We start from the raw sequence: 239,737 nt of genomic DNA on the forward strand, positions 1-239,737 counted from the left end.
TTTTTATGTCGACATGTTGGTTTTCGTTCGCGGTTTTTCAAATTAAAGGTCAAACGCGATCACAAAGTTATTTAATTTTAGAATAAAGTTCAACTAATGTGTTGATTTAAGTGTATCTTAAATAGATCTTGATCCTCTATTGTATCATCAGTATGTGTCTGTTTTTTAAATAACTCAATTTCATTGAAATATTTATATTAGAAAATTATCGTAAGCCCCGCCCACAAACGGTGATTGACTAGCGAAATTTAACATAAAATGAATAAGTTTGATACAAGTTGGGAGAATACAATGTCCCAGATTGTATATGTTGATCGAAAATACGTAAAATTCCCTCTTAGTGAAACATTGGTTTTGTCTAATAACACAAAACATATCTTTATTTGGAGATAAAAACGTTTTTAAAAATAATAATAAAGAGTTTAATTTGTATATAAAATACAAATACATATTTGTAAATAGATACATTGGGAACTACTACGTAATTAAACTGTGAATAACAATTATTTATATAAAAAAAGAAAAATCGAAATATTAAATTTGACTATGTAAAGTAAATATTTAGATGGAACAAATATATTTATCATAAAATACTATTGCAAAATGATTTTTTTTTGTCGTTTAAATGTAGTTTTTATTTCATATTCTTGTAGCAAATATTAACTAATAGAAAAAAATAAAAGTATTGTTGTTTTTTAATCTGTTAAGATGATTGTACAAATATATGATTTAATTGTAAACTAAAATAAATAAAAATCGAGAAATGTTGAACTATATCAACTAAAAATATAAAGATGGCTCAAATGTATCATAAAACACTCGTTTTATTTTATTTAATGTAGATTTTATTTCATATTCTTGTAGCAAATATTAACAGATAAAGAACAAATCACACAGATCAAAAGTCATTTCATCATCTTCAGAGCTCAGTCTTTGTTCACAGGTTGATGCTCAGCATGTGAAGGCTGGTTCTCCTCCAGGTTCTCCTCCGGGTTCTCCTCCGGGTTCTCCTCCGGGTTCTCCTCCGAGCTCCTCCGGATGTGCAGCTCTCTGCCGGCCTCCTCCACACACGGAGCTTTGGCTGCCTGGATGTGGAGCCTCCCCTCTGGACTCATGCAGCAGCTGACGTCTTCAGGGTTCACTCCTTCAGGAAGCTCCAGCTCCTGCCTGAACTCGTGGACTGAGCTCCAGCGCCAGCCTTCCTGCTCCTCCTGCTTCTTCTCCGTCTTCCCGCTGACTCTCAGCTTCCGGCCGTGCAGCCTGACCGACAGATCCTCTGGAGAGAAGCCTCTGGTGTCCAGGGTCAGCTGGTAGTGACCTCCGTCCTGCTGCGCCACAGTGGACTCCTCCTGGTTCTTGTCTTTGAGCGAGCTGATCAGATGCTGCAGGTTCCTCTCGAACAGATGCTGCTGCTGGACCAGAACCTGGACCTCTGGAGGGAGGCTGCAGACCGGCCAGTAGAAGTCCATGAAAGGCCTGAAGACAGAGTGAAGCGGTCGAGTGGTCATCATCTTCTCTGTGTTCTCTTGTCAGATGAAAGTGTGTGAAGGTGTTGCTCGTTCTTCTGTGATGATCTCTGGCGAGTCTGAGCTGCTTTTATACTCTGACTGGGGAACACCCAGGCGTTTCCAGAATTTTCCAGTCGATTCCACAATCTTCCAGCAGATGGCGACGTTTCTTCAACTTCTTTGTAAAGTCACTATTTATTGACTATGATATTCTTAAACTATTTTTCAGAATCTTTTTGTAATTTAAAAGTTTTAGACATATATGTTTTCATACAAACAAGAAACCTGTTTAATAAAAATTTTTATATACGACCTTATTTGTAACCAGAGTCGTGAAAGTATAGATTCTATTAGATAAAACTTTATTGATACCTTGAGAAGATTTCAGTGACACCTTAATATTTTAGTTGATAAAGTTGAATTTAACATTTCTAAAATTCGAAACAGTAAATTTGGAAAGTCCTTATTTTATTGACAGTTGAAATCAATAATTTAAATTTTTCGTTGTCTTTCTTCCCTAAAATAGATTCAAATAAACTTATTATATATTTTTTCCCCAAAATCGATCGTTTAATTTACATATATTTTCTTTAAAGAGAAAATCTATTGCCTTTCTAAATATAATATTAAACATTTGCTCCTATAGCAGTTTCAAAATATTCAATTCAAAATGTTGAAAGTAAGTGTCATAAATTAGAAAGAAAATACAATTAATGATTTAAACTATTAAAAAATTAAAGAGTCTTCAATGTAATTTGTTAATTCTTTGATTTGAACTATTTGAAAAAAAGAAATCGATTAATTTGATTTTTTTTATTTAACTTTATCAATTAAAAATGTTTAGAATAACAATTTGGTGAAATGAAGCTTCCCAAGTTATCAATAAAGCTTTATCTAATATAATATTAACTTCCATTAATTTGCTAACAAACAAGTTCGAAGTGTTTGTATTGATTAGGGTTCTTGTTAGTTTAATATATATATATATATGATAATGTTTACAATAAGCAAGATTATATTAAGGATTAGAAAAATAGTTTAAGAATATCATGATCAATAAATAGTGACGTTCCAAGTAAGCTGAAGAAACGTCGCCATCTGCTGGAAGATTGTGGAATCGACTGGAAAATTCTGGAAACGCCTGGGTGTTCCTCAGTCAGAGTATAAAAGCAGCTCAGACTCGCCAGAGATCATCACAGAAGAACGAGCAACACCTTCACACACTTTCATCTGACAAGAGAACACAGAGAAGATGATGACCACTCGACAGCTTCACTCTGTCTTCAGGCCTTTCATGGACTTCTACTGGCCGGTCCGCAGCCTCCCTCCAGAGGTCCAGGTTCTGGTCCAGCAGCAGCATCTGTTCGAGAGGAACCTGCAGCATCTGATCAGCTCGCTCAAAGACAAGAACCAGGAGGAGTCCACTGTGGCGCAGCAGGACGGAGGTCACTACCAGCTGACCCTGGACACCAGAGGCTTCTCTCCAGAGGATCTGTCAGTCAGGCTGCACGGCCGGAAGCTGAGAGTCAGCGGGAAGACGGAGAAGAAGCAGGAGGAGCAGGAAGGCTGGCGCTGGAGCTCAGTCCGGGAGTTCAGGCAGGAGCTGGAGCTTCCTGAAGGAGTGAACCCTGAAGACGTCAGCTGCTGCATGAGTCCAGAGGGGAGGCTCCACATCCAGGCAGCCAAAGCTCCGTGTGTGGAGGAGGCCGGCAGAGAGCTGCACATCCGGAGGAGCTCGGAGGAGAACCTGGAGGAGAACCTGGAGGAGAACCTGGAGGAGAACCAGCCTTCACATGCTGAGCATCAACCTGCGAACAAAGACTGAGCTCTGAAGATGATGAAATGACTTTTGATCTGTGTGATTTGTTCTTTATCTGTTAATATTTGCTACAAGAATATGAAATAAAAACTTCATTAAAATGACAAATATGTTAATGTGATGAGATTATTTTATGATACATTTGTGGGATCCTTATATTTTTGTTGATATAGTTGAAGTCAACTTTTCTCGATTTTTTTAAATTTTTATTTCAAAATGTATCGTGATTTATAGTTCAATGATATGTTAATTTACAATTAAATCATATATTTCATATCTCATCTTATATCATCTTAACAGATTAAAAACAACAATAAGTTTATATTTTTCTATTTATTAATATATGCTATAAAATATAAAATAAAAATACTAGAATTTAAAAAGTAATTGTTTATTTAATTTTTAAATTAACAGTATTTTAATGATATATTTGTGCCGTCTGAATATTTTTAGTTGAATTGAACGTTTAGAATTGATCGACTTTTTTTTAAAACATTTTCATGAATCGTGTTTAACAGTTAAATATGTTAACAATAACTTTATTTATTTGTATTTCATAAACGAATTAAAAATTATCCCTTTATTTGTATAATAAAAATATATTTATCTCCAATACAAGTTACGTTTTTTTGTCATTAAATCGAACCAATGTTGGATTGAGGCGTTATTTTAAGTTTTTTTTTTTTTAACAAAATACACATTTTCAGAATCACTACAAATCACAGGTGCTCCTAAAAACAGTACTTACGGTAAATGAAGATGGAAATAAATGCCGCGATTTTGTTCGGCGTTTCGTGTTAATGCTTCAAAAAAAGACGTTGAACTGCAGTCGTTCAGGTGAGTCTCTGTGACTTAAAACAACTTTTAAATAGTTAGTAAGTTAGTTTTATTAGTTATTTAAGCTGAACTTCTCGACCCTTCAACTAATACCTGCAACTTCCGGTTAATATATTTAAAATAGTTAGCATTAGGTTGTTTGTTATTTCGAGCTAAGCTAATTGACTTCAGTAACTTCTCTTATTGACATGTATATCAGATATATCGTCGAATACAAACTTAAACTAACAGAATTTATTAATAAATACGTTTTTATCCAGTGGTTAATGTTTATTTTTAAACTTTGTGAGGCAAATATAGTCGTCATTCCAAGTAGCAAATACCAAAATAGTGAGAAATAACGTTCTGTTAAATGTTTCAAATGAACTTTAAGTATAGTTGACTTTTATTTTCTGCATTATTAAGTTGAATAGCTTTGTTTTGGTGCCACTCTTAACGGTGTAAATGTTTTTAATTCCTCACTTTTGTGAAGGTCGAAAAGATGGATCGGACTGGACACCTGAGGCCGCTCTCCAGGTACGCGGTGGAGATGTCCAACAGGTGCAAGAGGAAGCGATCCAGTGTGGGGGGTCACGACGAGACCCCTGGAAGAAGACTCTTTACTCTTGACAAGGGCTGCGTGCTGGACCACCTCTACCCCCCCCAGAAACGGACCAGAACCCACGCCGAGGTTTTCTCGCCGCCCCCGATCCAGACCCCGAACAAGGAGTTCGACTTCTCGGTGGAGAACATGTTCAGCCCGTTGGAAACGCAGGAGGACACGGGTTATGCGTCCGGCCACTTCAGGGGGTCCGAGCCTCGGGGTCGAGCCCCCGCCTCCAGCAGCACCTCCGTGGATTCCCGGCACAACCTTGAAGACGAGGAGATGTTGGACTTCGGTTTGCCGTTGTTCGAGTCTTCGGTCATCATCCCTGGACGTGATCGGACCGATGCTGAGTTGACCTTCGACTCTATGCTGGAAGGACTTCAGCTGCTCCTGGAGAAGGTTCTCGTTCTCTCTTTTTACTCAATAACTAGAATGTTGACGCTTTCCTTTTCTCGAGGTCGATTCGGTGCTGATGCCTTCAGAGCAAGAGTCTCCTCAGAGCAGGAAAGTTCAGTCCGAGGTCCACAGAGTGAACCCAGCAGACGTTCTCCCTGTCAGACCGCCGAGGAGAAACGGGTACAGAACCGACTTTGTTTACCTTATTCTGAGCCACATGTGTCACTTTTAACTACCTTAGACTAAAAAAGTGATCACTAGAAACGTTTTTAGTTACTTTATGATGATGAATTCAATCAAAACTAGTGATCTGAGAAAATATCGTAGAGATATTGTGATATATTTTGTCATGATACTGAATTTATATTCAATATTTTGGGGGGCTTTTTAAATGGTATTTTATTATTTTGTCGTGTAGTTTTTATTGTTTACATTTCGGTATAGTGTGTAAAATGTATACAATAAAATGTATCTTAATTAAATTATTGTATAAAAACATTTATATACCAAACTTGTTTGTTAACAGAGTCGTATAAGTATATATTTGCCATCTGAGTATATTCAGTTGATATAGTTGAATTATACATTTAATCTTTTTCTAATCGGATAGATTCATTCAAAAATTCCAATTTGAAAGTGTTTCATTTTTATGTACAGTATAAACCGATCATATTTCGGCATTTTTTTTCCATTGAATTGATAAAGATGAATATTATTTTAATTGTTTAAATTAATTGTGGAATTTAAATGTATTTTTCACCAAGATATTCACGTTTTTCTTTTATTCAATCAAAAATATATATATTTACTGCCTTTCCCATTCAATATTAACCATTTTCTCTAATAGTATTATCAGAATATTACATTTGTAATATTTCAATACAATTATTATTCACAGCTGGATTTCTTTTCCCCCCCATTTTGTGTTGCTATTAAAGTTCCGGCCGCTAGATGGCAGCATTCATTACAACCTCCACAGGACAATGAGATCCTTTATCCTGGCTATGACTAAGGACAAGAGGATACAGTCGACTCCAGCAGCTTTTAAAGCTCATGTTTGGACATAACTAGTTTCAAAACCAATGAAAGCAGTTACGACTTCGTCAAGAGTCATGTGGTCTGTAAAATCTGCAACACCAGAGTCAAGTACTCGACAATACTACACATATATACTTGTTACTACATTATTGGAATATATGGTGTACTTTTCACTTTGTCTTGATACATTGCAGATACACCAGTTTGTGTAGTAGTGGAAGCTTTGATAACAAGTGAAATCGTTTACCAAAACAAAAGAAGTTTTTTATATGTTATATAATTATATTATTATTATTATATTATATTATAATTATATATATATTACTTTTCCGTAGGGTTGTGAATTTCCAGACAGAAGAGGAGTGGAACGTGGCCAAGAGGAAGTATACTAATTCAGTTTACAGCCATGTAAACGCCTCCAAGGGTAAGAATAAGAATCTAAGGCAACATAATAAAGTTTTACCTCACCTTACCTTACCTTATATTTACTGACCACGTGTACATTAGCACAACCAACCTATGATGGAATTTGATATTGTCTTTTTTATTTTCCCTCCGAATGTGTTACTTTTTGCATACATTATTAATTAAAAAACTCTTTAGAGATGGACGAGCTCAATCATCTTTCGAGGTACATCGCCGACCAAGCCAGCGGTCAGCAGTGGCAGCACCCCGCCGACCTCTCACGCAGGTACGTCACTACTTGTCGGATCGACACATCGCTGATCTCTGCTCTCGATTTTTAAGAAACTATGCACGAAGATTCGAGGCCCGGACGGCGAAGACGACGCTGGCAGAATGGTCCTCCTCCACCGAGGAGCGTTTCAAAAATGTCCCACGCTTCTTCCAAAGAAGCCGCGTTCTTTAAATCTATGTTCCCGGTGCTTAGCGTTCGTTTTACTGAACCTGTCGACATTTGCACTTTTGTTTGTTCGTTTGTTACGTTTTAAAAATATTTAAGAGTACTTTCTTGAAAACTAACTGCATGTCGAAGCACTTTGTACCCTTTAAATGTTCGTATTTAGATGTTTCTTATTATATTTTGAATTAAACATCCCTTGTTTGCACTTAAAAAAATGTGTTTTGGCTTCAATGGAGAAGAGACTTGACTTATTTGTTCCATAACTATTATCTAAAATGTAACATATGTATTCTTTTTTTTTTTAACCTCAAACTCTAAAGATTTGAAACGAAATACTGGTAAATTATAGTTGTTTGTTATCCGGCCAATAGATGGCGCTGGTTTTCTTTCTATTTTTTTTGGTCCACCGGACGTCGGCTTTGACGTCATATCCTTATTTACAGGCGGACGCAAACATGTCGCTGTTTCCAGCTTTTGCACAAGTATCAACAGAACCAGATAAAGATGCCTTCAAAGGTGATAAAAAACGTGTTTTTGTCGGTGTTAATAACAATGAAAAGTTTAATTAAATGTATTTAGTTGTCTTTGTTAAAGGTTACATGGAATACAGTCGTGTTTTCTGTCACGTATTTATTGTATACGTCGTATTCGTGTCTAAAAAGTATCGGTTCAATTAAATGTTCTTAAAAAAAACCTTTTCGTTTCTCTTTCATCATGATGAACATATTCACTTACAATGTCTGTTTCTGCATCTCGCCTTTACAGAGCCTTTGATAACTGCTGCTAAAATATTTAACCAAACTATTTTATCGTTGTAATTCTTAAATAAAATAAGTTTTTACAGAAGGCTTTACATTCCAAATGCTGAAATAAAGAGGATAAAGGTGGTATCCGTCAATGTGTACTCTTCACTGCTGGTACATTTGATGTGTATTCTTTTTAAATAATCATTTCACTCTGACTTTGTTTTTGTTTTTCCTGTCCTTTCAGAACCAGACTGGCTTCAGAACAAAAGTTTTCGGACCGGGGCTGCCCTTGATCTTCATAACCGCTTCATAAATAAGGTCATAGAAGTACCAAGTGACACAGACTCGAGGTACGATTGAGTAGCCTCATAATATTGTTATGCTATAATTAATACTTGTCCTCTCTCTTTGCGCTTGATGGAGTCTACTGACTCCTTTAAGAAACATCTTAAGACGTTTCTATTTGTTCAGGCTTTTCCTTGAATTTCTCGAACTCCTGTGTTGTTCTCAGTATTATCTTGATTTTTAAAGTGTATATATATTTTTTTGAGTATTGTTTTGATTGTTTAAGCGCTTTGTAACCCTGGTCTGGAAAAGCGCTATATAAATAAATATTACTTACTTACTTACTTGTAAGAATCCTCCTTAAATACCGCTGTTTATTTCCACATTTCTACTTTAATAACAATATTTTAATTCATAGTCTCAGCAAGGGTGATGATGAAAATGATGTCCCGGCCAAAAAGAAGAGAAAGAAGGCTGAAAAGAAAAAAAAGAAAAAGAAAAAACACAAAAAGAAGAGTAGTAAAAATTCCGACAGCGACGACTCCGACTCGGGAATAGTCTTCCCGAGTGATCTTAAGCGAGAACGAAAGGCAGACGGGTAAGCCCACTTTCCACTGAGGCTCTTGGTCAAAGCTTTTAATGTATTGATCAAGTTTGTTCGTGCGCTCGCAGCTCTCGCGCCGATCAGATCGGAAGTCACTTCACCTGGTTGGACGATCTTCCGTGTCCGTCCTCGCGGCCGTTCTGCGTGGATAACAAACCGGATGCTGCCAACTGGACGTACAAGTCGCTGTACAGAGGAGATGTCGCAAGGTAACGCAGGAACGTGCCTATAAATATTCTCCTGGTTCTGATTTAAAAAAGAAAATGTGTAATCGTTACAGATACAGACGAAGGGGAAAGTCGTCTCTGGGCCTGGATTTTCGCAAGCAGGAGATAAGCTGGGAGGAGTCGGAGTCAAATAAGAAACAGAAGAGCAAAGAGAAAAAGAAGTTGGAGGGACGGTACTTCTCGTCGGCGAGTCGGCAGCTTCTAAAAGCCGAGACCCCGATTGCAACGCTGCCTATAACTGACTCGAGTGACGTCCTTAGTGAGAGAAGCTTCATCCCAGTTGTTGGAGAAGACTGGGAGAAGAAGAATAGAGAAGCAGGTAAGAACATCTTTTGGGAAATGTTATGAAAGACTCACATTTCTTTTAAAATATCTGAAACATCACAAACATTCATATTCAATTCTTCCAGGAATCGTACTGCAGTTGTCGTCGACGAACCCGCTCGGTGTGTACGACGCCGCCACGGCTCTCTGGGTTCAAGGGAGAGGGAACCAAGACCAGAAGGAACCAGAACCAGAGGCGGAGAAGAGCCAAGCCCCCGTGGTCAACCGGACTGAAGAGTTCAACAAGCAGCTGAGAGAACAACCGTCGGATACAGAGCTCTGGATACAGTACATACGCTACCAGGTGGGACTCAATAAATGAACGGGGATTGATACAAAATTTAAGTGCATTTTATCTTATTAAATAAACTTTTATTGTGTTATTAAATACACTTTTTTTTAGTTCAAGACTTGTAGTAATGCAAAAATTGGAGAAAAAAGTAAATGATGATAAATGCTTAAGGGTTTTCTAATCCACAGGTGGAGCAGCGAGACAGTTTAACCTAAAAAAATAATACCTTTTTTGTAGTAAATCATGCCTGTGAATTCCTGTTTAATTCACAGCGTGTTCACAAAACTGATCCTCCCTTCGATAATATCCGCAGGATGAGATAAGTGAAACGCTTTTCTGTGACGATGAGAAACAGAGCAAAGATTCATCCGATCACCGCAGAGCTTCTTATCGAGCCGTCCTGGAGAAGAAGTTGAGTATCGCGGAGCGAGCCGTGGCCACCAACCCCGGCAGCATATCTCTGCAGAGGGAGCGGCTCAAGATTTGTCAGGAGCTCTACGAACCCTCCGCTCTGGCTAAGGAATGGAAGAAACTGGTACGTCCGTTTATATTTAAAATTAAAAGTTGTTTTTTAAAAAGTATGTTCTTGACTCTTTTCCAGGTTTTCCTTCATCCAAACAGCGCACCGTTATTGCAGGAGTATCTGCTCTTCACACAGAGCTACTTCAGTAACTTCACGGTGTCAAAGGTCAACTCGGCCTACGGGAAGTGTCTCGGCATGCTGAGCGCCGTCAACGACGGCAGCATGGTCTCTCATCAGGCTCTGCCTGGAACCGAGGAGGACATGCTGGGTAGGCTCTCACCTCAAGATCCACCTGCTATCACCGATTTCTAAACGGTTCTTCTGTTCCATCCAGACATTTTCACTCAACAGTGCCACTTCCTCAGACAGTCTGGTCACGCTGAGAAGGCCTTTTCGCTCTTCCAGGCCATGATGGACTTCACCTTCTTTAAACCGGACACCGTTAAAGACTTGAAGACCAAGCAGCAGGTAGGCAGAGGGATGCTTTGCAAAAAAAAATCTTCATCTCAAAGTTTTTCACCTTTTTTATAGATTGAATTCTTCGAGCCGTTCTGGGACAGCGGCGAGGAAAGGGTCGGTGAGTTTGGCGCCAAAGGTTGGAAAGCCTGGATGCATCAGCACGAGCGAGGAGGCTGGTTACAACCCGGTGAAGGTAATAGTTTATAGTTTTTCTTGTTTTTAATGATATTATGGTAGTTTTATTTTTTATTTCAGACACGTTAAATATGACATTTTTGCACAAAACATCATTTCTAGTGCATCATGTGACCTCTCAGGACTACATATGCACATTTTATCTATACAAAAATATATTATTGGATGTTATGGTGGTTAAAATATTGACATTTAAGTTATTTATACTTCTGGTGGTGTTTGGACAGACACGTGAAAATTTGATAATAATGTAATGATTTATAAATAATAGAAGTTCTAACAATGACTGTTTGGAAACCAGGAATAAATGGTAAAAAGCTTTTGGTCAATTCATTATTTATTATTCTTTTTTTTTTGGTTTTAAACATCAAATTTGCCTAAATCTCTATTCTTTGACTGAGTGTTTATGTACTAAAAGTGACATTTTAAAAAGTGACAGCAGGGGGCGTTGCAGCTCCTTTGCCTTCCGAATATAGTTTTAAATCGGTATCAGTTAAAATGTTAGTTTGTTGTCATAGTCAAAAATAAAGATATAACCCAAATAAATGAAGGAACATAAGGATGTTTGCTCTAATTCAGCTCATAACTTGATTCTTCCCGTTTGCTGTATTTTTATACATTTTATACAAATATAAATTCAATTTTAAAAGTTATTTTTTCATATTTCATTTCGTCACCTTCCTGTTTGCATCTTTTTTTTTCAGAGGAGGAAGAGGAAGAGGAAGAAGAGGAGGAGGAGATAAAAGACCGAAGTGTACCGCGCTGGAAAGCTTGGCTGCACTTGGAGTCGTCCCGGGAAGCCACTCAATGGTTGCCGTGGAGACCCGACAAGTCCAAGGGCCAATCGGAAGAAGACTGTGATGATCCGGACAGACAGGTGAGTTGCGACTCATGCTTTGGATGAGAGAAATCTAACTTTTTTAAAAATCTTCCTTTCCAGGTTTTATTCGATGACATCGGACCTTCTTTAATCTGCCTGTCGTCTCCGGAGCTCCAGCTCAGACTTCTGCAGCATTTCCTGTCTTTCCTGGGTCTCCCCGTGGACCCCGGGGTCTCGGCCGATCTGTGCCGGACCGGACTTCTGATGGAGAATCTCTCGCTGCTGACTCAAGGTGTGCACACACATCCTTTCAAACGCAGATGATAAATAACAAAATGGCCTCCCTGACCTGTGTCGACAGGTAGTGACCCAAAGTGTCCCCTGACCTTCCACCACAACCACGTGCCCGTGGTCAACTCTCTGGGTCACATGACCACCCTCCAGGGGACCAGGAAGTTCGTGGGACTGGGCAAGCAGGGCGAGCGGTTCCTCTCCAACGTCCTCAACATGATCCAGCCGGTCCTGTCGGCCCCGCAACGCGCCGTCCTGTCCCTGAGCCTGATCCAGTACGAGAAGCAGAAGGTACGAGTCGTTTGAAAGAGGCTCAAAACTCTTGATTCTTAACGTTCTCGCGTCGTCTCAGGTGCTTCGCTGCCTCAGCAGCAACAAGAAGTTCCTCCGCTGTCAAGGCAAGCGCAGCAAGCGAGTGGCCAAGCAGCTGCTGAAGGAGCCGGAGAACCGCTCGACCCTGACCATGTGGCAGGAGTACGGGCACCTGGAGTGGATCCTGGGGAACAAGGACGAGGCCAGGAAGGTGTTCTCCACGGCGAGCGACATCTCCGGGAGCAAAGCACTGAACGCTCCCGAGCTCTCGGAGCTGTGTCTGCTGTGGGCTCAGCTGGAGGTGGAGGACGCGCTGACGGGGAGCGGACAAGTCGATTCGTCTGCGGCCGTCAGAGTATTAACCAGGTTAACGGAGGGATCCTCGACCTCGACCTCCTCTTCGCCGCCTACGGTCTCTCCTGTCGCCGTCCTCAAAGCGAGGAAGCTGTACGAGCAAACTATGGCTGCTAGTTTATCTGCACTCAACCCAGATGATGTGAAAAAAGGTTTGTTTTCAAAATAATTTAATAATATCTTTAAATAAAAAACACAATGGTGAGAAACTCCAGAGATAAAGATCAACAAAAATGGCAATAATTAATTCAATAAACAAGTTAAATAATGCATTGATTTTAATGCAAAGGATGAAAAAAAAATTCTTTAGATAGTTAAATCACAACTCTGTCATATGGAACTAAATCAACGTTTGCTAGAATTTAACATTTTAAATGTTGAATTTAGTTTTTTTATTTAAATATTTTCTTTAAGCATGTATTTATATTTTGTAATAATTAAATTCAATAATATGTATATTCAAATGTTTAATTAGTTTTTCTTTGTATTTTTAAGCTCAATTTAATAATTTATATAATAATTGCAGCAATTGTTTTGATTACATTTATTAAATAAGTAAATTTAATAAATTGTACATTATTTTAGTTGAAAGATTAGATTTTTCTTTTTTCTATTTAGTTTAATTGTCTAATTCTAAGAATTCAATATCGAATTAGAGGAATAATGGGTCCATCATTTTTATATTTAAAACGCTATGAATTAAAACATGTTGCTATAATATTATTCACAATTTTTATTTTTGAATTATTTGCATTAGAAAATCAAAATATGTAAAAAAAAAAAAAAAAAAGATTTTTAATTCTTTCAACCAAGAGAATTGTCAACCTTTCAATATACAAATGATTAAATTCAATGTTTTAATAAATAGAAATGCATCCTTTCTTTATAAAACTATTGTATGCTTAAAATACAACATTTCATTCAAATAAAAACAAAGTTTCAACACAGTTCATCCATTCAAAATGCTGATGATTCACAATTTTCTTTATCTTGTGATTATTTGTCTCCAGGTCAGAAGGTCGTGCAAGTGAAGCCCCCGCGACTGAGGGGTCTGGTCGGCTGCTACGCTCTCTTCCAGTACCTCACCATGGGCGTCCATGCGGCCAACAGCATCTTCACTCAGGCGAGGGCGACGATGGAGCAGATGTGCGGCTCGTCGTCGGGCGACGCTTCCATCGATAGACGCTACAGAATCTCTTTCCAGTCCGAGTGCGAGAGTCTGGCCGTGCAGCAGGCGTCGCTGCTGAAGCACCACAACACCACCAGCGTCTTCCCTCTGGCCACCCTCAGGGAGACGCTCACCTCGTCCCTGTCGTCGTGGCCCGACAACGCAACCCTCTGGAGCCTCTATTTGCAGGTGAGTGAAGAAACGCGTCTATGACTCTCCGTGGGCAGTTTTCCCGTCTGATGATTCATTTTGGTAAACCTTGGTTCCAGCTGGAGAACCGGTACCATAGCGCCGGCAGGGCGCGCCGCTTCTTTCACTCCGTCACCCGGGGCAACAGCCGGGTGGTGCCACGCCTCTTTGCTATTGTCGCCGAACAACAGAGGAAACAGTTGGTGGACGCTTGCCAGAGGTGAGAGCGTGGAGGAGTTTGAAAAATCGATCATGTGTTTAGGGGTCAAGTGATCAATTCATTATTAACGGTCTTTAATTTGATCATGTTTATCTTACTTTTAATATGTTCAAACTGTTTCTATCTTTCATTTATTTATTTATTTTTCGTTTGTTTTCTTCGATTGAGTTTTCTGGTTGAAAGCAATAGTCGGTCACGCCCTGAAGTAAAGTCTCAAACTTAACTAATTACTTTTAAGTTGGACCAGGCGAGTTCAGTCAACGACAACAAGATTAAACACAACCACACAAACACTCTTGATCGTGGGCTGAACACATTTTTATATTTACCAGACTGACTTTAACGGGGAGTAAGAAATTCCTTTCCTTCTTTTTACCGTATTAATCTGCTTTGATTTTGAGCAAATCATCCGAGGGTCCACATAAAAATTACTCGGTGGGCCGGATTCGGCCCGTAGGCCATAAATTTGATACTTGCGAGTCTGAGTAACTGACCCCTGCTGGTGGAGAATAAATGTTGCAGGACTTTATGAAGGCATTTTTTGCATCAAAAACATTTTGAGTAGTAGTGAATTTAAATGGAAAAAACTCTTATTTTCTGAAAGTGGTGTTAGGTGAGAAAATGTATAAAGCTAATTAAATTAAATAACAGAAAAACCATAAATCATCTCACTTAGTGATAAAAGTAACATGAATTTATTATATTAGTGAATTTTAGGTTTTCACAGCTGCTAAAAATACACAAAGATTTCCAATTTAACATATTTCACACATATTACACATATTAAAAATAATAAGCAACTATTTATATAAATAATAATAAGCACCAGGACCAGGACGTCCTGGTTCAAGAACTATTTCTGCCGGACTATGAATATTTTTAAATTAAATGTAAGGTTTTCTTTTTATTCATCCCTTTATCTTCTCTGCCGGCGGGGGACACCCTGGACAGGACGCCAGTCTGTCACAGAACACCCAAGACACACTCATAGTTATGGACAATTTCCCCAAAGTTCCCACTCAACCTCTACATGTGTTTTTCAAACTCATGTACCCTCTACTTTCTCCAGGTCCTGCAGCATCGACGCGGCCTTGACCGTCATCCCAGAGAACGGCCTCAGCAACCGCATCCGTGGCCTGTTTGAAGGAGCCATAGCCATGGACGTGGGCGCTCGCTGCCCCCTGGTCTGGAGGATGTACATGTACTTCCTGGTAAATATGAACAGACTGACTCAGACGTGGAACAACAAGCAGCCAAACGCTCCAAGCAAACGAGTCTTTTGTTTTGCCTTATTTTGTTTAAACAAATGTTGACTCCGCGACGCGTTTGAATGTGTCGTGTTTCCGCAGGTGTCGGAAGGGAAGCTGGAGAAAGCCAGAGGCCTCTTCTATAAAGCCCTGCAGAACATTCCGTGGGCCAAGGTACTGAAGATGCTCGAACGATCGCAGTCAAAAACCATTTCAACTCATTTGTTTTCTCTGGTGGCGAGCAGGGTTTGTACATGGACGCTGCACTGCTGCTGCCGGAGCATCTGCAAGAGTTCGTAGATCTGATGACGGAGAAGGAAATTCGTCTACGGCTGCCTTTAGAAGAACTAGACATTCTTCTAGAAGACTGAGACAATCATGTTTGATGCTATTTTTGTACAACACAAATTAGGTTAAATAAATATTTTTTTTAAGTATATTGTTTTTAACGAATAATAATTGAAATAAAAACGATGTTGACTAATTTTTAATGAGTAGTTTATTTTTTATTTTACTAATGAACACGAACAGGAAAAACTCTTCCTTCTTCCGCCACATCTGAAAAATCCCGCGCCGCGATTCGACGCACTGCAGTTCCGCTCCAGCCAATCAGCGACGGGCTTTAGAATCTTGCAGGTCACAGTCGTCCAATCATACTTACTGTTTCAAGAAAAGCGACCCGCCCTCTTAATCGCTGTTCGCCAGACTTCTGTTGGAGCAAATCCTTCCGCCAAGATGTGGCGCTACGTCACAGTAGTTAGACCCTCGAGACGCACCTGAATGGAAATAAATTAGAAATTAACTAAATATATTTATTTTAAATGTAAAGTTATTGGACAAATTAACGACAACCTTATGACTTCTACGATTTGGCTTTTTATAGGTTAAATATTGTCCCTGCGCAGTAAAAGAAACCAACAGGTAGTGCCCAGACTCCCGCGCGGAAGGATACAAGTATAGTAGAGCGGTGACTCCTACAGAAGTTACAGTCCGTCTTCCTCTCTGGCTGTGGACCCTCCGACACTCCGTACAAACACAAACATGGTGAGTGTTTTTTAAATTCCACATAATTCTCTATTCAACCTTTTTTTTAAATTCAAACAACGTGTGTGATGCGTTCAAATGCTCCTGTTTTTTTTCTCTAAATCAGCGACAAAACTTTTTTTTTTCTAAAGACTGATGAACTTCAGACTTGTACTTATTTTTTATTGTAAAGTATCTGAAAAAACTCCAAAAGGTCTCGGGAAATGTTGAAGTATGAGAGTGGATGAGGGTTGCTAGGCAACGGATACGCCTGCAACTTACCGCGACTTTTAACCTTTTTATAAAATAATAATTTTATCCCCGTGTTTATAATCTCCAAATCTAAAACCGTAAATGTCCTTTAAAAAAAAAGGAAAAGAAATTCGACCAGTTTGCAAGTTGAGACATCGTGCAGGAATGAGGAAAGTTGAATCTTCTACTTCCGGTGATGCACTTCCGGCCTCTAAGCTACTTGTTGCACTGCGATATTAATCAATAGTTTATTCACATTTAAAAAGCAAGTATTTTTTTTTAAGTATGCGAAATAGATCAAATAAATGGTCTTTATCCAAGAATTATAAACTGAATGGATTCATTCGCCATATGACCTCATCTTCACACCTTATATACATATTATAATTATTATTTATTTTTAGGGACACGCACCATCGAGTGCAGTAATAACACAAGATTTCACCTGCTGCAGTGAAAACACAAAGACATGTACAGCAGCTCTGGAAGGAAAAAGTTTAAAAATGTTATCCTAAATTTCAGAATGAAATCTTACTTTTTTTTAAAAAAAATTATAAAGAAACACAATAAAATATCGACTTTCATATGATAACGTAATTTAAACAGTAATAAAAGTAAGAAAGAAAACCTTTTTTTTAATGACATTAATGTCCTGTTTATATAAATCATTTATATCATCATTACGACAAAACCTAAATAGAATATATTTATATATACTTTCTTTACTATCGTTAGTTTTTATATGTAGTATTATCTCGTTTTTATTCCAAATTCACAGATAAGTAAATAAAAAATGGGTGGGTCTCTAAAGGTCTACAATTAAAAAGGGTTCAAGAAGAACTTGTGGATTTACTCATGAGGATAAATGAGTCGATGCTTAAAAAAAAAAGAATAAATCCTTCGAGATTAAAGTTAATTGCAGCTCGTCGTGGCCACAAACACACCTTCACTTTACAAGTTCTGCGTGTTCCAAGAACCAGTTTTTTTTTCAAGTTGCTTCCTCCTCTTGTCTGAGCTCGAGAAAACCACGATTGTTTATAACTTGACTGAACATTCCTCGACGGTTAAGAATGTGGGAACAAAATAAATCTGCTTATCTGTCGGCTTTAAAGCAGCTTTTCTTCTATTATTTGGCTGGAAACTAGGTGTGTGTATTGGAAGAATCTGATACAAAATGTATAATGATACAGGGTCAATGATACGATACAGTGAAACTGTAGTAATGAGAATATATGTGTTGTATTGTCGAGTACTTGACTCTGGTGTTGCAGAATTTACAGACCACATGACTCTTGACGTAGTCGTAACTTGTTTACGAAGTTGTTTTGAAACCAAAATATGTCCAAACATCAGCTTTAAAAGCTGCTGGAGTCCACTGTATCCTCTCATCCTCAGTCATCACAGGGATCTTGCAGAGTTTCATTGGTTCAAATAAAATTGACTATTTTTTTTATTTTGTAGACACTGATTCGTAATATTAACCATTAAATACAGCGGCTTGCAAAAGTATTCAAACCCCTTGAACTTTTCCACTTTTCACAAATAAAAAACTGAAAAGTGCAGTGTGCAAAAGTATTCAGCCCCACCTGAGTCAATACTTTGTCGGACTGCCTTTTTCTGCAATTACAGCTGAAAGTCTTTGGGGGTTTGTCTCTACCAACTTTGCACATCTAGAGATTTTTGCCCGTTGTTCTTTGCTAATACAGCTCAAGATCAGTCAGATTAGATCGAGAGCGTTTGTGAACGGGCGGTTTTCAGATCTTGCCACAGATTCTCGATGGGATTTAGGTCTGGACTTTGAACTGGGCCATTCCAACACATGAATATGTTTAAAAAGACTCCATTGTAGCCCTGGCTTTATGTTTAGGGTAGTTTTTTTAATTATAAAAAAAAACAAAAAAAACATTGTTATATCTCTACTTTAGTGTATCATTTTTTTTTACCTCATCCTCCTACTGGAAACCGTTTCAGTTATTTCCCCATGAAGTTGAAATCTGACACAACCCGTCCTCGCGGTAACGATAAATGATCCTCCCCCGGTGATCAGTTCAACACACACGCATCAAAAAGTATTATCAACCTACAGACCCCCCCAAGTTTTGCCTCCTGGTCTCGACTCGCAGAGGGTTGGACACTGGATCAGTCTCCATCCGACCCACACATGAGTGTGTTCAGCGAGGACTTCCTTAAATTCTCCCTTGCGATGGCAACACCCGATGAGTCTTGAGGTCGACCGGTCCAGCTCTGACAGATGTCCGGGTATCGTTTCTTCCACCCGACTGTTCCGGCGTTTCAAGGAGAAGCGCTCTGCGTCTCCTGTCACCAGTCCCTCATGCTGCCCGGCAGCGACGACGTCTACCCAGAAGATGAGGTGGTGAGTCTGTCCACTCTGTACGACCTCCTGGACGAGCAACAGGACGTCTACAATGAGATGATCCAGCAGCAGGAGCGGAACTTCAGAACCTTCCTGCAGATGCTGATGGACTCCACGTCCAGCCGCGTGGACGCTCTGGTCAGGGAGCTGCATGACTTGAGGAACACCATACAGAAGACCAAGACGGACCTCTCGGAGGTTAAGAAACATGGCGTGCTGACCAGCAAGAGGGCGGAGTGCCTGGCGGAGGGGCTGGTGATGGTGCGCGGGGCCATGGACGCACTTGGAGGAAGGAAAGCTGTAGAAGCAAAACCACGCAAAGGTGGCAGCGCAGGGCTGAGGATGGATGTGACCGGGCGGGCCAGACAAGGGAGGGGACAGAGGAAACCAGAACCGAAGGCACTGACGTTGGTGACGGACTTGACAGACATCAAGTTTACAGGGCTTAAGGTAACATCGACATCATGTCTTAGACTGTTTGGACAGGGTAACGTTTCCAGATCTCAATGTAGGGTATCTGATTCTCTGCGTTGGGTGTCCAAATCTCTGTGTAGGGTGTCCAAATCTTGGCATAAGGTCTCCAACTTTCTCAGTAGGTCGTACAAATCTCTGCGTAGGGTGTCCAAATCTTTGCGTAGGGTTTCTGAATCTTTGCGTAGGGTGCCTGAAACTTTGTGTAGTTGTCGGAATCTTTGCGTAGGGTGTCCGAATCTCTGCGTAGGGTGTCTAACACTTTGCTTAGGTTGTCGGAATCTTTGCGTAGAGTGTCCAAATCTCTGCGTAGGTTGTCGGAATCTTTGCGTAGGGTGTCGGAATCTTTGCGTAGGGTGTCGGAATCTTTGCGTAGAGTGTCCAAATCTCTGCGTCGGGTGTCCAAATCTCTACGTAGGTTGTCGGAATCTTTGCGTAGGGTCTCGTAAACTTTGCGTAGGTTGTCGGAATATTTGCGTAGAGTGTCCAAATCTCTGCGTCGGGTGTCCAAATCTCTACGTAGGTTGTCGGAATCTTTGCGTAGGGTGTCTGAAACTTTGCGTAGGTTGTCGGAATCTTTGCGTAGAGAGTCCAAATCTCTGCGTCGGGTGTCCAAATCTCTACGTAGGTTGTCGGAATCTTTGCGTAGGGTGTCTGAAACTTTGCGTAGGTTGTCGGAATCTTTGGGTAGAGTGTCAATATCTCTGCGTAGGTTGTCGGAATCTTTGCGTAGGGTGTCAATATCTCTGCGTAGGTTGTCGGAATCTTTGCGTGGGGTGTCCAAATCTTTGCGTAGGTTGTCGGAATCTTTGCGTAGGGTGTCAATATCTCTGCGTAGGTTGTCGGAATCTTTGCGTAGGGTGTCAATATATCTGCGTAGGTTGTCGGAATCTTTGCGTATGGTGTCAATATCTCTGCGTAGGTTGTCGGAATCTTTGCGTAGGGTGTCAATATATCTGCGTAGGTTGTCGGAATCTTTGCGTGGGGTGTCCAAATCTTTGCGTAGGTTGTCGGAATCTTTGCGTAGGGTGTCAATATCTCTGCGTAGGTTGTCGGAATCTTTGCGTAGGGTGTCAATATCTCTGCGTAGGTTGTCGGAATCTTTGCGTTGGGTGTCCAAATCTCTGCGTAGAGTGTCCGAATCTCTGCGTAGGGAGTCCAGATCTCTGTGTCAGGTGTCCACATATCTGCGTAGGGTTTCAAACTCTAAGCGTAGGATATCCAGACCTGTGTGTAGGGTGTCTAAATAGATTCATGAATTGGTGAACTAAAGATTGATGGTATTGAAAAAAACTTGTGCTTTCAGGCTGATCAACTCACAGAAGAGCAGATTGCTGGTAAGATTAATCTTCAGGTTTCTTCTCTGGATCTGATGATTGAAGATTTTCTTTCTTCGTCCGTCAGAGTTCAAGGAAGCGTTCTCCTTATTCGACAAGGACGGAGACGGAACCATTACCACGAAGGAGCTGGGAACAGTCATGAGGTCGCTGGGTCAGAACCCGACCGAGGCTGAGCTCCAGGACATGATCAATGAGGTGGATGCGGACGGTGAGTCCGTCACTTGAGACGGTTACATTTTTAGGTCTTGATAATTGATTTTCTGTCATCCAGGAAACGGAACCATCGACTTCCCGGAATTCCTGACCATGATGGCGAGGAAGATGAAGGAAACGGACAGCGAGGAGGAGATACGGGAGGCGTTCCGGGTTTTTGACAAGGTGAGTTCAAATGGTTTGTTTGAGGTTCACTTTTTAAACGTATTTACGTTTGCGTCTCTTGAAGGACGGTAATGGGTTCATCAGCGCGGCCGAGCTGCGTCACGTGATGACGAACCTCGGGGAGAAGTTGACGGACGAGGAAGTGGACGAGATGATCAGGGAGGCGGACATCGACAACGACGGACAAGTCAACTATGAAGGTAAGAGCGCTGCAACCGCTAGGGGTCAAGACTTAAGATATGTATCACGATACAGGGGCAACGATACAATATAATCGTGATACTGTAGTAACAAGGATATATTTGTAGTATTGTCAAGTACTTGACTCTGGTGTTGCAGAATTTACAGACCTCATGACTCTTGACAAAGTCGTAACTGCTTTCATTTGTTTTCATACCAATATATGTCCAAACATCAGCTTTAAAAATTGCTGGAGTCACTGTATCCTCTCGTCCTCAGTTGTAACTGCTTTCATTGGTTTTGAAACAAAAATATGTCCAAACATCAGCTTTAAAAGCTGCTGGAGTCACTGTATCCTCTCGTTCTCAGTTGTAACTGCTTTCATTTGTTTTCAAACAAATATATGTCCAAACATCAGCTTTAAAAGCTGCTGGAGTCACTGTATCCTCTCGTTCTCAGTTGTTACTGCTTTCGTTTGTTTTGAAACCAAAATATGTCCAAACATCAGCTTTAAATGCGGCTGGATTCGACTGTATCCTCTCATTCTCAGTTGTAACTGCTTTCATTTGTTTTGAAACATATATGTCCAAACATCAGCTTTAAAAGCTGCTGGAGTCACTGCATCCTCTCATCCTCAGTTGTAACTGCTTTCATTTGTTTTGAAACCAAAATATGTCCAAACATCAGCTTTAAATGCGGCTGGATTCGACTGTATCCTCTCATTCTCAGTTGTAACTGCTTTCATTTGTTTTGAAACATATATGTCCAAACATCAGCTTTAAATGCGGCTGGAGTCGACTGTATCCTCTTGTCCTCAGTCATCGCAGGATTCCATTGCGCCTTTAGCTTCAGAGGTCATAATGAAAGCTGCCATCTAAAGGCCAGATTCTAATTGCAACACAAAAATGAACAAACGCCGTGAGCATTTGCATCAAAATCGACATGGTTTTGTTAAAAAAAATTGGGACGCGCATCCATTTTTTTACCCTTTTTTTTTTCTTCTTCTTCCTGCAGAGTTCGTCTGTATGATGACCAACAAATGAAAACGTCTGCGTTCCCTTCGTCACTTCTGCTGAAATCTCTCCTTGACGACCAACGGACGAAGCATGAAAAGATGCAAAGCCGACCAATCACGTCTTTCTCTACAAACTTCCTGTTTTGCATGGGTGATAGTTGAGTTCCTCCCTGAGGCGGTGGAGGGTTTGAAGTGGACCAAGTGAATCTGCACTTTTAAAATGACCACAGATCTTAAACGTTTTATTTAAATGGACAAAGATTTATTATTGTCTTATTATTATCCTACCTTCGGTGGCTGTGTGTGGTGAAGGGTGTGTGTGTGTGTGTGTGTGTCGCACTCCTATCTTGTGTGTCTGACGAGTGTGTGTGACAACGTTCAGTCAATCTTGCATTTCAAGTTGTATTTGCTGCTCTTTACATTCGATTTTCCAATAAAAGATGATTAACTATGACTCATCAACTTATTATGGGATGTCCTGCTGGTAGCAGCAAACATTTTCAACTACTTTTTTTTTTTTAGTATTTTCTCTTTTTTTAAAGACAGTTTTTTAACTTATTTGAAATGTTCCTTAAATATTCCTTAGGGAGTTTTGAACTGTTTTGGGTTGCTAAGCAACAGTTTGTCGATCTGAAAAATGTCACTTTGACTCACTGAGGTCAAAGTTTAGCTCCAAAAGATTCCGTGGGGGGTTCTCAGTTCGTCACCAGAACCTCCGCTTTGGTCTCCTCATCAATATTTCAGCTTCTCGTCCGGAGGGACAAGAATACGTGAGTGAGATCTTGGTGAGATGTTTAGGACACAAGTTTTATTTATTTGAATATTTTTAGTCCTTCTGTCGTTCCAGACCTGATCTGAGCTTTGAAAACAAACACATGAATGTACGTGTGTGATTTATATCATATTCATGATTTCACGAAAAAGAACAAAAACATGTTTTCCCTAAATATGGGTTTTATGGATGGATAAATATTTTATGTCATGTTACAGCATTTATGTCATGCTAAAGCATGATATTTTATGTCATGTTATAGCATTTATATCATGCTAAAGCATGACATTTTATGTCATGTTATAGCATTTTTGTCATGCTAAAGCATGATATTTTATGTCATGTTACTGCATTTATGTCATGCTAAAGCATGATATTTTATGTCATGTTATAGCATGTTTGTCATGCTAAGGCAGGACATTTTACGTCATGTTACTGCAGTTATGTCATGCTAAAGCATGATATTGTATGTCATGTTATAGCATTGATTTCACGTTATAACATGACATTTTATGTCATGCTAAAACATGACATTTTATGTCATGTTACTGTATTTATGTCATGCTAAAGCATTACATTTTATGTCATGTTATAGCATTTATGTCATGCTTTAGCATGACATTTTATGTCATGTTACTGCAGTTATGTCATGCTAAAGCATGATATTTTATGTCATGTTATAGCATTCATGTCATGTTATAACATGACATTTTATGTCATGTTATAGCATTTATGTTATGCTAAAGCATGACATTTTTTGTCATGTTATAGCATTTATGTCATGCTAAAGCATGATATTTTATGTCATGTTATAGCATGTTTGTCATGCTAAGGCAGGACAATTTACGTCATGTTACTGCAGTTATGTCATGCTAAAGCATGATATTGTATGTCATGTTATAGCATTGATTTCACGTTATAACATGACATTTTATGTCATGCTAAAACATGACATCTTATGTCATGTTACTGCATTTATGTCATGCTAAAGCATTACATTTTATGTCATGTTATAGCATTTATGTCATGCTAAAGCATGATATTTTATGATATGATACAGCATTTATGTCATGCTAAAGCATGACATTTTATGTCATCTTATAGCATTTATGTCATGCTAAAGCATAACATTTTATGTCATGTCACTGCAGTTATGTCATGCTAAAGCATAACATTTTATGTTATGATACAGCAATTATGCATCTTGTTCATCTCATCATCTTGTTCTTCCGCTTATGTTCTTTTCTTATTTTATTTTTTATGTATTATTTTTTATTGTTTATGAAAAATTGCTGGCTACTGGAAAAAACAATTTCCAGAAGGAGACCTCATGAGGGATCAATAAAGTTTTACCTTACCTTACCTTACCTTATGTCATGCTAAAGCATGACATTTTATGTCATGTTATAGCATTCATATCATGCTAAAAGATGACATTTTATGTCATGCTAAAGCATGATATTTTATGTCATGTTATAGCATGTTTGTCATGCTTTAGCATGACATTTTATGTCATGTTACTGCATTTATGTCATGCTAAAGCATGATATTTTATGTCATGTTACTGCATTTATGTCATGCTAAAGCATGATATTTTATGTCATGTTATAGCATGTTTGTCATGCTAAGGCAGGACATTTTACGTCATGTTACTGCAGTTATGTCATGCTAAAGCATGATATTGTATGTCATGTTATAGCATTGATTTCACGTTATAACATGACATTTTATGTCATGCTAAAACATGACATTTTATGTCATGTTACTGCATTTATGTCATGCTAAAGCATTACATTTAATGTCATGTTATAGCATTTATGTCATGCTTTAGCATGACATTTTATGTCATGTTACTGCAGTTATGTCATGCTAAAGCATGATATTTTATGTCATGTTATAGCATTCATGTCATGTTATAACATGACATTTTATGTCATGTTATAGCATTTATGTTATGCTAAAGCATGACATTTTTTGTCATGTTATAGCATTTTTGTCATGCTAAAGCATGATATTTTATGTCATGTTACTGCATTTATGTCATGCTAAAGCATGATATTTTATGTCATGTTATAGCATGTTTGTCATGCTAAGGCAGGACATTTTACGTCATGTTACTGCAGTTATGTCATGCTAAAGCATGATATTGTATGTCATGTTATAGCATTGATTTCACGTTATAACATGACATTTTATGTCATGCTAAAACATGACATTTTATGTCATGTTACTGCATTTATGTCATGCTAAAGCATTACATTTTATGTCATGTTATAGCATTTATGTCATGCTTTAGCATGACATTTTATGTCATGTTACTGCAGTTATGTCATGCTAAAGCATGATATTTTATGTCATGTTATAGCATTCATGTCATGTTATAACATGACATTTTATGTCATGTTATAGCATTTTTGTCATGCTAAAGCATGATATTTTATGTCATGTTACTGCATTTATGTCATGCTAAAGCATGATATTTTATGTCATGTTATAGCATGTTTGTCATGCTAAGGCAGGACATTTTACGTCATGTTACTGCAGTTATGTCATGCTAAAGCATGATATTGTATGTCATGTTATAGCATTGATTTCACGTTATAACATGACATTTTATGTCATGCTAAAACATGACATTTTATGTCATGTTACTGCATTTATGTCATGCTAAAGCATTACATTTTATGTCATGTTATAGCATTTATGTCATGCTTTAGCATGACATTTTATGTCATGTTACTGCAGTTATGTCATGCTAAAGCATGATATTTTATGTCATGTTATAGCATTCATGTCATGTTATAACATGACATTTTATGTCATGTTATAGCATTTATGTTATGCTAAAGCATGACATTTTTTGTCATGTTATAGCATTTATGTCATGCTAAAGCATGATATTTTATGTCATGTTATAGCATGTTTGTCATGCTAAGGCAGGACATTTTACGTCATGTTACTGCAGTTATGTCATGCTAAAGCATGATATTGTATGTCATGTTATAGCATTGATTTCACGTTATAACATGACATTTTATGTCATGCTATAAGGTTTAGGTTTAGCATGACATAAGGTAAGGTACCTTACCTTACCTTACCTTATGTCATGCTAAAGCATGATATTTTATGATATGATACAGCATTTATGTCATGCTAAAGCATAACATTTTATGTCATGTCACTGCAGTTATGTCATGCTAAAGCATAACATTTTATGTTATGATACAGCATTTATGCATCTTGTTCATCTCATCATCTTGTTCTTCCGCTTATGTTCTTTTCTTATTTTATTTTTTATGTATTATTTTTTATTGTTTATGAAAAATTGCTGGCTACTGGAAAAAACAATTTCCAGAAGGAGACCTCATGAGGGATCAATAAAGTTTTACCTTACCTTACCTTACCTTATGTCATGCTAAAGCATGACATTTTATGTCATGTTATAGCATTCATATCATGCTAAAAGATGACATTTTATGTCATGCTAAAGCATGATATTTTATGTCATGTTATAGCATGTTTGTCATGCTTTAGCATGACATTTTATGTCATGTTACTGCATTTATGTCATGCTAAAGCATGATATTTTATGTCATGTTATAGCATTCATGTCATGTTATAACATGACATTTTATGTCATGTTATAGCATTTATGTTATGCTAAAGCATGACATTTTTTGTCATGTTATAGCATTTATGTCATGCTAAAGCATGATATTTTATGTCATGTTATAGCATGTTTGTCATGCTAAGGCAGGACATTTTACGTCATGTTACTGCAGTTATGTCATACTAAAGCATGATATTGTATGTCATGTTATAGCATTGATTTCACGTTATAACATGACATTTTATGTCATGCTATAAGGTTTAGGTTTAGCATGACATAAGGTAAGGTACCTTACCTTACCTTACCTTATGTCATGCTAAAGCATGATATTTTATGATATGATACAGCATTTATGTCATGCTAAAGCATAACATTTTATGTCATGTCACTGCAGTTATGTCATGCTAAAGCATAACATTTTATGTTATGATACAGCATTTATGCATCTTGTTCATCTCATCATCTTGTTCTTCCGCTTATGTTCTTTTCTTATTTTATTTTTTATGTATTATTTTTTATTGTTTATGAAAAATTGCTGGCTACTGGAAAAAACAATTTCCAGAAGGAGACCTCATGAGGGATCAATAAAGTTTTACCTTACCTTACCTTACCTTATGTCATGCTAAAGCATGACATTTTATGTCATGTTATAGCATTCATATCATGCTAAAAGATGACATTTTATGTCATGCTAAAGCATGATATTTTATGTCATGTTATAGCATGTTTGTCATGCTAAGGCAGGACATTTTATGTCATGTTACTGCATTTATGTCATGCTAAAGCATGATATTTTATGTCATGTTATAGCATTGATTTCACGTTATAACATGACATTTTATGTCATGTTATAGCATTTTTGTCATGCTAAAGCATGATATTTTATGTCATGTTACTGCATTTATGTCATGCTAAAGCATGATATTTTATGTCATGTTATAGCATGTTTGTCATGCTAAGGCAGGACATTTTACGTCATGTTACTGCAGTTATGTCATGCTAAAGCATGATATTGTATGTCATGTTATAGCATTGATTTCACGTTATAACATGACATTTTATGTCATGCTAAAACATGACATTTTATGTCATGTTACTGCATTTATGTCATGCTAAAGCATTACATTTTATGTCATGTTATAGCATTTATGTCATGCTAAAGCATGATATTTTATGATATGATACAGCATTTATGTCATGCTAAAGCATGACATTTTATGTCATCTTATAGCATTTATGTCATGCTAAAGCATAACATTTTATGTCATGTCACTGCAGTTATGTCATGCTAAAGCATAACATTTTATGTTATGATACAGCATTTATGCATCTTGTTCATCTCATCATCTTGTTCTTCCGCTTATGTTCTTTTCTTATTTTATTTTTTATGTATTATTTTTTATTGTTTATGAAAAATTGCTGGCTACTGGAAAAAACAATTTCCAGAAGGAGACCTCATGAGGGATCAATAAAGTTTTACCTTACCTTACCTTACCTTATGTCATGCTAAAGCATGACATTTTATGTCATGTTATAGCATTCATATCATGCTAAAAGATGACATTTTATGTCATGCTAAAGCATGATATTTTATGTCATGTTATAGCATGTTTGTCATGCTAAGGCAGGACATTTTATGTCATGTTACTGCATTTATGTCATGCTAAAGCATGATATTTTATGTCATGTTATAGCATTGATTTCACGTTATAACATGACATTTTATGTCATGTTATAGCATTTTTGTCATGCTAAAGCATGATATTTTATGTCATGTTACTGCATTTATGTCATGCTAAAGCATGATATTTTATGTCATGTTATAGCATGTTTGTCATGCTAAGGCAGGACATTTTACGTCATGTTACTGCAGTTATGTCATGCTAAAGCATGATATTGTATGTCATGTTATAGCATTGATTTCACGTTATAACATGACATTTTATGTCATGCTAAAACATGACATTTATGTCATGTTACTGCATTTATGTCATGCTAAAGCATTACATTTTATGTCATGTTATAGCATTTATGTCATGCTTTAGCATGACATTTTATGTCATGTTACCGCAGTTATGTCATGCTAAAGCATGATATTTTATGTCATGTTATAGCATTCATGTCATGTTATAACATGACATTTTATGTCATGTTACTGCAGTTATGTCATGCTAAAGCATGATATTTTATGTCATGTTATAGCATTCATGTCATGTTATAACATGACATTTTATGTCATGTTATAGCATTTATGTTATGCTAAAGCATGACATTTTTTGTCATGTTATAGCATTTATGTCATGCTAAAGCATAACATTTTATGTTATGATACAGCATTTATGTCATGCTAAAGCATGATATTTTATGTCATGTTATAGCATGTTTGTCATGCTAAGGCAGGACATTTTATGTCATGTTACTGCATTTATGTCATGCTAAAGCATGATATTTTATGTCATGTTATAGCATGTTTGTCATGCTAAGGCAGGACATTTTACGTCATGTTACTGCAGTTATGTCATGCTAAAGCATGATATTGTATGTCATGTTATAGCATTGATTCCACGTTATAACATGACATTTTATGTCATGCTAAAACATGACATTTTATGTCATGTTACTGCATTTGTCATGCTAAAGCATTACATTTTATGTCATGTTATAGCATTTATGTCATGCTTTAGCATGACATTTTATGTCATGTTACTGCAGTTATGTCATGCTAAAGCATGATATTTTATGTCATCTTATAGCATTTATGTCATGCTAAAGCATAACATTTTATGTCATGTCACTGGAGTTATGTCATGCTAAAGCATAACATTTTATGTTATGATACAGCATTTATGTCATGCTAAAGCATGATATTTTATGTCATGTTATAGCATTTTTGTCATGCTAAGGCAGGACATTTTACGTCATGTTACTGCATTTATGTCATGCTAAAGCATGATATTTTATGTCATGTTATAGCATTGATTTCACGTTATAACATGACATAAAATGTCATGTTACTGCATTTATGTCATGCTAAAGCATTACATTTTATGTCATGTTATAGCATTTATGTCATGCTTTAGCATGACATTTTATGTCATGTTACTGCAGTTATGTCATGCTAAAGCATGATATTTTATGTCATCTTATAGCATTTTTGTCATGCTAAAGCATAACATTTTATGTTATGATACAGCATTTATGTCATGCTAAAGCATGATATTTTATGTCATGTTATAGCATGTTTGTCATGCTAAGGCAGGACATTTTACGTCATGTTACTGCATTTATGTCATGCTAAAGCATGATATTTTATGTCATGTTATAGCATTGATTTCACGTTATAACATGACATTTTATGTCATGTTACTGCATTTATGTCATGCTAAAGCATTACATGTTATGTCATGTTATAGCATTTATGTCATGCTTTAGCATGACATTTTATGTCATGTTACTGCAGTTATGTCATGCTAAAGCATGATATTTTATGTCATGTTATAGCATTCATGTCATGTTATAACATGACATTTTATGTCATGTTATAGCATTTATGTTATGCTAAAGCATGACATTTTTTGTCATGTTATAGCATTTATGTCATGCTAAAGCATGATATTTCATGTGATGTTATAGCAATTATGTCATGCTAAAGCATAATGTTTTATGTCATGTTATAGCATTCATGTCATGCTAAAGCAAGATATTTTATGGCATGTTACAGCATTTATGTCATGCTTTAGCATGACATTTTATGTCATGTTACTGCAGTTATGTCATGCTAAAGCAATATATTTTATGTCATTTTATAGCATTTATGTCATGCTAAAACATGACATTTTATGTCATGATACTGCATTTATGTCATGCTAAAGCATGATATTTTATGGCATGTAACAGCATTTATGTCATGCTAAAGCATGACATTGTATGTCATGTTATAGCATTTATGGCATGTTACAGCATTTATGTCATGCTAAAGCACGATATTTTATGTCATGTTATAGCATTTTTGTCATGCTAAATCATGATATTTTATGTCATGTTACAGCATTTATGTCATGCTAAAGCATGACATTTTATGTCATACTAAAGCATTTATGTCATGCTAAAGCAAGATATTTTATGGCATGTTACAGCATTTATGTCATGCTAAAGCATGATATTTTATGGCATGTTACAGCATTTATGTCATGCTAAATCATGACATTTTATGTCATACTAAAGCATTTATGTCATGCTAAAGCAAGATATTTTATGTCATTTTATAGCATTTATGTCATGCTAAAACATGACATTTTATGTCATGATACTGCATTTATGTCATGCTAAAGCATGATATTTTATGGCATGTAACAGCATTTATGTCATGCTAAAGCATGACATTGTATGTCATGTTATAGCATTTATGGCATGTTACAGCATTTATGTCATGCTAAAGCACGATATTTTATGTCATGTTATAGCATTTTTGTCATGCTAAATCATGATATTTTATGTCATGTTACAGCATTTATGTCATGCTAAAGCATGACATTTTATGTCATACTAAAGCATTTATGTCATGCTAAAGCAAGATATTTTATGGCATGTTACAGCATTTATGTCATGCTAAAGCATGACATTTTATGTCATGTTATAGCATTTATGTCATGTTACTGCATTTATGTCATGCTAAAGGATGATATTTTATGTCATGTTATAGCATTTATGTTATACTAAAGCATGACATTTTACATCATGTTACTGCATTTATGTCATGCTAAAGCATGATATTTTATGGCATGTTACTGCATTTATGTCATGCTAAAGCATGACATTTTACGTCATGTTACTGCATTTATGTCATGCTAAAGCATGATATTTTATGTCATGTTATAGCATTTATGTCATGTTACTGCATTTATGTCATGCTAAAGCATGACATTTTATGGTATGTTACAGCATTTATGTCATGCTAAAGCACGACATTTTACGTCATGTTACTGCATTTATGTCATGCTAAAGCATGATATTGTATGTCATGTTATAGCATTTATTTCACGTTATAACATGATATTTTATGTCATGTTACTGTATTTATGTCATGCTAAAGCACGACATTTTACGTCATGTTACTGCATTTATGTCATGCTAAAGCATGATATTTTATGGCATGTTACAGCATTTATGTCATGCTAAAGCACGACACTTAAGTCATGTTACTGCATTTATGTCATGCTAAAGCATGATATTTTATGGCATGTTACAGCATTTATGTCATGCTAAAGCATGACATTTTATGTCATACTAAAGCATTTATGTCATGCTAAAGGAAGATATTTTGTCATTTTATAGCATTTATGTCATGCTAAAGCATAACATTTTATGTTATGATACAGCATTTATGTCAAGCTAAAGCATGACATTTTATGTCATGTTATAGCATTTATATCATGCTAAAGCATGACATTTTATGTCATCTTATAGCATTTATGTCATGCTAAAGCATAACATTTTATGTCATGTCACTGCAGTTATGTCATGCTAAAGCATAACATTTTATGTTATGATACAGCATTGACTTCACGTTATAACATGACATTTTATGTCATGCTAAAACATGACATTTATGTCATGTTACTGCATTTATGTCATGCTAAAGCATTACATTTTATGTCATGTTATAGCATTTATGACATGCTAAAGCATGATATTTCATGTCATGTTACTGCATTTATGTCATGCTAAAGCATGATATTTCATGTCATGTTACTGCATTTATGTCATGCTAAAGCATGATATTTTATGTCATGTTATAGCATTGATTTCACGTTATAACATGACATTTTATGTCATGCTAAAACATGACATTTTATGTCATGCTAAAACATGACATTTTATGTCATGTTACTGCTTTTATGTCATGCTAAAGCTTAACATTTTATGTCATGTCACTGCAGTTATGTCATGCTAAAGCATAACATTTTATGTTATGATAAAGCATGTTATGACCTCATGAATTCATGTTATGATCTCATGATTTCATGTTATGATCTCGAAATAAATCTCATGATTTCAAGTTATGATCTCATGAATTCATGTTATGATCTCATGAATTCATGTTATGATCTTTTCATGTTATGATCTCGAAATAAATCTCATGATTTCATGTTACGATCTCGTGATTTCATGTTATGATCTCATGATTTTATGTTATGATCTCATGATTTCATGTTATGATCTCGAAATAAATCTCATGATTTCATGTTATGATCTCGAAATAAATCTCATGATTTCATTTTACGATCTCATGATTTCATGTTATGATCTCATGAATTCATGTTATGATCTCATGAATTCATGTTATGATCTTTTCATGTTATGATCTCATGAATTCATGTTATGATCTCGAAATAAATCTCATGATTTCATGTTACGATCTCATGATTTCATGTTATGATCTCATGATTTCATGTTATGATCTCGAAATAAATCTCATGATTTCATGTTACGATCTCGTGATTTCATGTTATGATCTCATGATTTCATTTTATGATCTCGAAATAAATCTCATGATTTCATGTTACGATCTCATGATTTCATGTTATGATCTCATGATTTTATGTTATGATCTCATGATTTCATGTTATGATCTCGAAATAAATCTCATGATTTCATTTTACGATCTCATGATTTCATGTTATGATCTCATGATTTAATTTTATGATCTCATGATTTCATGTTATGATCTCGAAATAAATCTCATGATTTCATGTTACGATCTCATGATTTCATGTTATGATCTTTTCATGTTATGATCTCATGAATTCATGTTATGATCTCGAAATAAATCTCATGATTTCATGTTACGATCTCGTGATTTCATGTTATGATCTCATGATTTCATGTTATGATCTCATGATTTCATGTTATGATCTCGAAATAAATCTCATGATTTCATGTTACGATCTCATGATTTCATGTTATGATCTCATGATTTCATTTTATGATCTCGAAATAAATCTCATGATTTCATGTTACGATCTCATGATTTCATGTTATGATCTCATGATTTTATGTTATGATCTCTATCTCATGAATTTATGTTATGATCTTTTCATGTTATGATCTCATGAATTCATGTTATGATCTCGAAATAAATCTCATGATTTCATGTTACGATCTCGTGATTTCATGTTATGATCTCATGATTTCATGTTATGATCTCGAAATAAATCTCATGATTTCATGTTACGATCTCGTGATTTCATGTTATGATCTCATGATTTCATTTTATGATCTCGAAATAAATCTCATGATTTCATGTTACGATCTCATGATTTCATGTTATGATCTCATGATTTTATGTTATGATCTCATGATTTCATGTTATGATCTCGAAATAAATCTCATGATTTCATTTTACGATCTCATGATTTCATGTTATGATCTCATGATTTAATTTTATGATCTCATGATTTCATGTTATGATCTCGAAATAAATCTCATGATTTCATGTTACGATCTCATGATTTCATGTTATGATCTCATGAATTCATGTTATGATCTTTTCATGTTATGATCTCGAAATAAATCTCATGATTTCATGTTACGATCTCGTGATTTCATGTTATGATCTCATGATTTCATGTTATGATCTCGAAATAAATCTCATGATTTCATGTTACGATCTCATGATTTCATGTTATGATCTCATGATTTCATTTTATGATCTCGAAATAAATCTCATGATTTCATGTTACGATCTCATGATTTCATGTTATGATCTCATGATTTCATGTTATGATCTCGAAATAAATCTCATGATTTCATGTTACGATCTCGTGATTTCATGTTATGATCTCATGATTTCATTTTATGATCTCGAAATAAATCTCATGATTTCATGTTACGATCTCATGATTTCATGTTATGATCTCATGATTTTATGTTATGATCTCATGATTTCATGTTATGATCTCGAAATAAATCTCATGATTTCATTTTACGATCTCATGATTTCATGTTATGATCTCATGATTTAATTTTATGATCTCATGATTTCATGTTATGATCTCGAAATAAATCTCATGATTTCATGTTACGATCTCATGATTTCATGTTATGATCTCATGAATTCATGTTATGATCTTTTCATGTTATGATCTCATGAATTCATGTTATGATCTCGAAATAAATCTCATGATTTCATGTTACGATCTCGTGATTTCATGTTATGATCTCATGATTTCATGTTATGATCTCATGATTTCATGTTATGATCTCGAAATAAATCTCATGATTTCATGTTACGATCTCATGATTTCATGTTATGATCTCATGATTTCATTTTATGATCTCGAAATAAATCTCATGATTTCATGTTACGATCTCATGATTTCATGTTATGATCTCATGATTTTATGTTATGATCTCGATCTCATGAATTTATGTTATGATCTTTTCATGTTATGATCTCATGAATTCATGTTATGATCTCGAAATAAATCTCATGATTTCATGTTACGATCTCGTGATTTCATGTTATGATCTCATGATTTCATGTTATGATCTCGAAATAAATCTCATGATTTCATGTTACGATCTCATGATTTCATATTATGATCTCATGATTTCATTTTATGATCTCGAAATAAATCTCATGATTTCATGTTACGATCTCGAAATAAATCTCATGATTTCATGTTACGATCTCGTGATTTCATGTTATGATCTCATGATTTCATGTTATGATCTCATGATTTCATGTTATGATCTCATGATTTCATGTTATGATCTCGAAATAAATCTCATGATTTCATGTTACGATCTCGTGATTTCATGTTATGATCTCATGATTTTATTTTATGATCTCATGATTTCATGTTATGATCTCGAAATAAATCTCATGATTTCATGTTACGATCTCATGATTTCATGTTATGATCTCATGAATTCATGTTATGATCTTTTCATGTTATGATCTCGAAATAAATCTCATGATTTCATGTTACGATCTCGTGATTTCATGTTATGATCTCATGATTTCATGTTATGATCTCGAAATAAATCTCATGATTTCATGTTACGATCTCATGATTTCATGTTATGATCTCATGATTTCATTTTATGATCTCGAAATAAATCTCATGATTTCATGTTACGATCTCATGATTTCATGTTATGATCTCATGATTTTATGTTATGATCTCTATCTCATGAATTTATGTTATGATCTTTTCATGTTATGATCTCATGAATTCATGTTATGATCTCGAAATAAATCTCATGATTGCATGTTACGATCTCGTGATTTCATGTTATGATCTCATGATTTCATGTTATGATCTCGAAATAAATCTCATGATTTCATGTTACGATCTCATGATTTCATGTTATGATCTCATGATTTCATTTTATGATCTCGAAATAAATCTCATGATTTCATGTTACGATCTCATGATTTCATGTTATGATCTCATGATTTTGTTATGATCTCATGATTTCATGTTATGATCTCGAAATAAATCTCATGATTTCATTTTACGATCTCATGATTTAATTTTATGATCTCATGATTTCATGTTATGATCTCGAAATAAATCTCATGATTTCATGTTACGATCTCATGATTTCATGTTATGATCTCATGATTTCATGTTATGATCTCATGATTTTGTTATGATCTCATGATTTCATGTTATGATCTCGAAATAAATCTCATGATTTCATTTTACGATCTCATGATTTCATGTTATGATCTCATGATTTCATTTTATGATTTCATGTTATGATCTCAAAATAAATCTCATGATTTCATGTTATGATCTCGAAATAAATCTCATGATTTCATGTTACGATCTCATGATTTCATGTTATGATCTCATGATTTAATTTTATGATCTCGAAATAAATCTCATGATTTCATGTTACGATCTCATGATTTCATGTTATGATCTCATGATTTTGTTATGATCTCATGATTTCATGTTATGATCTCGAAATAAATCTCATGATTTCATTTTACGATCTCATGATTTCATGTTATGATCTCATGATTTAATTTTATGATCTCATGATTTCATGTTATGATCTCGAAATAAATCTCATGATTTCATGTTACGATCTCATGATTTCATGTTATGATCTCATGATTTCATTTTATGATCTCATGATTTCATTTTATGATCTCATGATTTCATGTTATGATCTCAAAATAAATCTCATGATTTCATGTTATGATCTCGAAATAAATCTCATGATTTCATGTTACGATCTCATGATTTCATTTTATGATCTCATGATTTCATTTTATGATCTCATGATTTCATGTTATGATCTCAAAATAAATCTCATGATTTCATGTTATGATCTCGAAATAAATCTCATGATTTCATGTTACGATCTCATGATTTCATTTTATGATCTCATGATTTCATGTTACGATCTTATGATTTCATTTTATGATCTCATGATTTCATGTTATGATCTCGAAATAAATCTCATGATTTCATGTTACGGTCTCATGATTTCATTTTATGATCTCATGATTTCATGTTACGATCTTATGATTTCATTTTATGATCTCATGATTTCATGTTATGATCTCATGATTTCATGTTATGATCTCATGAATTCATGTTACGATCTTATGATTTCATTTTATGATCTCATGATTTCATGTTATGATCTAATGATTTCATGTTATGATCTCATGAATTCATGTTATGATCTCGAAATAAATCTCATGATTTCATTTTATGATCTCATGATTTCATGATATGATCTCAAAATAAATCTCATGATTTCATGTTATGATCTCAAAATAAATCTCATGATTTCATGTTATGATCTCGAAATAAATCTCATGATTTCATGTTATGATCTCATGATTTCATGTTATGATCTAATGATTTCATGTTATGATCTCATGATTTCATGTTATTATTTGATTACATGAAAGCATGAGATCAAAACATGAAATCATGAGATCATAACATGAATTCATTAGATCATAACATGAAATCATGAGATCATAAAATGAAATCATGAGATCATAACATGAAATCATGAGATTTATTTCGAGATCATAACATGAAATCATGAGATCATAACATGAAATCATGATATCTATTTCGAGATCATAACATGAAATCATGAGATTTATTTCGCGATCATAACATGAAATCATAAGATCATAACATGAAATCATGAGATCATAACATGAAATCATGAGATTTATTTTGAGATCATAACATGAAATCACAAGATCATAACATGAAATCATGAGATTTATTTCGAGATCATAACATGAAATCACAAGATCATAACATGAAATCATGAGATCATAACATGAAATCATTAGATTTATTTCCAGATCACAACATGAAATCATGAGATCATAACATGAATTCATGAGATCATAACATGAAATCATGAGATTTATTTTGAGATCATAACATGAATTCATGAGATCATAACATGAAATCATGAGATCATAACATGAAATCATGAGATTTATTTCGAGATCATAACATGAAATCGTAAGATCATAACATGAAATCATGAGATTTATTTCGAGATCATAACATGAAATCATGAGATCATAACATGAAATCATGAGATTTATTTCGAGATCATAACATGAAATCACAAGATCATAACATGAAATCATGAGATCATAACATGAATTCATGAGATCATAACATGAAATCATGAGATCATAACATGAAATCATGAGATCATAACATGAATTCATGAGATCATAAAATGAAATCATGAGATCATAACATGAAATCATGAGATTTATTTCGAGATCATAACATGAAATCATGAGATCATAACATGAAATCATGATATCTATTTCGAGATCATAACATGAAATCATGAGATTTATTTCGCGATCATAACATGAAATCATAAGATCATAACATGAAATCATGAGATCATAACATGAAATCATGAGATTTATTTCGAGATCATAACATGAAATCACAAGATCATAACATGAAATCATGAGATTTATTTCGAGATCATAACATGAAATCACAAGATCATAACATGAAATCATGAGATCATAACATGAAATCATTAGATTTATTTCCAGATCACAACATGAAATCATGAGATCATAACATGAATTCATGAGATCATAACATGAAATCATGAGATTTATTTTGAGATCATAACATGAATTCATGAGATCATAACATGAAATCATGAGATCATAACATGAAATCATGAGATTTATTTCGAGATCATAACATGAAATCGTAAGATCATAACATGAAATCATGAGATTTATTTCGAGATCATAACATGAAATCATGAGATCATAACATGAAATCATGAGATCATAACATGAAATCTATTTCGAGATCATAACATGAATTCATGAGATCATAACATGAAATCATGAGATCATAACATGAAATCATGAGATCTATTTCGAGATCATAACATGAAATCATGAGATTTATTTCGAGATCATAACATGAAATCACAAGATCATAACATGAAATCATGAGATCATAACATGAAATCATGAGATCATAACATGAAATCATGAGATCATAACATGAATTCATGAGATCATAACATGAAATCATGAGATCATAACATGAAATCATGAGATCATAACATGAATTCATGAGATCATAACATGAAATCATGAGATCTATTTCGAGATCATAACATGAAATCATGAGATTTATTTCGAGATCATAACATGAAATCACGAGATCATAACATGAAATCATGAGATCATAACATGAAATCATGAGATCATAACATGAATTCATGAGATCATAACATGAATTCATGAGATCATAACATGAAATCATGAGATCTATTTCGAGATCATAACATGAAATCATGAGATTTATTTCGCGATCATAACATGAAATCATAAGATCATAACATGAAATCATGAGATTTATTTCGCGATCATAACATGAAATCATAAGATCACAACATGAAATCATGAGATCATAACATGAAATCATGAGATTTATTTCGAGATCATAACATGAAATCACAAGATCATAACATGAAATCATGATATCATAACATGAAATCATGAGATTTATTTTGAGATCATAACATGAATTCATGAGATCATAACATAAAATCATGAGATAATAACATGAAATCATGAGATTTATTTTGAGATCATAACATGAATTCATGAGATCATAACATAAAATCATGAGATCATAACATAAAATAATGAGATCATAACATGAAATCATGAGATTTATTTCGAGATCATAACATGACATCACAAGATCATAACATGAAATCATGAGATTTATTTCGAGATCATAACATGAAATCATGAGATCATAACATGAAATCATGAGATTTATTTCGCGATCATAACATGAATTCATGAGATCATAACATGAAATCATGAGATCATAACATAAAATCATAAGATCATAACATGAAATCATGAGATCATAACATGAAATCATGAGATTTATTTCGAGATCATAACATGAAATCACAAGATCATAACATGAAATCATGAGATCATAACATGAAATCACAAGATCATAACATGAAATCATGAGATCATAACATGAAATCATGAGATTTATTTCGAGATCATAACATGAAATCATGAGATCATAACATGAAATCATGAGATCTATTTCGAGATCATAACATGAAATCATGAGATTTATTTCGCGATCATAACATGAAATCATAAGATCATAACATGAAATCATGAGATTTATTTCGCGATCATAACATGAAATCATGAGATCATAACATGAAATCATGAGATCATAACATGAAATCATGAGATTTATTTCGAGATCATAACATGAAATCACAAGATCATAACATGAAATCATGAGATCATAACATGAAATCATTAGATTTATTTCGCGATCATAACATGAAATCATAAGATCACAACATGAAATCATGAGATCATAACATGAAATCATGAGATTTATTTCGAGATCATAACATGAAATCACAAGATCATAACATGAAATCATGAGATCATAACATGAAATCATGAGATCTATTTCGAGATCATAACATGAAATCATGAGATTTATTTCGCGATCATAACATGAAATCATAAGATCATAACATGAAATCATGAGATTTATTTCGCGATCATAACATGAAATCATAAGATCACAACATGAAATCATGAGATCATAACATGAAATCATGAGATTTATTTCGAGATCATAACATGAAATCACAAGATCATAACATGAAATCATGATATCATAACATGAAATCATGAGATTTATTTTGAGATCATAACATGAATTCATGAGATCATAACATAAAATCATGAGATAATAACATGAAATCATGAGATTTATTTTGAGATCATAACATGAATTCATGAGATCATAACATAAAATCATGAGATCATAACATAAAATAATGAGATCATAACATGAAATCATGAGATTTATTTCGAGATCATAACATGACATCACAAGATCATAACATGAAATCATGAGATTTATTTCGAGATCATAACATGAAATCATGAGATCATAACATGAAATCATGAGATTTATTTCGCGATCATAACATGAATTCATGAGATCATAACATGAAATCATGAGATCATAACATAAAATCATAAGATCATAACATGAAATCATGAGATCATAACATGAAATCATGAGATTTATTTCGAGATCATAACATGAAATCACAAGATCATAACATGAAATCATGAGATCATAACATGAAATCATGAGATTTATTTCGAGATCATAACATGAAATCATGAGATCATAACATGAAATCATGAGATCTATTTCGAGATCATAACATGAAATCATGAGATTTATTTCGCGATCATAACATGAAATCATAAGATCATAACATGAAATCATGAGATTTATTTCGCGATCATAACATGAAATCATGAGATCATAACATGAAATCATAAGATCATAACATGAAATCATGAGATCATAACATGAAATCATGAGATTTATTTCGAGATCATAACATGAAATCACAAGATCATAACATGAAATCATGAGATCATAACATGAAATCATTAGATTTATTTCGAGATCACAACATGAAATCATAACATGAATTCATGCGACCATAACATGAAATCATGAGATTTATTTTGAGATCATAACATGAATTCATGAGATCATAACATGAAATCATGAGATCATAACATAAAATCATGAGATCATAACATAAAATAATGAGATCATAACATGAAATCATGAGATCATAGCATGAAATCATGAGATTTATTTCGAGATCATAACATGAATTCATGAGATCATAACATGAAATCATGAGATCATAACATAAAATCATGAGATCGTAACATGAAATCATTAGATTTATTTCGAGATCATAACATGAATTCATGAGATCGTAACATGAAATCATGAGATTTATTTCGAGATCATAACATGAATTCATGAGATCATAACATGAAAAGACCATAACATGAATTCATGAGACCATAACATGAATTCATGAGATCATAGCATGAAATCATGAGATTTATTTCGAGATCATAAAATGAAATCATGAGATCATAACATGAAATCATGAGATCATAACATGAAATCATAACATGAAATCATGAGATTTATTTCGAGATCATAACATGAAATCATAAGATCATAACATGAAATCATGAGATTTATTTCGAGATCATAACATGAAATCATGAGATCATAACATGAATTCATGAGATCATAACATAAAATCATGAGATTTATTTCGAGATCATAACATGAAATCATGAGATTTATTTCGCGATCATAACATGAAATCATAAGATCATAACATGAAATCATGAGATCATAACATGAAATCATGAGATTTATTTCGAGATCATAACATGAAATCACAAGATCATAACATGAAATCATGAGATCATAACATGAAATCATTAGATTTATTTCAAGATCACAACATGAAATCATGAGATCATAACATGAATTCATGAGATCATAACATGAAATCATGAGATTTATTTTGAGATCATAACATGAATTCATGAGATCATAACATGAAATCATGAAATGTATTTCACGATCATAACATGAAATAATAAGATCATAACATGAAATCATGAGATTTATTTCGAAATCATAACATGAATTCATGAGATCATAACATGAATTCATGAGATCATAACATGAATTCATGAGATCATAACATGAAATCATGAGATTTATTATGAGATCATAACATGAAATCATGAGATTTATTTCGCAGTCATAACATGAAATCACAAGATCATAACAAGAAATAATGAGATTTATTTCGAGATCACAACATGAATTCATGAGATCATAACATGAAATCACGAGATCATAACATGAAATCATGAGATCATAACACGAAATCATGAGATTTATTTTGAAATCACAACATGAATTCATGAGATCATAACATGAAAGTACATAAAATGTCATGCTTTAGCATGACATAAATGCTATAACATGACGTAAAATGTCATGCTTTAGCATGACATAAATGCTATAACATGACATAAAATATCATGCTCTCGGATGACATAAAATATCATGCGTTAGCATGACATGAATGCTGTAACACGACAAAGTTTCATGTTATAACATGACTTAAAATATTATGCTTTAGCATGACACAAATGCAGCAAAATTACATAAAATATCATGCTTCAGCATGAAATAAATGCTATAACATGACATGAATGCTATAACATGACATAAAAAATCATGCTTTAGCATGACATAAATGCAGTAACATGACGTAAAATGTCGTGCCTTAGCATGACATAAATGCTATAATATGACATAAAATATCATGCTTTAGCATGACATAAATGCAGTAACATGACGTGAAATGTCATGCTTTAGCATGACATAAATGCAGTAACATGACATGAATGCTATAACATGACATAAAATATGCTTTAGCATGACATAAATGCAGTAACATGACGTAAAATGTCGTGCCTTAGCATGACATAAATGCTATAATATGACATAAAATATCATGCTTTAGCATGACATAAATGCAGTAACATGACGTAAAATGTCATGCTTTAGCATAACATAAATGCTATAACATGACATGAATGCTATAACATGACATAAAATATCATGCTTTAGCATGACATAAATGCTATAACATGACGTAAAATGTCATGTTTTAGCATGACATAAATGCAGAACATGACATAAAATGTCATGTTTTAGCATGACATAAAATGTCATGTTATAACGTGAAATAAATGCTATAACATGACATAAAATATCATGCTTTAGCATGACATAAATGCAGTAACATGATGTAAAATGTCGTGCCTTAGCATGACATAAATGCTATAATATGACATAAAATATCATGCTTTAGCATGACATAAATGCAGTAACATGACGTAAAATGTCATGCTTTAGCATGACATAAATGCAGTAACATGACATGAATGCTATAACATGACATAAAATATGCTTTAGCATGACATAAATGCAGTAACATGACGTAAAATGTCGTGCCTTAGCATGACATAAATGCTATAATATGACATAAAATATCATGCTTTAGCATGACAAAAATGCAGTAACATGACGTAAAATGTCATGCTTTAGCATAAGATAAATGCTATAACATGACATGAATGCTATAACATGACATAAAATATCATGCTTTAGCATGACATAAATGCAGTAACATGACGTAAAATGTCGTGCCTTAGCATGACATAAATGCTATAATATGACATAAAATATCATGCTTTAGCGTAGTAGAGTGTGTGTGTGAATGGTTGTCTGTCTTTGTGTGCCCTGCGATAGATCCTGTCCAGGGTGTCCCCTGCCTATCGCCCTATGACTCTGGGATAGGCTCCAGTCTCCCCGACATAAAGCGGTTGTCAATGAATAAATGAATGAACTTAAAATGGACGCCACAACCTGGAGGACGGAGCGACACCTGAGAGTCCTGCGGGGGAACATAAATGCTATAACATGACGTAAAATGTCATGTTTTAGCATGACATAAATGCAGAACATGACATAAAATGTCATGTTTTAGCATGACATAAAATGTCATGTTATAACGTGAAATAAATGCTATAACATGACATAAATTATCATGCTTAAGCATGACATAAATGCAGTAACATGGCGTAAACTGTCGTGCCTTAGCATGACATAAATGCTATAATATGACATAAAATATCATGCTTTAGCATGACATAAATGCAGTAACATGACGTAAAATGTCGTGCCTTAGCATGACATAAATGCTATAATATGACATAAAATATCATGCTTTAGCATGACATAAATGCAGTAACATGACGTAAAATGTCATGCTTTAGCATGACATAAATGCAGTAACATGACATGAATGCTATAACATGACATAAAATATGCTTTAGCATGACATAAATGCAGTTACATGACGTAAAATGTCGTGCCTTAGCATGACATAAATGCTAAAATATGCCATAAAATATCATGCTTTAGCATGACATAAATGCAGTAACATGACGTAAAATGTCATGCTTTAGCATAACATAAATGCTATAACATGACATGAATGCTATAACATGACATAAAATATCATGCTTTAGCATGACATAAATGCTATAACATGACGTAAAATGTCATGTTTTAGCATGACATAAATGCTATAATATGACATAAAATATCATGCTTTAGCATGACATAAATGCTATAATATGACATAAAATATCATGCTTTAGCATGACATAAATGCAGTAACATGACGTAAAATGTCATGCTTTAGCATAACATAAATGCTATAACATGACATGAATGCTATAACATGACAAATATCATGCTTTAGCGTAGTAGAGTGTGTGTGTGAATGGTTGTCTGTCTTTGTGTGCCCTGCGATAGATCCTGTCCAGGGTGTCCCCTGCCTATCGCCCTATGACTCTGGGATAGGCTCCAGTCTCCCCGGGATAAAGCGGTTGTCAATGAATAAATGAATGAACTTAAAATGGACGCCACAACCTGGAGGACGGAGCGACACCTGAGAGTCCTGCGGGGGAACCTCTGAGACCGACACCCCACGACACAACCTGTCAACCGTCTAATCCTGTGTTAACACACACATAAAGAGGACGCACACTTGATCGTGTAACACACACCCCTAAGGTCACGACCCCGACAGACAGAGAAAAGGATAAGGAAGTGAAATTCACTTATTTTATTCTCATTATTCAGCATTACTGTAACATGACTCGGCAGAAAATAGAATTATAATTTAGGTTCTAAAAATAAAACATTCATAATACACAGGAAGGAAATATACAACAGTAACTATGACATTTATAGATCCTGGTGCTTTTTTTCTTGCTTTTACACAAAAATCAGAGTTTTCTTCTTCAGCGCACATTTCATGACACATGCAGGTTCGTAACAAAGAAATGTTTGACGTGATTGAGGCTCTTCGACACACACTCGCAAACACGGACTTAAAAAAAAAAAAAAGTTTAAAAAATATGGCTGATGATTCTAATCAAAGAAAGTTTGGCATTGTTGCGTAGGCATGTTTGGAGATCGACTGGTCATGTCTGGCGGCTTTAAAAGGAGACTAGGAGATGGAAACGCTGGCAAAAAAACACAGACGGTGGAAAGTATGTTACAAGTGGGGTACACAAGGGTCATCTGGGGGTCACGAGGCACCTCACAGCGCTCGGGGGATGATGGTGAAGGGCAGGATGGGGCTGCTGGCCTCCAGCTCCAGGGCCGTCAGGAAGCACTCGGTGGCTGCGGCGGCGTTTCCTTGAGTCTGGAGGACTTCGCCCAGACTGTTCCAGACGTCGTGCGCCGTGCTGCAGGTGGAGACAGTTGTGTGTGAGTGTGTGTGTGTGTACATGTGTGTGTGTGTACAAGTGTGTGTGTACAGAAGCAGGTTCTCACTCACCTGTTCACCTGCACAGCATCTCGCAGAACCTTCTCTGACAGACTGTAGCGCTGCAGCTGGTGCAGAATCAAACCCTGAAGACATAACCATGACGATTTATTGCGTTGATGCCAACATATGTGTGTGTGTGTGTGTGTGTGTGTGTGTGTGTGCATTCTTGTGTACGTGTGCATGCGTGTGTGTGTATTTTTGTGCATGCGTGTTTTAAAAAAGTGTGTTTATATTTGTGCACATGTGTGTGGGTATATTTTTTCTGCATGCGTATGTGTAAGAAAAGTGTCTATATTTTGTGAATGCATTTGTAAGAAAAGTGTGTGTACTTATATGCACGTGTGTGCAATAAAGTGTGTGTACCTTTGTACATGTGTGTGTGTAAAAAAAGCGCTCGTGTGTGTATATTTTGTGCATGCAGGTAAGTTAGTAAGTAATTTATATATATATAGCGCTTTTCTAGACCAGGGTCACAAAGCGCTTAAACAATCAAAACAATACTCAAAAAAGTATATACTTTAAAGATCAAGATAGAACTGATAACACAACAGGAGTTCCAGAAAATCAAGGAAAAGCCTGAACAAATAAAAACGTCTTAAGATGTTTCTTGAAAGTCAGTAGATCATCAAACACAGAGGAAGATCGTTCAAAAGCTTAGGAGCAACAGCCTGGAAGGATTTCTCTCCTCTGGTCCGGAAGCGTGTTCAGGAACCATCAGTAGATTCTGATCCACAGACATCAGAGCCCGAGCTGGGGTGTAAGGCTGGATCATAATCCACTGATGGAAGGTCTGACCATGAATAGATCTGAAAGTAAGAATGTGAGTTCTTCTACTAGAGCGAGTCAAAATTCTTACTGCAGAGTTTTGTATCAACTGCAGGCGAGACAGATCCTTCTTGTTCAGACACGAAAACAAACTGTCACAATAGTCCAGACGTGAAGAAACAAACACATGGATAATAAGCTCCAGATCATGTTGTGACAACATTTCCCAAATTTTTAGAGATTGTGTAAGAAGGTGTGTGTATTTGTGTGCACGCCTGTGTAAGAAAGTGCGTACTTTTGTACATGTATGTGTAAAAACAGTTTGTAAAAAGTGCTTGTGTGTGGGGAAAAAAGTGTGTGTATATTTTGTGCTTGTGTGTGGAAGAAAGTGTGTGTTCTTTTGTGCATGTGCGTGTAAGAAGGTTTGTGTACTTATTTGCATGTGTTTGTACGAAAGTGCGTGTACGTATGTGAATATGTTTAATAAAGTGTGTGTACTTATGTGTGCGTGTGTGTGTACCTATGTGCACATGTTTGTGTATTACAGTGTGTGTGCCTATGTGTGTAAAAAAGTGAGTGTACCTATGTGCATCTCTTTAATAAAGTGTGTGTGTGTTTGTGTAATACAGTGTGTGTGTGCCTATGTGTGTTATAAAGTGTGTTCCTATGTGCATGCATGTGTAATAAAGTATGTTAATGCGTGTGTAATAAAGTATGTGTATGCGTGTGTAATAAAGTATGTGTATGCGTGTGTAATAAAGTATGTGTATGCGTGTGTAATAAAGTATGTGTATGCGTGTGTAATAAAGTATGTGTATGCATGTGTAATAAAGTATGTTAATGCGTGTGTAATAAAGTATGTGTATGCGTGTGTAATAAAGTATGTGTATGCGTGTGTAATAAAGTGTGTGTTCCTTTGTGCATGTGTGTGTTATAAAGTATGTGTGTTATAAAGTATGTGCATGTGTGTGTTATAAAGTATGTGTGTTATAAAGTATGTGCATGTGTGTGTGTAATAAAGTGTGTGTTCCTATGTGCATGTGTGTGTTATAAAGTATGTGTATGCATGTGTAATAAAGTGTGTGTTCCTTTGTGCATGTGTGTGTTATAAAGTATGTGTATGCATGTGTAATAAAGTGTGTGTTCCTTTGTGCATGTCTGCGTTATAAAGTATGTGTATGCATGTGTAATAAAGTGTGTGTTCCTTTGTGCATGTGTGTGTTATAAAGTATGTGTGTTATAAAGTATGTGCATGTGTGTGTGTAATCAAGTGTGTGTTCCTTTGTGCATGTGTGTGTTATAAAGTATGTGCATGTGTGTGTGTAATAAAGTGTGTGTTCCTTTGTGCATGTGTGTGTTAGAAAGTATGTGCATGTGTGTGTGTAATAAAGTGTGTGTTCCTTTGTGCATGTGTGTGTTATAAAGTATGTGTGTTATAAAGTATGTGCATGTGTGTGTGTAATAAAGTGTGTGTTCCTTTGTGGATGTGTGTGTTATAAAGTATGTGCATGTGTGTGTGTAATAAAGTGTGTGTTCCTATGTGCATGTGTGTGTTATAAAGTATGTGCATGTGTGTGTGTAATAAAGTGTGTGTTCCTATGTGCATGTGTGTGTTATAAAGTATGTGCATGTGTGTGTGTAATAAAGTGTGTGTTCCTATGTGCATGTGTGTGTTATAAAGTATGTGCATGTGTGTGTGTAATAAAGTGTGTGTTCCTTTGTGCATGTGTGTGTTATAAAGTATGTGCATGTGTGTGTGTAATAAAGTGTGTTCCTTTGTGCATGTGTGTGTTATAAAGTATGTGCATGTGTGTGTAATAAAGTGTGTGTTCCTTTGTGGATGTGTGTGTTATAAAGTATGTGCATGTGTGTGTGTAATAAGTGTGTGTTCCTATGTGCATGTGTGTGTTATAAAGTATGTGCATGTGTGTGTTATAAAGTATGTGTTCCTTTGTGCATGTGTGTGTTATAAAGTATGTGTATGCGTGTGTAATAAAGTATGTATATGCGTGTGTAATAAAGTATGTGTATGCGTGTGTAATAAAGTGTGTGTTCCTTTGTGCATGTGTGTGTTATAAAGTATGTGTGTTATAAAGTATGTGCATGTGTGTGTGTAATAAAGTGTGTGTTCCTATGTGCACGTGTGTGTGTGTGACTCACGAGTCTCTGCATGGTCTTCACGTGTGTGGGGTTGATGGACAGCGCCTCCTCGTACCAGCGCTTGGCCTCCTCCATGTTCCCCCGGAGCTCCGCGATCTGGCCGCGCACGTACAGCACATTATGGGATGTTGGGAAGAGGTTGGCGGCCTCCTGAGTGCACGCCGTGGCCTCGGCAGGTTTGGACATGCTGATGTAGACCTCGGCTGCGAACAGAACAACCTTCAATTCTCTTACAAACACTCATTAAAAAAACGATTAAATCCGAGGGCGTGGTGCGTTCATGGACTGTCGGAATTTTCTTCTTGTTGACGTTTTCTGCTAAAACAAGCCTTTAAGAGTGAAAACTGTTCAGCTCAGACTTGTCAATAAAGTTATATTTGGGTCACCAACACACCTGCGTGCAGCCAGATCTGGGCGAGGGTCATCCAGGGGTGCATGGGGCCCTGCTTGGGGGCGCTGCTCTGCAGGGACGAGGCCACCTCCGACAGAGCCTGCTCCACTCGACTCGCTGCGATGGACGTGGCGTGAACAGAACCTGCGGGAGAGAGAGACCAGAACCCTCACTCTTCAGTCTCATTCCAAACACTGTTGGGGTGCAGCGGTGGTCACACTCGGGGTGCTCTGGTTATGTTGCCATGCAGCACTCTCGTTAGTGTGTTTCGGACGACACCCGTCAATCACCTCGGACACCCTCAGGTCTAAAGTGCGACAAACAGGAAATTGACTAATTGATGAAAGTTCAGCTCTGTGGATATGGTGGGGTCCCAGGGCCCCCCTGGAGGCTGAAACATTATGAAAATTAAACTTGCAAATACTTTTCTAAAAGAACTGCCTTCATAATAATTTGGGGGGAACTATGTAAGCCATGTGAGGCCCCTTGCTCAAAAATGTATTATTATAATAAAATTAATTATACTGTATATGTTTCGTTTTTCTTTTTTTTATCACAAACATGTTTTTTTATTTCTCGTCATTATAATTATAAACAATTTTCTACTCATGTTCCCTTTACAATTGTATTGAATGATGAATATTTTCCATCTTTTTCAAAAAACATACTTAGGCTAATAGCTGCTACTATGCTAGCTTCGCTATTTTGCTAGATGTGGTACTATTCTATTATGCTTGCTGTGCTACTATGCTAGCTTTGCTTTTATGCTAGCTGTGTTATTTTGCTAGGTGTGCTTCTATGCTAGCCATGCAACTATTATATTATGCTAGCCGTGCTACTATAGTAGATGTGCTACTATGCTAGCTGTGCTACTAGTCTGTTATTCTATCCGTGCTACTATGCTAGATGTGCTACTATTCTATTATTCTAGCCATGCTACTATGCTAGCTTTGCTATTATGCTAGCTCTGTATTTTGCTAGATGTGCTACTAAGCTAGCCGTGATACTATTCTATTATGCTAGCCGTTCTATTATGCTAGTAGGGTTATTTTTCTAGCCCTGCTACTATGCTAGTTGTGCTACTATCTTAGCTGTGCTAATAGTCTATTATTCTAGCCATGCTACCATGCTGGATATGCTTCTATGCTAGCTGTGTTATTTTGATAGATGTGCTAAAATGCTAGTTGTGCTACTATGCTAAATCTGAAAAATAAAGCAGAAATGATACAAACAAGAATTCAACCTGGGTGTAAAAACACTTCTAGTGAACTACTCTAATAGGTTTGTAATAATTAATCAATAATAAGTTATTTTTTATTAGTTTAAGTGTCAAACTGCTCATGAAACGTCCTCACCTGAATCAACCGAGTGACCACAGAACAGTGGATGGTGAAAACAAAAGTGGCGGTTAAAGGGCTACTTACAAACAGAAAACATGAAACCGAGAGTGTTAGCTTCCTGAATGCCGCCTTAAAACAAAAGGAGTGGAGGGAGGGAAGAACAACAGAGACATGAGTGTTAATGGTCAGGAGAGACAAAAAAAGAAAATATATATATATATATATATATATAAAAAAAAGAAGGTGATAAGTAGTAAAGATGGTCATTTGTTTTTAAAGCCAATAGATAAACTTCCATTGATTTTTAAATCTTATTCGACAGTTTTTTTGCACTTGTGTTATATTGTATATATTTTTTTATTTTTTTATTTTTATTTTTTGTACCTCAAAATACAATAGTAACATATTTTTTTACAGTAGTTTTTTTTAAATGAATAGTCTATAAAATAATAATTAGTATTTTAATATAATTTAATTGGCAGGAAAATGCATGTCATGCATACATTCATATTTATACTTATTTATTGTTAAAATAAAAATTATACTTAAGATATAATTTGTAAAAAATGAAAATGAAAATAAGGAGGAAAAAATATTCTACCAATTTTGGCTAAATCTGTTAATCCTAAATTATTTTATTTAAATATTAAGGTAATAAATTCCACTTCCTAACAACTTTTAACACTTGTGTTATCCCCGGGTCAATGTGACCCAAAGGCCCGAAAACAAAACGTCTCTGGGTCTAGTTGACTTGTTACCTCAAACACATTTGTTTTCGGGCCTTCGGGTCACATTGACCCGCAGATAACACAAGGGATAAATACAGAAAACGGTCCTGTTGTCCTCAAAAGCACCAGAAATATGATGGTTTTTAATATTTGGATTATTTCAACACATTCGTGTTAGTGAAGGAAATATGACATAGTCATGAATGTTCCGTAAGTCAGAGTCAGATCCAGCACCACAGTGAGTCCACATGCAAAAACCTTCACCCGGGAACTTTACATACGTCCGTGCATGTTAAGTGGGATCTAGGATGTACAGGGAACTCTTTGTTTGTTTACTTTCAAACTCGTCGGACGTGATTTTAGTGGCCGTTCAAAACTCACTTCGGCCAGAGAGAAACACACGACACACCGGAGCACAGGAAGCTTTTGAGCCACGAGACCTGCTCCGAGTCTCAGACCGACGACAGCCGTGGAGTCCATCAGTTCCATCACAATATTGAATGATTTAATTAAAAATGTTTGTCGTTTCTTTAAGGAAATACACATTCTTCTAATTTAATTTAAGTTGTAGATTAAAAGGTTTATAATTATTAATTAATTGAATTAAAACAATAATAAAAAAAAACATCTTACATATAGAGTTTGATATTCCAATAGTTCCAATTTTTTTTAATTTATTTATACCGTTTAAAATTCAATATAAAAAAGTAGGTATAATAGTGACACCAGACCGAGCTACTTTATCAGGTTTTTAAGTCACTCGGTACTCTTTTGTCATGTGGAAAATTATACCTCATTTTTTTAAGATTGAATTAAAAAAACTACAAATAAAAAAAAACAACGAATCAGAATCGAATTTAGAATGTTTATTATTAAATTATTGGAACTATAATTTTTTTTTTAATTAATTTTAAAACATTTCATTTTTTCCCCCAGTTATTATTATTAAATAAAAACAAATGAATCATTTAAATAAAGATTTTTTTTATAAATATTTTAATAATTTAATTAACTTAATTATTCAATGCAAAAAATAACTTTTAAATATTAAAAAAAAAGTTCAATTCAACCATTCAATATTCTGACGGCACGACTCAAACTACAACTCCCATGATGCACCGCGGCAACAGAAGTGTGTCACGTGACTTGAAAGCTTGCCGTGCAGGGGGGGGCGGAGTTGAACCTGCACACCGTGCATCTGGACGAGGTGCTTTACTATTGGACGAGAGATGGCGGTGAGCAATGTGGCTGCAGAAGGAGTGAGTCCGTGTCTTGGGGCTGGCGGGAGGTGGGTGTGGGGGGGCGGGGGGCTTCTTGAGAGGAGGAGGCTGAAGGACGAAGACGGGGGAGGATGGAGAAGAGAGGGTGGAGGGCGAGATGGGGGAGGACAGAGAAGAGAGGGTGGACAGGGTGGAAAAGGTGGACAGGGTGGAGGGCGAGGTGGGGGAGATCTGCTCTGAGCCAGAGTGAGAGGAGGAAGAACCTGAGGCTATAAGAATCAGAAGGTACATATGATCACAGGACACCTGGGGAAAAAAAGGGGGGTCACCAACCAGTTTCGGGGTCACTGAAGTCCGGCAGGGTCATGGCGTTGAGCTGCCGTCGGTCGGCGATGGCTCGGTCCAACAAGCTGCTGCCTCTGCCGGAGTCACTGCAGCAGAACGTTAGAGGCTGGTGGACACAGACGGCGGCGGCGCTCGCTCGTACCTCGGGTTGGTGAGGTTGTAGAAGCTCTTCCAGATCTGCAGCATGTGTTTGCAGGTGAGCAGGGCCTCCTCCGGACCCCGACACATGCCCTCCAGCTTCACCTTGGTGTACAGCAGACTGCGACACACACGAAAAAAGACGTCTTTTCAAAGCGTTCCCTCCTCACGACCGTCGTAAGAGTTCCTCACTCACTTGAAGTTCTCGGGGTACTCGGACAGCGCCATCTCGATGATGTTCAGGGCGTCGTGGTAGTGCTTCTGGGCGGAGAGCAGCAGCGCCAGCAGGTGGAGGGAGTGGACGTCGTCGCCCTGGAGCTGCAGCGCCTGCCGGACGTAGCCCAGCGCCTCGGGGATCTACGCACAGAGGTCAGAGGTCAGAGGCCGAGGCCAAGGTCAAATGCTTACGGAAGTCTTGGCGGAGAAAGAAGGAGATCCATCGCGCGGACGGTATTTGTTTCACAAAACTGGTTTACATTTAAATCTAGTGAGTTTAAAATAAAATACTATTTTTAAAATGTACAGTTAAAGTTCATTTATTCACTGCGTCGGTTCATTTTTGTGTTGCAATTAATCCGGCCACTAGATGGCAGCAGTCATTACATCCTCCGCAGCTAAAGGAACATTGAAATCCTGTCGCTCCTGAGGATGAGAGGATACAATGGACTCGAGCAGCTTTTAAAGCTGATGTTTGGACTTATTTTGGTTTCAAAACAAATGAAATCAGTTACGACTTCGTCAAAAGTCATGTGGTCTGTAAATTCTGCAACACCAGAGTCAAGTACTCGACAATACTACGAATACATTCTTGTTACTACAGTATCGCAACATATTGTATTGTTGCTCTGGTTTTGTGGTACGCATTGTATCAACAGATGCTTGATATCAAAGCAGTGTTTATTAAAATACTTGAGCACCAAAAAAAGATTTACCACAAAATGTCTCAAAAAACATTAAATAATTTATCGAATTGAATTCAGAGTTTAATAAAATTGATTTAAAAAACAAAACATAAATTGAGGTTTTCGCCAGAAAAAAAAAGTATTTAAAAAAATTTTACAATTCGACTCTGACCTCATGAGGACCGTGAAAGTACAGTCAAAGGGCCACATGTGGCCCCTGTGCCGCAATTATCTAAGTAAGTATTGTGGGTTGTTTTGAACCAAAGAGACAGTAGTAATTACCTATACGTTTTTTGTTTTTTTTAAAACAGGGCTGTGAAGAGATGAAAATATTAAGAGAATAATTAATTATAATCCATAACTAATTTATGGCTTTAATTTTGTACGTTTGGTCTCATAAAGTTGTTTTTACAGAACCTGCAACTTTAAGTTTCCACCAGCAGGGGTGAATATTTGACACGTTGTTGTGTCTAAAAAAACCCAATAATAATAACATAAAAGGTTTATATAAATCGCACACACATTTGAATCGACACATTTGAACAACTTTAAATCAGACGTTAAAAAATGAGTACCGTATTTTCCGTACTATAAGTCGCAGTTTTTTTTTCATAGTTTTTCCGGGGGTGCGACTTATACTCTGGAGCGACTTATGTGTGAAATTATTAACACATTATAACCGGTATATCATTTCACATGTTATATTCACATAAACCTCAAGAGGGCGCTCTAGGCCTGTGTTGATAATTTCGACGTAGAAGAGGAAGCGCCGCATCTTCTACCGAGGATGAAGATCTCATTGGATTTTTAGTTATTTGGAGTTACATGGATGGTTTGGTAAACTTCTTAGCATGTTATTTATGCTATAGTTCTCTGAATCACTCTTAATATGTTATGTTTACATACCAGGCACGTTCTAAGTTGTGTAACGTAAGCATACCGTACAATTATTCAGCCTGTTGTTGCCTCTATTCTATTTTTATTTTAAATTGCCTTTGAAGATGACATGTCTGTTCTTGGTGTTGGATTTTATCAAATAAATTTCCCCCAAAAAATGCGACTTATACTCCAGTGTGACTTATATATGTTTTTTCCTTCTTTATTATGCATTTTACGGCTGGTGATGCTTGTACTCCGGAGCGACTTATAGTCCGGAAAATACGGTACATAATTTTCTACATATAATTTATATATTGAAAGGAATACTTTATTTATATTGAATAATTTAATTAAAAAAATCTTAATATTCTTAAAATGAATTGACATTTTACGGCTGGTGATGCTTGTACTCCGGAGCGACTTATAGTCCGGAAAATACGGTACATAATTTCTACCTATAATTTATATATTGAAAGGAATAATTTATTTATATTGAATAATTGAATTTAAAAAATCTTAATATTCTTAAAATTATTTGACATTTTATGGCTGGTGCGACTTGTACTCCGGAGCGACTTATAGTCCGGAAAATACGGTACATAATTTGTACCTATAATTTATATATTGAAAGGAATAATTTATTTATATTGAATAATTTAATTAAAAAAATCTTAATGTTCTTAAAATGAATTGACATTTTACGGCTGGTGATGCTTATACTCCGGAGCGATTTATAGTCCGGAAAATACGGTACATAATTTCTACCTAATCTATAATTTATATATTAAAAGGAATAATTTATTTATATTGAATAATTTAATTAAAAAATTCTTAATATTCTTAAAATGAATTGACATTTTATGGCTGGTGTGACTTGTACTCCGGAAAATACGGTGATAAGATTAGAGCGATTAAAGTAAATAAAGCATTAATGGCGAATAATACTTAAAATGAAAAACACACCTGTCTGGACACGGCGAGCTGAAGGGCCAGGTAGAACGCTGCTAGATGATCTGTCGGCGACAAATTCTGGGCTCTGAAGGAGAAAAAAAAAAAGTTTTGTCTTCACGTCTTTATAAATAAACATACGAGTCCAAACCTCTGGAAGGCTCCCAGAGCTTTCCTTTGGTACTCCTCCTGGACGCTCCGTAAGGAAGCTGAGGATCAAACCACGGAAGAAAATCTGAGCTCACGAAAACTCCAGTACGCAAGAAAAAGTAAAAAATACCGTCTGTAGCTTTGAGGCTGTACACCAGCCCGATGGCGAGGTAACCTTTGGCCCTGAACTCCGCCGCCTTCTCCCCCATGTCCACCACCATCCGCCCGAAACACTCGCCCTCCTCCAGCTGAAGGGAGAGAGAGAGAGACTCGGGGGGTTCAGATGAGCTGGAGATCCTCCCCCCTGAGTTCGGGGGACTCACCCAGTGCAGGGGTCCGATGCAGAGTTTGACGGCCAGCAGGGGGATGGTGGGGTCGTCGGGCTTCAGGCGAATGCACTCCTTGAGGACTTTGACGGCGCGAGCCGACTTCCCGGCGGCCATGAGGGACAGAGCCAGCTGGTACCACAGGTGGAACTCCTCGAAGGCGAACTTCATGGCTCGCTCCAAACACTGCAGACGGAATTACGTTTTTTAAAATGTTCCTACTCTTTAATATTTGTTTGAATAAATGGATTTTTACAATCGTTTTCTGTCATCCTAGAGTGTATTTTTCTCATTTTTTAATCCCAGAAACCTCGAAAATCAGTGGTTTTCGATTTTCCGATTGTTTTAAAGACAAACTATGAGTAAATAACTATTGATGGTCTGATGAAGCTTCATGAAACAGTGTCATGTGCTTTTGGGGTCAGTAGGTGGCGCCATCAGTTTAAAAAAAATGACGTTACGTTTTATTAGAAAAAGACATCATCAGCGTATCGAGATGTTTTTCCAGAGGCCGACATGTTCTTCAAAAGGTTCATGGGTCCAGATGGTAATTCAAAAGGTTATGAAAAAATGAGTTGAACGACAACGGAGGTTGTGATGTGTTGATGAAGCTTCATGAAACAGTGTCATGTGGTTTTGGGGTCAGTAGGTGGCGCCGTGAGTTTTAAAAAATGACGTGACGTTTCATTAGAACGGCATCAGATCTGTATAAAACGACATAATCAGCGTATCAAGATGTTTTTCCAGAGGCCGAGATGTTCTTCAAAAGGTTGATGGGTCCAGATGGTAATTCAGAAGGTTATGAAAAAATGAGTTTAAAGACAACGGAGGTTGTGATGTGTTGATGAAGCTTCATGAAACGGTGTCATGTGGTTTCGGGGTCAGTAGGCGGCGCCGTCAGTTTAAAAATGTTTCATTAGAACGCTTGTTCAAAACAAAAGGAAAATAGCGCAGAGACCGCCATCTAGTGGACTCTGAAAATAATATATATATATATATATAAATAACAACACACCATACAAATACATTCAAGTCAAATTAAAACGTTACATAAATGAAAAAAAAAATGAAATAAAGAGGTGAGTTGTCAACATTAAGCCGGAGACAAATTACTTACTGACTTACTTACAAAAGAGACCTTTTTAATTTTCCCATGAACCCTTGTGTTCTGATGGTAAAAAAAACCTTTATTGGCTGCTGGGCCAATTGAAGATAAAATAATGAAAATTGAAGGCGATTTAAATTACCGTAGAAGTTGGAGGAAAACGAACAGATTAAGCCGAGTTGTTGGGCCTAATAAAATAACTCAGGGGACCAGATTTGGCCCCCAAGCCTCTGGTTTTAAAAGTCCTTTTGAGGCTTTTTCCTCCTGTAGAGCGTTTTTTATTGAGGTTTTTTTCATAATTGTGAGACACTATTATAAGGATGACTCGTTGTATAGGACACATGGTTCGGGTACGAATCCCTTCAGGGCTAAACTCCCTCTAAAGGAGATGTAAGTAGTTCCTTATCTTAAGGTTCGTTCAGACTCACCTCCGACAGCATCTCATACTGGCCCCTCCTGCCCAGAGCGATGGTCAGCAGGTCGTAGACCACGGAGGCGGACTGCAGGCTGATGATCCGGTCGTTGTTGTGCTCCGGGATCCTGCTCAGGACGGCGTCCCGGTTGGCCATGGACTCGCTGATGAGGAGCAGCAGCAGAGCTTCCTCCGTGTTCTCCTGAGGGCAGAAGAGTCTTCGGGAGGGAAAAGTGTTTTTTAAATAAAAAAGTGTTTTGTGAGAAGCCGAAAAGATCCGGACTCACTTCTCTCCGGAGTAGACTCTTGCGCGGCGGTTCAGGCTGTAGGTCTTGGTGTGGGTGTGACCCTGTTGCGTGGGGTCGTCCAGGGGCGAGACGGTGGGCGGGTCTTCAAGAGGAGACCAGTAACTCTGTTCGCACATCCCCCGGAGCAAGATCTCCGCCAGCTGCCTGGCGATGGTCTGAGCGTCCACACAAAATAAATCAGGGATTTTGGTTTAATTTAAATTTTGTTTTGTAACTTTCAAAGACGACTCTTCTATGGAAGAACATGATCACCATCAGAATATTGTTTAAATTCAACATAAAATGTTGGTATAATAAACAACTTAATTGTTTCACACACAGTTTTATATTCCGTTTCCAATAATAAAAAGAAAATACATGTTTTACATTCATTATATTTTAATAAGTAGCCTTTTAAATTCAATATATTTTTAAAAAGTTTAAAGTTTTCCACATGTATGAATCGTTTAACACACACAATTTGATATTTGCAATAATTCAAAAGTAAATGTTCTACATTCAGTACATTTTAATGCATAACCTTTTTTAATTTAATTAATAGAAATGGTGATTTAAATACTAGTAAAAATTATTTAAGAGACGAAAACAACCTTTAAATACACAAATTATTGAAATTACTCCAAAGATAATGCTTAAAATAATTAATTTCAAGAACAACACAATTGTGTTCTTCATGATAAAATAAAATGATAAAATAATGATCTCCATGATGAAATAAAAGAATATTAATATTAAAAGAGCGAAAAACTACCTTTAAATACACAAATTATTGAATTAAATTGCTCAAAAATGATTAAAATAATTGATTCAAAGAACAGTTTTTGTTCTTCATGATAAAGTAAAATAATGCTCTTCATGATAAAATAAAAGAATATTAATATATAAAACACACTCATTAAAGACACAAGAAAAAAGAAAACAAGCTCCAATATACCACCATTTTATTATATTTGACAAATCTATACTCTAGATTAGAAGATTAAAAATCACTCACCATGCGCAGGTTCTGAGTGGTTCTGGTCTCCACCGCGCGGAGGATTTCCCGAAACCGTCCGACACCTTGAGTGAGGTTACTGCTCAAAGATCAGAAGACGATGAACGAATCAACTCATGTCAAGATTTGACATGTGTCAACGACTTTTTTCGTACCCGTTCTTGAAGTGAATGACGTGGGCTCGCTGCAGGCCCGTCTCCAGGAAGTATCCCAGCTCCTGCTCCTGCGAGGCCGGCCCGGGTTTTGGGCTGCGGTTCTGGATTCCAACCGAGAGAGCCTGCAATGGAGTTGTTGTTGTTAGTATATTTAGCTTCTGTCCAAGGTCGTCTCCTGATACCGAATATTGATCTTAAACTCGTTTTTAAACCAAAAAAAACTCTCTCTGCTTCACAGAAAAGTCTCAGAATATAGCATAGTTAGCTTAGCTATGTTTCTTTTTTAATCGGGCCTCTGGGTCACTTTGACCCAAATACCACACAAGGGTTAAGTGACAAATCGTGTCACCACCAGTGTGTAACAAAATACCTTTTCGTACATTACAAAAATCGTTTTTTGGACAAGAAGAAAATAGTTTTGAACTCAAATATTTCCAAAAATATCTGAATTGAAAAAGTAAAGAGAGTTAAAATACAAAAGATAAAATAAGGCCTAAAACAAAAAAAAAGCTTGGAGTCATTTTGGGAGTTTAAATTTGAAAGTGAATCACAGACTTAAAAACTTAGCAAACAAAAGATTCAGAAATCAAATTTACAAAATGATGATACAACTTTTCAGACATTTTGTGAATGTGTTAAGAACTCTCTTTACGCTTTTGTTTATATATATATATATATATATTTAAAATTTTGTCAACCTATTTTAGAGTTTGTTCTTTGGATTTCTTTCATGAATTGGGGATTGGGAATTTTTTTCATTGCGTTTTTTTAAAACGAGTTTCCTGAATATGTAAATTAGTTTTAGGTTGTTGTTTTTTTTACTCATTTTTCATGATTATACAAACCGATTTTAGAATTAAAATAAAATAAAAAACTTGTTACATGACTTACAATTCATTCTTTGCTTGCCTGCTGACCACTAATGCAGATTTAAAACAATAAAAACTCTTGTTTCTTCTAAGTCTCAGTAAATAGCATTTAGCATAATTAGCTTAGCACTGTTGCTTTTTACATCAAATTGACAAACCAAGTCGCAAAAATGTGACATAAAAACATGCAGAAGTTTAATTTTTATTTGTTTACATCTCATGTTGAAAGTTAATTATTTAATTTTTTTAAAAAAAGAGTGCTCAGGCAAATCTACCCAAGGGCCGCTAATGGCCCCCGTGTCAGAGTATTCAATCGTGAGGCAGCAGCAAACTCACCTTCTCAGCCTCCTGCAGGTACAGCAGAGCGATGTCTCCAGACTTCTCGTAGCAGTTGATGATCTCCTGGTCGGGATTGTTGGTGCTCCTGTTGGACGCGGGGGACCCCGAGTTCTTGTTGGAAAAAGCCGGGGACGCCGTCGGAACCTTCTCCAAACACAGTCCTGAGAAGGATGAGGCAGATGTTGACGAAAAGCTCACTCTTTTTTGTAAATATAGATCCAAATTAAAATGTTTTTTTTAAGCTCTTCAGGTTGAATGTGAGGAAAGGACACCTTTGGTGGCGTAAGCTTCTGCGATCATGGAGAGACGATAAACGGGAGCGCCGGTCAGCTGCATGTCGTCCATAGTCACTTTGCTATAGCTCGCTGTGGAGAGAAATATTAGAGTTTTAATTACTTTTGTACAGCAGATTTTCTGGAAAGTAAAAAAAAAAAAAGTAGAAAAACAGGCCATTTGCACCCCCCCCCCCCCCTTGAGGTCCAAGTTTGGTTTATGTGGGGCCCAAACATTAAATTAGACAAAAATGGTCCAATTTCCCAGTAACAGTAACATCACACAAAAAATCTAACTTCTCAATTTGTTATAATGGTTTAGGCTCTTGAAAACATTTTAAAAAAAATGAAACAAATGTAAACGTTTTAGAAGATTTGTCAATTTGTTTCAGTGTTTTTAAAATATATTCACAATTTTATCAACTCGTGTCAGGAATCTTACTTTCTTTACATTTTTTACAAATTTTGTTGACTTATTTCATCGTTTTTTAATTGGTTTCAGAATTTGTTAATCTGTTTTTTATTTTAAGTTTGTACATAGTTTGCACATCGTTTGTACAAAAATAAGTCAAATTTAACAGTGACATAACACAAAATTACAACTTAAAAACAATTTTACAGACTGTTTTCATGTTTTTTAGATGTATTAAACAATTTGAAAGAAATGCAGTAAATTAGTACAATTGTTTCCGAGTTTGTAAATTGGTTTCAAAAAAAGATAAAATTCCACAGTCAAAATTATAACTTACAAAGCAAATATTTAGACTGTGTTCATGTTTATTTAATGCATTGAGAATGTGTACATTTGTTTCAGAATTTATTAAAATATGTTCACGATTTTGTTAATTTGCGTTAGAATTTTCCCTTAATTAATTTTTATTTTGTCACAACATTGTAACTTACGAAGTATTTTGTAAGACTGTTGAATACAATAAAACTTTTTTTTTTTAAGATTTCAGAAAATTAGTACATTTGTACAAGTTTCAGCACTTCTGAAACATTTTCATGATTTTGTAAATTTGTGTGAGAGTTTGTACTTTTAAAATGTATATATATACATACATACACATATATTATTTACGTTAACAGTTAAGTGTTTGCTTATAACTTTCATGAAGTATTGCAGATAAAGTGACAACAATAGTCAACTTTCCCAGTCACACTTACAAAAGTGAAACTTACAAACATTTTATGATCAAATCATGAAAAAATATATATAAGGAACTTTGTAAATATTTTTGAGCATTTGTAAAATATTTTGCATGTTTTGTTAATTTATGTCAGAGTTTGTACTTTTCTTTCACTTTTTTTTTAGTTTGTTTAAATTAATTTGTAAATTTTTTTTCATTGAATATTGAACTTTAAGACAAAATTAGTCCAACTTGAAAGTGAAACCACACAAAAATATGAAACAAACGTGGAAAAATTAATTAAAATGGAGGGAAAATACTTCACCTAAAGCGTCTCTGTACTCTCCCTCCACGTAGCACAGTTTGGCCATAAGAAGACTGGCCTCCTGCATGTAGTCTGGCTGCAGGAACCACAAACAGTTGCGTTCAAGGACAAGTTCATTGAACACAACCTTTGAGAAGAAGAAGCAGGTTTTTTTAAATACTCCGTGTTACCTTCAGGTTCCCTCGGTCCAGAGCGGCGGTGAGGTGTTTCCTGACCTCCACCAGCTTGGGTCTCTGTCCTCTGGGACTGGACCCCTGCTTGATGGGATTCTCCTTCAAGTACGTCTGGAGTTTGCATTCTCCTAGAAGAAGCTCGCCCAGATCATCTGGAACACAAACGTAGTTCGAGGTTAAACACAACAAGAAGTAAATCTTTAACACGACGAAACCCTCGAGGAAGCCTGAGAGAAATACCAGCTGGAATTATGGACTTAAAGGGTTTGAGTGAACGAGCTTGTGAGGACATTTTTTTTTAACGTTCAAGGTCAAGCAATAAAGCTAAATGACGAGTGACCTTCATACGATGACATTTTTCGAAATACGTTTCTCCTTTTGGACTGTGTCACGGTTTTGTCTTTCGATTTGTAAACGTGTCGAAGATTTTCCAAACTGTAACATTTATTTTCAGGGCTTGTAAATGCTGGTTTGGTTTTGGAAATATTAATAATTATTATAAAAAAAACTATTTATTTTGTAAAACCTGTTTAAGTAAATCTCTTTCGAAATTTTGTAAATCGGGGAAATGTGAGTTCTTCTACTAGAGCACGGTCAGATTTCTTGCTCTACAAATTTGACTTACTTACTTAAATTTGTTTCAGAATTTGTAAAAGAACATTTCAGGATTTCGCAAACTGGTTGCGGAGTTTAAAAATGTATAATTGTATATTTTTTATTTACGATTTTGAAAACATTAGTGTGGGATTATTCAGTGTTTCTAAGATTGTGTTTCATTTTGTAAATCACTTTGACATTTTCTTTCATGATTTGTTAAATTTGTTTCAGACTTTTAATTTTTTTAACAGTTATTTTGTTAAACTATTGAATAGTTTGTACATTTTTCACAACTTTAACATACTTAGTTTTTTTAAATGCATTCCCGGTTTTATATATCTCAGTTTTGGGGTTTATACAATTTTTTAATTATATTATTAACGCGTTTCTGTGTTTTGTAAATTGGTTTCAAGAGTTTTAACAATTATTTTTCACTACCGAGTTATAAAAGAGCCAGAAACAACAAGGTAAGGCTTAAATATTTGCACAAAACAAAGAAATCCCTTTGTTTTACAAATTCCCCTTTTGTTCAAATATTATATATATAATATCTATTATATTTTAAAGTACATACGTCATGGTGAAAGTATTTACGTTAAAGACAAATGAGAACCATAGACTGAATAAATAAATAATAAAATAAAAATATCTTTGAAGTATGTACTGTTTTGAGTATTGTTTTGATTGTCTAAGCGCTTTGTGACCCTGGTCTCGAAAAGCGCTATATAAATAAATATTACTTACTTACTTACTTACTTACTTACTTCAATTTGTTTCAGAATTGGTAAAAGAAAATTTCATTATTGTTGAGTTTAAAAATGTATCATTTGTTGTTTCAGTTTGTAAATCACTTTACATTTTTCTGTCATGATTTGGTAAATTTGTTTTACACTTTGTAAAAAAAAATGTTAAAGTTATTTTGTTAAATTATTGAATAGTTTGTACAACTTTAACAAACTTGTTTCAGAGTTTGTAAATGCATTCCCGGTTTTATATATATATATATATATATATATATATATATACACATCTCAGTTTGGGGGTTTATACCATTTTTAAATTATTTTATTACAAGGTAAGGCTTAAATATTTGCACAAAACAAAGAAATCACTGTGTTTTACAAATTCCCCTTTTGTTCTAATACACCTATTATATTTTAAAGTACATACATCATGATGAACGTCTTTACGTCAAAGACAAACTAGAACCATAGAATGAATAAATAAATAATAAAAAAAAAATATGACTTACTTGCTTAAATCTGTTTCGGAATTGGTAAAAGAAAATGTCATTATAGTGCAAACTGGTTGCGTAGTTTAAAAATGTATAATTGTATATATTTTTTTTAGGATTTTGTAAACGTTACTGTGGGATTATTCATCAGGTTCAAGTGTTTCTAAGACTTTATACATTTGTTTCAGTTTGTAAATCACTTTAAATTTTCTTTCAAAATTTGGTAAATTTGTTTTACACTTTGTAAAAAAAATGTTAAAGTTATTTGTTAAATTATTGAATAGTTTGTACAACTTCAACAAACTTGTTTCAGAGTTTGTAAATGCATTCCCGGTGTATATATATTATTATATTATTATAATATATATATATACATACACACACATCTCAGTTTTGGGGTTTATACCATTTATAAATGATTTTATTACAAGATAAGGCTTAAATATTTGCACAAAACAAAGTAATCACTGTGTTTTACAAATTCCCCTTTTGTTCCAATACACCGATTATATTGTTCATGATGAACGTCTTTACGTCAAAGACAAACGAGAACCATAGACTGAATAAATAAATAATAAATAATAAAAATAAATCCTGATATTTCACAACAGCAGTGAGATAACCATCATGCTCAGGGTGCAGCGACAGATCTGCTCGAAACAGAAGATAAATGTGTTCGAGCATGAAACTAAAAACAAACAATAATCTACTTTTAAACACTGTTTTTTAATTTAAATGTGAAAAACAACAGTTTAGCTCGAGCTTCTCATTCATTTCGCTGCTCGCTCGTAGCCTCAGGAAGATCAATACTGTCAACAAAAATGGCGGACGAGCTAATGTTTGACGTTAAAATGTCAATAAAAAGGTAAATAATAATAAGAGATGCAATGAACGTCTGGGACACGAACAGCTGGAAGAACCGCGTCTGTCAGGAAGTACCGAGGACTCGGTGGAAGGCCCTGAACAAACGGACACACGGACCCGGTTCTTACCGTTGGAGATGAGTTTGGCCGAGAGTTGCCGAACCAGCTCCGGGATCTTGTCCCACTGGCTCTCGGAGCGACATCGTTCGATCTCGGTTTCCAGGCGCGAGCCGGACTTCTTGGCTGTCATCGTCAGCGAAGCTCGACCGGGACCGAGCCAGCACCGGAAGCTGCAGTCTGACGCGACGAGACGAAAGAAAAAAAAAAAGGGTCAACTTCCGGTTTTGAAAATAAAGATTTAAACGTACAAGGATTCTTAAAAAAAATTAAGAAACGAAGGAATTATCATTTTAAAAGTCCACATATTTATGTGTTGGTTCATTTGGTTTTTGTTAAGTTCCTACAAGGTAAAACAAACTTCTTTTTTTTATATATATACTTTTCTTTTAATTTATTATTATTATATTGTTACAATTTTGTTTACCTATTTCAGAGTCTGTTCATTGGTTTCAGGAGTTCTTATATTTATTTTTCAGAATTTAGTAAATTAGTTTCATAGTTAAGTAAAAATAAATAAAAAATGTTTTTACAATTTTGTAAATGTAAGTAAGTAAGTAAGTAAGTCATTTGTATTTATAGAGCGCTTTTCCAGACCAGGGTCACAAAGCGCTTAAACAATCAAAACAATATTCAATAAAGTATATACTTTAAAGATCAAGATAAAACTGAAAACACAACAGGAGTTCCAGAAAATCAAGGAAAAGCCTGAACAAATAGAAACGTCTTAAGATGTTTCTTGAAGGTGTTTGTTTGTTTCAGACTTTCATTATTTAACTTATTTATTGTGGGGTTTTCTTCACTATTTCGTCAAGGTTCTTTTTTTTTGTATTCATATTTTATTCGTAAATTGCTAGGCTTTTGTAAATGTTCCACAAGGTGCCAAAATAATTATTCTAAAATTTAAATAGTTGTTTTTGTCTTCCGTAATATGTGCTGTGATATATTTTTATACAGTGATATAACAGTTTATGCATGTGGAAGAATTAAACGCGGAGAATAACATTCATCATGAATCCGTAACCCGAGCCTTTTATTCTGAAAGGTACCCGGACGTCCGGTGCAGCTCTAGCAAAAGGCGTCTCTTCTTCAGTTTCTTTCTCTTCAGAGATGGCGAGTTTGTCCTTATATTTAACTAATTCAAACATTTCCGTGAGTCAAACAATGGAAACGGACAAGGTACGTTCTCTTGAAGTTGTCGTTTGTATTAAGGTCAAAGTTTAAAAAAACAAACAAACTTCCTCGAGCAGCTGAGGTGTAAACAAAGATGTTGTTGCTACTTTGCTAACAAGCTTTCTTTATTTGTTCAGTTACTTCAACTTTATCGTTTATATAATTCAATAATCATTAGTTAAATGATTTATGTTTGTCCTCCCTGTATTTCCACGTGTAACGCAGTTCCAAGTTAGTTAAAGATGCGTCGTTTATATAGTTAATAATAAGAGTTACCGATTGTTTCAATCGTGTTTTTGTTTTGTTTTGTTTTTTTAAACGTTTCAAGACTTCGAGATCGGAGCGGGAAGACTTGGAAATCGTGGAGATTGGGGACCCCGAGGACGGGCGACGGAAGTTAAAGGTTCCCCGCAGGACCATCTACTTTGCCAGCGGGGAGACGATGGAAGAATACAGCACCGATGAAGAAGAGGAGGAAGAGGAGGAGTCCAACAAACAAATCTCTACTGTAGATCCGGTAAGCGAATGATAAGGCGAAACTCTGAATTAGCGATTAAGTAAAAAAATAAATAAATTAAAAGTTCTTCTAACGTTTGTGTTTCAGTCTACGTTGACCTGGGGACCATATTTCTGGTTCCACATGTGGAGGATGGCGACTTCAACCATCTCAGGTACGCAACAAAACCGACATTTAGGGAATTAATTTAAACTCATTTCAAGTCGTTTTCCTCCTGCAAGTGTGCGACTACATGGGAGAAAAACTGGCCTCTGTGTTTGGCATCACAAGTCCAAAATACCAGTACGCCATCGATGAATACTATCGCATGAAGAAGGAGGTAGGTGTGGTTTTTGAAGTGTATATTCTATGACCTTTGCCCTCTGTGTGTGTGAGAAAGAGTCACGAGTGTTTGCTCTCGCCCACAGGAGGAGGAGGAAGAGGAGGAGAACCGTCTGGCCGAGGACGCGGAGCGTGACTACCGGGAGCAGCGGAGGGTCCAGCAAGAGGAACCGTCGTCCGTCCATCCTGCTACCGTGGAGCAGCCGGAAGCCTCCTTCGTTAACGTCTCGTTCGAGTTGGACCCCGAAACTCTCGGCGACACCGAAGCCCAGAGAGTCCCTGCTTCTCCGCTCGCCACCTGAGCGTCGCCCGGACGAGCATATTGAACGAGTGAATAGACGCCCCGGGGGTACAACTTCTGGCGGTGAAGGACTCAATTCGCCTTAACTTAAGCGAGAACTGTGATATGAAGGGATGAACTAATCTTAACTGGTCAGGATTATTCTCACCTTTTTTTCTTCAACTGGACTAGTTTTAACAATATGGCAGCAGTGGTACAACTTTTTCACTTCTGTGCTGATAAACTTGATATTAAAACCAAAGATTGGCCAGTTTTGTTACCAAATAAAGCCATTAATTTCTATACCTACTTAAGACTTAAAGATAGTTAAATATCACCTGATATTTATCTCATATCATTCATACATGTTGAGTTGTAGCCGATACCTAAATATTGACCGAAAAACAAGTAATCAGTTAATAAAAGAACACTATCATGGTTCAAAATGAAGATTTATTTTCTCAAGTAACAGAAGCTTTGGACCCTTAACTTGAAGTCAACATTATCATTGTTGGTCCTCCAGTGTCCTTGAGATTGCTGAGCAGGCGATCAGCTGGGTTTGTGTCATAAGCTTCTTATTAACTGTAATCCACTCATTATGTGAAATAACTCCTCGTTTCCTACTTGTAGGAGGTAACTCCTCAAATATTGAATAAAATCTAATGTTTTTCTACATTCTCCGTGTCATGTTTGATGGTGTGATCGACGAACAAAGCAGGTTTTTAGTGTAAATATTTATCAAAGTTTGGTTAACAGCCACACGTGACAAAAGGAAATGAAGTCGCCACTGAAAAAACTCTTCACGTGTCGTCCATGTCCGCCGTGTTGCTGCCGCCGTCGTCGCTCGCGACCAGCACCTCTCTGTTCTCGTACGTCCAGAAACCGTTGAGGTCGATGAGGATGCTGGTGACCGTGTCGCCCTGGCAACTGTTCACCAGATCCTGGAGGGTGATCTTGAAAGGGTCTTTGGGCTTCACCATGTCGAAGATCTCGTCCTGACGGCGACAGGAACACAAGGAAACAGTTTAAACTAATACAGAGCATTTTGGTTAAATCGACCTAGTAAGGGCTTTTTAATCTTCTAAAATCTTGAAACTCATTCTAAGGAAATTATCATCTTCTAAAATCTCAGAAAGAAATGAATAATTTTAGATCAATATTTCCCATTTTATCTTTTTTTTAATTATAAATTTGAAATGTATAGTTATGTTTTTATATATTTATCATCCTTCAAAGTAGATGTATAAATAAATATAAGAATTAATAAATAAAATGAAAATGTCAAATGTATTTTTAATTTTTGTTGAGGATAAATAAATAAATGTTAAAGTAGCGAAATACATAATTAAATTTTCAAATTAAACCAGAAGTTATTTTTTTTTACTTTATTTACTTAGACATTTATTCACACATTTATATATTTAGACATTTGTTGATTTATAATTATGTCATTTGCCGCCCTTAATAATATACCTATATGTGTATATATATATATATATATATATATATATATACATACACACACACAAATATAACTATTATGTAGTAAAAATGGTGATTATAAGATTACTTTACATTAAAGGGCACCTAATGTGCTGATTTAAGTGTCTCTTAAATTGTTCTAGGACCTCTATTTTACTCACCAGTATGTTTCTTTTTGCACAAAACTCTTATATAACAAAGATATTTACATTATTAAATACGCTTAACCCCGCCCACTTAAAATGCGCCGTTTTGACTGAGAAGAAATCTCGTCAGAGCAACCACACTCTGCTCTGATTGGTCACAAAAACACGAGTTGCATTCAAGGACTCACGTACATTTTTAAACTCACCCCTGAAACTCCCGTTTTGTACATTAAAAACGAATAATAAAAATAAGGTTTGCTGCTCAATGTACACATTACAAAAACACATAAAGGCAGAAGTAACTCTCACCATGTTGACATAAATATTTATTTTGTTTATTATCACGTAGGTACTTAAGTGATTTAGGGCTTTTAGGGGAGGAAACCTCCACCAGTGTGACGTCAGAATGTTTAATTTAAACCGTAATCTCGTTTGGAGAGATTTCAGACGGGAGAGAACTTTATTAAGTAATAACTTAATTAACTAATAATGGAGCAACGTCATGATGAATGAACTACTGCATGTTGAAGACTTCAACATTTACAGCATGTGAATAAATCAGGAGAGTTGCGTTTTCACATTAGGTGTCCTTTAACTACTAGTCTAGTTGTTACTAATCTACGTAATAATGAAGACATTCATGGTGCCGATATTTGGCGCCACCTACTGTTCGAAAGTTGACGTACAAAAAAGTACAACGTAGGAAAAAAGGTTGCTGCAAAACGAAGTACAAATTCACAAAAGGATCATCGCATGCAAGAACGATATTCCCAGTTGACACTTTAATTTAAGAAAATTAAAACTGATGAGGTCATACCTTGACATCCTGGAAGGTAACTGGTTCTTGACCATGTAGTTTGATCTGCTCCTGTATGGACTATGAAAAAAAAAAGGAACAATTGAATGCGATTCATTTTTATTATTTAACTACTCGATCATTACCCTGAAGAAGTAGTTGAGCGAGAAGACGTTGAGGTATCCCAGGTTCTCCATGTCCAACAATTTGAAGATGTACTGCAGTGCCGCCGGCTCCTTCCTGTTCTCCAGGGCCAACACGAAGTCCAGGTAGGTCTTGTAGTCCTGAACATCAGATTGTTATCCACTGTGTGAAAGTGTTTTTAGAGGCGGACGCCGCTTTTACCATCTCGCCGTCATACGTGAGACACTCTTGGAACACTCGGTCCAGGAACACGGAGGTCAGGGTGGACGTGCCGTAGCGGGACAGCTCCTCTTTGCTCAACATGCCGTTGTGGTCTTTGTCCAAGTTGAGGTACTGACCTGTCGAGGGATGAGGAGAAAAAACAACAATATTTAAAACATCTTTAATTCCCTCCTTCTACAAAAACATCTAAATGTGACCAAATAATTGTCAATTTAACTTAAAGATTACACAATACATGGGAAATATTATTTAATATTTAAGCTGGAAATATTTAAAGGTAAAGTAAAGAATAATATTTTGTCTCATTATGAGGGGGTGGGAAAATCACACAAAATTTCAATTATCCACCCAGGTAGGATCAGACTTTAACTTACCTTGGTATTTCAGGTAGTGTATAATAAAAGTGTTTTTACCTTAAATTTACTAACAATGGATTCATTGTAACCAAACAATAGAAAATATAATTTTTGACGCTGAAATAATGTGTTCAAAAACGAAATTTAGTGATTCCTTTACTTATTAATTGCATCGTGTATACATTTAATACATTATTTTCAATACAATAAGTAAAAAACACCAAATAATTATGATATATTGATGATATTTACATTATTATCGTCATGTTGTGATATGAAAAATGTTGCTCACCATAAACCCGGAGAGCCGACGGGGCAGAAAACCAGTTGGACTCTTGACTCTCTTTGGACAACTCTTCATCTCGCAGCTGTGAACACACAAAAATAAAATCACAATCTGTCAATCGAAGAAGCCATTGTAAAGCTTCAATCTGCAAACAGCGCCACACACCTCCAGCAGGTCATCTAGGAAACTGCAGGCCAAAATATCCTGAATCTTAATTTTCCCTGAAAAGATGAAGCAATGCATGTAGAAAAAGATCAGAATGAAAATAAAGATAATATTCTATATCTTGTTGAATTAGAAGTGATTGATCACCTGTACGGAGTGGGTCTAGGAAAAAGAAAAACTTCCGGACGGCAGTGCAAACGTAGAAGGAGTAAAAGGATTTCTCAAGTCCATCCAGCTGAGGAAGAGTCGGGATCAACTCCAGGATGTAGTTCTCCAGATCCTGAGGAGAAAAAAACAACTTTGAGTCAAGCCCAGCGATCGGCTACTCGGGTCTGAACTACAAACTACAAATTAATGAAAGCTAACATGCGAAACAAAGGATTTGAAAATGATGAGAAAATTGTTTTTTGATGTCTATTTTTAAGGATGAAAAGACTCACAGACTCCCTGAGGTAGCCCTGTCCTGCCACGTCGTACAAACTCAGACCGATGCGGGTTTGATGCAGCCACACTGGATGTTGAAAACAATGATTAAAAATCACATCTTCATAACTAAAGAAGTAGATGATGAGGATGGTTACCTTTCCTCATGACATAATTAAAGAACTGCATGATTGAGATTCTGCCATACGGATCATTTTGAAGCAGCTTAGCGTAAACTCTTGCTGTGAAGAACTTCCTAAAAAGCAGGAGAAAGATGGTGGTTTATGTCGATAGTCTTGACGAGAAACTTACGATTAAACTCACTCGCACTTGGGCCCGGCCTGATCCCCCACCTGAAGGTACGCTTCATAGCTGATCATGGCCTCCTCTCCGCTCACAGGAGGCACCTGATGCTTGTCCAGCAGGAACCAGAGATTCTACAGACAGAAAACGTAACGAGAACAAAATGGAAACATAAATTCACAAGCCTGGAGCCCACACCTGTAGTTCTTCATTATCCAGCAGCTCCCTGCTTTTCCTCTGAAGGAACACCGCCCTGGATTCTTCCCTCAACTTCTGGAGCAAAACTTCATCCTCCGCCGGTAACTGCAGATTATCAATGAATCAGTTTATTAATAATAATAAAAAGTTATTGACTAGTCAAGATGATGATATAATCCAAACATTACTCTGTAGTAGAACCTCGGGATGGTTCTATAGGTCGTATCTTTGTCGCCTCCTCCCCTCCACTCCGAGTAATACTTGGAAAATAGTTCAGTTTCTTCTGCTTTCTTCTCTTCTTCGCTCTTCTCTTCTGTCGTACAAAAAAAAGAAGAAATTCAGAGAGCATCCATTAAAGTGCTACAAGCTAAGCTAGTGAATGCTAAAGCTAACATTTGTCTGCGAATATTTACCTTTCGAACAGTTGTTCAGTCTGTTTTTCAAAATATCCGACCAGTGTGGCGGGGTTTCCGATTCCATACCTATATATGACGGATGACGACACGGAAAATGTATAAACTTAAAGCTATAATTAAAAAAGTTTACTGTCAACAAGACAGCTTGCGGAAGTAGAATGCGAGTAGTAAAGCTAGCGTATGAAATCCAATCACGTGTTTCCTGTCTTCGATGAAGTTAAATAAATGCTCTTTTTGAGACTTACAATTCACTCATGCTGCCACAAAAAAATATATTTAATTAATATACATCAATATTTTGCTGCATTAAGGTAATAGAATTAAGAAGAATTCTTAAACTTTATTTCGAAATGCATCTTTAACCGGATATACTATGGTTTTAGACTGTAACGAATGGTCCGTGACGTCAGAAGTCGGAAGTCCTTCCGTTGACTATAAATTAAGATATTGATTTTTATTATCAATAGTAAAGTTCAAGATTTAAATTGGATTTAAAATATATCTCAATTAGCATTTCCAGCGAGAAATGCTTTATAATTTACAGTAGAATACATTGTAACTATAACTAAATTAATTATAAAAATAATTATTCGTGTTTGAGCTGTGTCTATAATTTACCATAATTAAAGGAATGCGATTTAAGAAATTAAAGAAAGTAAAGAAAAATTAAATTCTCGTCACACCATGCCATACCAATAGGTGGCGGTAATGCAACACAATTTATTTTAAACACAAAGAAGAAGACAAACGTCTACGTCAGAATTGTGCGACTTGTCCATTAGCCGATTTCATGTGTTGTCAATAGTCGACCATCGTTTTATGTTGTTTCCTCTAAACATGAACTTGATCAGACGAGGCTCAAACTTTATTTTTATTCGCGGACAGTCAAAATGGCCGCTGCTCCATCCTGCTCGCCGCCTGAGCGCCAGAGTCACCTCGGACTTCCAGGCAAGACGTCGAGAACCGGCGAAATTCTTCGAAAAAGGGTCAGAGGTCGTCCGGTCACCGTTTGCAGAGGGAACCGCTTCTAGGGCGAGCGAACTCCATAAGGCGGATGGCAGATTTCTCCGCGTTAGGTCTCAACGACCAAGATGTAAGAATCAGTACTTTTGTCTTGAATGGACTGAATTTGATTGTTTTTGTTTTGGTGGAACCAGGGCTGAAGGATCTTCCTGACCGGCCTCTGTCCGTGGAAGAGTGGAGGACGCTAAGAGAGTCTCGGGTACCTCTCCTAGTCGAAGTCAACTTTGCCATGCGAGCGCTACAAGACTTGATGGATGCTGAGGCGGATCTGGCCATTGTCAAGTACCAACCCTTGACTCTCTCGTGGACCTTCTGTTCAGCGGCTGACTCTCGTCTCTCTCTCGTTCCAGGTCCTTGCTGAGCTACGTGGCCTCGGACACGGGGAGTCTGCCCTACTCGCTGCTCCTGAGGTACCTGGTCTTGTGCGTCTACAACGGCCACCACGACGAGGTCCTGGACCTGTACGACATCATGAGACGAAGCTTCCCCAGCCTGGAGTACGGGGCGTACGGGCTCTTCATCAGGGGCTTCGCCCAGATGTCCAGGTGGAGGGAGGCCATCGGTCTTCTGCAGGAGCTAAAGAAGGTAAGAAGTCGTACGACTCGGAACATGCCAGGTGTAGTGTAGGTTTTTTTTTGACATATTAAGGACCAATACTGACTTGTAAGGGGTCGAAAACTCGATACAATATAGTAACAAGTATATATTTCTAGTATTGTCCGAGTACTCGACTCTGGTGTTGCAGAATCTACAGACCACGTGACTCTTGACGAAGTCGCCGCTGCTTTGATTAGTTTTTGAAACACAAATTATGTCCGAACATCATCTTAAAAAGCTGCTGGTGTCGACTGTATCCTCTCGTCCACGGTCAACACCAGTGCTGTGTCTCAAATCGCATACTTCTCTTAGTATACTAGAAGTTAGTATGCACACACTGCTGCTACACACTAACAGGAAATGACGCGACAGCTTCTTCTTCTACTACTATTTAACGATGTTTGCAACCAGTTGTTGGAACGCTAGCGACACCTGCTGGCAGCACGTTTTGCAAGTTTGGAAAAAGAAATAAAGAAAAAATATGAGAATCGAAATAATCGCGTGATATTTAAGCTGGTATCAGCAGCGAAGACGTGTTTATCCTTCTACTGCTGCGGAAAATACACCTGTAAGTATATGAATATATATGCATTTATATATGACGTAACTTCCGTTTAAAACGTCATTAAGATGGCGGCTGTTTAGTGTGTTTAGTGTCCATCGCACCATAGTCAATTTTGTGGGCGTGTTAGTACGCCAATTTAGTGTGCATGGCGCACTAAATTTCGCATACTAAGAATTGAGACGCACTAACGCACTAAAAATACTAACTTTGAGTACGCTAGTATGCGATTTGAGACACACCACAGGATTTCATTGTTCATTTAGTTGTGGAGGGGGCTTAGTGACTGCTGCCATCTAGTGGCCAAAAGTTGATTTGCAAACACAAAAATGAGCGAACGCCGTCAATATCTGCACGTTAATTGTTAATACAAGCTTTTTGAAGTATAAACCATAAAACAATTTCGATTCATATAAAATATGGTTTGAAACCCAAAAATAAAGAATATAACTGGGGGAAAAAAAGCTTCCAAAAATTATGTAAATCACAAACAAAGCTGATGAAAATCGTGAATTAATGTTTTAACAATTGAATTTTGCACAAAATGTATTCATGCACTGAAAAATTGATGGTTTTGATGCTGTTAAAAATTAAGTTTTAGAAATGTATATTCAAAGCCTGATTACACACATTAACTTATTAAATATGAATGACTGAAATCTTTATGTCAACAGGAACATGACTCCATTTTGATTTTGAAAGGACCCTCAAGACGAGCCACATACAAAGACCCGAGTTTGACAAACGATCCCAGTTAAATGTCACTAACATTTCTTTTCCAAGGTCGAACTTCCTCGCGCCAAGACCTACTGTGAGATCATCGAGGCGGCGGCGTCTCAACGGGAGCTGGAGACCGCCTGGAGCCTCTACGACGAGATGCTGGATCTAGGACTGGCTCCCAGGCAGGAGACTCTGGAGGCCCTCTTCAAAGCCGGGGAGCCGCAGGAGAGGCTTCCGGGAATCCTGCACCACATGGTGGAGGACATCACCTACCCGCAGAAGCCGCTCGCGGCCGCCATCAAGACCTGGTTCGAGAGGTACTGACATGGGTGTCATGTGATCGAAGACGGTTTTCGAGTGACGCCTCTTGTTCAGTCTCCCAGGACACGAGTGGAGGGGACACTGGACACAAGTCAAGCCGAAGTAAAGACCTTCACTCTGTTTTGTACCATCGACCCGAGCGTAGAGACGAGGTTATGTTGGTGTGTCCAGTGGGGAGTGCTCGTGCTGCGGGAGGTCCCTGGAGTCCATCCGGCTGGACGACCACGAGTACCAGCTGCTGAAGAAGAGCATCATGACCGACGTCATCGAGGGGCCGGACGTGTTCAGGAAGACCAACCCGAAGGTCGGTCGACTCGAGCCGGAACATTACGACCGCCGGCACCTTCCGTTTCGATCGGCTCTTAAAACTCTTCAAAAAGAAAATTGCCCCTTCGGCCCTCCTATGATGTCACTTCCTGTTGAGAAAAGAAGTTCTTCTTTCCTCTTCCAGTGAAAATTAGTCAAGAGACACTTCTGTTTTTAAGACCGTGGGAGGAAACCGGAGTGACTTGGAGGAGAAAAAAAAAAACGCATGTATGTGGCCTCCCAGAAATATTCATGGTTGATACGTTTTTTTTATTTTATTATCACTATTTGGAGTAAAATATCTATACACCATTATATTGCAATATTATATATATAAAAAAAATAAATTGTGTCAATATTTAACAACCCTGTAAAATCTTATTTTTATCAGTCATTTTATATTTCAATAAACAGTGTATGAAACATAACAATTCTATTAATAATTAGAATGACATTAATCGTTCTATATTTACAATTAACGTGCACATATTCACTGCGTTTTTTGTTCATTTTCGTGTTGCAATACAACCAAGTAGAGCTGCCAGACGACTGAGGACGAGAGGATGCAGTCGACTCCAGCAGCTTTTGTTATTTAGTTCGGTTTGAGAAGAAAATGAATATAAAATTAAATAAATATATATATAAAAAACTTAACTACAACTTTTGCTAAATTTAGTAAAAAAAAAAGATTTAAAATGTTACTCAATTTAATCTTGTTAACTTACGTTAGTATCGGCTCCTGAAGTGACTCCTTTGGAAATGTAATTGCTTCGAGCGGAAAATCGAACCTAGAACCTTTTTTTTAAATCTGTAAGTTCATCGAAGTGAAAACCAACAAAAAAGATAATTTAACGCAATAGACGAGACGTCAACCCCCAAACCCCCCCCGTACCAATTTTTTTTTTTTTTTTAAACCAAATAATCTCCTGGAATAACGTCATTAAAGTGTGTGTGTGTGTGTGTGTGTGTGTGTGTGTGTGTGTGTGTGTGTGTGTGTGTGTGTGTGTGTGTGTGTGTGTGTGTGTGTGTGTGTGTGTGTGTGTGTGTGTGTGTGTGTGTGTGTGTGTGTGTGTGTGTGTGTGTGTGTGTGTGTGTGTGTGTGTGTGTGTGTCATATTATCCACCACAACACAATGAGGCGGTTTCACATGTCAGTTCTGGAAAGTCCCCGGATACTTCCTGGACTTTCTCTGCCTTCCTGGACTTCTTTCTGTCCATTTTATAACTCGTTTCCTCGCCTCCTGACAAGACGATCAACCGCTCGTACTCCGACAAGAATCCGAGTTAAAAGTGGTTTAAAAAAAAAACAAAAAGCTCACACACTTGTTGACTTGACTGCAGGAGCTGGAGCAGTTCAAGATGTTCGTGGCGAAGGCGCCGGCGTTCGACTTGGTCGTGGACGGACTGAACATCGGGAGCATAATGAGAAGAATGGAAATGAATGTAAGCTCATGAGCAAAGCTTTGACCTTTAACCCCCGGGGTTTTTTTGTTTTTTTTCGTGTGTGTGTGTGTGTGTGGGAGGATACTTGACTGAGGTTTTTTAATTTAAATACAACCTACTTCTGTTTATAAGTATTATTTATTCATATTTCTTCCCATTGAGATTGAAAGAAAATCTAAAAGAAAAATATATGATTTACCTTTTTATGATCTATAAATATTTACATGTTTTGTACATAGTTATTTGTACTTTTTTTTTTTTACACAACATTTTAGGGATTATTTGTGACGTCTTCGTTACTAACTGGAAGAATCGATGGATAAGAGAAGAAAATATGGAGAAACTTTAATAAATTTGACCGGAATCGAAATTCAACATGACTATCGTTAGAAAAAATACATTTTTTTTTTTTTTTACAATTAATGGAAAAGCGCTATACAAATAAAAATTACTTACTTACTTACATACATATATATATATATATATATATATATATATATATATAAACAAATACACACAAAAGTACATTTACTTTTATCATTATACTAGATTTCAATGAACGGTGTATATAGTAAAATTTAATTTCTTAATTGACAACGTTATTTGTACATTTTTATGTTGCAATTTTACTTTGGCCTCTAGATGGCGGCAGTCATTACATCCTCCGCAGCTAAAGGAACAATGGAATACCGTCGACGACTGAGGACGAGGGGATGCAGTGACTCCAGCAGCTTTAAAGCTGATGTTTTGGACATATTTTAATTATATTTTAAAAATAATAATAATTTGTAATATTTTTAAAAGCTCATCGAAACCACCTGACAAAAATACATGCAAATTAACTCTTTGTTTCACCAAAAAATTGCTTAAGAAGTAATTTGTGGTTGAAAACGGCCCATAAATACAGTTTAGCACGAGCCAGACCACGATGAATGTAATCCATAAAGATACTCACTGTTCCTCTCCTGGTCCGACGTTCTGATCGGACGATCGCAGACACGAAGTGACATTTTTTTGTGCGTCAGTTGTGCTCGTTGGTGTCGGACCTGAGACAGAAGAACCTGAACATCCTGGTCCTGGGGAGGAAGCACATGAAACGGGAGGCCCACTGGGGCGACATGAACAAACTCCAGCGTGTGGCGCACTGCTTCTTCACGGAAAACGAGTAAGAACCCAAGAAAAACGCATGAAACCTCCATCTCCTGAACCCCCCCCCCCTCCTCCTCCCACAGCTCCCAGGACGACCCCTACCTGCTCTACGCCACCATCCACTCGGGGAACCACTGCCGGTTCCTGAGCACGGACCTGATGCGGGACCACAAGGCCGCCTTCCAGGACAGCCTGACCAAGCGGCTCTTCTTCAAGTGGCAGCGCGGCCACCAGATGGTGCTGGACAAGAGTCGGCTGAGGGCCCGGCAGGTGGTCTGCGAGAGGGTCCTGGGGTACGACACCGTCCTGCAGACCACGGGAGACTCCTGGCACATCCCTTACAGCTCGGAGGAGCGGCGCAGCTGGGAAGTCCCGGTCAAGTGGCTCTGCCTCTCCAAACGATGATTTTATTCAAGTCGAAAACTTGACTTCATTTCTTGCCGAGTCGGCGAAAAGAAAGTTTGCGTCACATGTTCATGAGTCAGTTTCCTTTCTCTGAACTCTGACCCCTGGGCACGACTCGGTTCGTCCTCCGACAGCCGGGAAAAATGACTCTGTGACCAACGGTCGACCCCAAAAATAGAAACTCTCTCACTCTTGTCCCCGTATTCGTTTTTTTTTACTTTTTCCTACATGACTATTGACCTGGACAAACGTGGTTCCGGGGCTGAATTTGGCCCTTTTGACGGTTTTTATTTGGCCCTCCTTGGATCCAAATAAAACTTCAACATGGAACTTTTGGAAAAGCTTCATCATTTTTAATTAATTCACCATTTTAACACTTGTTTTCTTCCCTTAGATTTATGTGTGTCTTCCCCACAACTCATATTTTATTGGATTAAAAAAAGTTTCTTACATAATAAACATTTTATAAAATATTTTTCTTTATAATTTTGTTCACTTTTTAAACTGTTTGTTCTACAGTCCCTCACAGAACTATCAATATATAACATCTGAAGTTAGCAGACTGCGTTATCTCAGGGTCAAAGTGACCCAAAGGCCCAAAAACGAATGCAAACGACATCCCTGGCTTCCATAAATACAGACAAACACAAGGGATACCACAAATACGTTTCTTTCTTTTTTTAGGGTCACCTTTGACTCCAAGATTACACACAATTTAAACAAAGTTCTCTGCACTTGATCGCAACTTAATTTCGTATCAAAACTTTAAATCATTAAAAATCCAGATCTTACCCGTTCCATCACCGTCTGGTACTCTGCTGCAGCGGGTCATAAGCTTCCAAATATATAAGTGTATAAAATAAACGACACGTTTCTGTTAAATACAAGTTTTTAATTTAACTGCAGGTCGTCGTCCGACCACATGATAAAAAATACATCTTTGTATACACAGCATTTACAATATCATACAAGAGTCGCTGTGTCCGCCGCGACGATGATGATTGGCCGCTGAGAAAGACAAGCCCCGCCCCCTCGTGACGTCATCACGTCTGCTCTGTTCATTTCTCGTGGTTTTGCTGCACTTTTCTCCTTCATCATCATCATCATCATCATCATCATCATCATCATCATCATCATCATCTTTGGCGACTTCCGGCTAATGTCCGTTCCACTGGATGTCATCGTAACCAACCTGGACAATTTGAAGGGCTGGAATTAATACTTAATATTTTTAATAATTTAATTCAATCATTTGTTTACCCAAAGGTGTAAAAAAAACGTTCTTTTGTCAATCAATTAATTTGAAGAATATTAAGATTTTTTCAATTAAATTATTTGATATCAATAAATTATTCCTTTCAATATATAAATTATAGGTTAGGTAGAAATTATGTATCGTATTTTCCGTAGTACAAGTCGCACCAGCCGTAAAATGCATAATAAAGAAGGAAAAAACATATATAAGTCGCATTTTTGGGGGAAATTTATTTGATAAAATCCAACTTCCTCTTCTAAGTCGAAATGATCAACACAGGGCTAGAGCGCCCTCTGGCGGTTTAGTGTGAAAATAACATGTGAAATGATATACCGGTAATAATGTGTTAATAATTTCACACATAAGTCGCTCCAGAGTATAAGTCGCAACCCCGGACAAACTATGAAAAAAAAACTGCGACTTATAGTCCGGAAAATACGGTAGTATATTATTTAATTATAATAATTAAAAATATATATTTTATTATAATTGTACAAATGAAACTACGTGAACAGTTTTTGAATTTTTTTTTTAAATACATTTTAATTAAATCATTAAAAAAAACATATGCGACTTTTCAATATAGAAATGATTGAATAGAAATAGTTTAATGTTTAAAAAACTTCACCTCCTTCTAATAAACTTCAACTCACCTTCTCGTCACAATCTTCCTCCTCCTCCTCCTCCTCTTCCTCTTCCTCCTCGCTGTCCTCCGACTCGCTGTCCGGCAGATCTCTCAAGGTGGGCCGGGTCACGGAGAACAGTTCCCTTCTGATGTCGTCGTCCTGGCGACCGTAGGTGAGGTGGAAAGGCGAGTGACCTCCGGAGGTCAGGAGGTTCGGGTCGGCGCCCTTCAGCAGCAGAAGCTTGACCAGCGAGAGGTTCTGATGGTCGACGGCGAGGTGCAGCGCCGACCGACTGTTCTTCTGCTCCTGAGCCAGAGATGAGTTTGTATATTTAAATGTTGAATTGGTTTTTAATACAACTTTATTCTCGTAATTTAACACTTTTTACCGCATTTATCTCATAACAAATTATTTTCTTTCAACTTTATTCTCGTGACTAAACATTTTTTACCACTTTATTCTTGTAATAAATGATTTTCCTACAACTTTAATCTCGTAATTAAACATTTTTTACCGCTTTATTCTTGTAATAAATGATTTTACTACAACTTTAATCTCGTAAGGAAACATTTTTTACCGCTTTTATCTCATAATAAATTATTTTCCTACAACTTTATTCTTGTAATTAAACATTTTTTACCGCTTTTATCTCGTAATAAATTATTTTCCTACCACTTTATTCTTGTTATTAAACATTTTTTAACACTTTAATCTCATAATAAATTATTTTCCTACAACTTTATTCTTGTAATTAAACATTTTTTAACACTTTTATCTCATAATTGATTTTCCTACAACTTTATTCTTGTAATTAAACATTTTTAACACTTTTATCTCATAATTGATTTTCCTACAACTTTATTCTCTTGAATTTAAGTAAAAATATATATTAAATTCCAAAAACAAAAGTTTCAACATTAAAAATGTTCAAATCAACCTTCAATATTCTTATGTTACGTTTTCTTTAAACTCTTTAAATAATAAAAAACTAATTTTAAATTTTTCCCGAAAACAAATGATTGAATGAAAACAATCAAAAGCAAATAGTCACAACTTTAAAATACATTATTGAATTGAATTATTAAAAACCAAAGTTACAGAAACATTTCAATGAAATAATTAATTAAAATAGCTCCTAATATTAAATATTCTGACAGACAAAAGTACCTTGGCGTTCACGTCGGCTCCTAAATCCACCAAACTCTCCACCAGCGACAGGAACCCGTGGACGGCGGCGAGGTGGAGACAGTTCTGACCTGCGAACCCAAGACTCCATTAGCATGGCCTCGGGGGTCGGACCGGGTCCAAAAGACGGCGATTTCTCTCACCCTGGTAGTTGGAGGCCGACATGGTGGCGCCGAGACGACCCGTCGGGCAGCTCTGCGTGAGGACGCTGAAGCACGGCAGGTTGCCGTGGCGACAGGCGATGTGCAGCGCCGTGTCTCCGGCCCAGTCCACCGAGGTCGGGTCGGCGCCGCTGACCAGCAGGTGCTGACAGACGTCCGGCTGGTTGGTGATCACCGCCAGGTGCAGCGGCGTCTACAGCGAGGGGGGGAGGGGTGAGCGGTTCGGCGTCGACCAATCGGGAGCGACTTAGCGTTTACCTGTCTCTGGTCGTTGTGCGTGTTGAGGAAGGGTGTGTTTCTGGACAAGTGGATCATGGTTCTGATGTAGTCTTTGGCCTCGTGGATGATGGCCAGGTGGAGGAGCCTGAACACAAGAGGGTCACCGGGTCAGAACCGCCTCCTCAACACGGGCTCGAAATTACTTTTCTTGAATAAATTAAGAGTCATTTCACTAAAACACCTGCAGCTGTGACTCACTTTTTTTTAGCCTTTAAAAATATCATTATAATCACGTGTAAAATGCAACAATAAAATTGAGACAAATTCTTCAAAAGAATCATGGATCCAGATGGTACTGTCAACAAAAAAACAAGGTATCGCCTGTTTTTGAGTCATTTTTTTCTAGCAGATATAAAGGAATTAAAAATAAATAATTTAGTTTGTTGCTGCAAATGTTCACTTTAAATACATTACATTTTGTCTCATATAAAATATAAAAACCAGATCCAAGCCGGCAGACGAGTATAAATAAAGAAAAGCTATTTTAATCCAGACATAAACAGTTAAGGCTATAAAGTACACACTCGTTTTCACACGAATACACAACAGGAAGAGGTTTCGTACAAACACATAAACCTTTGCACCATTTGAAACTGAAATATGGAAAATCTATTTGTAAAAAACCCCCAAAATGAATCGGTTTTTTTCCTTCTATTTAACACAGAGCCTCAAATGAACGTGACCTTGAATGTGGCCCCCGTGAGGTCAAAAGATCACATAAACTAGCCTTTATTTTGGGTTCAATCCAATTATTTATGACTAATCTTTAGTTTAACCCAGTATTTATTAGTGTTTAAAGTATTTTTAGCCACTTTAAAGATCTAAGTGAATATAAAAACAATTAGAAAGTAGAATAAAAGTCATATTTGTATAATATTAAGCTCGATTTTATACTTTTTACTCGTTTATTTCTGACTTTATTACCTTTTAAATCACTGTAGGAAACGCTCAGGAAATACTTATTTCTCACCGCTGGTCAAAGTGATGCATTTATCGCGATTTAAAATAAATAAATAAAGAAAGTAGGGGCCCGGGCTCTACTTTCTGTGGTGACCCCAAATGTTTTTGTTGACATCTACTCTAACCCCCTCTCTAGTTCTCGGGAGCGCGCATCGGTCGAATGCCACGGCGGCGGCGGCGCGCTCGGGGACTTTCCCAGAATCCTCCCCCTGCAGTGGATCCTCTTTCTGATAATAGCCTTTTGTTTACGAACCCCCTTCTGTCTGGACCCGAACCACGACCCCAGTATCAAAGGTGCACGTATTTTGTCCTTCACTGTCGCAAAAAACCACAACAACAAAAAAATCCTTCCACTGGAATCAGGAAGTGAAGGAAATTCCCGACCGGAAGTGGCTCAGATTACGAAGCTGGGCCTCGTAGTCCCGAGAAAATACTCTTTTCACTTACGTGTCTCCGTCTTCTGAGATCCTGGTGGTCCACTCCTGCGGTTCTTCGACCTCCTGCTCCACCTTTGGGGGGTCGCGGTCCAGCTGGAGTCGACGGATCTCCTCCGCCACCTCCTCCTGGTACTCCTGGTACTCCTCCTCCCTCAGCGAGTCCAGGCCGCTGTCCAGCCGCTCGTCCGTCGCCTGTCCGGGCTTCCCTTCCGTAGAGTCCGGCCTGTAGTCCATGGTGCTCCGGTGCAGGGCCATGGTGGTCCTTTTTCTAGGGGGGTTCAGAGTCTTGTGTTTGCGCTGCGCTTGTTTTGCAGCAGGAGTTGAGCTAATGGCCTCCGGGTGGGCGGAGCTTAGCACTAGGTGGGGGATTTCCAACCAAAAAAAAAAAAAAAAAAAGTGTCACTTTTAGAACAACAGTGTTCAGCTGCACACACTCAGGGGGGTTTCTTTCTTCTTTTTTTAATGTCTCCGGCAATAAATAACCTCGTTTTTTGTTTCCTTATGCAAGACATTATGTTGTTATCATTAAGAAATATTACACATATTAAACGGGTTTTTTTTGTTGCGTAAATTACCAGATTTATTATACCTTTAAAATACATTTATACTAAACAGTTTTAACACAGAAAATGAAAATATACTGTATATATATATATACAGATTTGTTAATCTCTCCCTTAAATATGGATTCCCCCCCATGTTTTATCAGTGAAAATAATGTATATCGTCTGCTTGAAACATTCTGTTGAATTGTTGTTAAACATTTAAATTCAAGTACACTTAAAAAATAAAATAGAAAAGTTGGGTTTATTTTAATTATTATGGTAAGTTTTTTTGCAGATAATTGTTTAGAGCCGGTTGAGTCTAGAATTAAATACAAAATTGATCTTTATTATTATAGTTTTATAAACCGACTTCCTGCTATTATTTGCAAAAACCTACCATAATACATTTAATTAAAACAAACTTTTTCTAACCATTTATTGTTTCATAGTAGTTTATTGTCTGTCAATGTAAATGATTTCCTTACTCAGTGCACAGTTAAAAACGAAACCATGACGATCATATATATAAAAAACTGATAAAGCTGGAACACGGCTCTTATAAAACTCTCTACTACACCTTATAAGACAAGAAACCCTTGGTTATTTATTTGCTAAACACGAACATGTGTATTTTTTCCAGTGATTAAACATTGATAACGCCTGCTTGAAAACTTCAGTTAAATTGTGTACTTTTTCCAACCGCAAAGTTAAATACTAAACCATGTACCAACATATTATAAACTGTTGATCAACTTGATCGTGTATTTATGTTTATTCTCTTTTTAAACCAGTCAATGAGGCATTTTTTTTACACAGAAAATATAATTTATATTCTATTGGTTATTACTGTCTGAAATGTGTTTTTTGTTTTGAAAACACATGTGAAGTAACATTAGCTTGTGACTCTTAACACATCAAAGCGCTCGTTTTAGTCAAGTTTACTCAAAAAATAAACCTTTAAACCAGTTAAAAATGATTTTATTTTTAGTTTTTATATCTGATGATGATATAACTGTGGATAATTTGAGGTGATAATAATGTATTTTAAAAGGGAAATAAGAAAAAAACACCAGGAAGTAACTGTAAAAGCAAACATTCCCCCCTTAAAATAGTCAAAACTCTAGAAAGGAAAGTTCACCGTCATGATAGTGTTTGGCTTTCAGTTGCAGTTCTTCAAACATGGAACAGAAAGAGGATTTACTGGCGACACACAAGAGCACTTGAGACTGATGTATAGAGAACTGGTTCTACCTGAGCGGCGGCTCCGGTGTTTGAGAAGTCATGTTTGGACAGAATTATATTTCACTTTCTTTACTTAAAGGTGCGACCAAACAACATAACCTGGTGATAATAAATGAAGGAAATATTAAATAAAAACACATATAAAGGCAGTAACTGAAAAAACACATTTATCTGAAAGGTTTACTTTGAATTTAACTTATTATCTTAATTATATGTTAAATAGTTCTTATAAATTGTGTGAAAAAAAGCATTATAATAATACAGTGTAATCCATTTAAAAGATAAATAAGATTTCAATATGTATTCATATTATATTAGAATCAATTTAAAAAAAAAACATGATTATGTTGGATGTTCTTTACTATTATTTAATACATCAATTATTTGATTTGAGATGCAGTTTTCAAGAAAAAAACCCCAGATATGTTTCACCTTTATCTCTCTTTCATGTTTATGTTATTGTGTGTGTCGTTATAAAAGGTGTATTGTGTAGCGACGTTAACTACCGGGCGGTTCAAGCGAAATAGTTTAATCATCTCTGGATTGTGACGCCCTGTTGTGAACTCACTCAATGAATACCAGAAGGAAAGTTTTTAAAAAATAAACCCCGTAAAGGAAACAAAAACTTGACTGAGATTTCTTTGACGAGGAGATATATCAAGATTAGCAAGAGGGTGTTTTTTTTTATTATTATTCAGAGGAAGAGAATTGAAGGTGTATATCCTGCCGGGCATCACAGGGACTTTTTAAACTTTGTCCTGAATCATGATCACATGACCTTTCGTGATTTCCAACTGGAGCAGGAAACTACCAAGACATCCTCCTTTTGAACTATCAGCAAATACACCATAAATGTGTTAATATATTTTTGAAATAAATTGAGCTACACTTTATTTTATAAATCCATTCTAATAACATTAGACTTTACCCTGAACATATATTTAAAAAAAAAAAATTAAACTAGAAAGTGTACTTTTGTCTAATCAGTCAATTATTAGTAATAATATATTCTGTAAAATATTCAGTGTTTTATTATCAATGTTAATTGGAATTAAACCATCAAATGACTAAAAAGACAAAACAGCCTTTAAATAAATTAAATAGAATCGTTTGCATTTTTGCGTTAAATAAAGTCAAGATTAATCAACAGAAAGTGTTTTTTCTTTCGTCTAGTATCGTGTAAATGTGTTAAAAAAAAAAAGCGGATGCAACAACTGACAAAGTTATGCAAAACACGTGAGTCAGCGAAAAAACGGCTGAGTCAGTGACTGACACCTGCAGTCAATGATCTTTGACCCACTGTTGGTTCATGACTCAAACATGATCCACTTTTTAGATCATCGTGAAATACTGTTGATCCACTGCATTGCTTGTTTAAATATATATATATATATATACACTGTATATATATATATATTTAAACAAGCAAAAACTTTTCAAATAGAACAGTCTCCTTTTGTTCCCCCCTGTATTTCTTTTTTTTAAAGAAATGATTAAGGAATTATATTCACGTATTTATGAAATGCCAGTACTTTTTATATCTGGGAAATAAGAAGGTGCAACTTATACATGATTCAACACCGATTTTGACTAAATCGACCCAAACATCTGAAAGCTATTGGAAAAAAAACAACTAATATTCACATATAAAAATCATTTAAAAATGAAATAAGATGTGAAAAATGAAAACAAAGCGAGTATCCTATGCATCTGATAAGGTACTTCGAAGGGATGGGAAATATGTGTTTATATATATGTTTGAATGGATTTAAATAAACGAAATTATATGGCTATGGGGAAATAAATACACACAAATGTGTACAGGTGTATAAGTAAGTAAGTAATTTGTATTTATATAGCGCTTTTCCAGACCAGGGTCACAAAGCACTTAAACAATCAAAACAATATTCAATAAAGTATGTATTTTAAAGATCAAGATAACACTGAGAACACAACAGGAGTTCCAGAAAATCAAGGAAAATGAGGAAATATAACACATTTTATTACCACTACTCTACTTCAATCATTTACATGCCGGGACGTAATAAGGAAATAGGAAAATCTTTTTTTTTTTCAATCGATCTTTCACGTCATCTATGACTTCAAAATAGTTCAAGTGGTGAACAGCAGAGGGCGCCAGAGAGCTTTGATCCAGAGTACCCGAGAATTTACTTTTTAATGTAGAAGAAAATGTTGTTTAGACGAATTATTAATGTGAATTCCTACGAATATGTTTTAGAATATTGCATTTTCTATTAAAAACAGCAACATAAAAATCACATTTGAGAGAATATTAACTCAAAATGCTGCTGCTTAGTGCCTGAGGTGTAGCTGGTCCAGGGGTGGGCACTTATAATTCTTCAAGGGGCCACATTCAATTCTGTGAAGGTTGTTAGGGGCCGTCAAGCAAAAACAAAGATGAAAAAATCCCCCCCCCCCAAAAAAGGACATTCATCATTAGGCCGTGACATTTATTAAGATAAATAAGATGCAATTTAATTCTTGTATATACAAGTTTTTCTCCTTTCTTCAACTAACTTTTAAAAAAATGTTTAGAGGGATGAATATGTACTCGAAAAATTACACACAAAAAAGATGGAAAAAGTAAATAAGTGTGAAAATGTAAAATAATAATAAATACAAAATACATTTGCTAATGCATGAGAACCACTTACACATGATCATCCTTTGACATTACGAGGGCCGCATAAATACGGTACACTTTTCCCAGGTCTGAGCTAGTCTGTGCTTGTTCTGATTTCCTCCCACATTCCAAAAAACCCCCACAAGATAAGGAGAGAGTTTCAGGTGCAGATGCTCTCGGCTATTGTGAAGCTGAAGCGAGAGGTTCTGGATCAATAGAGTCATTTTCAGAGCATTGGAGCATTTTTCACTCGAACGCACACCGGTGTGTGTGTGCGACACGAAGACAAACGCACACCGGTGTGCGTGTGCGACACGAAGACAAACGCACAACCAAACAACTTGTTCTGGATCCATATTTCAAAGATGAGACCCCGAAACGTTTACCAGACTCCAGTCAATGAGTGTCAGACTCGTGAAGTCTGTTGGTTTCCAGGAGGAGACGGTTGATGTTTTGGCCCACAAGACCACTGGCCCAGTTCTGGAGCTGCTGCTGGCCCCGGTTCCAGGGGGGTCCTGTGGCCTTGGGGGACAACATGCTGGATCAATCTCCCTCCAATCTCTTATCGTGCGCACCAGCAGAGAGATGTGAGGCGGCTCCACACATCACACAAGACCGGTGCCCACCGGGGCCAGAACTGTGATTAATACGATCCTTATCACAGCCTCACTGGACTCACATTAAAATCATCTTTTTACACAGTAGACGCCTTTGAAAGTCATCGAATATAAGCACAATTTTTAATGCTTTATAGTACTTTTGGAATATTTTACTTTACATAATAATATACATTTAAACTTTATTTATGTCCGGCTTTAAGTTACTCTCATATAGATTCACACTTTTATTTAAATTTAGCTCCAAATTAAAGGTATAATTAAGAAAGTATTCAAAAAATATGTTCAAATATTTGATATATATACATTTACATTTGTCCATTATATCTTAATCATTACTTGTCTTTTGACGTTTCTCAAGCTATAAGAAAACCTTGCATCACAAATATAACTTTATACTGTCCCAAGATGCACTGCAACAGTTGAATTATGATTCGAAGTAAAAAAAAACTGCTAGTATCCCAGAAATTAATGTGAAATAAATTCAGAAATATACATTTAAAGTAAAGTAAATGTGTTTATTTCCACATTTATATTTGATTACATTTATATATTTATATTGTGAATTGATTTACTTGTCAACAATATCACTTACATCATTTTATAGTAGTAAACTATAAATAACACACATTATTTATACTTTTATTAGCCAAACTGGATGCAAAAACACATGGTTATACATTTTTAGAATCTATTTTAAAAAAAGTCATGTTAATATAGGCAGCGAGCTTTCCAGGGAGTCCCTTGGCTACTTGACGCTTTTTGGTAAATCATGCTAGAATTCACATACTTTTTAAAAGGTATATTTCTTTGTACTAAGCTAAATAAATACTTTTATTCCCTGAATAACTCAGCATGAGACTGTAGTTGTTCTAGTGCCATTTATTTGTTTCATTATTATTATACCAAGTGTTTTAACTGTGTTTATTTTATGCACATTGTGCTAACCGTTGTTGTTTTTTAATCATTAATTCATTTAAATATATTTTTAAATAATCGATTTTAATCATTTTTATTTTTTAAAGTTTTCTATTTTTATTATTCTACTATTGAATTTAAATTACTCGAATAGTTTCGAGTTTCTACACATATCGTTTGATATTCTAACACCAATAATACAAAAATAAAAAGTCTAAATGTAATGTTAATTATTATTTATTTGACGTTATTTTAGTTTAATTATTTGATGTTATTTGTGTAGCTCAGTACTGTACGAGTAGAGTTGAGTTAAAGGTTAAAATCAGATGCTCGTATAAAATAAAAATGGAAAAATAAGATCAACCATATCAGAAGAAAATACACATTTTTAATCACTTATTATAATCTAATGTGTTTTAATGGTTAAAGGTTTTTATTTAAATGTGTTTTAGGCATAAACTAACTTTTTGCTATTAATTTATTCAGTAATTTCTATGTTGTAAAGGTTGCATTTTTCTAAATAATTAAATAATAATAATAATAAAAAAAAAAGTCTAAATGCAACATTTTCTAATTTAAATCTATTATAAAAATGTTAGTGACACAAGGATTGGCTGAAGATTTAAAAGGCTACACAAAACTAAAATAACTTAAAAAATAAACACAAATGAATAATAAAACATTTTAAGATAATTAAAAATAACGTTGATTCTTAAAATAAATTAAATAAAATCACACAAGATATTTTCCACTATATAAAAATGAAAGAAAGTGTAATAAAAGTATTTTAAAAAGGGAGATGACGCGCTATTAGAGAGTAATAACAGTGGGAGAGAAACACCTGCGTGGACGCGTGGACGCGTGGACGCCCCCCCCCCCCCTCCCCACTCTCTCCTCCTCCACGCTCTTGCTTGAAAGTGAAGTCAAGAGTCGCGGTCCTTCATTCTGCTGCGTCCTCGCACCGAGACCACCATCATCACCCCCATCCTCATCATGCCTCGTGGGTTCCTGGTGAAGAGGAACCGCCGCAGCTCTTCCTCCTACAGACCCCGCAGCATCAGCACCAGTCCCCGCGAGGAGGAGGAGGATGACGCGGCGGCGGCGGCGGTGATGGAGCCGCGGGTGTGGCGGGTGTTCCAGGTGGAGCCTCCCGCTCTGATCCCGGGGACGACCCGCCGGGACACGTCGTCGTGGGGGTCCCACGTGGAGTCCGCCCTGGAGGCGGAGGCGGACCGGCGGGCGCAGTTACCCGAGGGCGACCTGGTTCTGACCCGCGACCGCGTCCAGGAGGTCGACGCGCGGAGCCCCGTGAAGCCGGTCGGAACCAGACTCCCGGAGGACGAGGCGATCCAGGTGACGACCCCCGAGTTTCAGTTCCCGACGAACTCCCTGTCCATCGAGAGGCTTTTGGCGGGAAACGTCGCTCCGACGCGCGGCCATTTTGAAAAGTTCGACTCGAACTTTCCTCGCGCTTACCCGCCGGACCCGAGAAGGGAGAGACCCAGGGCCGCCCCGAAGAAACCCAAAACCAACAGGAGACTCACCTTCGAGGACGAGGTGACCACCTCCCCGGTGCTGGGGCTCCAGATCAAGAAGGAGGGTCCGGAGCTGAAGCGGGTCCGGGAGAGGAGTTCACAGCCGCTGGGCGAGTTCATCTGCCAGCTGTGCAAGGAGGAGTACACGGACCCGTTCTCTCTGGCCCAGCACAAGTGCTGCCGGATCGTCCGGGTCGAGTACCGGTGCCCGGAGTGCGACAAGGTCTTCAGCTGCCCGGCGAACCTGGCGTCGCACCGGCGCTGGCACAAGCCGCGGCCGGTGAGCCAGACCCGGGAGAAGGAGAACCTGCAAGTCCACCATCAGCACCGGGACAGCTCCCGTGACCCGGACCAGTACGCGAGACCAGCACCAGCACCCGCGGACGCGCCACAGTCCAGCGCGTTGACCCTTGACCCGCCGCCGCCGCCATTACTCCTCCAGAGACCCTCCTGGCCGGAGCCGGAAGAGGAAGTGTTCGACTGTCGCTACTGCGGGAAGAAGTTCCGGCGTCGCGCCTTCCTGCGGAAGCACCTGGCGGCGCACGAGCTCGGCGCCACGACCACCACTGCACCCCCCACCTACGGTCACGTGTTCGTGTGCCACCTGTGCGGCGCGCGCTTCCCGTCGGCGGAGATCAGAGACAAGCACCGGCTGTGGCACGAGATGCGCGGCGAGGTTTTGGCGGGACTCAGGCCGGAAGTGTTCGAGCCGCGCACGCAGCAGCAGCAGATCTTCGCGTGCACGAGCTGCCTGTGCACGTTCTTCAGCCCCACGGGTCTGACCAGACACGTCAGCAAGTTCCATCCGCAGCGAGAAGGCGCGACGGGACAGTGACTGGGCGTCGGACTTTTATGACGTCATGAACAATAATGAAGTTTTTATTTATGATATTTAACGCGGGAGTATATGTCGTGATTCTGTTGAAGACGTCAGGATATTTAAAAAAGGTTTTATTTAAATGTGTTTTAAGCATAAATTAACTTTTTGGAATTAATTTATTCAGTCATTTATATGTTGTAAAGGTTGCGTTTTTCTAAATAATTAAATAATAATAATAATAAAAAAATGGCTAAATGCAACATTTTCTAATTTAAATCTATTATAAAAATGTTAGTGACACAAGGATTGGCTGAATTATATTGGATTACAAAGGCTACACAAAACTAAAATAACTAAAAAATAAACACAAATTAATAATGATAAACATTCCATTTAGAATATTTATTTTTGTATTATTGGTGTTAGAATATCAAACGATACGTGTATAAACTCGAAAATATTCGAATAACTGAATTCGATAGTAGAATAATAATAATAAATAATACATTTAAAAATAGAAATGATTGAAATCAATCATTAAAAATAAATAATAATAATAATAATGAATGCTTAAAAAAAACCCATTGAAAACGTTAAAATAAACCATTCAATATTTTGTGGACACTGATATATTTCCATTAACAAGTATTATATTTACTAAGTTTTCATGCAAAGTCAACTCAAAATCAAAACCTACAGTTTTTTGTTTGTATAAATGTTATAAGTTTGTGTTTTTAAATGATAACGAAAAACTCCTCAGATGTCAAACGCGTGTATTTAAAAAACGCTGTCCGTGGTGCTGAAATGAGTGAAACCCGTTAATATTGTGTTACACGATACATTTTACAGAACCAAACACTAAAAATCCTTTTTATTTATAATTAATCTATTTAATATTTATTACATTTGTTAAAAAAAAACATAAAATATATGAGATGTTTATATTATTTTTCCTTTGAACCAACAATTGTGAAAAAAAACACTATATTTTCACACCTGTAAAACTAAAACATCAGTTTAAATATCGAAACACACACATTGATTTCTGTTTCAATTATGACCACTTTAAGTGTAAGAAATAAAAGTCAATAAATGCGGAGCAGCACGAGTCGTTTATTGTCAACAACGTTGCTCGTAACACATATGTACAAACTGGTTGTAACAGTAAGATTGTTTCATCAGAGTGTGTGTGTGTGTGTGTGTGTGTTGCTATACAGCTGTTGCTCAGTAAACACATGCAGTTGCTGGTCATGCAGTAAATACAGTCAGTAGTTGAACATCTGGGGCTGAAAGGTTTTTGAACCCGTTTCCGTCACAGTGAGTCGTGGACGTCCCCGATCTTGCACCGAGGTCGGGACTCGTTCACCAACGTTTGTTGGTGAAAAAAAAATGTTTGAAATGTTTGTTTGGCGAAGAATTAAAACAGCGGACGAGAAAGAGTACAGTCGCTGATATCGACAGCATTTACACGTCTCACTCTTTTTTTACACACTTTTTCTGGATTATTTTAACACTTGAAAAAGATGCGAATGCAAGAGGATTTATACAGTGGTGACCCGTTTGTATCTCCATACTTTTTGAACTTCCTTTTTTAAAGTATATGCAAAAAAAGATAAACATATAGAAGGAAAAATCCACAAAATCGATTTATCGAAACAAGGTCAATTAGCTTAAACGTTAGCATGCGCGACGTAGCGGCTACACGAACGAGCTAACGGTCATGTGACGCCACTAGCATGACATTTATTTGCGCGATAAGTCTCGTCCTTCCACTGCTTTAGATAATTTGACTCTAGGGGAGTTCCGTACCGGCTAAAATCCACACGCTAACGCTAACGGCTAATTCCCGAAGAACATGATAACGGATCGGTAGCTCGTCTGAAAAGGCACATGGCTTTTGATTCATGTTTTACAGTAAAAGTGTTGATATTAATCCCCTTGAAAAGGTCGTACACGACTTTTAAGCAACTCAAAAAACAACTCAAAACGCAGGTCAACGGCATTTTGGAGTCTTTTGCGTTACTAGTGTGTGTGTGCATCTTTGTGAAGGGATGTGTGTAGTGTATTTCTTGAGTGACACACGGGATCATAAGAAGAACGTGAGGCGGGCGAGTCTAGGAAGTGCAAAAACCGTAGTGTCGACTCTTGTCGTTTGTGACTTTTTTTGTTTTTTGGCAGCAGAACATAAATATACCCAGCAAGCTCCTGCCACTTATACAGTCTCATAGATACTCATTTATCTACTTAATAAATCGCTCAAAACTCAAATGTACAGCAACATTCCGAGCGACGGAGAAATGGAGTCAATAATATCAGTGCTTCTTTTTTTTTTTAAGTTTTTTTTTTTTCAATATCGCAGCATCGGCAAAAATAATTTGTTCAGCTTGTATGAAAGTTAAATATTCTCTCGTGTCGTTTCCCTCGTCGTCGTCGTCCGCCAGCAAAAAAATACTTTAAATACTCCCCCCATGCAACAAATGTACAAGGCGCCGGATTTTTTTTTTTTAGTACAAATATACAGAGGTCGAGAGGTCGGCGCGAGCGCAGCGGTGGCGACGCTTACGTCTTGTTGGCGGATCCCGAGGAGCGACGCAGCTTCATGGACATGCGGCTCTTGCTAGTCCGGGGAGACATAGGGGACGCCGAGTCGCTCCCGGCCTCCCCAGGTGCCGGACTTTCGACCCGATGAATCTCGGGGCATGAGCCTGTGGAGGGTGAGGAGGGAGGGAGGGAGGGAGGGAGGGTGAGGATAGTAGATGGGGGGTGAAGGCACAGCAAAGTTATACTTGAGCAAACTAAAAACTCATCATTTTTGACTTAAACCCGAGTCTAAAATGCATCTATTGGTTGTTTAATTTGTCATTGTATACTTAATTATATTAATTAAACAGTTATATCATGATGGTTTTTGTCCCGTAAAATTTTTAAAAACCTACTCGGCACAATTTTTTATAACGTATTCCCTCGTTTTACGCCTGTTAGATAAAAGTTTTAATTAATTTAAGAATGATTCAACTTGTTTATGTTTTGGCCCAAGACTTTTAAAATAAATAAAATGTAGAAAAGGGGAATAAATGATTTTGTGGCGACATTCACAGGCTAAGAAATGAATTTGTTTTTTTCTCTTCAAATAACATCCAAAATCTTATTTTTCACCATCAATTTGATGGTTTTTTTTTCTGATATGCATCGTGATAACACACTGTCCAAGAGGCTGTTTTCTAGGAAGCTTGAAGGTTAAGAATAAAAAAAAACAATACTCTGGAAAAAGGAGAAAAACCAGTGTCTTTTGATGATTTCGGTAACTTTTTTCCTCGTTTAAAGACTCAGACAGTAAAGTCTTGAAATAACCTTAGTCTAATTAATTCTCTATTACTTTTTTAAAATCGTTTCTTAATAAATTAAATAAATTACAACTTGGAATCAGTAAAAAAACGATCTAAAAATCCAAAAATATATCAAAAACTTCAAAATACGCTGAAAAATAGTCTGGTTTTTAAACATTTCAAAAGGTTTTTTTTTTTTTTCTTGTCTTGTGACGAAAGTGTCTTTCGGTCACAACTTTACATCTGGAAGTTTTAAAGTTTTGATTTAATTTAAGACTAATGGAGTCTGTCATTAATTATTTTTTGCACCACGACCTGCACAAATTTAATAAAAATCATCAAAACGAGTGATGTGAAGCAAATAAGTCTCATTTTTTTGGGCAACTATTCTATATCCAAGTCTTTTTGGGTCATTTAAAAACCTTAATTTGATGTTTTTTCCCCCCTAAAATGCATTTGATTCACAGATTCACCTAAACAAACCAGTGTGAGCCCCTAGAGCAGTACCTTGGTGCTAGAATTATATTATTGTTTGACTCGAGAATTCATAAGATGGGACGAGTATAAACTAAAAACTAATAATGCTAATGATAATGGATGACGACCGGACGAGTCTTGTTAAAAGTTTAAAATTTAGAATAACCACGGGACACCAAAAGTAGTCCGATGGAGGAATTCCTAGCGACAAGTTTGGTTAGAAACGATTTTAAAAATATAATAAAGGCAACTTCACGCTACAAATAAGAAAAAGCAAATGCTACGCTAATGCTAAAATTGCTCCTTTTTTGAATAAATTGACGTGACATTTTTAAAACATACATTATAAGTTGTGACTATATAAACAAAAGTTTAAATTTTGAGGATTTAATCTCCGGCTGATTTAAAGAGGGGTCAAAGTTGAGGCGCTAGCTAACGTCGTACCATTCGCAGCTAGCGTGAAGCACCTTCTGCTTCAGACCCTTGAGAACGTTCAAGCCGTCTACAGGCTTAGGGAGCAGGAGGTGCAGCGCACCATGCTCCTCCTCCGAAGAGGAGAACGCTACACGACAGAGGAGGACGAACATCGAAGGAAGAGAAGTAAAAAGGACAGGGTGAAGAAGCAGGAAAAGAGGAGTGGAGTGGTGAGTGAAATGGAAGAGAGAAGGAAAAAAAGAAAAACAAATGAGAAAAGAATGGACAGAGAAACAGCGACACCGAGTCTCCATGAATGTTTTTGATCCTCAGGTGATGAAACAAAACAGTGGATGAAGCGACGACACTTTCAGAGCGAGAAACATACAGTTGTGAGCGACAGCGAGGGTTAAGAGAACGTGAGGCACGACCAGAAGAAGTGTTTCCAGATAGAGTCACTTTCATCGTCTTTTAAGTGGAAAAAAAGAGGTTTTTATTGTGTTGATGTGATCATATAAGCACTGTTGTGCTTTTATTTTGACATTTTCTCAACATTCTTCACTGAATTTGCATCTTCTTGACAAATATGAAATAAACAAGTGCAACACAAAAATGTTCATCGTTTTTATTATCATTTTCTCTAATATTACTTTATAATATGTAATTTTAATTATTATTATTATTTTGCATCTTCTTGACAAATAGAACATAAACTAATGCAACACAAAAATGTACATCGTTTTTATTATCAATGTCTCTAATATTATTTTATAATATGTAATTTTAATTATTATTATTATTTTTATTATTATTATTTTGCATCTTCTTGACAAATAGAACATAAACTAATGCAACACAAAAATGTACTTCGTTTTTATTATCAATGTCTCTAATATTATTTTATAATATGTAATTTTAATTATTATTATTATTATTATTATTTTGCATCTTCTTGACAAATAGAACATAAACTAGTGCAACACAAAAATGTACATTATTGTTTTTTTTTATTATCATCGTCTCTAATATTATTTTATAATATATGATTTTAATTATTATTATTATTATTATTAGTTTAGCTATGAAGGTTAAGAATAAAAAAAAACAACTCTAAAAATGTATCATAAATTCTGTTTTTTACATTGTATTAATATATAATTTTAATTATTATTTATTTATTTTTTAAATAGTCCCCAAAAATATTAGATATCAATTTTGAGGTACTTAAAAAACAGTTATTTATGTTATATATATGCCAACACATTTATGATAGTTATAAATTATCTTAAACTATGAATATTTTCCAAATACAAATGTTAATTAAGTAATACAAATAAAAGTATTTAAACAAAAGATTTGTGTAGAAATAAATAAAAAACATTGTTTTATATTGTATTATACTATTATTACAAATGATTTAAGTACTTTTCCTTTAAGGCTTATTGTCAAAAGTGTTATGGCAACAACATCTCAGATTATTATGGTATTTTAATCCCATTTTCCCATAATAACTTGAGAAAAACAATATATTTTATCAACTAACAGTTGCATTTTAAGAAAATAAATGTAAAAGTTGTTTGATTTTCCATCAATTATTTAGGTCTGATCAGGATTTTTCACCTAAAAGACGAGCAGAAAGCGACACTTTCCGTGAAATCCTGTGCAACCATGCAAACCTGCCGAAGAGATGGAAAAGTGAAATGAAAAACAAACGAGAGGTCGGACTGGAGGAGAAGCCAGCGGAAGAAGAACAGGGAGTGTCGGTTACGTGGGCCAGTCTTACCTTCTTAGCTATAGGCAAGTGAGACATTACGATCTGAAGGAGGGGAAAAAAAAAATCAAAAGAAAACAAAAAAAAGAAAAAAGAAAATAAAAAGAGGGGAAAAACAAATTAAATAAAGCCAGAAACATGAATTTGATTCAAATAAAAAAAAATCTTGATCATTGTGTTAATATGGGGAGTGAAGGGAGACAGAGAAGTGCGTTTTTTTTGTCATTGAAGCATTTGATTTTAGGACACAGGAGGACACATCCGTCCACTGAAGGGTCGAGTCTGGAGACAGAACTCTTCGTCCTGTGACCTAAAACTGACCTTTGAGGCTCAAGTACACGGAGGAAACTGAAGATGTGCAGCTGAGCCTCAAAAGAGTCGAGTTAATGTACACTTGTTTGGAAGGTTGTGAGGAAGACGGCGACAAAAACACACTAAAAACAACAACTATTCAAACGTACACCCCAGCGTTGAGGTAAAAATACATCAATTATTTTCTTATTATTAAAAATTATGATTTATTATTTCAATATATAACATAATTATTAAATATTTGAAGCAAAAATACCTGATTTTCCACCAAAGTGAAAGTTAAAAAGAGCATTAAAGTCAGTAAAACAAGCATATTTTAAACAAATAACGTATATATAATAGATATAATTAACTATAACATCACTCATCAATAAACAATCTAATTAAAAAAGGCATCGGTTTTTTATGTGTAGATGTTGTGTAGATGTGTGCGATCGTACCGATGTCCGAGGGCAGGTGGGTACACGGAGCTGGACTGTAGACCCGAGCAGCGTAGTCCTCGAACGTGGTCGGTTCTTGGTAATTCTGCACAATGTTGTCCAGATATTGGGCACGCTCCTCGTAGCTAAAGGTTGAAGGTCAAGGAAGAACAGGGGGAAAAAGTGGTACAGTGCATTTTTCTAAATATACATTTGTATTAATCTTTATTGATAGACATTTGCTTAATCAGGTTTTGTGAAGTCTAGTCGTCTTTCATGTGAAAACAGAACCGGCTATTTTGATACATGAAATTACCACCGAGGCCAGATCCACGTTATCTTTTGATCTGGTCTGACAAAACCAGACTAATGAAAAGTGTGGCCCGGGGCCGTATGGAGGCCTTCGACTGGGAAAAAAAAATATCCTAAACACGATTAGAGGTGTCAAAGGTTACTTTTATTTATCAGGTGAAGTTGAGGCTTGTAACGTTGGGTCACAGGTTACACGCAGTTGCGCTGTATGACCACTGAAGGGTTCCGTCTTTATTCAAACCTCCCGTTAATCCCATTACAGCAAAGCCCTTCCAGTAGTTATAAGTCACAAGTTATTTATTCTTTTAGAAACACTTAAAATAGTTCGAAAATTATAGCCAACATAACAGATAAATACATCACTTCCTATACCGACCAAAAGGAGCACTTCAAATCCTTTAATTTTCACAAAATCAACAGTGTTCCTTATAAGCCTTATGTATTAATTCTGGTTTTACTTAATACTGACCCCAAAAATGTTTATGAATTATATATATATACACGTTAGTATTACTCCTTGAGTCACCGCTGTATAACTCTGTGAGTTACCGTAGTATTACTCTGCGTGTCATTGAGTATTACTCTGCGTGTCACCGTAGCATTACTCTGAGTCACCGTAGTACTACTCTGTGAGTCACCGTAGTATTACTCAGCAAGTGACCTTAGTATTACTTCGCAAGTCACCTTAGTATTACTCCGCGAGTCACCGTAGTATTACTCTGCAGGTCACTGTAGTATTAATCCGCAAGTGACCATAGTATTACTCTTCGAGTCACCATAGTATTACTCCGCAGGTCACCATAATATTACTCCGCAGGTCACCATAGTATTACTCCGCAGGTCACCGTAGTATTACTCCTCGAGTCACTGTAGTATTAATCAGCCAGTCGTCATAGTATTACGCTGCAAGTCACCATAGTATTACTCAGCGAGTCACTGTAGTATTACCGTGTGAGTTACTGTATTAATACTACGAAAACCACACGGTATTGTATTATTTTGTAATTTAGGAACATTTTAAACAATGTATAGGTACAAAGAAACACGTTTGTGTGAATATAACTGTTGTAACAATCATTCATAAAAGCTTGTGAGACGACTCAAAACTTTATTGACAACACAGTCGACCGTCCAAGTCCTGCATCACACGACCAAAACACACTTTCCCTGATAGATATTGACATTTTTTTTTTAAGTTTATGATTTAATCCTCCTTGGAAAACTGTAAAGAACAAGCCTTACGACCGGATTAATAACTTTTGTCTGCACTGACATAACAAAAAAAAAAAAAAACCTCAAACTGAAATAATTGCGAAGAGAAACCCGATGATTGAAGCATGAATCGTATGAATCGGGTCCAAAAAAAGCCTCTTGTGAATGTAGCCGAGCATTAATGGAAACCGCCACTGTCCATCAATTACAGATAATCACATTGATGAAATGACATTTGCCCTCTTTCCTCCGTCATTTTCCCAGTCATTCATCGGACGCCGTAACGACGGCCACGTGCAGCTCGGCGGCTCCGAGACGCAAACGTCGCATTATTACCTTTTTCCTGCCGATGAAAGCGGAGAAGACGGCGCACAACTAATGCACTTAATGGCGTCAAAGTGTGTATATGTAAGTGCATGTGTTTGAGCGCGATGAATCCTCGCAATGAAATTTGTGTCGTGAATGGGTCGGGGGGCCGTCGTGCAAAAGCGCCCGTGGGTTTTTCCTATTGAGTTAGCGCGCCGGTCTAAAGGGCCTCGGAAGGAGAAGGATTCGGGTCTAATGGCAGCTGATCCGGTTAGAGACAATGATAATAACAATAATATGGCTCCTTTTTTTTCCTTTTTTTTTTCTCGGAGTCGAGACTCGGCCCTGGACGAAAGGCAAGAAAACGATACAAGCAGTTTTCTCTTCTTCTCGTGTCGAGCTATGATGGGGAAGAGTCGGAGGTGTCGCTGCCGCCGAGAGAGGAAGTGAGAAGTTGAGATTATTTAAGTATCAACACACTTTGATGTGTGTACGTCTCCTAAGAAAAGCACAGCAGTCACTGTGAGTTTCACACCAGGTCATGCTGTGATTAAACCTGCCATTTCCTGTTTCCTCTTTTCGTTCCAAAACACCTTGAGTGTGTCTATAATCTGTGAGTCACTCTTCCTTCCAATTACCTTCAGAATTCACTTCGTGGTACAATGTATCCAAGATAAACTTATTTATATTTATAGATAGATTCCAGACCTTTTTATTTTATTTTGATGTGATTTTCCCTGATAAATTGTCTCGTTAATTTAGCATTTTAAGAGAAGTACATTTTTAGCCTTTTTTACGTTTTTGTGGTAAAAAAATATGTCAATATCTACCTTTTTTTGAGCCTTCAATAAACAACATTTTACACATTTGGGCAACAACTATTTACGTTCACATTGGTCTGTCGGATATTATACTTTAGTTTTCCGACATTATTTCCCATTTTCGGAGACGTATGCATCTGAAATTATAGTCAAAACACACAATTAAGCTTCAAAATAATCCTGACAGAACAGAATGCAACACAGAAATGGAAGTTATTTGTAGTGAGCCAGTTATAATTTAATATTTTAGGAATAAAACTAACATTTTAAGTTCTTTGAAATGTGAATCTTTTCGTTTCGCTTGCCTCTTGCAATCACTCGACACCACAGGGCGAAGGTACGAAATCCAGTGTCGATCATTGTTTAGCGAGACGTAACAATTCATGGGACGATAAAGGCATCGGTTCTGACATAAACTACAATTTACAGGCCCTTAATGATACAGAAGCAGATATTCTTTAATTTATAACAATGTTTTAAATACTTATTTCACTAAGAAAAGTCAACGCTACAAAACCCCCCCCGACACTTACAACGATATCCTTTTTCTATTATTATTAATTTTGACAAATGACCTCAACGATACTTATCCCTATCATCAAATATCTATTGCACTAGTCAATGTTTGAACCCAAAACCTGGGTAAAGTGTGGCCCTGGGGCCCCTTGAACACTTTTTCTTGGTTTTAAGACTTATTTGTTTGCATTTTTACTAAAGATTTACTTATGGGAAGTGAATGGGAAGATAATTAAAAGAAGAATTTAACAAAAATTCGCTTTTTCCTTAAGAATACACTATGGGGTATCAACAATCCTTTCCCGTGTTACTTAAAATATTTTTCTTCAGGTTTTGAAGAAAATAAATACATTTTAAAAATATGTATATGTATAATGTTTGAAGTGAAAAGATAAAGAAAAATAAAATAAGTAACACAAGAAAGTATTTGTATATATATGTCACAGTACAGATTGGAATCGAGTAGGATCTAGAAAACTACTAGTACAGATTGGAATTCTGCTACTGAACTGGGATTTTAATATTGATATGGGTTAGGCTTAGGTTTTGTTATCTGAATTTCCCCTATTATAATTGAAGATTGTCCTGGTAGATATTATATACATTTGTCCTAGGGCAGATTGGAATTCCAATATTCAGATCCCAGTTCAGTAGTACAATTCAAATCTATACTAGTACAGATTGGAATCCCAACCTCTACTAATACAGATTGGAATTCCAACTTCTCCAATATTCAGATCCCAATACAGTAGTAGGATTCCAATCTCTCCTAGTAGAGATTGGAATTCACTAGTATAATCTGGAATCCTCCTAGTACTAGTAGGATTCCAGATCCTACTGAATTCCAATCTGTACTTTGACATATATACTCTTTAGTGTACTTATATTGTAAACTATAATTTCACGGACTGGTCTTCAGATAAAAGTTCTGATAAAGTATGTATTTTCAAAATTTTAAGTCAACGTAACCACACAGGCTAATACGACTAAGGAGAAAATACTGTACTTTGTCAGAAGAAATCTCCTTCCAAACAGTAATAATCAATACTTTCGGAAATTGAATCAAATCATTTTTTCTTCCCGCGATCGATAACCAGCGGAATTACAGTAAAAGAAACTGGGATTGCGTCGACAAACACGACGTAAATATCACACGACTCGTTTCTAACAATTCTCCTACAGTACATGAAGATACTTTCGGCAAACACTCGAGGAGTATTTCACGCACACACACCGACGAACACTATCTGTCTCCTGCACCCAAGGCATTGGAACAGATAACAGAGACGGACATCAGAGGGATAATACAATTGGAGAAGCTTTACAGCGTGTAATGATAAAACTGCATATTGTTCCGTGTGTGTGTGTGTATGTGTGTGTGTGTGTGTGTGTGTGTGTGTGTGTTCGTGCCCAAAGGAACAAGCTAATAGGTTTATATCGTTCCGTGATAACAATGATACGGAGGCTTGGTGATTTCATTACGAGGGTGTGTGTCGTTCACGTCGCCTCGCTCGCCATAGATGACAGAGATAGGCGGCAGAAAGAGAGAGAGAGAGGGATGTGTGGGGGGGTGCACTCGGTCACATGCTCTTTAAGTTCCCCCCCATTCATCTTCAAAATTGTGCGAAAAATTTGCTTAAAAAAGTAAATAAAAGGGGAAGAAACAGGAAGTACGAATTGGCATAATGTCTTTTCGTTGTTTATGTTTATTTGCCTTTGTTTTCCCACAGTCTGGCTCCTGTCTTTAACCATTAAAGTTTAATGTTTCTAAGGGTCTTATTTGGTTTCGCTGATGGGAAATACAACCTCAGTCAACTACGTCACATCTCCATCGAGGCGGAGAGACTTTTTCTACAAGAAGAGTTATAAAAAATGCATCAATTAAGATTTAAATGGTAAAGAATATATTTATTAAGAGAGTAAGGTTGTTTAAAATACATTTATTACAAGATTATAGTAGTTTAAAACTAAAGGAAATAAGGTTTTACGTCAAAGTAACGGGGGTTTGTGTGGTGAAGGAAAGACGTATGAACTTTATCTACAGATCAAATCAGTTAATTCAACATAATACTTTCAATGGTATAAAAAAGAGATAAGACTAAGAAAAATACAAATAGAATATTTAAAAACTACATTTTGGCCTTAAATAAAATATTCTTTGTTTTTCTCACGCTCATATCGACCCATTTATAATAACAAACCTTAGTCCTTAATCTAGCCAATCACAGAGGGCCCCGCGACATATTAACCAATAGGAAGCAGCATAAGGCGGGTCCATCTTTCATTACTAGTTAACACTGACTAACAACTTGTGATCGAGTCATTGTAACTTAACATTTTAATACAAATACAGCGCTGCCATCATAATGATGTCGAGCTAACTATCGCTCTGGATTCTTCACTCTTGAGCCAAGTTTAAATCTAGAGAATTCTTGCTAAACTTTACGGTAACTTCCGCTCAGTAGGAGGAAATAAAAATTCAAATTAAGAGCATTTTTATCAGCTGCGTCTTCCTTGTAATCCTTTACTATCACGGTCGTACTCCATACTGTTGAAAATCCAAGTTAACTTGCCCTTTTTTAAATTGTTTATTAGTTCATTCATTTTTTATGTATCCATTGATTGTTTAAAACAAATTTAGATTTTCAACCAATTGAAAGGTCTCAGATCATTGAAAAAAGGCAGGTTTAAGATTTTGAATATAGAATATTAAATTAATTGATAATTAAAACATAATATTTCAGCTATGACTCTTTCTCTGATATTGTCAAAGAGGATCTTTATTTTCTGTTATTTCTCCACATTACGAGTCAAAAGCATAACATTAAAGTATTTTCCAGCATGAATCTTATAAGTGAGTAGGGCTGTGTATTGGCAGGAATCTGGCGATACATGTGTGACGATACGATATATTGCGATACTGTAGGAACAACGATATATAGTTTATTTTACAGAAACAACACTTTTTCTGTCTCTTACAACAAATAAATGAGCAAATACTTTCTCTAATCAAATGTGAAAGTGCTTGTAGGAAATTGATTCTCAAAATATTAACAACAAATGTAAACTTATATTTACAATAAACTTTGTTTTAAAGTCAAAACATCAGCTTTAAAAGCTGCTGGACTCTGGTGTTTCCTTTTCACTCATTGCTGCCATTTCGCCGGTTTTGTTGTTACTTTGGCACGAAGCAAATGACAAATGTCGCCAACTAGTGGCCGGAGGTTTAATTGCACCACACAACTGAATAAAAGCTGTGAATATTTGAGTTTTAGTTGTAAAATAAAACATGGAATGATCGTCTTTTATACAAACACTATTGAAATATAGATCATTAAGTAACTTTGAATCGAAATAAAATCTTATTTCAAAGGTAAAAAAGTGTTGTTTTTTTTTAAATATCGATACAGTACTATTGAATATAAGTAAGTTAGTAAGTAATTTGTATTTATAGAGCGCTTTTCCAGATCAGGGTCACAAAGCGCTTAAACAATCAAAACAATTCTCAATAAAATATACACTTTAAAGTTCAAGATAACACAGTATTGGGAATAAAAATACTGCGATATATGGTTATATCCATGTTTTCTTACGAGTAATTATCTTGAGTTTGCCTCACATGCTCTATAAAGTAGTTTGATTCCAAACAAAGTTGAAGGCCAGGAAATTAAAAAGACTTGAGTCTCATTTCATAAAAACAAACCAAAAATATATAAATAAAAATGACAACACCAGGACCAAAGAGAAAAAGTGGCGGACGGCGCTCACTACGCACACGTTTTTTATTTTCCTGGTCATTTGTAACCTCGGCCCTGAATCTTAAACACCTGGTCACATAAAAATAATACTTAAATTCACACAGCCGGTACGCAGACACACACTCGCGCAGGCACACAGACTATTAGCTTGTTTACCAGTCAGAGGGGGGTCTTCTCCACTCATGCCACTGATGCCGACAGCTTATGTGTCTGCACAGCTCCGTGAGGCCGACAACACAAAAAAAAAAAAAAAAAAAGGGGTAATGATGGATTTAGATAAGACGTCGTTAGCGTCGCTTAATTGTAGTTTTAGGAGGAAGGATGTCCTTCCTTTTCGCTCAAAAGTACACGCTGGATTATAGAGGTTGGGTTGTTTTCTTTCCTGAAACAAGCAGGTGCTGCTCCAGAGATCGAGGACAAATACTTGGAAACCAAAGTCTCTACAACTGAACAAGGCGACATTTTCTACTTTGTATTTTCTAAAGGCTTGATTCAAGATACAATTACAACGAAACATATCACTTTCCCAGAGATTATTTCTGTCCCCCCTCCCTCTCTCTTTCTCACGCTTTTCTTTTCATTTCCTCCATCCACCCGATGGGAACAATTAACCCGATCACCAGGCGCTCACACACTTTTGTAAGTATTCATGTCAGGGTACAGTAGTGAAAAGCTGAGCAGTTTTAATTGATAATGTCCTGTATATCATGCATAATGTGTGATATTCTGAAAAAAAAACTTTTATATTTTTACACATTCATAGGTAAACTTGAGAAGCACCTGGAAAGCACATACTTCTGCCAAGGACCTCATTACAAATAACTTCATAACGATACATATGCAATAGATAAAAATTTCAAGTACAATTCAAGAATTAGCATAAAAAGTTGACTTTTTATTGATTGTACCTTCATCAGATTTTTCAAATGTTTTTTTTGGTAGTTTTGAAAGCAGCTGTTGCTTGTGAGCAGAAGCGGTGAGAGGCCATACAAGTGGCTGACTTTTAAAAACCTTCCGATATCCTACTGGAACGCTACCAAAATGGAATCACATGTTTGCTGACCCATTATTAGGGTTTTTACTAAATTCAATTTTGATATATTCAGCGAATATTTGTTAACAGAGAGATAAACTTTGTCAAAAACATTGGCGGAGAATTTTTTTTTTTGTACATAATAGACTTAAGTTTATATATGTATTATATATTACATAGATACATTAGGGGGAAAAGTATAATTGAATTGACAACATTTTGTCACAGAACACATGAAAAATGTTATAAAAATGATTTAGTCTAATTATTTGTTAAAGTAATGTAAGGACATTTATAAAAGTATATCAGTGCCATGAGAATATTGAATGAGTGAAATTACATTTAAAATTATTATTTTTTTTAATCATTGAATCATTGTTTTTAAATAAGTGAATTCAATCATTTGAAAGAAGAAGACCCCGATTGAAAATTAAAATACATCCAGTTTCCATGGAATCTATTGTGTTTTCTCACCAATTTAAAAAAGTAAAGTAAAGAATAATTTAATAATTTAATTTCATAATTTGTATATTGAAAGATTTAATTAATATTTATTGAATAATTAATTTCAATAATTTGAATATTAATATATTATTATTATTATATTAGCATTAATAAAAGATTGGAAATTCAAATAAATCCAGTTTCCATGAAACGTAAAGTGCACATTTAATTGAAAAAAACCCCCCAAGATTTTCTAAATTCAATTTCTTATATTGAAAGGTTAAATTACTATTTATTGGATAATTAATTTAAATCATTTTCTTTAAATGGAAAGAAAAGCTCCACTAAAACTGAAATACATCCATAGAAAACCATAGTTTTCCACAAATTTAATTAAACAGAATATTTTAAAAATGATTATAATTATTTTTAACATATAGAGTTTAATATTGGAAATTCAAATAATTAAAATACTTTTTTTTTTTTAATTAAACATTAATTCGTAGCATGTTAAAATCAATACAAAAATGGATCAAACTTTCGTTATTAAATGCTCAATAAATCGATGGCACTGATAAAATCCCATAGAAATCCTTATTGCTATTTTTGGTACCTTTTCTTCTTCTCTATTATCATTAGAAAGTGGACATTTTGCTTAAGAAAAAAAAAAACCCACACACGTGGTATTAAACGGGGGTGAACGACGCCACGACCCGGTGTCACGACGGGCAACAACAGACGTGTATTAGCGACACCAGGTTCTCGCCCTCACCTTTGTACCATGACGGGGGAACATGGCCTCCTTGTCTCGGGCTGCAGATTGTAGCCGGAGCAGGACAATGAAGCTCTATTGGGGGGGAAGTTTGGCAGAGCGAGGCTCGGTGTTTGGCTGCCGCTCGCCTGTCTTTGTACGCCCGTGTGTGGATATGGGGGATAATAGCGCTACATGCCCAGAGCTGCCATCATTTCTCTGGGAACGGAGTGTGAAAATGGCAGTGGCACACACATGCGAAGAAGGCGCACACAGAATCGAAAAACTGCTGCTATCGCACGCAACCATATGCTGACCCCCGTGCCACGCTGCCCGCCGCCGCCGCCAATCGACCCGCCGTCGGGGGGGATGCCACACACACCAGTGTAATCCTGATCACGCAGACAACATAAACATAACTAGACAAAGATTAATAAGTGTATAAAAAAAACAACAAATATGCTCCGGCAGGTGCAACAAAAACAACAAATAAAAACTAGTTTAATGATCAGTAAGAACAAAATAACGCACCTGTCAATCTTATATTTGTGTAGTTTCTCATTTTATTGTAAATGTAGTTTCAAAGTTAAAAACTAGATACATGGAAACAATTATTCTATAGATTTATCTTCATTATAACAAGACAACTCTGTAAAATAACCATTAATAAAGATTTGTAGCAAAATAATTTGTCTTTTCATGCATTTACTTAAGTTTAGCAACTACACAAATATAATATTAGTCACAATATCTATTATATGTATTATATGCAGTTATTACTGATATTGTTTTTCATGAATACATTCTACTATTTTCTTTTACACTTTGAGGGAATCCTTACTGTCATTTATTTATTTCATTTAATTTCTGCATCCTTATGTCTTTATTACTATTGGAAACTGAACATTTTGCCTCTGAAAATCAACTACAGTCAAAAAAAGGAAAACATAATCGAGTAATAACACATTTTTTTCTTACTTAAAATACATAAGAAACTTTTTATAATTACATGAAAAACAATATAATATTGAAAAATACATTTTTTTAATTATTGTGACTAACAATCTTATATTTTTGTAGTTAGTAAACTTTGTTTTTTAAGATTCAACATCATTTTTTTTTAATTAATTACATTAAAATGCAAATTTCTTTACATTAAAACAAGACAAAACTTTAGAATTCCACTTAAAACACACAAATTTAACAATTAAGGCACCTTATAATCTTTCATTTTAATGTTAAAAAGTCCAAACTACTATATATATATATATATATATATATATAAATATATAATTTAATGTATCTTTATCCCTATGACAGAGGAGGTCTGAAATATTTTCCAAATTGCCACATATGATAAGGTGAAATGGAGCAGGGGTCAAAGGTGAACTTTAACTGATTGATAGAGGATTAAGGAGCTTTTGAACACAAAATATAAAAGTCCTTCAAGGAAAAAACGTTTGCTTTAGGAACAAGAATCGTGAGTAAAACCTTTATTTTCTATAATTAAAAATGCTTTAAATCTTTAGTTTATCATCATGGGCGAAGAAAAACAATATAATTGATCAATAAACCGACATTTAATGCACCCTACAATCTTTTATTTGTGTTGTTACTTAGCTTTATTTTTAGAGCAACTCAAGTTAAAACATAACAAAAGTAAATCAATTCTATAGATTAGTCTAAAATGTGTAATTTCTCCTTAAAAAATCTCTGAAATGTGATTTAAATGTAAATTCCCGCTTTTAATTTAAGTGCAAACCTAAGTCACGACATAAAAAGTCAACAGTCCTCCGATCGCTTCAATAACCACATTAGATTAGTCATAAATATCCGTTTAACTCGCCGTCACAACACACACATGTACATTAAAGCTGGTGTTAACACGCAGCTGCGCGAGCTCGCCTGGCACCGCCGGCTGAACGTCTACATGTCTGGACTGGAAGCAGCAGTCATGGTGAATGAAAGATCAGAGGGAAGAGGGAAGACAGATGGACTCGCCCCGAGGGCCCCGAGACAGACAGAGGAAAGCGACAAGGAAAAAAGTAAGAAGAATATTCCGGTTCGAGCCAAAACTTTCCCCCGTCCAACGATTTTTACAATCCCATTTACTTCCTTGTTGGGGGTCCGTGGTGGAGGAAAAACACGGATCTCAGCGACGAGGACAAAAGACAAGCTCGTCACTGCGAGTACTTGGAACCGAACTCCGGAGATGTCCCTCCCATTAGCAGCTGCTTGGGGCCCCCCAATGGTAATTTGTATGGCGCTTATTTAAAAGTGAAAATCCTTTTTTGTCTTCTGATTTTCAGCCAATTTCCCTATTGATACAGGAGAATAATAAACTAAGAATCAGTACAATTCTGTCGCAGAAATAAGGACTTTGGGTTCAACAGTGCAGGACCCCCCAAAAGATACTCCTCAAGTACCCATTAAAGCTCCAGATCCATAGGCTATTTGAGCTTCTCCCAAAGTGTTTGGACTTTTCTGGGGGTTTTTTTGGCCCCATTTTTCTGTGTTGGCAGCTCTGGCTCAGCTGTTGGACCGAGTGGATCCTTTTCACGCAGACTTAAATTGGATCTAGAAAGAGCTCGAGGGGCCGACATTCACTGGATACACTTTATTATGAGGAACAGTTAAGTTAAGAAGGAAAAACAAGTTGTGAAAAAACTGTATGTGGAATTATTTACTACATGTATATAACAATTTCGGTGTGTGTTTTCCAAACTTATCTGACAAACTTTCCTAGATATTAGCTTGTGGGCTAATGACCCCTCAAAAGTTTTAGATTGAATGGAAAGGGGGCACAAGGGGGGCAGAAGACCCCCGTGAAAATAAAAAATGATTGAAATTTAAACCTTATACATCACCTCCTATGTAATAGAGAATTCCAGAATGTCGGCTACTTTTGCCAATTGTAAAGGGGGCGCAGAAGACCCCTGTTCAAATTTAAATACATCCCATTTCCCTGATATCTATAGTGTTTAAAGCATACTATGTAAGAGAGATTTCCAGCTACTTTTGGTAATTGTCTGTGACCAAGGGGGGCAGAAGACCCCCATGAAAAGTCAAATGTATCTTTTTTGATGAAATGTATAAAGTGTGTAAGATAGTTTTCCAGGATATCGGCCACTTTTGTTAATTGTAAGGAGACAGTAAGGGGGGCACAAGACCCCCATGAAAAGTCAACATCCAGTTTTGATTACATTTATACAGTGTGTATAACATACTGGGCAAGAGAGATTTCCAGAATTTCATCTCCTTTTGCTGTTAATAATGGGGGCAGAAAACCCCCAGAATATCTTGATACATCAAAGCACATGTTTTACATATCAAGTACAAGATATTTCCAGAATTTTAACACCCTTTGCCAATTGTAAGCGGGCAAAACAGGGGGACAGAAGACCCCCCATTGAATTTCAAATACGTCCAATTTCCATTTAAACTATACCCTGTGTAAGACATATTTACGTATAAGAGGATTCCAGGAGTTGAGCTACCTTTCCTGATTGAAGGGGGCAGTAAGGGGGTGCAGAAGACCCCCATGGAAAGTTAAATACATCCATTTTTAATGAAATGAATAGCGTCTATTACTCACCAAGATGGATTTCGAGGGTTTCAGGTACTTTTGTTAATTGTAAGGAAACAGTAAGGGGGGCAGAAGACCCCCATGAAAAATTCAAAAACATCCAAGTTGGTAAAATGTAAATCATATCTTTGACATACCAAGTACAAGATTTCCAGAGTTTCCACTCCTTTTGGTTATTGTAAGGGGGAGGAAAGGGGGCAGAAGACCCCCATGAAAAGTTAATTATGTATAATGTTGACTAAATTCATAATGTGTGTATTACATGCAAGGGTGAGGGAGATTTCCAGGATTTCTACTTCTTTTGCCAGGAGTAAGAGGGTACAAATACATCCAATTTCGTCGAAATGTATACCGTGTGTAGTACATACCGATTAAAAGATATTTCCAGGATTTTAGATACTTTTGTTAAAGTTAAGGGGGCATAAAAAAAAAACATGAAAATAAAAACCCTAATTTTAATGAAACTTTATCCATATAAAACAAGGATGATTCACATAACTTCAGTAATTAAAATGTATTTACTTATTTTAATGTCAATTAAAATTTAATTAAAAACACATTTATTATTTAATACGGATTTATACAATTTTCGCTACTTCTTTTTTTATTTGGTTTACAATTACATTTTGACACCAACCTTTTCTCATTTATATTTTCTTAAGTAACTACTTTATTTTTCTCCCATTTCTTCAGACCCTTACTAAAGAAAACCAACCTACCTGACATACCTGTCAACACCAAGTATTTCAGCTAATATCAACCAAGCACAACGAAAATATTTAAATCATTTTATACATTATATTGAATTAATCTTAATCTTTAATAACACGTGATACTTAACAAGTGATTTTTATAAATAAAGTTGTTATTAGTGACAAAAATATATATTTATGACACTTAATATATTAGCGATGAAGGAATAAATAAAGTGCTGTGAACACAGACAAAGAGCAAAAGAAAGTAAAGAGCCTCCGAGAAGACCGAGAAGGATATAAAAAGGATAAAAGAAAAGTCGAGGTGCGACGGAGCAAGTAGACGACGAGGAGAAAGAGAGAGAGAGAGTGCAGAAAGTGAGGAGGAGAAAGGTGTAGCAAAGAGATGGGGAGTCAATAATGACTGATTACTGTAATTCAGGCTGTCAGAGCCATCGACCTGCTGCTACCACCAATCAATACACACCAGGACACTTGCGGACGCACACAAACATCGCCGGCGCTCGCACGCACTACACATTCATCATCGCGCCCGCATACACCGGAGCGCCGCGACCACATCAAACACCCGTCCAGGTACACACTCTCTCACACACACACACACACAATGTGAAGTCATGGGGTGTCAGCTCCGAGCCCCTCACTGAGCCTAACAATCTGTCTCCGTCTCTCTGGATGGATGTGGCAGTGCAAAATGACGCCCCCCCCCCCCACACCCCACCTCTTATTCGAGAGCCCCCCACATTATCTCGGTGAAAAGACGAGACAAAGACGGTAAAGTGAGGAGAAGGAGGACGGAGAGAAAAACGGTGGCGAAGGAGGGATGGAGTGGGTCAGGAGAAAGATGAAGAACTCAACGAGCTCACGGCGGACAAAAAAAAAGAAAAGAAGAAGAAGAATCTTGACCAACAGTTGAACTCTTGTGCTAGTACAATTATACACACATCTCCAGTATTTGTTCATGGCTATGGATGTATTAAAACATTAAGGGTGTGATTATTATTTAGTTTTTTTAACGATACTGTATCAACACTCAACAGCACTGTATAGTTATGTACAGTCATTTTATTTAGAAAGATTTGAAACGTATATAAACACATTTGCTTTTTTGGCTTTCAAATTATATTTATATTTTAAAGCCATAGTTCTTCTTTGATTTAAAGTACAACAAAGTATGTATAAAATAAAATAATTCCAATATTTATTTAAAAAAAATGAACATGCATGTATTCATTGTTTTGTGTTGCAATTAAACTCTCAGTCATTACACCTTCCGTAGCTAAAGGGAACTATAAAATCCTGAGAGATACCGGCGATAACTGAGGATGAGAGGATACAGCAGCTTTTAAAGCTGGTGTTTGGACATATTTTGGTTTCAAAACAAATGAAAGCAGGTACGACTTCATCAAGAGTCGTGTGGTCTGTAAATTCTGCAACACCAGAGCCAAGTACTCGACAATACTGCAAATATATCCTTGTTACTACAGTATCACGTTATATTTTAGTGTGATATGTATAGTATCAGCAGATTCTTGCTAATACACACCCCATAGTTATAACAGTTTAAATTAAAAAGCCGGATTTTTGTTTTTCAATGCGTTATTGTAGTCATATTTCATTTGAGCAAATCGGTGTATGTTGTGTTGCAATACTGCGTTTTAAAACAAGTGGTGACAGAGAACTATAAAATCAAAGTCTCATTTAAAGTTCAGCACTACAGACAGGTATTGAATTAAATATCGAGTGTTCCTGAGAGACTGGAAACTATCGGTTTCTACAAACTTACGGACTTAAAAAACAAACAACTTCACTTTTGAGAACGTCTCTATAGCAACAGCACTAACAACACTTGTTTCAAACCACTTCTCTTTGATAACAACAAACTCACGATGATGTCTTTAGATATATTTTACCTCAGATCTAGAGAAGTTGAAAAAGATGTAGAGAAGTTAGAAAATATGTAGAGAAGTTAGAAAAGATGTAGAGGAGTTAGAAAAGATGTAGAGAAGTTAGAAAAGATGTAGAGAAGTTAGAAAAGAAGTAGAGAAGTTAAAAAAGATGTAGAGAAGTTAGAAAAGATGTAGAGAAGTTAAAAAAGATGTAGAGAAGTTAAAAAAGATGTAGAGAAGTTAGAAAAGATGTAGAGAAGTTAAAAAAGATGTAGAGAAGTTAGAAAAGATGTAGAGAAGTTAGAAAAGAAGTAGAGAAGTTAGAAAAGAAGTAGAGAAGTTAGAAAAGATGTAGGGAAGGTAGAAAAGATGTAGAGAAGTTAGAAAAGATGTAGAGAAGTTAGAAAAGATGTAGAGAAGTTGAAAAAAGATGTAGAGAAGTTCGAAAAGATGTAGAGAAGTTCGAAAGGATGTAGAGAAGTTAAAAAAGATCTAGAGAAGTGAGAAAAGATGTGGAGAAGTTAAAAAAGATGTAGAGAAGTTAGAAAAGATGTAGAGAAGTTAGAAAAGAAGTAGAGAAGTTAGAAAAGATGTAGAGAAGTTAGAAAAGAAGTAGAGAAGTTAGAAAAGATGTAGAGAAGTTCGAAAAGATGTAGAGAAGTGAGAAAAGATGTAGAGAAGTTAGAAAAGAAGTAGAGAAGTGAGAAAAGATGTAGAGAAGTTAGAAAAGATGTAGAGAAGTTAGAAAAGAAGTAGAGAAGTTAGAAAAGAAGTAGAGAAGTTAAAAAAGATGTAGAGAAGTTAAAAAAGATGTAGAGAAGTTAGAAAAGATGTAGAGAAGTTTAAAAAGATGTAGAGAAGTTAAAAAAGATGTAGAGAAGTTAGAAAAGATGTAGAGAAGTTAGAAAAGATGTAGAGAAGTTGAAAAAGATGTGGAGAAGTTCGAAAAGATGTAGAGAAGTTCGAAAAGATGTAGAGAAGTTCGAAAAGATGTAGAGAAGTTAAAAAAGATCTAGAGAAGTGAGAAAAGATGTAGAGAAGTTAGAAAAGATGTAGAGAAGTTAAAAAAGATGTAGAGAGGTTAGAAAAGATGTAGAGAAGTTAAAAAAGATGTAGGGAAGTTAAAAAAGATGTAGGGAAGTTAGAAAAGATGTAGAGAAGTTAGAAAAGATGTAGAGAAGTTAGAAAAGATGTAGAGAAGTTAGAAAAGAAGTAGAGAAGTTAGAAAAGATGTAGAGAAGTTTAGAAAAGAAGTAGAGAAGTTAAGAAAAGAAGTAGAGAAGTTATAAAAGATGTAGAGAAGTTATAAAAGATGTAGAGAAGTTATAAAAGATGTAGAGAAGTTAGAAAAGAAGTAGAGAAGTTAGAAAAGATGTAGAGAAGTTAGAAAAGATGTAGAGAAGTTAGAAAAGATGTAGAGAAGTTAGAAAAGATGTAGAGAAGTTAGAAAAGATGTAGAGAAGTTAGAAAAGATCTAGAGAAGTTAGAAAAGATGTAGAGAAGTTAGAAAAGAAGTAGAGAAGTTAGAAAAGATGTAGAGAAGTTAGAAAAGAAGTAGAGAAGTTAGAAAAGATGTAGAGAAGTTAGAAAAGAAGTAGAGAAGTTGGAAAAGATGAAGAGAAGTAAGAAAAGATGTAGAGAAGTTTAGAAAAGATGTAGAGAAGTTAATAAAGATGTAGAGAAGTTAGAAAAGATGTAGAGAAGTTAGAAAAGAAGTAGAGAAGATGTAGAGAAGTTTAGAAAAGATGTAGAGAAGTTAGAAAAGAAGTAGAGAAGTTAGAAAAGATGAAGAGAAGTTAGAAAAGATGTAGAGAAGTTTAGAAAAGATGTAGAGAAGTTTAGAAAAGATGTAGAGAAGTTAGAAAAGATGTAGAGAAGTTTAGAAAAGATGTAGAGAAGTTTAGAAAAGATGTAGAGAAGTTAGAAAAGATGTAGAGAAGTTTAGAAAAGATGTAGAGAAGTTCGAAAAGATGTAGAGAAGTTAGAAAAGATGTAGAGAAGTGAGAAAAGATGTAGAGAAGTTAAAAAAGATCTAGAGAAGTTAGAAAAGATGTAGAGAAGTTAGAAAAGAAGTAGAGAAGTTAAAAAAGATGTAGAGAAGTTAAAAAAGATGTAGAGAAGTTAGAAAAGATGTAGAGAAGTTAGAAAAGATGTAGAGAAGTTGAAAAAGATGTGGAGAAGTTAGAAAAGATGTAGAGAAGTGAGAAAAGATGTAGAGAAGTTAAAAAAGATGTAGAGAAGTTAGAAAAGAAGTAGAGAAGTTATAAAAGATGTAGAGAAGTTATAAAAGATGTAGAGAAGTTATAAAAGATGTAGAGAAGTTATAAAAGATGTAGAGAAGTTAGAAAAGATGTAGAGAAGTTATAAAAGATGTAGAGAAGTTTAGAAAAGAAGTAGAGAAGTTAAGAAAAGAAGTAGAGAAGTTATAAAAGATGTAGAGAAGTTAGAAAAGAAGTAGAGAAGTTAGAAAAGATGTAGAGAAGTTAGAAAAGAAGTAGAGAAGTTAGAAAAGATGTAGAGAAGTTAGAAAAGATGTAGAGAAGTTAGAAAAGAAGTAGAGAAGTTGGAAAAGATGAAGAGAAGTTAGAAAAGATGTAGAGAAGTTTAGAAAAGATGTAGAGAAGTTAATAAAGATGTAGAGAAGTTAGAAAAGATGTAGAGAAGTTAGAAAAGAAGTAGAGAAGTTAGAAAAGATGTAGAGAAGTTAGAAAAGAAGTAGAGAAGTTAGAAATGATGAAGAGAAGTTAGAAAAGATGTAGAGAAGTTTAGCAAAGATGTAGAGAAGTTAGAAAAGATGTAGAGAAGTTTAGAAAAGATGTAGAGAAGTTAGAAAAGATGTAGAGAAGTTAGAAAAGAAGTAGAGAAGTTAGAAAAGATGTAGAGAAGTTAGAAAAGATGTAGAGAAGTTAGAAAAGAAGTAGAGAAGTTGGAAAAGATGAAGAGAAGTTAGAAAAGATGTAGAGAAGTTTAGAAAAGATGTAGAGAAGTTAATAAAGATGTAGAGAAGTTAGAAAAGATGTAGAGAAGTTAGAAAAGAAGTAGAGAAGTTAGAAAAGATGTAGAGAAGTTAGAAAAGAAGTAGAGAAGTTAGAAAAGATGAAGAGAAGTTAGAAAAGATGTAGAGAAGTTTAGAAAAGATGTAGAGAAGTTAGAAAAGATGTAGAGAAGTTTAGAAAAGATGTAGAGAAGTTTAGAAAAGATGTAGAGAAGTTAGAAAAGATGTAGAGAAGTTAAAAAAAGATGTAGAGAAGTTAGAAAAGATGTAGAGAAGTTAGAAAAGAAGTAGAGAAGTTAGAAAAGAAGTAGAGAAGTTAGAAAAGAAGTAGAGAAGTTAGAAAACATGTAGAGAAGTTAGAAAACATGTAGAGAAGTTAGAAAAGGTGTAGAGAAGTTAGAAAAGATGTAGAGAAGTTGAAAAAGATGTGGAGAAGTTAGAAAAGATGTAGAGAAGTTCGAAAAGATGTAGAGAAGTTAAAAAAGATCTAGAGAAGTGAGAAAAGATGTAGAGAAGTTAAAAAAGATGTAGAGAAGTTAGAAAAGATGTAGAGAAGTTAGAAAAGATGTAGAGAAGTTGAAAAAGATGTGGAGAAGTTAGAAAAGATGTAGAGAAGTTCGAAAAGATGTAGAGAAGTTCGAAAAGATGTAGAGAAGTTAAAAAAGATCTAGAGAAGTGAGAAAAGATGTAGAGAAGTTAAAAAAGATGTAGAGAAGTTAGAAAAGAAGTAGAGAAGTTATAAAAGATGTAGAGAAGTTATAAAAGATGTAGAGAAGTTAGAAAAGATGTAGAGAAGTTAGAAAAGATGTAGAGAAGTTATAAAAGATGTAGAGAAGTTTAGAAAAGAAGTAGAGAAGTTAAGAAAAGAAGTAGAGAAGTTATAAAAGATGTAGAGAAGTTATAAAAGATGTAGAGAAGTTATAAAATATGTAGAGAAGTTAGAAAAGATGTAGAGAAGTTAGAAAAGATGTAGAGAAGTTAGAAAAGAAGTAGAGAAGTTAGAAAAGATGTAGAGAAGTTAGAAAAGAAGTAGAGAAGTTAGAAAAGATGTAGAGAAGTTAGAAAAGAAGTAGAGAAGTTGGAAAAGATGAAGAGAAGTTAGAAAAGATGTAGAGAAGTTTAGAAAAGATGTAGAGAAGTTAATAAAGATGTAGAGAAGTTAGAAAAGATGTAGAGAAGTTAGAAAAGAAGTAGAGAAGTTAGAAAAGATGTAGAGAAGATAGAAAAGAAGTAGAGAAGTTAGAAATGAAAAGATGTAGAGAAGTTAGAAAAGAAGTAGAGAAGTTAGAAAAGATGTAGAGAAGTTAGAAAAGATGTAGAGAAGTTAGAAAAGAAGTAGAGAAGTTGGAAAAGATGAAGAGAAGTTAGAAAAGATGTAGAGAAGTTTAGAAAAGATGTAGAGAAGTTAATAAAGATGTAGAGAAGTTAGAAAAGATGTAGAGAAGTTAGAAAAGAAGTAGAGAAGTTAGAAAAGATGTAGAGAATTTAGAAAAGAAGTAGAGAAGTTAGAAAAGATGAAGAGAAGTTAGAAAAGATGTAGAGAAGTTTAGAAAAGATGTAGAGAAGTTAGAAAAGATGTAGAGAAGTTTAGAAAAGATGTAGAGAAGTTAAAAAAAGATGTAGAGAAGTTAGAAAAGATGTAGAGAAGTTAGAAAAGAAGTAGAGAAGTTAGAAAAGAAGTAGAGAAGTTAGAAAAGAAGTAGAGAAGTTAGAAAAGAAGTAGAGAAGTTAGAAAACATGTAGAGAAGTTAGAAAACATGTAGAGAAGTTAGAAAAGGTGTAGAGAAGTTAAAAAAAGATGTAGAGAAGTTTGAAAAGATGTAGAGAAGTTAAAAAAAGATGTAGAGAAGTTTGAAAAGATGTAGAGAAGTTGAAAAAAGATGTAGAGAAGTTAGAAAAGATGTAGAGAAGTTAGAAAAGATGTAGAGAAGTTAGAAAAGATGTAGAGAAGTTAAAAAAGATGGAGAAGTTAGAAAAGATGTAGAGAAGTTAGAAAAGATGTAGAGAAGTTAGAAAAGATGTAGAGAAGTTAGAAAAGATGTAGAGAAGTTAGAGAAGATGTAGAGAAGTTAAAAAAGATGGAGAAGTTAGAAAAGATGTAGAGAAGTTAGAAAAGATGTAGAGAAGTTAAAAAAGATCTAGAGAAGTGAGAAAAGATGTAGAGAAGTTAAAAAAGATGTAGAGAAGTTAGAAAAGATGTAGAGAAGTTAGAAAAGATGTAGAGAAGTTGAAAAAGATGTGGAGAAGTTAGAAAAGATGTAGAGAAGTTCGAAAAGATGTAGAGAAGTTCGAAAAGATGTAGAGAAGTTAAAAAAGATCTAGAGAAGTGAGAAAAGATGTAGAGAAGTTAAAAAAGATGTAGAGAAGTTATAAAAGAAGTAGAGAAGTTATAAAAGATGTAGAGAAGTTATAAAAGATGTAGAGAAGTTAGAAAAGATGTAGAGAAGTTATAAAAGATGTAGAGAAGTTATAAAAGATGTAGAGAAGTTTAGAAAAGAAGTAGAGAAGTTAAGAAAAGAAGTAGAGAAGTTATAAAAGATGTAGAGAAGTTATAAAATATGTAGAGAAGTTAGAAAAGATGTAGAGAAGTTAGAAAAGATGTAGAGAAGTTAGAAAAGAAGTAGAGAAGTTAGAAAAGATGTAGAGAAGTTAGAAAAGAAGTAGAGAAGTTAGAAAAGATGTAGAGAAGTTAGAAAAGAAGTAGAGAAGTTGGAAAAGATGTAGAGAAGTTTAGAAAAGATGTAGAGAAGTTAATAAAGATGTAGAGAAGTTAGAAAAGATGTAGAGAAGTTAGAAAAGAAGTAGAGAAGTTAGAAAAGATGTAGAGAAGATAGAAAAGAAGTAGAGAAGTTAGAAATGATGAAGAGAAGTTAGAAAAGATGTAGAGAAGTTTAGAAAAGATGTAGAGAAGTTTAGAAAAGATGTAGAGAAGTTAGAAAAGATGTAGAGAAGTTAGAAAAGAAGTAGAGAAGTTAGAAAAGAAGTAGAGAAGTTAGAAAAGATGAAGAGAAGTTAGAAAAGATGTAGAGAAGTTTAGAAAAGATGTAGAGAAGTTAGAAAAGATGTAGAGAAGTTTAGAAAAGATGTAGAGAAGTTAAAAAAAGATGTAGAGAAGTTAGAAAAGATGTAGAGAAGTTAGAAAAGAAGTAGAGAAGTTAGAAAAGAAGTAGAGAAGTTAGAAAAGAAGTAGAGAAGTTAGAAAAGAAGTAGAGAAGTTAGAAAACATGTAGAGAAGTTAGAAAACATGTAGAGAAGTTAGAAAAGGTGTAGAGAAGTTAAAAAAAGATGTAGAGAAGTTTGAAAAGATGTAGAGAAGTTAAAAAAAGATGTAGAGAAGTTTGAAAAGATGTAGAGAAGTTGAAAAAAGATGTAGAGAAGTTGAAAAAAGATGTAGAGAAGTTAGAAAAGATGTAGAGAAGTTAGAAAAGATGTAGAGAAGTTAGAAAAGAAGTAGAGAAGTTAAAAAAGATGGAGAAGTTAGAAAAGATGTAGAGAAGTTAGAAAAGATGTAGAGAAGTTAGAAAAGATGTAGAGAAGTTAAAAAAGATGGAGAAGTTAGAAAAGATGTAGAGAAGTTAGAAAAGATGTAGAGAAGTTAGAGAAGATGTAGAGAAGTTAAAAAAGATGGAGAAGTTAGAAAAGATGTAGAGAAGTTAAAAAAAGATGTAGAGAAGTTAGAAAAGATGTAGAGAAATTAGAAAAGATGTAGAGAAATTAGAAAAGATGTAGAGAAGTTAGAAAAGATGTAGAGAAATTAGAAAAGATGTAGAGAAGTTAGAAAAAGATGTAGAGAAGTTGAAAAAAGATGTAGAGAAGTTGAAAAAAGATGAAGAGAAGTTGAAAAAAGATGTAGAGAAGTTGAAAAAAGATGTAGAGAAGTTAGAAAAGATCTAGAGAAGTTAAATCTTTTTATTTAATTCATTTAAATTAATTAAATTATTATTAAATTAAATGGGGATCATTTTGAATGGTTGAAAAGAGAAATATCATCATATAAAATGACATGAAAATGATACAGAAATGATGTGAAGCTAATGTCCATCACAGCATCATGGTAACGACTCACCTCTGGACGTTTTATCTTCTCACTGCTGAAAGGATACAAGCTCTGGTAAAGCGGGATGAGGGACTTCAAGGCTCGACTGGCGTTGATGGCCGTGGCTCGGACCATGGTCGGCAGGATCTTCATGTCCACGATGGCGCCGTCGAACAAAGGGCCGAAGAACGGCACCTGTGACACATCGGGGCCAAAGTTCAATTTAAAAATTCTTGATCCAGCCCAAGTAGCGAAAGCTCGAGATGCACTTTGTGTTTTTAAAGTCGTCTTCAGGCTGATTGAATTCAATACGTTGCTTGTGGAATCCACACAAGACAAGAGGCTGGTTTATCGGATTAACTCGGAGACCAGGTCTCCACTGCACGAGCAATGACTGAAAACAGTGCTTTCAGGGACGACAACAAAAGCCAATATCTCATCTAAGTTGCTTTCGAATTCATGATAATTCAATGAATTTGGTTGTAGAATGAATGAAGGAGAACGAGGTTAAGCTATTAGTGCGCTGGTATCTATGTCATAGAGAAAAAAAGGGCAGGATTTGATTGCGTTTGCTTGCGTAAAATAGAGTTATGCTATCAGTGCTGCGGTATTAACGTCCCTGGGTTTTAGGCTGGTACACAAACCAGAGCAGCAGCGAGCAAATAGCCTCTTTTGGACTGTCAAGAGAAAAAATCTGGATGCATATCTGTCGGGCTTCTGGAGATGGAGGATGAGGAGTCCATGAATGAACGAGTGAGGAAGTTATTCAAGTTGAACTTAATTCATCTTCAAACTGACAAAGTTTGGCCCTTTGATTGTATTCATGTGGGCCCCCAAGAGGTCAAAGATCACAAAGAAAAGAACGATTTTATTTTGTATTTATTTACAATATTCATGACTAGCCTCTTAATCTGACTTTTTTTTTTAGGACTTCTATTCTTCGCTTTAGTCTTTTTTCTGTAATTATTGCCATCATCTTGTTCTTTCTCCTTATTTCTCTTTGTTCTTGTTCTTACTTTATTTTGATTTATTTTTTATGAAAAATTGCTGTATTGGAAAAAAACAATTTCCCGAATGAGACCTCCTGAGGGATCAATGAAGTTTTACCTTACCTTACCTAAAAACAAATTTAGGTGAATATAAAAGAATATTTGCTTTTATAAAATGTGCTTTTATATGGGATTAAAATACAATAAATTAATAATTTAAGCATATCAGTATGTGTGAATGGCTGTCAAAGTGCTTTGTGACCCTGGTCTAGAAAGGTGCTATATAAATAGAGATTATTATTATTATTATTATATTTAGCTTGACCTCATAATTCGATTTTTTCCCTTTTTTTGCTTCTTTATTTTGCCTGATGGCCCCTAACAACCGCCATATATCAAATAATCAAACAAAGGACCGAAACCTCGCTCTCTTGGTTTGTAAGAACGTACGCACCTCAGGTTTCTTCAAGATATGGATGGAGTACATGTGGTTCTTCATGGGGTAGATGATGATCAGGACGTCTCCGAACTCGGTCGGGATGATCCCTCGTCGGTAATCTCTAGAATGTTCGGACCAGATGATGTGGACCTCGTCGTTGCCCAGATGTCGGAGCTGGAGGAGAGAGAGGGGGAAGAAGAAACGGATGACAAGCGGTTCGGCGAGCATGAATCACTGTCGAACGTGAACAAATGACCTCAGACGACTGGCTGGATCAGGAGAATCCATCATAACTCCAAGGATCTGGATTCTTTTTTTTTTTTTTTGGTGTGTGCGACTGTTAAGTGTGGCCCTGAGGGTGATGGAGTGAATGTGTTAAGATGGCGAGTGGTCAAGAAGACAAAAGATGGAGTGTGGACGAGTGATTTTAGCTTGTCGTGTCTTATCTTAAGTCCCCCTGTTTTCCTGACATTTACAAACAAGGTTATAGTTTAATATATATATATATTTTTTTAAGTAAATATGTTTGAAATACAGTTAAACGTTGTGTCCAAAGATCCAGACTAATTCAAACAATGTTAGAACGATAAATAAAGAAGCATATTTGACAAAGAGTCAAATCACAAATCTACCTGATGCTAGTTGCTAAGTGATGCTAATTGCTAACAACAGTTAGTCAATAGAGAGTTTATTATTTGAATCCTTCATGTTTTAAATAATCTGAATATAAAAGCTTGAAAATATACAGTATATATATATATATATATATATATATATATATATATATATATATTCAGAATTTTCTTTAAAAAAAAAAAAAAAATGCAGTATAACCTTCTGTGTTGAGTTCATATGTTCTTGTCGACTAGGGTTTACTAGGGGTACTCCGATTTCCTCCCACGGTCGAAAAAAAAAATACAGAGGTTGATTGAGAACTCTCAATTGTCCGTGGGTGTGTGTTGAGTTTAGGAAAGGTTGTGTGTCTTCGTGCGACTTGCGACAAGGCGACCTGTTCAGTAGTGATTTGAGAAAATATCTATACACCGGTTATATTTTTTGTGGCTTTCTAATCAAATTTTACTTTCATAATACATAGTTTATGGTTTATATTTAAATTAAGCATGCAATAAAAACAAAACAATTCAATTTTTATTAACATTAAAATATTCAAGGCGTTTGTTCATTTTTGTGTTGCAATTAAACCTTTGACCGCTAGATGGCAGCAACATTATGTCCTCCGCAGCTAAAGGAAAAATTAATTCCTGTGAGATCCCGGTAATGACTGAGGACGAGAGGATACAGTTTCTTGATACCTCATCCATATTCATCAGCGCTGTAAGTACTGATGGCGGCATTTATTTGCAGCTATACAAACGATGTTATCCCAGCGATGACTAAGGACGAGAGGATACAGTTGACTCTAGCAGCTTTTAAAGCTGATGTTAATAATAGATAATGATTTATATTTCATTTAACTGTGTAATAAAAAAGAAACAATTCAATTTTTATTAACTAATATTCAAGGCGTTTGTTCATTTTTGTGTTGCAATTAAACCTTTGACCACTAGATGGCAGCAAAACTATGTCCTCTGTAGCTAAAGGAAAAATTAAAACCTGGGAGATCCTGGTGATGACTGAGGACGAGAGGATACAGTCGAATCCAGCAGCTTTCAAAGCTGATGTTTGGACATATTTTGGTTTCAAAACAAATGAAAGCAGTTACAATTTCGTCAAGAGTCATGTGGTCTGTAAATTCTGCAACACCAGAGTCAAGTACTCGACAATACTACACATATACCCTTGTTACTACAGTATTTAAATATGTTGTTTTGTTGACCTGGGTGAGTCAGGGTGTCCCTCTGCCTATCGCCCAAAGTAGCTGGGATACGCTCCAACCCCTGGCTAAGGGAACGAATGAATGAATGACTAAAGATTTTAACGACGTAACGTTGTTGCTACAATCAATTGAGAGGATTAGATTTGGACAAAAGCCCCATAAAAGACTCGCAGCGCTCGGACGATAAACAGCCGCCGGTACCAACACGTGAATATCCATCAGTTTAACCTCGTTGCGGACATGTTTGTCGAGACCTGTGTGCGAACGTTTGGTGTGTACATCTGTACCTGCTCTAGTTATTTATGGGGAAACGGCCGCGACTCCATCCCTGCATGATTCCGCTTTTTGTGTTTCGGGCTAATTGGGTTATTTTAGCGCGTGCTTATGTGTGCGTCCGCGAGTATGTGTGTCGGACGAGGCCATCGGCTGATCAGCGAGACGGATGGTGTCGGACCAGGCGGCCCGTAATCCAATGGAGGGCCCTGCGGCGATTTGATAGGCCAAGAAGCAGGAAGTATGATCTGATTAAAGAGCCATTTGCGGTGCCCGATGCCTCGGGGTTGACAGGTGTGCACACATATTCGCATAGCGGCCTGCTTAGACAGTAATACAACACTGCGCACAAACACAGATGTGATGGCTGCGGAGAGTTATTGGAAAAACAGAGATGTTTCCGAACCACAGATACACGGATTAGTGGGCGTCTGCATCATTCACCTCTCTGTGTGTCAATGTTTGACCGTCTGTGTGGGTTTGTGTGTCCTTTTTGTGCGCTTCTTTGTGTATTTCTGTGCTGCATATTCCAAATCTAAATACATATTGAAGAATCCTTCTGTACTATAGAAGTATATAAGTTACTTTAGAATATTGAATGGTTCAAAATTGGAAACTTTGAATATTTAATTTATTTTTAATCATTTAATTTTGAATAATTTGACTCAAATATTTCTATATTAAATGTTACATTTGTTTTATTTTTTAAAATAATTCAATTAAATTCATATTTCATTTGTTATTATATTATTGTTATTATTATTAATATATTACTTTAAACATAACAGTTTTATAGCATGTCTCATTTCCAAGGGAACTTTAAGATTTCAGCTATTTTTCAACAAATGGTAGTTTTTTTTACAGCTTCATGTGAATCTAAAAGTCTGAGCGAGTGGCTCTGTGCTCAATTGCTCGAGTCTGGTAACATTTTTAAATGATTTTAAAAGACTATAAGTGAAAAAATATTGAATTAAGAACATTTATTTTTATATAATTGGAACGAGAATATCAAACTGTATTTAAATATATATATTTTGAAATTTAATTATTAAAAAAAACAATTCAACATTTCAATATACAGATTATTAGAAAAATATTCAACGCTTAAAAATATAAACATTTCAATTAAAAAGTACAATTCAATATTCTTATTCCACTGATATACTCCCATCCATCCATCCATCTATATAATCTTTCTTCATGTATGTCTGTAGCTGTCTTTATGTTTTTTATATTTTCAGTGAAATAAAGAATGAAATCGAATTTTAAAACCTCTACCTTTTTGGTGAGATTGTGGTCTTGGTCATGTGGCATCCTGGTGGACACGTGGAAGACCACCTCGGTGGTGGACGTGGCGTAGTACGGGGTGGTCTGGCCGGTGCTGCGGTTCTTCTGGAGACCCCCCATGAAGCCGCAGTGAGTCGTCAGATCGATCTGTGGGACAAACGATCCGAGTCACAACGTCACTCGACGCCACGTGTTTTAGAGTCAGTAGATTATCTGTGTTCAAATATTTTGCCAATTATTCTTAAACTTTACACTTAAATATAACATTTTATTAAGTTATTTACCGTCACATGTTGCTACATCCACATACAACTTAACATAAATGATAACATTAACATTATATAGTAAATACATACATAATATAATAATGATATTATAATATAAATAATATAATCTATATTATTAAATCTCTACATGCCATATGAGTCCACAAATTAAAGCAGTATATCACACAAAAGCCTGAATGTCTCTCTAATGTTTACCTCCCATCCCAGTCCAGAGACAAAGTCCTCGTAAGCCTGGCTGCCGGCGGTGTTGGTGAGAATGGAGTGTTTGTCTTCCTGGCCCTCGGCCACGTAAAATACTGCTATTTTATGAGTCTCGCGACTATAAAAAAAGAATAAAAATAAAAGACATTGAGAGAGACAACGTTTATAATGACGTCTTCTATTTTCTCACCATTGTCTCGAGTCCAGATTCTTCAGTTCTCGCAGCAACTTCTCGTTTTTCCGCAACAGATGAAAGTTGGTCCTGGAAACACACAGAGAAAAACTGTTTAACAAACGGTATTTTTTAACAACGACAATCGAAGTAAAAATGGTTAAAGAATTAAACTGTAGAAGCACTCAGGGAGTGCAGACATCTGGCAAGCAGCTTTATGTGATTTTTAGCTTTTTGGGATGCAAAAGCATTCATTAAAAGAAATCATAAATGTAATAAAAAAAAACGATCGCAATTGGACAACAGGTGGCAGTAGTGTTGCTGAAGATTTTTGCCTGTATTTAATTTGTTCTCCTCGTTAACAATATAAGTCATAACTTAAGGAACATCTTGTGCACCAAACGAAAGCACAAATAAACGGAATTGTGTCAAAAGGGTACTTTCATTGTAATTATTTGGGGCGAGAATCTGATAAACCTGAACCAAAATATGTCCAAAGCATCAGCTTTAAAAAGCCACTGGAGTCGACTGTATCCTCTCGTACCCAGTCATCGCCACAGACCTTGCGGGATTACATTCCTCCTTTAGCTGCGTATTAATTGCTGCCATCTAGTGGCCGGAAATTTAATTGCAACACAAAAATGAACAAGCACTGTGAAGATTTGCATGTAATTGTAAACAAAGACATTACAACAGTTTTTTTTTTAATGTTATACAAACTAAATTTTAATAGAAACCATATAAAGACTGTGATGAATATATATATATATTTTTAATGTCGATACGGTGTTGTTGAATATCGACCACGGTGTATCAATATTTTCTCACACCTTTAATAATTACTGAACATATTGTCACACTTAGTTAAGACACAACATGTATGAAATGTATTTTATATATTAATTATTAAACATAATTTAAATGTTTTTATTCATGATTTTGTTGTCAGACAAAAAATAATAGAACGAATAGAAGAAGAAAAAATGACCTTCATACTCAATAACCCAAATCACGGCCACACTAGGTGTCTGACTCACCCGCCCCCCCCTAACCCCCAAACTTTGGCAAACAACCTAACAAGTCTGGAAACCAAAAAAAAAAACCCAGCATCTGCGAAGTCCCTTTTCCCAGAAAGAACCCACAACCAAATCACCCCGAAGCTTGGAGAAAAAAAGGAGCGATAATGTCACATCAGTCTTGCCTCTTTACAAAATGTGAGATAAAGAGCCGGCGCGAGATGGCAAATTATTCTTTATTAAACTGATACTTGGTAATGGCCTCATTCTCCGCTCTCAAAGACTCCATTTACACTCGGGATTATAGAGAAAGGCATGAAAGAGGACGCGCACGCACACACACACACACACACACCTGTCTCCTTGTGTATTGCCTGTAAATGTGGCATATGAATACCTGGAGAGTCCTGGTCAATAACAGACAACTTTTCTCTCTACGTCAGACTTTTTAAAAGAAAAAAAAACATCAGGAACATTATTTTTGTTTCTTCTGCCCTTCTTTTCACTACATTTACATACACTTCACTTTGCCTTTTCCTCCTTCTGTCCTCTTTAGCCGCCGCCTTTTATGCTCGCTCCAAATGGCTTGTGCCGGATCAATGGAGGACTCTGCTCATTATAACACTCTTTTCCCACACACACACTCACACACACACACACACACACTCGGTGCTTTAAAAAGTCCATTGTGTGGCCCCTCGAATGTGCCGCTGTAATTCTCTGGATGAAGAATAAAAGACGTTGAGTGTCCATTAGCTGGCCAGACACATTTAAACTGATACCTTGACATTGTGTGTTTGAGCTCGGTGTCACTGAGAGAATGGATTGATTTTTTCTATCCAAATGGGAAGAAAACAAGGTGTTGTAATTAGCCGAGATACAGATATCGAGTTTGAAATATGTCTCATTATTGTATTTTAAAATGCATTTTCAAGAAAGAAAAAAAAAAAAGAAGCTTTCTAGTGCCTGCAGCATGAGCATGATTTTTTTTCTATTGGATACATCAAAAAAAGAAAAACTCTTAGAAGGCCTTCATGCTCACCCAAAAAGAATCTTTTTTTTTATTAAAAACATTTTATATTCGACTCAGTCGAGTTGAAATAATTGCGTCTTTGTTCAGTTAGATCACGGTGAAAAGCTCCATCTTGAATTGATCAGCATTATTTTACTACCTTCTTTTCAATCCTTAAAATTTGTAGTTCGTTTCTGCTCTTCCATTAGTCTCGTGTGTGTGTGTGTGTGTGTGTGTGTGTGTGTGTGTGTGTGTGTGTGTCTTTGCGTGTGTGTGTGTGTACCTTCAGGGATCAATATGTACTTGATTTCGTTCATGCTTTAAGGACAGGGGTGTCAAACTCAATCTCACAAGGGAAGAAAAATAATATATATAGAAAATGTATGTTTACCAAACTTTCTGAGGCAGTAAGTTGAGTCTGATAAGATATTTAGCTCACAATAGGATAAAATATAATTAGCTGATGATACGAAACGATATATTTAGTACACGATAAAATACTTTTAGCTCACAATACAATATGTTTAGCTTAAAATACAATTTATTTAGCTTACGTTTAGCTTACAATACAATTGATTTAGCTTACGATACAATTGATTTATCTTACGTTTAGCTTATGATACAATTGATTTAGCTTACGATACAATTGATTTAGCTGACTATTCCCCGAAGGAGACCTCCTGAGGGATCAATAAAGTTTTTACCTTACCTTACCTATTCAATATGTTTAGCTTACGATACAATTTATTTAGCTGACTATTCAATATGTTTAGCTCACGATACAATTTATTTAGCTTACGATACAATATGTTTAGCTTACGATACAATTTATTTATCTTACGTTTAGCTTACGATACAATTTATTTATCTTACGTTTAGCTTACGATACAATTGATTTAGCTGACTATTCAATATGTTTAGCTCACGATACAATTTATTTAGCTTACGATACAATATGTTTAGCTTACGATACAATTAATTTAGTTTACGATACAGTGAATTTAGTTTACGATACAGTGTTTGACTTACGATACAATTTGTTTAGCTTATGATACAATTTGTTTACCTTACGATACAACTGATTTAGCTTACGATACAATTTCTTTAGCTTACAATACAATATATTTAGTTTACAATACAGTGCTTAACTTACGATACAATTAGTTTACCTTACGATACAATTTATTTAGCTCACGATACAATATGTTTAGCTAACGATACAATTGATTTAGCTTAAGATACAATTTCATTAGCTTACGATACAATTTCATTAGCTTACGATACAATATATTTAGATTACGATACAATTAATTTCGCTGACGATACAATATGTTTAGCTCACGATAAAATACATTTAGTTTGTGATACGATACGATATATTTAGCCTGTGATACGATAAATTTACCTCACAATACAATTTATTCAGCATACGATACGATATATTCAGCAAACAATTCTAGACACTTAAAACTTAAACTTCCTTTTTTTATGAAGGTTTTAGGGGACACTGCATTTTTGTGACATCTTCTGATTGTTCCCTTTTGGAATATTTAAGAATAAATATAACTGGAAGCCAAAATATGTTCAAACATCAGCTTTAAAGGCAGCTGTATCCCCTCGTCCTCAGTCCTCCCCCGGGATCTCGCCCTTAGTGGCCATCTAGTGGCCGAAAGTGTTATTGCGACAGCAACTAAAGCCGTTATCATTTGCATGTTAATTGTCAATAGAATATTGAATTATAATAGAATTACTACTGTTGGACCGAAGGTTCTTTTGCTGCGTTGGCTTGTCAAGCCGCAGCTTTAAAGCTGACAACTTCAATCCAACAAGTACTTGCTCACCTCTTTTCCCAGGAGTTGAGCCCCAGGATGTTGATCAGGAGTCTGCAGTAGTAGAAGGCCGACTGAGGCGTCTGGCTGTCGGGTTCGGTCTGTCTCACGGCTCTCATGTTCAGCACCTCCCCTCGCTGGGACAACACACGTTAAAAACGCGTAATAATAACTTGTGATACTTCGAGACCAAACCTGTACCTGGATGATAAACTCCCTCTCGGCGGCGCTCTGCTTCAAAATGGCGTTGATGACGTCGTTCTCCTGCTTCTCGGTGACGCAGGCGGGCGGCGGCGCCGGGATGTTGAGCGGCGTCCCGGCCCTCTGGAGACACTCGGGACTGGAGTAGCCCACGAACTGTAGCATCTCGTCCAGGGCGTCGTCGTCGCCGCCGTCCCTCAGGGCGTCCCACTCTGGCACCGCCTCGCGACACACTCGCTTCGTCGACGGCGGCGCCGAGAAATCCGCCTCCTTGACGTCGTCGTCCTCCACGTCCATCGTCTCCCCGTCCACCTGGTCGTCGTCCTCTAGCTCCGCCTCCTGCCGCGCACCTGTCCTGTCCTCCGTCGTCTCTCCGTCCACCGCTTCCTCGTCTCCCTCGGGGTCTGGCCTTTCACACTCCATCGCAGTCTCTCGCTCATCCAACTCCTCGCCGCCGTCGTCGTCGTCGTCTCCGGCGCCGTTTTCCCTGCCCGCCGGAGGGGTGTGCAGCCGGAGCGTGTGCGGCGAACGCGTCGCTGCCAGGAGCGTGTGCGGGGGGCTGCTCGGGGGGGAAGCTGGCGGCCCGAAGAGGACGGCAGAATCCCAGGAATGCTTTCCAGAAACATCTCGGATGATGACTCGGACACAGGTCGGCGCCGAAGACAATCCGGCCGTCATTCCACCTCCCGGTACGCCAGACTCGGATCGTATCTGGGGGGGGGGGGGGGGGATAGAAGGCATGTTTAAAAGTGGCCCCGGTGTGGCTCCTTCTAAGGGGGTTGTAATCAAGAGCAGATCCTTGTCATAAAATACTATTTTCTGCAGGTCTCGCAATTCTTTACGGACAAATGATCTTAATCTTGGTGGATTTTGTTTGTTTTTTTGTTTGCTAGTTTTTAAAATCAGATCAGCGGCGGTGAGAGGCCATACAAGTGAATAAGAAATCTACCAAAAGAGCTTCATAATCCAGTTTGAACTACTTACAAACACAGAAGTCTCCCAAGCCCACACTAGTCAAATGCAACCCTTTGATTGTATTTAACCCTTATGTTATCTCGGGGTCAATTAGTAATCATTAGTTTTTAATATCATTTCCTCTTTTAAAATGATCAGAAAAATGTATTTTTTTTAACCAATTCTAATTGGTCAATAAGACGGGTGTGGCTCCTTCTAAGGGGGTTGTAATCAACAGCAGATCCTTGTCATAAAATACTCTTTTCTGCAGGTCTCGCAATTCTTTACGGACAAATGATCTTAATTTTGGTGGATTTTGTTTGTTTTTTTGTTGGCGAATGATCAGCGGCGGTGAGAGGCCATACAAGTGAATAAGAAATCAACCAAAAGAGCTTCATAATCCAGTTTGAACTACTTTCAAACACAGAAGTCTCCCAAGCCCACACTAGTCAAATGCAACCCTCTGATTGTATTTAACCCTTATGTTATCTCGGGGTCAATTAGTAATCATTTGTTTTTAATATCATTTCCTCTTTTAAAATGATCAGAAAAATGTATTTTTTAACCAATTCTAATTGGTCAATAAGACGGGTGTGGCTCCTTCTAAGGGGGTTGTAATCAACAGCAGATCCTTGTCATAAAATACTCTTTTCTGCAGGTCTCGCAATTCTTTACGGACAAATGATCTTAATTTTGGTGGATTTTGTTTGTTTTTTTGTTGGCGAATGATCAGCGGCGGTGAGAGGCCATACAAGTGAATAAGAAAACAACTAAAAGAGCTTCATAATCCAGTTTGAACTACTTACAAACACAGAAGTCTCCCAAACCCACACTAGTCAAATGCAACCCTTTGATTGTATTTAACTCTTATGTTATCTCAGGGTCAATTAGTAATCATTTGTTTTTAATATCATTTCCTCTTTTAAAATGATCAGAAAAATGTATTTTTTAACCAATTCTAATTGGTCAATAAGACGGGTGTGGCTCCTTCTAAGGGGGTTGTAATCAACAGCAGATCCTTATCATAAAATACTCTTTTCTGCAGGTCTCGCAATTCTTTACGGACAAATGATCTTAATTTTGGTGGATTTTGTTTTTTTTTTTGTTGGCGACTGATCAGCGGCGGTGAGAGGCCATACAAGTGAATAAGAAATCAACCAAAAAGAGCTTCGTAATCCAGTTTGAACTACTTACAAACACAGAAGTCTCCCAAGCCCACACTAGTCAAATGCAACCCTTTGATTGTATTTAACTCTTATGTTATCTCAGGGTCAATTAGTAATAATTTGTTTTTAATATCATTTCCTCTTTTAAAATCATCAGAAAAATGTATTTTTTAACCAATTCTAATTGGTCAATAAGACGGGTGTGGCTCCTTCTAAGGGGGTTGTAATCAACAGCAGATCCTTGTCATAAAATACTCTTTTCTGCAGGTCTCGCAATTCTTTACGGACAAATGATCTTAATTTTGGTGGATTTTGTTTGTTTTTTTGTTGGCGAATGATCAGCGGCGGTGAGAGGCCATACAAGTGAATAAGAAATCAACCAAAAGAGCTTCATAATCCAGTTTGAACTACTTACAAACACAGAAGTCTCTCAAGCCCACACTAGTCAAATGCAACCCTTTGATTGTATTTAACTCTTATGTTATCTCAGGGTCAATTAGTAATAATTTGTTTTTAATATCATTTCCTCTTTTAAAATCATCAGAAAAATGTATTTTTTTTTAACAATTCTAATTGGTCAATAAGACGGGTATGAATCAAAAAATAAAATAAAAGCACAATTTCTTTTTGAGTTTCAGTGTACACACACACACACAAAACATTAATGTCGATCTGACCGGACAAAAATGAATGTATCACGTTTAAAAATGATTAAAAAAAAGCAAGACACAAACCGAAACATTTCCGCTTTTCACATACAAGGACAGTGATTCACAACTTGGTTTCGGGGGCCCCGATACAGGTCCCTGGGGGCGTATTTATTTTGCAGTTATTACACGTCAAGGCGCTTTTCTCGGTCCCGTTTACCCAAAACGAAAGTGAGTAAAAACACAAACTTCACACGGGAACATCTTGATCGGAACTTCTGCTGATTCAGCATATTTTTCCTTGTACTGTAAATGCGGTTTCAATCTTAGGTCAGGTCTGAGAACATAACGGCGACATTGAACTGGTCCGAGGTTCATAAACAATTGTGGTTAATAAGATGTTAATGATTAAAGTGAGATACATTTTTACTTCTCAACTTCTCTCTTGAGCGATCGTTACCTGAAGCATGGAGAGAAGCGTGGAGCCGTTCAGAACCAGGAACTGAAGGTTCGGCGAGTGGAAGAGTTCCGGTCCGAGGTCGGCGCTCTCACAGAACGGGTTGTCTAGATTCTCGCACACCTTGAAAAAAAACAAACCGTTTGGATCACTTCTAACACGACCTTTAAAATAGATTTTAAGGCGTTAGTTTTTAAAGTCACACCTGGCTGGAGAGAGTAGCAGGTCCACCGGACATCGGGTAATGTCCGAGGTGGTTGACCAGGTGGGTGATCACCGTCCGGGCCGCAATCGACACCAGACCCTGCTGGATACGGCTACGAACTGAAACAGGAAGGAACAAACATTTGACTTTAAGATTTAAATCCCTATATTTATTTAACTTGATCCAAATCCCTCTTATATAAATCACTTTTATTTATGTGTACTTGTGTTTTTTGATGTGTTTTTACTCAACATACTTCTAAAGCAGGGGTGGGCAATTAAAATTCTGTGAATGTTGTAGGGGCCGTCAAGCAAAAAGAAAGACGAAAAATCCCTAAAAAAAAAAAAACATCCGTCATTAGGCCGTGACATTTATTAAGCTAAATAAGATGCAATTTTATTCTTGTATAGATTCCTTTTTTCAAAACATTTCTTCAATTAACTTAAGGGAGGGAGGGATTAATATATACTCGAAAAATAACACACAAAAAGGAGGCAAGTGTTGTGTGAAAATGTAAATTAATAATAAATGCATTAGAACCATTAATACATGATCATACTTTGACATTACGAGGGCCGCATAAATGCAGTCAAAGGGCCGCATGTGGCCCCCGGGCCGCACTTTGCCCAGGTTTGTTCTAAAGGATGTACAGAAACTTCAAATAAGATACGACTCCAACAGTGAAACCAAATATAGTCTAGATTCTGTTTCCAGACGTGAAACAAAGTTGAGGAATTCCTGGTAGGACCGAGAGCCGCCGTACATCCAGCCTTCGCACAGTCATGCTGGGAGGAAGCCGATGCCATCACATGAACTGTGCTGCCGGGAGATCTTCACTGATCAACATCATTACACGGACGCCGAGACACACACGTCCGATGAGCGCCTCCTTATTGACAAGTACTGTGTGAAGACCTGAGATATGTATTGACTGGACATTCTCTCTGTGATTTAAAGTGTCTGGCGACACGTTGAAGCGTGTTCGAGGTTCATTGGACCGTGAAGAGATTTTTAGATGCAAGCGACCGAACAAACACTTGTATTTCTCATTTGATGTTGAAACATTAGTTACAAGGTTTTTCCACTTTTATTACAACATTTATTAATGAATGTTCATTTAGTTTATTTTAATTATAGGGCTGTGAAATTGTCAAAACAACATTGTAAATTAAACTTTACTATGTACTAATAGCTTTGATAGATTTTTTATTGATATTTCAACATTATAAAATAACTCTAAGATGCCACAAATAAATGGTTTATTCACAATTACAAAATTTTACTCCTGAATATTTATTTAATATTTATTAGTTTTGAATGCAAATCCATTAATGCAATCCAGTCCATGTGTTTTACCTGGTGTGGTAGGACTGAGCAGTTTTTTATCGTTCTGCATATGAGAGCGACTTACTTAAATTAAATACGTAAAATAAAAGTAACATGGGTCAAGAAGCCTTCAAAGTCGATATAAAATTACTTTTCAACTCATTTTCTGTCTCGTTTTCATTTTAAATGTTGTTTAAAATCGATGTTTATTTGTTGGTATCTATATCCTGGTTCCTTATACAATTTTAAACAATTTCCCGAAGGAGACCTCCTGAGGGATCAATAAAGTTTTACCTTACCTTACCTTATCTTATGAAATGGCATCTTTATAAGTCACAAAATCAACATGAACATGGATCTCCTTGATCAACGGGCAACGTAGAAGACGAGGCAGGATTTTAAAAACGTTTGCAGCGACTACCTTCTGTGACCGGCTGCAGCTTGTGCGAGCGTTCAGACTCCGGGCTGTGAAGAGGTTCCGGTTCTCTGAGGCTCTCCAGGGGCAGAAACGGGTCGTAGTCGGCGCTGAAGAGGTCCGACATCTTCATGGGGAAGTACTTGGAGCTGTTGAAGGACTGGGCTCCGTACACGCATCCGTGCAACACCTGGGAAGTGGAGGAAACATTTTTGGCTTCTTCAAAAGCAGTATTTGAGGAAGAAAAAACCTACTTTGTAGATGCAGCTGAGCAGCGTCTTGGTGGGATGCTCCGTCTCCGGAGGGCTCCGGGATTGAACCGGTTGAAGAAGAGTCTCGGGAGGAAGAGCCATCACCCAGTCCAGAAGACACAGCAGGAGAGAGACGACCAGCTGAAAAGTTTCCAGAAAATCAAAAATTAGCCAAAAAGAGAGATTTATAATCTGTTTGACTTTTACCCTTTTGTCCAGTTCATGAGGCGAAGACTCGGTTGTAGGCAGCAGGTATGTGATGGTAGCGATCAAAATCTGATGTTTTTTTAACGAATACATGTCAGAAAACAATTGATTTGACAAGAGAGTACAGTCTTACCTCCACTATTTTCTTGGGAGTGTCTGAAGGGAATTTCTGAAGATGATCCACGTGACTGATGAGTAAGTGAAGGATGTCTGAAGCCACAAGAGCCACGTTTTTGTTTGGATACTGGAAAAACAACATTCATATCATTAATAATTCAGCAATGAATAGTTTCCTAAAACATACTTTTGTTTCTGACTTCTTTAAACAGTTAGAAGTTCCTTTTAAGACCATTTCTTGTCTTAAATAAATTCCCTACAGGCAAGTACTAGAAAGGAAAAATTGTAGTAAGAAAAAAGCATTCATGAAAATATACCGTTTTATTTATAATACAGTTTTTGTGAATTTTTAATTTAGTTTTTCAAAGACTGAGCACTCACATCAACACTAACTATTTTATATTGTTATTATTATCATTATTCTGAGTTACGGTCCATGTAAGATACATCAGAATAATTCAATAGTTTAATATATCAACCTTATTCAAAGTTTAATATATCAACTTTATTCAAAACCCAGGATCTCTTATTATGTACTCCAATTATATTACGCAACATATCTATGTATGCATCTATCTATCTATCTATCTATCTATCTACGTATCTATCTACGCATCTATCTATCTACGCATCTATCTATGTATCTATCTATGTATCTATCTATGCATCTATCTATCTACGCATCTACCTATGTATCTACGTATCTATCTATCTACGTATCTATCCATGTAGCTATCTATGTATCTATCTATGTAGCTATGTGTCTATCTATGTATCTATCCATCTATCTACGTATCTATCTACGTAGCTATCTATGTATCTATCTATGCATCTATCTATCTACGTATCTACCTATGTAGCTATGTATCTATCCGTCTGTCTATCTATGTATCTATCTGTCTGTCTATCTATGTAGCTATGTATCTATCTATTTATGCATCTATCTATGCATCTATTTTTCATGCATCTATCTATGTATCTATCTGTCTGTCTATCTATGTATCTATCTGTCTGTCTATCTATGTAGCTATGTATCTATCTATTTATGCATCTATCTATTTATGCATCTATCTATGTATCTATTTTTCATGCATCTATCTATGTATCTATCTATCTATGCATCTATCAATTTATGTATGTATCTATCTATGTAGCTATGTATCTATCTATGTATCTATCTATTTATGCATCTATCTATCTATGTATCCATCTATCTATGTATCCATCTATCTATGTATCCATCTATCTATGTATCCATCTATCTACGTATCTATCTATCTATCTATCTATCTATCTATCTATCTATCTATCCATCTACGCATCTAGCTACGCATCTAGCTATGCATCCATCTACGCATCTATCTATGCATCTATTTATGCATCCATCTATGTATCTATCTATTTATGCATCTATCTATCCATGTATGTATCTATCTACGCATCTATCTACTGTATGTAGCTATGTATCTATTTATGCATCTATCCATCTATTTATCTATGTATCTATCTATCTACGTATCCATCCATCCATCCATGTAGCTATGTATCTATCCATCTACGTATCCATCCATCCATCCATCTATGTAGCTATGTATCTATCTATGCATCCATCTATCTATGTAGCTATCCATCCAATCCATCCATCTATCTATGTAGCTATCCATCCATCCATCTATCTATATAGCTATGTACAGTATCTATCTATGCATCTACCTATGTATGTAGCTATCCATCTATCCATCTATCTACGTATCTATGTATGTAGCTATCCATCTATCTATCTATCTATCTACGCATCTATCTATGTAGCTATCCATCTATCTATCTATCTAACTATCTATGTTAATTTTTTACTCAATAAATGTGTTTATTTTCATTAACTTCATTCATTATGTAGTCAGTTTGTAGGTACGGTAAACATACAGTAGATTAGTCTGTAGTTTGATTCATTAATGTTACATAAAACCATTGACTTTACTGCAGCCATGGAGGCAAAAGGCTTAAAACAAGATTATAAGCTTCAAAGCAAAAACATGCTTCTAGACAAAAGACTGGTGCAGATCGAGAAGGTACTCGGGGAGAACGTGGCATGTGACGATTCCCTAAAGCGCTGCTGGTATGATGGACTCGAGCATCGACCAGATGTGTGCGTTTGTGTGTGTGTGATAGCTACACAGCTAGCAGCATTCCCTCTGGATTTGACTCCCATTTGAAGAGGGACCAAACATATTGACAGTGTCCCGGGTTTTTTTTTCGCTCCCAGGAGTGACTGAATGCAAGTGTGTCTTTGTGGGACGTTGGCTGCCGATAGACAAGCTGGAGGATTCCAAGGTGCAGAAGGTATGCTAGTGTATGTGAGCGTGTATGTGTGTGTGTCCGTCCAGGGCCACTTGGCTTGTGATGAGACGGTGGATTTTGGACAGCGACATTGAGATCCACAAGCCTCCCAGTCTTGTGGCTAGAATTGGACCAACTGAGGCAATTTTTCTCCGACGGTGAAGCTTATTTTCAACAATGTTTCTCAACATACTTTGGCACCGTTTGGGCCCAACATGTAAAAACACCTTGTCTCCCCAGATAAACACATATCAACCCTGTGTAAATAAAATACCTTCTCCAAGCATTTCTTAAGATCCTTCTTATTATTCATCATCTTACAAATTTATTTGAACTTGAATAGAGCTTACTGGGACGCACTTATTATCGCAACCACCTTACTTATGGTGCCAGCAAAACAGGGAACTCCCATGATTCTTTTCAACAAGCAAAAATCACAATATTAAAATGTTTTACCAGATGTCGATACTCAGGAAAAATATTTGATACTCGATAGCAGGAGGATTAAGAAAAAGATCCACAAATATAAAAATAAATAGTTCCATTAACAAGAAAAATAACTTCTGACAATTCACAAAAACACACGTTAAATATTTATAGTAAAAAACGGTTGCGCAAGAAGAAACTGCAACTACGATAACAAGTTTAGATACTTTTGAAAATAAGTGTTGTATCCAAATACGACATCTTATTATAAATACTTATTTGAGTTTCTATACTTGAGACACTCTGATTGGTCGCTATAATTCTATATTGTCTTTTGCCATGTCAAACGTGGCTGTGGTTGGCTGGGCGGCAAAGCATTATGGGGGATAGCACATCGTATGCAATTAAACATTATGTTACTACGATTATTCTTATCATTTCTTTTATGAAATTGCACTGTCCCCTTTTAAATAAACTAATTCTAAATTCTACATAAAATATTGTGTTTAATGCAGGAGCGTTTCAGAACGTAACCTCACACAGTGAAATGAAAGTGAAGAGCGAGATACTGACCTTCAGAGTGACGCAGATGACATTGAGAGCAACTTTTATTTGCGGGTGTTGAGTTCCGTGAGCCAACTCTTCACACAGCCAAATACCAAGACTGCACAAAGCCACACACCTACACAAAATAAACAAACTGCTTCAGAGAACAAACAAATTTTAATCATAACAATTATATACTTTTTATACTTTAATCTGTTCATTTTTCAAATCTCAATCACAACATAGAGACACATTAATGCACATGTTTTTTTGTTTAATCTGGTTAGGGACTTAATTAAAACTTTCCCTTTTTTGAAACAACTTTTCTGTTGTTTCCATTATCAAATATTTTAAATACAATACTTTCTTGTTTTATTTACTTTCTTTTAAGTCCTTAAAATGTCTTCTTATTCAGTTTTGGCCTTTTAACCCTTGTGTCATCGCAGGGTCAAGGTGACCTTAAGGCCCCGAAACAAATGTGTTTGTGGTATCCCTTGTGTTGTCTCTGGGTCAAGGAGAACGACCTCCACAACTGCATATGCATTTATGGAAGCCAGGGAGGTCGTTCACCTTCACTGAGAAGCAACACAAGGGATACAGCAAACACATTTGTTGTCAGGCCTTCAGGTGGCCCTTGACCTTAAGTATTTTCTCTGAAGCAACATTAGCCTGTGACTCTTGACACATGAAGAGACTTGTTTTATTAAAAAATAGACCAGTAAAGTAGTGAAAATGAGTGAAACACAAACTTTTTATGGATCATTTTTTACCAGGTCTATGGGTCAAAGAAGTACGGGGACCCCTACACTAGAGCACATTTCGTTGAAAGGTGGATTTTAAAAGAAAAAAGATCTACCTTTAAGGATTCACTATTGGGTTTTTGAAATCGTTGTTTTGAAATCGTATGCTTAATTTCTTCTCATTTTTAAAAAAGCTAGCAGCACAATTTGTAATAAATGAAAACAGATTTACAATATAATTGGGATCAAAGGATTTTTTAAGTGCCATTTTTCTTTTCAATTTGTCTGAATTAAAATCAATTTCCTGCTTTTGTTTAATAGATGTTATAAGTCTATTAACATTGTTTCAGTTTATCATGATGTAAGACTCTGTGTCCTGAGGGGGGGGGTTTAATTTAGATAAAATAAAGATCCTGAATGGCTCTTAAGACGATGACAGTTTCAGACCTTTGCTCTAAAATAAGGACAGAAAATGTATCGTATCAATCTAAAATTCATTAACCAACAGAAAATTACCTTGCGGGAGCCGAAGGTTCCTCTCTGGCAGAAGTCAGGATTGTTTTTATAATGTGTTCCTGTAGTTAAAAATAAAAGAGATGAGCCTTAAAAACAAAATACTTCAAATTAAACAGCACTTGAGAGAAACATAATAAAAAAAAGAGAGAATAATAAAGCAAAATAACTAGACTGCATCTAATCTAATACACACCTAGACTGCACTCGCACACCGATTATATCCCCCTGGTCACTTTAATGGCTGCTTTCTGATTCAAAACAAGCCCTAATAAACAAGACCGCGAGTCCAAGATGCCGCTGCGCATGGCGTTTGCTGTTTACACAGCCACGACAACAATAACAAAACCGGTGCCGGCGCCGCTTAAAAGAATAACTGATGAAACATTAGACCGTTTTTGGATCCGGACCCCCCGCTGGGAGCGGATGGAGAATAGAATTGACCTAAATTATAAAAGAAAGAAGAACTCGTCGTACCTTGATGTCGGCGAACTTGGTGAGCAACACCTCTGCCGTGTTGGGATGAAGAGCCGGAAGCTCTCCGTAAAAATTAGGAAAGCAAACAAGAGATCCGAGTAGTATCTGAGCCTCCACTCTTGGAGCCTTGATAAGAAGTCATGACAAGAAGAAACAAGTTTTAAAATGTTCTACGAACAGTTTGTTACGAAGAGAAATTACATTCAATGAGGAGCAGGAAGTCACTCGAGCAGCGGCGATGATGAAATCCAGGATCAACATGGTGGCCCCGGGGAGACCGATGCTGAAGAAGCGTGGACTGCAGTGCTTGATGATGGTGTTCACGATGTCCTTGAGGAATTAAATAGAAACACAAATTTAGAAAGTCAGTGATGACCATGAGGAAAACGTCTTTGGTCCGAGACAAGTTTTTGATAATAACAAGCAGTGATGGGTTGATGAGGCTTCATGAAACCGACGATGATGTATCATGATACACTGTCTTCAGAGGCCACTGGAAAATGAAGTGAGGTTTTATTGAATAAGTAGATCAGAGCCATGGATTACAAAGCATTGAGTGGCTGTTCAAAATGAAGCTCTTTATGAAGCCTTGTCAATCCATCAAAGGCACATTAGTATTTATTCATTATATATTTTTTATTACTTAAAAAACTTTTTTTTTTTAATTCTCCTAAGCAAAATACATAAATGATAATGTATGCATGATGGTATGTCCATCTTCTTGTCAATAAAACATATATTATAAGAAGAAAAAAAAAAAAAAAGTAATTCGTATTTACAACAAATATTTTTTTAAATAGTATTATCAAATCAGCATCCTCACCCAGAAATATTTGAATCCGTTATCAAATATTTTAAATACAATACTTTCTTGTTTTATTTACTTTGTTTTAAGTCCTTAAAATGTCTTCTTATTCAGTGTTTGCCTTTTAACCTTTGTTTCATCGCAGGGTCAAGGTGACCTTAAGGCCCCGAAACAAATGTGTTTGTGGTATCCCTTGTGTTGTCTCTGGGTCAAGGTGAACGACCTCCACAACTGCATATGCATTTATGGAAGCCAGGGAGGTCGTTCACCTTCACTGAGAAGCAACACAAGGGATACAACAAACACATTTGTTGTCAGGCCTTCAGGTGACCCTTGACCTTGAGTATTATCTCTGAAGCAACATTAGCCTGTGACTCTTGACACATGAAGAGACTTGTTTTATTAAAAAATAGACCAGTAAAGTAGTGAAAATGAGTGAAACACAAACTCTTTATGGATCATTTTTTACCAGGTCTATGGGTCAAAGAAGTACGGGGACCCCTACACTAGAGCACATTTCGTTGAAAGGTGGATTTTAAAAGAAAAAAGATCTACCTTTAATGATTCACTATTGGGTTTTTGAAATCATCTCTTAAAAGGGATTGAAACTGAGAAACCGGAGTGGTTTGACACGATACCTGGTCCAGATGCAGCAGACCCTGGTGCATGATGTTGTAGAAGTGAGTCAGAAAGTCGGTGTTGGGCGAGACGTCCTGCCGTCTCTTCATGATGCGACAGATCAGCTTGTAGGCGTGAAGCTTGCCTTGCTTGTATCGCTCTGGCAACATAGTGGCCTGTGGAGCACACATGTTTAGAGATAATGGTTCTATAATGACACACAATGACACTCGTGGTTACCTTGAAAAGCCAGGGCGTCAGAATTCTGAGAGGTGGAATCAGGACAGGGGGCGGCGGCGAAGACTGGTTGTCGTTAGAAATTCCCAGATTATCTCGGATCTAGAAATTAATTTTGTTTATTACGCTTGAATATTTCTCTGTGGGTTTTCTGGAGAAAAAAAACCCAAACCTTTTCAAGGTTCTGCCACAATTCACACAGGTAGTCAAAGACCTGCGCGTGGATCTCTGGATTCTTGATGGAGTTGACATCCCCGAGGATACCCAGCATCCTCCGCCACATCACCGTGGCGACGTCGGCGTGCCAGCCGATGAGGGATCCGCCGGCCATGACGCTGCAGTCCTCGCCCGGGAACTCGCTCGTCTCTATAAATAGTTAAAAATAAGTTAATTTCTTCACGTTTTCATGGCGTGTGAAGGAGAAAAAAATTAATAACCCAAATCGTCCTGCGCCTGAAGCACAGAGTTGTGCAGCTTCTGGTCCATTTGAAGTTGTGCGTGATCGTTGTGGTCCGCTGTGAGCGTCGCAGGGGAAGGGGTTTGAGAACGAGAGCCTCCCAGGGAGTGCATGGGCGACGCACTTTCAGAGCCTGGACACACATGGAGACAGAATGAAAAATAATCTCAGAGACACTGAGAACACCAGGGCTGTGTGTTGGCAAGAATCTGGTTGATATGATACATATCACGATACAGGGTCAACGATACGATATATAGTCATACTGTAGTCACAGGGATATATTTGTAGTATTGTCGAGTACTTGACTCTGGTGTTGCAGAATTTACAGACCACAGGACTCTTGACCAAATTGCTTTCATTTGTTTTGAAACCAAAATATGTACAAACATCAGCTTTCAAAGCTGCTGTAATCCACATTATCCTCTCATCCTCAGTCATCACCATGATCTCCCAGGTTTTCATTTTTCCATTAGCTATGGAGGACATCATTTTGCTGCCATCTAGCGGTCAAAGGTTTAATTGCAATACAAAAATGAACAAACGCCTTGAATATTAGTCAATAAAAATTGAATCGTTTCTTTTTTATTACACAGTTAAATGAAATATGAATCATTATCTATTATGAAAATAAAGTTTAATTAGAAAACCACAAAAAAATATAAACCATGTACAGATATTTTCTCAAATCAATATTGAACAAGTCGCCTAGACTCCGCTATGATTGTATCCTCTCCGCAAAATGTAAAAGCCAAAATATCTAAATGTTCATTGTAAATAAATAAATAAATAAAATAACTTTGTTTTAAAAACTTGATTGAAATGTAAACCATAAAAGAACCAATTAAAAAAATAAAATATCCTCCCATCCTCAGTCAACGCAGGATCTTACAGGATTTCATTGTTCCATCTGCTGCCATCTAGCGGCCAGAAGTTTGATTGCAACACAAAATAAACAAACTTCCATAATATTTGCGTGTTAATAATGAATAAGAAAATTGAATTGTTTTTATTTATACTGTACGCACCTTATTGAAATATAAACAATGAAACAACCATGATAAAAATAAAATTTCAAAGCCAGTTCTGTTGAAAATCAATACTGTATCATGGGGAAAAAAATGTGTCTATGGATATATTCTTGCACAGCTAAGGAGAAATAAAAGAGAAAGGAACCGACCTGTAACGGTGACGGTGTGACTCAAGCTGCTGGTCTCCGAGTCGATGTGTAGAGTCGTTAGACTCGCTACTTCAGGCTCTTCGCTGGCAGCACCACCTCCCAGACTGTCCTGGTCCAGGGAGCTGCCTCGACCCCCTTCCCCTCCAGACGCAGCCCCTCCACCCCCCTCTGAACTGTAAGTGAAGTCTAAAACAAAAGGAAATAATAAACAATAATTGTTAAAAGTAATCTCATCATTCAAATAAGATAATGTAACACATTGATATACTTTAAAACAAAACAATAAATAGAATAATTTAAAGTATTTTGAAAGATATGAAAACAGATGATAATCCCGAAAATCATTGTGTATCTAATAAGTAAACAAAACTTAGTAGTTTGTTGAGGAAAGAGTGTCAAGAGTTGGCTGAAGATCATTTTTCTACTTCCTCTAATACTTCCTCTAATACTTCCTCTCCTCTTTTAGGGAACAGAAAGTTCCTGCAGGAAGATCCAGACATCATGCTGATGGTTTACTGCCGTATATTTCTTATTCCAATCATCCCTCTATCCTTCAAGTCTTTCATCTATAATTCATCAACATTTTCTGATGATTTTTTTCTTCAAGCAGGGGTTCCAGACTGGCAGGGGACCACCAGAGGTCGGTTCTTGTGGCGTCTGGGCTGCAGACTAGAGGGTCTTTCAGCAATTTTTTCTTGGACACATTTATATTTTGTTGTTTATTTTTGACGTGAATTCAGGCCAATTTTATTATTATTTTGCGAATTTTCCGATTTATTTTATTTTGGAAATCTGTTCAATCTTAACTATATAATCAAAGCTTAAGTTTGAGAGCCCGGACATTATACTTTATCGTTCATTTTAAGAATTAGTCCGTGTACAGCCTTCATAAATTTAATTAAAATAGGATTTTAAATCTTGTCACTTCTATGAAACTTCTATTGAAATTGAATTATTTTTTGAATAATTTAATCAAATACTTTCTAAAATGAAAAGTTTAATTTGTTAACCTCTATATTGAAAAGTTGCATTTTTTAAATAATTGAACAAAAATAATTGGGAATTTTTAGTTTTTTGTTTGATGCTTTAGCTTAATATTGTAAAGAAAAAATGAGGGATTTCTAAATTCAATATGTTTTAATAATTAGCCCTTTATGTTCAATATTAAAATAATATATAAACATGTTATATTGAATTTAAAAGCCTAAGAATTAAAACAATTGTTATATTAGAAAATGTATTTTTGATTGATTGAGGAAGGAAATAATTTATTTTGAAAATTATTTGTTAAAAATAAATGATTCAAAGCTTCATTATATTTCAATCAATAAAACCAAAAAAAACAAATCAAGTTTCATCATTTGTGTAACTGATATAATTCCATAAACAAGTCGTATTTTCAAACAAAGTCGTCTTACTATCAAACTTGCATGTGGCGTATTGAAAGGCGTTGAAAGAATCCGATTGGCTGTCGGAGCTGATGACATCAGAGCCACTGGCGCTAGCGGGCGACGTCCACTCCGAAGGAACCCCGTGGTCGTCAGCCGGCCTGGGATCGTCCGAGGGTCGAGATCCGGGACTCCTGCCGGCCTCCAGGAGCTCCGGCAGGTCCCTGGGAACCTCCAAACTCCCCGGGCTGCTGCCGCGGCGCCCCTGAGCAAAAAAACGACAGATTTAACGAAATCCAATATATTGGAACTCGTTTGCTTCACTCACTGCCGTCCCTTTGGCTCTCAATCGTTCCTGGATGAACTCGTCCAGGTCTGTGAAGTTGGAGTTGCTGCTCCCGACGTCGCTGGAGACGGGGCGCGCCTTGGGGTTCACCTCCTCTTTGTTCGCTACAGAAACGGAGGAAGATCGAGGCAGATTTCATGTTAATAAACAAAAGAAATGGAGCTCGCGACCACACACACAACTGGACTCACACAGAGTTGAAAAGATTACTTTAACAAATCAAATAACACTTACTTAAAATCTAGGGAGGAATATAAATCTTTTTAAATCTTTGTGAAACTAAATTTAAATGTACTTTAGTCCCTAGAAAGGCAGACCGTCAAATCAAAGAAGCCAAAACGCAGCAGGCAAACCCACCGAATTAAAAGCGATGCAAGAGTTACTTCACACCATGCACAGAGCAGGACAAGAGTATCCATGTGTTAGGTCCAACATAAAGCAGCATCGATTAGTGTGTGTTATGTTTAGGGTTAGACTGAAGGGGGCGCTATGTGGGCTCTAAGGCCTTTAAAGGAAACAAGCTGAACAACTTTTTTTTTAGGCAGTAAGTTCATTTTAGTGAGTGAATACGCAGGAAGTTCGTCTCCAGTATCCAGTAGCTTCCAAGGAAGCATTTCTCATGCATTTGACGAGACAAACTAACTTTCTTCATGCGAAATTTAATGAAATAAAGCGTCTTAAATTTGTTAAAAAATAAATTATTCACCTTTGCCAGAATAAACACACTCAAAAGGTAGGTTATATGTTTTCTTATCTCACGCCTGGAATTATTGCTCGTTTTGAACCAGATAACGACGTTTATCTGGTCACTTTGCTCGAGTATGGTTGGGGGGAGACCACAGGACAGACCCAGGGTATTAATCCACCCGGAGCTCAGGTAGTGGTAACTATTAAGTCTCAGCTAAAAAAACGTTTTTATGAAAAAATAATTAAGCTGCTTTTATTTTTTTTATTCCAAAACAAAAAAAAGCATCTCAAATGCCACAGTAAAAACACGACAAAGTGTTTATTCCAGTTCGACACAACCTTGAGAACTGGAATAAACACTTTATATGAAGATATATTTTTATTTAAACTTCTGAATGACATCGCTCTTAGTTCGAGGTTACCGTTTATATTTGCCCTCCCCCTTTTTTTTTCCTTCTTCTCTTTAAAACAAAGTTTGTAAACCCCTCACCTATGTGGTATTTGGCAATTTCTTGTCTTATTTGGGGGCAACAAAGATTTATAAGTTCCATTTTCTAGTAGCTTCCATGTTATAATGGCACAGGTGAATTACTACATATACACAACTTCAAAATGGTGCCTCGCAATATCTCGGTTATTTTTTTGCACAGAGTACTGCATAGCAAGAACTCCCATGATGCATTTCTACACACTGCTCTACTTAGTGTCGGTAATTGGCTGCTACAATACTGTATTTAAATGATAAGGTTGTTGACAATAAGTGATCGACAGCTGCGATGGGTTGGCTGGGCGGCAAAGCTTGAAGCTTGTTAGGAAGGGATGACCCGTCATATGCAATGTTGTGCTTGCAAGATCATATGAATGTTGTTAATTTAAACAAGTTAAAAATGGGTGTTTTTGGATTTTCGTTTCGGGATTTCAGAACGAGGGACCCCTGTATTAGGAGCAGTCGTTGCATTTATTCTGGAGACTATATGTTTTCAGATGCTTATGAATGAATCACAAAGAAAATCCCCCAAAATATAACTGATGGAATAATAGTTTTTCAGGCAAAAACAATACATTACACAGAAACCACTCAAGAGGAGAAGAACCCCGGGGGCCCCTTCAGTGCAGTGTGCAGGGGCCCCCCGGAGACCGAAAGGAAGTAAAAAGAGGGGGAGAGTCCGCATGCAGGGAGGTGAAGAAGAAAAGTGCAGCCTCATGACCCGGAGAAGAAGGACGAGGTGGAGGGGTCGTCGGGGTTTAAACTGTTACAGAGAAGAGGAGGGTCTTCGGTAGGGAGGGGTTGGGGGGGCTTGGATCAGGAGGAAACATCACCAGGGAAGTCCAGCAGAGAGATGATGAGTTTTCAGCCAATAAATACCATTCCGTCATAAACAAAACCGGTTAAACGCAGCCAAAAAAGGAAAAGAGTGATGTTTGTGTGTCTGTCGTCTCCACTGCCGCTGCTGCTCGGGCCCCTCGTGACCTCGTGACCCCTCACCTGCCGTGCTCGTCTTCCGTCCAAAGTAGCCCAGCACATGGGAGTAGAGGTCTCTGAGCGAGGCGTCGCCCATGGCGGCCCGGCCCTGCCTCTGTGGCGACGAGCCCTGGGACGACCCCTGACCTCGGGGCCTGGGCTTGGAGGACAGAGCGTGGACGACCGACTTGTACACGCCGCCCAGGAGGGCCCCCTGGTGGTGGTGGTGGTGGTGATGATGGTGGTGGTGGCTTCCCGGCTCCTGGGAGCGAGACCTGGAGGCTCGGGAACGCAAGGCGGAGCGCCCCAGGCGACCCCGCACCCCAGACGGGTTGCCGGCCTCGGGCTGGACCTCCAAGGAGGACGCCAGATACGGCTTTTCCTTGTCGCCGCCTCGGCCTTCCGTCACGACGTCCGGGCTGGACCGGTCGTGCGACCCACTTTTGTGGCCGAACTTACCTGCGCCCGCCGCCCCGTGCTTCCCCCCGGACCCTCCCCCGCCCGCCGGACCCCCCTGTTGCCGGTCCCCGGCCGAGTGGCTGTGAGTGTGGAAGTGACTGAGGCGGCGCAGCCGGGCCTTCCAGTGCGCCTCCTTGCTCTCCAGCGGGTTGTGGAACTGGACCGACTCGGTGGACGGTCGGAAGCTCACGTGGACCCCCGACTGATGCTTCTTGCCGCCCCGCTGCGCCTTGGGCTTGGTCGCGTCCAGGAGGGTCGGCGCCGGTTCCGCGACCTGCTCCGCGACCGGCTCCTGGTTCAACGACGGGCTCGCTCTCGAAATTGGATCTTTCACTTCGCTTTGCTTCCACGCCTGACATCCCTCCCCCCATCCCTCCGCTACATCATCCCTCGCTTTCTGGTGGTTGTGTCTTTCTAAACTGGAACTGGCCTTGACGCTGGGACTGGGCCACTGACACTGGAACTCCAGACACTCGTAGATGCTCAGCTGATCCGCTTCGATCTCCTCCGTGGAGTCGACGCTGCTGTGTCGCACGGACTCGCCGGCCTTCGCCGCGAGCTCAGGGTGCGCGCCGTCCGGCTCGCTCTGGCACAGGAGAGGGAAAATGCTGCCCTCTAGAGTGCGACCGGGGCTATTACAACCCTCTTTCTTCTTCTCGCCTTCCTTGTGAGTGAAGTAATCCCTGATGGAGGAGAACAAATCGTCGTCTTCCACGACCGCTCCCGTCTCCCCGTCGTCCTTGTCGGAGGAGAAAGTGAAAGCGGAATCCCAGTCGTCGACGAAATCCGAGCTGGATCCCCGGCTCTGAGGGCCCACCTGACGCCACGGCGAGTCGTAGACCCCCGAGTCGTCGTGTCCTTCTGAGGTAGAGGATTTGACGCCGTTGGAAGAGGTGAAAGGGGAGGGAGGAGGGGAGTGAGAAGGGTGTGCGAGCGCTCGGGCTGCGTGGCTATCGGCGGCGGGGACTAAGGAAGCGACCGTGGGGAGGCTCTGGATCAACCCTGGACCCTTCTGAGGAGGTTCGTCACCTTTGACCCGCTCGGCGATGAAGGGCTCCATGATGTCGGAGGTGCTGCTGCTGCGGGCGAGCGGCGAGGAGAGCGGCGGCGGCTCCAGGTCGCACGCCGACGCCTGGAACACGTCCGAGCAGGAGGTGGGAGGAGCCTCGTCGCTCTGGGAGGCGTGGCGCATCCGAGAGGGTCGGGTCGTCAGCGTGATCGGAGGGTCTTCCAGGTCTGGAGGGAATAAAAAACAAACTTTAACAACCAGAAGATAGAATAGTTGTTGGTCTTATGAAGTTTATTTTTCGTTCTTTCATTTATTTATTTTTTAGTAAAGTTTGTTTTTCTTAAGTGATCTAAAAACAAAGTTGTTGACAGACAAAATAAGTTGTTGTTTTTTTTACATTTAGTGTTGTATGTTGATCGTATGATGTATTGTTTTATCTTGTTGTGTTAAAAAGGTGTTGTTGTGTATTTGTGTATTTGTATAAGTGTAGTCGTCCTGTTGTGTGTTGAAAAAGTTTCGTCATCATGTAGCTTTTGCGTGTTGAAAAAGTGTTGTCACAACTGTTTTATGCTACACTGTGTTCTTGTGCTGATAAAGTTTTGTCATCTTAATGTGTGTCCAAAATGTGTTCTCGTTCCTGTTGTGTTTTGATTTCTTGAACAAGCGTTGTTGTGTGTTGAACAAGTGTTACTGCCCTGTTGTGTTTGCGAAAAGTGTCGTCATCTTGTTGTGTGTTGAACAAGTGTTGTCGTCCTGTTGTGTGTTGACAAATATGTTATCTTTTTTTTTTTTTTGTCATTCTGCAAAAAAGTGTTGTCATTGTGTTGTGTGTTGAAAAAGTATTGTCATCGTGTTGTGCTCGTGCGCTGAACAAGTGTTTTCACAATCTTGCCTGTTTAAAAAGTGAAAACACTTTTCAGTGAAAACTAATTTTTCAACAGGCAAGAACTAATTTTGTTTTACCTATATGTATTGAAAAAGTTTTGTCCTTGTATTTGTGCGTTGAACAAGTGTTGTCACAATCTTGCGTGTTGAAAAAGTGGTTTCATAAAGTTGTGTGTTGAACAAGTTTTGTCCTATTCTGTGTTCTTGTGCTGAAAAAGTGTTGTCATCCTAATGTGTGTCTAAATGGTGTTCTCGTTCTGTTGTGTTTTTGTGTCTTGAACAAGTGTTGTCGTCCTGTTGTTTGTTGAAAAAGTGTTGTCATCCTGTTGTGTTTTTGCGTCTTTAACAAGTGTTGTCGTCCTGTTGTGTGTTGAAAAAGTTTTGTCATCATGTTGCTTTTGTGTGTTAAAAAGGTTTTGTCATCATTTAGCTTTTGTGTGTTGAAAAAGTGTTGTCATCGTGTTGCATTTCTGTGTTTACAAAGTTTTGTCACAATCTTGCATTTGAAAAAAGTGTTTTCATCAACTTGTGTGTTTTGTCATTCTGCAAAAAAGTGTTGTCATTGTGTTGTGTGTTGAAAAAGTATTGTCATCGTGTTGTGCTCGTGCGTTGAACAAGTGTTTTCACAATCTTGCCTGTTTAAAAAGTGAAAACACTTTTCAGTGAAAACTAATTTTTCAACAGGCAAGAACAAATTTTCTTTTACCTATATGTATTGAAAAAGTTTTGTCCTTGTATTTGTGCGTTGAACAAGTGTTGTCACAATCTTGCGTGTTGAAAAAGTGGTTTCATAAAGTTGTGTGTTGAACAAGTTTTGTCCTATTCTGTGTTCTTGTGCTGAAAAAGTGTTGTCATCCTAATGTGTGTCTAAATGGTGTTCTCGTTCTGTTGTGTTTTTGTGTCTTGAACAAGTGTTGTCGTCCTGTTGTTTGTTGAAATAGTGTTGTCATCCTGTTGTGTTTTTGCGTCTTTAACAAGTGTTGTCGTCCTGTTGTGTGTTGAAAAAGTTTTGTCATCATGTTGCTTTTGTGTGTTAAAAAGGTTTTGTCATCATTTAGCTTTTGTGTGTTGAAAAAGTGTTGTCATCGTGTTGCATTTCTGTGTTTAGAAAGTTTTGTCACAATCTTGCATTTGAAAAAAGTGTTTTCATCAACTTGTGTGTTGAAAAATTGTTGTGTGTTCTGTGTTCTTGTGTTGAAAAAGTTTTGTCATCCTAATGTGTGTCCAAAAGGTGTTCTCATCCTGTTGTGTTTTTGCTCCTTAAACAGGCGTTATTTTGTGTTGAAAAAAATGTTGTCATCGTGTTTTGTTTGTGCGTTGAACAAGTGTTGTCACAATCTTGAGTGTTGAAAAGATGTGTTCCGGATGTGTATTGAAAAAGTGTTTTCATCCTGTTGTGTGTTGAACATTTTTTAAAATTCTAATCTGTCTTTTTGTGTCATGAACAAGTGTCATCCTGTTGTGTGTTGAATAAGTGTTGTTGTCCTGTTGTGTGTTGAACAAGTGTTACTGTCCTCATGTTTTTTAGAAAAGTGTTCTCGTCCTGTTGTGTGTTGACAAACGTGTCATCTTGTTTGTTTTTTAAAAGTGTCATCATCCAGTTGTGTGTAAAAAATAAAGTGTTGTTGTCCTGTTGTGTGTTGACAAACGTGTCATCTTGTTTTTTTTTTAAAAGTGTCATCATCCAGTAGTGTGTTTTGAGGAAGTGTTGTCGTCCTGTTGTGTGTTGAAAAAGTTTAGACATCATGTTACTTTTGTGTGTTGAAAAAGTGTTGCCATTGTAAGTAAGTAAGTAAGTAATTTTTATTTATATTGTGCTGCTGTTGCGTATTTAAAAAGTGTTGTCATCGTGTTGTGTTTCTGTGTTTACAAAGTTTTGTCACAATCTTGCACTTGAGAAAAGGGTTTTCATCAACTTGTGTTGAACATTTTTTTTTTTAATCCTAGACTGTGTTCTTGTGCAGAAAAATAATGTGTGTCCAAAAGGTGTTGTCATTCTGTTGTGTTTTTGTTCAAGTCATAAAAGCACCACAGGACGACAACACACAACAATATGACAAGTGTTATTGTCCTGTTGTCTTTCAGAAAAGTGTTGCCAACTCATTGTGTGTTGAACAAGTGTTGTCGTCCATTTCTGAGTTTGTGTCTTTCAACACACAACAGCACTTGTTAACAAGTGTTGTCATTGTGTTGCTTTTGTGCGTTTAAACAAGCATGCGTGTTGAAAGTGTTTTTATCAAGTTGTGTGTTGAATTTTTTTTATCCTATACTGCGTTCTTGTGCTGAAAAAGTGTTGTCATCCTGTTGTGTGTTGAACAAGTGTTGTCATCCTGTTGTGTTTTTGTTCAAGTCACAAAACGCACAACAGGACGACAACACACAACAATATGACAAGTGTTATTGTCCTGTTGTCTTTCAGAAAAGTATTGTCAACTTATTGTGTGTTGAACAAGTGTTGTCCTCCATTTCTGAGTTTGTGTCTTTCAACACACAACAGCACTTGTTAACAAGTGTTGTCATTGTGTTGCTTTTGTGTGTTGAACTAGCATGCGTGTTGAAAAAGTGTTTTTATCAAGTTGTGTGTTGAATTTTTTTTATCCTATACTGCGTTCTTGTGCTGAAAAAGTGTTGTCATTCTGTTGTGTGTTGAACAAGTGTTGTCATCCTTTTGTGTGTTTGTGTGTTGAACAATTTATTTTCTTTTCAACACACAACAATATGACAAGTGTTATTGTCCTGTTGTCTTTCAGAAAAGTGTTGCCAACTTATTGTGTGTTGAACAAGTGTTGTCGTCCATTTCTGAGTTTGTCTTTCAACACACAACAGCACTTGTTAAGAAGTGTGTTGCTTTTGTGTGTTGAACAAGCATGCGTGTTGAAAAAGTGTTTTTATCAAGTTGTGTGTTGAATTTTTTTTATCCTGTACTGCGTTCTTGTGCTGAAAAAGTGTTGTCATCCTGTTGTGTGTTGAACAAGTGTTGTCATCCTTTTGTGTGTTTGTGTGTTGAACAATTTATTTTCTTTTCAACACACAACAATATGACAAGTGTTATTGTCCTGTTGTCTTTCAGAAAAGTGTTGTCAACTTATTGTGTGTTGAACAAGTGTTGTCATCCATTTCTGAATTTGTGTCTTTCAACACACATCATTACTTGTTAACAAGTGTTGTCATTGTGTTGCTTTTGTGCATTTAAACAAGCATGTGTGTTGAAAAAGTGTTTTTATCAAGTTGTGTGTTGAATTGTTTTTTATCCTATACTGCATTCTTGTGCTGAAAAAGTGTTGTCATCCTTTTGTGTGTTTGTGTGTTGAACAATTTTTTTCTTTTCAACACACAACAATACGACAAGCGTTATTGTCCTGTTGTCTTTCAGAAAAGTGCTGTCAACTTATTGTGTGTTGAATAAGTGTTGTCATCCATTTCTGAGTTTGTGTCTTTCAACACACAACAGCACTTGTTAACAAGTGTTGTCATTGTGTTGCTTTTGTGCGTTTAAACAAGCATGCGTGTTGAAAAAGTGTTTTTATCAAGTTGCGAGTTGAATCTTTTTTATCCTATACTGCGTTCTTGTGCTGAAAAAGTGTTGTCATCCTGTTGTGTGTTGAACAAGTGTTGTCATCCTTTTGTGTGTTTGTGTGTTGAACAATTTATTTTCTTTTCAACACACAACAATACGACAAGTGTTATTGTCCTGTTGTCTTTCAGAAAAGTGCTGTCAACTTATTGTGTGTTGAACAAGTGTTGTCGTCCATTTCTGAGTTTGTGTCTTTCAACACACATCATTACTTGTTAACAAGTGTTGTCATTGTGTTGCCTTTGTGCGTTTAAACAAGCATGCGTGTTGAAAAAGTGTTTTTATCAAGTTGTGTGTTCAATTTTTTTTATCCTATACTGCGTTCTTGTGCTGAAAAAGTGTTGTCATTCTGTTGTGTGTTGAACAAGTGTTGTCATCCTTTTGTGTGTTTGTGTGTTGAACAATTTATTTTCTTTTCAACACACAACAATATGACAAGTGTTATTGTCCTGTTGTCTTTCAGAAAAGTGTTGCCAACTTATTGTGTGTTGAACAAGTGTGGTCGTCCATTTCTGAGTTTGTCTTTCAACACACAACAGCACTTGTTAAGAAGTGTGTTGCTTTTGTGTGTTGAACAAGCATGCGTGTTGAAAAAGTGTTTTTATCAAGTTGTGTGTTAAATTTTTTTTATCCTGTACTGCGTTCTTGTGCTGAAAAAGTGTTGTCATCCTGTTGTGTGTTGAACAAGTGTTGTCATCCTTTTGTGTGTTTGTGTGTTGAACAATTTATTTTCTTTTCAACACACAACAATATGACAAGTGTTATTGTCCTGTTGTCTTTCAGAAAAGTGTTGTCAACTTATTGTGTGTTGAACAAGTGTTGTCATCCATTTCTGAATTTGTGTCTTTCAACACACATCATTACTTGTTAACAAGTGTTGTCATTGTGTTGCTTTTGTGCATTTAAACAAGCATGCGTGTTGAAAAAGTGTTTTTATCAAGTTGTGTGTTGAATTTTTTTTTATCCTATACTGCGTTCTTGTGCTGAAAAAGTGTTGTCATCCTTTTGTGTGTTTGTGTGTTGAACAATTTTTTTCTTTTCAACACACAACAATACGACAAGCGTTATTGTCCTGTTGTCTTTCAGAAAAGTGTTGCCAACTTATTGTGTGTTGAACAAGTGTTGTCGTCCATTTCTGAGTTTGTGTCTTTCAACACACAACAGCACTTGTTAACAAGTGTTGTCCTTGTGTTCCTTTTGTGTGTTGAACAAGCATGCGTGTTGAAAAAGTGTTTTTATCAAGTTGCGAGTTGAATCTTTTTTATCCTATACTGCGTTCTTGTACTGAAAAAGTGTTGTCATTCTGTTGTGTATTGAACAAGTGTTGTCATCCTGTTGTGTTTTTGTTTAAGTCACAAATGCACAACAGGACGACAACAATATGACAAGTGTTATTGTCCTGTTGTCTTTCAGAAAAGTGTTGCCAACTTATTGTGTGTTGAACAAGTGTTGTCGTCCATTTCTGAGTTTGTCTTTCAACACACAACAGCACTTGTTAATTTTGTCGTTTTCCGCATGCGTGTTGAAAAAGTGTTTTTATGAAGTTGTGTGTTGAATTTTTTTTATCCTATACTGCGTTCTTGTGCTGAAAAAGTGTTGTCATCCTTTTGTGTATTGAAAAAGTGTTGTCATCCTTTTGTGTGTTGAATATGTTAGAACAGGATGAATAGAAATTGTTCAAGCAGGGAAGTAACACTTATGTTGTACTAGCACAAGTACATTAAAACAAAAATATCATCTTCACAATTGAATTAAACCACTTCACTACTGCATTAAAAAGTGTCATCACGCACTTTAAAGGTGGAGCGAGTGAGATTAATCGCAGAAAAAGACAAGTGGCAGGTCAGAGGGCAGGTAGTGCGAAGATAGTGTACCTGCCAGCTGGTCGGCAAGGGGGGGCAGATAAGGGTGGTGGTGGTTGTGGAGGACAGGAAGAGGCGGAGCCAGAGCGGGAGCACTCTTAGCACTGCGAATAAAGGCTGAGGACAGCAGAGAGTCGCCCGTAGAGCAGCTACGCAAGGCTGAGGAGGAGGAAGAGAAGGAAGGATGTAATAAAGAGGGAAGGAAGAAATAGGGTTGGTTGAAGGTGGGGGGGTCGGGGAGGAAGTAGTAATGGTTTGTGTAAATGAATGAGAGTCAAATGATAGTAAACGATGGTGGTGAAGGACACAGAGAAAGTGATTAGACGGCGTCAGCTCTGTAGAGAAGAGAGTGAGTGTGACAGTGAGCAAGAGGTGCAAGCACAGCGTTTTTATACACTTATCAAAGTAGTAACTGTTTCACAAGTACTAGTAAAGTACACATTCTAAATATTTAAAAATATATTTTAACTTATTTAATCGGAATGTAACTGTTTAATATTAGATTTATGTAGTTGAAGTTACCCCTCAAAGATCTTTTTTTAATCAGAAAGCATTTTACATTAATAGAAAAAGTACTTCACTTCATTTGTAGTGATGTTTACCAGGTGTGTGGGAAAAATGTAATACAACGATATATATATCAATATTTTCCCCCCACACTTGTTCGATATTGAAAAGTATTGTATTGATTTAATTTCATTGTTTGTGTTTTTGGTTTATTTATATTCAATTTAGTGAATGTTTAATTTAATTTTTTTAAATTTACAATTAAAACGCAGAAATTCACAGCATTTGTTCATTTTTGTGTTGTGATTAAACTTCCGGACACTAGATGGTAGCAGTCATTAGGTCTGATCTGAATATATGATATCGTGAGCTGGATATATACTGCATCGAATCATTTTGTGAGCCCAGCATATCATATTGAATCGTAGCGTGAACCATATATATAATAAATATATATATATATATATATTATTGGACTATAGTAGTTAGAAAGTAATAATACGCTTAAATATTGCAATGTTTTTTTTCTTGATACCTCATACATATTCATCAGCACTGCATGTACAGCATTCATTTGCAGCTATACAAATAGCTGAGTGATGACTGAGGACGAGAGGATACAATGGACTCTAGCTTCTTTCAAAGCTGATGTTTGGACATATTTTGGTTTCAAAACCAAATATATATATATATATATATATATATATATATATATATATATATATATATAGTCGTAACTGCTTTCATTATTTTTGAAACCAAAATATGTCCAAACATCAGCTTTGAAAGCAGCTAGAGTCCACTGTATCCTCTCGTCCTCAGTCATCCCTATTTGTATAGCTGCAAATGAATGCTGTACATGCAGTGCTGATGAATATGGATGAGGTATCAAGAAAAAAAACATTGCAATATTTAAGCGTATTATTACTTTCTAACTACTATAATTCAATAATATATATATATATATATATATATATTATATTATATTATTATATATATTATTTCGAAACAAATTGTATTGTGAAATTAACTTAAGAGATTTATTAAAGCCCTACTTTTCCAGTCTTTTTAATCACTTGAAATTGAATTAATTTGATCGTAACCCTTAAATCCACTTGATTAAATCTTAAGTCTTAAGTCTGGATGAGGCAGTCGACACTGACCGACGGTCTTCTGGCGGACGATACTTCGGGCCTTTTCGATGCCTGGCGACCCGGCAGTGGTGGCGCTTCTCTGCCTCATGGCTGCCGCCTGACCCGGTTGGTCTCGACTCCAGCCTTTGGAAAAGGATCGATCCACGATCGGCCTGTGGCCCTCGGAACCGATGCCTGATGGAGGGAGGAAAACAAATCAAGGTCGGAGTAAAATTAAATTTTTATTCAAATCCATGTAGATATTTGGTCATAATATTAATATCTTGACCTGAAGAGACCTGTTCAGGAGAAGATAAGAGTCATTGTGCTTGTAAAAAATATAGTACCAAACCTTTTCCTTTGTGTTTCTTCTGCTTTTGTTCACTCAGTTTATCCAGCGGCAGCTCGTTCAGATCCACGTTGTAAAGGTTCCGGGCCAACACCTGAAGAGCAAAAGCATCTTTGATGAAAGCTTGTGTGGAAGAAGAACTGATTTACTTGATGCGTTTAATTCCTTGATTATTCAACATGTGGTCCCAAGCTATGGAAGCATATCAGTGGTGGTGAGATTGTGGATGTTTGAATTTAACATTTCAAATGTTGAAACTTAAAAAAAGACACCATTTCATTTAAAATAATTCAGAGCAATTAACATTGTTAAGATAATTGGATAATTTATAGATGGTACATTGAAAAATTTTTTTTTACCTTTTTACATTTAATATAAGGTATTACAATAACAACAACATTGTAAAATCATAAAATAAGAATAAGTGAAATGTTGTTTTTTTTTACATTTTTTAAATGACAAACTCAATTTGTAAAAAAAAAAAAAAAAAAAGGTACGTTTATTTGCTAAATATCAAAAATATTAAATTCAACCATTAAAAAAACCCTTTTGATAAACGATAAAATTGTAAAAACAAATTATATATATATATATAAAAAAAAATTCAATACCAATTTAAAAAAATAAAGATTTTTTAAGTTTAAATATTACATATTCTGATGGCACTTCTTTACCACTGGGCTGGGGGGCCTGTACCGGTCCCAACGGCATTTGCTTTTGGGCCGCACGGAAAGTAGAAATTAATGTTTAAATTTATGTTGCATCCGTAATAAACGAGTGAAAAGATGTCATGACTTTTAGTAAAATATTAATATCTTGTGACGTGTTTAGACACATTTTCAGTCAAGTTCACTCCAAAAAATAAGTCAATTAGTAAAAAGAAAACGAGTATAACATGTGTTTTTTGCCGTTTTTATCTGTCGGCTGGTGCGTTACAAAAAAGGCTGTGGTGAGAAAAAGGTTGAAGGCTATAAATTAAAGGGGAAACGATACGTGTATTGCGATACAAGTTGTGATACTGTAGTAACAAGGATATAGTTGTAGTACTGTCGAGGACTTGACTCTGGTGTTGCAGAATCTACAGACCACATGACTCTTGACGAAGTCGTAACTGCTTTCATTTGTTTTTAAACAAAAATATGTCCAAACATCAGCTTTGAAAGCAGCTGGAGTCGACTGTATCCTCTCGTCCTCAGTCATCCCTATTTGTATAGCTGCAAATGAATGCTGTACATACACTGCTGGTGAATATGGATGAGGTATCAAGAAAAAAACATTGCAATATTTAAGTGTATCGTTACTTTCTAACTACTATAATGGATTAAAGAAAAGGAAAAGCCTTCAGCACCTTGGTCAGAGTCTCCATGGTTAGCGACCACTCGGTGACCAGTTCCTCCCAGCAGGTGAGGGAGGACAGAACCGACAGCAGGTCGTCCCAGAGTTCTCGGCTGATGTGGACGTTGAGGTTCCCTTTGATCCAGGCGACGATTAATGTCTGCGCAGAGGAAGACAATCGGTCGATCCGATAAAAATAAAAGCCTTTTTTAGTCGCTTCATTAGTACCTGGAAGATTGGACCAGCCAGTCTGCCAGAGAGAGTGTTGTTCTTCTTGCCCTGTGGCATGATGGACGGAGGTCTTTTCATGACCGACTCGGTCACTCTCAACAGCACCAGGAGAATCTGCTCCCTGGGAACAGAAAAAGAACTTAAAAAACCGACTTCTTTTAAAAAAAACTTTTGTTTATGTGGAACTTTGAGCCTTCAGTTCTTCTCCACACAGTTTAAATGGTTGACGGACTTCATCGATATCATCTCACCATGTTTTCTGATCCATGGTTTCGTGCATCACGAAGCTGCGGTAGATGTTCAGGACACGCTTGCACATGTCCACGTGTTCTTCTAACAGGATCTTGATGTCGTTCGCCGGTTCCAGGAGGAAGACGTTGGACGAATGTGTGATGAAGACCTACATTAAGAACACAATTGTTACATTATTACGCAACATGTTTCATGTTTGAAATAAATACTTTTTGTTGGGAGAAAATGGGAGAAATTAACTACTGGATGTTGCACTTCAGGATATAACATATAAATAAATAAATAATACATTGAAATTATATCACTTATGGCTACATTTAGATGGATTTGATTAAATATTTATGTATTGTGCGCATGTGTGTGAGTGTGTGAGTGTGTGTTAGTGTGTGTGTTAGTATGTTAGTGTGTGTAGGTGTGTAGCTGTGAATGTGTGTGCGTGTGTGTGTACTTGTGCGTGTGTGTGTGTGTGAGTTTGTGAATGCGTGTAAGTATGTATGTGTGTGCATGTGTGTGAGTGTGTGTTAGTGTGTGTGTTAGTATGTTAGTGTGTGTGTGTTAGTGTGTGTAGGTGTGTAGCTGTGAATGTGTGTGCGTGCGGGTGTGTGTGTGTGTGCTTGTGTGTGTGTTTGTGTGTGAGTTTGTGTGTGTGTGTGTAAGTATGTATGTGTGTCCGAGGGTGTGTTTGTGTGTGTGTGTTAGTGTGTGTGTTAGTATGTTTGTGTGTGTCTTGGTGTAGCTGTGAATGTGTGTGCGTGTGTGCGTGCGGGTGTGTGTGCGTGTGCTTGTGTGTGTGTGTGTGTGAGTTTGTGTGTGTGTGTGTTTAAGTATGTATGTGTGTCCGAGGGTGTGTTTGTGTGCGAGTGTGTGTTAGTGTGTGTAAGTGTGTTAGTGTGTGTGTTAGTATGTTTGTGTGTGTGTTAGTGTGTGTAGGTGAGTAGCTGTGAATGTGTGTGCGTGCGGGTGTGTGCGTGTGCTTGTGCGTGTGTGTGTGTGAAAAGAGTCCACAACCATAAAATAAATCAAATGTAATTCCAATGATGTTGAACACATCGTAATCTAACCACACAACATTTGACAACACATCTTCTTTCTGTCACTGACCACATGCACTTTTTTAATTCGTTTAACATAATTTGATGTCAAATGAAATGTTGAAAACATGGCGTGTGACTCACACACAGTCCATAAATAAAAGTGTTACCTGGAGTGTTGTCTGAACTCCAGCAGCAACACTGTACTCCAGCAGTTCGCTGTCGATCCTCTTGTTCATCCCCTGAGACCACAAATGAAAGTTAAGGGAAAATAATCAACGTATTTATTGATACAAAAATCTTACTTTCAAGGTGATATTATTGATCCGTTTGTCAAGATTTGCTAGTAGAATATTTTGGTGGTATTTTCAAGTTTCATCTGAAGCTTTTTAGCTCTAACAACTAGTAAACAAATCTAATTTATTAAAGACATAAAAAGCAAAAACCCAATAAGTATGAAAAAATGTGTTTATTTAGGATGTTTACTCTGTTTATTAAAGGATCATATTATCGTAAAACAATTTGTGGTCCGAATAAAGGTTTAAAATATCTTTATTTAAAAAAATGAAATACAATTTCCTCACTCTGGGCTAATAATTAAAAAATACTGTGTACAGTACAAGAAATTAAAAAAAGTTTGTTGAAAGAATTAAGATGCATCTTATTTTAATGAAAAATTAAATCTTCCCTACTATAAAAAGATTATATATATATATACTGTATATATATTTGAATGTCTTAAACATTTTTAAAGATTCTAATTTCCACTGTGGGGTGAATACTAATGTATTAAAATACACCTCAAATGCCCCACTGTGGGTTAAATAAAAGTGTCTCTTATGTTGGAAATATGTTAATAACTAAAATAAGATAAAATAAAATAGATAGAACTTTATTGATCCCTCCCCACTGTGAGATAAATAAAGGTGTATCTTATGTTGAAAAAATGAAAATAAATGAAATATTTCTCCACTGTGAGACAAATAAAGGTGTATCTTATGTTGAAAAAATTTAAAATAAATAAATAAAATATTTCTCCACTGTGAGACAAATAATGTTGAAAAAATGTAAATAAATAAATAAAATATTTCTCCACTGTGAGACAAATAAGGTCCATTGCATGTCTTCTTAAATAAATGAATATTGTCAAATTTCCCCACTGTGGGATGAAAGAACGAATATCTTCTTGTTTCTTCTCCTGATGAAGAGTATTTAACTATTATGTTTATTATTGTGAGAGCTTCCATAAGCAGATACCTCATCGTCCTTGTCTCCGAGCTGAGAGCCAGTTTCTGAACAGTGGACGGCCGTGATGGGATAAGGTCCTTCTTCTGGCTCCTTCATGAAAACTGGTTTGTCCTCCATGGAGATCCACTCCTGGTAAACACGCACCACCTTCCGCATGGCAGCAGCTTCACACATGGGGAGAAGAAACGCCTGAGAAGAAACATCAATTATTAAAGTTCTTCTAGTTCATCCATCTTTATCCATCTTTATCCATCCGCACCTGTCTGAAGATCTCCGTTATGAAGTTGACGTTGGCCCTGGAGCAGGTCAGGACCCTCCTCACCACCTCCATGTCGGTCAGCTGCTCCTCGTCCATGGAGCAGAGCGAGGAGGAGCTGGGTTCCCTCTCGGTCAGCGTGGACGTGTTGGAGTGGCTCTGTTCGGGCTCGCCCCCCGGCCCCGCGCAGCTGCTGAACCCCATGCTGATGGAGCCCTGCCCGGACGAGCCGCTGCTCACTTCGGGGTGGTGGTCCGAGCGACTGCCGACCTCCTCTGAGCCCCCCGCGGAGCGAGCAGCCAGTCCTGCTGCTGCTCGCTGACCAGGAGAAATCAAAACAGGTCATTTTTTAACTGAATTTCTTTAAACATCTTAAAACATTTTTATTTGTTCAGGCTTTTCCTTGATTTTCTGGAACTCCTGTGTTGTTCTCTGTGTTATCTTGACATTTTAAGTATATATTTTATTGAATATTGTTTTGATTGTTTAAGCGCTTTGTGACCCTGGTCTGGAAAAGCGCTATATAAATACAAATTAATTACTTACTTATTTAATAACATCTCTGCTACTCAAACAACCCAACAACTTATGACACATGTATATGTATATAGGTCCTTTAGACAAAAACAAAAAATGTGTTATTTAATTTATTTAGCAACTTCAAAAGTATTAATACACGTTAATCCAGTGGGAGGCAATACGATTATTTAATGCAGTGAGGGATTTTAAAAAAAAGGAGCTAAAAATATATAAAATCGAGCTACATATGCAGAAATATTGGGGTTTTTTGATCGGATATAAAAGCACAATTAATTTCTGATACATTTTGTATTCAATTTAATCGTTTAAAGTGGCAATAAATACTGAAAAATAATAAAAGTTCTTAAAAAAATCCTATTTATGTCAAATCTAGTAATGAATACTAGAAATAATTACAAATTAAAATTGTTTCTACATCATCTTTGACCTCACAAGAGCCACATAAATACAAAGGGCTGATAATCTCTGAATGTAACTCTTAGTTTCTTTAGCAATTTTTTTTTTAAATCTTGTCTTTTATGAATATTTCTTGTCCCGCAAAAGAAATTATAAGAATTCCAAAAGGAAATCATAAAATGCCTTAATATCATATATACATGTTTTGTCCAACGTTTTTTTTTTCATAATTTATTTTGAAACCGTTTGAATAACATTTATATAAAATGAAATAATATACAGCAAAATCCAAGTTCAAATAACATTTTTAAAGATAATATTTGACAACGTTATGCCTTAATTACACCTGTTGATATCCTTAATTACAACATTTTTATTATAGTAGGATTTCTTACTTATGGTGCCTACTAAACAGTGAACTCCCATGATGCTTTTCTTCACACCGCTCCATTAAGTGACAATACTGTATTTAACTTCCATGTCAAAAGAAGTGATGGTCTGATGAAGCTTCATGGAGCACTGTCATTATCTTCAGAGTGCACTAGATGGCGGTCTCTGCACTATATTCCTTTCTTTTGAACAACTGTTCTAAACTGATGGCGCCACCTACTGACCTCTAAACAACATGACACCGTTTCATGAAACCTCATCATGAGATTGTGGAGAGGGACCTCAGACCAGACCCCCTCTAAAAAAGTGTTCATTACCTGAATGTTTTTGGGTACATTTTCTCCTTCAGTTCCAGGGATGAGAGTCTGAGCGTTGGGTCTCGGTTCCAACCAGAAGTAAACGAGCCAGCGGATGAAGATGACCCGGGCCTGTAGGAAACTCTCCTTTGTGCAGTACAGGGCTTCGCCACCATCCTGGTCTCTTCGTACTACGCTGTAGTAGGGTTTGGAGCGCATGGGGGGGATGTCTACAAGAGAAGAACGTCTCTTAGCTCGGTTTGAAGAACGAGAAAAGCGAGGAGACACTGACCCAGTATGGGGCTGTAGAGGCTGGATTCTTTCGCGAAGTTGGGGAAAATGTGAGGGAGGTAGAACTTCCTGAAGTGATCGAAGAGGAAGCTGAAGCCGCGCTCGTGGTTCTCTTTGCAGCGCCACTCCAGAGACTTGGCCTGGAGACGAGGACACGAGACACAAAAAAAGCCTGTGTTGAAAAAAGTCACAATGATACACAATCGACAGCCGTGCGGGGATGAGATCCTTTGTCCGATGGAGAGAATGAGCTTCTGTGTGAACGTGAAGTTGCTTCCAAGAACCATTTAGCCAAAGACTGAGGAAGGAATCTCATTATATTCAACATTAAACGATGAAATCTGATAAATAATCAGGTTATACGACTTAAAAACTATTAAATACACAAAAGTCAGATGAAGAATCTTAGAAGTATTTCTATATTTTATTCTACATATTAACAGCTATTGTTTAGATTAAGTATAATAGTAGTGCTAAACTGGTAATTATTATATATTGTTTTACATTTTAAAACAGTGTCTGTGCTTAAACAGAGGAAATCAAGAAAAATTAAATAAGAAGTAAAGGAGACAAATATTATAAAGTCTATCTAAACTTTTATCAATCCAGGGGATACATTTTATTTTAATTCATAATTATTTAAATTTTATTTAGTTATTTATTGGTTTATACTCAATTAAATGTACATTTCTTTATTGTATTTTAATCATCTCCTTTATTTATTTACATTCGTTTAATTCATTCTAATTTATACATTTAACACCAATATAAAAAAATACACTGAGTTACAATTGGACCAGACTTTTTTTTTGTTATGTTCTGTTAGCATGAATTTGGGGCTAAATTGTGTACATGGCTAATGTGTCTATCATGTCCCTACTTTTTTACTTAAAAAGAAAAAGTTTAATTTGGGTAAACCAAAGTAAAAACCAAAATCAAGCATCCAAAACGTTTTTTTTTTTGTCACGTTATCTCAGAACCAGTGCCACAAGTATCACCCGAATCCTACACAACAACTCCTCGCTGTTAGATTTATTGTAGCAACTGACTTGACTTGTGTTTATTTTAATTCAAGGTGTTAAAATGTACCCGATTTCCCATGTACTTCAGGAGAGCCTCGAGGAAGTAGGCGGTGAGGTCCTCCTGGTTCTTGTCACCGGACTGGGGAGGAACCAGTGGAGTTATCTCTTCTGGAGTCACCTGGGCTGTAGTGCGAGGAAACAAAGATATGAGATGTCGAAAAAAAACATGTTATAACTCTTTCAAATAATATTTAATTGAAGGCAAATCATTTAGTTTTCCATCTGTTACTGCAGTTATTATGTAAATACCAAAATCAAGCACCAGTTTCAACCTGGTTGAAGAATGTTCTTTATAACAAAAAACAAATATATTTAAGGGGGGGGTCACAGATTTATTTTTATATATGAAATACATTTTTGTAGTATTGTCGAGTACTCGACTCTGGTGTTGCAGAATTTACAGACCACATTACTCTTGATGTTTGTTTTGATATCCAAAATATATTTATTTTAGATGAAGAGGACTTAACAACTGCTGCCATCTAGCGGTCAGGATTTTAATTACAACAAAAAATGAACAAATGTTGTGAATATTTGCAATTTAATTCTAAATACAAAATCTAATTGTTTTATTTTAAACCCACTTCATTGCACTGTAAACCATAGAAGAACTTCAAAATTAAAAAAATATATATAATATGATTTTGAAGCCAAAAACAATATACTGTATATATATATACATATATTGACTCTTGACAAAGTCATAACTGCTTTCATTTTTTTGTAAATCCAAAATATGTCCAAACATCAGCATTAAAAAGGCGACTGTATCCTCTCATCCTCAGTCATTGCCAGGATTTCCAGGATTTCTTCTTTTTTTTTTTAGCTAAGGAGGACGTAATGACTGCTGCCATCTAGCGGTCGGAATTTTATTTGCAACAAACAATTGAACAAATGCTGTGAATATTTGCAATTTAATTCTAAATACAAAATCGAATCGTTTTATTTTAAACCCATTTCATTGCACTGTAAACCATAGAATAACTTTGTTAAAAATATATATATATAATATGATTTTGAAGGCAAAAACAATATATATATATATATTTTGACAAAGTCGTAACTGCCTTCATTTTTTTTTGAAATCCAAAATATGTCCAAACATCAGCATTAAAAAGGCGACTGTATCCTCTCAACCTCAGTCATTGCCGGGATTTCCAGGATTTCTTCTTTTTTTTTACATGACTGCTGCCATCTAGTGGTCGGAATTTTATTTGCAACAAAAAAATTGAACAAACTGTGAATATTTGCAATTTAATAATATATATATCTTTTTTTTATAATATATATTTTATATATACATATATACATTTTATAAAATCAAAAGTTGGTAAAATGAGCTGACGTTGATTTTAATCCACTTTAAAAAGTTACACCATGTGACTTACTCTCCGTCAGGTTCAGAGGCGGGTTGATGAGGTTGTCGAGGGTGCGCGGCGTGCCGTTGCACAGCGGCGTGGGGAAGCCGGGGATCAAACAGGCGAACATGCACAGCTGCTCGCGCTTGGCTTTGCTCTGCAACGCCTGCATCCACAGCAGGAAGAGACGCACGCCTTCCCGACGGATCTACGTGTAGAAGACGCGTCAAACGTATCAACTCGTTTTAACTCCTTTCATAATTCAAGTACCTTCAGAGAATTCCCAGTGTGCAGCAGCTTCTTCAGGATCAGCCCTGCAAAGAAACATTCACTTCAGATACCTTTATTTTCCGCTGTTAATGATGTTTTTTTTAATTACTCTTTATTATTCGATGAAGACTTAAAATAAAACTGCTTGAAACCCTCAACAGTACGAGCAACTGTTCTTACCGATGCTGTGGAACTGCCATCTGCTCTGGATTCGCTCTGGTAACAGCTGCAGGATTTTCTGTTGAAAAAACACAAGATCCAGTTTAGTGAGTGAGGAAAAAAACATACACTGATATATAAATATACATCGATATATATAATATATATATATATATATAGTTATTTTGGGGTGGGGGGGATTTCAAATCAAATTTTAATCAGTCCCTGTAAGGTTATTTTTTTAATAAAGTGTTTAAAATAAATCAAATCATAAAAATCTTAAACATTCACAGCATTTGTTCATTTATGTGTTACAATTAAACTTCCAGCCGCCAGATGGCAGCAGTCATTACGTCCCCACCCGGAGCTATGGGAACAATGAAATTCCGCAAGATCCCGGCAATGACTGAGGACGAGAGGATACAGTCGCTTCAAGCTGCTTTTAAAGTTTAATTATGGCTACTACATTCTATAATATATTTCCGCTTTCAGTTCTATTTATTCAACAGAAAAAGGAGTGGAACAATCACTTAAATTCAGTGTCCAATGAAATCAAGCGAACATTATCCAAATGTATTTGGAAATATATGGTATTGAATTGTATTGTGTGATTAGTGTATTGCTACAGCCCTAATACAGTTAGTGTTCAAAGCCATGCAAGAACATTTTTAAGGTTCCATCTTTACTTGTACGGCATTTTTAGATTACACAATAAAAATGCTTCAAAGTTAAAAAAGAAACACAGAAAAAAAGCAAGAATTGTGACCAGAAAAACTACAAAAGTTGCAGTAAAAAGTGTTATTTGGAAATAATATTCGATTTTCTTCTAAAATAAAAAGCCCAATAATTCTTTTACTTTTTTAAATGTAATGTTCAGCCTCATACACACACTTGCATAACACTGTAGCGACTCCACCGCCCAGCTTTCTTAAGTGTTGCTACACTTGTGGTCAGCTGGTTGCAGCAAGTGCACTTTAAAGATCAACCGCAGAGACATAAAACACTAAAGTAATTAAGGTCAAACCATCCTAACCATTACATTTTTAAAGACGTATCCTGCGAGTTTGTGTCAGATCAGCATCATGATAACAAGTTTCTGGACAGAGTAACACAACAGAGATAAGAGTTCTACCTCGAAGATGAAGAGAATCGAGTCCAGCTCCTCCCTCTGAGATTTGTGACCTAGAACGAGAGAAAAAAAAAAAAAGATCACTTGACGTTCGCCCGTTTTTATACGTTTGTTTTGCAGCAGGTTTTTTCTTTTATGGCAAACTCACCTTTCTGCTTGAGGCTGCCCTCGATGGTGACAAAGTTTTCAAAGAAGACATAATAGATGTGGGAGTAGTTCACGTCGAAAAACTGCTTCAGCTCGGCTGACTCAGCATTTTCTGTAGTATAAAAGAAAAAAAAAGATGAATGAGAAACGACCCACATATTTATACAAAACACCAAAATACAATTATTTAAGATAATAATAATATGCTGTATCAAGTCATTTTTTAAAGATGATTAAAAAGGATATCAAATTTTAAACTAAAAACCAAATGTTAAAACAGACCTAAAATAAATATATACATTATTGTTATTGTATTTACACAAAACACAGTTTAAAGAGAACTTGTGAATGCTCCAGCAGGTTAGTGAATGAATATACATGTATATCAAGTACATGAAAACCACATCTAGTCACCATTAAGTTATAAATATACGTATAAATTAATGAGGCCTCGGAATAGTCTGACCTTTCATTAGAGGATGTTCATCTGAGGAAACTGTATAAGTTTGAAACTTCTCTAAACAATAAAGAGAGGAAGATTCAATGAACGACTAGGAACTCAGTTTACAGTTGTAAAGAACTTGTGGTTTCTGTTACTTTTTATTGCTTTTATTTTATTTTATTTCAATTGTTGCTGTCAAAGAAATGTAAAAACAAGCAAGTATCTAAGTAAAGGTTATTTGCAAAGCGCTTTTAATAATTTGGTTAAAAGAACAAATCGTTTGGGATATATTCTTTTAATTTTACTTATGAATAATGATCAAAAAACTTTTGTATATTCTGTAAGAATGTGTAATAACAAATGATATATGTGTACTTGTTTTTTTTGGTTATTGCACCTAAAGATAAGGTTCCAGGATTGAGTCAGAACTTGGGTGACTTGGGTCAGTCGATCAAACTGAGCCTGAGAAACCTGGGTGTTGTATTTGACAAAGACATGTCTTTTGTTCAACACTGGAGAAAATTGACCAGAAACTGTTTCCTTCAACTGAGAAAAATATCTAAACTTAAGAAAATGGTGTCACAACACGATCTGGATCTTATTATCCATGTGTTTGTTTCTTCTCGTTCTTCTTGTAACAGTTTATTTTGGTGTCTAAACAAGAAGGATCTGTCTCGCCTGCAGTTAATACAAAACTCTGCAGCGAGAATTCTGGGCCGCTCTAGTAGGAGAATCTCTTCACTGGCTTCCAGTTTCTTTCAGGATCAACTTCCGGTTCTTACTTTCAGATCTATTCATGGTCAGACCTTCCATCAGTGATTAGATCCAGACTTACACCCCAGCTCGGGCTCTGAGGTCTGTGGATCAGAATCTACTGATGGTTCCTGAACACGGTTCAGGACCAGAGGAGAGAAATCCTTCCAGACTGTTGCTCCTAAGCTTTGGAACGATCGTCCTCTGTGTTTGATGATCTACTGACTCCTTCAAGAAACATCTTAAGAAGTTTTTATTTGTGCAGGACTTTCCCTGACTCCTGTGTTTGTCTTATGTGTCTATGTTTTTGTTGTTGTTTCTCCATCAAACAATTTCCAGTTTTGCATTTATGTTCATTCACATTTTTGACCCTTATATTCTTTTAAAAATATTTATAGGTATATGAACATTAATCTGCGTTGATGTTTGAATAAACCATCTGGTGGGCCACATAAAATGACTTGTCTGTCCGGATTTGGTCCCCTGGCCATGACTTCGAAACATGTGACCAATGTATTTACCATGAATTAACTTTTATGGTTGTCGTTTTGTTTAATTTTCACCCGTTTTCTCAATTTGTAACGTCCCTTGTTTCACCATCGTCTTTCTTCTCCATGTGTCCAAAGAATCCTCTTGTTACCATATCTTAAAACTTCTAATCCACTTCTAGATTCACTTCCTGTCTTTTTATAAAAGTAAAATTATATTCAATTTCATCAAAAGATTAGAATTTAAGTAAGTACCGTCAAATGTACCTTCAATTGTGCATCTATTCCATGTTTAGCCACATTGTAATCACAAATAATCTGCAAGTCAGTTCTTGTTATCAAGGCCTATCGTTTCCCATCAAGCCAATACGGGGGGACCACACCTCATTTTTAACATCCCCGCAGACGCACACAATAGAAACAGGAAGTCCAGCTACTGGACGGGACATAAGGAGGAAACACTAGACGGTTTCCTTCTCTGCTCTGTGTACGTTGGTGGGTGTGTGCTGGTGTGAAACCATCACAACAAGACCACAGAATAACAAACCAGACTTTAGCACAGCAATGGTATAACTCAAGTTATTTTATGTGGTCCGCCCGAATGGTTGACTCAAAATTAAATAAGATTAAAGTTGACATCTTCACAGAGATAAAATCAGATGAGATAAGATAAGTACATGGATTATTAAGGTCAAAGAATTGTCTTAATAAGACTTTCAATAACATAAATAATGCTGAAGGAAAGGAATTTGATTGGGGGGTAAAAAATATCATTAAACTAAATAAAACTGGCCACAAAAACCTATTTTTTGCACTTTAATACAATTTAAAAAACATTGTGAAAGGCGCAAGAGTCAGCGAAACCATTTTCTTTTTTTAAATATTTGGAAAATTGCTTTCTTTTAAATCGCGATGTCAATTTGAATTTAAAAAAAACCATTCAGGGTTGGGTGTGTGTTAGCAAGAATCTGGCGACGCAATACAGGAGCAACAATACTTTATATTGCGATATATATTGTGATACTGTACTTACAAGGATATATTTGTAGTATTGTCGAGTACTTGACTCAGGTGTTGCAGAATTCACAGACCACATGACTCGCGACGAAGTCGTAACTGATTTAATTTGTTTTTGAAACCAAAATATGTCCAAACATCAGCTTTAAAAGCTGCTGGAGTCGACTGTATCCTCTCGTCCTCAGTACACTTGAAAAAAACAAGCATCTTGACGTGTCAAGAGTTGAAGGTTTTATTGACTAAGTTGTAATTGCTTTCATTCATTTTGAAACCAAAATATGTCCAAACATTAGCTTTAAATGCTGCTGGAGTACACTGTATCCTCTCGTCCTCAGTCATCGCCTAGATCTCAAAATACATCCTAACGTCAGCTTTAAATGCTGCTGGAGTCAAGTGTATCCTCTCATCCTCAGTTATCATTGTGATTTCTTGAGATTTCAATGTTTCAAGGACATAGTAACTGCCGCCATCTAGCGGCGTGACGTTTAATAACAACAGAAACATGAACAAATGGTATGAATATTTGCATGTTAATTGTAAGAAATTAGAATTATTATATTTTACACAGACATTATTGAACTTTAAAACTATAAACAAACTATAGTAAAACACAAAAATGCAATATTTACATTAACAAAACTCTAAACTAGCGGTCACTAAATAGACAAATCATTCCGAGACAGTTTAAAATGCAACTAAATCAACTAAAAACAGGTTTCTTTTCGTTTGTCGACACTTGTATCAACATAATCGCAAACTTTTGTTTTTAGATTTACATTCCCAGCACCAAGGAAGTTCTGATGATACCAACCCTTTTAAAATTGTGGTGAATATTAAGCAAGTCATGACATTAACAAAGTGGCATTTAACGAAAATGTCACGCCTAAAAAAATGGAACCGTATTAACCTGGTATTAAGGCGGTTGACCAGAACTTGGTTTACTGGTTTTACTAATCCATAACTTTCTTTATATGTATCACAGGAAAATGAAACGTATATCCCTGGAATGTTCTCTAAAATACCTTTCTAGTAATACTAGGTTCCATATCAATCAAATAATCTTTTTAATTTTACACACACCTATAATCAGTGTCTGGTATGCTGCTGCAACTACAAACTGTCATATTGACTGTACTTTAGTCTCTCTTTATCCATGATAAAGTCTATGCTTTCATGTTGTTGTTGCATTTTATGAGTATATTCTAAATGTAAGGTGTTTAGCTAGCTATTTAAAATCATGTTTACATTAACTAAAACTCTCAACTAGCTGTCACTAAATAGACAAATCAATCCCAAGACGGTTTGAAATACACTTAAATCAGTTCAAAACGAGTTTTCGTTTATTTGTCGAGACTTTATTTGTATGTTAAATAAACTTTTTTTTAGATTTAGTGTTTGTTTTTAGTGTTGGTGTGACATTCCCGAGGAAGTTAACCTGCGTTAGCTGCTTAACCCGGTGGGGAGCTTTAACTTACCTATGACTATTCTCAGGTGCTTGAGTCTGGTCAACACGTCCTTCTTCGGGTCCAACACTTTCTGTGTTGATTTCTTAACGTCTCCATGAGGCTTTTTGGAAAACATTCCCGAGGCAGGACAGCCAAGAATGCGAGGGTGGACGGCGAGGAGGAAGAGCTAGCTCCTGGGTTTTTTTGCTTTTTTGAAAACAGCGTTAATCTCCGGGGATAAATGGGAGGTTTCCTCGGTTGGTTTAAAAAAAACACCGGTTTTCAGTCGTCCTCCGGTACACCGCGGGGTGAAAAGAGGTTTAAAATGTGTCCTAAACGACCCATTTTGGGGGATATTTTTGTCAAACGTAGCGGGGCAAAGCATCCACCCATCGCCCCTCCTATCAACATCATGGCGGAGGAGGAGGGGAGGGAAATAATGGAGACCAGAAAATATCAAACGACAAACTTAAACCGCGTTAAAAAAAACATAAAACCTGTTAACTACTCAAATGTACACTAAAAAATGCGAGTTAATAACTCAATTAAAAACTATTCTCATGTATTTCGAGCGCTTTGATTGAGAAATGAATTGTGGGTATTGTAGTTGTTTGTCTGTTATTGTCTCCCACTGGGCAGATGACGCTCGTCACGGGTGAACTACATTTCCCAGCACGCTTGAAAAGCGCCCACCGAGATTTGTTTTTAGCATTTCGTGGCCACAGTAACTGGCTTTGTAATCGCTGTGGATGATTCGTTTTTAACAGTTTGTGACTTTTGTTAAGACTTCGAGTACGTGGTGAGTTCTAAGATAAAACCAAGTCTTGTTAGCGCTGAGGATTTTCTGGACGAGTTATTAGCCTAGCTAGCATGCTAAGATGCTAACGCAATTAGCACAACTGCATTAGCTTTTTTTCTTAAAACAAATGTTAATATAATAAAAGAAAACCGCCACATAAATTGTATTTTAAAACCGAAAGAAGATTCCTATTTGAAGTGATGATCGAAGGTATCCATAGGAATCTGCGCCTGTTGACAAAGTGTAAACACTGTTTACATACGTTAGTGATGCATTAAAATCGTATATTTTTGTTAAATCAAAGTAATCATGAAGGGTTATTATATAAATCTAACATGTTCTTATATACGTGCTGATCGCTTAGAGCAAAAGTAAACCATTATTGTCGATTAAAATATTATTTTCAATAAAACAGTATTAAGGATTTGTGTCGCTGTCAGGCTGGAGTTGTGATGCCGGTGCACCGAGACCGAGACAAGAAAGACACGACGGCAGAAGACATGGAAGTGGAAGAGCAGGACCAGGAGGCTTCCAGCTCCGAGGAGGAAGATTCCGACACCTCGTCCGTGTCGGAGGATGGCGACAGCTCCGGTGAACTTGGAAAAGTTATAGCTCACGGTCCAGTCGCGGGTCTAATGCTTGTATTTTTGTCGCAGAAATGGACGAAGAGGACTGTGAGAGGAGGAGGATGGAGTGTCTCGATGAGATGTCCAACCTGGAGAAACAGTTCACTGACCTCAAAGACCAGTAAGAACAGCTTTGAATATGGGGGTGTGTGTGTTGACTGGAATCTGGCGATACGATACAGGGACAACGATACAATATATTGTGATACTGTAGTAACAATATGTTTGTAGTATTGTCAAGTACTTGACTCTGGTGTTGTAGAATTTACAGACCACATGACTCTTGACGAAGTCGTAACTGTTTTCATTTGTTTTGAAACCAAAATATGTCCAAACATCAGCTTTAAAAGCTGTTGGAGTCGACTGTATCCTCTCGTACTAAGTCATCGCCTGGATTTCAAAGTTACTTTTGCAAAATATGTCCAAACATCAGCTTTAAAAGCTGCTGGAGTCGACTGTATCCTCTCGTACTAAGTCATCGCCTGGATTTCAAAGTTACTTTTGCAAAATATGTCCAAACATCAGCTTTAAAAGCTGCTGGAGTCGACTGTATCCTCTCGTACTAAGTCATCGCCTGGATTTCAAAGTTACTTTTGCAAAATATGTCCAAACATCAGCTTTAAAAGCTGCTGGAGTCGACTGTATCCTCTCGTACTAAGTCATCGCCTGGATTTCAAAGTTACTTTTGCAAAATATGTCCAAACATCAGCTTTAAAAGCTGCTGGAGTCGACTGTATCCTCTCGTACTAAGTCATCGCCTGGATTTCATTGTTACTTTAGCAAAATATGTATAAACATCAGACTTAAAAGCTGCTGGAGTTGACTGTATCCTCTCATCCTCAGTCAACTCCGGATTTCATTGTTACTTTAGACAAATGTGTCCCAAACATCAGCTTTAAAAACTGCTGGTGTCGACTGTATCCTCTCGTCCTCAGTCATCGCCGGATTTCATCGTTACTGTAGAAAAAAATGTCCAAACATCAGCTTTAAAAACTGCTGGGGTCGACTGTATCCTCTCGTCCTCAGTCATTGCCAGATTTCATCTTTACGTTAGAAAATGTGTCCCAAACATCAGATTTAAAAGCTGCTGTTGCGACTGTATCCTCTTGTGCTCAGTCAAGATTTCAGTGTTCCTTTAACTGAACAAGACGTGATGACTACTAACATTTTGCGGCCGTAGGTTTAATTGCGACACAAAAATGAACAAACGGCATCGATATCAATGTTAATTGTAGATTTAAGAAATGTATATATTTATTGTACAAACACTTTATTAAAATGTAAAAAAAAAGAACAACGATTATGTATTTTAATCTGAAAGCCCAAAAATATATATATATATATATATATATATACACATCAAGTATTGTGAAAAGACATTGCGATATATCAGTGTTTTCTCGCACCTCTTCTGGGGATCAATAAAGTAACTATCGATGTATATTTGTAATCATGTAACGTGTCATCAAGGGTTCTTGTTCTAAGGCTATACCGCGAGCGCCTGAGCCAGGTGAGCAGCAAGCTGACGGAGGTGGAGGCGGGTCGAGCGGCCGAGTACCTGGAGCCTCTCGCTGTTCTCCTGGAGAACATGCAGGTCCGCACCAAGGTCGCAGGTGAAATAACTGGAAAACCACTTTCTGACACAACCTCCATGTGAACCACAATGACTTCAAACTCCCTTCGCCCAGGAATCTACCGGGAACTATGTTTGGAGTCCGTGAAGAACAAGTACGAGTGCGAGATCCAAGCGGCGTGCCAGCACTGGGAGGTCAGGAACGAAACCTTTTTTTTTTCGATTGCCCACTTCAGCTATTTATACTCTTTTTTTTATCTGGGAGCAGAGTGAGAAGTTACTGCTGTTCGACACAGTCCAGAGCGAGCTGGAGGAGAAGATACGGCGACTGGAGGAAGACCGACACAGCATAGACATCACGTCAGGTGAGGAGAACGACGAAGGAAGGAGATAAAACGAGTAAAAAAATGTCTTCATCAGAGCTTTGGAACGACGAGTTAGCCGGGAGGAAAAAGAGGAGAGACGCCCTCAGCCCGGATAAGAAGAAAAGACGACCTTCCGTCGTGTCCGATATCCTTGATTTTCTGCGTCTTTTTCTTTTTTAAATCACGTGACAAAATGCGTCCTTAACGTCTCTCACGTCCGTATATCGTCTACATGCTCCCCGACCTGGACATCCTGGAGGACTGGACGGCGATAAGAAAGGTTCGGTTCCGGAAAAAAAATGTCTGACGATGGTTAAAAGACGATTGACTTATGTTTTTTTTTTTTTTTTTTTATAATCGCCAGGCCGTGGCGACGCTGGGCCCGCACAGAGGAAAGGCCGACCCGGACGCCGTTGCCGGCGCCACCACCGCCTCCATGTTCCCGTTCCGACCCGACAGAAACAGATCCATTCTCAACTGCTGAGAGCATATAAGATAAAAAGGACTTTTTTTTTTAAAGGTCTTTTAAGATGAGTCGAAACTGATATTCCTTTTTTTTTTTGTTAATGTGAACCTGCAGCTCACTTTAAACGACGCATGCGTTTCCATTACAAGTCGAGGCTGTAGTTATTTTTTTGTTAAAGTTCCGTTAAAAAGTGGCGACAAACCTTCCGGATTTTTTTCCGTGAGAATCCTAAGAGTGCCTGTCGAGTCATCATGATGGAGAGAAAGTTTGCCTCAAGAGTTGAGGAGAGAAAATATAGGAAGTGCACAAAAAACGACCGTCCACAGCATTAGGAAACAAAACTACGTTCAAAGAAAAAATGTGCCACAAGCTTTTCTGATCTACCTCTTTTCTACGACTTCTTCCTCTTACGACTCCAGTTTATATTAAAATAAACAACATACCTCTTTCCTACACAATCTTCCTTCGACGATCAAGTTTCTAGGGGTGATTTTTTTGAAAGACGTTTTTTTTCTACGTTCAGGTGACATTGTTTTGTGTGAAAATGTGTCGCGTAAAGTTTCTTCCTGTGATGTTTTCTCAATAAACCCGTTTGTTTTTATATAAACAGTCTTAAAAAATTGACTTAAACATCGTCGATACTCTTTTATTGTTTTGTACAAAATTCAGCTTGAAAAAAGCTTCCAGTCGTCATCGAACAACATTCTACTTACTTACATTTTTTCGGGAGTCACTTGAATCAAATAAGGCCCTTCAGGTGTCGTACAATTCAAGTAATAACACGATTATTATCACTTAAATAAATAAATTACGGGGGGGGGTCGACGGATGGTTTTGATTGAACCCCCTCACACTCACACGGGCCGCATGCACGACGCGCTTGAGCCGAAATCCTTAACCTTAACCTCGTGTTCCTCACGAACATGCTGCTGGTGTATTAAAAACCACCACATGGCACAGACGAGGCAGAACCTCTGATCAACACTTGAAACTACCTTTTTTTAAATCACATCCTGAGGAGACGACTGGTGCTCGTCGGGTCGGGGAGGAAGAGACGCCTGATGGGGTGGAGGAGGAGGTGGACCCATGGAGGGCGGCGGGAGACCGTCCTGGGGCGGGTGGTGGCGTCCCGGGGGGCCGTAGGGTTGCATGTGAGGTGGAGGAGGTCCGCCCGGGGGGAACCGAGGAGGCATCATCATCCCGGGAGGAGGAGGAGCCCACACTGGAGGAGAGGATTTGAGATTAGATTTAAAAAAAAAAAGGGTAAAAAGTAAAAGGGTCTCACTCGGCATCATGGGAGCCGGACCTCTGGGCGGGTAGAAGTCAGGAGGCGGGGGTCCGTAAGGCCCCCTGCGAGGAAAGGGGCCGTCCATGGGTCCCATGGGAGGCGGGAATCCTCCGCCTCTGAGATCCGCGTCAGGAGGAGTCCTTCGATCAGGAGGACCGAGCTGAAGGAAAGAAGAAAAAATGTGATTATATATAGAAGAATGATTTGGGATTTCATAGACATGTTAAAAGAGAAACTGACCTCTCTGTGGTTCGGGTCAGAAGGTCCGAAACTGTTTTCTCTGTACGGGCCGTCTGGGTTATAGAGTTAGATAAATGAAGTGTCAATCACAGTTTGATAGTTGCAGTACGTTATGGGCATGATGTGCGTTTAACATCATAGTTACACAACCATTACTTACTTTATCAAAATACAAACTAGAAATGATTTATGGGTCATTAAAAAAAAGTTAATTACTCATTTATTTTTCAAGAAAAATCAAACTTTAAAGATAAAATATATATATATATATATATATATATATATATATATATTATTATGTATCAGTACCACCTTAATACTGAAGGGTTTAATTTAACATTTAAAATGTTGAAACTTTTTCTTTTATTGTAGTCGTTGTATGTTTTTTTAATTAATAATTTTATCAAATTGTTTGAATTGCTAAACTAAATAAAAAAATGTGGGTATTTTATAGTTAATAAAGAGACGCGTCGACGATCTGTAAATTTGTCTGTATTTTTGAATTATTGGAATTAGAAAATCAAATTCTGTGTGTAAAAAAACAAACATTCATTTTGAAAATATTCAATTTTTTTAATTGAAAATATAAACAAATATATTTTAATTCACTGCTTTAATGTACAAATTATTGAATTCGAACATTTCATAAAAACAACTTTCAATATGGAATTTATGGAAATAAATGATTAAAAAAACATAATTAAATTCTTTAAAATACACAATTTAATTAGAAAAATTCATTAAATTAATCATTTCTAAAACATTTGAAACAATACATTTAAAAATTCAATATTCTGATGAATTAAAAGACTTTTTTTTTCCATCATCTCACCTGACATGTCCGGAGGAGGGGGCCCTGGGGGACCCCGCATATGAGGTGGAAGAGGGCCGAGTGGGTGGGAGCCTAGTGGGGGAAGAGGTCCCATTACTCCAGGAGGCGGCAGAGGTCGTCTGTACATGGGACCTCCTGGCTCTGCAAACATGTAGCCTGACCAAGAGAATCCATGAGAAAACGTAGATCCTCGTCAGCAGCAGGAGGAGATCTTTACAGACCTGGAGGACCCATCGGCCCTGGTGGGGGTCCCCTCCGATCTCTCTCCCATGTGGGGGAGATGGAGCCGCTGTCCGAGTGAGGACCACTGCCTTCCCTCTCGCCCGGGACGAGGGGCTCCAGTGGAAGACGAGGCACTGAAACATCAGGTGGAAAAGATAGAAATAAGAAGTGGACAGGAAGACGAAAGATGATCAAATTTCCTCGTAACAATAAAATAATTTAAATCTTTAACAACACCTACAAGATGAAAACTTTTTTTTACCATTATTTTTTACTGAAATGTTGTTCTTTTTTATAGCATTGAAATATGTTATTTTAATAATACATGTACAATCTGTTATTTAATGTAATCATTTCTATATTAAAAAGGTCCCTTTTGTTTTTATTAAATCATTTAATTTGAAAGAGTTTGAAATTCTTGTTCTTATCATTCAAAAATAAATATTCTAAATTCAATATATCATGGGATTGTCTGTGCCGTCGCATGATTGGCTGAAAAGTCTGATCAAGTAGCTCGGTACTTGTTTGGTAATGTCTTAAATTAAATATAAAATGTATTTTATATTTAATTTAAAAGAACTTAAGGTATTAAAAGAATACATATTAAAAAATACAGAATTTAGAAGAAAAAAAAATGATTGGAATTAGAACATCAAACTATATGTGTAAAAAAAAAACATTTTGAAAATAAATGTATATTTCTAATTGATTTAACAAATCTACAAAAGACTGAATTCAATTCAAAAAGATAATCCAATGCTTAAAAAAAACAAAAAACATTCATAGTGAACCTTTCTATCCACAGCTATACGTCCATTCTATTCATTTTATTTTGTATAATTAATATAATTATAGATTTAATATCTTTACTAACTTCTTGGAGACAGTCGGAGGGGCGGCGCCTCCATCAGTGTGGGAGGAGAAAGTAGCGTTCTGGTCTCGGACGAGGGTCGACCCAGAGGGGACGGACCGTAGGGCGACCTCTCTCCTGAAGAGTCATCAGTCACATTTAAAATATTAAAAATAGTTGAAGTGAAACGCTCACCTCTGAAAGGCAGCGGTCGAGCCAGGGAGTCCAAGGCGTTGGGGTCTTTGTCGAGGGCGTCCAGTTTGAACTGTGTGTCCGTGAGCCTGCGACCCAAAACGGATTTGTAAACAGACGTCGCAAAAGCAAACATTGACCTTCTAGAAACTTCTAGTGAAGCTTTAACTCTTGTCGCCATTTAACAACATAAACGATAACGATGACAAATCAGCTTGAATTTGTCTCGTTACCAGGAAAAGTAGAAGCAAACGTTTCCTTCATCAAACACTAAATTAACAAGATGTGATTCTCACTTCTGCCTGATGAGGGCGTTCTCTCTCCTGATGTCTGTCAGGTCTCTCTCTGCCGCTCGAGAAGCCAACTGAAAATAGATGCAATATTTATACATTTAATAGAAAATAAAACACGAGAGTTCTAGTCAAATATTTTTACATGAAACTTCTTGTTTATCTCACCCAGTTATTATTCGCCCTTTTCCCATGTGCTGATATTTGTGTCTGGTACGATTGTTTGGTTTTCTCCAGTTCCTCCTCCATCTCTTCTGCTCGCTGCCTTAAGAAGAAAAAAACACAAAAATCTTAGTACTTAAAAAGTTTTTTCAAACTGTGTGAGGGCAACGTACTTGTAGTTTTTGACCTCCTCGATGGCCAGGGCTATATTTTTGTCTGCTTTGTTCAGCTTCTCCTCTTTCTGCAGACGCTCCTTCTCCTCCACGGTGAGTAGTCTTGGAGCAGAATATTTTACATTATTAACATTATTATTATTACATTACATTATTAACTTAGGTAGTATCTACTTCTATTCGGGGGGAAATACCTGCGAAGTTTGAGCTCGTTCTCCTGGTACATTTCTGTCATAATCTGCAGTTTCTGTTGCAGCTTCTGCACCTGAAAAGGTTGAAAAATATGATAATAAGTTAATATCAGTCGCTTGTTTTCATGCGTTTAAAAAGTCATGTTGTTTCGTTATTTATTACTGTAGACACTAGCCTCTGGGAATATCAAAAATATCCCTTAAATAAAGATTGCATAAATTGTTTTACCATTATAGCACTTTTCCTTCTCTTTTTTGTAGTTTTTTTTATTGGAATACTTGATGTGACAAACTAACAATTTTATAAATTAGTCATGTTGTCGTTTTCTCTTAACAATTGTTGATAAGAGAGAAAGTTGAACTTTCAGAGAGATTATTTTTATTAAAAAAAAACCCAATGAAAATTAAAAGAACATAAAAACAGATTATAAATCATAATAATAATAGTTATTATAAAACATGCATATATGTGCATATACATACTATAAATTACACATACAGTTTATCTGATACACACATTATAATTTGGTTGAAAAACAGTATTTATGGAGAACAAAGTAAAAGAAAACTGACAATAATAATAATTTACCTGTTCCGAGTAATGCTCTGAGTCCATCTTCATGGAAAGCTTTTCCTTCTCCATCTCTTCAATGTTCACTAGAACAAAAACAAACAATAAAACAACAAGTTTTTTTTAATGTTTAGTCGACTCTTAACTCACCCTGTAGATCTTCCTTTGCTTTGACTTCATCATTTAGTTTGGCAAACACCCTGTCCTTGTCTTCATCCACTGACTTGAGGTCAGCGTTCAGCTTCAGGGGAAATAAATACAAACATTTAGATCATCCAGTGGACAAATGAAGAGAAGCAAATGTTGAGGAAAAATGGGGAAATGGATGGAAAAGGAGAGGAGGAGAAAAACAATCGGGTTTATGGATGTTTTAAAGGAGGAAGAGAGATGTGGCTTTGTTTAATGAGTTGTTCAATGAGTTGTTGTGAGAGGATAGTTCCGACCAGTTAAACCCATCCTGGTTATACAACTTACCTTAGCAGCATAAATGAGTTTCTGGACTTTTTGGACCTGGATTTCACTCTGTCCGTCTCCCCCTCCAGTGGTTCCGTTCTCATCTCCGTCCTGCACGTCTGAATCCCAGACTTTCATTTGTAACAAATGATCGGTCAAGGCCTAAAAATCCCACAGATTATTGTATTAATCCAATGATCGATCAATAAAATATAGCATTTTGATTAACGCTTTCAATTTGCTCGGGGGCCACATATACACTTGTCACTGCTGTAAGGGGCTGTCAAGCCTTAAGAAAGAAGGAACTAAATCCCTAAATAAAATAGATTTTAAATGTGATAAAAAGTTTACTTTAAAATCATAGTGAGTAAATAGAAAAAATAACAAAAATTACAAAAAGACTTTATAGTTTTCTTATATGTTGAATTGAATAAATAAAAATACACTTTTTTGACCTCCTGAGTGCTGCAGAAACACAGCATGTGGCCCCTGGGGCTGCACTTTGCAAAGGTTTTATAGGGACCTTGAGAACCAAACAACTTCATTTATGAAAAGTATTTAGTAATGTCAATATAAATGATTAAAGACACTGAAGGATTCTTGTGAATTTTTCTCATTATCACGCTCAATCATGAACGAGTGAATTCATCTTTACCGTTAACCGCTCGTCCTTGTTGGCCACGTCCTGGACCATCCCAGTGTAGCTCACTTCACATCTTCTCATTTGCTCCTCCAGTTCGCTCACACGCTCGGCCCAACCTTCCACCTGCTGCCTCAACTAACAAACAAACGACAGATTTAATTAAAAAAAAGATCATGCCGAGATAAAAGATAAATCGACAAGAAACTCTACCTGAGCGTTGCTTTCTTGTAGTTGTGTGTTTTCTTCTGCTGCAGATTCTAAACCTCTTTGTTTTCTGTCGCTGTTCATATCATACACTTTCAGGGTGGTTTGTGCCTGGACAGGAGGAACAAATTACTTGGAAAAAGTCAATAAAAATCAGCCTTAAATTGTCATAACCGCACCTGTTCCTCCAGTGATTGAAGCTCTTTGCTTTCTTCTTCATATGTTTTCAAGCTTGCCTCAAGCACTGCTATCTATAAGAGTAAACTTTTATTAATAAGTCATGTTTATCTAGAGAAGAAAGATGAATTACCCTTTTTTCTTGTTCCAGCCTGTGTTCTCTCTGTCGATCTAGTTCTTCCTTCAGCTGCGTTAGATTTCCATCCATCTCCGTTTTAGCCTTTTCCAGTTGTTTGGCTTTGGCCTAGCGAAACAGAGGAAATAAAAACGATTGATAGTCTGAAAAAAAGGTATTATTACGATGAATACAAGCTTCACTTACCTGCAAGTGTTTTGACTTTTGAGTTTGCGCTAACATCCCATTGCCCCTCATGATGTCTTCCAGCTCATTGTACTGTAATCAAAGAACAATACATTGTTAAGTGAAATGAATGGAATTCAATCCTTCCGGTTCAATTGATGGTCAAATAACTCTTTTAACTGGAAAAATACAAACCTCTTCTTGATATTTACTGACTGTCTCAAGCACTTCACACTTCTCTTCCAGTACTTTAGCAACCTGACTGGCCATCGACCGCTCTTTACCTGAAAAAAAACCCAACAAAACTCTTATAACAAGAGCAGTAAAAACAACATTTTAACATGGATGTATTAACTATCCACTTACTTCTATACATTCTGCTTTTTATCTTTGGAAAGACAAAAACAGAAAAATGGTTATTATTAATAATTAGATGTTACATATCGACGTTCTACGATGTCCATGTTAATGTCGCATACGTACAGAACTATAACATCTGCAAGTGAAGAGCAACACTGTGAATAAGCCCAACATGCTGGTGATGATGACCGGTTCCCACGGGACTCCATACAGGTCGGGCCCAGGTCGGATGTCATCGGGCAAAGACGACACCACCTGGAGAAAAAAAGTAAAATTCACATAGTTCTATGTAATGACAAGTTATATCAACTTTTTATTTAAGTGTGTGGTCTTTTGAAGAGGGATTCACTTCTTACTTAATAAAAAAAAAAAACTAAGTAAAGATACATTTGGATAACTTTGATTTATAGTTAAACAGAGAAATCTTTTTTTTTAAGCAGGTGAATCTGTCTGTTATTTACAAAGCTATACAGCGATGAAATAAAATGCATCAACAGCAGATGTTTGACGTAAGAAATAATAACTACTGTGTTGTGAACAAGAGCCGTAAAAGGTTTTAAAACAAGAAGGGAACACCTGCCACGTGTTGCTTGTCCAAAATATATTACAACTCAAAGCACACAGCTGGATCTGTTTGCTTATGGGTGTGTGGAAGAAACCTGAGGTGCAATAATGAATTTCAAACTAAGAAAGCAGGATGAATATGTGGCTGTAAAGGTTAACACAGTGTCCTTAATCCTGTTACAAAAAAAAAAAACTAGCATAAGAAGTCACATTTATATGAAAAGGGAATGGAAAATATGCAAATATTTGGATAAATAACAATAAAACAAATACTAATAAGACATTGGAACGACATGTACAATAATAAAATGGAGTTAATCTTCCTTTTTTCCCACATGTAAGTACTGAATTTGTCAGTTATTTTTGACAATGAAGCAACATCATAACAAAGTATCGTTAATAATAGATTCAATCTTGTCATTAGCCGGTTAGCTTTAGCCGTCCAAGCTACTTTTAAATTATTTAAAGAACGTTGACAGCTAGTCACGGCAACCAGAACCATTGGGATATATTTAAATTGAAGATAAATAACGTTAAATAACGAAAAATGCAGGAGTTGTTGGGCTAAGAAGTTAGCTAGCTAGCATATGCTAACACAACCTGCCACATAAACCTTACATCCTTCACTCGCTCCACGGCGACACTGTAGTACGCCTGGGCCGTGGTCTCGAAGTCCGCCGCCAGTTTGTCACTCGCCGAAGGATCCGCCATTTCGTCGATGTGAAATGTGTGCAACAAAAATAGTTCTTGTGTAAAGTGACATTGGGTTCCGAGCTCTGGATGCGACGACAGCGGTAGTACAGAGAACTCAGATCCGATTCACAACACCGACACCGAGGGAGAAACTGTAACGAGCGGCGGCGGGGGTTTCTCAATACTTTTGTCAATATATTGTTAATTTATGTTTTTATTGAAGCATTTTTAAAATATTAATAATTCTAATACGTCACTATATTCGAATTTATAAAAACACGATTGATTAAAACTGTAATTAAACGCAGAAAGTTACCAATTGGAGAATTTGTTTTCACCCAGGAACTGAAAATGGTTCACTCCAAACGTCACCAATTGTGAAATGCCACACTGGCATTCTGGCTTTAGTTCAATAGAAAACAGGTGACAAATAATTAAACTTGTGTTTAATATCTTGTCACAAAGAGCATAAAAATGATGAAAAATATGACAAATATTAATTTAAATTGTAGCCACAAAGTATGAAATTATTTGTATATGATTTACGTTTAATATAAAAAATCTTAAAAGTAAAATTAACGTTTTTTTGCGTGAAATACATTTCTATTCTTACTTTTATTTCATTTAATTATTTTTGTAAATTCATCTAATTATCAAATTTTAATTTTATTTACTTTTTACTCTAGATTTCTTATCTTGTTTGCCCCTAACATGTAGATATTCTCATTGCACAACACTGTCCAAACTGTTGTTCAAGGGAAATAAATGGATTTATATTATATTCTTTATTTGTAGCAGCTTTTATTTTTAGTAATGTATTGTTAATATCAAGTGTTATTTGAACACATTGTTACATTTCTTAAACAATACAGGTCTTCAGACCCGCAGAGACGAGATTGATCTAGTATCTCTTTTTGAAATTCATTATGTGTAATGTTTTGTTGTTGTTGTTTATTACCTTTAAATAGAATTCCCCGGCTTCTTGAACACGCGCAGAAGTGTGAACAATCAAATCCACAAAATGCTCCGCAAACCCTGCAAAAGTACCAGAAAAAACAGTCAAATTTCTAGAATGACATCACATCTCAATTATTCTTTGATTTAAAAGAGTTTGCATGAAGGTCTTCAATCATTTTGGGAGGTTCATGGGGATATTTTTTGAGCCTGATTATGGACTTATTTGCATACCTTCCACTGACTCTATGAGAGAGACACTTCCTGTATTTGGCATGTTGTCTTTCTGTCTTTCTGCTTCCTCATTCTCTTCACCTAAGAGCCCGTCTTTCTCCATTTTTGACTTTTCGTCGATGCTGTGCTTCTCAGTTTTGATGTTTGACTGGCATCTAAGACCATCACAACTGTCTGTATTCAGGAAAATAAAGGCATTTTTTAATGAGTCCATCAGTGATTTGTATCTAATTAAAGTTAAATATTTCTTTGAATATATACCTTGTTGTGTTTCTTTTTCAAAGTCTGTTCTGGTGCCGAACGTTTCTCTCACTCTATCCAGAACTATTTGGAGTTTCTGAAGCGCGACCCGGGTTTTGTCTTCGCCCGGTGTCGCCAAACCTTTCTTATGGTATTGAAGGAGAGTCTCTATGTCCAACAATATGGATTTATCGTTCTCGTCAATGGCGTCCTCCGACTGGCCCACGATGAAATCCAGGAACTGCAGTTTGGTTTGTCCGAAAAGATCCATCAGGACGTTCATGTGGTCCAGACCCACGTGAGCCACGAGGCTCCTGTATTGTTTGAGGAGAGCTTTGTTGACTCTTTCCATCTCTGGAGGTGGACTCCTCGGGGCGGGGGGTGTTTGGGAAGTCGGGTCTGGTTTTGGTTCTTTCTTCTGATCTGGATCTTCTAAACCCAAACCTGGTTCTGGTGGTTGGTTCATTTGTGTGGCTGGTGAGCTTCCGAAATAAGAGAAGGCATTTTTGAAAAGGCCGAGCGCTCCCTCTGTTTCACCCGCCATTTTTGTTTCTCCACTTCCACCCATTTCCATCTCATCCCCACCTATGTCACTCGTTGGGTCTGTTTGAGGATCATCTTGATGTTCCTCATCATGGTTCTCTTCCTTCTCTTCCAACTCACTTCCATCCTTTTCTTCTTCTGCTGTCTCAGTGCCGTCGAGGTGTGTTTCATTCTGAACATCTTTCAGTTCTTCTCTTCCTATTACTTCTTCTTTCAGCTCCTTCAAATCCTCTTGTTCAGTCGCTGCTGCCTCCATTTGCTTCTCCTCTTCAACCATCTCTTCTTCATCCTCTTTGACATTCTCTTCTTCGGTTTCTTCCTCTTCTTTCTCCAACTTCTCATCATCCTCAACCACGAGTTCCTGTTGTTTCACTTCTTCTCTTATTCTCTCCATCTGGTCAATTCCCTTCTCCTCTACTGCTTCTTCTATCTCCCATTTCTTGTCTTTCATCTGCTCATCACCCTTTTCCATTAAGATCTCTTCTTCTTTTATCGTCGCCTCCAAGAAGTCATTGTCCTTCAATTGCTGCTGCTCCTGCTTTTCCACCTCTTTTATCTCCTGTTCATCCTGTTCCTTCTCTCCATTGACCAGCTGTTCTCTTATCCCTCTGTTCTCTGATGTCATATCTTCTTTCGCCGCTAGCCTTTCCTCCCGTTTCTCTTCCTGTCCTCTTAGTACTTCCTGGTTTCTCTCACGCTTCATCTCTTCTTCTGAGACAATCTGATGTATTCCCTGCTTTTCCTCTTTTAGGTTTTCTTCATCACCTTCAGCCTCCTCGTTATTCTCCTCTTTTAGAACCTTATCTTCAGTCTCTATATCACTTTTCTCTTCTTCTATATTTCCAGGCATCTCTTCTCTCTCCTCTGTCTCCTTTTGTTCCTCTCCCACTTCCTGGTTTTCCACTTCTTCTTCATCGTCCTGAATCTGAACTTGAGCATCAAGTCGATTTTCTTTCTCTTCTATCTCTTCCACATTCTTTAACACAACATCTGCACTCTCTGTCGCTCCTCCACCCTCTTCTTCTATCTCTTCGTTCTCCAGTACCGTGTCTGCTTTCACTATAGGCTTTTCTACCTGCTCTTCTTCTCTTGGTAGCTCCTGTTTATTCTTATCTTCACTCCATTCTTGTGTGACCGCCTGATGCTCATCCTTTTCTCTTTGCTCCTCCTGGTCCTCCTCTTTATCAGTCTCTTCTTGGGGTTCCTCCTGATTTGTATCCTCCTCTTCCTTTTCCTCTTCGATAATCTTATCTTCATCTTTGTTTCCCAATTTCTCAACTTCTTTACCAGCGTCACTAATCTTAACTTCACTATATTCATAAATTATTTTCAGATTATTCACCATATTTTCTTCCTGTATTTGTAGCTCTACTGCATTTAACTCTGGCTTCTCTTCGTTCTCTTCATCTACCATCCCAATCTGTTCTTCTTCCTCCCCTGTTTGCTCCTGTTCATCTTCGTTCCCAAGTGTCTCAACTTCTTCTGCAACTTCTGCGTCAACATCTATTTCCACCTCTTGAGATTCAGGGTTTAACTCAACATTGTCCTTTTCTGTCTTTATGTCTTTTATGTCAGTCTTTGGTTGGACCATCTCAAGGTGAATTTCCTTTTGTATCATCTCCTGATCTTCCTCCTCCTTCTTCACAACATCTTCATCATATTTACTACTCTCAGTTATTTCCACATAATCCACTTCACCATCATCTTGCATCTGCTGCTCTTCTGCTTTCAACTCTGACTTCTCGTCTTCCCTGGAGTCAACGCTCGACTCCTCTATGGATTCCACATGAAGTTCCTCTTCCTGAACCTCTTTTACTTCTATTTCTTTGTCATCCATCGTTACTTCATGCACTTCCTGTAGAGCTTGTTCGTCTTTTTCCTCCGTCTGGTTTGGGGTTTCATCAGCTCCTAAATTGACATCAGTTTCCTTTGAGTCGTCCTCCTTCTCAGAGTCTTCACCTTGGGTTGACGATTCCACACCGACCATGTTTCCATCCACGTATTGAGTGATTGAAGGATCACTGGAAAACATTGCTTCTGTATCGTCGTCTTCTTTTCTCAGATTCATTTTCTCACTTCCATCGATCCCACCTGTGTCATCTTGGTGATCAATAGCTTCGGATTCTGCGTCATCTCCTGTTTGATCATCTAAGCCAGCGCTTTGATTTTGCTTCACCGACTTTTCTAATTCACTAACTACTTCTTGCGCCACTTTATCATCTTGATTCGTCACATCTTGTTGACCTTGAAGTCGATACACAACCTCACTAAAAGATTCAACAGAACCAGTGTTTGTATCGACGGGTTCTGCGTTACTTGTTAGATGTTTATCCTCTAACGTTTCCTCGGATGTCGTTTCTGCATCCACGCTTTCGTCTTTTCCAAAAGGCAACATGTCTTTGATTCCTAGATCGAACCAGGAGCTGGATCTCTGCTCTGTTTCTCTTTCATTTGATTCCTTGTTAACAGCAACGGTTGGTTCTGGATTGTTACCGCCCAACCCAAGAGTGCTGGAGATCCCGTCCCCCAACCAGGCGAATGTTCCCATGTCTTCCTGCAACTGACCACCTTCCAGATCCAGATTCATTTTTCGGCTTCTGAAACTAGCTTCGCCTTCGTTATCTTCACCGATCTTTTCATCATTTCCTCCAAATCCGATCCATCCAGAGACAGTAGAAGCGAGAGACTCCGTGTCTCCTAGTTTATCTTCCTCACTGGACGAGGAAACAGAATTCTGAGCCTGATTCTCTGCGACATTATCGCTTGTCTCCTGGTCCTCGGGTTGCTCCTCTGTTGTAAAACCCAACCATGTCGACGGACTCATCCAGGAAGACGACTCCAACCCACCTTGTTCGTCCAGATCCTCGAGCGATTGCTTTTCAATGGCAACGTTTCCATCGGGTTCGCTTTCTGGTAAAGTTGTTGTCGCAGTAGGTTCTTCTGAAGGATGTTCGGTCGCATCTATCTGCGAACCTGCTGAGTTGGACTCCTGATTTATGAATTTTTCGCCGTTACTTTCGGTATCCAGATGACTGGTGTCAAGAGGATAGCCGAACTCATTCATGCAAAAGAAATCCGATTTCTGAAAAAAATAAAACACAATAAATATGAAGATTTAAACAGAAAAATCTACGACAGTACTGACCTGTGTTTCAAATACTTTCTCCTCGGTGGTGTAAATGTGATCCTCTTTTACTGCCTCCTTTGGAAAATATCCAAAGTTTTGGTTGATCTGAAACGAGATTATGTTCCTCGTATTAGTCCTGACGTCAGCTGGACGTCACCGGGATAAGTGGATGTAACCGTCTTGTAACCTCAACTACATCCTTTTGTTTCAAAGCCTGATTAACTCACGAGTTATTCAAGTGGTAATAACAACAACAACATACACTTCCTGCCCACAGGTCGTCTCTCGTCCCGGTTAGTTTTTGGTAAACGGTGATTATTTCTCCTCTTTGGAAGTTTAGGAAACGGCAGTCTTTGCCACGATGGTCCACTATGGCGTGAACCCTGCTCAGAGGACCTGGAAAGAAAACAAATACACAAAGGTTTTAGGGGCAATCACAATGGAGGATACATTTTTAATACATATAGATTGTGGTAAAGGAATATCCTGATCTTTATAGTTGATTAAATAACATAAACAGTGTAAAAATAGTGTTTGACTATTAAAAAATGTTGCTTTTATTTTTGAAAAACATAGCTTATTAGTTCTTGGGATATCCCCGATATATAAAAAAAAACAAAAAACATAATACAGTTGAAAATACATAAAAGGTTTCATTGTATTTCAATTTTTTACAACAAAATAATGAAACTACACAGTCAAATAAACATTCACTACAATAAAAATATTGTTTTTTTTTCCACGTTTTCCATAGCTCTGTGGTTACATTTGAACATTTAGTTATGATCTTTTAAATCATATCAATCATATCCTGAGAAATCCTGGCGATGACTTAGGACGAGAGGATACAGTTGACTCTAGGAGCATTTAAAGCTGATGTTTGGACATATTTTGGTTTGAAAATGTTGTTTACTCTTCACAGCAGATGTTATCAAAGAACACTTGGAGTTAAACTTATACATGATCAATATGACAGAATCCACCAACTATTCAGAGAAAACCATGGAAAAAATGAAAAGACAGCATCAACATCTAAGTTAAAGTAGCAAAGGTAAGAACTTACTTTCACATCCAGATCCTCCACAGATCTTGTAGTCGGACAACAATCCAGAATTCTCGCGAGGTAACGTCAGGAAAATAACAAAAGTACTCCATGCGATTGCAACATCAACCAAAGCATTCATTTTAAGCTGATTTGGATCACATCAGAAAAAGCAACAAGAGAAATACGAGTGAATGGACATTGAATCTAGAGCTTCCTCGGTGGCTCAGAAGATTGAGTGGTGAGAGGAGAACGATAGATAAGATATCAAGCTCCTGGATAATCATTAACACACGAAATAGTGTGAAAATAAAAATAATCGCCACAATAAAATTGTATTTATACATTTAAATGCATTTATGAATATAGTTTTGTTTATAAATCTTATGAGACTTTTCGCAGGTCAAGTGAAATTTGTTTAGACGGTTCTTGCCGTCACGTGATCACTTGTGAACTTTGTGCTTTTGGTAGCGTCGTCACCATGACAACACCTAAAAAAAAGTACGCCATATTACATTCGAATATTAATTTCGTGACAAAACAACGAAAACCAAAGAAAGGTTTGTCTGATATTCGTACATTAAATTAAAATTAAAAACATGGAAAAGCGAAACTTCAACCATATCTATCAAAAACGTTTAAATAACAACAAAATTATCCGATTTATTTAGTTTTTTGGAAGAAACGTTTTCATACAAAATAAAAAATATATATATAATTTTTTGCGGTGATCGCAGCATAAATAAAACGTCATCATGCCGCGCCACATTTCCAACATGGCGTCCATCAATGCATGTTGTTGACAATTCGAAAGGGAACAAATAGTTTTAAATCCACCATTGATACATTATTAATAAAAAAAACAGTTCGGATGCAAAATGAAGTCCGACGTGGAGGAGTTGATGCCGAGACAGCTTCCGTTCGAGTTTGACGACAGCGTTTTGGATTTGGACTTGAACGCAGCGCCGAGAAACCCTCAAGAATATCTTCGTCAAGTCCAGTAATAATCTGATATATTTCACTACTATATTTGCTACGATAAATCATTTTTAAAAACTGACACTTCATAGGCTGGAGGCGTCGCTGTGTCCAGAGGTGGTCGTTGCCCAGATCGACCCTAAGAAACTGAAGAAGCAAACAGTAAATGTATCGGTAAGTAAACACACATTAATAAACCTAGATATGTTCTTTTAAATAGGTGGTATATTTATATACGCCTGGTAATTCGGATTTTTGTTATTAAACTGTTTAAAATTCCATTTTGTATGGTGTCCAGCTCGCAGGATTTCAAGCGGCTCCTGTGGGTTTCTGTCCGAGTCTCCGGTGGCAACAGATACAAGTCGGCAACTTCTCAGAAGTCCGACAGGTGAAGCGTCATCATCTCCGCATAAAGAGAACGTTATTTTAGTTTTAAAACCATTTTTTTTCTGCCGTCCAGAGCATAGCGAAGAACAGGCAAGAGTGGAGCAGCCACAGCCTCGATGACAACGTCGTGATCGTGAGTGACCTTGAAGAAGTTTTTATTTTTATTTTTTATGCTTTAACTCTTTTCTACGATCCACAGCCGAGACCCGTCGACGAAGAAGCCTGGAAGAAGTTTTGTTTGGGAGACGTCACCTCCTGCCAAGCGGATGTAAAAGACGAGCCGGGTCTGGACTACAGCAAGGTTCGTATCACTGCGCGGTTCAAGAACGTGTCGCTAGGTTTGTGATTGATCCTCCGGGGTTTGTGTTCAGACCGGCTTCCCTCCGTTACTGAGCATCGTGAGCAGACTCAGCCAGGTAGATGAACAAACCCGTGTTTTAACCCAGTACATCCTTTTGACGTATTTGTGTCCTGCTAGTCGACGGTGCTGATGGTTCTGGAAATTCTCATCAGCTGGTTTGAAGAAACGGATTTCACTCCACAACTGGTGAGTTTAAGGTGTAGCCTAAGGTGTCTTTTTATTGAATAAAGTTAAGAGTTACATTCGGTAACCCCCTCTGCATTTAACGAAAACTGCTAAGAAGTGACTGTTTAATTTTTTAACCATATTTTCCAGACTATAATCACACTTTAAAGCAGTGTTTTTCAACCACTGTGCCGTGACACACTAGTGTGCCTTGAGAGATCGTCAGGTGTGCCATGGAAAAATATAAAATTTGACCTAATGGGTCAAAAAACATTATTTATCTGCAAATAAAAGATAAGAGAGCTGAGATTGGCTGCATTGTATGTCACGCATATGGTTGTTGGACCGATTGGTTGATGTGAAGTCGTAAAAAGAGATCTACATAGTTCCATTTTTTTTACTTTACATTTTGGGTGGTCGTGTGCCTCATGATTTTTTTCCAATGGAAAAGTTTACCTTGAACCTCGAAAAAGGTTGAAAAACACTGCTTTAAAGCATTTAATTTTCTTTAAAAAAAGATGGTACGCCTTATAATTCGGAGCAATTTATACATGGATTTATTCAGGTTGTGCTTTCCTAAACTGTCATGAACATGTTTCCCCCTTATTTACTTTATAAATTATTAATTTGTACGACAAGAAACATCTATACAACCCTCTCGGTAGCATCAACCAGAACAGCTCTCAATAATGCTTGGCCGCCCAGCCAACCCATCATAGCCTTGGATCACTTTAAGATGGCAACATGGATAGTAGAATATAAATAGAGATCCATAAGTAAGGAGGACGTGGTAATTAATGGTTTGTTTCTTTCTTTCCAGGGTCGCTGGTTGTACGCCTTGTTAGCCAGCCTGGAGAAGCCTCTGCTGCCTGAAGCTCACTCCTGCATCAGACAGTTGGCGAGGAGATGTGCTCAGCTGCGCTGCTCATTGGTACAAAAACTTTCTTGATTCTGAGCTTTTTGACTTAAAAGTTATTTTTTCTTTCCTAACAGGGAAGTCAAGAGGATGAAAAGCTCCCTGCTCTCAACTTACTGATCTGTTTAGTCGCCAGGTATTCGATTCTTTACGGACAGGTTTACACTTGTCACTATATGGGATGTTTTTCTTTAAAAAAAACCCCAAACTTACTAACATTCCACTCTGCAGGTACTTTGAGCAAAATGACCTGGCAGACCAGCCCGAGGGAAAAGCATCTCCATGTGCAAAAAAGGAAGATTATTGAAGAGAAGTCTTGAAACACTTGCTTTGTATTTTCTTAAATCTATTAAAAGTTTTGTTTTTCACAAACTGCTCACTGGAGTGTTGTCACTGTTAACTTGATATCTTATGGTTAATATGAATTATGTCAATAGTTCATATCCACATGGTGGCCTGAGGGCCGTTTGTGACCCTTTTAATGTGGCCCATGGTTCTGACAAACATTTAAATTACATTTTTATATTGTAAAAATAAAATGTTAAGAGGCCAGATCTTTTCGTGACAAGATCCAAATGGGCACAAAGTGAAAAATGTTAATGCCTAAAAACCTTTTTTCCTGTTGATTTATACAAGCTTTTTACTGCATATCGAAGAGGAGTGAGGAGGAAATATAGGGTTTTCTTTTAATGAACGTCATCTTTAATCCGTGTTTTGTTTGAATCAATTTAAATTTCAAACTTGTCGCACAAATGGATTAACGTATTGGTGTTATAAACCCTGGTGTAAAATATGAATATGGACAAAAGAAATACTCAGCCATGTTTACAATTCAAATACTATTAATATGACAATTTAATGTAATAGTTTAAATCAATCACACGTTTGTTTGCGATCGTGAAAAACTATGTACATGTAAGCATTTCAATTTGATTTTGGGATCTGAGGATGTCTAGAGGGCTCCGTTGGAAACAAATGCAGAGACTAATATCTTGGGGAAAACATGTTCCTCTCACTTCCCATTGTGTACAAGCACTTTCCTTCTTGCCTCAGATAATTAGACAAAGATAATAGGACTAGAAATAAAATAAGTAAAGGGCAAAATTTGAAATCTGGTTCACCATAACCACGCCCACTCTGCTGTGATTGGTCAAACATCAAGGTTCATCACCTCACTTAATCAATTTAAGAAGTCTCCACCTCCAAGGGACTCGTTGTATAAACAAAGCGAGGCGTTATTACGGCTGCCTGGAGGAGAGAAGCCGTCATAATGGACTCTGCTCTCCTAACCTCTTTCGCCCTGATTTCAGACGGGGGAGAACTTTATAAATACGTTTAAAACTTGGTCATGATGAGGGACTTACTGCATCTTGAAGAGAAGACTTTTTTGAAACATGCGAGTCAGAAGAGTTGGAGCTCGTCTTCGATACAGACCTTTATTTTCAAGTGTTCTAAATCCCTACAACATAACAGTTTCGTACAAAGGGAACTCCAGCAACACGGCTATGGAAAACAGAACATTTTAAGGAAGGAAATACAACAATATTATTTTATAACTTGACTTTATTTTGAATCGGATGATACAAAATATATAAAACCAGTATTTGAGTGAACCACGTACTCACAAGGTTACAGAGAAACATCTAATGATGACAAAAAGATTCACTAAAGACTTTACAATCACTGATATATGCCAACACCTAAACATAATTAAGCTTGACAAAGAAAATGAAGAAAAAAAATGTTTTTAAAAAACATCCCAGGTGTGATACTAGTTTGTACTTTTAAAATTCTCGACAATCAAAGTTGACATCTCAGTTAAACGAGCCACCGTGTGGCCGACTTGTTCAAAGGTGAAAATTGGATTAAAGAAAAAAAAGTGTATCACTGTTTTCTCTAGAGCTGCTGGAGTATTTAGTGTCTCTTGCCCTTCCTCTCTCTATCCTTCTGCTCCCTATCGCTGCGAGACGACCTGCCTCTGCCTTCATCGCTCCTTCTCTTCTTCTTCTCCTTGGTGTCCCTGCCTGCTCCTCCGTTACTACCGCCCTTATTGCGACCCTCGCCCTTCTTCCTTTCCTTCTCTGACGCCTTCTGCTTGCGCTTCCCGTCGCCTCGGCTGCTGTTGGAAGAGGAGGACGAAGACGAGGACGACGACGAAGAGCGGCTGGACCCGGAGGAGGACGACGAGCTTCCGCTGGAGGAGGAAGAGGACGACGAGCTCTTACTGCGACGTTTCTTTGGCTCCTTTTCCTTCTTCCGTCCTCTGCCAGGGCCCTCCTTGTCTTTGGGCGTCAGCGACGGAACCTCGTTTGTCGCGGGTTCGACTTTCTTCTCCTCCTCCGGTCGCGTTTCTTTGCCGTCCGCTTCACAGTCCTTTGACTCCGGGTTAGATTTGGAATCCTGCTCAGGCGGTGCGATTTCAGGTGCTAGGTTGGGCGAGTCTGAAACCGTCTGGGTCTCGGGCTCCTGGATCTCAGGCGACTGTTCTGTGGCTTCCTCTGGTGGAGAACTGGTCTGCTGACTAGTCGACTCTTCCTCTACAGGCTCACTAAGTTCCTTGGTCTCCTCAGCCTTCACATTCGGGGTGTCGGTCACCTTCTTGTCTGACGCTACCTCACAACTGACTGACTGTTCTGCCCCTCCTTCAACTTCCATCTCCTCTGACTCCTCCTCGTTTACCTTCTCCTCTGCGATGTCAACACTATCCTCTGCTTCCTTATCCTCAAAGTCTGGCAGCAGCACCTTCTCTCCCACAACAACCTTGTCTCCTTCCATCTCATCCTTCACTGACACCTGACCCTCAACCGCCTTCTCTGGCTCCTCTATCTGCACCTCGTTCAAATCCTCCTCCATGTCTATATCGGCCTGGTTACCCGTCACCTTGACAACCTGACCTGCAGGCTTACCCTCCGCCGAGTGGTCCATCCCTGTGCCTGGTCTGTTGCCATCCTGGTCCCTTTGGTTCTGCCTCCGAGGTCGAAGCTCCACTTTGTTGATTTGCTCAACAAAAGCGTTACGTCTCTCTTCAAACACAGCTGCGGGAAAACACTCAGTTCAGAAATGCACGACAACGAGGGGTGTGATAAAATATAGACTCTTAAATAACGCAGTAATTATGTTTCATAATACTGACTGGACATTCAGCAACCCTGTATAAAATACTTTTCCAATTATATTTTGTATTTACCATAGTTCTTACGTTTTTTTGTAAAATAAAATGTCCATTAGGTTTTATAATTGACAATTAACAGGCAAATATTTACAGCATTTGTTCAACTTTGTGTAACTAGATGGCAGCAGTCATTACGTCACCTGCAACTAAAGGAAAAATAAAACCGGCAAGATCCCAGAGATGACTGAGGACAAGAGGATACAGTAGACTCCAGCTGCCTTTAAAGCTGATGTTTAGACATATTTTGGTTTCAAAACAAATGAAAGCAGTTACGACTTCTTCAAGAGCAGGGGTGCCCACAGATTTGCTTAATATAAGTACATACTTCACTCAGATGACTTGCTCTGAATGGAATGATAGTCATGATGGAAGGATGTGTGGATTAAATCAGTCATAAAAAATGCTGACTTGCATAAATAAGTGGATTGAAAAAGTGCAGTCAGTAAGGAGCACATTTCCTCATATTTGGATACTTTCCCTCCGAGAGCAACTTCTAGAAATGTCCATGAGACCTGGCCTTAGGCGCAGTATAAACCACATCCTCAAGTACTCTACAATATGACAAATGTATCCTTGTTCCTGCAGTATTGTAATATATTGTGCCTCTGCATCGTGATAAGTGTGGTACTTTCAATCTTAAAGAAAAAGTAACGTACCATTTAGTTTCTTGGCAGATTCGTCGAGGAGTTTCTGAGTGGCCGAGCACGATTTTGCAGGCTTGTAAAAGATATGCGGCTTTGTCTTGGTGCGAATGAATTTGACCAGTGTGTTGTTGTGGCTGGTCCACTCCTCTTGCTGTGGACGGAAACAGTTCAAAGGTTAGATTAACCAGAGTTTGTTTTTTTTAATCCCCCCCAACAATCAATCAATGTTCTTACCAACTGAGCCAACTCCACTTTCTGTTCCAGAACCTTCAGCTCAGTTTGTTTGGCTCTCCTCGCTTCAAACAGCTCCCTCTTTTCAGACTCGACTTTCTTCTTCTCCACTTCTGCCTGGACCTCGAGCTTCTGCTCGATCTCCACGCGGCGCTTTTGCTGAAAATGGTAAAACATTAACGCAAAAGGGCCAAACATTTTCAGTTTAATCTTATTAAAACATCCATGTTTTCCCAACACTGTCATCTTTATAGGTCACTATATCAACACCATTAATGAAATACTTTCAACCTAGTCAACCATATGATGGTAAAAATAAAAAGACTAGGTGGTAAGACTTGTACTGCAATAAAAAACATTCCATCTTGGGTTTTTTAAGGCTCCTTTTTTTTTTTTTAAATCCAAGCTTATATAATGTTCATTGGGCAGCATTCTTGAAGTTCTCTTACCTTTTCTGTGGCGACGTTGGACTCTTGTTTGAATTTTTGCAGGGTCCCCATCAACAGGCCGAACATACGCCGATTCCTTGACAAGAAGAAACGATCAGACAGTGAATCTTTTTCAGAATAAATCGATCAAAATTGTTAAACTTAGGCAGGAATACAAAAAAAACATTTTTAAATTGAGATGAGTCTACCTCTGTTTTCCCTTCTCGTCCATGGTTTGGTCTTGAATGAGGTCTCGGCGTGTTCTCTCCTTGGAGGTAGCTACAACGGACGACTGCAACGCTGGCTGTGCGGGTCAGAAACAGTGGATTCATTCGACATGATCTCGCAACATTCTAAGTTCTTAATTTACCTTTTTGACATCGTCATCGTCCTCAGCGTCACTGTCGTGTCGCGCGTCTCTCCGAGCCCGTTGATCCCCTGCCAGCCTGGTAGAACAACACAAAATAAGGCAAACGTTAAAAAATTATGTATACATTTCACACAAGACATGACACTCACCTCAGAAGCGCTCCTTCAATATCCCTCTGCTTGGCAGGGGGGGCACCGCCTCCAATATCCGAGAGACTACGCCTGTCAACGTACATTAAAACATGAATTTTAAACGCATACAATAAATGCAACGTGGGGCCGAGGAAACTAAAACTATGTTGCAGCAGAATACAGTCAATGAAAAAGTAAATTTCTAGTTTAATATTCATTTCCAGTTTAAAATAATTCAGTATACGAGTTGGTCAAGTTAACCCAAATGTGTATTTTGCAATTACATTTTAGTTTACACTTAAAAAGCCAATGTTTCTGAATATTCTACAGTGTATGCGAGTTGGAATGTTTTTTTTGATTACATAAGTAAATAAATGGCATGAAACCGAAACTGTGGATCCAGGAAATGATCGTCTCCATTTTTTACCTGAGCAGATTAAATCCTCCTCTTCCTCTACCTCCTCCGGGACCTGCCATGGGACCACCCATCCTCCGAATCTGACCCGGTCTGTAACAAACAAATAAATGAATTAATCACAAAAAACAATGGCGACAACAATGACGTCACGGTCGAAAGCGATCCATTGCAATGTTTCTCCAGGCCTTTCTCGATCGCCAAGTATAACATATATATTCCAAAACACCAACATAATCACTATAAGTTCGCGCTAAACTACCTTTAAAGACCTCGCGCATGCATTTTTGTTCACATTTACGATGCACGTCAGCACACAAGCCTACATGCTTGTTAGCCACCTAGCATGTCGTAGCATGTTCATGCCGCTCGCCGGTGGTTATTGACGCCAAATCGCACCGAAAAACACGTCCTCACTCACCTCGATTCGTTGGGGTCACGTCCGGTGAGTTTGCGAATGTTTTCGTCGACATTTTTCAAGCCTTCTCTCGCCTTTTCGATCTGATCTTGTAGACTCCGCACGGCCACCGCCATCTTGCTCACACTGGTAGCGCGAGTTCGATCCGGTTTTCTTGCTCAGGTTCTTTCTACTGGGGGGCGAGTTCCGGTGCGATGCCGCCACCTACCGTCCAGACGAGGGCATTGCAACCGACTACAGTTTAAACAATGTATTGAAGCTAAAAAGTGTCATTATAAAGTACAATAATTTACAATAAATACATCTAGATTCAAAAATCGGGTTAAATTCTTGTATAAAAATTAAATATATACATTTAGACATCCATGAATTTACATTCATTAGTAGTTATTTAAATGTATAAGTTCAGATGAGGCGTTTACATTTGGTATGAAAGTAAACTTTATACTTCTTTACACATCTGTTAGATGTCCATGTCTTGAGACGTCTTTTAGACGATGAGTTCTATGATATTTCTCGTGATCCATCCTTTGCAATATACTGTATATCCCGACAAATATCCATTTGGATACTTTCCCAGATATATCCTGGCATATATCCCTTAGAATATATTCCAAATATCCTATTCATATTGTTGGAATATTTCTCTGTTTATATCCATGTGAATATATAGATAGATAAACTTTATTGATCCCTCTGGAGGTCTCCTTCAGGAAATTCCGGTATGCATCTTTGGCAATATATCCTGGCTATTCTATCGGAATATTTCTCGGAATACATAAAATTGGAATATTCTCCAGTATATATCCGTCTGCTTGTTATGCGTATTTTTATCGTGAGATAGAAAGGAAAACAATCGTCTTTACACAAAAAGAAAACAGACACATTGTGTGGATTTTTGACACTTTTATTCACTGACTAAAATAAGATAAAGCAATCATACAACACTGACTCAAATCAACATTCGATAGTTTGACCTTTAAATGACAACAGGTCGGTGTGGGATTGTAAGACAGATTTTTCATTAGCAACAGAATTACAACGAATCCGATCAATGATAAAATCTTTACTTTCAGAGGGTGAGATTGGTCCCACGACATTAAAAAAAAAAAAAAAAGTTGCTTGTGAGAACATTTTCCAAATTACGCCAGATTTTCATTTATTTCACCAAATACAGATCCACTCAATTAAAAACAAGTCGGAGAAGAAAAACCTTTCGATTACGCTCCGGTTAAGAACTTATTTTAGAGCCATCTCAGTCGTTGTTTGGGTGAAGACTTGTTTCTTGGTAACAGAAAAAGTGAAGCCTGTGGCTTTGTGCTCGGTTTTACACAATCACACAAGAATACGTTTATCTGAATATTCAACACGAAGGGGAAAAAAAAAAACATCTCTGAAACAAACATACTTTGGATTTACAAAGTCTGTGTCACTTCATATTTATTAAACCGAGCCCGAACACGTGTTGCATAATAGTATATACCACAGAAACAAATTGCTGATACCTATAACAATGCACTGTGAGAGCTTTAATATATATATATGTATATCTATTTATATAGTCTATATCTCTTCCTCTACGGTTTTCTAGAGACGCAGCCAGGTACTGTCAGCACTGCTTGTGCCCTCTTGTGGCCACTAGTAAGACTGCTGTTATTGCAAACTGTCCTGATTTTAAACAAATGCACAACATTCGTACCACGAGAAAACTGGGGGGCCATCGATCCAGTCTCACAGAGACCAAGAGTGAGCCCGCCGTCACCGCTGCCGTCGCCCGGGCTGGCTGACCCAAAAAAAAAAAATAATCAAGGAAGTCTTCGAAAGAAAATGATATCACTTCATAAATCATCATAAGGCCAAGTATTGTCATTGCAAGTTCTCCTGGTCTCCGTCTCCTGCCGTGTGTGACGCGTATGGAAGTCAAAAACAAAAGAAAAAAAAGTGGATTATATGCGTTCCTCTTGCATAGTTGTGAGGCTCACCTGGGGCAGCAGGCCGGCCTGCCTCATATGAGGAGGTTTGGTCTTTCCAGACTGACAACTTTGTTTGACCGGCGAGGCCGACGTCGGCCGCGGATATTTAGACGCCGAGCGTCGACCGGCCCCGCGTCTTTCCTCGAGTCTTCGTGACAGAAGAAGCGAGGACGGCGGTTTTGGCGAGGTCTGTAATCGAGTGGCACGATCACCAAGAAAAAACCCGTTTCACCTACTAACTTGCAGCGGGGACGTGTCCCACAAGGCAGATATTTGGCCTCCGCCCTCCTCCTACGAGATAACACAGAATGCAGTTGTTGCGCTCTGAAAACTGAAGAAAAAAAGAAAAAAGAAATGACGTAGTACACACAATCAACAACCCTGTTTTATATCCATCGCACACTGACCACTTCAACGTCGTCATTCTAGTCATGTTTGAGGAACTACTGGACGTCGTCCTAGAGGCAACTTGACAAGCAAAGTAACAAGAGATCAGAGTAACTTTCTCCGGACGAGTCTCATGCTTTGGTACGAAAAAAAACAGCTCGTCGACATGCCTCGGCTGTAAATGTGCACCAACGACGACTAAATTGACGAGTGGATTCAATCGTTTTTTTCCGTACACTCGTGTGCACGGTTACTGCTGGTATCGTGGATGAAGAACCGGGCCCTCGCTCCGCTCCGCTAAGACAATGATCACGTCGCTAGCATAGCTGTGCCATCGCTCGGCATTCATACGCTCCAAGCTAGCGCCGAAGATGGACGATAAGTCTGTGCGACGGTGTCGCCAATATCAAGACACAGTTGATGTCCGTTCGCGTTGTGTACCCGACACAAAACTCCCGAGGTGAACGCACACATCATCATCATCATCATCATCATCATCATCGCACACCTCGGCCTCAGACCGGCTGGTTTTTATCGCTCAAATTGGCTTCAAAGTAAAAAAATATATATATTCAGTTGCATGTTCTTTAGACTGTAAATATCATTCGAGCCCATGTGGAATGTCGTTTCTGACTCACTGCAGCTTTTGAGAAACCCTGGTTTGAACACTCGTGTCGACACACAGCCGCAGAGATGACGGAACCGACGACGCCCCTTTTTCGCAGTTTAAATACTTCCAGTGTCAGTCAGTAGCTCAGTGCCTCGGTATCGCCGTAAGGAAAAGTAAAAAGAAGCTCCTGGAAGAATTACCGCCTTCAAAACCGTACATTCACCCCCCCAAAAATAAATGGAGTAACGGGGGGGAAACGACACGGTTGGTCAGCAGATTTCCCCGACATTCTCAAACTAGGTTTTCTCAGAGTAAACATGCACTATGAAACTGCACTGAACAGAAGAAGGCTTTTGTTACTTTGTGATGCTCGATAACAAACCCTGAGTGTCGTTCACAGATAGCAGCACGTACGGGGGGGGTGGGGGGGGTCGGGGGTCGAACTGCTTTGATACTCGACGTCCGACAACAACTCAACATACATTCGGTGTTTTGTTTTTTTCTCGAACGACTTCTGCTTTGGTCCGTTTTCCACTCCAGCCGGGCTGACGGCGAGAGTTCCCGCACATGTATCCCGAGTTCGGCACAGTATATCGCCGCCGTTTAAAAACAGAAGGAGTGGAAAGAGTGAATAAAACGGGTCAAATAGAGGAAGACTACCCGACCAGTCTGCTGACGACGCGTTTCTCTGGGCACTTGAGATAAAATTCTCCGTGAGGATCGTTCCACTGGATCTTTGGCAGATTTGACAGCGAGAGTGGAAGGAAAAACAGATCCAGTGACTCCGAAATGTGCGACTGGGTAAACCTCGTTGTCGCTGTCCACGCTCTTTCCTTAAGGAAACCCCACATTTGACCTGAGAACGAACACCTTCTCCCGCTTAGATCTAAAGTCACGAGGCTGAAACTCTACATGACTTTGGACACGTTCCCTCCTCGATTAAACCGATTCTATCCCTACTTTTCTACTGTACACACCGAGCAGAAAACACAGGCAAAAAAAAATAATTTAAAAAGAAAGTGCCTACAATTCTACTTTTGTTAAGAGCGCACCATCACACAAGAATACACAATATCTAGAAGTAACACATATGGGAGTGTGAAACAGGCACACGACTACACTAGTAAAGACACACAGGGGTCGTAGTTCTCTTATCCCACTTTCAAAATGGCTGTCGTCGTCAATCGAGTTTTCCTCTCGTTGTGCTTAAGGGACTTGAGATTCTTTTTGTTCATAATATCATCCGATACCACGACTAGTCAAGACATTGCTTACGATGATGTGAAACTTAAAAAAGACACCTGGCTGACACAGTTCTGGTCACGCACGACTTTCGGTTTCAAGACAGACTTCCGATGATGCTAAAAGAAGAGCGACGAAGATTGAATCGTTTTGGTCCGTGTGCGGCTGATATTCTGATCTTAAATCGCATTTCAACAAACGACCTTTTTCGAAAATATCTTCGTACCAAAGTGCAAATATCCTGAGATTCAGACCAAGGACTCGAGCTAAATCTACAGCGATTTGGAAAACCGCTGGTCCGAAACGACCGCCGGAACCAGAGAAAAAGTGCTGGGCATACTGGTGCAATACTGTTAACAAATCATGGCTGACTGACACAGAGTCTGACCCTTCAAAAAGGTGATACATTTGATTGCATGGAAGTTGAACCTCGAGTTCAGGGTCACCCGTCCGACAACGCTTCACTTCCCTTGTATAGTCTGAGGTACAGTATCATCCCGCTACATTTGTAGCATTCACTTGATATCAAATGGTGTTGGCTCGGTAGTGAACGCTCCGGACAGAAGCCGATCCCCAACACTTCCACGGATGGAAAGAAAAAAAAAAAGCTCCCTACATTTCCGCTCCAACATTAACAGATGTCCACCCGCGACGCTCGGCCACATCCCGATAACATCTCCCGGAGATAGAATTATATTTGCCATTCCTTCCTGTGACCTAATTCTTCAAAAACAAATGTATGATTAGGTTTTTGGTGGCAAGAAAGACGGCGTCGCCGTTGACAGGAAACAAGATAAGGGGGGGTGGGGGGGGGGGGTCCAAGGCAACTGTGACTCAAGAGTAACTTTCAAAATAAAACAGTATTTGATTGTTGTCACACACGCAGACTTCGCCATGCCAACGTGGAGGCTTCAAAAAATCCAACCTGAGACTTAAAGAGAAAACTCATCGCCACTGAGGGGAAGCTGTACGGCTCCGGAACCACGTTGTGCTGTCGTTTGTAAGAAAATAAAAGCCTTACTCGAACAAAGCCCCGCCTCGTTGTTGTTTTTTTTTTTAAAGGAGTCATGGTCAGGCTTATCCCCAGCTGTGTTCCTGCCAAAACTATCGACTAGCAGCCGAGTTACATTCAGTGCATGTTTGCTTCCTCTTTTTTTGTGGCAAAGGAAATGTTTTCTCATAGAGCACGCCGACAGAGTTTCCACACGAGCAAACAAGACTACGGAGCACTGAAGCAACACCACACACACACACAGGTATGTCTCATCGGAAAAAAACCCCCAACACACCCTTCGTCCGTCTGTGATGTTAACCTGATTTAGTTACGATGGCTTCGGGACTTAAGGTCTTAATGATCTGGGAGGAATTATTCAAGAGAACACAAAGGCCATCGTCCTGAATATCTTACAGATGAAACCGTCGGGACGCCGTGTGGTCTACAACAAGTTTGGCAAAAACATAAGGAAGCCTTCCCTCGATGAGAAAGAAAGAAAAAAGCCGACAAATAGAACAGGGAGCAAGCTTGTGGCAAATGTAGCAACATTCTGATCCCACAAGAGGCGACTCCTCGCGACCGCCCGACTTCCGTTTGGCTCGGTAACGCCGCCTGCACCGGCTCCGAATGGTTATCAACCCTGACTCGTGGCGTTCATTAGCAGGACCGGCCACGTTTTCCACCGATCCGACAAGAGTGCTGCTCTCGCCCGACGAGAGCGGAAGCAGTGGTTGGATTATTACACAGCAAGTGATAAACAAGTATGTTCACGATGATTCAAAACGTAACTGCTCTCTGCAGATCCCGGACGAGCCGAGGGTCTGCCAATATTTGTATTTAAATACACACACAGGGAAACCACCACAGAAGGAAGTAAAAAAAAAAAAAAAAAAAAAAAAAAAAAGGATTATGATTTTAAGTAGGAAGAATAAAATAGCTGCTAAAACAAGGATACATACAGATCAAGTGAGGGATGTTGAGGGAGGGGGGGGGTGTCCAGACCTGACCACATGGGGGGGCAGACCAATTAAAACAGTGTTAATTGCTTTAAAAATAATGTAATTTTAACACAAAATCTAATGGTCAAATCGAGGTACGCTTGTTTCATAAAATACCCGCGAAAAAAATAGGCAAACTATAAAAAAAATAAAAATAAAAAGGGATGATTTGAGTTAAATGCCAGCGAATAAGGACGGGTCTGGACTAAGTAGAGTAAAGGGTGTGATGGACGAGGATGGCCGCGGTCTACATGCCCGTGCTGAAGGCGTGCAGCTCGCGGTGGAAGTGCTGGGTGGGCTCGGACGGAACGGGGATGGAATCCAAGCAGGGGTGCCAGACTCGGCCGAGGCCCCTGGAGACCTCTTTCACGAGGTTGTGGTCGGGGTCGCCCTCGGACTGGTCGGGGTCGAAGTCGATGCTCTCCTCGGACACGGTGAGGACGCGGAGGCTGGAGCCCCGGAGTCGGGAGATGGCGACCAAGTTGTGTGACCAAACCACGTACCCTAAAACGGGGACACATTGAATCAGGAATATTGAGGTCACACGGTCAGAAAGGCACACGGGAGTCAGAACTAGTGATGGGTTGACGAGGCTTTATTTTGAAAGGCCACTAGATGGCACCGTTTTGTAAATCTTGCTCTAAACTTCTAATTTAATGAAATCTGGCATCATTGTCAAACGACATTATACTGCCATCTAGAGGCCGTTCAAAAGTAAGACACTGTATCGTGATGCAGTGTCCTTACTAGGGGTGTAAGACAATATTTATACATTTAAATATTGCAATATTGTTTTTCGTAATACCGTATGGATATTGATCTCTTTTTTAATTAAAAGTAGAGTTAAATGAGTGCAAATTAAACTCCCAGTCACTAGATGGCGGCAGTAATTACGCAGCTAAAGGGACAATGAAATTCCACCAATGACTGAGGACGAGAGGATACAATCGATTCAAGGCTGATGTTTGTATATATATTGGTTTAAAAACAAATTAAAGCAGTTTCGACTTCGTCAAGAGTCCTGTGGTCTGTAAATTCTGCAACGCCAGAGTCAAGTACTCGACAAAACTACAAATGTATCCTTGTTACTACAGTATCACAATGTATCGTATCGGGATACGCATCGTACCACCAGATTCTTGCCAATACACACCCCTAGTCTTCACTACAAAGCCGTTTCACGAGGACTCATCACTAGTCGGACACAAAAGCAACACATTAAAACCAAAAACAAGCCAAACTCACCGTGGATCACGAGCACAGCGAGCTGGGTGCACCTCCATGACAACAGGACCAGTGGATCCTCGTTACGATTGACGCTGAGGTCGGGGAAGTTAGGGTGGTCCCTCAGGAGCAGGAAGTGAGTCAGCGTCTTGTTGTATTGCAGGGAGATGAGCTCCAAGGTGCCGTCGCTCACTTGTGTGCTGTAGCTGTCGAGGTGGAGACGCTCGAGGGGAAGGCTAGGCTTTAGGACCCTGAGGAGCTCTGAGCTTTCGACCTCCAGAGCCATGATGTAGACGCGCAAGTTTGCACTCACTCGAACCTGGAGACATTTGGACGCAGCTTAGAAAAAACAATCGGTCCAACACAACGCATTTTTTTTTGCGTCGCCTCACCAGCGCCTTCCAATCGTCGTCCGTGGCCGTGCCATCCAATGGCTTGACATCCAGGGCGGAACCGTTGAGCAGGAGGGAGAGGCGGTGCAAAGGGGTTCGATGGGGGGATGCCAGGAGACCGCAAAGCTCAGACGTCAGGTCGGAAAAATCCAGAGCGAGAGATGTGAGCGCGGAAAAACGCTCCAGCTCCGAGGACGAAATAAGTGGTCCTGAGGGATAAAAAATGATATATAGATGAGTAGTTGAAGTACAGTGGCTTGCTGTTTCACTTTTTTCTTCTTTCCAAAACAGTACTGCACAATTAAATATATTGTAGCAAAACTCATCCGGGAACAGCTACTTGGTGACTTCAATACTATATTAAAATTCTGTTGCCAAGTTTAAAGATGGCACCAATGATATGTGTTGGAGGAAGTGTGGAATGGTTGGTGATCACTCTCACATATTCTGGGACTGTCCAAACATAGACATTTTGGACAAATATTGGGGGCGAGATCAAGACTATCATGGCAAAAGACATTCCTCTGGACCCTCTGCTGTATCTTCTTGATGTATCAGAAGAATATTTGTATACCAAAGACCAACTTTATTTACTACATATACTGTTGTTAACTGCAAGAAAAATGATCACAATTCACTGGATGAAAATAAACCCGCCAACATTGGATCAATGGAAACAGAAGCTAAAGCATGTTTACCAGATGGAAAAAATGACTGCCCAACTGCAACTTAAAGTCCCTTTGTCATTCAAAATGATGGCCAAGAACTGGTTGGATGGTGAGCAATTGCTGTTGTAATACCAGTGTAATACAGTTGTGATTCGTTTTAATTCTCTTCCTCCTCACCTTTTCTTTTGTTTCAATTCTGAAGATGTAAAAGTATATTAAGATGCATCATCTGAATACAGACACTGTTGAACTGAATGTTTAGCTCTAGCTTAATTTGTCTCAAGGTTTTTTTTTGTGTTTTACCTATCTACCTGATGGGTGACTTGAATAGGAGTACCTTGTTGTATGTATACTAAATATTATGGATATGTCATCAATGATTGATGTGAATTAACAATAAACAAGTTAAAAAAATAAATAAAATTCTGTTGCCATTTGGAATTGTTTGGCTGGGCGGCAAAGCATTATGGGAGCTGTACATGTCACCGTTACTGCAAAGGCTGTTAAATAAATGTTGTAAAAATCCTTTGAGAATTTCCCCGAAACTAAACCCCGGCAACAATCCAGGGACCACTTTTATTCATTTAAAAAAAGTTTTATTCTGCCTTGCTTTTAGCTCCCACACAATTCAATTAAAGTTTAGTTTGCACAAAAACATACCTATTTGATGGTCCAGCAAACTGAGGTGAAGCAGCGTCTCAGCAGAGGGATTGGACAGGCAGGCCAGAGAGCAGGGAGTCACCAGACCCAGCATGAAGCTGCAGGACAACCACCTGAGCTGCCGACTGATGGACAGAACCTCCATGAACAACTGCTGGATTCTACAGGAAAACATGCTTTGTTAGTATTTTGTAGCGTGGATATTAGAAATCATGAAATACAGTTTATAAAATAAATTAAAAAAAATCATTTCTCGTCTTCTCACTTACTCGTTGATTTTTTTGTCCCCCTGGTGAATGTGGTGAAGGTTGGAGCTGTCCAACAGTCCTTCCTGCTGGATAATGCTGGTGTCTCCATACAAACTCAACTTCTGCAGGTTCCTTAAAAAAAACAAAAAAAAACAACATTAAATGTAATGCTCAAATCATTTTGTTGCCCTTTTAACTAAATAAAATGAAAAAAAAAAAAGTGGAATCGTCGTTGCCAAGGTAATATCAAACTGTCTTTTTTTTTTTTATCTCCAAGTTGTGTCAACATTTGTTTAAGCAATAAGGAAGTTGTGCTTCTGGTTCTAGAACATATAATAACCATTTAAAGAGGAAGAAGAACAAATGAGAGAGATGAACATTTGCAACTTTTAGATGGTGGTTTAGAAAGCAGCACAGTTCTAGTCTAGCTTTTGCTGAACAGTTAACACACTAACATTTATTCCTTCGACTTTCCCTGACAATATTGTTAAATGGTACCATTTTCACAATATTTATCAACTAGTTGATTTGTCAGGACTCTAAAACAAAATCTAGTAGCATACATGTACAAGACTAATGATTCAAAAATATAAACTCATTCACCCGTGCTGCAGGAAGGAGAGATTCCACCACTCCTTCCTGCACACTGCTGTCAGACTATTTAACAAAAATATATAATGTTTAGTGTTTATAAATCCCTTCCTCCATTTTTTTTTTTTAAATTCTGTAGTGACCTTTAAAAAAAGTTTTACTAATGTTTTATTATTGTGTTTATTTTAATAGTATTTATTAGTAAGTAATTATTATTGAAGTAATATTTGTAGAGCGCTTCTAGACCAGGGTAACAAAGCGCTTAAACAATGGAACACGGTTCAGGAACCATCAGTAGATTCTGATCCACAGACCTCAGAGCCCGAGCTGGGGTGTAAGGCTGGATCAGATCACTGATGGAAGGAGGAGTCTGACCATGAATAGATCTGAAAGTAAGAACCAGAATTTTAAAGTTGATCCTGAAAGAAACTGGCAGCCAGTGAAGAGTTTTAAGGATCGGAGAAATGTGAGTTCTTCTACTAGAGCGGCTCAGAATTCTCGCTGCAGAGTTCTGTTTTAACTGCAGGCGAAACACATCCTTCTTGTTTAGACATGAAAATAAACTGTTGCAATAGTCCCGGCGAGAAGAAACAAACACATGGATTATAAACTCCAGATCATGTTGTGACAACATTTTCCTAAATTTAGAGATTTTTCTCAGTTGAAGAAAACAGTTTGTGGTCAGTTTTCTGCAGCGATGAACTAGAGACATGTCTTTGTCAAATACAACACCCAGGTTTCTCAGGCTCAGTTTGACAGACTGGCCAAGTCACTGTAGTATTGACTCAACCCTCAGGAGCAATAACCAAATTTCAAGTTTTAATATTTTGAGATTATTGTGTTTATAGTATTCTATTCCTTTTTAATTTTATTTGTACCTCATTATTATCATTTTTAAAAATAATTAATTATTGTTTTGATATACTGTACATTCACTGAATGTCTATATCATTTTTATTTATCTTTTTTGTGAGCTGCTGTGACAACCTAAATTTCTGTGTAGGTAGAATAAAGGTATATCTTACCATATATATATATATATATATATATATATATATATATATATATATATATATATATATATATATATATATATATATATATATATATATATATATACATACACACACTTTTTTTTTTGGAAAGATGTATAATATACATTTAAACCCTTAAAAATAAATCCTGAATGTATCAATAGAAAAAAAAAAATATCCGCGTGAGCCTGAATTAGAAATTAAATAAAAAGAAGGCAAGTATTTCTGGTTCTTCCAATTTCTCATTCAATTAAGCAAAATAATAATAATAATTAAATGTCAGCCACATAGTCGAGAACGCGACATACAATGTGGGCGTTAATGATGAAATGATGAGCCGTCGCTTCAGGGCACAATAGTAATTCATCTACAATACTCAAGAATATACTCAAAACGAATATACAGTACGCGTGTACCATTGCTGATGTCAGCAGGTCACGGTTAACAAAGCGTCCTCTGGTCACTACTGCATTGTATCTGCTTTTGACCAACAAAACACACAAAAAGGCTTGAAAAAACAAAAGAATCGCACACAGAGCACACCGACACACAACCGCTGATGAATGTAAAAATATACATTGTCAAAATTTTAAATTGATTTTAAGCAGGGTGACCTTACACCCTCTTTTTACCAGGAGATTCCCCGCTTCAGATGTCCGGGGTTATGAGTTCGTATATCGGTACATTATCTTTGTGTCACAGACCATTGTATTAATGGCAATTTTACAATTAATAAACATCCTTATGTATCCAATTTTTAATTAATTTATTACAGTAGCTCGATGGCACCACCTTTGATTTTGAGGTCACAGGTTCGAACTCTGCACTCGTCATTGTCATTTTATGTGGTTAGTATAGAGAGCATATTGTGTTGCAGCTGCAGTAGCAGACTTGCACTCTCACGGCTTATTTCTTTATTTAGTATTTATTTAGTAGAGGCATTCATTCCGAATTACAAGACTAATGTACCAACGATGTATAGTGATGGCTTTTTATAATGCATTATACATCCTGAGATAGTTTTTATAGCCACTCCAAGGTGATATTAGCACTTTAAAGAACAGAAAAGCAGGGCAAGAATGACTAAACTTTAAATAAAGTGTGTCTTTTTCTTTTTGTTCAGCGAGAAATCATCTATATTCTTGCATTAGCCATAATAGAAGACATTACTTTGAGGACATTATTTATATTATATCTATCTATATTTTTACAAAATTTACACCAGAGAGGTTATTTGGAAAGATGTACTACCTCAGTTATTCTAACATTTGTTAAATTTGAAAAGAGTATGGCTGGGTACGGAAAGGATTGTTCAGGAACCGTTATCAAAGTGAAGATAGTTACAGTCGTTTTCGTCACCACTATACGACCATACTGAAGACGTAGAACACACGTCCTAGTTCATCAAGAGTATCGACTTTATTCGAGTAATTTACAGACCACATCACTTTTAACTAATTAATAATTTGTTTCGAAACCAAAATATATCCATCTTTAAAAGCTGCTCGAAGCGAGTGCATCCTCTCGTCCTCAGTCATCACTGGGATTTAGCGTGATATCAATATTATTTTGCCATCTTGCGACCAGACGTAAATGCAACACACAGACAAAATAATGCAGAGAACACTTGCATAAAAATTGTGAATGTGAATTATTGTATACACACTTTATTGAAATATAAGCCACAAACATTGTGATCTCCATAAAATATTAATTTAAAACAAAAAACTTTAATTTAAAAATATATAAAAATCGATACAGTGCTGTTAAATATCGATATGGTATTGTTAGGAAAAAAACAAGACGCATTGCGATGTTTTAGCGTATACATTTTTACACCTCTACTCTGTACTTTATATATGAAATTAATGCAATTGCCGTCTCTGGTCAACGGTCTTAAACACGTTGGTTTGGCCGCGGGATTTCAATGTGTATTTAGCTGTGCAGGACGTGCTGCCATCTATAGGCTAGGGGTTAAATCGGAACACTAAAATGAAAAAAATGCTACGAAACAACGCAATTAATTATATAAAAAAATTATATATATACATTTTGTTTGAATTGAATATAAATAAACCAAAAAGATCTCATGTTAAAAAATGTTATTTAGTTGCGGAGAAAGTATGGACTGGCTGCTGGAGGTTTAATAGTAACAGAACTGCGTTAATATTTGCAAATAAATACAATTATATAATAAAAATAAATAAATTATTGACACATTATTGAACAATAAACAATCTATGGGAACACATAAAATATGATTTACAAGCCAAAAATATGCTAAAAAAGGAATAAACAAAAATAATCGATAACAGTGCTTTCGAATATCGATACAGTATCGTGTAAAATAAAATAATATCGCGATATATATATATACATATGGAAATATCAAGCCCTACTGTTTTAAGATGACGTTTGTTGGCTAGCGCCGCCGCAGAGGCTGCATTACGTAACGGCTAACGGCAGGGGTTTGTTTGTAGCTAACCGAGCTAGCCGTTAGCTCCGGGGTGTCTCAGCGGATTATTGGAAGAAATTAGGGCGACATTTATATGTTTAAAATGGGGGGAAATAAAAAAAAAGAGGAAGAAGAACAAGGTGGCGTCGGGTTTTTAAAAAACGTACCTGTTGTTGCGGATGCTCGAGAGCACGCACAGCATCTGGTCCAGGTAGGTCGCCACGGCGTCCCTCCATCGCCCGGCGAGCTGCGGGTCGCGCCTGCGGGGACTCTGGTCCTCGCAGGCGGACCCCGGGCCGTTGCTGCCCGGCGGTTGCTGGACGTCCACCGGCGCCAGCTCCAGCCGCAGCTCCCGCACGAACGAGCCGAACTTCCGCATCAGGAACTCCAGCTTCGGGGTCTCGTCGGACCGGGCGCCGGGGGAACCGGGACCACCACCACCACCACCGGCGCCGATACGGAGCTTGAGCTCGGTCCACAGCGCCGGGTAGAAGAGGCACTCCCGCCACCGCGAGCACACGGCCGAGGCCCGCAGCTTGTCCCGGTCGGACAGAAAGGAGAAGATGTGGACGATAAGCTCGCTAGGCAGGGCCATGGCTCCCACACCCCCGCATAGAGCCATGGTGCGAGCTGGAAGGTTGCGACCAACACCGGGAGATGTAAATATAATAATATATAATAAAAAAAACAAATAGGAGCAACAACCGTTATTGAGGGGAAACCGCTGCAGCTTCTGGCTCAGCTCCTTCCTGTCGATGACAACAATCCTTCTCTTCAGCGATCCCCTTCAATACTACCGGACCGTACCATGTGAGTCCACCGCGGGAGGGACGCTCAAATTTAACTAAATATCACGCGTTTCTAAGCGCTAAACCTACTCGAATATAGAATAATTTCGTTTTTATTAACGCACCCCCGACTTTGACGCGTGATAAACGACGAACGGAAATATGTTGTGGAAGGGAGAAAAAAAGAATGGTAGCGTCCACTGCTGATATTTTTGCTATTCCATCTATGACCGAGAGAGGGCGACATATCTGCGGCGGACGACACGTGATTTTTTATTTTTGCGAGAAGCGGACACACCCCCTTAACGTTACAGTGCCCCAAATAAACGTTTATTTATATCTTATGATCGATTTTTTTTATGACACTCATATTTTAATATTTAATTATATTTAATAAACATATTTTAAAGGCTGATAATAATATTACAAACACGTGTATTTTGTTTTATTATTTATTTATATGCCATTATATGGTGATGTCTTTTATTTTGTTTCAATTTATTGTGTTTCATTTGATCAATCTCTTTTTATTTTATTTTTTATATTCCGTTATGCCTCAACAACAAATCCCTGTGTTCTGTTTACAACACAAGTTTATATTTATTATTATCATTCATAACTATTCTCTACACATGACTAAAGGGGTTTTGTTTAAGACCGTCTAGTCATTTTTGCGAGTATTTATTGCCCCTCAAAAAGATTTAAGGGTTATTTATATAATATTTAAAAATAAAAAACCGTTAATACCATAATTATTTTAGCATATTTAGTTTGATTTTGATACTTGATAATATACTTATTTGCTCCTTTATTTTTGTTTACAACACAGGGATTTAAATTTATATTTATTCGTTTTTTTTTGCAGAAACTTAGTTTTAGTAAGTAAGTAAATATACTTCACTTAACTTTTAAAACTTAAAGTTTAGTTAAGTATATTTTCATTCATTCATTTCCTGCTGCTTATTCCGTTACAGGGGTCCCTGGGGGATGGAGAATATTCCAGCTCCTATGGGTGAGAGGCACAAACATGTGGACGTACAGTATATTAGTTTGGATTACATTCATTTCAACTTTATCAGGGTTATTTACATCAGTTTAAAGCAGACGTGGGCAAACGGGGGTCACGTGCGGCGCTTTGACTGTATTTATGTGATCCACAAGGTCAAAGATCACGTAGAAACTAACAATTTTATTTTTTTAATTTATTATTATCATTCTTTACTATTCTCTACATATGACTATAGGTGTTTTGTTTAAGACCTTCTTGTCATTTTTTTTGAGTATTTATTGCCCCTCAAAAATATTTAAGTGGTTTATATGTGATATTAAAAAAAAAAAAAAAAAACCTCAATATAATAATATATTTTTTTATCATATTTAGCTTGATTTTAATACTTGATATTATACTTATTTGCTTGATGACACCTCACAACAGCCACTATATAAAACTATCCCCTGAGGAAATGTAATTGCCCACTACTGGTTTACGGTGTATTTGTTAAATGTAATATTATAATACACAATCTGTCTTTTTTATAAATCATATAATCAAAACAACACGTTTTCTTTAGATATTGAAAAGGAGCAGAAATAAAAACACCGCAGCACTTTTATTTGTAATCTCCCAAATGAACCAACTAAGAATTAATAAAATACTATTTCTATCAATTGTGTGTAGAAGCAGAACTGATAATTCACACTTTCCTTTACACGGTTTGCCAATTATAATCTCCTTCATACACGATAAGTGGTCAGCACGAACGCTTTCCGATAATTAAAAACTATTTTTATTTTCTTAAAGTAGATGAAAAAAAAACCCCAGTATCTATTAAATACCACTAGATGGCAGTAAAACCAAACAAATTTGCGCTAGTCTCGATTAAAACTTACATTCTCAGCCGAGCAGAGAAATAACTTTTTCTCATTACATTTAATCACACACCCGTTTTAACGTAATTTCAGAGCTTTTACACACTAACTAAGGAATTCATATCATCTTCTTTGAGCACTATTGTGGCTACGACCGCCTCATAAATATAGTTTGTGCTTTCAAATAATAGTTTTTAAACAAACAACATAATACAAATACAAAAACAGGAATACAGAATATATGTCAAGCTTTCATAGAGCCTCAATGTTGTCGAACTGAACGTCTAATGAGACGCACATAAAAGAGAATACGATGTGATACTACGGGTCAGATTCAAAGCTATAAACAACTGTATACTTTCTGCAGATCATTATTATTTCATTTTTGAAGAGGCAGATGAAGTGTTGAACAACTAAAGGTGATGCATACTCAAGTATGAGTAATAAATAGAAGGTTTAACTGAATATTATCTGAGCTGTTTTATCTGAAAAATACCTTAAATAATGTGCATATCGTGTCAACGATAACGCATCACGTCCAGGGGAAAAGTTTGAATGGAAAATAAATGAAGAACTTTTTATCAAAACTGGATCTTCTCAAATGCATTTTAATCCATGGAAATTGAAGTTTTCACGAAGATTTTAAAATATACATTATTAGATGGAAGGAGATTCAATGAAAGGTGAGACAAACTTGTATCTCAAACTGTAGATATGCAAAGATAAGAATCAAAGAACTCAGCAAACGATGATATTTTCATAAGTTTGCAGGAAATCCAGTAAGATCTTTTATTTTTCAGGTAAACACTTTGGCCCCTTGTGTGATTGAGCTTGAAACCTCTGTTATACATGATCAAGAAAAACTGTTAACAGAACCCCAACCCTTTTTCAAAATTCTGTCCTTCTAATACATTGTTTTCCCCCAAGAGATCCCAAACCTCAGCGGAGCAATTTACCTGTAGCCCTTTGAGCAACTACTCAGTCGCTGCTCCGTCTCTAGAGATCCGCTATTGTCGTTTTCTTTCTTTCGGCTTTTCAATCAGGCTCTGACATGAAGGGGCAGAGTAAAGCGAAAAGGTTATAAAACACCTTGAGAATAGCAGAGCAATGACTGTGTTCCGTATGCCACCCATTAAAAATAGACCTCAGCATCCCAACATCTCACTATTGTGTTGCCTTCATCCATCTTAACAAGATAAAAATGTCCCGAACAGATTCGAAAAGCTTCAACCCAACGGAAACGGAAAGCTAACTCCATAGTTGACAGCCTCACAAAATGCCACCCGCGGAATACATAAACAAGAATTAAACAACAACTTTGTGTCCTTATGTGACTCTGACTTGGAGTTAAAAGGGTTTAAAAAAGTAAAACTGCAGGTTTAAATGCAAATAATGTGTATTAAAAACGATAATTATTTTAAATAAATAGTTCTGACCTAGTTATTACAGAATAAAACACAAAAAAGGAGGACATAGAACGACAGAAAAATAAATAAATAACAATCATTCTTTATTATAGCTTCTACTCATTTTAAGCTATGATTCTTACATATTTGCTACATAATCAAGTACATATCTGTTATTATTATATAATCTTTTGCATTTATTTTCCCTATTCAAAAAGCAAAATGTGCTTTCACAGCGCAATAGTGCAGCAAAAAGCTAGCTTAGCAACAGCAGCATTCCTATTTGACAAGCGAGCAATTCACCATGTATTAGACAAATACACTGTTTCTAAAACCCTCGAAGGAGCTAAGGTCTCAACTAGCTCCACAAACAATTTGTTAAAAATGTTTCACCTAGTAACAAATAAAAGGAGATTGTAAGCCTTATGTTTTTTTAAACTACAATGTACTGTATAGTAAGCAACTATAAGTACGTAAGCAAGTAAGCAAGTAAGTAAGCAAGTAAGCAAGTAAGCAAGTAAGTAAGTACGTAAGTAAGTAAGCAAGTAATCAAGTAAGCAAGTAAGCAAGCAAGTAAGCAAGTAAGTAAGTAAGTACGTAAGCAAGTAAGCAAGGAAGCAAGCAAGTAAGCAAGTAAGCAAGTAAGTAAGCAAGTAAGTAAGTAAGTAAGCAAGTAAGTAAGTACGTAAGCAAGTAAGCAAGTAAGCAAGTAAGCAAGGAAGCAAGCAAGTAAGCAAGTAAGTAAGCAAGTAAGTAAGTAAGTAAGCAAGTAAGTAAGTACGTAAGCAAGTAAGTAAGCAAGTAAGTAAATACGTAAGCAAGTAAGTAAGCAAGTAAGTAAGCAAGTAAGCAATTAAGCAAGTAAGCAAGTAAGTAAGTACGTAAGCAAGTAAGTAAGTACGTAAGCAAGTAAGTAAGTACGTAAGCAAGTAAGCAAGGAAGCAAGCAAGTAAGCAAGTAAGCAAGTAAGTAAGCAAGTAAGTAAGTAAGTAAGCAAGTAAGTAAGTACGTAAGCAAGTAAGCAAGTAAGCAAGTAAGCAAGGAAGCAAGCAAGTAAGCAAGTAAGTAAGCAAGTAAGTAAGTAAGTAAGCAAGTAAGTAAGTACGTAAGCAAGTAAGTAAGCAAGTAAGTAAATACGTAAGCAAGTAAGTAAGCAAGTAAGTAAGCAAGTAAGCAATTAAGCAAGTAAGCAAGTAAGTAAGTACGTAAGCAAGTAAGTAAGTACGTAAGCAAGTAAGTAAGTACGTAAGCAAGTAAGCAAGTAAGCAAGGAAGCAAGCAAGTAAGCAAGTAAGTAAGTAAGTAAGCAAGTAAGTAAGTACGTAAGCAAGTAAGCAAGTAAGCAAGTAAGCAAGGAAGCAAGCAAGTAAGCAAGTAAGTAAGTAAGTAAGCAAGTAAGTAAGTACGTAAGCAAGTAAGTAAGTAAGTAAGCAAGTAAGTAAGTACGTAAGCAAGTAAGCAAGTAAGCAAGTAAGCAAGGAAGCAAGCAAGTAAGCAAGTAAGTAAGCAAGTAAGCAAGTAAGTAAGCAAGTAAGTAAGTAAGTAAGCAAGTAAGTAAGTACGTAAGCAAGTAAGTAAGCAAGTAAGCAATTAAGCAAGTAAGCAAGTAAGTAAGTACGTAAGCAAGTAAGCAAGTAAGCAAGCAAGCAAGCAAGTAAGCAAGTATGCAAGCAAGTAAGCAAGTACGTAAGCAAGTAAGCAAGTAAGCAATTAAGCAAGTAAGCAAGTAAGCAAGTAAGCAAGTAAGCAAGTAAGCAAGTAAGCAAGTAAGTAAATACGTAAGCAAGTAAGCAAGTAAGCAAGTAAGTAAGCAAGTAAGCAATTAAGCAAGTAAGTAAGCAAGTAAGTAAGCAAGTAAGTAAGTAAGTAAGCAAGTAAGCGAGCAAGTAAGCAAGTAAGCAAGTAAGTAAGCAAGTAAGCAAGTAAGCAAGTAAGTAAGCAAGTAAGTAAGCAAGTAAGCAAGTAAGCAAGTAAGCAAGTAAGCAAGTAAGTAAGCAGGTAAGTAAGTAAGCAAGTAAGTAAGTAAGCAAGTAAGTAAGTACATAAGCAAGTAAGCAAGTAAGTAAGCAAGTAAGCAAGTAAGTAGTAAGCAAGTAAGCAAGTAAGCAAGTACGTAAGCAAGTAAGCAAGTAAGCAAGTAAGCAAGTAAGCAAGAAAGTAGGCAAGTAAGTAAGCAAGTAAGTAAGTACGTAAGCAAGTAAGTAAGTAAGCAAGTAAGTAAGCAAGTAAGCAAGTAAGCAAGTAAGCAAGCAAGTAAGTAAGCAAGTAAGTAAGTAAGTAAGCAAGTAGGCAAGTAAGCAAGTAAGCAAGTAAGTAAGCAAGTAAGCAAGTAAGTAAGCAAGTAAGCAAGTAAGCAAGTAAGTAAGTACGTAAGCAAGTAAGCAAGCAAGTAAGCAAGTAAGCAAGTAAGTAAGTACATAAGCAAGTAAGCAAGTAAGTAAGCAAGTAAGCAAGTAAGCAAGTACGTAAGCAAGTAAGCAAGTAAGCAAGAAAGTAGGCAAGTAAGTAAGCAAGTAAGTAAGTACGTAAGCAAGTAAGTAAGTAAGCAAGTAAGTAAGCAAGTAAGCAAGTAAGTAAGCAAGTAAGTAAGCAAGTAAGTAAGTAAGTAAGCAAGTAAGCAAGTAAGCAAGTAAGCAAGTAAGCAAGTAAGTAAGCAAGTAAGCAAGTAAGTAAGCAAGTAAGCAAGTAAGCAAGTAAGTAAGTACGTAAGCAAGTAAGCAAGCAAGTAAGCAAGTAAGCAAGTAAGCAAGTAAGCAAGTAAGCAAGTAAGTAAGTAAGTAAGCAAGTAAGTAAGTAAGCAAGTAAGTAAGTACATAAGCAAGTAAGCAAGTAAGTAAGCAAGTAAGCAAGTAAGCAAGTAAGTAAGTACGTAAGCAAGTAAGCAAGTAAGCAAGTAAGCAAGTAAGCAAGTAAGCAAGTAAGCAAGAAAGTAAGCAAGTAAGTAAGCAAGTAAGTAAGTAAGTAAGTAAGCAAGTAAGTAAGTACGTAAGCAAGTAAGCAAGTAAGCAAGTAAGTAAGTAAGCAAGTAAGTAAGTACGTAAGCAAGTAAGCAAGTAAGCAAGTAAGCAAGTAAGCAAGTAAGCAAGTAAGCAAGTAAGTCATTAAGTAAGTACGTAAGCAAGTAAGCAAGTAAGCAAGTAAGCAAGTAAGCAAGAAAGTAAGCAAGTAAGTAAGCAAGTAAGTAAGTACGTAAGCAAGTAAGTAAGTAAGCAAGTAAGTAAGTACGTAAGCAAGTAAGCAAGTAAGCAAGTAAGTAAGTAAGTAAGTAAGCAAGTAAGTAAGTACGTAAGCAAGTAAGCAAGTAATCAAGAAAGTAAGTAAGTAAGCAAGTAAGCAAGTAAGTAAGTACGTAAGCAAGTAAGTAAGTAAGCAAGTAAGTAAGTACGTAAGCAAGTAAGCAAGTAAGCAAGTAAGTAAGTAAGTAAGTAAGCAAGTAAGTAAGTAAGTAAGTACGTAAGCAAGTAAGCAAGTAAGCAAGTAAGTAAGTAAGTAAGCAAGTAAGTAAGTATGTAAGCAAGTAAGCAAGTAAGCAAGTAAGTAAGTAAGCAAGTAAGTAAGTACGTAAGCAAGTAAGCAAGTAAGCAAGTAAGCAAGTAAGCAAGTAAGCAAGTAAGCAAGTAAGCCATTAAGTAAGTACGTAAGCAAGTAAGCAAGTAAGCAAGTAAGCAAGTAAGCAAGTAAGCAAGAAAGTAAGCAAGTAAGTAAGCAAGTAAGTAAGTACGTAAGCAAGTAAGTAAGTAAGCAAGTAAGTAAGTACGTAAGCAAGTAAGCAAGTAAGCAAGTAAGTAAGTAAGTAAGTAAGCAAGTAAGTAAGTACGTAAGCAAGTAATCAAGTAAGTAAGTAAGTAAGCAAGTAAGCAAGTAAGTAAGTACGTAAGCAAGTAAGTAAGTAAGCAAGTAAGTAAGTACGTAAGCAAGTAAGCAAGTAAGCAAGTAAGTAAGTAAGTAAGTAAGCAAGTAAGTAAGTACGTAAGCAAGTAAGCAAGTAAGCAAGTAAGTAAGTAAGTAAGCAAGTAAGTAAGTACGTAAGCAAGTAAGCAAGTAAGTAAGTAAGCAAAGGTTATTTGTAAAGCGCCTTAGTCCAGGGTCACAAAGCGCAACAAACAATATACAGCTGAAATATATATACTTTAAAAGGCGGAGACAAATGTAAGTTCTCCTACTAGAGCAGGTCAGAATTCTTGCTGCAGAGGTTTGTATTATCTGCAGGCGAGACAGCTCCTTCCTTTAGGGAAAGCACAGTTTACTTGCTAGCGTAGCATTGTATTTTGATGATAGGATTTTGATAGGGTTTTTGTTCTAAGGGTAAAACTCCAACAGGCCTTGAGTTAGCAACATACAATCTGCAAAGTGATGTATTACGAAATTTCAACTAGCCAGCAGGTTAATGATCCATCATCGTTCACTTTAATAGCATGTTAGCACAGCAAGATCCATTTTATTAAAATGCTTTCACAATGTTTCCATGTGGATTTTCCACATTGTGAACCCCTGCCTGCCGGCGGGATAAGATGTCGGCTGTAGTTTGTCACCGTGGAGAACAGTGAGGGAAGAATTCACCTTCAAACCCTCTCAGGTCCACCTTGCTGCAGGGTCTGACTTGAAGCAAGAAACAATGTTTTTTCCCGAAAGACATCAGGAATAGAACCTTTGTCTTCTATTAAAATGACTTCGGTGTAGCTTCGGCAGGTTGTTTGAAGTGATGTGTTGGCAAACGAAAAACAGGGGGTTGGAATTAAACATTTCTATGTAAAGAGTTGCTTCATGTATTGAGGTAAATGAATAATGTAAAATGTAACATTTGTGAATGAAAGACACTGATGCTACCTAGGGAAAACCCTGACTTTGTTTTTCTTTTATAGTTTTAAGTGCAGTTAAAATTGTTTTTCCATATAGCCCTGGCTAAAAGGGGACTTACTAAATCACTTGGAGAGCGCAGACCTCTGACAAGCAGCTTATTTTCCACTCATAATGTCATTTTCACCATTTTTTTTGCATTTAAAGCTTGTTCTTTTTGGCTTTCTAAGAGTTATTTGAGGCAGCATGCTAATAATTATGCTACAATCAAATGTTGTTGCTCTATAGCTATCTATGAGATACAGGCATCTGCCTGTGAGAAGATCCACACAATGACAGCTCGACTTCAGAATCAACATCCTGACGCGTTTATCATCATCTCTGGAGACTTTAATCATGCCAACCTGGACTCTACTCTGCCTACTTTCCATCAGACTGTGGATTGTCCCACCAGGAATAACAGGACAATTGACCTTCTTTATTCCAACTTGAAGGACGCCTACAGAGCCAAACCTCTTCCTCCACTTGGAAGGTCCGATCACAACCTGGTCCACCTTCAGTCACAGTACATTCCTCTGGTGCAGAGACAGACTGTGACCACTAAGACAATCAGAAAGTGGACACCAGCTGTGGAGGATGCCATCAGAGACTGCCTTGAAACAACAGACTGGGATGTGCTGCTGAGGTCTCATGGTGAGGACATCGAGGGTCAGACACACTGTCTAACAGATTATTTAAATTTCTGCTTGGACGTTGTCGCCCCTACTAAGACTGTCCGCTGTTACCCTAATAATAAACCATGGGTAACAAAGGAGGTCAAGGATGTCCTTAACAGGAAGAAAGTGGCATTCAGGAGCAGGGACAGGGACGCCATGAGGTCAGCTCAGCAGGAGGTGAAGCGATGCTTGAGGGAGGCAAAGGACACCTACAGGAGGAGGTTGGAAGAGAAGCTGAGCCGAGAAGAAATAAGAGAGGTCTGGGATGGTGTTAAAACCATCACTGGACACAAGACCAAGGCCTCTCTGAGTGCAGTGGACACGGTGGAGGAGGCAAATGGTCTGAACAACTTTTTCAACAGGTTTGAGCAGGTCACCTCACCCTCACTGCTGCCGCCTCAGGACCTGCCCCACCTTCTTGTGCCCCCCTCAGCTCCACACAACCACTTCCCAGCTTCACCTCACTCCAGGTACAGGATGTACTTCGGAGGATTCGTCCAGGGAAGGCTGCTGGTCCTGATAAGGTGTCTGCTCGACTGCTAAAGACCTGCACTGCTGAACTAGCTGAGCCACTCCAGCATGTCTTCAACCTCAGTCTATGGCTGGGGAAACTACCAACTCTGTGGAAGACTTACTGTATCGTTCCAGTCCCTAAAAAGACCCGACCGAGTGTGCTGAACGATTACAGACCGGTGGCACTGACTTCGCAGCTGATGAAGACACTGGAGCGGCTGGTCCTCAAACATCTCAGGCCACAAGTCCAGCACGCGCAAGACCCCCTGCAGTTTGCCTACCAGCCAGCAGTTGGTGTGGAAGATGCCATCCTTCACCTCCTGCATCGGACCTACTCCCACTTGGATAAAGGAAGCGGTTCAATGAGAATCCTGTTCCTGGACTTTTCTAGTGCCTTCAACACCATCCAACCCACTCTGCTGCAGGACAAACTGACTAAGATGCATGTGGACCCTGGTCTGGTCTCCTGGATTACGGACTATCTTACTGATCGACCACAGTATGTCAGGCTGAAGGATATCAAGTCTGACACTGTGGTGTGCAGTACAGGAGCACCTCAGGGGACAGTACTGGCCCCTCTCCTCTTCACCATCTACACTTCAGAGTTCTGCTACAACTCAGAGCTGAGTCTCGTCCAGAAGTATGCTGACGACACCGCCATTGTTGGATGCATCAGGGACAACAGCGAAGACGAGTACAGGAGTCTGATACGTGACTTTGTGGACTGGAGTGAGAGGAACCACTTGCAGCTGAACACCTCAAAGACCAAGGAGCTGGTCTTGGACTTCGGGAGGTCCAGGACAAAGTCACGTCCAGTGTCCATCAGAGGCGACGAGGTGGAGATAGTTGACAACTATAAGTACCTCGGTGTGTGGATGGACAGTAAACCGGACTGGTCCTGCAACACAGACCATGTATATAAGAAGGTTCAGAGTAGACTGTGTCTGTGGTGGCCAGTGTCATGTTCTATGCTGTGGGGTGGAAATGTGTCCAAGAGGAGTGTCAACAGGTTGGACAGGTTGATCAGGAGGGCTGGCTCTGTGGTTGGAATGAAGCTGGACTCACTGGTGACAGTTGCTGAGAGGAGATCATTGAACAAACTACTGTCCATCATGGATGATGACAGTCATCCTCTGAACACTGTCATCAGTGAGCAGAGAAGCAGAATGAGTGCACGAATGCTCCTACCCAGGTGCAAAACAAATAGACTCAGGGACTCATTTATTCCTCGGGCTATTACATTGTACAATTCTGAGTTCGGGGGCAGGAGTGGAGTGAAAGTATCTGGATGTTCTGTTCTATGTTAGTCTTTGTATCCTTTGTCTTTGTTGTTTTTCTTTATATTACCTATGTTCTTTGTTTGTATCTTTAGACTTAGATTGTATCATCTTGTTCTTTCTCTTTATGTTCTTATTCTTATTTTATTTTTATTTATTATTTTGTATTGTTTATGAAAAATTGCTGGCTATTGGAAAAAAAACTATTTCCCGAAGGAGACCTCCTTATATAAATGCATGGATTTCTTTGCATCGCATATAAATCTATAGATTCATATACAGAACCTATCCTTTGAGGCATGAAGCGAACATGGTGTAGCTACATACGTTATAGTTAAATATAAAACAACACCATTGAAGTGTTTATACCATTGTAAAGATAAAAGGACGGCGTATTTAAAAGTAAAGTTACCCTTTAATTGACTCTTTAAATATGTGTTGGCTCGTAAAAAAACAGAAAAATGGGAAGCTCTTCATCAGCACTTCCCTGAAAGTTAAAGTTCACAAATACACAAGCACACTCGCCAATTAACACTCGCGCACACACACTCAGAGACACTGAATTAAAGTATTAAATATTTAAACGATTGGTCTCACTTCACTGGCACACTTAAGTATAGGCTGACCTCCGCCTTTCCGTCGGGCATGAAGTTCACGAGGAAATTACATCCACAGTATGGAGAGAGGTCCGGATTAGGGGCTCCGGTAATTAATTAAGCGCAAACAACGAGTGTGTGTCGGGAATGTAAAGAGAGCGACTGGAGATCTGGACTTAAATCGTTGTTTCTTTTTCTCCACGGATGAAGCACCGGAGGTCAATGTAATATCGCATTTATATTCATCGGACGGGTGAGTTCGATCACGTGAATATTTAATGGGGGCCACTCTTGAATCGCCGATGGTCGCCCTGCATACGTGTGCGAAGACTTCACTCGGTTTCATGAATCCACCTCGGACTTTATTCTAAAAAACGATATCTTACTTACTTATCAATTATACATGTCATTTATTCTTTTTGTACCGCGTATTCCTTCACGGGGGTCGCCTAGATACTCAGGGCAAGAGGTGGGGGTACACCCCAAACAGGTTCTCCGACCTGTTGCAGAATACACAAAGGCACACAACTAGTTGTGTACACAGCCATTACTTACTTACTTACCCATACCTAGAAATCCTTTTTAAAATAAACCCTTCTAGGTTTATGGCTGAGAAAGGAAACCGGAGTACCCAGAGTAAACTACTCTTATACGGAAAAGCCGTAGGTTGCCTCAAGATGGAATGAACTAGTGAGTGTTTAAAGTTAAACTAATATGTTGATGTAAGTGTCACTTAAATTGATCATAGATGTCCATTGTATCATCAGTATGTGTCAGTTTTTACAAAACTCTCTTTTCATTGAAATATTTACATTAGAAAACTATCTTAAGCCCCGCCCACTGAAAACACTCCATCTCTGGAGATGAAATCTTGTTTACCATAACCACGCCCACTCTGCTGGGATTCGTAAAAGCATCGAGGTCAATCAATCCCGGAAGTCTCCAGCTTCAAGGGACTCGTTGTATAAACAGAGCGGGGCGACATAATGGACTTCACCCTTGTAACCTCTCGTTTGCTGAGATTTTATTTATAAAGTAAGTTGAAAACATGGTCACGATGAGGGAATTACTGCATCTTGGAGAGGAAGAATTGAACATTTGAAACATGTCAGTAAGTCAGGATTTTACATTACTAATAACCCGTGTGTTATTTCAGTGTCAAAGTGACCCAAAGGCCCAATAACAAATGTGTTTGTGGTATCCCTTGTGTTGTCTCTGGGTCAAGGTGAACAACCTCCCTAACTTCCATGAATACATATGCAGGGGTGGAAGTCGTTCAACCTTGACCCAGGGACAACACAAGGGATACCACGAACACAGTTGTTTTCGGGCCTTCGGGTCACCTTGACCCAGAGGTAAAAAAGGGGAATGTTGACAATAACATTGAAAAAACAACTTTGGTCAGTCCATTTGGCTCCAGGATGTTTTACTGTTCAGAACAAAATATAAAGAAAAAAATACATGAAAAGGAGGAAATATAAAGCTAAACATACAACAATATTATTGTGGTGATGTTAGATTGAGATTTCATTATAATGTTTCATCAGATATTCTTCAGATTTTTCTCAGTTGCTATGACTTTCGGGCATATTTCGAGTCCAAGTCAAACCTCATCTTCAGATTGTGTCACACAAGCGATGCCGGCAGTTCCCGAATCGAACACAGGGGTCACTGTTGACCCAAGTCTTGACTCTTCGCTCCTCTTTTCAGCCTCAACTTCTTTTTCCCCCACATTCCCTCCCTTTTCTGTCAGTATCTCCCATTCTCCCCCCAGTCACACACAGACTCGAGAACACACTCAGTAAATGTCTCTCACCTGCTGCTTGATAAACTCATCGAGCGATGGCGAACAGATACGTTGTTCTGTAGCTTTATCTCCGGGAAAGAGGATGATGGGAAGTCGCTTTTATGAGTATGTTGCATGATTAGTGAAGCGGGTGTCGCTGGTCAAGTTATGTTCTCATATCAGCCAAACCTGTCAGGCTTAGCATGGTGGAGACACCGTGACGGAACACAGCACTGTGTTAGTGCCGGTGTGTGTCCATGTTGTGTCGCTATATTGAGCATAAAAGACGTGTTGATTTTGTGTAAATTCAAGCATTTACTATTGGAAATACACACTTTAATTCATGTTGCGCTTTGTTATGAGAACAATACGTGTTTGAAAAAAGTGATTTGAATATAACAAGAAATAAAATACCGTATTTTCCGGACTATAAGTCGCTCCGGAGTACAAGTCGCACCAGCCATAAAATGCATAATAAAGAAGGAAAAAACATACAGTATATAAGTCGCATTTTTGGGGGAAATTAATTTGATAAAATCCAACACCAAGAACAGACATGTCATCTTGAAAGGCAATTTAAAATAAAAATAGAATAGAGGCGACAACAGGCTGAATAATTGAACGGTATGTTACGTTACACGACACAACTGAGAACATGCCTGGTATGTTAACATAACATATTAAGAGTTATTCAGATAACTATAGCATAAATAACATGCTAAGAAGTTTACCAAACTATCCGTGTAACTCCAAATAACTAAAATCCAATTAAATCTTCTACGTCGAAATTATCAACACAGGCCTAGAGCGCCCTCTTGCGGTTTAGTGTGAAAATAACATGTGAAATTATATACCTGTAATAATGTGTTAATAATTTCACACATAAGTCACTCCAGAGTATAAGTCGCACCCCCGGAAAAACTATGAAAAAAACTGTGATTTATAGTCCGGAAAATCACATTTAGTTAAACTAGTGGATAAATATCATGTTTAAAATCTATCCATATGGTGATATAAATAATCTCCTCAAAAGATGACACATTATTTCTATGTGATGAATGTAAATAAAAAAAATAGCGAATGAAATATAAGAATATAGTTTAATAGTAACCTTAAATCACAAAATATGATAAAAAATTGACAGGTATATTTCCCAACCCAGAGGTTTATTCAGTAGTGTTATCGTCAGCAGGTTATATTTTGTTGTTAAGTGTTTCTTTTGTGTGTTTATTTGCCTCCAGATTCATGTCAAATCATTTCTGTTTCATATGTGATGTGTTTTCTGTTCTAAAGAAGCAAGATTAACAGTTAAAGTTAGTTTGACATTCCCCCAAAATTTAGTTAAAGTGGTTCGTCTGTTAGGTATCCAATAAGATCGTCTAGATATTTATGGCCTGATAGTTGTGTTTGGATGATTGACAGCATCCTTGTGTTCGACTGTCCTGTCACAACTACACAAATAACATATTGTAACTCAACTACTACCAGAAAAAACTAAAAAATATATTTTAACTCCACTACCTTAAATGAAATTAAGTTTAAAAGAAACAAAAAAACATTTGTACTTTCGCATGTGAAAATGCATATTTTCAGCTTAGTTTTTTACACGTAAAAACTATTTCCCGAAACCCAAATTTGTAAAACTACACATCCCAGACCTGTTCTTTTTGTGGCATTGTAAAAAAAGCAACAACACAAAAACAGAGGAGGGCATGATCAGTGAGTGAAAAGGTGTGGTACTCAAATTCAATAAATTCAGCTCAGTGCAGCACAAGCCGGATGACAGTATAGTAGCAACTGCTGACCAGGAGACATCAACTATAAACTATATAGTATCAACTATAATCCAACACCAGGCAGTAGTATCCAGTGTAAATTGAAGGTTAGGGCTTAAAAGGAAAACTAGTTTTTACATACAAAACTATATTCTCACGAGTTACTGAAAAACGTCCATTTTTAAGCTTCAAAGTCCAGGTATAAAATAGCTCAATTGTTGGTTGTTTGTTAAGGTTCAAAGAGCTTCAGGGGCCACTGAAGGTTCTTTCTTAACAGCATCTTCAATGGTGGAATTGAACTTGAAGATGGTTTTGAAAGTGCACTTACTTCCTGATCGTTGTTTTCTTTGTCCAAAGTGTAGAGCTGTGATGAAAAAAAGGGAAAATTTCCTGCATTTAACCTAAACGTATATTCCCTGTTCCTAGTTAATGTCAGTTCTCTCGACCAAAACCTCACCTTTGTGTGTGGGGAAGAAGAGAGTCAATGATTCATGGCTTGAATTACACACAAAAGATGTACAAGTCTGTTAAACACTTCTTCTCCACACCAGAGATCAATTATCCCTCTTCAAGTCTGTCTGCGCTACATTGAATAGTCGCTGTTCGTCCTTCAATCTGCGAGAAGAGAGGAAAGGAATGTTTCTATGTTTACTGTTTCTCTATTTTTGGGGGAAGATATTCTTGTGTTAGATAAAGCCAGACAGCTGGATCACTTATTCACAGCACTTTAGCTTTGTAGCCCCAAGTCCATTACAGCTGCTAAAACAGAAATAGCGGATCTTTTCGCTTTAATAATGAAACAAGACATTCCTACTTAGGATGAGGAATCCACGATCCATAGTTTCTACAGCTAAAGATAACAGGAGATTATTCGATTTAAAGGCGCCGTGTGTCAAACCTATTCTACATTTTCTTTATTTTACTGTTTTTTTTTATTCATAAACTTCGAGTCTGTCTAAGTTAACTAAAGCGCTAAAAGAAATTTAAAGTATGGTAAAATCCCTCCTTTTGTGATATTATCTTAGACATTACTGGGAATCCCTAGGGAACCAAGGGAAGATATTGTTTACCAGATGTAATATAACCTAAATTAACAAAAATAAACTATAAATATAAGTATAGCAAAAGCCAGATCTGATCAGTCAGGCTCTTTTAGGAGAACTTATGTCAAACCCCAACTTTTCTGACTCGCATGTTTCAAAAGTCTTCCTCTCCAAGATGCAGTAAGTCCCTCATCATGACCATGTTTTCAACTTATTACTTTATAAAGTTCTCCCCCGTCTGAAATCAGGGCAAATGAGAGGTTACGAGAGCAGAGTCCATAATGTCGTAATCATTCGCTTTGTTTATACAATGAATCCCATGGAGGTAGAGAATCCCGGGATCGAAGACAGGGGGTGACTAACCTCGATGTTTGAACAATCACAGCAGAGTTGGTGTGGTTATGGATTTAATCTCCAGAAAAACAGTGTTTTCAGTGGGCGGGGCTTAAGATCATTTTCTTATGTCAATATTTCAATAGAAAGAAAGTTTTGAAAAAACAGACAGATATTGATGAGGACAATATACGTCCGAGATATTTTTAAGAAACAATTAAATCAACACATTTTTTAAATATATTGCTAAATAAACAAAAAAAAAAAATTACATTAAACCGTAAGTCAGATGAAGCTACTTAAAGAAATGTTAAATTTAAACAAGTACTTTTTTTTCTACAGTAACTACTGTTAAACTCTAAAAACAAAAAGGTTTTCAAGTCATATTACTATATTTCATACTTATAATATTTATGCAAGTTAAGACAATTTTAGACAGTTTTTAGACACCTGACGGACATCCTTAAATTGGACATGATTGAGTTGTCGCTGTACTTTGTCTACAGCAACAGTGGATTTAGTTTTGCAGCCATCAAAGCTAAAACTAAGCCACGGTCCTTTTTTTCAAAACAAAGCCAAGATTCTACCAAAAACATCCACTTTTAATGGAAAATGACAAATTCCTGGAAACCAAATTGGAGAAATCCCAAGAACTCCATTTCAATAAAGGTTCAAAAGCTCCTTGTCTCTGTGTGTTTATCCAGCAACGAGAAACGTCCCTGTGATGTAAGGCTTGATTTATTAATTTGTGTCGTGGAAATATACAGGGAATTACGACTGAAAGAATCAGGCTGATCACTGAATTATGTAACCACAGCCGAAAGTGTTCCTGATTCAACAAATTCTATCTATCTATCTATCTATCTATCTATCTATCTATCTATCTATCTATCTATCTATCTATCTATCTATCTATCTATCTATCTACCCATCCATCCATCCATCCATCCATCCATCCATCCATCCATCCATCCATCCATCCATCCATCCATCCATCCATCCATCCATCCATCCATCCATCCATCCATCCATCCATCCATCCATCCATCCATCCATCCATCCATCCATCCGTCAATCTTCCTGTCCGTCCGTCCGTCCGTCCGTCCATCCATCCATCCATCCATCCATCCATCCATCCATCCATCCATCCATCCATCCATCCATCCATCCATCCATCCATCCATCCATCCATCCATCCGTCAATCTTCCTGTCCATCCATCCATCCATCCATCCATCCATCCATCCATCCATCCATCCATCCATCCATCCATCCATCCATCCATCCATCCATCCATCCATCCATCCATCCATCCATCCATCCATCCATCCATCCATCCATCCATCCATCCATCCATCCATCCATCCGTCAATCTTCCTGTCCGTCCGTCCGTCCGTCCATCCATCCATCCATCCATCCATCCATCCATCCATCCATCCATCCATCCATCCATCCATCCATCCATCCATCCATCCATCCATCCATCCATCCATCCATCCATCCATCCATCCATCCATCCATCCATCCATCCATCCATCCATCCATCCATCCATCCATCTCTGTCCGTTCCGACCAGAAACGGTTTTAATTTCAATCGTATAAAAAAGAAATAAGACTAAGAAAAATACAATAAAATAATAAAAAAACTACATTTTGGCCTTAAATAACAATACTATTTGTTTCAAAAGGCGAGTCTATCACGGGAGGCACTGCGCAATATTAACCAATCAGAAGCAACGAAAAGGCGGGTTTATCTGTCATTACAGCACCACTTGTCTCCTTTTTTATGGAAAATTCCCCAAAACGCCATTAAATAAAAAGGAAATAAAACTCTCTGCTTTCAAATTAAGAGCATTGAATCAGTTGCTTCTTCCTTGTAATCCTTTACTATCACAGTTGTACTCTATACTGTTTAAAATCCACGTTTGCTAATCCTTTTTTAAAATAATTTATTAGTTCATTTTTTATACATCCATTTAATGTTTAAAACATTTTTAGATTTTTAGCCAATTCAAAGGTCTCAGATTATTAAATATGGCATGTTAAAGATTTTGAACACATAACTGAAATTGATTGATAATTAAAATATAATAATTTATGTATGACTCTTATGTCAATGTCAAACATGGTTTATGACGCTATAAATCAATATTTATCCACAACTAATCGATGACTGCCATAGATCTAGAGCACGTAGACTAGTATCCCACTATAGACACATCTGCACAGGGTGAGTCATTCCGGGGCAGAGCGGGATTATAAAGTCACAGATGTTTAAAAAGTAAACATTAAAAAAAATACTTCCGCAAAAACATTTAGCTGTTCTGCCGAGTTTAAGAAACGTCTGAAGCTTCTTAAAAAAAGTGAGTGGCTCTCCAGACAGAAGAATAAGGTTTGTCACTCAATGTGGATTTTATCCATCCATCTTTATCTATCTTTAGATTCGTGACTAAAAACTCCAATTAAGATTAAGAAGAGTAACCATTTGTCGTCTCGACCCTTGATTTGTGGTTCCTGGTGATGGACGGAGTGAAAATGGCCTTGAGATACAACACAAACATCGCCTCAGTCTTTGTCAATCTCCGCCTCTAGCATCGTCCTCCATCTTGGTTCAAGTGCCGCAGGTAAACACTTTGATCGGGTTATTGATCTGAAAGGATTTCATTAAGAGCATGAAAACACAATGGTAGTTAAGGAGATTCTCCCGGAAGTTAAGTGACTTTTCTCTCTAAACGAGATGCTATTATAACGGAAACGGCCAATTAATTAAGAGTTGTATTCATTTTGTTTGCAGCAAAGGATCCACAAATGTGCTTTAGTGATCGACAGAGATGTTTTATATTGTGTTATAATTGTCTGAACTACTGTGTTCGTAGACACGCTTAATCAAACTGAGCCATTTCTACTTTCTCTGGTTCAAGAAGTACTTGTAACAGTCAAGATCACAGGCTGAATAAGGAGTAATAATATGTTTATAGTATTTTTATAAAGCTGTCTTTAACAGGAAGTATAAGTCAATTACTTTTTTTCAAACATGGACAAACAGTAATAAGACTTCCACAATAAAACTCCTTTCAGTAGTAATAGATACAATTCATCACTATAACTACTTCCTATATACTCTATACTACTACTTCTACTACTACTGCTAGATCTATAAGTACTATCACAATTACTCTAATACTGACTGAAGTTAAATACTACTGCTTATACTGCTACTACTGCTACTACTTTTACTACCATCACAATGTTTTATACCACCACCAATAATAATATTACTTATATCACTACTACTTATATCACTACTAGTAATGCTGATGATCTTACTCCTACTACTCCTCACTCTATCACTTTTACTGTAACTACTTATACAGATAGAACTACTAGTACTTTTACTACTCTCACTACTATTTGTACTGCTACTACTGCTTATACTTTTACATGCATTAATACATGTTCTACTACTACTGCTGTAAATACTATTTACGACTACCAGTATTACTTTATCTACCACTTATTCTACTACTACTACTACTACTACTACCGCGGATACTCTTCCTACTATCACTGCGACTATGACTACTTCTTATACTACTACTTCTACTACTACTGCTAGATCTATAAGTACTATCAAAACTACTCTAATACTGACTAAAATTAAATACTACTGCTTATACTGCTACTACTGCTACTACTTTTACTACCATTACAATGTTTTATACCACCACCAATAATAATATTACTTATATCACTACTAGTAATGCTGATGATCTTACTACTATCACTTTTACTGTAACTACTTATACAGATAGTACTACTAGTACTTTTACTACTCTCACTACTATTTGTACTGCTAATAGCGCTTATACTTTTACATGCATTAATACATATTCTACTACTACTGCTGTAAATACAATTTACAACTACCAGTATTACTTTATCTACCACTTATTCTACTACTACTACTACTACTACTACTACCGCGGATACTCTTCCTACTATCCCTGCGACTATAACTACTTCTTATACTACTACTTCTACTACTACTGCTAGATCTATAAGTACTATCCCAACTACTCTAATACTGACTAAGATTAATACTACTGCTAATACTCCAACTACCATCACTACTACTTATACTGCTACTACTTTTACTACCATCACAAACTTTTATACCATTACCAATAATAATATAACTTATATCACTACTACTTATATCACTACTAGTAATGCTGGTGTTCTTACTTCTATCACTTATACTGTAACTACTTATACTGATAGTACTACTAGTATTTTTACTACTGTCACTACTACTTTTACTGTTACTACAGCTAATACTCTGTCATGCATTAGTACATATTCTACTACTACTACTGCAAATACTATTTACGACTATCAGTATTACTTTATCTACCACTTATTCTACTACTTCTACTACTACCGCAGATACTCTTCCTACTATCACTGTGACTATAACTACTTATTATACTTCTACTACTGCTACTAAAACTTCAACTGCTATCGCTTCTACTAAAAGTACTACTATAACTTTTACTACCATAACTACAACTGTATTTACAACGTATACTACTAAAGCTAATAGTGTTAGCTCTATCACACTACTATAGCTACTTCTTATACTACTACTAGTTACACAATCACATTAACTACAACTTTTAGACTACTACTAGTTTTAGAAAAACAGGTTGGGGAATGATCTTAACTTGAATTATTCCCACTGTACTTGAACATACCATTAATTAATGAGACGTTTTTTCCATTTTAGCCCTAAATATACATAAATAAAAAAAGTGTTTTATGTGATGCTTTACTTAGTTCTTGTTCGGACACGGAAAATAAAATAAACAATGTGTATTGTTTTAAACATCGTATTTGCGCTAAGAAATATCTCCGGACACAATGAAAAGTAAAGTCCAAAAAAGGGGATTAAAAAAGAAATAACCGTTGAACACAATCTGTATCGCTCCAGTTATGTTGCTAAAATGGGACATAAAACGAGTCAACGTTCCAGAAATGATACCTTTAGGTACGTCTTGGCGGAAAAGACCAAACATTAGCTTGGCAGAGAACTTGTTATTCGGAGGGTTGGCCGCGCCTGCTTTAGCTGCTCTATATTACATTTGGCCACAATATAATTAGATGATTCTAAATTGCACGGTAGCGAAGCAGCTTTGTCTCGTTAAAAATAAAGCAAAGGAGATTTTTTTCCATGCACAGCTAAACATGTTTTTGCTGCCTTCGTATCCTCGAGCGCGATCCTTCATTCCACGTAATTAGTTTGACCTAAAAGTGTTTGGATCCATAAGCAGGTGCAGCGCCGGTCGAGTGTTGAGAGATGTTTTATAGTGCGATTAACTTTAGTACTAGCAGTACTACTTTCACTATAACTCTTTCTACTACGGCTAACACTTCTACTACTATCATCACTGCTACTATACCTACTTCCTATACTACTAATCCTCCTGCTAATACATTTACAAACATCTATTACTGTAATACTTTTACTACCATCATCACTGCAACTATACCTACTTCCTATACTACTACTCCTCCTGCTAATACATTTACAAGTATCTATTATTGTAATATCTTTACTACTATCATCACTGCAACTATACCTACTTCCTATACTACTACTCCTCCTGCTAATACATTTACAAGTATCTATTATTGTAATATCTTTACTACCATCATCACTGCAACTATACCTACTTCATATACTACTACTCCTCCTGCTAAAACATTTACTAGCACCTATTATTGTAATACTTTTACTACCATCACCACTGCAACTATACCTACTTCCTATACTACAACTCCTCCTGCTAAAACATTTACTACCACCTATTATTGTAATACTTTTACTACTTTCATCACTGCAACTATACAATCGTCCTATACTACTACTCCTCCTGGTAATACATTTACTAGTATCATTACTTCTATAGCCACAACCTTTACTACTATTGCCACTACCACTACTTCTGCTAACACATTTCCTATTCTATATATCTATTATTTTAATACTTGTAATACTTTTACTACCATCACCACTGCAACTATACATACTTCCTATATGACTACTCCTCCTCCTAATACATTTACTACTATATATTATTGCTGTAATACGAATACTTTTACTACTATCATCACTGCTACTAGCTAGTGTTTATACTATTACTACTCATGATTATACATTTGCTACTTTCATTACTTCTATAACTATTCCTCTTTATCCTAGTTCTATTTCTAATAGTCTGACTAGAATGACTAATACTTCTTATTCTACTTCTACTCCTACTATAACTATAACGTATTCTACTACGATTACCTTTACAATTACTACTACTACAAATACAACTTATACTAGTACTGCTTGTACTTGTACTACTACTTCTATCACCACTCTTACTATAGCTACTTTGTATACTACTACTCTTCCTGCTAATAAAGTTACTACTATCTCTAATTGTAAAACTTGTAATACTTTTACTACTATCATCACTTCTAATGTAGCTATACTACTCCTTATAAATGTTATACTATTGTTACTTCTATAATTACTACTTATACTACTTTTACTGCTAATACTCTGACTACTTATATTACTACTATTATCTTTACTACTATCATTACTACTGTAACTAGTACTTACTCTTACAACCATAACCATAACATATACCAAAACTACCTTCACTACTACTATAGCTACAACTTGTACTAGTACCACTAATACTTTTGCTACTATCATCACTACTTTTCATACTACTACCCTGCCTGCTAATACATTTTGTACCATTACTACTACAACATTTACCACGACTACCACTACTACTCCTAATAGATCTACTACTATCTAGTATTCTAATACTTTTAATACTTTTATTGCATTTACTAATACTTCTACTACTGCTATTTTCTTTAACTACTATCACTACTATTTATTATTGTTCTAATACTTTTCCTTATACTACTTTAACTGCTAATACTCTGACTACTTATATTACTACTATTATCTTTACTACTATCACTACTACTATAGCTACAACTTATCACTTGTACTAGTACCGCTAATACTTTTGCTACTATCATCACTACTTTTCATACCGTGCCTACTAATACATTTTGTACCATTACTACTACTATGACTTCAACATTTACTACGACTTACACTACTACTCCTAATACATCTACTACTATCTACTATTCTAATACTTTTAATACTTTTATTGCATTTACTAATACTTCTATTCATACTTCACTGCTATTTTCTTTAACTACTATCACTACTATCTATTATTGTTCCAATACTTTTCCTACAATCAATTCTACTATAACTACTATTTATCCTACTATTGATACCGCAAATCATTTACTTCTTTCACTACCTCTAAGACTAAGGCTATGGCTTCTATCTTTACAAGTAAAACTACTACTTTTTCCATGTATTGTTAAAAGCTGGCAGGTAAAAAGACATTTGTTGAGCTATGATGAGGTGTCGTGGGGTCACGTTAACACATCCAGTTTGCGGCTGAAGTGTGGAGGCGAAAAAGAAGTTTGAAATCCCTCCATTCCCGTCCCAGAACTCGTCCAATCTCTCATAACAAAAGCGTGATCCGCTCTTATCTGGAATGCGGGTTTCCCGGGTCAAAGTGAATCTAATCTCTCCGGCAAGTGTCGACTATCACCTCCACACAATCAACGCGTGTGACCCGAGATTGTCTTATCTGCAGGAAGAAAACGGAGGCTCAGACAGAAAACCTCTGCAATCTTGTCGAGGGTAATTCATCTCCGACCCGAGAGCCACTGAGTCGTTTGATATCTAATCTTTAGACCTGCAGGTGATCATCGGAACATCTCAACAATACCTGTGTGTTTGTCTTATCGGATTTTGACTACGTTGTTTCTTCATTGTCTGACGTCGGAGATCGTTTGATGCTAATGCTATTAGCTTCTTGACAGTTAGCAACTCTTTCACGGCTCTGTTATGACAAACTTCAATTTTCCCACTTCCTTAATGGACGTTAATCCATGGACTTCTTTGACTGAGAGTACCTTGGCTAGCATCACAGCAAACAACTGCTATGATACAAAAACTGTTTATATACTCACTTCTACTATATTTATTACTCTCACTTACTCTCTGAAATTAAATACTACTGCTAATTCTACAACTACTATCACTGCTACTTATACTGCTACTACTGTTAATGCTCTTACTACTATCATTGCTACTATTGTTAATACTCTTACTAGTTTCACTACTACTTATACTACTACTTCTACTACTACTGCTAGATCTATAAGTACTATCACAACTACTCTAATACTGACTAACATTAAATACTTTTACTAACACTCTAACTACTATCACTACTACTTATACTGCTACTACTGCTAATACGTTTACTACATCACAACTTTTATACTAATACCAATAATAATATTAGTTATATCACTTCTACTTATTATACTACTAATAATGCTGATGCTCTTACTACTATCACTTATACCTATTGTACTACCGTCACTACTACTTTAACTGCTACTACTGCTTATACTCTTACATGCATTAATACATATTCTACTACTACTGCAAATACTATTGACAACTATATATTATTATAATACTTGTAATACTTTTACTACTATCA

General features: G+C 37.2%; 16 protein-coding genes across 22 annotated transcripts; 8 read left to right on the forward strand and 8 right to left on the reverse strand.

Moving 5' to 3' along the window:
• Positions 1-898: 898 nt before the first annotated feature.
• LOC148060416 (heat shock protein 30-like) lies at positions 899-1,538 on the reverse strand. Its single transcript, XM_087779788.1, has one exon. It carries the CDS (start codon positions 1,509-1,511, stop codon positions 927-929), a length of 585 nt encoding a protein of 194 aa, XP_087635914.1. The 5' UTR covers positions 1,512-1,538; the 3' UTR covers positions 899-926.
• Positions 1,539-2,737: 1,199 nt separating this feature from the next.
• On the forward strand, positions 2,738-3,348 carry LOC148060417 (heat shock protein 30-like). Its single transcript, XM_087779968.1, has one exon. It carries the CDS (start codon positions 2,761-2,763, stop codon positions 3,331-3,333), a length of 573 nt encoding a protein of 190 aa, XP_087636094.1. The 5' UTR covers positions 2,738-2,760; the 3' UTR covers positions 3,334-3,348.
• A 3,710-nt stretch (positions 3,349-7,058) lies between these two features.
• On the forward strand, positions 7,059-15,701 carry nrde2 (NRDE-2, necessary for RNA interference, domain containing). The gene is made up of 19 exons (XM_087779967.1): positions 7,059-7,562; positions 8,037-8,142; positions 8,496-8,675; positions 8,750-8,890; positions 8,962-9,227; positions 9,319-9,536; positions 9,838-10,059; positions 10,126-10,315; positions 10,382-10,515; positions 10,579-10,699; positions 11,406-11,578; positions 11,642-11,813; positions 11,883-12,103; positions 12,165-12,630; positions 13,489-13,835; positions 13,916-14,055; positions 15,125-15,266; positions 15,405-15,476; positions 15,548-15,701. Exons 1-19 carry the CDS (start codon positions 7,418-7,420, stop codon positions 15,671-15,673), a joined length of 3,582 nt encoding a protein of 1,193 aa, XP_087636093.1. The 5' UTR covers positions 7,059-7,417; the 3' UTR covers positions 15,674-15,701.
• Positions 15,702-16,218: 517 nt separating this feature from the next.
• Positions 16,219-22,789, forward strand: LOC148060419 (calmodulin-alpha-like). Its single transcript, XM_087779585.1, has 6 exons — positions 16,219-16,346; positions 20,729-20,759; positions 20,827-20,970; positions 21,034-21,140; positions 21,205-21,340; positions 22,335-22,789. The coding sequence occupies exons 1-6, from the start codon at positions 16,344-16,346 to the stop codon at positions 22,361-22,363; spliced, it is 450 nt and encodes a 149-aa protein (XP_087635711.1). The 5' UTR covers positions 16,219-16,343; the 3' UTR covers positions 22,364-22,789.
• Positions 22,790-45,878: 23,089 nt separating this feature from the next.
• Positions 45,879-65,969, reverse strand: ttc7b (tetratricopeptide repeat domain 7B). Of its 2 annotated transcripts, XM_087779552.1 has the most exons (22): positions 65,802-65,969; positions 62,976-63,130; positions 62,806-62,881; positions 61,351-61,443; positions 61,076-61,239; positions 59,871-59,992; positions 59,716-59,794; positions 58,701-58,876; positions 58,430-58,631; positions 56,894-57,082; positions 56,701-56,818; positions 56,572-56,629; positions 56,436-56,508; positions 53,888-54,048; positions 53,696-53,812; positions 53,542-53,639; positions 53,205-53,477; positions 51,345-51,389; positions 49,924-50,064; positions 49,530-49,732; positions 46,614-46,687; positions 45,879-46,521 (listed from the first exon to the last, which is right to left on the reverse strand). In XM_087779552.1, the coding sequence occupies exons 1-22, from the start codon at positions 65,920-65,922 to the stop codon at positions 46,374-46,376; spliced, it is 2,886 nt and encodes a 961-aa protein (XP_087635678.1). In that variant the 5' UTR covers positions 65,923-65,969; the 3' UTR covers positions 45,879-46,373. The 2 variants fall into 2 exon arrangements, with proteins under 2 accessions (XP_087635678.1, XP_087635677.1); XM_087779551.1 differs by lacking the exons at positions 51,345-51,389; positions 53,205-53,477 and having other exon boundaries at positions 65,802-65,968.
• Positions 65,970-66,850: 881 nt separating this feature from the next.
• Positions 66,851-68,755, forward strand: fam177a1a (family with sequence similarity 177 member A1a). The gene is made up of 5 exons (XM_087779553.1): positions 66,851-66,968; positions 67,291-67,479; positions 67,567-67,633; positions 67,701-67,798; positions 67,887-68,755. The coding sequence occupies exons 1-5, from the start codon at positions 66,900-66,902 to the stop codon at positions 68,100-68,102; spliced, it is 639 nt and encodes a 212-aa protein (XP_087635679.1). The 5' UTR covers positions 66,851-66,899; the 3' UTR covers positions 68,103-68,755.
• A 51-nt stretch (positions 68,756-68,806) lies between these two features.
• ppp2r3c (protein phosphatase 2, regulatory subunit B'', gamma) lies at positions 68,807-73,171 on the reverse strand. The gene is made up of 13 exons (XM_087779578.1): positions 73,015-73,171; positions 72,790-72,914; positions 72,602-72,706; positions 72,425-72,537; positions 72,259-72,356; positions 72,118-72,188; positions 71,825-71,957; positions 71,678-71,733; positions 71,519-71,594; positions 70,850-70,986; positions 70,651-70,788; positions 70,526-70,585; positions 68,807-69,075 (listed from the first exon to the last, which is right to left on the reverse strand). Exons 1-13 carry the CDS (start codon positions 73,079-73,081, stop codon positions 68,881-68,883), a joined length of 1,374 nt encoding a protein of 457 aa, XP_087635704.1. The 5' UTR covers positions 73,082-73,171; the 3' UTR covers positions 68,807-68,880.
• Positions 73,172-73,780: 609 nt separating this feature from the next.
• On the forward strand, positions 73,781-79,883 carry prorp (protein only RNase P catalytic subunit). The gene is made up of 9 exons (XM_087780306.1): positions 73,781-74,110; positions 74,175-74,322; positions 74,391-74,625; positions 75,983-76,236; positions 76,295-76,342; positions 76,412-76,544; positions 77,887-77,988; positions 79,014-79,153; positions 79,221-79,883. The coding sequence occupies exons 1-9, from the start codon at positions 73,837-73,839 to the stop codon at positions 79,540-79,542; spliced, it is 1,656 nt and encodes a 551-aa protein (XP_087636432.1). The 5' UTR covers positions 73,781-73,836; the 3' UTR covers positions 79,543-79,883.
• A 530-nt stretch (positions 79,884-80,413) lies between these two features.
• Positions 80,414-84,795, reverse strand: nfkbiab (nuclear factor of kappa light polypeptide gene enhancer in B-cells inhibitor, alpha b). The gene is made up of 6 exons (XM_087779959.1): positions 84,456-84,795; positions 83,028-83,133; positions 82,752-82,962; positions 82,591-82,679; positions 81,451-81,729; positions 80,414-80,734 (listed from the first exon to the last, which is right to left on the reverse strand). The coding sequence occupies exons 1-6, from the start codon at positions 84,698-84,700 to the stop codon at positions 80,699-80,701; spliced, it is 966 nt and encodes a 321-aa protein (XP_087636085.1). The 5' UTR covers positions 84,701-84,795; the 3' UTR covers positions 80,414-80,698.
• A 6,609-nt stretch (positions 84,796-91,404) lies between these two features.
• Positions 91,405-92,871, forward strand: insm2 (insulinoma-associated 2). Its single transcript, XM_087779958.1, has one exon. It carries the CDS (start codon positions 91,405-91,407, stop codon positions 92,779-92,781), a length of 1,377 nt encoding a protein of 458 aa, XP_087636084.1. The 3' UTR covers positions 92,782-92,871.
• A 1,012-nt stretch (positions 92,872-93,883) lies between these two features.
• ralgapa1 (Ral GTPase activating protein catalytic subunit alpha 1) lies at positions 93,884-174,087 on the reverse strand. 6 transcript variants are annotated; one of them, XM_087780631.1, is made up of 46 exons: positions 173,729-174,087; positions 169,555-169,665; positions 169,410-169,459; positions 168,299-168,356; positions 168,119-168,162; positions 167,879-168,056; positions 166,498-166,613; positions 165,410-165,548; positions 165,139-165,347; positions 163,499-163,813; positions 163,249-163,428; positions 162,162-162,233; positions 160,960-161,108; positions 160,706-160,829; positions 160,491-160,637; positions 159,146-159,236; positions 158,824-158,988; positions 157,166-157,312; positions 149,389-151,059; positions 147,198-147,319; positions 146,900-147,134; positions 145,482-145,667; positions 144,282-144,434; positions 144,017-144,210; positions 143,848-143,946; positions 143,628-143,783; positions 142,386-142,514; positions 142,185-142,310; positions 141,711-141,769; positions 140,482-140,590; positions 137,162-137,272; positions 137,029-137,097; positions 136,825-136,962; positions 136,577-136,760; positions 134,830-134,948; positions 134,628-134,747; positions 131,401-132,111; positions 131,212-131,336; positions 127,361-127,432; positions 127,165-127,288; positions 126,674-126,829; positions 123,301-123,459; positions 121,925-122,052; positions 99,507-99,631; positions 97,014-97,131; positions 93,884-95,471 (listed from the first exon to the last, which is right to left on the reverse strand). In XM_087780631.1, the coding sequence occupies exons 1-46, from the start codon at positions 173,832-173,834 to the stop codon at positions 95,384-95,386; spliced, it is 8,187 nt and encodes a 2,728-aa protein (XP_087636757.1). In that variant the 5' UTR covers positions 173,835-174,087; the 3' UTR covers positions 93,884-95,383. The 6 variants fall into 6 exon arrangements, with proteins under 6 accessions (XP_087636757.1, XP_087636755.1, XP_087636752.1 ...); XM_087780627.1 differs by lacking the exon at positions 97,014-97,131 and adding an exon at positions 98,767-98,799 and having other exon boundaries at positions 95,324-95,471; XM_087780629.1 differs by lacking the exon at positions 97,014-97,131 and having other exon boundaries at positions 150,853-151,059.
• A 286-nt stretch (positions 174,088-174,373) lies between these two features.
• brms1la (BRMS1 like transcriptional repressor a) lies at positions 174,374-178,157 on the forward strand. Its single transcript, XM_087779643.1, has 9 exons — positions 174,374-174,497; positions 174,938-175,088; positions 175,154-175,244; positions 176,609-176,736; positions 176,812-176,891; positions 176,965-177,061; positions 177,117-177,206; positions 177,277-177,341; positions 177,426-178,157. The coding sequence occupies exons 2-9, from the start codon at positions 174,950-174,952 to the stop codon at positions 177,543-177,545; spliced, it is 810 nt and encodes a 269-aa protein (XP_087635769.1). The 5' UTR covers positions 174,374-174,497; positions 174,938-174,949; the 3' UTR covers positions 177,546-178,157.
• Positions 178,158-192,247, reverse strand: mia2 (MIA SH3 domain ER export factor 2). Its single transcript, XM_087779642.1, has 28 exons — positions 192,095-192,247; positions 191,294-191,427; positions 191,050-191,136; positions 187,383-190,986; positions 187,122-187,295; positions 186,892-186,968; positions 184,800-184,931; positions 184,683-184,704; positions 184,512-184,600; positions 184,338-184,409; positions 184,149-184,259; positions 184,018-184,089; positions 183,845-183,949; positions 183,647-183,769; positions 183,013-183,153; positions 182,689-182,779; positions 182,557-182,624; positions 181,971-182,041; positions 181,777-181,878; positions 181,610-181,706; positions 181,448-181,515; positions 181,155-181,240; positions 180,984-181,097; positions 180,109-180,243; positions 179,888-180,043; positions 179,056-179,108; positions 178,813-178,975; positions 178,158-178,749 (listed from the first exon to the last, which is right to left on the reverse strand). The coding sequence occupies exons 1-28, from the start codon at positions 192,213-192,215 to the stop codon at positions 178,529-178,531; spliced, it is 6,489 nt and encodes a 2,162-aa protein (XP_087635768.1). The 5' UTR covers positions 192,216-192,247; the 3' UTR covers positions 178,158-178,528.
• A 576-nt stretch (positions 192,248-192,823) lies between these two features.
• gemin2 (gem (nuclear organelle) associated protein 2) lies at positions 192,824-195,246 on the forward strand. The gene is made up of 10 exons (XM_087779736.1): positions 192,824-193,073; positions 193,144-193,225; positions 193,350-193,439; positions 193,512-193,571; positions 193,638-193,739; positions 193,810-193,854; positions 193,917-193,985; positions 194,785-194,895; positions 194,958-195,016; positions 195,112-195,246. Exons 1-10 carry the CDS (start codon positions 192,952-192,954, stop codon positions 195,185-195,187), a joined length of 816 nt encoding a protein of 271 aa, XP_087635862.1. The 5' UTR covers positions 192,824-192,951; the 3' UTR covers positions 195,188-195,246.
• Positions 195,247-196,425: 1,179 nt separating this feature from the next.
• pnn (pinin, desmosome associated protein) lies at positions 196,426-200,828 on the reverse strand. The gene is made up of 9 exons (XM_087780154.1): positions 200,693-200,828; positions 200,284-200,364; positions 199,875-199,946; positions 199,726-199,801; positions 199,565-199,659; positions 199,377-199,452; positions 198,931-199,086; positions 198,709-198,847; positions 196,426-197,915 (listed from the first exon to the last, which is right to left on the reverse strand). Exons 1-9 carry the CDS (start codon positions 200,803-200,805, stop codon positions 196,795-196,797), a joined length of 1,929 nt encoding a protein of 642 aa, XP_087636280.1. The 5' UTR covers positions 200,806-200,828; the 3' UTR covers positions 196,426-196,794.
• A 753-nt stretch (positions 200,829-201,581) lies between these two features.
• On the reverse strand, positions 201,582-214,881 carry fbxo33 (F-box protein 33). The gene is made up of 6 exons (XM_087779806.1): positions 214,333-214,881; positions 210,107-210,217; positions 209,838-209,998; positions 208,510-208,718; positions 208,139-208,436; positions 201,582-207,397 (listed from the first exon to the last, which is right to left on the reverse strand). The coding sequence occupies exons 1-6, from the start codon at positions 214,785-214,787 to the stop codon at positions 207,141-207,143; spliced, it is 1,491 nt and encodes a 496-aa protein (XP_087635932.1). The 5' UTR covers positions 214,788-214,881; the 3' UTR covers positions 201,582-207,140.
• Between the last annotated feature and the right edge of the window lie 24,856 nt (positions 214,882-239,737).

The sequence above is a fragment of the Callionymus lyra genome, chromosome 18 (assembly GCF_982586985.1).
Source record: "Callionymus lyra chromosome 18, fCalLyr1.hap1.1, whole genome shotgun sequence".
Classification (NCBI taxonomy): domain Eukaryota; kingdom Metazoa; phylum Chordata; class Actinopteri; order Syngnathiformes; family Callionymidae; genus Callionymus; species Callionymus lyra.

Excerpts from the sequence above, each read along its gene's own strand:
- LOC148060416 (XM_087779788.1), bottom strand. The coding sequence starts at position 1,511 with ATGATGACCACTCGACCGCTTCACTCTGTCTTCAGGCCTTTCATGGAC.
- LOC148060417 (XM_087779968.1), top strand. The coding sequence starts at position 2,761 with ATGATGACCACTCGACAGCTTCACTCTGTCTTCAGGCCTTTCATGGAC.
- nrde2 (XM_087779967.1), top strand. The coding sequence starts at position 7,418 with ATGGCGCTGGTTTTCTTTCTATTTTTTTTGGTCCACCGGACGTCGGCT. Across the intron at positions 10,060-10,125 it reads CTAAGGAATGGAAGAAACTG|GTTTTCCTTCATCCAAACAG; the intron begins GTACGTCCGTTT and ends ACTCTTTTCCAG. Across the intron at positions 13,836-13,915 it reads TCTGGAGCCTCTATTTGCAG|CTGGAGAACCGGTACCATAG; the intron begins GTGAGTGAAGAA and ends CCTTGGTTCCAG.
- LOC148060419 (XM_087779585.1), top strand. Across the intron at positions 20,760-20,826 it reads CACAGAAGAGCAGATTGCTG|AGTTCAAGGAAGCGTTCTCC; the intron begins GTAAGATTAATC and ends TTCGTCCGTCAG. Across the intron at positions 21,341-22,334 it reads CGGACAAGTCAACTATGAAG|AGTTCGTCTGTATGATGACC; the intron begins GTAAGAGCGCTG and ends TTCTTCCTGCAG.
- ttc7b (XM_087779552.1), bottom strand. The coding sequence starts at position 65,922 with ATGACAGCCAAGAAGTCCGGCTCGCGCCTGGAAACCGAGATCGAACGA. Across the intron at positions 53,813-53,887 it reads GAGTACCCCGAGAACTTCAA|TCTGCTGTACACCAAGGTGA; the intron begins GTGAGTGAGGAA and ends TGTGTGTCGCAG. Across the intron at positions 46,688-49,529 it reads TGAAGACCATGCAGAGACTC|GGTTTGATTCTGCACCAGCT; the intron begins GTGAGTCACACA and ends TTATGTCTTCAG.
- fam177a1a (XM_087779553.1), top strand. The coding sequence starts at position 66,900 with ATGGCGAGTTTGTCCTTATATTTAACTAATTCAAACATTTCCGTGAGT. Across the intron at positions 66,969-67,290 it reads AAACAATGGAAACGGACAAG|ACTTCGAGATCGGAGCGGGA; the intron begins GTACGTTCTCTT and ends AAACGTTTCAAG. Across the intron at positions 67,480-67,566 it reads AAATCTCTACTGTAGATCCG|TCTACGTTGACCTGGGGACC; the intron begins GTAAGCGAATGA and ends TTTGTGTTTCAG.
- ppp2r3c (XM_087779578.1), bottom strand. The coding sequence starts at position 73,081 with ATGGAATCGGAAACCCCGCCACACTGGTCGGATATTTTGAAAAACAGA. Across the intron at positions 72,189-72,258 it reads TAATTATGTCATGAGGAAAG|TGTGGCTGCATCAAACCCGC; the intron begins GTAACCATCCTC and ends TTCAACATCCAG. Across the intron at positions 69,076-70,525 it reads TTACCTTCCAGGATGTCAAG|GACGAGATCTTCGACATGGT; the intron begins GTATGACCTCAT and ends TGTCGCCGTCAG.
- prorp (XM_087780306.1), top strand. The coding sequence starts at position 73,837 with ATGTTGTTTCCTCTAAACATGAACTTGATCAGACGAGGCTCAAACTTT. Across the intron at positions 74,323-74,390 it reads GCGGATCTGGCCATTGTCAA|GTCCTTGCTGAGCTACGTGG; the intron begins GTACCAACCCTT and ends CTCTCGTTCCAG. Across the intron at positions 79,154-79,220 it reads TGCTTCTTCACGGAAAACGA|CTCCCAGGACGACCCCTACC; the intron begins GTAAGAACCCAA and ends CTCCTCCCACAG.
- nfkbiab (XM_087779959.1), bottom strand. The coding sequence starts at position 84,700 with ATGGCCCTGCACCGGAGCACCATGGACTACAGGCCGGACTCTACGGAA. Across the intron at positions 82,963-83,027 it reads CGCACAACGACCAGAGACAG|ACGCCGCTGCACCTGGCGGT; the intron begins GTAAACGCTAAG and ends CCCTCGCTGTAG. Across the intron at positions 81,730-82,590 it reads GAGCCGACGTGAACGCCAAG|GAGCAGAAGAACAGTCGGTC; the intron begins GTACTTTTGTCT and ends TCTCTGGCTCAG.
- insm2 (XM_087779958.1), top strand. The coding sequence starts at position 91,405 with ATGCCTCGTGGGTTCCTGGTGAAGAGGAACCGCCGCAGCTCTTCCTCC.
- ralgapa1 (XM_087780631.1), bottom strand. The coding sequence starts at position 173,834 with ATGTTTTCCAAAAAGCCTCATGGAGACGTTAAGAAATCAACACAGAAA. Across the intron at positions 161,109-162,161 it reads GAGTTCAGACAACACTCCAG|GTCTTCATCACACATTCGTC; the intron begins GTAACACTTTTA and ends TTCTTAATGTAG. Across the intron at positions 159,237-160,490 it reads CCATGGAGACTCTGACCAAG|GTGTTGGCCCGGAACCTTTA; the intron begins GTGCTGAAGGCT and ends TTTGCTCTTCAG.
- brms1la (XM_087779643.1), top strand. The coding sequence starts at position 174,950 with ATGCCGGTGCACCGAGACCGAGACAAGAAAGACACGACGGCAGAAGAC. Across the intron at positions 175,089-175,153 it reads GGAGGATGGCGACAGCTCCG|AAATGGACGAAGAGGACTGT; the intron begins GTGAACTTGGAA and ends TTTTTGTCGCAG. Across the intron at positions 177,207-177,276 it reads ACGACCTTCCGTCGTGTCCG|GTCCGTATATCGTCTACATG; the intron begins ATATCCTTGATT and ends AACGTCTCTCAC.
- mia2 (XM_087779642.1), bottom strand. The coding sequence starts at position 192,215 with ATGAATGCTTTGGTTGATGTTGCAATCGCATGGAGTACTTTTGTTATT. Across the intron at positions 181,241-181,447 it reads AACGCCCTCATCAGGCAGAA|GCTCACGGACACACAGTTCA; the intron begins GTGAGAATCACA and ends TTTGGGTCGCAG. Across the intron at positions 181,098-181,154 it reads TCGACCGCTGCCTTTCAGAG|GAGAGAGGTCGCCCTACGGT; the intron begins GTGAGCGTTTCA and ends ATGACTCTTCAG.
- gemin2 (XM_087779736.1), top strand. The coding sequence starts at position 192,952 with ATGAAGTCCGACGTGGAGGAGTTGATGCCGAGACAGCTTCCGTTCGAG. Across the intron at positions 193,855-193,916 it reads TCGTGAGCAGACTCAGCCAG|TCGACGGTGCTGATGGTTCT; the intron begins GTAGATGAACAA and ends GTGTCCTGCTAG. Across the intron at positions 193,986-194,784 it reads CGGATTTCACTCCACAACTG|GGTCGCTGGTTGTACGCCTT; the intron begins GTGAGTTTAAGG and ends CTTTCTTTCCAG.
- pnn (XM_087780154.1), bottom strand. The coding sequence starts at position 200,805 with ATGGCGGTGGCCGTGCGGAGTCTACAAGATCAGATCGAAAAGGCGAGA. Across the intron at positions 199,802-199,874 it reads ATTGAAGGAGCGCTTCTGAG|GCTGGCAGGGGATCAACGGG; the intron begins GTGAGTGTCATG and ends TTGTTCTACCAG. Across the intron at positions 199,453-199,564 it reads GACGAGAAGGGAAAACAGAG|GAATCGGCGTATGTTCGGCC; the intron begins GTAGACTCATCT and ends CTTCTTGTCAAG.
- fbxo33 (XM_087779806.1), bottom strand. The coding sequence starts at position 214,787 with ATGGCTCTATGCGGGGGTGTGGGAGCCATGGCCCTGCCTAGCGAGCTT. Across the intron at positions 210,218-214,332 it reads TCGAGCATCCGCAACAACAG|GAACCTGCAGAAGTTGAGTT; the intron begins GTACGTTTTTTA and ends GTTTTTTTTAAG. Across the intron at positions 209,999-210,106 it reads GGGGACAAAAAAATCAACGA|AATCCAGCAGTTGTTCATGG; the intron begins GTAAGTGAGAAG and ends GTTTTCCTGTAG.